This window comes from Halichoeres trimaculatus, unplaced genomic scaffold, assembly GCF_033239565.1.
Source record: "Halichoeres trimaculatus isolate MK-OKI-2021-1 unplaced genomic scaffold, fHalTri1.1 fHalTri1_scaffold_3, whole genome shotgun sequence".
Classification (NCBI taxonomy): Eukaryota; Metazoa; Chordata; class Actinopteri; order Labriformes; family Labridae; genus Halichoeres; species Halichoeres trimaculatus.
Genome location: NW_027437181.1, coordinates 37,200,847 through 37,458,882, shown reverse-complemented (window position 1 = coordinate 37,458,882; position 258,036 = coordinate 37,200,847). Strand labels below are relative to the sequence as shown.

At 42.3% G+C, this 258,036-nt stretch overlaps 9 protein-coding genes across 14 annotated transcripts; 5 read left to right on the top strand and 4 right to left on the bottom strand.

Annotated features, from left to right (window-relative positions):
• Window positions 1–3,573: 3,573 nt before the first annotated feature.
• On the top strand, window positions 3,574–10,220 carry pop4 (POP4 homolog, ribonuclease P/MRP subunit). 2 transcript variants are annotated; one of them, XM_074666715.1, is made up of 7 exons: window positions 3,574–3,727; window positions 7,043–7,098; window positions 8,209–8,438; window positions 8,529–8,606; window positions 8,704–8,765; window positions 9,572–9,673; window positions 9,767–10,220. In XM_074666715.1, the coding sequence occupies exons 1-7, from the start codon at window positions 3,721–3,723 to the stop codon at window positions 9,901–9,903; spliced, it is 672 nt and encodes a 223-aa protein (XP_074522816.1). In that variant the 5' UTR covers window positions 3,574–3,720; the 3' UTR covers window positions 9,904–10,220. The 2 variants fall into 2 exon arrangements, with proteins under 2 accessions (XP_074522816.1, XP_074522815.1); XM_074666714.1 differs by having other exon boundaries at window positions 3,575–3,727; window positions 7,040–7,098.
• A 5,373-nt stretch (window positions 10,221–15,593) lies between these two features.
• Window positions 15,594–18,218, top strand: plekhf1 (pleckstrin homology domain containing, family F (with FYVE domain) member 1). The gene is made up of 3 exons (XM_074666910.1): window positions 15,594–15,634; window positions 16,093–16,484; window positions 16,809–18,218. Exons 2-3 carry the CDS (start codon window positions 16,238–16,240, stop codon window positions 17,405–17,407), a joined length of 846 nt encoding a protein of 281 aa, XP_074523011.1. The 5' UTR covers window positions 15,594–15,634; window positions 16,093–16,237; the 3' UTR covers window positions 17,408–18,218.
• Window positions 18,219–25,742: 7,524 nt separating this feature from the next.
• On the top strand, window positions 25,743–56,205 carry pcsk6 (proprotein convertase subtilisin/kexin type 6). The gene is made up of 21 exons (XM_074666347.1): window positions 25,743–26,059; window positions 34,548–34,652; window positions 34,950–35,060; window positions 35,143–35,286; window positions 36,351–36,427; window positions 36,625–36,713; window positions 39,661–39,833; window positions 39,925–40,137; window positions 42,975–43,075; window positions 43,370–43,473; window positions 44,122–44,239; window positions 46,682–46,870; window positions 46,973–47,109; window positions 47,356–47,529; window positions 48,452–48,554; window positions 49,746–49,942; window positions 50,348–50,435; window positions 50,530–50,633; window positions 50,837–50,966; window positions 51,093–51,205; window positions 56,022–56,205. The coding sequence occupies exons 1-21, from the start codon at window positions 25,898–25,900 to the stop codon at window positions 56,117–56,119; spliced, it is 2,730 nt and encodes a 909-aa protein (XP_074522448.1). The 5' UTR covers window positions 25,743–25,897; the 3' UTR covers window positions 56,120–56,205.
• A 1,668-nt stretch (window positions 56,206–57,873) lies between these two features.
• il16 (interleukin 16) lies at window positions 57,874–92,895 on the bottom strand. Of its 4 annotated transcripts, none has more exons than XM_074666894.1 (27): window positions 92,727–92,895; window positions 86,281–86,524; window positions 85,853–86,096; window positions 83,154–83,293; window positions 82,228–82,345; window positions 81,675–81,818; window positions 81,461–81,566; window positions 80,127–80,269; window positions 77,926–78,036; window positions 76,709–76,823; window positions 74,987–75,060; window positions 73,624–73,870; window positions 73,267–73,384; window positions 72,956–73,088; window positions 71,075–71,162; window positions 70,656–70,879; window positions 70,428–70,565; window positions 69,701–69,844; window positions 67,075–67,128; window positions 64,901–64,997; window positions 63,208–64,250; window positions 62,222–62,358; window positions 59,808–59,973; window positions 59,609–59,707; window positions 59,257–59,488; window positions 58,808–58,936; window positions 57,874–58,578 (listed from the first exon to the last, which is right to left on the bottom strand). In XM_074666894.1, the coding sequence occupies exons 1-27, from the start codon at window positions 92,755–92,757 to the stop codon at window positions 58,409–58,411; spliced, it is 4,689 nt and encodes a 1,562-aa protein (XP_074522995.1). In that variant the 5' UTR covers window positions 92,758–92,895; the 3' UTR covers window positions 57,874–58,408. The 4 variants fall into 4 exon arrangements, with proteins under 4 accessions (XP_074522995.1, XP_074522994.1, XP_074522997.1 ...); XM_074666893.1 differs by having other exon boundaries at window positions 57,878–58,578; window positions 59,609–59,710; XM_074666896.1 differs by lacking the exon at window positions 67,075–67,128 and having other exon boundaries at window positions 57,880–58,578; window positions 59,609–59,710; window positions 64,901–64,994.
• A 16,215-nt stretch (window positions 92,896–109,110) lies between these two features.
• Window positions 109,111–112,326, bottom strand: tlnrd1 (talin rod domain containing 1). The gene has a single exon (XM_074667286.1). The coding sequence runs from the start codon at window positions 110,738–110,740 to the stop codon at window positions 109,676–109,678; it is 1,065 nt and encodes a 354-aa protein (XP_074523387.1). The 5' UTR covers window positions 110,741–112,326; the 3' UTR covers window positions 109,111–109,675.
• Window positions 112,327–115,682: 3,356 nt separating this feature from the next.
• Window positions 115,683–123,200, top strand: LOC141788211 (uncharacterized). The gene is made up of 7 exons (XM_074667085.1): window positions 115,683–115,791; window positions 116,436–116,526; window positions 119,859–120,052; window positions 120,146–120,248; window positions 120,486–121,008; window positions 121,110–121,269; window positions 122,618–123,200. Exons 2-7 carry the CDS (start codon window positions 116,492–116,494, stop codon window positions 122,797–122,799), a joined length of 1,197 nt encoding a protein of 398 aa, XP_074523186.1. The 5' UTR covers window positions 115,683–115,791; window positions 116,436–116,491; the 3' UTR covers window positions 122,800–123,200.
• A 1,141-nt stretch (window positions 123,201–124,341) lies between these two features.
• mesd (mesoderm development LRP chaperone) lies at window positions 124,342–127,369 on the top strand. Its single transcript, XM_074666801.1, has 3 exons — window positions 124,342–124,528; window positions 125,471–125,703; window positions 126,563–127,369. The coding sequence occupies exons 1-3, from the start codon at window positions 124,373–124,375 to the stop codon at window positions 126,825–126,827; spliced, it is 654 nt and encodes a 217-aa protein (XP_074522902.1). The 5' UTR covers window positions 124,342–124,372; the 3' UTR covers window positions 126,828–127,369.
• Window positions 127,370–133,639: 6,270 nt separating this feature from the next.
• Window positions 133,640–241,983, bottom strand: cemip (cell migration inducing hyaluronidase 1). Of its 2 annotated transcripts, none has more exons than XM_074666891.1 (29): window positions 241,823–241,983; window positions 207,740–207,907; window positions 207,400–207,537; window positions 203,330–203,468; window positions 199,056–199,292; window positions 191,878–192,057; window positions 186,644–186,714; window positions 185,711–185,806; window positions 184,626–184,747; window positions 181,428–181,575; window positions 179,688–179,879; window positions 171,102–171,271; window positions 169,383–169,592; window positions 168,398–168,597; window positions 155,779–155,854; window positions 155,220–155,348; window positions 152,920–153,005; window positions 149,611–149,742; window positions 149,378–149,413; window positions 148,942–149,097; window positions 146,479–146,659; window positions 146,102–146,317; window positions 145,536–145,747; window positions 141,944–142,129; window positions 141,434–141,638; window positions 140,210–140,296; window positions 139,900–140,057; window positions 137,856–137,956; window positions 133,640–136,710 (listed from the first exon to the last, which is right to left on the bottom strand). In XM_074666891.1, the coding sequence occupies exons 2-29, from the start codon at window positions 207,792–207,794 to the stop codon at window positions 136,583–136,585; spliced, it is 4,047 nt and encodes a 1,348-aa protein (XP_074522992.1). In that variant the 5' UTR covers window positions 207,795–207,907; window positions 241,823–241,983; the 3' UTR covers window positions 133,640–136,582. The 2 variants fall into 2 exon arrangements, with proteins under 2 accessions (XP_074522992.1, XP_074522993.1); XM_074666892.1 differs by having other exon boundaries at window positions 185,711–185,797.
• Window positions 241,984–247,237: 5,254 nt separating this feature from the next.
• Window positions 247,238–257,612, bottom strand: abhd17c (abhydrolase domain containing 17C, depalmitoylase). The gene is made up of 3 exons (XM_074665640.1): window positions 256,761–257,612; window positions 254,196–254,375; window positions 247,238–248,640 (listed from the first exon to the last, which is right to left on the bottom strand). Exons 1-3 carry the CDS (start codon window positions 257,243–257,245, stop codon window positions 248,421–248,423), a joined length of 885 nt encoding a protein of 294 aa, XP_074521741.1. The 5' UTR covers window positions 257,246–257,612; the 3' UTR covers window positions 247,238–248,420.
• Between the last annotated feature and the right edge of the window lie 424 nt (window positions 257,613–258,036).

The window sequence follows — 258,036 nt, the reverse complement described above, 5'->3', positions numbered from 1 at the left end:
GCAATATCATCAATTAAAAATGACTATGCTAAAAGATGAATCAAACTAACTCAAATCAGTCACTTAAGAATTACCTATCTAAATTAAATGGATTCAAGTAAAGCACAAAAATACATTAACCAAATTTAAACAAAAATATGAAGTAGATATCAATAACAGAAATAACTTAATTAGTAATAGATTCTGATATCAATGATTAAATTTAAAATATAATTGAGTAGTACTTATCTGTTTATATTCACTGCATATTAAATTTACCTTAATAATATCAATTAAATTGTAAATATAACAACTTCTTAAGAATTATGTACATGTTTGTGTTATGATCTACATTTTAGTTTGAGACTGTAATGGGTTGATCAGGAAATATAGCATACAGCATTTCAAGCAGCCGTTGACATATGGGGAATCCTGCTGTTGAACCTTTTTTTTTTTTTTGTAAAAACACAAGGGCAATGTAAACTGTTCTCAAATTTTTTATTTTCAAATAAACAAAATGTCTGTCTCAAATAAGACTCCAGAACAGACATTCAAACCTGGCACCCTTAAATGTTCATTTCTAAAGCTCAAGAGAAGCAGAATACTGCAGAACTGACTATATCAGCTTATACCAATTTTAACAATTGTTATCTTAAAGAACAACATAAGTCCTTTCATATGACATTTTTACTATGAACTGGTTACATCCATTTCACTTTTAGTTTTGGTGATAAGCACTTACAAACTAAACAAGTAATCTTTAAACTTAAACAACTTAAACACTTTTAAGTCTGCTATTTTAAGCTTTGTGAAGATTAAAGAGAATCAAACAGAAGCATCAAGTTTTTAAAATGTGTTAAGAAGTAAAGCAAATGTTTTCTTTTTTTAAAGAAAAATTAACTCATATGTACCATTTAAAGACACTGTGTGACATGAAAACACTGTGCCAAAGGTTTAGAAAATATCCTCAAGCAGTGCTAGTGCCATAACATGAAACAAAAAAAATGCTCTGTTACTCCATTTCAGTAGTTTTTGTGGTATAGAGTCCAGAGTGATCAAAACCATCCTCAGGCTCTGTAGGAGCTGACTAAAATATGGCACAACAGTGTGTGTTATAGATCCAGTTTTATTTCAAGCCAGAAGTCTGCTCTTCAAGGACCAGACTTTCTTTGACAGCTTTGAAATGAAACGTTTTTAGAATACCTCAAAGGTGTTCTTAAGCTGGGATAATCAAGGTTTATTGCATAGGTCAAGCCAAAGAGGAGACAGCAAGCTCTGGCTATGTCTCGAAGTCCTGTGACAACTTGTAAGCCCTCGATGACGACTCCAATCTCCTTTGAGTGTCCCCTTGTTGAAACTCCAGTCTTTGTTGTCACAGTGAGCACCACCACAAGCTGGGTAATTTCCTTCAAGTCCTCAATGTCATGGAACATGAAACGTTAATCAGTGTTGTCATGGTCTTAGAGGGAACCCTGCGTGATCAGACAAGTTCCCCTTGTTGGATAGATTTCTGTATCTCTTCTATGCATAGTAAACTGAAAAACTCATCAGACATCTGCATTCTGAGTAAATTTGAGATCACAAACTTACCCAGGAGATTATTAGGGAACAGTAAAGGCTACAGGCCACAGTGTGCAATTAACATCAGTTTTTCCTCATCAAAAAAAAAAAAAACATTCAGAAAGCCCTTTTCACTGTCATCCAAGAAGAGACTACTACATCTGAACATAGGTGTTTCATGTAGAGACAAAGCTGATCACTCAGAACTGTTCTGTAATGATTTGCACAGAGCCTCACCTTTGTGGAGCTCTTTTCCTCATCTCCATAGATCTGTGCCTATAATTTTTGTACCACTTGTAATGAGGCTTTGTGCAGCACAGTAAAAATATCCATGTTAATGTACAAGTATAAAATTTAAATAAGTGGTGTTAAATCCTTCATTAGAGTTCAGAGAATCCTAAGCACATTTTAAGTATGCACTACAAAACTGAATTTTTGCAAGTGTATGCTGGATGCGATTTATGTACAAATGCAAACACCAAAGGTTACACAGCTGACAGAAGAGGTTAACTGATGCCACAGATCTTATTTTAGTGTCTGATGAATGCATAAGATTAATTACTATTGATGTAAGCTACCAGCTTTTGAACGCTGCAAAGCTTGAAGTAAAGTCAGAGAGAGCATCCTGTGATTTCTTATTAAATTAAGGCTGTTATTTGTGATAAAATAATAATAATAATAATAATAATAATAATAATAATAATAATAATAATAATAATAATAATAATAAAATAAATTAAAAAACGTGCCTGAGTACTCTTTTTTCCTCTAAAAGACTCAAAAATAGACTCTTATTGAATCTAGGTCAGATCCCTCTCAAATAATATTAAACACAAACTGATAAAATTGTACTTTATGTCTTGAAATCCAGCCTAAACTCAGACATCAGGATTTCTCTAAAAATATTTGCCAGGCCCAGTGGTTTGAGCTGAAAGACTTTTGCATGCATTGAGTTTTCAGGGTTTTATTCCTCATGCATGATATGAGATTGCTGGTCAGCTATTTCCATTCATATCATAAAGAAACCATACAGAGAAAAGACCTACAGCAAAGTCCCAACCTACAATAAAAAAAGTGTATTAAACACTATATTGACCATTCTGAATATGGCGTATGTGCTTTTCTTACAAGTAGTGTAAAATCAGTAGCCATTCAAAGAAAAAATAACTAGGAAGTTAAGTGGGCTCAGCCATTCTTGTAGATGGCTGCAATGATCTGCTAAATATGTTTTCAGCTCGGATTGTTTCAGTGATGTCACCTCTAGAAACAAGAAACAATATAAAGATGACACTTTGGGTATAAAAGATTGAACATAAAGAAACAGGTGGATTATAGATATAGTGGACAGGATCAGTCTCAAACAAAGCTTTGACACTGAAAGAAGAGACATACAGTCTTAACCTGCCCATTATTAATAATATATTTATTATAATGATAAACAAAATATTTCTTCACGTTCAGAAATGCTAAAATGTAAGTATAACGATATCCAGGAATTTTTTTAAATGTACTGTTTTACCAAAAGCAGAACGAACAGGGAAGCACAACATCATTATTGGCCACATATATCTGAAAAAAAAACAAACAAAAAAAAAAGATGAGGAGGAATTAGATTATATTTCTTTTTTCTCTTTATTTCTCCCATTATAGAGAGGTTAGCTCCAGGTCTTCACAATAAACAAAGAGAAATTCTTTTAAGAAATCTACAGAAAAGTGGAATTAGGGTGTTGAACCTTAAAAATCTATGTAGCTTGGAAAAAGGAGAGTATAAAGCAGTTTCTGATTAAGAAAAAAAAAACAGAATTAATAATTAGATTTTTTTTTATTTTTATTTATTTATTTATTTATTTTCTTTTGTGGAAAAGGGGATCTCTGGTTTACGCTCCTGTATGATGGGGGGAGGTAATGCAATGTAATGAAGAAGAAGAAGAAGAAGAAGAAGAAGAAGAAGAAGAAGAAGAAGAAGAAGAAGAAGAAGGTCCACACTTTCTCCGGCAGGGGGCAGTGGCGCTTTGACGTTGTTCCTTAACCACCAATAAAGATCAGAAAAGAAGAGGGAGGGGGAAGTGAGGTTGTGTTATGGTTGGAGCACGTTTGATGGATTTCTCTCTGATGAGATAAAAACTGAGAAAACTTGTGACCAAGCGGCTTTTACTCTCCGGGAACAACACAGACGGGTCGATGGAGGGTGAGTGTTCGATTCCTGCAGTTTGAGACCAGTCTGTACACAGAGCAGATCTGAACGGACCAATGTCTTAACTCCACACTCTTAGGCACATAATTACCCCATAGACTGTAGGAATTACCCACAAGGGCCGTTAGTCTCAGACTAAAAACTCTGGTGATTTAATGAGGAATATGGCAAATGGAATACTACTCCAGTAGTCCGAACAGGAATACAATTATTCTCCAATCTGATTAAAAAAAAAAAAAAAGACTGATGTGTGAAGAAAGCCTGAACTATAGGTTTCTTATTCTCCTCAGGACGAAAGAAATATTCATTGGAATAAAAGGAATAATCCCACGGACCGTGTTTTCATCCTGACTGAAAACTTCAAATGAAAAGTAAAAAAAAAAAAAAAATCAATTGTAAACATGACATTTTGTTAAGATCTTTTGAAAAAAAAAAAAAAAAAAAGTCAAAAAAACTTTGTGCTTCTTCAAATGCTTGATTGAGGACGCGGTCACGCTGGCAAAGCGTGCCGTGTTCGAGCACGCTTCAGCCTTAAAGCACGTTTCAAAAGGCCAGTGTGACCGCAACTGTGTTGTGCTTCAGCACGATTCACTTCTCTGCTTTGGGACGCTTCAGAGAGGTGGGCTTCGGCACGGCTTACTTCATGCACGAGCACAAGCACGCGGACAGCGCGTGTGATCAATGACATATGATCGCCGCCCAATATTTCATCAAAATTATTGTCTGCACATATGGCGCATTGACTGTTCATCAACTGTGTTATCAGCTCTTGAGCAAGGAAAGAATGAACACCATGGTAGCAAAAATCAAAGTTCAATCAAAATGCAGTTATTAAAACACCCTTCATGTACAGATCAATCATATACAGAGCTGCTTTGAGCAGCTACAAAGTTCTTGTGAAGGTGAGCATTTAGAATAATTTTAATAATTGTCAAACGCAAATAGTATATTACAAACTCAAAGTTATCCTGCGATTGATTGGCGACCAGTCCAGGGTGTACCCTGCCTCTCACCCAGTGATAGCTGGGTTAGGCTCCAGTTCCCGTGACCCTGAACAGGATAAGCGGTTCAGAAAATGAATGAACGAATGAATGACACTCACAGTCAACAATAGCACACACCCCACCCGAGAGTGAAGCACACGTGTGCAATGAGCAGTTGTTCGTGGTCCTGTGGCTGTCTGCATGGTCACGCGTTCACAAGCGCATGCATGCACAGAGACAAGCACACTCTGTATGGTAGACAGAGAATCAGGAAACCAGGGCGCTCTGATCTTCGTACTTTCTGCACTTTATGCTGAGTTCAGATTCTTTTGTGCTTTATTTTCATGCCTCTTCTTGCGCCTCCCCTGGGGGGCGCCAAAGAGCTCCAGGGGAGGCGCGCCTCACACTTTGAAAACCACTGATTTGGTACATTCCTATGAAACCCCTTAAGATTCATTATTAAATAAATAAAAACAACATTCTGAAATTTAAAAAAAAGGTGAATTGCAGAAGAATATGTAAAATGGCCATTAAATTGTGGAATATGGAATTGTTGATATGAAATATGTTTTATTATTCTTTAATATCAAATTATTATAATTAAATCTATTTTATAACGATTTTTATTTACGATGTCATACTTTTTGAAATAATGCATTTTCATTTATTTTCTAAGCTTTCATTAAAAATAGTTTTTTACAAAGTGAATTTTCAGTTCATAATGTCCTTTTCATCAATGGCCTTTTTATTTCATAATGTTGTTTTTCAGCATAATGTCTTGGTCTGTCAATCCAAGCACAGGCAGCTCCGGTTAAGTGATTGGCTGATCCTTTACACAGACATTGCAGCAGCACTTGCAGTATTGATTCAAACGTGGAGACTTATCACTTATGCTGAGAAGACTGAAAAAGCTGAAAACAGGAGTGCATGACACGTTTGAGACACAATGGCTGCAGCAGAGAAGTCAGTTTTAGAGTTTCTCCTCAAGCAGCTGAGAGCTGGAGCTAGACCGCCCTCAAACCACTCGATCCTAAAGGATCAAGCAAAGGTCTCACCCCCTAGCTTTGACTGACAGACTAAGTCACTCTGATGAAAAACGATATTGTGAATTAAAAAGGCCATTGTGGAAAAGAACATTATGAAATAAAAATTTACTGTGTAATTAAAAAAAAATATATATTTAAGCTTGGGAAATTAGTTAAAAAAAATTAAAAAAAAAATACATTGGAATTAAGATAATCATTATGATATATTTAATTTTAATAATTTGATATTAAATAATAATAAATTCAATGTCATAATAAAATTGCCTTATTTTACAATTTAATGCCAATATTATATTTCACCGTTATTTATCAAAATGGTATCTATTTTGAAATGTTGTTTTTATTTATTTAATTATGAATCTTTTGAGGCTCTGTACATTCCAGGTATACACTTTTCAAACAAATGGAAGATGAAGCAACTAAGCACAAATTTTTCTTCCACTTTTTGTATACCTGGAATGTACCCCTAGTTATAGAATCACTTGTATAATAAAGTTTAAAACCATACCAATGATGCCTGAGAAAAAGACACACAGACACAGACACACACACATAGACACACACACACACACACACACACACACACACACACACACACACACACACACACACACACACACACACAGAGGCTGATGATCTGCCCTGGTACCATTTACATTTTAAAGATATGAAATCAGATAAAGTGCCACTGACCTGTTTTTGTGGAGCCTGTCAGAGCTGGAGTTAGTATGAGGGCCATCACTGAGTCATATTCAGCATCGCTGCTTTGGTTCTGTTTCTCTAAAAGTCACTTATCCCCATGTTACAGGTTTGATATGACTTTCTTTGAGAAGTTTCTTGATTTGATGCGGTTGTTGCGTGTAGTTTTGCTGTTCAGATATAACAGTATAGTGTTGTACACTGCAAGTTGCTGACCTGAGTTTGACCAACAGGTCACAGTTCTTAACCCTCCAGTTAGCAAGCTGCAGCTTCTACCATCATGTCAGGGCAGGGCTGAGCAAGGTAATGTTTTGATGCAGAATCTAACAACTAGATGGTGCTGACATCCCAGTTACCTTGGACTGACCCTCAGATTATCAGAAAGTCTTCAGCTACAGTTTATGATCCAGTGCATCAGACATAAACATGATTCTCTGTTTCTTTCACATCAGAAAAGATACCAAACAGGTTTTGACCATAAACGGAGCTATCACTGATTGTTTACAGTTTTAATTTGATGACATGTTTTTGAATAACTTTGAATAACTTCTTATAACTTCTCTTATTTGTTCTTCCAGCAGAGGCACTGGTTCGAGCACCCATCCCAAGGGACCTGGAGAAGGTTCTTGGTATAGAGGTGAGCAGAGAGTCTTCGTTAGGGTTGGGATGAAATGCTTTTCTCCTGATTTGATCTTTTTATGACCTTTGGGGTGCTGATTCGATTGAAATTGCTATTTTTGGATATTGGTGATTTTTGCTATTTTCACTTTCCCTTTTTAACAGCCCTGCATGATGATGATTATAATGATGCCTGCAGACTATATCAGGGGCTATATTTTTCTAAAAAAACGTGCACCACATATGAGTCAGTTTTGAGATTTATTCAGGTGATCTGACATCAGTTACTAGATAGTGGAAGAAAAACAATTTGCCCTCTGCTGGAAAAAAGTGGTGACTTTTCTCCGACCCAGCTTCTAAGCAAAGACTAACACAGGATTGAAATTTGAAAAAAAAAAAATTAAAAATAAAATTTGCGAAACAAAAATCCCAATACTTCTTTGAACCCATTTTCCCTCCCATTCCTGCTCTTCAGTGTTGGTTCTGTCAGCTGTGATCCACATCGGTGAGTGCAGCTGCTGCTGTGTGCAGGGCGGGTAGCGCTCATTAATGTGAAGTGGATTATTTCTTTGTTGCAGCAATGCCTCTTGGCATTCAGTGTCACACCTGTTGAAAGCTTTCTTCACTCTTTACTGGAGCTTATGTCTGTGAGGATGAGCAGCAGAGCAGTGTCTGTGGGTTGAGCTCATTCAAAATACTAAATCAAAGAGCTGTAATATAATTCATTTCAAATCCTTCTCAATCCATCATTTGTAACATTTGTCTTTGTGTTATTGGGATTTAGTTACTGTGCCTATAGATCTTTGTGGCTTTTGACACCAGAGGGCCACATCACCTGCTGCTCCCTGATTGGTCATCTTTCAAACACATGAAGCAGACCCCCATGCATTGTTTTTATAACTTTATGCTGAATCTGTGAATTTAAATAAAGACAAATGCACTTTTTCAAGTGTACACTGAACGGTACATGAAAACCTCAATCGTCCCTGGAAAATCACTCTACTTCTTCAAGGTCAGCTGTGTGGAGAGAAGATTTTTGCTTAGAGAAGCCTGAAGGATCCCAATGTATGAGCCTGACACAGACACCCAGCAGTTCCTTTCCAGCTCTCTCCTAATGTCTCATTTTCAGTCCCAGTCCAGATTGAAAGCGGAGGCCTTTACTCAGGCCTTTCTCAAGAAGAGCATCCAGCGGCCTAGTAAACACGACTTGAAGAGCATGCTGAGCCACAAAGCTGTGATTTTAGGCTTCAACAAGCCCAAGGAAGAGCAATCCAAGGGGAGCCGCAGGAGAGCCAAAGGCCTAAACGCTCGGCAGAAGAGCGAGATGAGGGTCTTTGACATTAAAGCGGAGCAACAGAGGTTCACACTCTCTCCTCTTATACCAGCTTAAGTATTCTGACCTGAAGGTGTAATGTGACCTCCTTCACTCAGCTGTTCTCATCACTGTAGGTATGAACTCTTCCTGCCTCTACATCAGCTCTGGAGGCGCTACATCACTGACCTGTGTGGTGGATTGACGTCATCAAGGTAGACCAGTTTAGAGCCCTGCACACTATGAAGCCTCACACTCCATCAGTAACTCCTCTCAGCTGTGTTAATGTGGTGCCATGCTGTGTCTCTGCAGCAGCCCGCAGTCAGTGCAACTCAAGCTCCTGAGGGCAGACTTCCATGGCGCCATCATCAGTGGTAAGAAGGAGTCCAGGGCTGTTTTCCAAATTGCCTACTACACGAGCAGTGCCTTCTATTTTAGCCAAAATTTAGTGGCATACTGTTTCTTACAATGCACGGCGCTAATGCTGTTTGCAAATGCGGGTGGCAGGTTTTGGTGAATTACTGCCATCTACTGGAATGGGTCGGCACTTTAACCACAGCACAAGAACACTGATGTTAGAAAATCTGTATTCAAATTCATTGAAGCCTATATAAACCACTTATTACCTTTTTTTTTATCCATACAAGGGTTATATGGAAGTGGTTTTTCCATCAGCTGTAAAAATAAAAACTCAATCCCTTCCAAATTTTTTAAATAAATGTTATAACTTTTGGTGTAATATTAAAAATCAAATATAATGTTTCTTTTATGGTATGATTAACAAAATAGCTAAAATGTCACATACCCAGGGTTTGTTTTGTACATTTTTAATAAAGTTTAGAAAAAATCATCAGCTGTAGCTCTGCCTTCCAAAACTTAAAACCAGAGTAGTATACTACAAAACAGACCCAATAGAATAGTCATACTACATACTCTAAGCAAAAGCAGTAGGTAGTATGTAGTGCCTGCTATATACTACATTCATATATAGTATGTAGTAGGCAGTTTGGAAAACAGTCCAGGTCAAACCATCATCTCAGAGTTCAATCAGGGACACTGCACACACAGCTTCATCTCTGCAGCTTAGCCTCTAGCACATTGTGTTCTGTTCTTAGAGGACAGGTGTGTTAACCCTACTCCTGTGTCAATAATTGTGGTACCTCATGTCTCTCCCTCTCAGTGGTCCGCTCTAAATGTCCGTCATATGTGGGGACTACAGGGATTCTGGTCCAGGAGTTCAGGCATGTTTTTAAAATCATCACCAAAGAAGACAAGCTGAAAGGTAGGACCGGTATCTCCCTGTCAGACATACCTCAGATCATTATGTGCTGCAGATGCATCAACATGTGTATTCTTCTGTCTTTTTTTCCATCAGTCATCCCAAAAAGGAACAGTGTGTTTGAGGTGGAGATCAACGGCTTTGTCTTGCACATCTACGGCAACAAGTTTGAGCAGCGGGCCAGTGAGCGCTCCTCCAAAAAGTACAAAGCAAAGGGAACAATGGACCTGTGAGAGCAGTCGGAGTTCAGCTGTACAGACTGTGGTCCTGCTGGCAGCCGTCAGGAGTACCAGTGCTGGCTTAAAGCAGAGCCAGGAGCCAGACTGTTGTCCACGTGTTATCCCGACTGCCTGATGATGTGTGTGTGTTTTATTTTTTCTAATGGGTTCTAGGTTTAGAACACACACATCACTTTAGTCAGACATCAAACCCTGCAGCAGTATCAGAGTGTGTGTAGGAGTGTTGGAGCAGGGACTGCTGAGAGGAAGCAGACTGACTGAACTGTGAATAAATTCTGTTTCCCACTCGCCTCAGAGCACTCCTTTCACTAAACATGTGGTCGCCATATTTGAGATGCTGACTCATCCTAGCTTTGGTTGAGAGAGTTTGACGCAGGGTTAAGCTTTGGTTTGTCCACCTGGCCTCAGGTAAGCTGTGCTTCTAGACAATGCAAAACTGTGTGTTCTGTTAACTCTCAGTGCATGAGAAACAGTGGTGGAGGCTAGGGAGGGGCTGGTTCCTGTCCCAGTAAAGTTCCCTTAAGGTTGAATAACTCTTCTCCCATCTGACATGCATGTGTTTCACTGGAGGAGCTGTTTCCTCTGAGTTTGGCTCAATCCCAAACTGCCCCTACACACTACTCCTTCATGAGCGAGTGTCACCCCAATTGAAGTCACACTTGTGGCTGTGGAGGGCCTTTTAATTGAAGGTGGAGGGTATAAATATGACGGCCAGGAATGGGAGGCCATCTTCACTTCATCGGAAGGCAGAAGACCTCGCTGCCATGGAAACGAAGAGACACCCCCTGTGTATGGCTGTTGCCGTGTGGCGCAGATTGCGACTCGCCAGGATCACTGCTGCTCGAAGAAGAAGCGTCTGCAGTGTTTGTTGGCTGTGTTGCATCAGCAAGAGGTAAATCTGCTGTGTATTTTTTTTAACTTGATACATTTTGTAGTACATTCAACAAGAAAAGTCTTGTCAGTGTCAGCTGAATCAAAATCAATTATCCAACTGGTGGGAATGAAGCTGGTTTTATCTTTGTCAGGTCCCTTTGCCCAACTAACCAGGGCAAACTTATATTTTGTCATTTTGTTGCCGGCTGTCTTCTTTACTGCTGTACGCCTCGTCTGCCCCTCGTGCTACTTTCATAACACAACATCTGAGTCCCGCTCAAGCAATGCGCATGCGTGTGTGATGTCTGTGTGCTGTGTTTGGCTGGCTCTGTCGCGCTATGCGTAGTCCTATTGTAGCAGCCTTTCAATGGAGGCTCAAAACAAATAACTTGTGGCCAGCTAATGTTATAACATACAAGTGGAAAATGGAAAAAAAATCACAATTCTTATATATGATTTATATATATATATATGGTTGAATATATATGAATATATGGCACTTTATGTGTATCCACAGATGGCACTATGTACATATCCATATATTTTGCCATGTATATATGACACAATATATACATATATGGTATTATATATTAACTATATAAAGCACTTTATAGATATCCATATACTGTGCCATATATATCCATATATGGCACAATATCAATTCAAATATATGGTACTATATATATTGATATATGGCACAATATATATATATCCGTAAATGGTGCATATATTGCTGTATATTGGCCCATATAAGACAAACTATATATGTTAAAGTATAGTGACTTTTTTGGTATTGCTTGCAATATCTTTTTTTATATTTATCAATATATACACATATATGGTAAATACATATATTGCAAATATATGGAAAATATAAATACTAAATCTCATATCTGGGAATATACAACCTAATATATGACATGATATTTTCCAATATGCTGCAATATATTTTTTTTTTTTGCAAGGGCAAACACGCCTCAGATCATAAAGTCACGGAGCCCTCAAAAAAAAAAAAAAGAAAATGACTCCCATGAGATTTGAGGACTGCATCCATATGTCTTGGCAGTGACTCAAATGACTGACTGATGAAGTCATCTGGAATGGCAAAGAAAGCTGTCCTGCAGGATTCCCAGAGTTCATTGAGGCCCTGTTTACACGACAGCGTTTCATCTGAACGATAAAACGCAGTGAAAAAAATCTGCGTTTACACAGAAACGCTTAGTCTGAAAACTCTGTAGTAAGCATGCCAGGCCTGTAGGTGGTGCTATAACTGTCTTGTCCAGAAGCCGCTTTTGGAAGATCTCCATCAAAGTATAGTTGAGCCGATCATATGGTGTATTGGGGAATGCTAAGTGCAAAAGTGCAAGTGCAAAAAGAGCAACAGATGCACATTTTGTTGAAAGACAGTCAGCAGATAGAGCAGATTAAGCAGCACAAGCACAACACGGTAGTTCGCGACGATCGTAACAACGGTACTGTTGTACTGTTGGATGCGCGTGCTAGGCAGAGTGTGACGTCAGTGTTTCCACTGAAAACACCGGCTTACTTTCCTGAATTTCACCTCTGGGATAAATAAAGTATTTTCTATTCTACTGTTTACACGGCAACGGTGTCGGGAGCATTTCAGAAAAAAGTTTTCAAAAGTTTGCGTTTCAGGTCTGCTGAAACGCCGTTTCCGTGTGATCGCGAGGCTGAAACGCAACAAAACTTTTGCGTTTCACCCTAAAACCGTTGTCCTGTAAACGGCCCCTTAGATTTATATTCCACGCCTCCTCCATCTGACATGCTTAGTACGCTTCATGTCTGGTGACTAGTGGTGCATCTCAAAGCTCCAAAGTTCCATCCTTTCTTCCTCTACTTGCGTCGTTCACTTGCGTCTTAGTCCCTCCCACCAGAGATGAAGGAGAGAGACGCGAGGAAATGAAGAGAGGAGAGAGGATGGAGGGGATTAGTTTTTAGAGCATTGGGACATCCTCTCCTTCGGAGCGTCACATGAAGCGACGTGTTTCATTGATGACGGCATCAGCTGATCACCTCTGGATCATCTGTCAGTCAGCTCTAACAGCTGTTTGTGTGTCTGCACATGTGCGCTGTAATAACTCTGATCAAACAGAAACAGTAACAAAGATTTGTCTGTTCCTTTAACCAGTTTAACATATATAAATATAAAGAAAACCTGCTCTCTGTTTATTCTGTGTGCTGTTTAGAAGCTCATGGATCACTTTACCGGTAAAATGTGAAATTGTGAGATTATTTATGAATTATTTATCCTTTATCTAGAGCACATCTGATCATGAAATCTGAAACTCATCAATATAACCCACCTTATTGTGTCTCAGGAAGATATTATTTGTCAGGTTTCAGTTTTCTGTATAAATCCTCTGTATTATTGATTTGATTACAGTTGTGTTTAGTATTTTCTGCTTTAAACTCACAACAAACACTTTACCAGATTTATGATCAGTTTCTGAACGATCCTCTGTGCCTGTTTTCAGCTCATCTTTTCTCGAATTAAAGTTCGTTGTGTTTGTGAAGTTTTATGTAAAGTCTGAGCCGCTGCAGCCTCCAATCAGAGAGTGATATTCCATATGGGGGCGTGTCTGTCAGTGAAAAGACTTCCACAAAGCCAGCTCTCATGTTTCCTCCATCATCGCTCCTGCGATCAGTCTCCTCCATCCTCTCTCCTCTCTCCTCTGAGTGCAATTATGACTTTGGGACAGTCTTCAAAATGATGACTGGGAAAGTACTTCCGGTGCGGCAGAGGAGATAGGACGGAGGAGGCACGGAGTAAGCACATTGAGACGCACCCTAGGCTGGAGAAATGTGACCTTCTTTCTGTTTCTGGATGGTGAGGAGTCAGAGAGTAGTCTTGGTTGTCTTTGTAACTCAGAGACTTTAAAGAAGTTCAGATCATCCAGAGCTGGGAATCTATGCGGGAGTCTTTAGGTTGGTGCTGCAGGCCATTGCAGTCTGGTAAAGTTGTGGTAGACTCCAGTTTTATGTTTCTGCCAAGAAGCAGAGGACACTGATAAGAAATGTCCCAGGTATTGTTTCATAAGAGCTATAACTCAGATCTTGTTCCTGATAGAAACAAAATCCAGTCTGTCAGGTTTGTTTTGTTACATCATGAAGTCTAATTTACATCCTTGAAGCATACAGTGGTAACAAGCCTTCTCTTTAGCTTCATTAATCTTAATAAGGAAAGATAATCTCAATGCATGAAAATGTATGTAAGGTCACAAAAAGGGACAAGGCGATCACCACCTGGTCTGATTCCAGTGCACAACCATCAAATCCTGATTCAGCATCTCTGTGAAAACCCTGAGGGGCTTCTATTCGAACATCTCTCTGGAGACCCTGAGAAGCCAATGAAAAGACACCCCTCTAAAGACCCTCAGGGGGCCCTGATCCCACACCTCTCTTAAGACCCTGAGAGCCCCTCTGATCCAACACCTCACTAAAACCCTAAGGGGGGGCCCTGATCCGATACCTCTCTGAAGACCTTGGAAGAGGCCCCTGATCCAACACCTATCTGAGGGACCCTAAGGGGCCCCTGATTCAACTCCCCTCTGAAGACCGTGAGGGGCTCCTGATCCAACACTTTTCTGGAGACCCTGAGGAGCAGATGTTACAGCACCTCTTTAGAGACCCTGGAAGCCAATGATAAAACACCTCTGTAAAGACCCTGACATGCCCCTAATCCAACACTTCTCTGAAGACCCTGAGAGCACCCTTAATCCAACACCTCTCTGAACACCTTGAAAGGGGCCCCTGATCCAACATCTTTCTGAAGACCCTAAAAGGGGCCCCTGAGCTTACACCTCTCTGAAGATCTTGGGGGTGCCCTGATCCAACACCTCTCTGGAGACCCAAGGGGCCCTTGATCCAACATCTCTCTGAAGACCTTGAGGGGCCCCTGATCCAACACCACCCTGAAGACCCTAAGATGCCCCTGATCCAACACCACCCTGAAGACCCTGAGATGCCCCCGATCCAACATCTCTCTAAAGACCCTGAGATGCCCCTGATCCAACACCTCTCTGAAGACCCTGAGATGCCCCTGATCCAACACCTCTCTGAAGACCCTGAGATGCCAATGATACAACAATTCTCTGGAGCCCCTGAGAGGCCCCTGATCCCCAATCTGATATTTGTTGTTCTGTTTGCTTTGATATTTGTTATTTCGTCGTTTGTTATGTTTTTAGTTCATTGTTTTGTTGTTAGATGTTGTGTTGTCTTGTTTCGTTTGTTTTGTTGTTTGTTCTTATATTTGTTTTGTTGTGTTGTTTGTCGTGTTCTTTGTAATGTTGGTGGATGTGTGTTGTGTTGTTTTGTCTTTTATTTGTAATTCGATGTTTGTTGTGTTACTGTAGCGTTCTTTGTTGTGTTGTGATATTTTTGTGTTTTTTGATGGAGTTGTGTTATATTTTGTGTTGTTTGTTTTGTTGTTTGTTTTGTTTTACATTTTGTCTTGTTGTATTTTGTGAGGATGTAGTTTGTAATTGGCTGAAACACCCATATAGCTAAAGGAATCTTTTCCTAGCTTTTTTTTTTCCTCAGCTTTTTTGTTTTTGTGCAGTTGATTTGTTGAACCTGTGTTTTTTGACGTATGAAATAAAAAAATATGACCTGACTTTCTCAGAGTCTGTCTCATGACAAGATTGGCTGCGTAAGAACATGTTATGTGAAAGTTTTGCATGATAGCACCCATGTATCATTGGTCTGTTCCTTTAAATGCTTTATTTCCTGACTTTCCTGCACACAGAGAAAACTTGCACCTGTTTGTGATAGCCCCAAAGCCAGCTGCTGACAGACAACCTCTGATGAGTCTGCACAGCAGGTGAAAGCCCAGGTGAGGGGAGACAAACCAGTCTGACAGCATGTGGTATTTTGACACCTTTCTGCTGGGTTGGCTCAGGAACCTGTCTTTGGTCTCACATGAACCCTGGCAGGACTAGTTTAGCCCTTTTCAAAACTTCTGGGTCAGGAAAGTGCCATCCTCTAACTTTCAGTGTGGGGTACCAAACGGGTTGACCTTTGGATTTATCTTTGTAGCTCTGAGGTGTAAAAGCTATCTAGCTTTACTGTTATTGCTTTAAAATGTGGTGAAAGTGATCCATGCAGACACCTGTAGCTGGTGGCATGTCCTCTCATGTTTCCTGTAAACAGAGAGATTTCCTGCCCTGTGCACTCAGATAGATTCACAGTTAAACTGAGTCAGTCTAGGGAATTTCTGTTGTAAAAGACTCACTCTCTTTCCTAACCTTTGGCACCGCCTCTTTTCTTCATGCTAATCTTGTAACCTTAAAGCAGAAGCTGTTTTTGGAAAGCCCCACTGCTGCTGCGTCACCACGGGCTCAGCTAATAAATCTTCCAGCTCAGCAGCTCAGACTCGGAAAACGACTCACACCTGCAGAGACACGGAGCTATCAGCAAACCGCACCCTGTTGACACTATGGCCAACCGGCTGATGTTCAGTAAGGAGAACCAGCAACGGATCCATGCTGTTGAGAGCTCATTTGGGCCGTTGGGTCGATCCCTCTCCAGACCAGGTCGGGTTCTGATTGGTGAGGGCCGGCTGATGAAGCAGAGCCGCCGGGGACCTCAACCCAAAGTCTTCTTTCTCTTCAATGACCTGCTGGTTTACGGTAGCATCATCCTGAACGGACACTGGCACAAGAAACAGCAGATCATTCGTCTGGGTGAGCAGCTCTTCTGTTCCTCCACCCTAACACCAGCCAGGGAAAATACACACATCAGGCACCACCCCAACACCAGCTGGGCAGGGCACATAAATCAGGCACCCCTATTACACCAGGCAGACAAGCAGAGCAGAAACACCAGGCACCATCCCGGAGCACACACATCAGGCACCCCAGAACACCAGGCTGAGCCCTTACATCAGGCACCAACCGAACACCAGCTGGGCAGAGCACACACATCCAGACACAGACATACATCTTTCATGTGTTCTACAGCCTGTAGGCAGCTACACACCTTTAACAATCAGTGTTTGATTCTTTTAGAGGACATCCAGCTGGAGGACCTGGAGGATGGTGTCAGAAGAAGGAACCAATGGTTAATCCGCACCCCACGAAAGTCCTTCTACGTGTCTGCCTCCTCGTATGAAGAGAAGCAAGCCTGGATGGACCACATAGAGGAATGCAGGTCTAGACTGCTGGAGGGCAGCAACCGAAAGCCAGGGTCTGCCTTTGCTGTGACTTGGATCCCAGACCAGGCCTCTGCTGTGTGCATGCGCTGCTCAGACAGGTTCTCCTTAACCCAGCGCCGACACCACTGCAGGAAGTGTGGCTTTGTGGTGTGTGGTGCGTGCTCCAAGCAGCGAGCCGTGATCCAACACATTCACCCCACTAAAGGTGTGAGGGTCTGCACCTTGTGTCACTCCAGCCTCCTAAGGACTGAGGAGCAGGATCAAGGAATGTGTCGAGAGAGGGGGGTCAGCACAGGGAAGAGTGGGTCTGATGGAGAGGAGGTAGAGGATTACAGTGAAGAGGAGGAGGCAGAGGAGTGCATAGAGGACCATGACCTCAGAAGGTGGATGGATCCTAGTACGGATTCCTGGTCACCCTACGTCTATCTGAAAGCAGAGCATGTGAGGCTGTGAGAGCTGTGGGGGCTCATCAAGAGAGGGACTCTGGGGTGTTCCCATGCAGACACTCAGACAGAAACTGCATGGAGTCACATCAGCTGACTATGAACACAGACAGTTTATCATGTACAAAGTTAAAGAGGTATAACCAGTTTTTATCCGTTAATATGAAGTCGTCTCTGAAACAATGACCTGAAGTTTCACTCCATTCTTTTTTTGTATGAAGAAATCTGTCTCTGAACCATCACCCTCACACTTTAATGAAGGATTAATGTCTTTGTTGTCATTGTGTGTTTACATTTAAAACAACAGTATTTAAAAGATGTAAAGAAGCAAAGAAAAGAAAGCCATACTGCAAAGACTGGAGAATCTAAATGAAATAGTGCACAATGAAGGATAAAAAATAAAGTCCAAAAAATTATACAAGTGTTTGATGGTTTGGGGGGTGTTTGGGGGGTCTGTATCTGGAAGGCTTTGGTAGATTCCTTCTGTCTATGACTGAGGGGCACTGAGTGTTTTTTTGTTTTTTTAAAATCTTTATTCTGTCCCTCTGGTGCCTTCAAAGTATCTTTAGAGGTTTGAGAATCTGCACACCCTCAGTCTGAACACCCAGCATTGTAGCAGTACTGTGTGATCTGTTTTTGAAATGTTGGCTGTCCATACATTGAATTGAATTTGTCTGTCCTACTGTGTGTACATGTTTCTATTCTCTGGAAACAGGTTTGACAGCCAACCTGACGTTAACGCAACCCTGCATTACCAAGACGTTGCTTTTCTATCTAAGGAGATTTCTATACTTTTGAAAGGTACTGAAAAGCTGTTTGCACTGGGGCATTTTGTAGGTGTATTTTTTAGATTTTTTTAAATATGCTAATTTATACTACTGCTATTTTTTTTTTTAATTTAATTTGTTTTGAATTTAACAGCACACCTACACTCCACTCCTGTTAAGCTGCATTGAAAGCAGTACCTTGAAATCTGAGTTTTAACTGGTTTGATGATTACAGGAGACAGCTCACTGTTGCATACCTTTACTGATTGTGTCACATGGCAAATAAATATGTACTTTATTTATGTAGTATGGAGATGCATTGTCTGAATTTGTTTATATATATATATATATATATATATATATATATATATATATATATATATATATATATATAGTGATGTGATGTTTTTAGTATTCATGTCTACTAAAAAACACTTTTTAATGGTTTGAATATTAGCTCCATATAAGACTTAAAATAGCCCAATTTGAAGCAAGGAACATGAACAGGAACAATTTTCTAGGCCAGCCTACATACATAACAAATTCATATAAAAGGATGACAAACCCCAACTGGAATCTCTTGCTAGCATCAAGGCTAACAGCTGTGTAAAACGTATTAACTAGCTAACAACAATCTAAGGTATAGCTTTCTCCCCACACTTTTTAAGGCTAACAGCTGTTTTGTATGAAGGCCTACGAGAAAAATCCTGAGGATCTGAATGTTAACAGCTTGACACGAAAAACACTAAAAGTGTTCTCACCTCAAGCTCGGCTGTCTGACTCCAGAGAAGAGGTGAACCTCCCAATTCTGTAAATTTCCAAACCACAATTTTAAAGGCAGCGCCCTCTGGTGGCAAGATATTATGAGTGAGACAACCAACCCTGTTCTCCCTACACTTACATTAAGTTGAATTTGAATCAGAGAGTTTATTCCAAAAAGCTAAAAACTGCTGTGCAGACATTACTGTACCTTTAGTACTGTGAGGGTTTTCATGTGCTGAGGGAGCAGATACAGGAAGAAATAACATCTACTTCAGCAAAACACTACTACTACTACTACTACTACTACTACTACTACTACTACTACTACTACTACTACTGCTGCTGATAATTATACATGAGACTAACAGTTTAATCTTTGAAAGCCCAGGCCGGTCAAAGTATTGTGAGAGACTGTTGGCTGCATGGACCACTTATTTCACAGAGTCTAACACATTTCTAATAAAAGAGAAGGAAGTGAGGGGAGCTGAAGTCCGTGATTTTGAAAACGATTGCATAGAGGAGCCCAGAGGTTCCTCTTTACAAAAATTGGCTTTCTAGAGAACTGCTTAAGTCTGAAAAACATCAGTGCTACATCAGTGCATCATGGACTGAGCTTGATGTGAGCAGTGTCATGGTCTGGTTTTTGGTTCATGTTTTTCTAGGTTTTCTTGTGTTTCTGACCTCTTGTGTTTCTTTGTAATTCTGTTCTTGTCCTGTGTTTCTGTGTCACCTGTGTTACTCTTAGATATTCTTGTGGAATGTTCTGTGTCTCTTGTTTTTGTCTTTAGTTTGTGCTTCTTGTGGTTTTCATTCGGTTTTGGTCAGGTGTATGTCTTTTTGTGGTTGTCTTTGGTGTTTCAGTGTCTTTTATGTATCTAGGCTCTGCCTAGAGTTTCCCGTGTGTTTGGTTTGGTTCTCCTTGTGTTTCTCTTATGGTTGATTGCTCCTCATGTGTTTCACCTGTGTCTTGTTCTGCACCTGTGGCTGATTACCCTGCCTATATAGTCTCTGGCCAAATCCCAAACTGCCCCCTTCACACTCCCCCTCCACTACCGAGTGTCACTCTTAATGAAGTCACACGCAGCTACGGAGGGCACTTTCAATGAAGGGGGAGGGTATAAATACGACGGGCAGGAATGGGATGCCCTCTCCACTTCACCGGAAAACGGAAGATATCTTCACCATGGAAACATACAGACTGTATGGCGGTCACGCTGTGGCAGAGATTGCGACTTGCCAGGAGTGCAGCAGCTTTCAGAAGACGCAAGCATCTTCAGCGTTTATTGGCTTTGTTGCATCACCAAGAGGTGAATGCTGCTCCGCTATCTATTTAATTAACTATACATATTTGATGGTGCATATTATTTTGCTATTATCTTGTCAGCTAATTATTTTGCTATCAGTGCTCCCAATGTCATTTAATTAAATTGACTTTATTTAGCTATGACAGACCAAAATGTGAAGAAGATAGAGTTATTGATGAAACTATATTATAATAATAATATATTATAATTTATTGACATAAAACAACAATATGTGTTGTCTCTCCCAGGAACTCTCCCGAGTGCTCAGAAATAGTCCTGTCTACAGCCAAGGGCTGTATCCACCCTCTGGGTTCTGCCTGTTGGCAGATGGTGGATATCCCTGTATTGAAACACCTATTACCATCACCACCCCTTACAAGCTGCCCCTGCATGGACGTGTCCAGGAGCGTTACAACCGCCACCACTCCTGGGCACGTTCTGTGGTGGAGCAAGCTTTTGGGTTGATGAAGGCAAGATGGAGGGCCACATTCTTCAAAGCATTAGAGGTCAGCCCAAACTTTGCCCCTGACTTAGTTGCATGCTGTGCATTTCTGCATAACCTCTGCCTCACCACCAACGACACCATTGAGTTGGAGGAACACCTCATCATTAATTGTGATCACCAGGGTCCTCTGCAACAGCCACCAGGAGGGCTGGAGACAAGTGGCCAAAACATAAGGGACAGGATGGCTGCAGCTGTTTCTGCTCCTGAACTCCTACCGCAGCACCTGCAGGAGCATGATTACATTTGAACCCCCACCCACTTTTTCATGGGTCTGATTTTTTTGTTGTGCTTGTGTTACAACCCTATGTTTTCATTTAGACAAAACAAATTTGTGTTGAAAGAATGAGTCATAAAAATAATTTATTGCATTTATTTTTTTATTTTTAACCCAAAACTGCTCAAAACTGTTCATTCTGAGCTGTCAGCTCTGAATGACGCCTCTCCTCTTTATCTGCCTCCTTCATAAGAAAATCTATTTAAAAGTCAGACTTTCTTTTGTGTGGCTGTGGAGCTGCGGAAGGAGCGGGAGAAGGAGTGGATGAAATTGGGCTGAGGGGGTTGATGGTGACTGGAGAAGGACAGGAGCCATGAGAGGTAGAGGGTGCCTGATCATCTGAATTACTAAAGAGTATGGTTGGGTCTGGCAAGCTGGATGAAATTAACACTGGGGGGGAAATGGAGGGTCGTGAGCCCAGAGCCTCATGAAGGTCTGCATAATAGGGCCAGGTACTTGCGGTTTCCTCCCCTTGGTCAGTACCTGACCCAGTCCGTGGCATTTTCAGTTCCTGGGGATTCATTATGTGAAGTTAAGTCTCACCCAACAACATCAGTCTTGGGCCACAGACACAATGACTCACCTTATATATATTTTTTAAGTTCTCCCACTTTTTTGAGGCCTGTTTAGGAGTAACCTTCCCGTCAAGCCCCATCTCCTTGATCAAAAACCTAAAGCACAATAGAAGAGAAGGGGAAATGTTTGATTACAAAAAAACAGTTAGACTGAAACAAGAAACAAATTAATTTCACTGGGATTGTGCAGGTACATACTCCCATGCCTCTTTTGCAGCATTTCTTTTTTTTGTAAAACAGGTATCATTGACAGCTCGGAGCCTCACAAGCTGTCTCGTTTTTTCAATTGTCCCTGTAAAATCATTAAATTAAAAGCCATAACAATGACACAAGCTACATCATATTTGAAATAATTTTAAGTGATTCCACGTGTCTCAATGCTATTACCATCTGACATTTCAAAACAAACAAATAAATTGATGTGGCCGATTGTGTTCACATGTTGAGGTGCCAGGGCTACACAATCAAATCAAAAGTCAGCGTAATCAAATCAAACGTTAGCATGAAGTACCATATGTTTATTTCATTGCAATTTTTTTTCAGGTTTTTAAGCCATGCTTTCATGGTTTTCTATCAGTATGACAAAGGTGTGGAACATATGGACACATGTGGCACTTACATTTATATGTTGTTTCCTCCTCCATTTTGCCGTTGCACTTTCTGCCAAAGTCAATGGAAGCCTGCATCGATGCAGGCTCGCTATTTAAGGGCTGAATGGTCCACTCCCCCTCCGCACTCCATGGAATGGGACAGCCCTAAATATGGTGGACCCTCCGCGGGGACGCGCAATCTGATGGGGAGTGGGTAGGGGGCGGTTTGGGATTGGGCCTCTGTGTTCCATGTGCATTCGGTTGGTTCATTGTATGCTGTTGTTTGCTGTCCCTGTCTGCTGTCACCTCGTGCCTCATGTTTGAATTTTCTTTAGTGAGTTTTCCAGTGGCTCTGGTTTGTTTCTTTTGTAAGAGTTTTTGGGTTTGGTTAGATTTTTGAGTTTAGTAAAATAAAGTTTTTTTTAACCTGCATTTGGGTCCTACTCCTTTGTTCTTTCCCTCCGGTTGCCTGACAAGCAGGTTCATACAGTTCTGTTTACTTCATCATATTATTTCAGTGTCTCTAATTAGGTGGCTCACTTGTCACACTGGGTGGGCACCCACCCAAAGATCCTTGTCTTGTCATACTATCCAGTATCAGGGATGTCCAACATGGTCTGCAAGTGTATGGTCTGTGTGGTCTATGTTAAAAATTGATACAGAAAAGTATGACTTAGAGATGGTACAGGAACAGATTTACCATCATGAGCCAGCCCCTCCTCTTCCAGCCACAGGATTTCAACTGCTCTGTGGTTCAGGGTCTTCTTTGTCATTTTTACATTTCATGATGCTCCAAGTGGCTCCAATGGCTAAGAAGTCAGGACTGCAGGAGGGTCAGTCTAGCACCTGGACACCGCCAGGTCAGCCTCTTTTTCACTTTTCTTTTTTACTCCTCTGACACACTACCCTCCTCATGAGGTGACAGCAGTGGGAACACAACCAATCCATAAGTTACCTTTATTGCTGTTACCTTTGGGGGCCTGTCATTGGGTGGCAGGTGGGTTCACCTGCACAGGTCACCAGCCTATCACAGGCTCTTACATTCACACATATCAATCCCACAAATGGGACATTAGGAGTGGCCGGCATGTTTTTAATCTGTGAGAGAAAGCTGCTGACCCCACAAGCTGCACACAGGAAGGCTCCTCCCAAGCCAGGGATCCCGACCTAGAATCCTCTCGTGAGGAATAGCACTAACCACTGCAGCACACTGCACCTGGCAGCAGAGTGTCAGTGTTGAACACTCAGTGAGGTTTGACTGCACAGTGGCAGCCAGATGAGGTATCATAAAGACAGCTTACATCTCTCACCCTGTCTCACAACAGGGGGGTGGACTGAAGAATAGATGGGTAAAGACAGAGAGAGTGGGTAACTCAGGCATGCAAACAGAGAACATGCCACATGTATGAATTTATTTGTAATTGCTGAAAAGTCCTGTTTGTGGAAATAGGCGAATGATTGGTCAGTGACACGTCACCTATCTGGGAAGTACAAACAAATCCTCCCTCATGCAGCCCTGCAAGGACACTGCCAAGCCAGGGACCGCCAGAGACTGCGTGGACTCACTTCAAAGAAACAAAAGAAGAGGTGCAGAGGTGGAGTGAAAAACTTTCCACTGCACTAGATCAAAACATCTGTGGCCCTGGAGGATCCTGAGCTTAACACTATGGGCTCTAATTTCGTAGACCAGGCGCAAGCGCAGGCGCACCTGCCCTGCGCTGGCCTTCACCACGCGGACAGGGCATGACCAGCGCACTTTGCAAGTTTCCTGCAGTGCCAAGAGAGGTGCAGTCAAGGTGCAGTCAAGGCGCAGAGGAGCGCATCCACGCCTCCCTCCGCGCAAATGGCAGAGAGGGAGGAGAAAAGCCGTGAGTGGGTTTAACACAGAGTTAAGAGGACTCAGTGATGGAGAGATCAGAATTAGGTGGTCAGAGGTTATGGTCAGCTCCTGAGCAGTGGCAGCTGCTGGTCAGTCAAGGAGGGGACGCTAATTTTTTTTCCAGCCGACATCATAGATTTGTTTATTCATTTAAACGTAGTTTTTACCCTCCGTTCCTTTTCAAGAAAATGATCTGTGACCCTGTCATACCAACCAGGTGTTTTTTTCCAGGGATTTTACCAGTGTTCTCTCACTGGCCAGCAGAAATACACTGCTTAAAGGGCCTTGGCCCATTGTGTTGCGGGCGTAAGACTTGAGCCACTCTAAACAGGAGAAGCTCCTCTCTTCACCTGCAGGCTGTAAGTGTGAGTGACAGGGGGAGAAGCTCTGCAGCTGTAGCTGAAGCTGCCTATTGGTGAGAAGAGAGAGAATCTTTAAATATAACGCTTGTCGCTTTTAAGAAAAGTAAACTTGCTGAGGAACAATAAAGCCTCCAGATCAGTCCAGAACAACTGACAAGATGCTCCAGTGGAGGTTTATACTTCAAGATTGTTGACTGACTCATTTCACTGTCAATCAAAAAGGGATTTGGCCTCAGACAGATCATCCAATCATCATGCAGAAGCCCAGCGTTCAGGCCAGCCCACTGTCTCATAGACCCCCAGAGACACTGAGCTTTGATGGGTGGAACAAAGCCCAGCGTTTATCCAATGACCGTCCAGTTTCCACAGTGGAACAACCCACTCTACACTTCCCACTGAAGTCAGAAGACGCTCAGCATCTGACTGTGATAAAGAGCTGAGATGCTGCGTGGATGAATGAGAAGGAGGTGGAGCCAGTTACCTGTGATAGGTAGCTGATCCTGAACAAAAGATGAAGGAATTCTAGTGCAAATTTTGTCAATAAAATGTTCACAAAGCTGAACATATCACCACTTTTTTTGGGGACATTTTAGGGGAAGCTGAGCTTCCCTCGCAGTCTTAGAGCAATCAATTACCACTGCTCCTGGGAACCCATTTTATTCAAGTTTAACCTCGGTAACACCTGGAGAGACCAAATATCACTGGCATTAAAGTGCAGCCACACTTGACAGAGAAGAGGAACTGGCAAAAAAAAAAGAAAAAAAAAATGTCAAAACAGTGTTAATCAATTCTCTTCACTTTAGCACTGTGGTGGACATGTTTTTGCAATACACTGCCCCCTGCAGTTTGGGAACAGAGTGTTGGAAAATTCAAAAGCTACACACACTCTCTTGTGCTTATTTAGTGTGCTTCATTTCCATGGGTCCGCTGTGCAAAGCATAAGTCAGCCTTAACTGTGGCATCACACAAAACATGGTGTCTCAAAACATGATGTAATTTTTGCTGAAAGGCCTTTGTCATTATTTTACTGCCCCCACTGGTCTGGTGGTGGTAGAGCAGTTATTCCTATTTTTCTTTTCAGACTTACTAGTCTGATTTGTATAATTGTCATGTGAAAATGCATCAACTGTGGACCACAGGAGCCATTTGGTTGGTTACTGTAGATACATTGTTTTATCTGTCTTTAAAGTAACTTTGGAACCATCATGTAAAACTGACACAAATGAGCCCACCCTATCCATTTGGCCGAGCCCCCCTGAGGTCTAACGCGTGACTCCGCCCCTGGATCTCAGTGCGGTACCCTCAGTTTGTCTGGCTTTCACACCCAGGCTCGAAGCTCTGCTCTGCTGGCTGCCTCTCTGAAGCCACATCACAGCTCCTCCGCGGGCTCAGGACTATTTTCACCGGTGGACACGGAGTGGAGACGGACTTTGACTTCCCCTTCTCCCTGGTGGAGCGGCTGTCCACAGCCTGGAGGTCAGGATGGCTGCGCTGTGGTACTTCTTTCTGTTAGTTGTTGAAGCCTGTCAGTTAGAGTCAGCGCGCGGGAGCATTTACACGAATCACTGGGCTGTGAGGATCACAGGTGGGCCACGGCAGGCTGACAACATCGCTGCTAAATACGGATACAAGAACCTGGGACAGGTGAGTTCATCCAAAAACTCCTTCTACACATGAGACGGTCACTGTGATCCTTTGACTGATGAAGAGTGAATGTTTCCATGTTGGAGTTCTGAGTGTTCTGGCCGGGACATGGTCACGGTGACCGGCTCTTCTATCAGAAAATAAAATCTCTAATAAATCTTCATAACCCACTTCCTAAAGCTCCACACAGCCTGTCGGAGTTTCTCTTTAGCTTGTTCAGATTCTTCTGCAGACTTCTGTAACTCATAGGAATAGAAAAACGTGTGACTTTAAAATAAATATTTGACTTTTTATTAGCGTAAAGATCAATTCTGAAAGTTATAAAGTTGTGAAGTCTATCAAGGCTATGTATTTATATATTATTCAGATAAAGACTTTTTAGATATAAGTTAACTTGGAGATCTTTGGGACTCAGATGTAATTTTGAACAAACTGGTCACAGACCGGTGCTCTGAATGACTCTGAACAGTGATTGAGTCATTTCTGTACAGGTATATATCTTGTGTTCTGTTGCTTGTCAGTTCACTGAAACATGTCAATTTCAGCATTAAAAAGAAGTCATGCTGTCACAAAAAAGTTCTCCTGGTTAATTAAAACTACTAGAGAGGGTGTTGTAGACAAAGTGTATTTTTCTGTTTGTTTCATTTTTTTGTTTCTTTATTTGAAAGAACATTTCAGAGCATATGCTGTTTTGTGTTTGAGTAGTAGGTGGTGCTTAGCACCAGAATGTGCATCTGAGTAAGCCTGAGGTAAAGAGCCAGGTGTGTGTAGAAGGAGGGTAAGCTGTTTTTTTTTGACCGTGGCAGTGTGTGGCAGCGTGTGGCTGGTCTTTCTTTGTGTTAAACTAAACATATGTTATATGTTATAATGCCAGTGCAAGATGAGAAATATGTAAATCAAATATGAGTCACTGCACTCAAAGAGACCTTATTGAACATCGGTATTTAGTGTTAAATCAGAGCAAGTTCTTCCCATTTACACCACAAGCTTGGTCTTCATTGGTCTCTACACAGGGTGTTGGAACTTTATTTTTGTTCTGTGCCTCTTGTGCCTTTCTCACACATTTTTCTTCGGAAAATCCTTATTCAGATGTGTCTTATTTAAAAAAAAAAAAAAACAGTTTTAAAAGATTTACTAGATTTACTAGTTGAGTTAGCCTTCATGCTCTGATTCGTTTTGTGCAGCTGACAAGACGGAACTTTATTGCTGAATTGTTTACTCATACATGGACCAAAACTCCCAGTCCATACGTCAACACTGAAAAATTAAACATTTAAATGTCAAATGTAGCTAGAAAGGATAACTTACCTCAAAGTCTTCACCCATGGCATCAGAGTCTTTTATGACTGGCTGCCCAGGTAAGGTTATGGAAATGTTTCTCAACATTTTTGCCACTTGATGGACTGGAGAGAACCACAGAAGCACTCACAACAACCTCATCAAGTTGTTCTAGTGTCATCGCCTGAGTCCTAAGCCTGATCAGATGCAGACACATTATGTAGTGCTTGCCAGCACCGTGGGAAAGAATGTTACAAGTAAATATAAATATTGTCAGTACAAAAGCATAATGAAATATACAGAAAATAATTCATATTTAGTAGAAGAAGGCGTCACTAACTGTTTCTTGCAGAGGACCTTTGCATTCTTCATGATGTGACTCAAACATCTATGTAGAATTGGCAGCTCAGTGACATTCTTCTTAGCTTTTCCAGTAACTAGGCTATATCATAGTACTGGGCCAGAAGTTATGCAAGGCTCTGTTGCATCCAGATACACCACATCAGTCTTTGACCGCTGATGGAAAAGACTTATTGTCTTTTTTTGACCACAACATCAGTCCTTTGGGCCAGTGTTTCCCAATCCTGGTCCTGGAGGACCCCCTGCCCTGCATGTTTTAGATGTTACCCCACTCCAGCACACCTGATTCAAATGAATGGCTCGTTATCAGGCTCCAGCAGAGCTTGATGACGAGCTGATCATTTGAATCAGGTGTGTCAAAATGTAGCCAAATAACTCATTAACTCCCAAGTCATGTGACCTGTTGGCTTAAACTTCACACAGAATTGTAGAACTAAGCCTGCCTTATGAGACAGACCACTTTTTATCGTATTTGGCAACCTTGAATATATTTATGAATTTTTAATTTATCTTTTAATGTAAATATGAGCATTATAGCTCAATAAGTCTCAAGTCATGTGACCTAGTGGCTCAAAATCATCACAGAATGGTAGAAATTAGCCTGCTCTATGACACACACCACTTTTTATTGCATTGGGACACATTTCATTTTTTTAAAATAAATTTTTAATGTATCTTATAACATAAATATAAGCATTATAGCACAATAACTCCCAGGTCATGTGACCTGTTGGCTCAGAATCAGTGTAGTACGGTAGATCTAAACCTCCTCTTTGACACACACCATTTTTTATTTCATTTGGAAACATTGCATACTTTTTTTGAATTTATAATGTATCTTTTAATGTGAATATGAGCATTATAGCTTACTAACTACCAGGTCATGTGACCTGTTGGCTCAAAATCAACACAGAATGGTAGAACTTAGCCTTAGGCCTTAGCCTTAACCTTAGCCATTTTTTATTGCATTTGGACAATTTTTATAGTTCTTAATGAATTTTAATGTATTCTATACTATAAATCTCAACATTATATGCTAATGCAGTTCTCATACTTTTCCGCATAACATCTGATTGTATTTCACAACCAATTGTTATTTTGAAAACGGGAAGCCCACTTTTTTCTGTGGGCTTGCCATAAAGTCTGTAATAAGAACGCACTTAAATTTTTGGAGAGGCTGGCTTGATCATGCGACCGCAGTCGTGAGTCACTGAGAAAACTTCTGTTCTCCGCTATGTCCAGATTTATAAGGTTCAGCGGCATAAGATCCCTCTGTCACTCTGTGTGGGTTACATTTACTTTAATCTGTATCTTAATCAGTTTGGATACTGTAATGATGAGTGCTGCGCTCCGGCTCTCACATGTATTTTGTATCAGCTGATCATTATTCCTCCTCGCGCTCATACAGGAGTCACCTTTCTGCTCCCTTAGGGACAGAAGTTTTAGTCTGTCTATCTTCCCTGTCATTCTTTAAAATCAACAGAGTAGTTTCCCTCCAGATTTTGGTGATCAAACCTGAAAGCCTGTCAGCTTTCATATCACACTGTTACTGTGTGTCTCTGTTCAGGGGCGTGTCTAGACTTTCAGACTGGGTTGGCTCAAAGAGGGCAAGGGTTGGGGGGGCAGGATTTCCATACTTACAAATTGTCACCATTTATCTTATTTAACTTCACTCTCCACTTTAAGAACTAGGACTAACTATAATTGTATAGATATTAAATCCCAGTTTGTGGTTTTAGTCTGAAAATGTGTAATACATAACAGATAGATCAAAGATAGATAAAATACTTTATTAATCTCCGAAGGGAAATTCATGTACTTTGGGCTCATCTTCCACAGATTAAAGAATTATAAACTCTGAAATAATAATAATGTGCATCAGACAGTCTGTTGTTTTAAAGCAGAGCTTTTAAGATAAAATTGATAAGATAAACCTTTGAATTACTACATAAAGGGACATTTCAAGGAGTAATGGAAATAACGTATTTAACGAAAATGCTGTGTGTGCAACAATCCTTGTGACTCAATTAATCTCCATATTAATTTGATAGACACACAGTCACATGCAGACAAGTCAAAGAACAAGAGTCATCTTATTTTCAGCAACACCGCTGAGTGTCTCTGACTGGCTGTTCGCTAGTCACAGACATATTCAGTCACAGCCATCTCACTAACTTGTGTGTCTTTCATATGATGTTTTGAAGTGATGCTGCTTTGACATGTAACAGAAGTTAACTGCAGGTAATTGAATGGAACTGATTGAGAATTTATTGAACATATGTTAAAGTTCCATTTTCTCATAATGTAAAAGTAAAACGTTATAACATTCAAAGAGTTTCAGCTGGTAACCAAAACAGCTTATAACACTTAAATACAAGGGACTTGGTATAATTTATACATCTAGGCTTAAAACTGGAAAAACATAGTGTGTTTTCCATTTTTCTTCAAGCCTTCAATAGGTAGATCTTGCATTCACGCTGGTTGGGTTTAGAGATCTTGGGCCCAAAAAGGTTGGTGACCACTGGTCTAAATGAACATAGGAAGGCTTTGCGGCTTGCAACTTATTACTCGGCTCTAATAGAAGAGAATAAAAACAATCCTAGATTCCTTTTCAGCTCTGTAGCAAGGCTGACAAACAGTCATAGCTCTACTGAGCCATGCATTCCTCTATCGCTTAGCAGTGAGGACTTTATGAGCTTTTGTAAGGATAAGATATTGAATATTGGAGATATAATTAGTAACGTGTTGCACACAACTGCGGGAGAACCTTCGACCGATGGCAAAATCGCGTAAACCCCGTTGAGAGCTAATATAGCCTTCTCTATATCTCTAGTCTCTAGTCTTCTTGCCTGTGGACTTGACAGAACTGGATTCAACAGTCTCTTCAGTCAAACCACGCCTTGTCTTCTGGATCCCATCCCAGCTTTACTGCTGAAGGAATTCTTTCCCCTGGTTGGATCTTCTTTGCTAAGGATGATCAATGCGTCTTTACTGACGGGCTACATGCCCCATCTTTTTAAAGTTGCTGTGATTAAGCCTCTTTTTAAAAAGCCTGCACTTGATTCAGGCTCTCTGGTCAACTACAGACCGATATCTAACCTCTCTTTCATTTCTAAGATCTTGGAGAAAGTTGTTGCAAGTCAGCTCTGTGAGTTTCTTCATAGCAACAGTCTCTTTGAGGTCTTTCAGTCTGGGTTCAGAGCCCACCAAAGCACAGAGACTGCGCTGCTGAAAGTAACCAACGATCTACTTTTGGCTTTGGACAGTGGTCTTCTTTCTGTGCTCGTCTTGCTCGATCTTAGTGCCGCTTTCGACACTATTGATCATCCTATTCTTCTGCCCAGATTAGAGAGTCTTCTTGGTATATCAAGAACCGCTTAGATCGTATCTTTCCGGTTCTGTCAACAACAATCCCCCCACCTTCTCTCTATACTTCTCCCTTCCACTCTCTCCTCTATCTATTTCTCTGTAACCCCACCACAGTGGAGGCAGATGTCTGTCTAACATGAGTCTGGTTCTGTCCGAGGTTTCTGCCCGTTAAAGGGAAGTTTTTCCTCTCCATTATAACTTGCTAAATTCTGCAAAGTGCTGTACTCATGGTAGGTTAAGATGAGATAAGACTCCTATCCCACCAACTGAACCTTCCGTTAAGCATAAATCCATCCACTGATGAGCAGAGCAACATAACGGCAATTAGATGCGCTCTGACAAGCTAGGGTGGGTCCAGACATTTTATACTGGGGTGCCCCGACCAGGGCAATGACTTATGCAGGGAGGCATGAATTTTGTCAGCCCACACTCAAATAAATAGCATTTATTTTTGCTTATTTGTATTAGAATTACAGAATTAACAGCTATAGCTATAGCTTTGACAAAAACTAAGACTAGATAAAAGTGTTTTTTCAAAAAAATCATTAAAAGTAGAATAAAACTGAACAGTGCTGTAGTGCACTGAAACAGCACTATTCAAGATTTTATAGCTGTATTTTAAATTTGAAATGTACAAAAAGCCACAAAGTTAAGTTGTTGAAACAGAAGAATAGCTAAATCTTCAATTCCAGGAGTGAAAAAAGGTTACTTGTGCAAGTTTTTGAAAAAAATTAAAACAAAACTGGTTTTGGGTTCTCTCTGTCATTTGTAAATAATGTTTTTTTAAAAAGGTTGGGGAAAAGAATGTCACAAAATCCTAAATCAAATTTTCTGAGAAATAATTGGGGATTTTATTTTATTTTATTTTATTTTGATTTTATGTTTTGGGCCATATCGCCTAGCCCATGCCCCATGGTACTTATGAAAATTTCCAATTCATTTTATAAACAAAGACTTATTTTTCTCCCACCTTTACTGCTTAGTATTGTGTAACTTGAATTAGCACCACCCTGCTGCGTTTCATACACCTAAAATATGTTGAGCTTTGTAAAGTCACGAGGAAAAGGCTGCAGTCACGTGTTTCCTCTTTACAAGCCAGCACAGGTGCATTGATACAGTAACATAACAACAGAAGGCAAACCTCTGTTGAAGGTCAACTTTCCAAAAACCATGAAGTGAGACTGCAGAGCCAACCAGTAAAGGCTGATTCAACACTCGGTAAGTATTAAATATTTTTATTTTTCAATCAAAATCATCTAAATAATAGCACCAAATGTGTGAAAACAGTTTCAAGCTGAAAAATACATACCAAAAAATCAAACTAAAAACTTAGATAAATTGTCAAGTTGATAGATGTCTTATATAAGTAAGATTTTGAAAAAAAGTCTTTGCACATGTGTCTCATTGACCAGGGTATGTTGCTGACATGATGACTTGGCACTGTACACCAATGCTGTTTCGGCCAACCCACTTACTAAAGATCATTCTGCACAATTCCAGCAGCCTGACAAGGAGGTCTGCGTTGAGAGGAGCAAGATGAGGTGGCTGCGACATCTGATGAGGATGCCTTTCACCTCCCTCACCTCCCTGGTGAGGTGCTCAGGGCACGGCCCACCGGGAGGAGACCCCGAGGCAGACCCAGGACACGCTGGGGAGACTACATCTCTTGGCTGGCCTGGGAACGTCTCGGGATCCCCCGAGAAGAGCTGGAAGAAGAAGCTAAGGAGAGGGAAGTCTGGGCTTCCCTGCTTAGGCTGCGGCCCCCGCGACCCGACCCCAGATAAGCGTCAGAAGATGGATAGATGGATAGATGGATGGATGACAAGGAGGACCTCATAGCCCACTGTGCGACTTGGTTCACTTTAGGGGCAGTCCAGTGCCCACAGAGAAGTCTTGTTCATTCAGAAACTCCGTGCAAAAGTGTAGAACTGCTGGATGGAATGACAGGGTGGATTTTGCTTTTGAGGAACCCCAAGGCCTTACAAAGCTCTGCCAAGTTAGAAACCTGTAGTGACCTAAACAACTAGACAGGGTTTATGTCATGTTGACATGTCTCTCGTGTGTGTCTTGCTCTTCCTATATTCCTTTAAAACACATTTTTAGGGTGTGTGTATAACCCTCATTTTCCACAAACAGCAGCTCTTGTAGGTTTGTCAGATTTTTTTTCACATCCACAGATCCTGCTGTTTTAATAAATACTGCGTACTTCTGTGTGTGTATGCGAGCATACTTAACCTCACCATGTACTGTTTTGAAAGTTGATTCAAGAGTAAAATTATGCATACTTAAGTAAAATGCAAGATTGAAATGACCACACGTGGTGTCTCTGAGCAGTATACTTTTGCAAGTTTTGTGGGCATGGTTGTAGTTTCTGCAGGAGCACTTTTCCAAAGAAATGAAAATTTTTCTCACCAGAAAATAAGGCTTATGTATTTCACTAACTCACGATGAACAAGTTAAGAGGGTTAGACATAAGGCTGGCATGATGTCAGTAAGATAAAGAAGATTTGTAATGTGTAACTTGTTGTAATTACCATGGAGATGGATAACAACGTAGGTAAATAAACAATTCACACAGCCTCGACCTTTGAATATTGCCTCAAGCTTGATGATGCCTACAAGCTGTTCAGGGTGAATTACAGTTCACTGTGATAGAAAGAAGAAATGACTGCATTAAGATAGTAGAAGAGCAAGTGTTGCATCTTCATTGAGAAAGGGTTGGGAGATGTTTCTTGTGGTGGTTTCCCCAGCACTCTGTCCCTATATAGAATATGCTTGTCTTTGTGTGTGTGTAAATGCCTGCACATGTTTGTGTGTCTGTGAATGCGTTGGGAAAGAACTTCACTATGTGCTAAAGATCATAAGCTCTGTTGCACACGGTGAAGTTCCACGAGGAGAAACGTTAACCCAACGATGTATAAACGACATCCCTTCATGTAAATTAGATGAATAACCATAGACTGTAACATACGGCTATTTAGTCTATTAGACTAAAAGAACAAGGTGCAGACCTGACCCCATGGTAGGGGAAACGCTGCCTCTGATTGGGCAGCCCTCTGGAGTGGACTTCTGCAAGCCTGGTGAAGATCTGGCTTTATTTTTACAACAGAGGGTTTTGATCAGTTACAGATGCTCTACACGTGTGCAGGGAGATCTGTTCAGCATAGGGAGAATGTGCGTGGTTACATACTGACTTAAGTTATTTACAGATGGCCCAAATGTGTTTTCACTGAAGAAGGCTTTGTAGGATAGGTTCTTTCTGTTCACTGAAAACAGTCAGACCACATCTAGAATCAAATTAGTGATAAGAGCTGCTCACAGAGGAGAACCACAGGATGTCCAGTTGTTGGTTTCTTGCTCTTTTCTGAGAAGACCAAACTAATGTCTTCATTAACAGATGGTAGTTTGTGTTAAACATAAATCTGAAGTCCCGACCTCACAGCTGCATGTCTCTTCATGTTTGATGGTTGTGTTTGGACAGATAGGAAGTCTGGAGGACCATTACCATTTCCACCACAGCAGAGTGGTGCGCAGAGCAGCCTATCGTCTTAAGGGCCCCCACAGCTTCATCCATTTGGATCCCAAGGTGAGACTCTCTGACCTGTAACCAGAGGTGACACACGCTCAGATGATTAATTCTGCTCTCTCAAGTCTCCTGAGCAGCTGTTCAGCTCAGTGGCTCAGTCCAAAAACAAGCTGGTCTTAGATGCTTTTGCGTCCTTATTTTATTCTATTTTATTTTGTATGTACTCTATTTTCTCACTTTGTTGTCACTATGACTTTAATGTTACAATAACTGAATTTGGGATCAATAAAGTCTCATCTCTTTTCTCTATCTCTCCATCTCTCTGTCTCATCTATCTTATCTATCTCTTCTTCTTAGGTGCACTGGGCCGAGCAGCAGGTAGTCAAACCTCGAGTGAAAAGACAAGTCCAAAATGACCCGAGCGTAATGAAGTTCAACGACCCTAATTGGTCCAACATGTGGTACATGGTCAGTGCTCCCCTCTGACTCATTCATACAGCTGTGTCTGCTTTGACTCCAGATGTGTGTTCTCCTTCGTCTTTCCTGTCAGCATTGCACTGACAAGAGCAGCCACTGTCGCTCAGACATGAACATCCTGGCAGCTTGGCAGAGAGGCTACACCGGCAAAAACGTTGTGGTCACCATTCTGGATGATGGCATCGAGAGGGACCACCCTGATCTATCCCAGAACTATGTATGTACTATTCATCCACTGTGTCTTCAGATTAACATAGAGTTCAAGATCCAAACGTGTGGGGGATTCTAATGCCTATCATGCCTTTGCACCTCAATTTTAGCCACAGTATAAACAAGATGAAACCTAAAGTCACTGTTGAAATAGGCATGTGTGACTGTGTGATGAATCCACAGTTAATGGAAACACTAAATTCAGTATCTCAACAAATTGGAATATGACACAAGACCAATAGGAATAATCTTGCAGAAATTCTGCCTCCTGAAAAGTAACTTTTTATTAATGTAGCCCTGTGTAATTCAAGTTACACCAAAAAACATTTAACACCAAAGGTTTTCTGCTTCGAGAAGATAACAGAAAATGAAGATGTATATATAATGCCCTTGGAAATATGTTGCTCTTTTTGGCCAAGATATTGACCGAACAGTCTTCGCTGACTCAGAAGAAGTTCTCCATTGCTTCTCCTGCACTGGGCTGCAGGATACAAACCACCATAAGCCTTTCTCCTGCCTGGCTAACTCAGTTGGCTGGATAATTTCAGGATTATTGTCAAACAGGCTTGTTCTGTGCTTTGAATCAGGTTTAGCTACATCACAACACAAGTAACATGATGATGATGATAATAATAATAATAATAATGATAATAATAATAATAATAATAATAATAATAATAATAATAATAATAATAATAATAATAATTATTATTATTATTATTATTAATAATAATTTATTTATTTATTTATTTGTTTATTCATTTAATTTTGGCACTTTTAGACCACCTTAGATAACATCTGGGAAAGTTAATTATTTAATACGTCATTTTTTGTGGTTACACAATTTGACAATCTTACGGAACTGACTTTTAATTGGCTAAAAATGGTATAAAAAAATGTCAAATGAAATACTGTGACATCAACAAAAATCCAAAATAACATTTAAACAAACACCTGACAGCACATTTTTTATTTGGACATTTTACCAACCCTTATTTGTCGCTATCTCTTGGACTGCTTTCTGGGTCTAAGGTGAACTTGGTCTAAGATGTACTTTTAACTTTTCTGCAGGACCATCTGGCAAGTTATGATGTGAATGGGAATGACCACGACCCAACACCACGCTACGACTCCAGGAATGAAAACAAGTAAGAAAGACCAGAAATGTGTCCACTTTGTCACGTTAGCCACTCTGCAGCACCTTTTCTCATATTGTTCTCTAAAATAATAAAAAAAATCACTCTCTCCTGCCTCTAAAGGGTTAACAGTAATCCTCAACTGAAGCTGCTATGGAAACAGATCCCAACTGTGTGTCAGGCTAACATTGCTCTGTGTTTACATGCAGGCATGGAACCAGGTGTGCCGGTGAAGTTGCAGCAGTAACTAATAACTCTCAATGCATTGTGGGAGTTGCCTACAACGCTCGCATAGGAGGTGAACTTTCTTTTGAACCAGTCTTCTCTTTTCCTGTCTTTTCCCACATACTAAATCCTATACCTTAGAGCCTCTCAACTTAAACCGATAATATCCCTGAATCACTTTTCAGAGCTCCTCCATGGCTGCCACCTTATCATGGTGGTGGTGGTGGTGGGGTGTTGAGTGCCACGATGATTCTAGGAGCTATGTTGTCAAGGGCAATTGCCCCTGGTAGGGTCTCCCAAGGCAAACTTGTCCTAGGTGAGGGACCTGACAAAGTGCAGCAGCTATTAGTTCACATTGGCTGAAGGGTTACCGGAGCTTCGCTCTGGAGCCAGGCATGGGGTTGTGACCACTGACAAGCGCCTGGTGGCCAGCTTTACCCATGGGGCCCGGTCGGGCCAAGCCTGAATAGGTGACATGGTTCCATCCTCTTGTTGTCCCACCACCTGCAGGAGGAGCCATAGGGGTTGGGTGTGGTATGGATCAGGCGTCAGTCAAAGGGGGAGGAGGAGGCAAGAACTCGGAAACTGGCTGTTGGGACATGGAACGTCACCTCTCTGGTGGGGAAGGAACCCAAGCTGGTGCAGGAGGTAGAAAAATACCGGCTAGATATAGACGAGCTCACCTCAGCGCACAGCTTGGGCTCTGGAACCAATCTTCTCAAGAGGGGTTGGACTCTCTTATTTGCTGGCATTGCTCTGAGTGAGAGGCTGAGAGCAGGCATGGGCTTACTTATTGCCCCCCAGCCCTTTGCTGGTGTGTTGGAGGTCTCCCAGGTGGACAAAAGGGTTGCTTCTCTGCCCCTTCAGGTTGGAGAATGGGTCCTGACTGTGGTTTGTGCAGAGTACCCACCCTTTTTGGAATCCTTGGGCCGGATGCTGCCCAAATGCCCCAACTGGGGAGTCCATTGTCCCACAGACTTCAACCTTCTCGTGGGCAATGATACCATGACGTAGAGGGTCACGATTGGGAGGAAGGTTTGCCCAATCTGAAATAGAGTTGTGTTCAGTCAGACTTCTATGCTAGTCACAGTTTGTCTATAACTAATACCATGTTGAATATAAGGGTTTTGGTAAGTGCACCTGGCACCAGGCTTATGTCTTAATATTGAATTTCCCAAATACTTACATTACCTCTTGTTTAAAATGTGGTGCTATCTTACTGACCAAAATATCTTAAAATTTATTATCTGACTCCATTCTCCTCTCACCTCTTAGTTCATTGATGGGGAAAGATCAGAAGGCTTCCTGGTTCTCAGTTGAAAACAAATTTATCAACAATATGTCAAGAATATGCATTTTCAGAGATCTCTGGTGCAGCTTCATTCCCTGTTCCCTACATGTTGCAGAGACAGTTCATGAGACTGACTCTGATAGAGTTTCTCTAAGCAATGTAGGTTGAGTCATCTTCTTGTTGGCTCTTCAGGTGTTGTCTCCCCCCTTATTGGCTGCTGGCCATCCTCTGTCTCTGTCTACAATCTGCGACTGGCATTCATCAAGTGAGTGATCAGCCCCCCTTCACTTATCTGTAGAGAAACTGTTGTGCCGCGGCCACACCAAACGCAAATTCACGCATTTAAACGTGTGTTCACGTCTTCAAAGCGCCGCGCGAACGCCTGAGTATAGTCCAATGCTGGACTATTTTGACAAGTCTGACACAGTCGGACTGTGATAGCCCATGCAGGAAAATCCAGCTGGACATGAATATTTACAGAGCTTACCTTCAAAACCTGTCTCCTCAGCAACTTTTACCCCTAATCCTTTTTTACCGGTCTCTGTAGAGTACACACATCGTATTGTATAACAGTGGATAATGACACACCGCACGGATTATTTTCTCCTCCATCTTCCAGCGGTGTTGCAGTCGGAGCAGGTGGCGCCCCCCCCCCCCCCCCCACGTCATCAAATCAATGATTAGCTGCCGCGGTACAGCCTCACGCAAATTCGCGTCAAAAGTTTAATAATTTCAACTCCAGCGTAGAGGCATCTGATGCCTAAACCTGCGAATGCTCCAAACGCGCCGACGCCCCAAATGCGCTGCACAAACGTGTCCAACGTGCCGCCCGGGGCGAATCGATGTCCAAACACGTCTTTGCATTGACTTTGTATGTAATTTCAACGTATATACGCTTTCGGTGTGGCCGTCTTGGATAGATACACATCTCTCTCCTCCTCCTTTAATTATTTATCCTCCTCACTTTGACTGAAACACTTACCTCGACTCTAAAAGAGTAATTATTCACTTGAGTACATACATGAGTTATATCTTCTTTCAATATGAGTGGGGGTATCTGAATCAGATAGCTAAAGTCCCCTCCAAGATTACTGGAGTCCGGCTAATGAACTTGAGCTCCCTTTACCAGAGACTTGTGGTCCAGAAAGCCAGAGGAATAATTGATCAGCCTGGCCACATTCTTTCTTCTCACTTTTTTCATGTGCCCTCTAGGGGGCACTTTTATGGCCCCCCAGGGACAACAAACAGGTGCTCACTCTCATTCATCCTTTGAGCTATCAGGCTGCTAGACACTGAGCAGCAAACTAAACTTTTGGTGGTTTATGCTCACTTGGAGTGTCTTACTTCTGAATTCTTGTTATTGTATATATCATATATACTTTATTTATTATGTAAACTACTGTGGCACTCACAGGTGAATGTGATCGTGGGCGTTTACGTGAATGCGACCGTGTGTGCTTTCCATTTGTTTGTTCTGTTTAGATTTTTTTTGTGTAGATGGATTCATTAAGGCAGAACAAACTGCAAATTGCCCTTTGGGGATTAATAAAGTCATCTGAATCTGAATCAACACTGGTGATCAGTCTGCTTCTGGAGTTGCTCATGTGAGTGAAAGTTGACAACTGTCGTCATAAGGTTTTGACCAATCAGAATCAAGTATTTAACACAGACAGAAAGCAGGGTAATGATAAATAAAACATTACAAAGACTGATGTGACCTTGCACACAGGCATTCGGATGCTGGACGGTGATGTGACTGATATGGTGGAGGCCAAGTCCCTGGGGGTCCGGCCTGACTACATTGACATTTACAGCGCCAGCTGGGGCCCAAAAGATGATGGCAAGTCAGTGGATGGTCCAGGGCAGCTTACCAAGCGAGCTTTTGAGCAAGGCATCCGGAAGGTTTGATCAGACAAACATGGAATTACATCACAGACTGTGTTTTTCTGAGTCTTGGGGTGTGCACTGCATCATAACGTGTTGATGGCCACAGGGCCGCAAAGGCCTTGGGTCCATTTTTGTCTGGGCCTCAGGTAATGGAGGTCGGCAGAGTGACCACTGTTCATGTGACGGATACACCAGCAGTATCTACACCATCTCCATCTCCAGCACTACAGAAAATGGAAACAAGCCTTGGTACCTGGAGGCCTGCAGTGCCATCATCGCAACAACCTACAGCAGTGGAGAGTACTATGAGAGGAAGATTGTGAGTTTTTCCTCATCTGCAGCTCTGACAGTTTAACATGCTGAACAGAACATGTGTGAATCATGAGACGGGTTTACCTCAGTGGAATGTGGAAGGGGGGCGATCAACCCCTAACTGTAACAGAGCAGCTGTACCTGGCCTCTATGGAGCACAAACTCAGTTATACTTAGTTTTTATCCACCAAAGAGCTCTCTGAGGCTAACTTCAATAAGTCACCAGGTTCCTTAGCAGCAAATCTTAAAGGGGACATATCATGATTGTTTCTCCTTTTCACTATGCCAGACTAGGATGCCTGTAAAGCATTTCTGCCCTCAGTACAAGTCATTTAGTTCCTTCATTGCCCCACAATAGCGTTCTCAATATCCTCATTTTAGGCCATTCTGAAGATCTCGTTGAAACACTCCGTTTCCAGAATGACCTCCAGTAACCTCGCAACGTCACAGCCCTTTGTGCTCTGATTGGTCAGTTCTATCAGAGGGGCTGAGGGGGTAGAGCCAGGGGGCGTTTTTTGCAGCATGGCAGTATTTACAAAATCGCCATATTGAATGGAGCAGACTGAGCGAGTTTGCTGTTTGCCAAAACTTCACCGTAAGGCATTGATAGCACTAATAAAATGGCAGAGTGTAGGATACGTCCTTTTGTATTGGACCCTGAGTCAGACCCGGACGGTCTGCAGCTCAGGAGGAAGAAAATCCACCTGGACACAGATCATCTCAGGACGCTTCAGTGTGGTGAGTCAAACCGGTACTGTAACATGTAGAGTTTATACGTTTATACTCGGCTCTTGGTGGGTGTATCTCTCAGTGGCGGTTGTGTGACTAACTGACATCACAGAGGAGGAGCTGCTTTATCAGATTACTCCAATAAAAAGAAAGGATCCTCGTGTCGTCACGACAGTCGAAATCTCGCAGCCATCTGGCAACTACCTATTTTTAGAGGCATCAAATCTCGTTCTAGGATATCAGAAAAAATACAATATCTCATTTTTTTTTTATTCAGTTCTGCTCTGCCTGCTCTGGGTCTCTGTGTTCTTCAGAGTAAATATTAGTCTTTAACTCTTGTAAAAGAACCAGGGCAAAGTTCGAGCCAGCTCTCTGGTGCAGTGAGTCAGAAGGAGGCCAGCCAAACAGTTGGCCAGGGGGCACACACAGGTTTATATTTTTTTTTTTTGAAGAAGAGCTAAAACGCTCCTACATGAACTTAAGAGGCAACCAGGGTCTCTTTTTAGCTCATACAGGAAGAAAGAGCTGGAGAATAGCTCTGAGAGATGACATGATTCTTATGGCGGAGGCCTAGTCCCTGGTTCACTCCTCTTTCTGTGCTTGTCAGCTCATGCATTAGGAAAAACCTGCAGTACTGAAGTGACCAGTGATGTAACTCCTTTTCTTCTGGACTGGCTTTGGACTGGTCCTGCTTTCCTGCAGTCCCACTAACAAAAACAAGCATCCTCCCTCACAGTGTGTTGGACCAGCAGACACTTAAACAGATACTGTGTTATTTCATCAATGGGGACAGGTAAACAGGCGGAGGCGTTTGGTCGAAGTCCAGAACCAGCTGTTAGATAAAGGAACACAGGTCCTCCAAACATGCGCTCCTGACGTGGGCTGTAGAAACATGTTGTAGTAACACGATTATTCAGCTATGTCAGGGGGCTGAATGTTGCTACGTCCGTGGGATGGTTTATAATTCTGTCGAAGATTGAAACAGCTGATGTTTCATCATTCCAGTCTTCCGTTTCTTCTGATTAACGTTGTTTATTTGCAGTAAGTTTATATTTACTGTCTTCAGTGACAGAGGCCCCACCGCTGAAAAACCTTCATATTTCGCCTCACATTCAGTTTTGCAGGCATGTCTGCTGGTTAGAGAGCTCCACCAACAGCACATCGAAGGTTCAGTGTTAGTTATTATTTTTCTCATTCTGTCTTTTTTAATACTCAGCACAAAAAGTAAGTCATTGGTATTTGGAAGGTTGTTTTATTGTTATTAAAACTCTTCTTGACAGTACATCTCACACTGTTGTACAGCCTGTTTATTTTCTATGTATCTCTCTTAAATGGAACCACATTTGTGAGGATCATGTACATGGGTGAGCAGAGCAGAGCTGAGGATGTGAGGATGTGCAGCGCAACAGTGCACTGCACTCTGAACTGCTTCTTCATCTTAATGAAAAAAAACAAAAACTGCATTTATCAGCTTTTATCCTTAGTGAAATATTTCAGCCTGTCATAATTTTCGTTGATGAAATTAACACAACATTAAAGCATATCCCACTCACTATTCCAATTTTTTCCACAAAAATACTTCTCTTTAATCTGTTTGCATCTTACAAATCATTTGCATTACTTTCCATGTACATCAAATATTTTAGACTTTCTGGACTCTGCACTACCTACACAGGTTGCTTTCTTGTCTTATTTTTTTTTAGTTTAGTTTAGTTTATTTACGTACATATTTAAATTCCTATAGTTTTAGCTTACACTTACTTTTAAAATTCAAAAGTCTTTCTCTTTTCTCTGACAAAACACACAACCGTAGAAAAACACATTAATCCCAAACCACAAACCCAATTTACTTCAGTAATGTCTCGCGGCACGAATTATTTAAGATCAGGACCTGTTGCCAGAGCTCATGTCCAGGGGCTGCTATATTCAGGTGATCCAGAATCATGAAATCCCTTTAATCTCTGATTTTACAGTTTCTGTTTTCTATTTAAAGTATGCAGATCAGACTTTGAAGAGCCCCTTTCTTTGAGCTGGACTAAACAGTTGCTAAACAGTTTTCTCTGTGTCCCACATGCATTAAGTCTTTCTTAAAAAACTCTCTGTGCTCCCTCACAGGTGACCACTGACCTCCGGCATGGCTGCACTGACACTCACACTGGCACGTCTGTTTCTGCTCCCATTGTGGCTGGAATTATCGCTCTTGCCCTGGAGGCCAAGTCAGTCAAGCTTCTTAAAACCTGTCCTGAGTTTTCTCTCAAACTAAATCATGTAACTACTAACTTCCTTACCTAATCACCTGGTGCACACAAACATGAGAATTTTATAAGCCCTGCAGCTGGTGTCTCTCTGTAGCTTTCGTGTCTTTAGGCATGATCTCATTCATATTCTTTTTTTAGTATTTTCTTTCCCCCTGACAATATTATCCCAGCTACATTTGTTCTTACAGTCAAATTGAAACACAAACATGTTCCAGCGTCTGTCTGAGCTGAGCTGTGTCTCTGTTTCCCCAGCCTTCTGCTGACATGGAGGGATGTGCAGCATCTGCTGGTGAAGACATCCAGACCAGTCCACCTAAAAGCTGATGACTGGAAGACCAATGCTGCTGGACTCAGAGGCACACTGCATTCTTCTGCTAATGCTAACATAGTACATTGTAGAGGTGTCTCAGTCCGATATTGATATCGGATATCGGTCCGATATCAGCAAAAAAACAAATATCGGTATCGTATCGGAATGCATCTAAAATCTCTAATATAAGCACTCCAATATAAGCAGTCCATTCCAGACCCCGCTCCTGCTGTTTTTATTTGATTTATTTAGGTTATTTTCATGCTCCTCTAACTTATTCTTTATTTTATTTAATTACAAGTATATTCTTATGTTTAATGTTAAAATTTCTGTTACCCATTAGTTAACAATAAATGGGTCAGCTTTTCCTCATACCTACTGTTGCTGACATCTGTTCTTTGTTTGAATAATATCACTTAATCAAGCCTTTTCTAACATGACAGACATACTACAAAAAAAGTAATAAAGTATGCATTTTTTATGCTGATATCGTAACGGATTTATATCAGTATCGGCCAATAGTCAATGCTGCAGTATCGGTATCCTATCGAAAGTGAAAATGTAATATCGGGACATCCCTAGTACATTGGCTGCTTCATCTCTGAAATACTTCATGTGTTTGGGGATTTGTGCAGTAAAACTGTAGCTCCAGATGAAACAGAGGAATTTACTCTTGATGTGTCATTTCACACAGTCAGCCACCTGTATGGGTTTGGCCTTGTGGACGCAGAGGCTGTTGTTGTGGAGGCATCCAAGTGGAGGACTGTTCTACCTCAGCATACTTGCAGTCACATGCCAGAGCGACGCACCAGGTGAGCTGAACTTCAAGGTGGTTTGATCTAGCTAGACACAAGGAGAGGGATAGATGAGGAGGCCTCAGGTTAATGTGGAGACAAAGCTCTGCCCACTGCTCCCAGTGAGGCACAGATCACTCCCTCCTGCAGTCCACAAAGATACTCACCAGACTGATTGGTCTCTCCTCACGCCCCTGGCAGCAGACCATTGCTTTGAAATTTAAAGTTTCATCACTTTTGTTTTTTTGTCTGTGTTGGTAACATTTCACCTGTCACATAGTACCTGTATGGAAATTTACCATCCTTCTTCATCTCCTTTGGTGTACTGTCCCTCTCCATGGATGAAAACTACAGTGTGATATTTTCTTGGATTCTTGGATTTACCATGGTCTCCATGATCGACCAACCACAGTCCCCTGAGCTTTGGTGTGCTCTACTCAGTTAAACCTGAATACAACCACTCATAATTTTGATCCATTAAAATAGTCATTATGTTCCATTAATGACAACTCCAATTCCAAAAGGTTGGGATATGGTGTAATTTTAATAAAAACAAAATATAATGATTCAAAAATATGAATTATTATTCACTCTTTAATGCAAGTTCAAGCCCATTATGAATTTGATGGCAGAAACACCTCCCTAAAAAGTTTGGACAGGACTCAGGAGCAACAATAGGCTAAAAATGTAAGGGGTTCCTATAAGAAACAGCTGGAGGTTAGTTTGGAAACTATACGATTTGAAACAAGAGCATCTAAGAGAGGCTGGGTTTCTCTTAAAGTAAAGATGGCCAGGAGTGCACCAGTCTGTGAAAAACTTTGGAACAGTTTCAGAAAAATGTTCCTCAGCAGAAAATTGGGAAAGACAAGGGGTGCAGCAGCTCAGTTGTCAAACCTGTTAAAAAACAGGTTGAGTTGGTTTGTTCTCGCAGGGTCCCCATCTCCTGTTTTGTTGTCTTTTTTCCTACAGCTTGTGATGGTTTTCATGCCCTCCCAGAGCTCTCTCATGTTGTTGTTCTGCAGTTTCTTCTCCACTTTGCTTCTGTACTCCTCCTTTGCTTCTCTGAGTTGGACCTTAAGTTCCCCCTGCACTCACTTCACTTCTGCCTGGTCTTCCATGAATGCCCTCTTCTTCCTGTTGAGGATGTCCTTGACATTGCTGGTAATCCAGGGCTTGTTATTGGGGAAACAGCGCACACTTTTTGTGGGAACTGCAACATCCATACAGAAGTCAATGTAGTCATGTGTGCAGTGTGTGACCCTCTCAATGTCCTCACCACGTGATTCTTGCAGGGCACTCCAGGCCATTGACTCATAACAGTCCCTTAAAGTGATACTCCAGGATGGAACAAGTTGGGTCCTATCACAAGGTTTAGGGCAGAAATTACCCCTACAGCAGTGTTTTTGTGCAGCAGAAGCCCAGAGCGCTCGCACCAAACACCCCCTCCCTGCTCCTCTGACGGTTTCCTCTGCACTCAGACGGGGCCATATTTTACTTGACCAAAAACACAGATAAATGGACTCCCACCGAAAAACTCTGATATCGGTCTGCATTCACGCTTTATTTAGAGAATTTCCAGCGCGTTACTTTCACACAAAAACACCGCTAAATAAGGCTCTAGTTCTCATTGTGTCGTAAAACGGCGCTACCTCCGCTGCAGAGCCACAGCTGGCTATGAGGTGCTCGCCTCTTAGCGTATCAGTCCGCGTGCGCGGCGTGCCAGATATAAACAAACGCATGTAGTCTGCCACATATGACTCTGTAGAGAACACTGCATGGGTTAAGGGGCACTTAACAAATCTTTGTCTGTGAAAACATGTCATGTGATACACCACCATCCCCTCTGGGCCAAAAGCTTGTCTAAAATGGAATGAGGCAAAGTGTAAACCCAGACTTGCATTGTTTTTGGAAACATGTATGGTGTGTCTGTAGGACTAAGGAGAAAAGGGACCATCTTGCCTGTTATCAGTACACTACTTAAAAGTCATCATCTCCCTTGTCATGGGGAGCCTATACATCTGGAGAGGTTCCACCAAGGCTGAAAGGTTTATGCAGTTTTTTGAAGAGCATATGCTTCCATCCAGATGACGTCTTTCTCAGGGAAGGCCTTTCATAATTCAAAAACCTGAACCACATACTGCATCCATTACAACAGCATGGCTGTGTAGTGCAAGGGTGTGGGTGCCTAGCTGGCCGGCCTGCAGTCCAGACCTTTCACTGAGACATGGAAAACATTTGGAGCATCATAAAACAAAAAGTGGTGAAGAAGATCCAGGGTTGTTGAGCAGCTAAAATCTTAACATCAGACAAGAACAGGACAACATTCACCTCAAAGGTCCAAAATAATGCTCCCCTCACTCCCCAAATCACATTTTACAAAGCGGCATCGTGTTTACTGTCAACTCAGGGTGTTCTGTCACACAAGCCATATATTAAACATGATGGTTGTGGTCTTCGCAGGCACATCCCTGCTGGTCAAAGCCTGAACAGCAGCTTCACCACCTCTGGGTGTTCAGAAGAACCTGAGCAACATGTGGATTACCTGGAGCATGTGGTGGTCAAAGTCCTGATTGTTCACCCACGACGAGGAGACCTGGAGATCAACCTCATCTCTCCATCAGGGACCAGGTCACAGCTGCTAGCAAAGAGGTGAGAGCTACACCGTCACTGCAGAAAACTGCCCCAGCTTTAATAATCAAGCATTTTTACCTTACATCTGAGATTTCTCAGATAGCTTTCATCTGTCTACAGATTGTTTGACAGCTCCCCTGAGGGCTTCAGGAACTGGGAGTTCATGTCAGTTCATTTCTGGGGTGAAAGGGCAGAGGGCACGTGGAACTTGGAGATAATTGACTCACCATCAAAGCCACGCAATCCAGAGGTGCTGGGTGAGATCTACCAACACAAGCACATACAGCGGGGGGACAGTTTGATGTTTTGTTTTGTTTGATTTACGACACACCACACCTCCATGTTAAAGTAGAGAGATTTTTCTCTCTTTAATGTCTTCCAGAGAACAACCTCTGAGTGCTTATGTTTGTATGCATTAATGTAATTTATCCCTGAGATCTCATTAACCTATTAACAATAAAGAATTTAAAATGCTTTCTGTTTTTATTCCAAACCTGTCACAGGCAGCCTGAAAGAATGGACGCTGATCCTTTATGGCACATCACAGAAGCCGTACCAGCCAAATAGTGCTCACCCCCCTCCCCTCTCAAAGATGTCAGGGATCCCAGCCCAAGAGGAACACCAGGAGCCATCAGGGCTGAGTGAGGAGGAGGAGAAAGAGGAGGAAGAGTACAGTGGTAAGAAAGTAAAAACAGTCATGTATTATCTTAATTTTACACTTTATATAACTTTAAAAATCATTGGATTTAAAACCAAAATATAAAATTATGATAATGGTAATTTTGATGTTGTTAATGTTGATGCTAATAATGATGATGTTAATGTTGATGCTAATAATGATGATGATAATGATGATGATGTAAAAATGGTAGTGATGATAATCATGCTAATGATGATGGTTACGTTGATCAAAATGATAGTGATGATGCTGATGATAATGGTGATGATGAAAATGATAGTAATGATAACCATGCTAATGGATATTATAATAATGGTTATGATGAAAGTGACAATGATGATCATGGCAATAATAGTGATTATGCTGATGATAATTGGATGATGATGATGCTGATGTTGATAATGATGATAATTGTGATTTTGATGTTTATGATGATGATGATGGCTATTATGATGACATAAGTGACAATGAAGATAATGATGATGCTGATAGTGTTGTTGATGATGATGATGATGATAGTGATGATCATGTTGAGGATGGTAAAAATGATAGTGATGATAACTATGCTAATGATGATCATTATGATGTTCATGATGTATGTAGTGGTGATGATGATTTTGATTATGATGATGAAAATGATGATAATGGTGACTTTGATGATGATGCTGATGATGACAATAATGATGATGATGATGATGAGGATGATGATAGTGATGATAATGATGATAATAGTGATGATGATGATGACGATGACTATGGTAGTGTTGATGATAATGTTGATGATGATCTTAAAGGTGATGATGATGATAGTAGTGATGATGATGATGATGACGATGATTTTGATAGTGATGATGATGATGATGATGATGATGATGATGATGATGATGATGATGATGATGGTGATTTTGATATGTGTCTAGGTCCGTGCCACATTGATTGTGGAGATCAGGGATGTGATGGACCTGGTGCAGATCACTGTCTGAACTGTGACCATTTCAGCTTGGGCAGCTTGAAGAGTGGCAGGTAAGAGCTGACAGGACCAGATGGAACCAGACCACAGGGAAGCTCTAGGTTTTTGAGGACAAAAGTTTCATGTTTCATGTAAGATGGACTTAAGGTGAACCTTCAGGCTCAAATGTTCCTTCTCCTCAAGCTCAGATTTGTTTCACTCCCTGGAATGGTTCAGACCCCCATACCTCACTGCCTGTGTTAGCAGAGACACAGGGCAGCTAAAAGGATGAACATCTCACTGGATCCAGTACTAAAACAGAGCAAAGAGAGAACTTATCAGACCTCTATGTCTAATGTCAGTGAATTCATCGACTGCATATATGACAGTGTGTAAAACCCAATCACCTTGTCCAAACACACATCAGAATAGCAGACCACAGGAGATGTGTCACACATGATGCTACACTGATACTTATTTTGGAGTGGCTTGTAATTTTAACCTCATCTTATCAGACACAGCAAATCTTTTTTCTGATGTTAACAACCCACAACTCAGCAGACAAAAAAATAATCTGTTTTTACTAGGGATGGGTACCGATTTAGGTAGTTTTATAGGTACCGACCGAATTCTGTCAAAAGTACTGGGTACCGGTTCACGTAAAATCAAAAGGTACCATGTTTAGGTATCTAAATGCATACTTGTGACTGTGAGGGAGTGGAAGGGTAGCCAATTTTACATGCTGGACGTGAACACAGCATTGCAAGGTTATTTAATGAAGAATAAATATGTGTAGTTTATTGCATTTATTGCACTTTGTCGATGAGCTGCTGTGACTGAAAAAGTTCACCCGTTGGGGATCAATAAAAAACATTCTATTCTATTCTATTCTATTCTATTCTATTCTATTCTATTCTATTCTATTCTATTCTATTCTTTAAAGAGGAACATGATCTGGTGTCAACACAGTACATTTTATTTTGAAAGTCAACTGGATGCTCTAATGTTTCAATGCATGACTTCCTGTTTGTCTCCATCTACTCTGTGCAAATGATGCAGTAACTACCTCTGATCACATGACCCAGCCTGTTCTCTGACATATTAGTCCTGTTCACTAGCTTCAGAGCAGTTTGGAGCGATGGTGACCCAGTGAGTTATCCTGGATGTGTGTTACAACAGCAGGTGCACTACAGCATCTTACCTGCTGTAAGTTCAACCAATGACAGGTAGATGATAGGTCCATGATCTCTCTTTCTCTCTCTCAGAACCTGTGTGAGCCACTGTCCTCTGGGCCTTTATGGGGACACAGCATCTCATCGCTGCAGACGCTGCTTTAAAGGCTGTGAGAGATGTGTGGGCCCATCTGTGGGCGCGTGTCTCCTCTGTCGAAGAGGACTTTACCTCAACGCACTGAACTCCAGTTGCACTGATACCTGCAGTCCAGGTTATTTCACTGATGAGAGTAAGTAAAAACAGGTGTTGCTTTTTTAAAATCTCATGCTGCAGTCAGGTTGATCCACATCAGACTCCATCCTGTCAGGACTCAGGTATAGGCTCAGGGTGCTTTGAAGAAACTCAGAATACTCGACTTTACAGCCACGGGTCAATACCACCATAAAAATGCTCAAACAAGAATGGCAACAGATCAGAGTGCTGTGGATCAATGTAAGATGTATGACTGTCCTGTGAAATCAGGCTTGAAGAGCCAAAGACAGTGTTTACCACAGTGATTTTATCTGATTTCTTTTTGTTACTGTTTGTTAATATTTGTCTGTTGGCCTAGTCCTTCTGGTTTTATTCTGATTCGGCCTTCCCTCAAACAGAGGGGGGTAAATATTAAATCTCCTGCTCTTGCTGCCTCTACCAGGTCAGAGGAAGTGTCTGAAGTGTCAGGACCCCTGTGTGCGATGCCTGAGGTATGCAGACAGATGCACAGCCTGCAGAGAGGGCTACAGGTACACAGAGACAGCTACACTGGATTGATTTTGTGTTTTGTTTTTTGTTCTTTTGAAGTTGTTCTAATGTAGTGTCATGTTTTTTTCTGTTCAGCCTTGCAGGGATGACATGTGTCCCTGAATGCACCACCGGAACCTTTTTCAACCTGGAGGAAATGACGTGCAGTCCCTGCCACTCCTCCTGTAAGACTTGCACAGGTCAGTGTTCACCTTCTTTTTCCAAACAACCTTCAAAAAAGAGGTGTAGCCAGAGACAAAGATGGAGTCTGTGATGAGCCTGAGCCGTTCAGGCTGTAAAAGTGGAGGTGTGCCCAGCTAAAAACCTCTGTTGATCACGCCATATGTGCCTGCTGGTTTTCATCTTGTTTTACATGAAATCCACATGTGCATCCTTTTCACAGGGCCGGGTAAGGAGGAGTGCATCCAGTGTGCAGAGGGCTACCTGCAGCAGCAGTGGAGGTGTGTGCATACCTGCTCTCCAGGTTTCTACTCAGGAGAGGCAGCAGGAGTGCCTCACAGGATGTGTCACAGGTAAATGGACCTGGATCCACTGCAGCAGGTCCATGTGCAGCTGCTGAACAGAAATAAAGGGACATGAGAGAGGGAAAAGAAGGAACTAAATACTGTGCAATACTTTTCTCTGGTCTTTCCCTCCAGGTGTGAGGAAAACTGTTTGGTCTGCAGTGGACCTGGAACTAATTGCACCAAATGCAAAGAGCGCTTCAGCCTGGTCAGCAGGACCTGTGTGATGAATGCTTCCTGTAATAACGGTGAGTGTAATGATGTCTATGTCTTTCATCTCGGGAAGGGAAAAGGATGATACAAAGACAGCTGCTCTTTATATATGTGCTGGAATAATACATACTATGAGCCATCTTCCTCACTCATCACCTGGCTTAGTCACATACTACCTCATAACACATCAAGTTTGTTTGGACTGGCATGCTAAACCACTGGCATAAACAGCAGATATGTTATTATTAGATCCTGTCCTGTAACCCTGAAAACAGCAGTGGAGCATCTTTAAGTCATCAGATGCTACAAAGAAACTCAGACCATGAGTGCTGGAGATGAAAGCAGCTGTGTTTAGAGAATAAGGACAGAAATGAGCATGGATGATGTGACAGACTACCCCTTCATCCTGTCTGGCACAGGAAATGTGAACAATGAAAAAATGTTTGAGCATGACTCTTCTGTAGATATATAATCAGTGCAGAGGTCAAACCGAGTGCAGTAAAATACCATCTCCATTGACCTCTCCGTGGAGCTGCAGTGCAGGCTTGTTATCGCCCATCTCTGCATAATGTAGTATATTTTATCACCTGAGGAACACCCAAACACAGGGAGAGAAAGAGAGACTGTTCAACATCACTGTGATCAGCACCCTGTTGTGTTTATACTGCAAAACCCTGAGAGGAACTAGATCATCCGGTTACCTCACAAACACTCATCCTCTAGCTTATGATTATGTCTGATTTAAAGAAGAATTCTCCCCTTTGCACACTGTCAGAATGAAAGCTCCTTAGAGAGGAACTTTTTCACCAACAAAGCTACAGTGGTGTTATCATTGGTATAGACAGGAAAACAATCTCTTCTTTTCTAAAAGTTCTCTGTCAAACCTCAGCCCTGAAGTGAACCTTCCTCTTGACACCACTTTATCAGCAGACCTTCAAGATAAAAGTGTCCAGCTGTGAAAATAGCAGAGTTAATACTAAGCTAACTTTAGCTCCAAACAACTACAGCTATCAGCTGTAAAACAATACTCAGGTAGGCTGTGGCATTTAAATGATGCGACTGGTACTAAGGGGCCCAAAGTGAGCCAAGAAAATATACCCCACACATTACACTACCACCACAAGCCTGAACCGTTGATACAAGGCAGGGTGGGTCCATGTTTTCATGTTGTTGACGCCAAATTCTGACCCTACCATCTGAATGTGGAGCAGAAATCCAGACTCAACAGACCAGGCAACATTTTTCTAGTCTTCTATTGTCCAATTTTGGTGAGCCTGTGTGAACTGTAGCCTCAGTTTCCTGTTCTTAGCTGACAGGAGTGGCACTCCCCTTACGAAAGAAAAATATATAGCAGCATATAGGAAAATATCATGTCATATATTAGGTAATATATTCCCATATATGAGATTTAGTATTTATATTTTCCATATATTGCAATATATGGAAAGTGGCAATCATTTGTATATTTTGTAATATATTGCAATATATTTCATGAATATATAATATATTGTTTATGTGCCCTCAATATATTATTCCATGTATATTAAATATATAATATATTGGAAAATGTATTGTGAAAAATAATATATTACAATATATTTCAATACATTTCAAAAAATATATTGGTACATATATTGGTCTGTGGTCTTCTGCTGCTGTAGCCCATCTGCCTCAAGGTTGGACGTGTTGTGTGTTCAGAGATGCTCTTCTGCAGACCTCAGTTGTAACCAGTGGTTATTTGAGTTACTGTTGCCTTTCTATCAGCTCCAACCAGTCTGTCCATTCTCCTCTGACCTCTGGCATCAACAAGGCATTTTGGCCCACAGAACTGACGCTCACTGGATATTTGCTCTGTATGGGACCATTCTCTGTAAACCCTAGAGATGGTTGTGGGTTAAAATCCCAGTAGATCAGCAGTTTCTGAAATACTCAGACCAGTCCGTCTGGCACCAACAACCAGGCCATGTTCAAAGTCACTTAAATCACTTTTCTCCCATCCTGATGCTCGGTTTGAACTGCAGCAGATCGTCTTGACCATTTCTACATACCTAAACGCATTGAGTTGCTGCCATGTTATTGGCTGATTAAGAGGATGAGATAAAAAACACCAAACAGAAAGATTTAAACCACCAAAAGACAAGACTTCATCACAAATCTTACACAACAGTGCACGTGTGGGACTCTAAGCTAGTTTCAGTTCCTGTAAAAATATGGAGAAATGAAACACATCAACAGCAGCCTGAGTGAACATGCTCTTTGGATTATCATCCAGATTTTACAAGCAGACATTCAAAGATGGAAACAGACTCACTCTGACCCCTGGTTCTGTTTAGTGTTGAGCTGTCTGCTTCAAGCCAGACTGCAGGTCATGCTGATGCTACCAATGATACTCCCGTTTGCCAATCTTATTCTTTCATTGCTGTTAAAATCTCTGAAAGGCAGTACACAAAAAACAAAACTTCCCTCATTTCAACAACTTCAGTTAAACTCACTTCTACTGCTGCTGTTCAAGCCCGTTTCTTTTTACTCAATGTAGTTATAGCTTATTTTACTTGACACAACATGTAAAGCAGCCAAGTCATGTCAATGGGCGTACACTTACCCTTGTAATCTCCCATGGTTTCTGTGTTTGCAATGTTAGCTTGATTGACTTCACTGTCTCAGATTCTAAAGCAGTGCTGTTCCAGGTCCCCCTCCTCCCAGAACCCTTACCCACCAAACAGGTTCATTTCTGTCCATTAAACTCTCTTTGTGCCCAGCTTTTGTCAGGCATTCACTGAGACAAGCACTATTTTTAACAGCAGGCATGATGGTCCTTTGGTGGATGAGCTGGTCAGTAGGGATGGGTACCTTTCACATTTAAAACAATACGGTACCAATGCTCGGTACCTGGCAATTGGTACCGGTACTCAACGGTACTAATTTTAGGTACTTTTTGTGTTCATGTGGTAAAAAATATCAATTTGTTCAATAATAAAATCTTTTTTTTTTCAATTTAAAATATTTATTCTTCAATATATAACCCTGTACTGCTGTGTTCATGCCCAGCATGGAAAATCGCCTACTCTTCCACTCCCCCACAGTCACAATGATGCTTTTAGGTACCTAAACATGGTACCTTTTGATTTTGACTGAATCCATACCTGGTACTTTTGGCAAAATTCGGTTGGCTATAAAAGTACCTATAAAGTACCTAATTTGGTACCCATCCCTACTGGTCAGTGCTTTTAATAACAGCTTCTGCATCAACATCCTAGACAATTTGATTCTGGTTCATGTCAAAAATCTGAAACCCCCCTCTTTACTCTGGCTGAATGAGGAAATCAGGATTTTAAAGAGACAGAGCAGAAAAGCAGAGAGGAGGTGGAGAAAGGACAAACTCAGTGCCTCACTGGCTTTGCTCAGACAGCTTATTTCCTCCTATCAGCTCAGAGTCAGAGATGCAAGAAACAACTATTTCTTAGCTCTTATTACTTATCATGTCACTATCCCAGAACCCTCCTTAACCCTCTTTAAATCTAGCAGTGGCCTGCCTCCCAGCCAACCAGTTGATTCTTCCCCAGAGAAATACGACATTTTTTAACCAATTTTATCAATCCAATAGATGTGATTCTCCTGTAGTTCATCCCCTCAGCTAGTGATCCTGAGGTGAATTCCAGACTCCAAGCTTACTCACTTTGAGGAAATTTCCCTGTCCACCCTGGAAAGCACTGTTGCAGAGTTTAAATATTTCAGATTGTTTACCCACTTGGTTTTTAAAAGCTGTGTTTCAGACGGTTGATCCTGTGATTTTTACCATTGTTCACTGCCCTCTATCTTCTGAGATTTTCCCCCCATATTTAAAACACGCCATTGTTTACCCCCCTTTAAAGAAACTTTTTCTGGATCTATCCATTTTAAGCAATTTTAGACCCATGTCTAAGCTGATCTTTTTTATCTGAGATTTAAAAAATTGTGTCCACTTAACTTGATTTTTTGTCATCTGATATGATATGATATGATATGATATCTGATATGACATGATTTGATTTATGATATGATGTGATTCGATATGATATGATATGATATGATATGATATGATATGATATGATATGATATATGATATGATATGATATGATATGATATGATATGATATGATATGATATGTATGAAAATGATATGATATAATACAATATGATATGATGTGATATGATATGATGTGATATGATATGATTTGCTGCTGGTGTGTACTCAGTTTTTACCTTTCTTGACCTTCGCTCAGCTTTTGATACAGTTGACCACAGTGTTTTGGGATCTGATTACACAGCGTTTCACCTGAAAAGGCTAAACACAGTGGAAAAAGCATTTACACGGAAATGCAAAGGGACTGAAAACACTGTAGTAAGCATTCCAGGCCTGTAGGTGGTGCTTTAACTGTCTTGTTTAGACGCTGCTTTTTAGAGATCTCCAATGAAGTAGAGCTCTGGCACTCCCTGCTGGAAGATCTCAGGCAGGCTAAGTCAGTATCACCTTTTAAATCCCTTCTTAAGGCCCACTTTTATTGTGTTGCTTTTTATTGACCTTTTACTCCTATATTGTTTTATTGTTGTTGTATTGTTTTAATAACTTGATTTTAATTGTTTTTTGTTTTATTGTGAAGCACCTTGTAACTTTGTTTTGAAAGGTGCTATACAAATAAATCTGGATTGGATTGGATCGGACTGGATAGGAAGACTTAAAGTTTGATTTCTCTCAAACTGAGAGAAGATTCAAGTCCATCAGCAGCCCTAATAAAAGCAGCTGACTCCTCTGATGGTTTCTGGTTCAACTCTGATGGTTCTCTCTTTCTCCGATTTTCTCTCTCTCCATTAGCTGATGAGGTTTTCTGTGAGATGGTCAAGTCCAACCGTCTGTGTGAGAAGAAGCTTTACCGTCAGTTCTGCTGCCGGACCTGTCTGATGAATGGATAAGACTTCTTTTAAAAGTTGTATGTGTGCAAAAACTATGTACTGTGTTTCACTTGACATGTGTTAAACTGTGCTTTTTATAAAACTATGAAGGACTCCTCTGTGCTGTTGAGATATTTTCTCCTTCTGAAACAGAAGCTGTTTTCTGGTCCACTGATCAACAACCACTCTAGAAGCCTGTAGTTCTATGAGTGAGTTTCATGCAGAGGGTCTCTTTGTGTCTGAACATGAATGAAAGCAGCGACTCATCGACATAGGAACACTCAGTAGACCTCAGCAGTATTTTAACACCAACATCAAACCTCAGGCCATATAATTAATGGACATAGTCTCCCCGATGTCACCTGTCTGTTTCTAAAACAGATTTCTGAAGCAACTGGTCTGGAGCGGCCATACTGGAAGTGATGTGGGCTTCGAGTCTCCACACTGACAGCTATGGGGTGCCTGTCAGTCACATGAGCCGAGCTGTTCCTCTGATTGTGCAAATTTCTTAATATCTTTTAGACTGTTGAGTTGGAAAAACATCCACCCCTGTACAGTGTGTGCTGTTAGTGATATTAGTGATTCAGATGGGAGATATTTTTGTACCAGGCTGTAGATACGTTTATTTCTGCTGTGTAAACGGCTTTTACTGGCTTGACTTCAGGTACTTCCGGAGCCAGCCTCAGGTGGACACCAGAGACACTGCAGGTTGTAGCACTTTAGCATCATCTCATTTTTTTTAGACCAGAGGTTGCTGCTTGCATTAAACGTGTGTTCTGGTTTGATCTGAAGCTGCTGAAGCAGTCAGGAAATGTACATGGTTTAGTAAAAAAAGAAAAAAAAAAACTTTTTTATAACTTCACTACACAATGTTGACCTTTGTGAGCAGGCCAGGAAAAGATGCTAGCTTAAAGTAAAGTGACCTTTGACATGTTAAAGTTTGTACAGCTACCATCTCTTTCTGTACTAGTTCTAAGTCCAGATTCTGTTGAGCCTTAGCCAGCCCCCTGCTGCCACATAGTGGCGCTGCTAACTGAGGGGCGCCACTATGTGCTGCCCCGGCCAGAAGCAGAGAGCCACAATGCCTTCATGTTGCCCAAAGGGTGCCTAACTTTTAACCTGTCCCTGTTTTGTCACAGGGGGAAGATAAAAAAGAGTATCAATAAGTTACGACAATTGATTCTTTTTTGTCCATCAAAATGGATATACATATATATATATGCATTCAAAAAATAAATGCAATAATTCATATTGCGTAATGAATTTTCTTTGCCTTTACAATCTGGACACAAACAAAGACTAAATGCTGATTATGTATAATCATGCTATATTAGGAGTCTCTCCTCTTTATTTTTTTCTCCTCCTCACTGAACCTTGGCCTTTCTTCCTGTGATGTATGTGTTACATCACCTTGTGCTTTTCATATATATATATATATTCTCCAATTATCAAAATAATGGTTAGTTGAAGTCCTAACAAGCTGTACGTGTATGATGAGTGTTTCCCATAGCCAACTGTAGCAACTCACCCTCGTGGTGGGTGGAGTGTAAGCCAGGTGCTGATGACTGCGTGAGTTAGTTAATAGCATGATGCCATGGCAGTGCAACACAGTGTTACCCTCTAATAAATCCAACAAAGATGAAAAAACGTGAAACATTGAACAAAGAGCAGCGATTTGTCCTCTTTGCGACTGGCATGCGGCTCTTTCTTACAAAGAACAATCAAGCTTTGCTTCAGAGAAGTTGTGTGCAGCCAGGAGAAACACAGCAGCTGCTGTCACACAGGAAGTGTCCATTCTTTCCACCTATCAACGAACGGCAGTGTTTGTTGGAAGTTAAGTATTGCACCAGATGAGTACCAAAGGGTGGGACGGTACTGGGCGGTAATTTGGGGGCCTGTCCTAGTTTTAGTCTGAGAAAACACCACAAAATGTGTGTACTGTACCAAATTGAACCGCTTGATGGAAACAGAGCTTAAGAGATTTTTTAACTCTCACAAAATAAAGTGGGAAAAGGGACTGAAAGGGCTGTAACATATCACAAAACTCACTCCATTTGGGCAATTTCTTGCGTTTGCTTGAGCTGACAAGAACCTGCATCAGTTTAAAATGTAATTCACTCCTTTTTATTTGCTTCTGGTGTGAACACATTTTTATTCTTTGGTTTCATATCACGACTCTGGTGGTTCTTATTGGTTAAGCAGGATTTACCACAACAGAGTTGAAATAAGAAGCTTTGTGACCTCAGAGAGAGACATGTTTTTTTTTTCTTCTGATTCTTTGGTGTTGTGACAGGAAGCAGCTCCCAGCAGCTATGATTCTCCCCCGCCCTGCCTTCTCCTGATAACTGCTGAGATGTTTCCTTCAGGAAGAGCCTTGATCATGGACCAGGCTTCAAATCGGGTCATGTCCTGCAGACTGACTCCCTGAACCTGCAGTAGTTCATCTCCATGCTGCAGCCCGCTCTGATCAGCTGCTCCACCTGACACACACACACACACACACACACACACACACACACACACACACACACACACACACACACACACAGACACACACACACACACACACACACACACACACACACACACACACACACACACACACACACAGTGATAAAGTGTTTTAGAACAGAAATAATCTCCCAAACACTGATTTCATGACTTTCTGTGCCACGTTGAGTTTGATTTATAATATCTGAATGATCTTACCTGTAAAGATCCTGTTAATGACCAAAGGTTTGTCTCCATGGATCGAGCCTTTGCCCCCTTCCAGAGTGAAGCCAACACCACCAGCTCCTTTCTCTAGTTCCATCCTGAGCATTACTCCCTGCTCCTCTCCTACAACACAAAGCCAAACCACACAATCTGCTGAGTGGGGTTTGTGTAGACCAGTGGTTCTTGATTATTTTCTGACATGCCCCCCCTCTAAGTGACAGAGAATGTTCACTCCCCCTGCTACCTAACCATCCCACTATTTGAAGCACTACCATCGAGTGTTTCACAATAATAAGTGCCCGATCCTGGGAGGTCCATGGATTTCTCTGTGGTCAGGCGTTTCTTAGCAAAGCACTGGGGACTCTACCCAGGAGCTCATGTTCAGCAGAAACGTGCTCACTGTTTGGGTTCATGTGTCTGTTTCTTGTTTTTGCGTGAATCACCTTCAGGGTTGGGCTCCTCGCTCTTGCTGCCTCCCTCCTGTTTTTCTCCCTCAAACGCTGACTTACAGATGACCACCACAGCCAGCTTCAGATTGCGAGCCTGACGCAGAGCAGCAGTGGCATCGGCATGTGTGGCGTTGCGCAGTGTTTTTCCGTTTATAGACAACACCTCGTCCCCTTTCTGAATGGTTCCCTCCTGAGCTGCCAGGCCGCTCGGAAAAACTCTGTGGACCTTTGCATGAGAGAAGAGATGCACAGTGTCTGAATATGTTTCATACAGCACTTACTGTGTTAAACAAAAGGGACCTCTGATCCTGAGGTCAGTATGATGCCACAGTGAGTGAGATCTTACTGTTGCAGCTTTGCTCTCAGAGTCAGATCCTCCTGCGATGGTGAAGCCAAGGCCAGCCCCTTCCTCTTTGTGCAGAATCACCACGTGGATGTCGACCAGCTGCTGTGGAGAAAGACGTGGAACAAGTGAGTGAGTGGAGAGCCCAATACATTCCTCATTCAGACAACATTAAATGTTCTTAATTTCTGTGAGCGTTTACCTTCAGCGCCTCTTCATCCAGAGTCTTGACCTCTTGGATCATCTCCTGCACTTCTTGGTCTGGAATGGCTGAGATGACAGAATGAGCACAAGAGGAGGAGATTGCTGCTATGTCTTGACTCCCCCCCTCCCCTGGCTCCATGGTAAACTCTCTCAGGGTGGCTAAGCTGTGATGGAAAAGACGAGAGCTCATTAGACCAGAGGTGTAGACGGATGGAGGACTGTGAGGTAGTTAAGGTTGGTAACTCAATCTTTGCTGATTTCACTCGATACTCTGCAGGGTTTCTGTTTCTCCCTCTAATCACACATTGCTATCACTGCCCTGAACAATACCTGCACTTGGACATTCATACTTTCCTAAAACTCCCTCTACCATCAGTGTGTGAATGTGGTGGGATTTGGTGAATGAGACTAGCAGTGGTCAGGAAGAAAAGAAAAGTGCTATATAAGTACTGGTCCGTTTACCATTTATCCACTGTGAAAGTGGCCATGACTCACAAAGTCACCAATCTCAGCAATCTCCACCATCTCAGCAATACAAGCACCAAGTGCTTCCAGGGACAACTTGAAAGCTCCCAATGCCTTGCAACTGGAAAGCCTGTATGCATGATCAAATCCCTGAGACTACTGCCTTGAAGTCCCAGCAGCTGGTACAGTGGAAACAAGACTTGGTCCCATTCTCATGGCACGTTCAGGGCTTCAGACTTCACTGTAGACCTCATGTAAACAGATTTCTCAGCCAAGTACAGCAATGGGTTCACTGAGTTCTGCCTTACAGCTAAGTGTCCAAGAAGACCTACTCCTGGGCAGACTGGATAGAGTGGCTGTGCATGAAGTTTAAAGGTGTATTCACACCTGTGGCTCGTTTGCTTTGTTCCGATTGAGGGGTAAAACTGACACAATTGTAGCGGTCGTCACTTGGTTCGTTTGTGTTTACAAGGCAAAAGTGTCTTGCGGTCCAAAGTTGTAAACAAATGTCATGTGCAATTGATTTTTTCTCTCATTGGTCAGAAATCATACCTGGAAGACGACGAGTTTCCCTATCTTTGTTCATTCATTCATTTATTCATGTTCTCACCCGCCATGGAGCGTCAACAACATGTGTGGCTAGTTAGCATTACAGCGTTTATCTGGCTAATGTACCAGTGTGTGCTTTATGAACAACATGTGCACTTTTTTCCTGGAGTCCTGACTGCGTCTGGAAAATAATATTCAGTTGCATGTCTCGAGATGAAAACGTGCAGGCTCACGTCATTGCAGACAAAAACGGGCTCTGATGGGTGCACAACAACATATTCTACTCTCACAACTACCACAGTTATGAGTCAGTTGTGTCTGTTGCTGAGCCGTTTGTGTTCTCACTGCACGGGAACCGCTACAGGTCGCGTATGGATGCAAGCCGAGACCACCTATTTTTGGCGATCTCGACCTGCTTGTTTTGTCCCGCATCTGAGTGCGATTGCTGTGTTCACATATGCCCAAATGAACCGGACTTTCGGGGGGGCTGCTAACTGTTTCGGAACAACTGTCCCAAACGATCCAGGTGTGAATACACCCTAAGGCTAAACACATATCTAGCAGAGTAACCCCACGATACAAAGGTGAAACATAAAAACTGATCAACGGCCACCAAACTAGATGAAGTACAGGCTTCAGGCAGGCATGACTGTGCATCAGGTAAGTTTGGCCTGAGTTAAACCAGAAATGTGTGGAAGTGTTTGGTGAAACCACCACCCGATCACGATTACAGTAGAAGTTGTCTAGTTAAAGATTAAAAATAATGTCCTGGGAGCACAGATGGCTCAGTGGTCTAGGTTGCACTCCATTAGGTTCAACCTTGTGCGGGGGGGCCCGGGTTCAAATTTGGCCTGTGGCCTCTGTCATGCTTGTCACTCCCCACTCTCACCCTGTTTCCTGCTCTATCCACTGTCCTGCCCTCTCTAATTAAAGACATAAAAGCCCAAAATAACTAAAAAAAAGTTCTGTTAGCCCTAACTCTAACCATATTAGGAAAACATGTTAATTATGGTCAGCAACTGTTCCCTAATCTCAAACCAAACCTATCTCTGACACCAGCACAAAGACATCATCTCATGTATCTGTTTCCACCTGCAGGCAAACCTGTAGCCAGAAAACAACCCAGCGTGGGTGTGTTTACGTCCAGCAGCTCTACCCCAGCCTTCATCATCAGTCTCATGCCTGTATATGGACAGTACAGGGCTGTGCGCTTCTGGTAAGTTGTTTCACACTAGTATTTGCTAGGCTCGTGAATAGTGCCCACTGTAACTCTTTTCAGGAGCTGCAGCATAAAACCACAGCTTGTCTTAGAAATAAAGGGAGCTAAGAAAGAAATGCCCCATGAACTGAAAAACCAACCCAGTGTGTTTGGAGGAATCCCTGATGCAAAGATCTTACCTGACAGAGAATCCTCTCCCTGTGGCCTCCTGCACAGGCTCAGCATCTTTAGGGAAATCCTGATCACTGGAATCCTGCTGCTGTGAGGCACCCTGACAGGTGTGCATGGGCAGAGAACGCATCAGCGCTTGTGAAAACTGGAATAGAAACAACAAACGTTAATGTGTACCTGTGGTTTTAAATGTGTTCTCATCAAAAGAGCTCAACAAAGGCCTAAGAATAAGACATTAACATCAACATTTGTATATTTGTTTTTAGATTATATAAAGTCAGCGTCATCACTATTTCATTCACAAGGAAAGTTTGTTTGCTACAAACTGACATTGCTCAAGTAAAAACAGACAGAGTCTCCAAAGTTAGTCCCTAAATGAAGTCGCCAAAAAATTTTTCATGTCCCAGAGCAGACCGATATCTTTTGGAAATACTTCTTGGAAAAGGGAAAGAAGATGCAAACCAGCAGACTGAAAGATGCTTGGGACCATCTGGAGCTGGACTCTGCAGACTTCAAGCAGGCAAAGGGTTCTCTGGTCAGATGAGACCAAACAAGAGCTCTTTGAGGAGCCAAAGATGCTGCTGATGTTAGGAGAAAGGGCTCCAGGGCACAGTCTGGATTTGGGAACCTTCTCAATGTGTAAGGTTGATTCATGAAGGAAGAAGGACATGTGAAGAATTGGAAAGGAATCCTCCAGCGGTCAGCAGCAGAAGCTAATAAGGCTGCATCTTGAAGACCACTCTGCTAAGACAGTTACTTCTGGTACAAACACCAGAGATGGTTGTTTTTTCTAACCAATGAAACATGTGAAGAAGAAATGTACTGCCTAGTCCTCAGCTGATCGACCATCAGGCTTAGCTTCGGCTGAAGAGCTTCTAACCTGTTCCTCCTTCCTTAGGTACACTTTCTATATGAGCACAGTAAATGAAAGTTTGATAAAATGTGTTCACATGATGAATGAATGAGATAACCACCGCTTCTTACATCAAATTACCTGATCACTGAAGGCCAGGATCTTTCCCAAGCTCTGCCCCCCCTGACCCCTCTGTGGGAGGCAGTCTGTGGATGGAGAGCAGCTCAGTTTGCTGTTGGACAGGTTTCCCTCTGGGATCTGTTCTTCAGCCCCCTCGGTCTCCTCTGAAGGCGTTTCCCCATCAGCCTCTCTGCTTTCTGTGGGTGCTGCAGAGAGTGGGATCCCACACTCAGTGGGACTCACTGTTTGCTGCTGTAGCTCTTTACATCCATGTATCCCTGACACCTCATCGGTGCTGCTGGCTTCAGAAGGTTGAAGATCTGTGGGGACCTGAGAGAGCAACAGCTCAGTGCACTCAGCCAGTGTTTGTCTTAACGCTGCTGTAGATGAGGAGGAGGAGGAGGAGGAGGAGGATGAGACACATTGTGGTGTTTGACTAGACTCAGACTGCTCTGCCTGGACCTCTTTGAGGATCCTATCTTTGCCTTTCTGAGGATCTTCATGTAAGTCAGGGTGACTGCTAGACCCCTTCTCCATCAGAGGAAGAGAGGCAGAGGGGGCCGCAGGTCTTCTCCTGCTGTCCTTCTCCCGATCATTCACACTGGAGAAGGTCTCAAAGGAATGGATCTTCTGTTTGATCGACAGGTTGGCAGCAGGTGGGACTGTTTTGAGTCCCAAGTTTCTGTTGAACCCAAAAGTGGGCCCCTGCGCTGTGGGTTTTGTGTCCCTCCTCTGGTCTTGCTCCTCTTGAATTTTCCTGACACTCTGGCGGAACCCAGCAGGCTTAGGGGCCACAGGGGGGCCCTTCTTTGTCCCTGGGGGAGTCTGGGATGTGTCTGGGCTGTGTGCGGTTGTGCCGTTGAGCTGCTCTGTGTTTTCTTGGTCGCTCATGATGACAGGTGTGCAGTGGCTCCTGACAGGTTGGGTCTCAGCTGGCTCTGTAGGGGAAGTGTCTGACTGGTGAATCCAGGGATCCTGGAGCTGCACTTGGACCTGGCTTTCAATGCGGGCCTGTCTTCTCAGGGCTCCTCGTTTTGGTTGTGTGAAGACAGCTGGTGAATCACCTGTCCACAGGGAAAGAGAAGACAGCAGAGAGGTCTGAGAGGAAGTGCTTTGACCAACAAATGCTGTTTCAAAGCTAACAGTGGTCGAATGATGGTACTCAGTCACCACCTAAACCCCCTGACCTCTGACCTCTAACCCTGGATGAAGGGTCAGTTCACCTTATTGACCTTTACTTCACCCTTTAGTCTGGTTGTCATGTTGGTTTAGAGATCATGTTTTAGGGTTTCTTTTCCTGGGACACTCTAACGTTTTATAGTCAGACTAATATTTTAGCAACCTTTCCACATGGTGGAGAGATTTGACTGTGACACCAAACCATGACGCCTGTGCTGGCCTGTAGCTAACATGACACCTTCAGTGTTTAAACAGAAGTTGAATAGAATCCACAGACTCCCAGAACCCCAGTACACGGACACATTTTATTCAGACCCCCTGGAGAAAAGTGATTCATTCATCGGAGCATGATAAGCTCTCTTTTAGATTGATTCATTGACACATTAAACCCTGTTTGAAACAGGAAATGGAGGATCAGTCACAGGAACAAAGCAGCAGGTTCAGCTTCCTGTACGTTTGTTAAAGTGCAGCTTCATCAGCTGGCTCTGAAGCTGCATCCAGGTTCTTCTACACTGGCTAATGGCTTGTCACCTACCTTTGTGTAATCTGTTGCTGGTGCAGGCTGAGCTGTCCAGATGGGTGAAGTATTCTCTGCAGCCGTCTGATAGTTTCCTCGTCCGCTCTTCTTCCTGCTACACAAACAGGAAGTGATTAGTCACAACAGCTCTTGCAGCAGTAACCACAGAGAGGAGCAGAGAGGTGTAGTGAAAAGTTTGCTTTTGTGCAGACACAAACACACCTCTGCTGCCCTGTCAAACGATGAAGCTCAGTCAGAGGCTGGGATGGTTTCTGCTGACTGCAGAGTTTCATTGACATTGTTCACTGTGTTGAATGAAAACTGTGACAAAATACGCCAAATTTGGCCTTTTAATTTCACATCATCATAAACTCCAGAGGTTAAAGTGTATTGCCTGTCTCTAGTACAGATGTGTTTTGCTTTTTCAGTTTGTGGACAGAGCTGAGCTTCAACAGAGGCCAAAGGACGCCTAGCTGTGCAGCTCAGGTCAAAGGGGATCAAGCCTAACATAAACCTGCAAACAGGAAGAAGACACACACACACACACACACACACACACACACACACACACACACACACACACACACACACACACACACACACACACACACACACACACACACACACACACACACACACACACACACACACACACACACACACACACACACAGCAAATGGGTGGAACATGCATAATAAAAGGTGTGAGCATACATTCCAACAGAACAACATTATGCATTGGCACTTCTTGTGAGTACATTTACAAACACATGAAAGCACAACCAAACGTGTGGTCACCTGAACGTTACACGCCCAGAAACTGAAACATGATCCAAAGAAAAAGTCTGTCTGCCACCAAAGCATACGTGCAGTGTTAAAGTAAAAAGCCGGGGAGTGTTTAGGTCAGGGGTGGGCAAACTTTTTGATTTGTGGGCCACAGTGGGTTCTAACATTTGACAAAGGGGCCAAACCAGGAGCAGATGGATGGAGTGCTTTGGTAACTATCAGGGTATCATTCGTTCATTCCATATCAGTTTTAGAATCCAAAATCGGAAAACGACTTAATATTCAATTTTATGTTTTCAAACAAAAAAATCAGAAAACATATGACGGTCTATTTTTCACTGTTTTGATTTTGTTTTGAAATTAAAATTAGAATACGAGAGAATGGAATTATAATGGGATTTGTAATCCATGTATGGTTTGTTCTTTCGTTATTCTGTTTCAAAAAAAAAAAACCGACTTGTTTTTTTGTTTTTCTGTTTTTTTGTGGCAAAGTGATGGCTAATATTATACTCTTTAAAAACTGCCACAGTTTCTTGGCATATGAGGCAAACAGCAGATGATCGGTGTTCAGTAAAAAAATATTTAGTTGTCCACTCCTTATTGAAAACTCGACATTCTTGTCCACTTTCCTTTTCTTAGGTCTGTCCATCTTTACAGAAGGGCTGATGGGTCAGAGGGTAAAGTGCAAAGGTGGAGTAATAGGCCTACGCTTCACCTCAACAAAGCAAATGTATCTACAGTGCGCCATCTAGTGGGAAAACATCAAGTTCGGCGGGCCAGATTAAAACGTTTAACCGGCCGCACGTGGCCCCCGGGCCGTAGTTTGCCCATGCCTGGTTTAGGTCATGTAGGGAAAGATAATCTTTAATTTGAACTTTTTTCTTCCTTTCTTTAGCTGTGACATTGTGAGGTTTATTCCAAAACTGATCGGATTCTTTGACAGTCAGGACACGAGAGGCTTTACAAAACAGCTGTGATCAGACAGAAAACGTCACCAGAGGCCTGTACTATGAAGCTGGTTCAGTTCTGACCAGGATAAATCACCATGGTAACTTATGCTGAACCTAACCTGCTCCGGAGCAGTTTGAAACCCTTGTGTAACAGCTCCAGTAGATCATTGAGCTGTCACACCTCACGTATCTGCAAAAACATTTTGGTCCCGACTTCAGATACTACCAAATAAATGTCATCAGTGAGAAACTATTGATTTCATAGTATTCTGGGTTTTTTTTTTTTTTTTTTTGTTTGATCAGAAGCAGCTGATCTCCTTTAAAGAAACACAAAAACAAAACATCACTTCAAGAAGACCACCATTAAACTCTGCCCCATGAGCAGGTTCACCAAATTATAAAAAAAACAGGCATTCAGCATGCTCTGACCAGCACATCACCGAAAGACTTCACATACATTCCCCAGTAACCTCAGGAGCTTTCGAAATGCCTTGTACACACTGGTGAAGAGCTGCAGTGGAGAGGAGAGAATAATATGATATAACAGTCTTCTCATGCAGGCCATGGCTCTGTCACATAACCAAAATAAAAGCCCCCCTTCAACCCACTGAGAACACTCCAGATGTGAACTGTGCTTTAAATCTGCAGACAACACAGTTTTAGTTTCAGTTCTGAAAAAGACCGAGCATCAAAGTTATTCATACTTGAAAAAATGTTGAACATATATTTAACAGAGCTACAAGCAGCCATTACATACACTTATCTACAGAACTATATCAAACATCAAATCCCATTGACTCTGTATAGTTTCTGTGGCCCATCTTTGTCTGTGGTTCCACTGAGGCCTAAGGTCAGGATTATGCATGCCAGGCCAGTGATAAATGGAGGAGTAATAAAGTGATTGCATTACATTGCCAGACCAGTAGAGGGCAGTATGAAAGAGACAACAGATGTTCAACAAAAAGTGACACTACAGACAGCCTGTTAGCATGGGGAGAATGTTGTGCCAATGTGTATTTTATGGTTTTGCTGAATTAGCAGTGTGAAATTCAAGAAGCTTGAAACGGGACCTAGAAAAGCAAAGTAGACCTCAATAGCCTAAAGTGACTTAAAGCATGAAGAGCTGTTTTGAAAGCCATGGGTGTTTCAGTTCAAAGAGAGGTAACTGGAAATTTTTAGACAGATGCATTTGTCCCAAAATGCTATGGAATGTCACTATATACTGGTCTGACATGGTCCATATTTAAGAATATGGACCACAATAAAGATACGTTTCCACCAAGTGGTTCAGATTGGTTTGTCTCGGCACGGCGCACATTTTACAATATTTCCACTGCCTGGTCATCATGCTAACTTAATAATAATGTTATAATATATAATATATAATATATAATATATATTATATAATGTTTCTGTCTGACAGCTCAGTAGATTAAACTATACTCAACAAAAATATAAACGCAACACTTTTGTTTTTGCTCCCATTTTTCATGAGATGGACTAAAAGATCTAAAATTCATTCCAGATAAACAATATTACCATTTCTCTCAAATGTTGTTCACAAATCTGTCTAAATGTTTAATAGTGAGCACTTCTGCTTTACTGAGATAATCCATCCCACCTCACAGGTGTGCCACATCAAGATGCTGATCAGACACCATGATTAGTGCAGAGGTGTACTTTATACTGTCCACAATAAAAGGCCACCCTGAAATGTGCAGTTTTGTCTCACAGCTAAATGCCACAGATGTAGCAAGCATTGAGGGAGTGTGCAATTGGTATGCTAACAGCAGGAATATCAACCAGATCTGTTGCTCGTGCATTGAATGTTCATTTCTCCACTATAAGCTGTCTCCAAAGGCGTTTCAGAGAATATGGTAGTACATCCAACCAGCCTCACAACGGCAGACCACATGTAACCACACCACCCCAGGACCTCCACATCCAGCAGGTTCACCTCCAAGATCGTCTGAGACCAGCCACTCAGACAGCTGCTGAAACAATTGGTTTGCATAACCAAAGAATTTCTGCACAAACTGTCAGAAACCGTCTCAGGGAAGCTCAACTGCATGCTCGTCCTCCTCATCGGGGTCTTAACCTGACTCCAGATTGCCGCCGTAACAGACTTAAGTGGGCAAATGCTCACATTTGATGGCGTGGTGTGGGTGAGCGCTTTGCTGATGTCAATGTTGTGGATCGAGTGGCCCATGGTGGTGGTGGTGGGGTTATGGTATTGGCAGGCATCTGTTATGGACGAAGAACACAGGTGCATTTTAATGATGGCCACAGAGATACCATGATGAGATCCTGAGGCCCATTGTTGTGCCATACATCCATGAACATCACCTCATGTTTCAGCGAGATAATGCATGGCCCCATGTTGAAAGGATCTGTACACAATTCTTGGAAGCTGAAAATGTCCCAGTTCTTGCATGGCCAGCATACTCACCGGACATGTCACCCATTGAGCATGTTTGGGATGTGCTTGAGCGGCGTATATGACAGCGTGTACCAGTTCCCGCTAATATCCAGCAGCTTCGCACAGCCATTGAAGAGGAGTGGACCAACATTCCACAGGCCACAACTGACAATCTGATAACCTCTATGTGAAGAAGGTGTGTTGCACTGCATGAGGCAAATGGTGGTCACACCAGATACTGACTGGTTCTGAGTCCCAAGACCCCCAATAAAGCAAAAAAAAAAAAAAAATGCAAATTTCAGAGTGGCCTTTTATTGTGGGCAGTAAAAGGCACACCTGTGCACTAATCATGATGTCTGATCAGCATCTTGATGTGGCTCACCTGTGAGGTGGGATGGATTATCTCAGTAAAGCAGAAGTGCTCACTATTAAACATTTAGACAGATTTGTGAACAACATTTGAGAGAAATGGTAATATTGTTTATCTGGAATGAATTTTAGATCTTTGAGTCCATCTTATGATAAATGGGAGCAAAAACAAAAGTGTTGCGTTTATATTTTTGTTGAGTGTATGTCATCATGCTAACTTCACAGATATTATTTCTGTCCAACAGCTCAGTGGATTAAACTCTGGCACAGAGAACAGCACCAGCAGTATGTGTACCTGACAGCTGGTGTTGGATGAAAGCTTGGGTCCTTCCTTTCCAAATGGGAATCCTCTGCTGTGGTCTCCATCACTCCCCTCCACACTAGTCACATCCTGAGGCCAGCAGCTCTGAGGAGAGGCATTGGGGAACCTGCAAGTGGACTACACACAATATATTTATATATTTATATATTGATCATGACAGCAGAGCAGTCAGCAGAGGGAAACTACTAAGTCCCCCCCCTGGGATAAATAAAGTATTTCTGATTCTGAATCCTGTTACTCCTCTCGTGTGCTTTCTGAATAATGTCAGGGTTTTTGCAGTCCTTGGTAAATCAGGCCTTTGAGGTGCAGTTAGACCTGCTCTTCAAGTGTTAAGAGAGAACTTCATGACTTGGACGTTAACTTGGTACTGATGAGTTTGCATCATAATCTAAAGCAAGAGTCCAGGACAAGACAAATGGCTTCTCCTCGAGGAAACTGGATGACATACTCCAACAGATGGATGCGAGAGACATGTTGGTCCATCAAGCAGCGAGTTGACAAATGATCCCTTTCTTTAACAGGGTCTAACAGCTGTGTCCTCACCCACACTGTCCCTCACTCAGGCTCCCCTGGTGGGCTCCTTCAATCTGTGAAGTGCCTATCTGACTTCTTTAACCAGCTAGCTCAGCACAAAGCTAGAGAGGATCGAGCACAACAAGCCTGCAAGAAGAGAAAGAGGTCAGAGCAGGGTGTGTACTACCTCAGTGGTCCTGAGGGCCACATCCTGATGCTGCTCAGTGCATGTGTCAGCAGGGGGCGAGTTGAATGGGACGTTAAATTCTTCATCAGGATACACGGGCACTGACAGTCTGTTAGCAGACCACATCTTTGATGTAGACTACAAACCAAGAGGGGGAAAGGAGATGATTTAGACTTGGACAGCAGGACATTTGTCAAACTCTGTTCAACCTGCTCAGTGTGTCATTACCCTGGGTGTGTCCAGGCTGTGAACACAACCTGATGGGCTGTGGTGTGTGTGCTGGACGTCGTGGATTTTAAGACGGCAGTTGTTCTGGTGGTTGTTGGTGCTGTCACTGCAGGACCGGGTCATGGTCTTCTGTGCCTGTTGAACCCTGAGCTGACTGAAACTCCTCGCCAGGTAATGCTTGCATCGCTGCTGGATGTGAGAACATGACTCTAGTTGACGCAAACCTGAAACAGGTTAAGGAAACTGTTAACAAAACAATAACCAGAGTTCACAGTGCAGTGGTACTGAATCAAACAGCTGAGAATTAACATGTCACAGAATTAACATGTCGCCATGTAACACATGTTTTGCTCCAACAAAAACCCTGAGAGGGAAAATTTAATGGCAGGAAATAGGAGATGGACAAATGAATATTTCACCATCAATACTCCATTGGCTTCGCTCCTTTCTTAATTTGCTGTTTTCCACAGCCTTGGTTATGGCATCATTTAGCAGCTGCTCTGATACCTGGGACACACAGAAGAGTTCAGGGTAATGAGAAACAGAAATGTTAATGAAAAACACTTCTGAAGGTTAAGAAAAGAAAGATGAACAGAAGTCCAAACACTGTGGCCTTAGAAGGATTGATTTTTTCTTTCTTCTTTTTTTAGAGGGGAAAAGGGATGACCCATTCAATTCTGCCTTTAACAGATGCAGAACATATCTGCTGCTTTCTACAGCGCGCTGATCAGCTGTTTGCTAAGAGTAACGACAAATACTCTGTGCACACCAGGGTTACTAATGAAGTTCCACAGGGCTCAGTACTTGGACCAATTCTTTTCATCTTATATATACTTCCTCTTGGTCCTACCACGAGGAAACCTTCTTTGAGTGGCAGACCAAGTCATTATGCTAAAACATGACATTATGAAATAAAAAGGCCATTCTGGAAAATGAAGTTATGAAATAAAAATTGACTTTGTAAAAATGATTTTTTTTTAATTCTATCAAAGCTTTAAATCTTTTGAATGAATCTTTTGGGGTTCAATAGTAACATATATATATATATATATAAATATATATATATATATATATATATATATATATATATATATATATATATATATATATATATATATATATATATATATATATATATATATAAATATATATATATATATATATATATATATATATATATATATATATATATATATATATATATATATATATATATATATATATATATATAAAAGAGTAACTATTTTGATTTTATTCAAAAAATAAATTCTCAAAAATTAGGGCCAGATTACAACTTCAGCTGCCTGTAGTGGGATAAAAATCCTTAAAGAAGGATAGGATACTTTTTCACAGATCTTTAAAGAAACTATCATGTTGATGAGATAAGTCTTTGAAACTCATGTATTAAATGTTCACCGATAAAGTGTTAACTCGTCTCACTCTTTTCTCTGTTCAGTTAAGATGGTGGAGATTAACAGGTTAAGCTGGGCATACACTGTGGGGTACTTCAAATCAGTGTTAGCCAACCCTGGTCCTGGAGGACCCCCTGCCCCGCATGTTTTTATGTTCCCGACTCCACCACACCTGTTTCAAATAATCAGCTCGTCATGAAGCTCGAGCCTGATAACGAGCCATTTATTTGAATCAGGTGTGCTGGAGAGAGGTAACATCCAAAACATGCAGGGCAGGGGTCCTCCAGGACCAGGATTGAGAAACACTGGCTTAGAGTAACGATAAATACTCTGTGCACACCAGGGTTAGTAATGTAGTTCCACAGGTCAACGTTTTTTTTTTTCATGTTATTTTTTTCAATGTCACTTAAAAGATCATCCATACTCTGTGCGAGAGGTTGAGGCAAGTTGGCTCGTTGCACTGCTTCTACTGTGCAATACCTTCACGAGGAGCGACCAAGATTTCAAACATGTTTGATTTTCTTGTGATCAATGGATTTGTGATCTGGGGCATTTCATGCGGTGTTAATCTTTTGTCATTACCCTACATATACTATACAAAACACAACACACAATTGAGCAGAAATTCATCCTGATCCAAAAAATAGATGCAAGAGTGGTAAATCGACTCAAAAAGAGCTGACAATCGCACAGTGTATGCCCAGCTTTTTTTTGTGAGCCTCCCTTTGCACTCAGAGCTCTGTGGCAGTCGATGAATACAGGCTGGATCAGGGTTTAAAGAGTGAAACTGTGAAAACTGAGAAGTCTGACTGAAAGCCTGAGGAAGTGTACCAGCAGCACAGAATCTCACAGTTGAACCCAAAAGTCAACATTAACCAAAATGCTTACATAGGGATCAGGATGGCGACTGATGATGATGTGGACTTGACCTGGGGTGCACTGGCTCAGGACCGTGTAGACATCATTCAGTGTCATGTTGTAAACCACAGTGCTGTTAATCTCCATGATCTCATCCCCACACCTGCAGAGTGGAGGGAGAGTTCATTCAGAGGATCAGGACCAATCAGAGCTCTGCTTCCTCTTCTCCATCATCACTCCACTCAGGGGCGTATTTTCCTGTCTGTAGTCTATTTGCATGAATTTCTTCTTACTTTTTAGCATTATTACAACTTCTATCAGTCCTTCCAAACTTGTCTCACCTGAGTCTACCATCCATGTGAGCCACAGACCCAGGAGATACATTATGGATGTAGATACCAGGGCACCCGTCAGTAGATGGGACACAGCACAGTCCAATGCCCAGACCAACTCCAACCTCTGGGTAGAAAACGTGCAAACTCTTTCATCAAGATTAGTTCATGAAGAAAAGTAATCTGTGAGAATTTTCAGTTTATGCTGTGGATCACGTGGCTCTGGTGTGAATGCATGACAGAGTAGCATGTTTAAAGTGGCTGTATCTCAGCGAGGTAAGCCAGTCAGAGTGTCCGTGGTCAGACACACTTTAAAAGTTGATTGAATAAAAAAGAAAGTTTTGGAGCGTGTCCTCTGGAGCTGACCTTTCTGTAGGATGATCTCCATCATGACTTGGTCTCTGGGTTTGCTGAGCTGCCTGTCACTCTGTGTGTCACTGCAGCTGTTGTTCAGGTAGTTGTAGTCTCTGATGTCAGCACTGACCCTCACCATACCTGCGGTGGAGGTGAGGGAGCGTGACCTGCAGAGATGAGCTACCTGTGCCTGACTACACAGGGCCCCCACACGCAGACTGGTCCTCACCACCAGAGTCAGCAGGCCCTTTTTTATTTGCTGCACAAACACAATGACAAAGAAAAAGATGGGAAATTAATATTTGATGTGTGTCAGTATGTCCAACTCCTCGGTTTATAATCCACAGGTCTCCAAGAAAACCTTTGGAGCTGGATCTTCTCTGTGGACTAACTTTGTTTTAAAATGAGAAGTGTTTTAAAGTTGGAGCTGGAATGAAATGTCCATTTGCTGTATTTCTGTCCCTGAATGTTCTGCACATTTTAACCCAAAGAGGGTTCTCCCACTTCCCACTTCTGTTTCATCATCACAATCCAGACTCTGCTCATACTAGTGTGTGCTTTCTGTAGGGCAGGGATCTCAAACTCGTGCCATGGAGGGCAAAGAGGCTGCAGGTTTTCTTTCCAACCAAAAACTCCACCAGCTGATTTCACTGATTAGTCCCTGCTCTCTGCTTGAAGGTGAGGTAATCAGTGAAATCAGCTGATGGAGTTTTTGGTTGGAAAGAAAACCTGCGGCCTCTTGGCCCTGCATGGCACGAGTTTGAGATCCTTGCTGTCGGGTGTTGGTTTGAACGTAAATAGCACCATCCGCTGGATATTTCAATTCCTAAATAACACCAACATGCCACAACTCAGAGCCCAGGTGAACCTTAGAGATGTTTTGAGGAGGATCTGTTTTAATTGAACTGCCTTGCCACCTTCTGGCCACAGTCTCACACACACTGTCGTAAATAACTTTGAGCGAGTTTGTTTTGGAATCAAATGGAGATCGGATCAAAACACATTTTCTTTGCTCAAGTCATCTTTTTACTGGATACAATGTGCCTAAGTAAGGGCTTTATCAGTACAGTTACGCAGGGATATGGTTTGAAACGTGAAGCAAGCAAACGCTGTAGCAGCTGGCTACATGTAGCATTGTTGGCAGCCCGGTGCTCCAACAAGTCTGTAGGCATGGTGACAACAAGTAAACACTGTCAGTTTGTTTGTACTTCAGTAGCTGTCTATATTAACCGCAGCTGGGAACCCAGTGCTCTAAGACGTGTCTCCACAACAAACTACTCCTTTTCTTTACTTTGCCTTGATAGACTGATTATATATATATATATATATATATATATATATATATATATATATACTTATAATACTGTTGCCATACTCTGAACTTGTGCAGGGCTTCATCATGAGACAGACCGTGTAGAGACTCTCCATTCAGCTCCAGGATCTCATCACCTGTTCAAACACAAAAACCAAAGTGAACTTCATTTCTTTTAAATTCCTTTCATCTCAGTGAGCCTCATTCACCAACAGTAATGGAAACAGTTTTTAAAACCAATGTTTTAACCATGGCCTTTTAAATGTTTGATCATTTAAATTTACAAATTTAAGGAAATTAAACCCTGTATCTGACAGCATTGCACTGATATTTGAACACTCAGATGTGCTTTGCAGGGTGTTTAGATGTTGTTTTTAGTTAAGTTCATTAATGATGAATTTAGCTTTGTAGCAGTGGCGGCTGCTGGTCAGTCAAGGAGTGGAAGCTCAGTTTTTTTTCGGCCTACATCATTAATTTGTTTTTTTATTTAAACGCAATTTCTATCCTTCGTGCCAGCTTGCTAGCAGCTGGAGCTGCTACGTGAGACTACGACAGGCTGTGTGTGAGTGACACAGCTTTAGAGTAGTGACATACATTTATTTTGTCTCTTTTTTCTTTTCTCTTTCTTTCTTTTCTCTCCCTCTTTTCTTTGAATTAAATGAAATGAGAGAAGCCAGATTTATACTCAGTATCAGATGTTAAGGCTGTTAATGTTAAATTGTAAGATGTGCATCAAACTTCCAGTTGCCGTCAGGTTAACTTTCCATTATGACAAACGGCTTTAATTCAACATCACATGTGACGGGACAGTTAATATAGATACAAATGTATACGCTGACTCAGACGGATACCTTAAATAGTGATTGCTGTGATTGTTTATTGCATTAAAATGTGCCTGACACTCTGGAAACCTGCCTCTGAGGCTTTGTTGACTTGTGCTCACATGTGCACCTGTCACCAAATTACAGCTGCAGAGGGTGCGCATATATATATATATATATATATATATATATATATATATATATATATATATATGTATGTATGTTCAGGTATATCTGTAATGCACTTGTATTGTGATAATGTGTGTGTGAATAAACTAAACTAAACTAAACTAAAGTTGACTTTCATTTCATCCAAACACTGGGAAAATCTCCTGATAAGTGCAGCTCAAAGCACGCCAAACCCACTTTTGTTAGTGTTTTTCCAACGTAAAACCTGTGCCAGCCATTCACAACGAACCCCAGCTTTAACGGTGACATTGAGAAACAAAAACTGTTTCCCAGTGTATACACAATACCAGAAAACCAGAATTTCAGAAAACATTGTTTTTAGTAACATAACATGTGGTTTGGTGTATATGATAGGGCTTAACGTATAAAGATATAGATAAAGATAAAGATAAAGATAGGTTTCCCAGACACCAGGCTAGGTGTGGACATGGTCTTAATTTGAAAATCACCCAGCACTAAAAAAATGACGTTTATTATTTAAAACTATGACCATGCTGCTTTAATATATTACGTTTTTTTATTCAGTCTGAAAAAACATGTGTCTGTACTTTGGTTTGCCTCAGCTACCCTGGTAATCCATGAAGCATCAGTCATTCAGGTCAATTTCACTGAATATTGAAGAGGTCTGATCAGATTAGACCAATCAGATTAGACCAATCGGATTAGACCAATCGGATTAGACCAATCGGATTAGACCAATCGGATTACACTAATTGGTTTAGACCAATCAGGTTAGACCCTCAGTTTGTATATGGTCTTCATATCCTTCACCAACCTTCCTGCAGTCTTCCGTCAGCAGCAGCGGCCCCTTCAGGAAAAATGGTTTTCACATAGATCCCCATTGGTCCGTAGATGCTGTCACTCCCTCCTACAATGCTGAAACCAAGACCCTGGACACAGTTCATAGTCACGCTATTAACACAGAGCCAAAGGTTAATACTGGTTCTGTAGATTATATCAGTGTAAAGCTGGACTGGTTCCCTCTGTTTCAGCATGTCATCAGACCGTATCAGTTCAATATGGATTCATACACATCCTACCAGACCTTCAGAGCACACCAGAGCACGGCACCATCGTCTCTTATTCAGTATTGTTAAAGTCATCATCAGAGCATGTAACAGTCCCCAGAACTTTGGGGTCTTATTGGAGTGTTTGATTTTAGATAACAGGGGTGCTAAACTGCAACATCTCCCTCTCAACACTATATAGCCCCTCCACTGTGTCCATATTGTGTTTTATGCTGCTTTGTGTTATATTTCTCCCACATCAGCTCCACAAACAAGGCACATTGTTTTACCTCCTGTCAGGTTCTCAAATTCCTCTTTTCATTAGGCCTGTTGTTTTGGGAGCTAGTTTAAGTGTCACAGTAACAACACTGACCACTTATACGCGTAGACTGAAGCAATGGGAAGAGAAATTAGGGGCCAAGCAACAACCTCAGAAAGTCTTAAGTCAAGAGAAAGAGCTCTGAAGGTGCTTGACACATTTTTCTGTTATCAAGTTGAAGGAAAATTAATTTTTAACAAAGTAATCAGTGTGAACATTTAATACATTGCCTTACCACTAGTTCAAGCAAATAATAGGTTAAACTGAAGCCTGAAAAGATGAGTTAAAACACATTTGATAGCATTTTCACAAAACCATTTTCTGTCGTTTAAATAAGTAAATTTGAATTTCGAGAAATTATGCGTTAAGGTTATTATTCCTGTGCGTCTGATCAGCTTTTATCTTATTCTTATTTTATTTAATTTAATGACAGCTGGCCTTGGAAAAAATCCAACACTGAAAGTTGGTTTTGAAAACATCATATCATCCAGGCTGTCCCATCTTGGGTCAAAACGCAAACTTCTCCTCAAAAAAAACAAAGGAAAATAGCAACGGTGGAGGTTTTGGGTTGGCCATGCAGATCTGCAGATCTGGAGATCATAGCCAATGGTGTTTTTACAGCATCGTGGGCCACTCAAAGTGGAGAGTGAAGGTGTGAAGTCCTACCTTGCCCTGACCCTTCATCAGCACGATGTTACAGATGATGAAAGCTTGAACGTTGCTGCAGGAGTGGACCAGCTGTGCAGAGCTGAGGGAGCGGGAGGTTTTCTGCAATGGCTGGACACACACACACACACACACACACACACACACACACACACACACACACACACACACACACACACACATGCACTCAGAGTCAGTATCAGTAACTTTCACAGAGCTAGTACATTCTGCAGACCGATGAACTCCATCATACAGTCTGCCAATAAATTAGTTTTTCCTTTATATGTGACTGCAGTCATCTTTTAGGGGTTACAAGGATTTATTATCCACGACCCTTTAGTCCCTGTGTCCTTTTTTTTACTGTAACTAACCCTAGATGTACTCTGTGGTTCCTTTATGAAATGCAAAAATAATTTAGACACCCAGGGCCCAAGCTTCTCAGATTCTTTGGTGTATATATAGAAACCTTAAAAAATGTCACTGTAAAATAATAGTAGGATACTGGCAGCGGAAATGGCAAGTAACGTCTTACTGAACAGTGCATGTACTGTGATTTATTTTCATAGAATAATACTGTATATTGGATTACACTATCTAAAAGTTAAAAAACAGTAAAATACTGGTAACTCTGCCGCAGCAGAGCACACACAGCTGGTCAACACTCATGGTAACTTAACACCATTACAAAAAAATGACTTTTCTGTAAAATAAGTGGAAAAAAATGTCTGCAGGGTTGACAGTATTTTACTGTTTTTTGTTTGTTTTTTTTACAGTGAAATTTCTCACAGGGCTGTATTTACACAAAATGGGATTGTACTGTTGATATGCCCGCATAAAGTGACAGTAATTTGTGACTGTGTATGAGTATAACTAGAGTAAAACTACAGCTTTATACTGTAACTGTAGTGACGTCATGCCCATAGAATAACTGTTAAAGTTTGTGAGGTAATACTGTGTGGGCCTGACTGTGTTGGGGGGGTCGTCTTATAATCGGTGTCTAACCGTTGACACTTGCTGATAGTTGTCTTGGGTCACTACATGCAACAGCAGAGGGCGCCAGCCAGAGACCTCATGGTGGCTGAGGTCATCTGTCAATCACAGCAAAGTCACAGTGACAGGACATGAGACAGTGATGGGGTGGTTGTCCTGAGCAAAGTGGACCAAAAGTTGAGCAAGTTAACTCACAAATGAGGTGGAGTTATGATACTAATTTTGACATAATGATGGTCAGTGCAGCAGAGACGTTAAACAACTGTCAAGCAGACAAAAATATGGAGTTACAGAGTGTCATGTCAGAAGATCATGCGTCCAAAAAGAGTGTCTGAAAAATACAAACTGTAAAAGAAAAAAGCTTATTGTGGTCCTGAGAGACCGTTTTCAAGAGACTGACAGGAGGGTGTGTGAGTTAAATGAGAAATGTGGTGAAGGCATGCCCATTACCAGAGCTGTTATCAGAACTACATTTAAAACACAGATCTTAGTGATTGGATTTGGAGACAGAAATGAAAGTGATCTCTATCTTTTATTTTAATGACTGTCTCAGAATTTCAGTAAAACGTAGTTACAAAGTAAATTTTGGATATTAGTCTTTTTCTGAAGATTGTTCTTGAAAACAGAGGGGTCGTCTTATATTTGGTCATTTACAATGAAATATTACAGTTAAATATTATAAAGTCCTCCTAATATTTTACATTCTTTATTTAAACTACTAATATGTTGATCTCACAAACTATCCAACAATACTGATGGTTGTTCTTTTGCCTGCCATGAACCACATTCTCAAAGCCCATTTTATTTGAAAAGCAAATTTCATGAATCCACTTTCACTTGGATACTGGGAAGTGATTCATATTAAGTTAAGTCAAGTTAACTCTGAACATCGCCACTGGTCCAAATTTATGTGCTCCTTCTTCCAGTAGTAGACCTGTCTGTGTATCCAGTGAGCTACGTTACGGTGCTTTTTAAACTACATGCAGACATCAGTGTTACCCGAAGTAAAGGAGATTATCTCTGAAAAACACACACACAAACATTAACCACTGAGACAAATGAGCGTATGTACGTCTACTCTGTCACTTCATCCTCCCTCACTTTGCTCAGAAACCAGAGACTGGCCAGTTTAAGTCCCTGCAGACCTAAGTCCCACCAGACCTCCCACGCTGTAGGCCTACTCTGCTGATAGTCTTAGGAAGATAAAATACCTGTGTGGAGGTGTGTGAAAAGTCCAACAGCTGTGACAGAGACTTCCTGTTTCCATAGAAACCAGTGTTTACATGAGGGTGAAACGGCTCCGGGGCCTTCATGATGATGCTATCCAGATCCCCGATCCAGTAAGGACGAACACCTGATCACACACGATGACATCACAGAGAAAGGAAAATCAGGGCAAAATTCATAAGCTCTAAATGTGTGTGTGTGCGTGCGTGCGTGTGTGTGTGTGTGTGTGTGTGTGTGTGTGTGTGTGTGTGTGTGTGTGTGTGTGTGTGTGAAACTCCAGGGCAGCATGTGTGCAACTGCCCCTCCTCAAAAAAAAGAGCCATGCACCCCTGATTTTACTGTTCTTAAATAATAAAAAAAAATATTAAAAAAAAAATTACTCCTATGTTATGCTATGTTATTATCATACTTATTCTGTTGCTAGGTGCCGCCCTGTTGTGGCTGCCTGGTACAGCAGCTCTCTCTTCCTTGTTCGTTCTTGTAATTTTTTTCATCTCTAGTTCATCATTTTTGCATTTGGAATGGATTATTACCTTGTATGGTTAGTTTATTGGTCATGGACACCAAACAGGATATGTCCTAGTAATATTTTTACTATTTTTGCTTGTGTGTTTGTCTGGAGATCCTACATGTAACCATGGCTGCATTGTTTACATGTGAAATCAGCTGTCAGCAGTCTGCAGCATGTCACTGCTAACTGGTGCAAGGCCTGATGTTTCCCCAGATATTTCTCACTCATCTAACTTAACATGTTATACCTGATTTGACTTACGACTAAACAAATCAAACAGTGCAATCAAAAATTAAAATGATGCTCAAATTAAAACTCAGAGTTAGATGAGACATACTTTACACACAGCCAATACACAGCAGTGTCAATGGACAGGGGATTCAAACAGAGCACTGAGCTCTGCTTGAAGCTATGTCCCTGTCTAGTAGGGGGCTGCTAAGCAGTCATTGATTTCACCTGTGGTGATGATCCAGCCAGCAAGGGTGTGTAACACTCTCCCCAGATAAAGGGCAGAGAGTCAGGATTTCAACACACACAAACCTTTCAAGAGCTACTTATAAAAATTAGTCATATTAAATTCTGAAATTAATCATAAAAGCTTGTAACTTTTTAAAATGAACTCTGATGTGGTTTCGGGATGATTACCGGGACTTTTACTCAAGGCAACAAGCCATCACAAGACTTAAACAGATTAACACTTCACCTGTGTTCAATTTTTATTTCTTTTATAGTGTTATTTTTAACAAAAAAAAAAGCCTCCACTAAAGGAACATTTCCAGAAATCACTGAAAACTTTTGCATACGTACTGGTCGAAGTGGAACATGTTGTGTCAGACATCATCTCTCCTGGTGAGCTCTTCTCAGTGACCTCAGTTTCCCAGCATCTGTCCTCGTTCACTTCAGGGATTGGTAACTACACACACACACACACACACACACACATCAAAAGTAGAGAGTTATAAACACTGGAAAGGTGAAGTAATTCTGCTCTGCTACAGGCTGCCAAGGATGGATGCTTAACCTTGAGGTGGTTGTTGTTGGCCATCAGCTCCTCTTTTGTGTATCCAGGTATAGAGAGTGGAGCAGATGGACAGAGGAGCATTGGATGCTGTGGGCTTACAGTCAGACTGTTCATGCTGAGGCTGTCTTCACATGTGAGTGTGTCCTGGAGTTCAAAACACAATGAAACAGATTTTTATTGGGTGTTACTGTGGTATGCCTTACAAGATCTCTTCTAGATCATCTAAATTTATATTCCTACTATAGTTCAACCCCCCCCCCCCCCCCCGTTGCGTTATTTGTGTCATGTGCAGATGCAATGGATTGCGTACAAACCAATAGGGTGTTAGAATGGTATTCTGTATCCTGTATTTTGATGTGCACAAGAGACACAATGATGAGAAGATTGAACGAGTAGTTTTGAGAATTTCATTTCTGATCCGAGAAATGAACCAAAGCAACTGAGAAAAACTTTAAGATAGAGACATGTTGAGAATGAGAATATAGTATTTTTAGGTGAAGAGGGAAAAAATATTTAGACTGTTTCAGGGTTAAATATAAATAAAGGTTATTACCTCACAGTTATCTTTAATGTGAAAGCTCTTCAGTCTTTCCCCGACCAGCAAAGCACTGCCGTTTAGAAACTGTCCGTTAAAGGGTGCCAGCTTGTCTGGGCCCATGAGGCTGCAGACTCTGAGGAAAAACCAAACAGGGACAGCAGGAAACCAAGAGACTCATTCAGGTACCAGATAGACAACTGCTGACTGAAAATATTAGAACAAGTTAAAATCATGAGAAAAAAGACAAAATCAAGGATATTCATTCACATTGAGATAATAAGTAAAAATATAAGATAGAAAAGTTTATAGATGTAAAAGGGGACTTACTGAGATAGTAAGATAGAGATTTCAGATTACAAATCAAAATTAGGAGATAAAAAGGTTAGGGTTTTATAATGTGAGCTTTTCACACAACTCTCGCTGCTTATGGGTGTTCTGTCCTGTGACTGAGTCTATGTTTGTTAACCCATCAGATCAAAGGGATTATCCTCCCAAGACCCTGCGTGCTCATATGAGAACATAACATTTCTGCCTCTCAGATTCATCATACTGCTTTTTTAACAACCACAGCCAGGGACTTTGGCCACGTCATCTTGGTGATATCACAACATTTCACTCATTTCAGTGAGAAACAGATGGTGACAAAGTTAGAAGAAGACTTCTACAGCAGCTCCCGAAGTAAAATAAAGAAAGGTAAAGACTAAATCCAACTTTCCTGAGTGAAAGCAGTGTTTATGTATAGAAACAGTAATGACTAATTAATGATTCAACCTCATGACCAATCACTTCTTGTACAGAGACAAAGTTTGATTACACCTGCTCTGAATCATTCTGAATAGCAGGTAAAAATAAAATTAAAACAACAACAAAAAAACACTCCCAAAAAAATTCAGCTGGGGTCTCAGGGGGTCCAGGTTCAGGTGTGTGCTGTGCTTCATCACCTGTGCAGGTTTGTTCCAGTCCTCCCTTGCTCCCAGTGATGGTCTCTATCCTCTGTCTGAACGCTGTTAGTAGCTGTTGGTGGGCCACACCGATCCTCAGCAGGACCTGTGGCTACACACATCCTCCAGATACTGCTCTCCTGTGGTCACACACACACACACACACACACACACACACACACACACACACACACACACACACACACACACACACACACACACACACACACACACACACATACACACACACACACACACACACAGTTGAAACCAAACACTGCACTGAGCTATGCTCCGCACATGTTTACTGATTTCTTTGTCACCTCTTCAGAAACACATTTCAAATGCAGATGAAAATAATGAAGCATTGATCAGCAGGAGAACAAACTGTTCTCTCTGCTGGTGATTTGCAGTGGCCATTCAGGTAAGTTCTTTAAACTCTGAATTCAAACAGAAGAAATAAGCAGAATAAAAACGTCTGTTTTTTTTTGTGGTCAGCTGCCAGAAATGGCACTCCACCATGGACTCAGATTCTACTGACAAGAACATGACATGACAGAGCAACTGGTGTTTTGGACTGAGGAGTGACCTTGCTACCTGGAGACCTTTAGCTGAAGGTGTCAGTGCCTGTCAGCTGATGTTACCAGCATCAGACCAGGGAAGCTCTAACAGGGGAAACCTGAACCAGCAGCACAGGACTAAAAAACACAGCGCAGCCCCATGAAGCTCTGAACCATGGTAGAGGAGCAGAGTTAGCATCTCGATCATGAAGCAGTCGTTTATTGACAGAAAAGGGTTTACTGCAAAATATATATGATAACACTGGACACTCATTCACTTCATTTGTAATTCCTACAGTTACCTAAACACTACATATATAACTAACATACAAACATTAACACAACATACACATCTATGTGCCTACAACTGTTAGCATTGCTTAGCAAAATGGCACGCCTACAGTACATCAGTTGTTAAAGATGCTGAGAAGAGGATTTGTTTTGATTGCACTCCCTCGCCACCTTCTGGCCTGGAGTCTCTGCACATTGTCGTAAATTACTTTCAGTGAGCTGTGTGCTTTTTTTGAAATTAAACAGAGATCAGATGGAAAGCAGTTTTCTTTCTTTAAGACAACTTTTTACTGGATACGACGCGCCGAGGTAAGGTATTTATCAGTACATAGTGCTTTCGGTAGCGCGGTGCTCCAATATATCTGTAGGCTAACCTGACAGCAAGTAAACACTGTCAGTTTGTAAGTAGTATGGTAGCTGTTTATATTTAGCCCAGCTGGCAGCCTCGTGCTCTGTCCTTTTTCTGTCGGACAGTTAGGCTCCTGTGTCCACTATCACTACAAAATTTGTCATAGAAATAGTTTTCACAGATCTCAGATATAATACAGATCTCTGTGTTTTATCTCTTCTCACTACTAAACTTCGTCAGCCAGTGTGGTGTTGTCATAGAGCGCTAGATGAGACGTGAATCAATCAGGTCCTGGTCGACCCGACCTGGAAGCTAAGAAACAGCAATTTAAAATAACCTGTAACCAGCAATATTGGTGCTGATAATCTCATTTTTAAGTATGGATTATTGTCAGACATATATCTAAAGAGGAGCCTTTTTTAAGATCACTTTCAAACTCCTTATAGCCCCTTTAAACATGAATATGGTGAAACAAACCGATAGGGTCTCAGTAATTCACTGTTCATTTGCCACGAACTGCTGACTTTTATTGACATGCTGTAGTTTGTTGACTAAACTGGAGCTAAAGCGCCATCCAAAGGTATGAATATGCCATGCTATGTAAAGGAGGTATAAAAGCTATAATCGTTTATTATGACTAAAAAACAGTGGGTGTCTGTCTACGCAGTCTCTAGTTAACAGGGTCACACTTTCCCCTGAAACACCAGAGCTGATGAAATGGTTGGTTTAGAGCAAAGGTTTTGACCAAATATGGACTCAGAATGGAGGGTTGATAATCAGAGGAGGATTAACAGACACAGATTTCATGTTCACAGTAAAATGACGGTATGTTATCAAACCATAACTCTTGCTTATTATCAATCCCAAAATACTTAATGGTGACGGTGTTGAAGAAAGCATAGAGAGTGTGTGTCTCCCCAAAAATGCTTATTAGAGTGAGGTGACTGACGAGTGGCTGACACTCAAACCAGACTGATCATCAGCAGAATGTGCTGAGAGGCTGAGCTGGAGACACAGAACAAATCCCGTCTTTGTTTGAATGTTTGACATTCAGAGCAGCCGCTCGTCTCACACCAACTCAGGGAATGTGACCATCATTACACCCAGACAGGAAACCTTTGCTCTAGTGTTAGGCTGTCTGGGTGTTACACTTGAGACAGCAGGTTAATACAGTTTGATGATTTGAGAATGAGACAGATGGACTTCAACAGAGAGGCTGCATGAGCCGTTAGCGTACGAGGATAAACACCTTTAATGAACATCTGTTTGTGACTGAAGGCCCAAAGAAAAGGAGGGCTGAGGAGTATGGTTTAGCTCATATCACGACCAGGACTTCTTCTATCAGAGAGTTAACCTGACAAAGGTTAAAGTTCTGCTTCTTTCTTTCCATGTACCACATGCTTTCAAATGTCTGCCTCACAGCTCTCTGAACACCAAATGTTTGGGTTTCTTCAAACATCATGAGTCAGCTCTTTTCAGACATTATCCTGAAGTTTTACCTTAATGCTGAAGGAGCTCCTCATGCTCCTTTTACTCTCCTTTGGTGTGATGTTCTGATGCACCTGACATCCTCCTCCATAGCCCTCCCTCCTATCTCTGTTATCTGCATCTCTGAACGTCATGTGATCCTCATCAGTCACGTTTTCCCTTTTGCTCCAAGTCCTGGACTTATAGGACTCCTCTCCAGCATGAATCTCTTCAGGATTGTCGTCACAGGTCTTAGTGTGGCACAGGATAAGGGACCTGGTTTTAGACATTACAAGACATGATATCAACCTGGTTTGATGGTGAAATGCATCATGCAGCCCTGATTTTTGTGCCACTTTGGTTGTCAAACTTAAAGAACCATGGTATAGCGTTGTGTGTAAAGAAGCTGAAGTACTGTGTCAGCTGACCTTAGTGTGGCGTGTCTGAGTTGGAACCCTACCTGGAAAGCATGGCCAGCTTCTTGGAGCGCTGGGTTGCACAGCTAGCTGGGTTGTTATTGCTGCTCTGTCTTCGCTCCCTGCTTCTCCTCTCCATCCTTCTCGCTGCCGCTGTGTAAGCCTTCCTCCTCTGGTGGGAGTATCTCTGAGGCATGGCCATCAGAGAGTGTGCATGTGTGTGTGCGGGCAGCTCTGTAACCAAGACGCTCCTCCCAGCCGGCCTGAAGCCTAATGGAGAGGGAAGCTCTGGAGGACAATTAGAAAATCCAGTTAGGACAGTCTGACTGCATCAGTGTTTGTAAGTGTTCTGAGAAACTGCTGAGGCTACTGTGGAGGCCAGCTGAGATAAAAGCCTCTCTTTCTCCTCTATTGAATAAAAAACACTTCCTCTGTGAAGTGCATGAAGCATGGACACACAAACAGCAGCTGATGGGTTAGTGCGGGATCCTTCCCAGCTTGATTCATGTTTTAACGTCCACAGTACTTTAAAGGGGAGCTCATTAGAAACACCATGGTGGAGGTTTGCTGCTCTGGTTCTGTTGATCGGCATCAGGTGAATGATGGTCCGTCTGTGCACTTAACGCTTACACTGGGGGGCGACCTTCATGTGCACTTTTAAGCCTACATGTCAGCACTGACGGCCTATCACATTTGCTATGAACAGTGTACAGAGACCATCTTACTGAAACCCATAACGCCTTTGGTCTGACATTATTATCTTCCCATCAGGTCACACCTTAAAGTGATACTCCTGGATGGGACAAGTTGGGTCCAATCACAAGGTTTAGGGCAGAAATGACCCTTACAGCAGTGTTTTTGTGCAGCAGAAGCCCAGGGCGCACGCACCAAACACCCCCTCCCTGCTCCTCTGCTGGTTTCCTCTGCACTCAGACAGGGCCATATTTTACTTGACCAAAAACACAAATAAACAGACTCCCACCAAAAAATCTGATATCGTTCTGCATTCACGCTTTATTTAGAGAATTTTCAGCGCGTTACTTTCACACAAAAACACCGCTCGATAAGGCTCTAGTTCTCATCGTGCTGTAAAACGGCACTACCTCCGCTGCAGAGCCACAGCTGGCTATGAGGCGCTCGCCGCTTAGTGTATCAGTTCGCGCGTGCGGCGTGCCAGATATAAACAAACGCAGGTAGTCTGCCAGGACGAATTGTGCAATAACGGCGTAAAGATGAATGACTATGAGAGCCAGGACGACCCGCCATTCACTTTGAATAAAGTGTGAATGCAGACCGATATCAGATTTTTTTGGTGTGAGTCTGTTTATTTGTGTTATTGGTCAAGTAAAATATGGCCCCGTCTGAGTGCAGAGGAAACCGGCAGAGGAGCAGGGAGGGGGTGTTTGGTGTGAGCGCTCTGGGCTTCTGCTGCACAAAAACACTGCTGTAGGGGTAATTTCTGCCCTAAACCTTGTGATAGGACCCAACTTGTTCCATCCCGGAGTATCACTTCGAAGCCTGTCTGTTTCCTGTGGACTCTCCCACGTTAGGTTTTGTTCATCCATTAACCAGCTCAGTCAGTTTTTACCACTCAGCTGAAGGTGAATACATTTTCACTGCTGGAGCTTCAGTCCTAAGTAAAAGGCTCTGTGACGACTGTATGTGTTACCCCAGAACTTATTCAGAGCCTAGTGAGTAGGACTTGTGATGACTCAGACTTGTAGAAAGATGTCAGAGGAGACACCACAGGTTGTGTGTAGGCCAACGTTGGTGAATGCTGAGCAACATGTTTGCTTTGTTAAGAAAAAAAAAAAAAACACTAAAGGGATAAAGGGGAAAACAGAGTCTAACTTTAACAGGCAAAGAAGGGAGTCGATGGTGATGCCAATGTTACTCTGACTGATGATAATGTTGTCATAAACTAGCTGCTTAACAACAGCAACGTTAGCCTCTGAAGTCACTCCAACAATGGTTGCACCATGTTTGGTTAATGTGGTTTAACTTAAAAAACATTTATCCTGAAACAGATTAGTTCAGTAACATCACATGAATAAACTCTGACTGTTGGTGCATTCTGCATATAAAGAATATTCTGGTAAATGGATGAAGTGTGCACCCCCACCCCCTCCTGACTTTGGGAAAGAGCTATGACCTCAGTCAGACTGCTGCGTGCTGGAATTAAATGGAGATCGTGGGTTGGTATGGACATTGTCACAAACAGCTTAGCCCCTGTGTTAGCCTTTAGCTCGTGTAATAGCCTTTAGCTCGTGGTTTATCACTGTCCTGTTTCTCTTTCTTCTGCTTTTCTGTCCTTTTTCCTGTCTGACAGTTAGGCTCCAGTGTCCACCATCACTACAAAATTAATCACAGAAATCGTTTTCAGCCGAGAAAAACACAGATCTCTCTTCCATTAATAAACTTAGTCAGCCACCATGGTGTTGCCATAGATACCTTAACGTCCCATAAATCAATCTGGTTTTGCTCAACCTGATCAGGACGTAAAGAGGTAGCAATTTAAAATAAGCTGTAACCTGTAATATTTCTGATTGCTGATAATCTCATTTTAAAGTGTGGATTATGATCAGGCATATATAAAGAAGGAATACTTTCTCTAGATGACTTAGACACTCCTCAAAGCCCTTTTAAATGGTACATGACAGACTTTTTTGTCATCAAATCCCAGTCCTGTGTCTGGATTTGGTGAGTTAAAAGGTCCCTAAAAGTGTTTTTCCTGCTGTTTACGACACATCTTAGTGCCATTATGAGTGAGGGTTTGCCTTTAGTGGTAAAAACATCCTGATTTCAGCCTCTGTGGAGAACCTGCAGCCTCTCAGCATCTGATCTCAGTGAAGTCTTCTGAGTGGGCACCCTCTGCACCCTCTGCCAATCATCTGTGGGTGCAGAGGGTGCAGGGAGGGACAAATTAAGACCCAGAGTTTGGAGGAAACTGATCAGTTGGTGTGTCTGGCTCTTGACTCTGCTCTACAGAGGAAAAACCACAGCAGCGTAGGAGGAAGTGGAATGCCTGACGTGTGGGAGTGGTTTTCAGAGCTCTGACACTCACATATGCCGACACGTCACTGCTGGGACACATCCAGGCTCTGAGGAGCTGTGCTTTACACCAACTGTGCCTGCACACTTTCAGGGCTGCTGTGTTTGAAGGAGGACCTTTATGTGGGCCTCGGAAAGACTTGATCTGATTTAGGAGGGGAAGTAACAAGTGGACACGTGACACAGACTACTGTGAGCTGTGACTCTGACTGTCAAAGGCCTCCAGACAAAATGACACAACAGAAAAACCTCTTGTGTTTAGTTTGAGTTCAGATCTTAGAGCTAATGCTTGTTTCTTTACTTTCATTGTTTGTGTTTCTTTTCTTCTAATAGAGATCAGTCCCTGCAGCAACATCCTGTTTGTCTAAACTAGAGCTTCTTTTCAGGCTCCACAAAAGAAAACTTTTTAGCCTTGAATAAAAAACAGAAATAAGACCAGCGCACAGAGATCCTCTCAACAAGTCACCGCTGCCCAGGCAGAAACAGAGCATTAAACACAGAGCAGAGACATGTTTTGCCAAAATCTGTAGAATCATCAGCACTGGGGTTGAACCATTGTACCAAGGGTTTGTCACTGTCTTTGTGCTCATGGGCACTATATGTAAAATAAGATATCATTTGGTGCTTAGATGGTGTGCTGATATCCTTAAGAGGAAACAGACAAACCAAGACCTGGGCCAGTCTAAAGCCCTAATGCACCACACATCCCTGCTGTTATAGGGTCCATGCATGCAGCAACACAGCCCACCCACTCCTCACTTAAATATCTGCGTGTTGTAGTGATAGAGAAGACAGAGGAGTCAAATCTTGTGTTTTCCTCTTTGTTTGATGTCTTTTGAGTCTTCTATAGTCACTACAGAAACTAGGCTCTTTGCTGCTACCTCTGACACAGGCACCAAGTTGGACTGATGCATACATCAGGCATGTCCAAAGTCAGGCGTGGGGGCCAATCATCACCTGAGGTCACTTTTCCCCCGGCCCCCAGCTTTCATCTTACAGTATAAGATAATGTCGTTGAAATGAATCATGCTCTACTGATGTAAACATCTACATTTTCTGTCAAAGTCACAAACCAAAGTCTTTCTGTAAGGTCTCTTTGAACTCCATCTGGATCCACCATAGACTGTATATAGAGTGGACAGTGTGGCTCCGCCATTTATCATTGTACGGTTTTGAAGCCAAAATACCGCCATTTCAGGCGCCACCATTGTAGCAGTTTGGAGCCAGTCTGCACAGTAGAGACGATGAGATATTCTGGGAGAATCTGAGTGGAGCCGGGTGACAAAAACAATAATGATTTTTTTTTCCAGAGTCTAATCACTTCCTGACTCTACCTCCCGACATATTTTACAACCCCCCTAAAAAAATACACGAGAACGGCAGCTGTCAATCAAAGTCAAACGTTACGTAAAGCCTCGTTTTTAACCTTGTAAAGACTTGGATACAAGACAGCCAAATGATATCTTCAAATCACCACAGCAATCGGAAGTGAGAAACATTTCCATGAGGTGTATTCATTTTTTAAAGTTTGACCACAGCCCATCTGGAGTGGCTGGAAAGCCGGATTTTTGAACCTATACTGCAGACAGCCACCAGGGGGAGCAGTTTTTGTGGAGACCTCACTTCGAGCTGAGCAAGTGGACGTCCTTTTTTTTTTTTTTACAGTCTATGGGATCCATAGTCTGCTGGTTTTAAAGCTGCAGCTCTGTTAATCCTTCAGAAACTCAACAACTCTTCAGCTGACATCTTTAAATGAATAGATTCATCAGGATGAGTTCAAAAACACATCATAGGACACAGACCAGATTAAAGTCAGGAAACAGAGCAGAAAAGAGTTCAGGGTGTGGGATCAGAAACATCTGGGTCTAAAACTGTTGTCTGAGGTTAAAATAGTCCAAATCGGAAAACCAATCCTGATAAAATCCAGATCCTGATCCTGTCATTAAACCATCCTGATATATTTCAACACATGTTCCTTGGTCAGAAGCAGAGTTTGCTGATGTTTATGCAGCAGGTAACACCGTGGAAAACTGACCGCTGATCGTCTGGGGCCAAAAACAGCTGAGGGACAGGTGAGCTTTGGTTTCATTAGCCTGTGATGATGGAAGGGGGAGATCTGAGCTCACTGAGGGACTGGTTTTACAGAAACCACTCAGGGAAAGGGTTCACACATGGAGCATCCATACTTTCACAGCTGATAAACATGTCAGTCGCCAGAGATGCTGGTTTTTACTCACTCTCCCATTCTAACTAAATTAATTGTGACTGTTAAGCCTCTGCTCTACCTTCTTAAACCTGAACACGCTGACTCCTGCTCCTGCTGTGTCCTCAGAGATTAATGCTGACAGTGAAGAAAGCCGCCATGAATGAACGTAGCAAAAACAGGAACAGCACATGGAATAATGTTTAACTTTGGTCCCAAAAGCACACACACACACACACACACACACACACACACACACACACACACACATGCAGGGAAAGTTTGAGGGAAAGGAACAGAGTGACTAAAGAAGAGCTGCCAAATGACACAATACTCTGTGTGTGTGTGTGTGTGTGCGCGCGCACGTGTGTGTGTGTGTGTGTGTGTGTGTGTGTGTGTGTGTGTGTGTGTGTGTGTGTGTGTGTGTGTGTGTGTGTGTGTGTGTTTACTCAGTGTCAGTGAGGAGAAAGTTTTGAAAAAGAGGCTGAAGATGAAAGGAGCAGAGGGGTGAGGAAGTATGAATGGGGTTCAGACCATGATCTGAAGGAGCTGGACTTGGTTTTTGTGAGTCCTGCTGGTTCAGCATGAACACAGCAAATCTTAGGCTGTCACGATGAGCCTGGTAGAAGTGAAAGGGAGTAGCCCCTGGATCAGGAGAAATCACAGCCAAAGACCAGAAGTTGAGGAGTGTAGAGACAAAACAGGCTAGCAAAAATCTTTTTTTACTTGTCATCCACTGACAGCAAATTCTGGATATTAAGCGGGCTGTCAGAGCCGGGCTCTTTCATGACAACCTGTCATAAAATCCCAGATTTTTTTTCAGATTGGGTCTTTAATTCTCTCCCTCTTCCTCTCAGGGGAGGCTTAGCTCTCTTTCCTCTGGTCTGTGGGTGTGGAATGACAACAGCCTGCTGTGTAAGGCCATGTGGTTGTCTGGACTGTGAGAAAGCAGAGAGGAGGCTCCTTCCATCCCACCTGCCCGCTCCTGGCCTCACTGCCCTCCTGTTTGTTCTTGTTTGCTCTTCAGGTTTAGTGGTACCTCACATCAGCCTTTAAAGGCCCCCTGTGTGCAAGTGGGTGATGAAATCAAACTCACGTCTCCAGCCTTCAGCCTTCAGGCTAGAGAACCATGTTCCTGATCATCCTGCTCTGAGAGGAACAGGTTTCTAATCTTTTGCTCTGAAAGAAACATCCCTTCCTGATCATCCTGCTCTGAAAATCTTAAGTCCTACTCACCATGGACTTCCATGTTGTATCTTGTTAGCATCTGCAGCGTCAGTTTGAAGCTCAACCAGAGGATCTAACAGGGTCCAGTCCAGACCACAGCAGGACTCATCTCATCACAGCTTCCCTGTGAGTTAGCTCTACTTTCTCCTTCGTCCTCCTCTGCCCCTGGTCTCCCTCTCTGTCCTGTCTGCTGAGCAGAGCACAACAGTATGTCTCAGTGAGGCTCGAGCCCCCAAAACTACTGCCCCTTTCCTGTGGAGGGAGGGAGCGGCAGGGAGAGGCACTAAGCAGGACACACACACCCACTCTACTGCACACACTGGCAGCAGTCTTTACAGAGCTCTGAATGTGTGTTTGTGTTTGTGTGAGTGTGTTTAAGTGCAGACTGTTAGCAATGGAGAATGAATGGATTCTCTGTGAACCACACTGCATGAACTCACACACACACACACACACACACACACACACACACACACACACACACACACACACACACACACACACACACACACACACACACACACACACACACACCTCCCTTTGTGAATGGAGTTGGCTCAGGAGTTAACGAGTTTGGGTTTTGGGGGCAGTTCAGATGGACTAGCCTTCAGAGATGGACTCTGATGGGAGGTGTCTGGTTTTTCTGTGACCTGTGGTTGAGCATATAGGGAGCCTTCAGGCAGGACTATTTTTGAAATGCAGAGGAAACAACATCCTGCACAGCCAGGGTGCTGAAGCAGTGTCCTTGCACTGGTTTGCGATGCCCATTCAGGAGTAACAGAGAGCTGCAAACCATATTTAAAGGGGACATATCATGCTTGTTTCTCCTTTTCACTATGCCAGACTAGGATGCCTGTAAAGCATTTCTGCCCTCAGTACAAGTCATTTAGTTCCTTCATTGCCCCACAATAGCGTTCTCAATATCCTCATTTTAGGCCATTCTGAAGATCTCGTTGAAACGCTCTGTTTCCAGAATGACCTCCAGTAACCTCGCAATGTCACAGCCCTTTGTGCTCTGATTGGTCAGTTCTATCAGAGGGGCAGAGGGGGTAGAGCCAGGGGGCGGTTTTTGCAGCATGGCAGTATTTACAAAATCGCCATATTGGATGGGGCAGACCGAGCGAGTTTGCTGTTTGCCAAAACTTCACCGTAAGGCATTGATAGCACTAATAAAATGGCAGAGTGTAGGATACGTCCTTTTGTATTGGACCCCGAGTCAGACCCAGACGGTTCTGCGGCTCAGGAGGAAGAAAATCCACCTGGACACAGATCATCTCAGGACGCTTCAGTGTGGTGAGTCAAACCGGTACTGGAACATGTATAGTTAATACATTTATACTCGGCTCTTGGTGGGTGTATCCCTCGGTGGTGGTTGTGTGACTAACTGACATCACAGAGGAGGAGCTGCTTTATCAGATCACTCCAATAAAAAGAAAGGATCCTCGTGTCGTCACGAAGGTCAAAATCTCGCGGGCAAATGTCAATGACCTATTTTCAGAGGCATCAAATCTCGTTCTAGGATATCAGAAAAAATACAAAATCTCATTTTTTTTAAATTCAGGGGGTGAAAGGTCTTGTTTTAAACTTTATTATTTTATATTTAAGTATTAAATCATGGATCAGCATGATATGTCCCCTTTAAAGAAACCAGGCATGTTGCACTTTCTCTGCTTCATTGGCTCGCAGTCCATTTGAAATGGACCCATCCCCAGCCTCCAACTTATAACAACAGGATTTAGGAGTTTGTGAAGTGTATCTCACTGGAAAAGATTCTATGAGTGAGTTTTAGAAGACATGACAACCCTTTCAGATCACATCCACCACTCTCTTACCATCACCACTGAGACAGATGGGTAACTGCACGGATGTTTATGTTTTTAAAGCTTTGACTTACAACAATGGATGGCACTAAAGTCTGTTTTTAATGCAGGACTGACAGTTACTGGAATCTAATACTGACTGTTGCTTTTGTCCCTTGTGCACAGAGATATTTGCAGATAACTACATCCCCACTCTTTGGAAGTGGGTTTATTTAATGTCTTTCTCCTTTTTCTAGAAAACTTCACTTCCTGCCCTGATGAGGTCCAACCTTTGTGACTGTGGTCCCAGCTGGTACTGGTTGACGTTAAAATAAAACTATTCAACAAAATAGTGAAAATAGACAGGAGCAAATCTCATTTCACTGTGTTCAGATCTATGAAAGACTTTAAAGAAGAGAAGAAGAGCAGAGGTGGAAAAATGTGGTTCGCTTCTTTAGTTCTCCTTTCCTTTCACATCACAACAGCCACTGACAGAGCAGGTCATCAGGGTGTATCTTCTCTGAACAGCTCCATTCATAGGTTTAACTATTATTCATGAATACAACCTCCCTCTCTGAGGGGATCCTACTCTGAGATCCTCTATGGGGTGTTGTTGTGCCTCCCTCTAGTGGCTGTTAGGGTTGATTGGATCTGATTGACATTTTCCAGCACAAACACAACCTAAAACCTGCCCACCTCAGTAAATACCAGCTCAAATCTCAGCCTCTCCAGAAACTCATGTTAAAACAGTTTAACCATTATAAACGTGATAAAAGAAACACGTCATACGGGCACAGCTGCACAAAATAGTGAAAGAAAAACGGAAAAACAAACAGGCTCCCTGATTGGACACAGTATGAAGTCAGTCACTCACAGTCCATCCAGAACCACACAGTGACCTTACATATGTGCAGTATATCAGCTGCTTTCTCTTAAACTAAGGGTGTTAAACACAAACACATGTCACAGTCAGTTAAAGCCAGGTAAGCAGGCTCAGACATGGAGGAATCAACTCGTCCCAACAACTGCCAGAGGGCTTTGAAAGTGGCTGATGCCACGACTGTCCAATTTGATTTCGGTGACATTTGATTAAGCAATTATTCAATGTCTAAGTTTTTATTTTTTGACACATAATGAAAACTAATGTGTTGATATTGTTCCAGAATATTTTAAATTAAATTTTTATTTTAAATAAAAGATGATAATAGAAAAATATTAAAATGATATAAAAAGCAGTCCAAATTTTGTCAGCCTGGCCAGTGCTATTTCCCTCCACCCAGCATGTTCAAAAGAAGCCCCACTGAGCAGAGACCCGCCTAATCTGGCAACACTGGTGGCAGCCATTGACTGTATAAAACATGGACAAAGCATCGCTGACGTCACCCGTCTGTTCTGAGACAGGATTTTGAAGTCAATCCATGGCTGCAGCCATCGTGGAAATGCAGTCTTCCGGTTTGCAGTGAATAAATTATTGTTATGTTTGAATCACTTTGCGTTTACTATTGACAGCAAGTTTTGGGCTTCAGATACCCTCAAATGCATTAACTCTCAACTCATTCACTCTTTGAAAGAGCTTTAGTAACAGAAAGCTTTGCTGTGACAGACCATTAACAAAAAAGCGTTATATTTCTGTTTGGAGTGAGGTACTTTATATATATATATATATATATATATATATATATATATATATATATATATATAGATATATATATATATATATATATATATATATATATATATATATATATATATATATATATATATATATATACACATATATATATATATATATATATATATATATATATATATATATATATATATATATATATATATATATATATATATATATATATACATATATATATATATATATATATATATATATATATATATATATATATATATATATATATATATATATATATATATATATATATAAATATATATATATATATATATAAAGGATAACTAGTGATTATTGCCCTAAATAGTAATTTAGGTTTAAAGGCAGGCCTTTTTTTTTCTTTTCTTTTTTTACAATATTCTGAACAAAGTCAAGATTCAAAAGGAATAATGCATTGAAAAAATATGTGCACATACAGCACAAGTAAAACAGCGGGTCAGGTGCTGGATAAAGTGTCTCAGATCAAGAATAAGGTACCTGCCTGCTGCACATAGTTTTTAAGCTTCAATAATAATGTCCTTCCACCCACTCACAGGCATTGTCTGGCTGTGATATTGGGAATTTAGTAACAATCAGATATTGGATCCAATTGTAAGCAATTCTATCAACCTGATTTGTTTTTGCGAACACTTTCACAGTTCTGCCACTTGGGCGCAGTATTTTTCCCACTCACCTCTCTTCCACCGTTATGCTTATTGGACACGCTCACCTGTACATCAGGTAACACAGCACACCTGAGCACCCAGTTGCAGCTCATCTGCCATCAGACCTGTTTTTAAACCAGACTGTACTCAGCATCCCCAGCAACAAGCGTGTCAGATGATGTGCATCACTTTAAGTGTCCTCTGGAAACACTGCGGTTGTGTTGTAGTGTATTTGCAGCGCTATTTTTTAACGTGTTGTGCACGTGTTGTTGAATTGATGAAGGTATTTTCTTTATTTGCTTGTGTTTTGTCGTTTTGCATTTGCTTTCTTGCATGCAGCGCTGAGAGCTCTCAGGGTCACCTCCTTCTCTTCTCCTGAAAACATCACGCCTTGCACCAGTTAGCACCAGGATTAGCCTAATGAGTCTTGATGAGCTGAGGGACCATTACAAAAGAACACAGGAAGCTGATTAAGCTTTCCGCCCGATGTGGTGCACACACAGACACAGACTACAGAGCGCCAAGGATCGCGATTAAGTGCATTAAAACACTAAACAATTTATAAGTTAATTATCACAGCGTTTGCTGCTGGCTGGCAAACAGCCTCTCCTTTATGATGCAAAAGGCTGCGACAGATAAGACAGACAGGTGACAGGCTGACATTCGCATCCTCTCATTTATGACACAAATATTAAACTATTTAAGATGCCTCTAGTGAGATATTATCCAGATTTATGAGTTCATTGATGTAGGCCATTATTTATTAGAGTCTTATGTTCCATCCTGGATTTATTGATTTTAAAAAAAAGTAGTTGTGACTTTGACTAAGAGGGTGAACATTGGACTTATAAGGAACGATGACACGGTCACTGTTTAATATCACAACATAAAACAACACAGCAAAAACTATAGCATTCATTTTTATGTCCCCCAGGAATTAATCTCTGAAATTTTTCTGTTTATTGTCCCCCCCAACAATGAAAAGGGATTTTCGCCCCTGTGCATGTCAGCCTTTCTATATCATATCATTCTTCTTGGGGCATGGAATTTAAGTTTTTATAAAATATAAATTAAACTAAGTTAAAAAAAAAAAAGTGTGAACAGATGTTAAAATGTTTTGAATAGCATAATAGAAAGAAATATTTATTCAAGGATTTACCAAATCATTTATACATTCAGTTCATACCGTTTGATGCTGAATACTCAGGTGCATGTACTTCACTGGCGTAGACATGTCTGTAACTTTTTGAAAGATCGAATAATTGAAAAAAAAAAAAAGAAAAGAAAAGAACACACATTTTCCAAGCCCTAAGGAAAATTAAAAATAATGAAAAATAATTCTGGGCACTGGCTTTCATATTTTGCTTATCTGAGGGTTAATCTGTACTCAGAGTATAGATATTGTCACCTTCATTGTAGTAAAATGTCCTGCTTTAAAAATGTATCCCACTTGGAGTTCAATGCAGTCATCTATTTTGCTCTCTGTCTATCTATCTATCTATCTATCTATCTATCTATCTATCTATCTATCTATCTATCTATCTATCTATCTATCTATCTATCTATCTATCTATCTATCTAAGTCTATTTCAGTGCAGTTAAGGGAAACATTATCTTGACTTGCATTTAATAACCTGCTTTGTGACAGTTAAGTGCCTCGTATATAATTACCTTCACAGACTTAGGTATGTAAAACAGCTAAAACAGGTGAACGTAATGTAATACCCATGCACTGTATAAAATAATTAATATTTAAAATGAGGTAATAGTGTCTAATAATCTGTATATACTGTGCAACATTGCGTGCAACATTGCAGAGACAATTAAAGGGGGGCAAAGGCAGTGACAAGCTCCCGCTTGGAAAGAAAAAAGATGCTCTCCCAATAAATTAATGCTGAAGGAAGACTAAGTGGGCTGCTACTGCGTACAGATACAACTAGAAAACGATTCCATGACAAAACTTGTGATTTGCCTGCAGGCACAGAGAATAACTGAAGAACACAGCACACACTATCTGTACATACTGTTTGGTCTGTTTTTAAGAGCCTCTCCTATAGCCTCTCCCTAGTTTTAACAAATGCAGGGCGAAATATTTCACAGTGTAATTTAAACATAACATAGCTCCATAGACTATCACATAACAATATATCCAGATTCTCATAATAAAGGTTAGTGAATTATGCCATTATACTTTTCAGGAATTTAAGATCTACAGATACATCAGTCGGACCATTTTTACTGGTTGATAAATGATTTTTTATTAGACAAATAGACGTTCACACCAGATTAATGATCATGTGGTGGACTTTTAATAATCTCACTCGATACTTTTGCACCTCACATTTTAAAAACTGTGAAAAAATTATTCTACGTTTAAATCTGAACACATACCAGTTTGCTTTTCTATCAGAGGTTCCCATTAGCACTGCCTGCATGTGTGACTTGATCGGCAATTGAAAGCGATCCAAGCCACAGGGTTAGCTGACTAACAAGCTCAAGTAATAAGCCATGGGTTATAACACCAGCTAATAACTTAGTGCAAAAAAAAAAAAAAGCATAGAACACAAATTACTCAGCTGAAAAAATGCAGCACTGACTTCTTGGACTGTCTGTTAGTACATCCCAAGGGACAACAAGACATTTTTGGATTCTTTAATGATCTTAAGTAATGACAAAAGCAGAAAATATGAAAACAGTTCAAGGTCAGCTACACAGTCTACAACCTAGTCTCTGAGGAAAAAGCTAACACGTGCTCACTTGACAGTCAAGTCAACCATGCCCTCAACCATCAGAGGGCACTGTTCTGTGGTGTTTCAAAATGTTTTGTTGGTGATGTACAGAAAGTAGTCTGCTGTTGCTGAACAGAGAGAAATAAATGTAGAAACTGTTTCAAAGAGGAGCATCTTGTTTATTATATTGTATGTATGAGGTGAAAGGTAATGCTCTGAGGAAAAACTACTTCATGAAGTCACTGACTGTGTCACTTTAAAAAAATAATAATAATAAAATCAGTGAGTTGGACAGTGTTTAAGGCGTTGTTTATACAAAAACATTGAATTTCAAATTTAAAAATGAAAACTTTTTCATTCATGTTTAAAACATAAAAAACAATTTGACATCTGATCTTGCTGCAGTGTGCATGTCCCACCAGTAGCTGGCGGTGTGCTTCTCTTCTGTGTAGTTGACTTTCCTGTGACTGTGCATAGACACAACTTGTTGGGAGAGGGCTGATGGAGAGTGGGAGAGGATGAGGATTTCAAAGTGGGCGTCAGAAAAGTGGTGATAGAGAGAGCAAGACACGGGCTGAAAGGGTAGAGGGGTGGTCAGAGCTTTGTAGAGATGGTGCATGCTGATAGAGAGGGTGAAAGAAAATGTGGCAGGTGGACTGATTGAGCAGGTGGAGTCAAAGAGATGAAGACAGGATTTTAACAAAAGCTATTTTATGCACAAACTTTTTCGTAGCAAGTTGTTTGGTGTCCAAACTGAGCGTGTGTGAAGAGCTAAAACTTCTTTCCTCTGTGATTGTGAAACTTCTGGCTGGGAGTACCTGCTCTTTACTTACGGGTAGAGTGCAGGATTTTCCTAAAAAGTAAATTTATATCTTTTACAGGTATAATCCTGCTCAATCATCTTTTCTGGGCCTCTATTTATGTAAGTCAGTGTCTATGTATGTTTTACAGGCACACCAGCTGAAACTAACAGACTGGACTGGAACATCAGGGCATGACTTTTTAATGTTATTCCATCATTTATTTAAGAGCTGATGGCTCTTGTTTCCTTCCTGGCAGAGTGTCAGATGGACAAACTCATTCAGCCACAGGGATAAAAGCACACAGCAGGCAGGCTGTGTTTCAGTTACTGCTCTGTGTGAAGGAAATGGACCACACCTCAGAGGGAAAAGAGGGTGAAAACATCCTCAGTAAACAGCCTGAGAGCAGGAAGCCCTCCACGCAGCTCTGACCTGACCACCATTCACTCCCTTTTCTGGGCTGAGTCTGCATCGCTGTATCCCTCTGATTCTGGTTATGACTAGTCCTCCCCCTGCTTAAACCAGTTTATTTCAGATTCCCTCCTCTAATTCAATGAATGACAGATCACATCCTGATATCTGCTTGGTTTGCTCTGTTCCCATCTTTTTTCTCCAGTATGGATCTGGTCTCACCTGCCCCACTTGGCCTTGGACCGTGCAGACTGTGACTCCTCTTTGGACTCACATTTTGATGCTTTGAAATCACTGAGTGAGGACTGAGGTATGACCCTGTGTAAATAGTTGTGTTTGTATTCGAGGACAATAGCGGACAGGGTGGGTCAGGAACAGGAAATGAAGCTCCTGTCCTGAGTGGGGAGTGAGTTTGTGTTAACAATGTGTATGCTATCCACTTATCATGAGGAAACTCTCTGGATCGCCCCTAAAAAGAAGTCATTGTGACTAAAGGTCAGCGTGTGGGTGTGAAAGCATTCAGCCGTTCATCTCGTCCCCACAGGCGGGGAGTGGGCAGCTGAGGAACAAAGGTCACAACTTGGCCAAGGTAAAAGGTCAGCTTATGTTTCTGTGAGCCAGAAATAAAACAGACCTGGACTTCAGATGGTCTCTGTGTTTCTGGAGAACAGAGCAGATGTCATGGCTGAGGGGAACCTTCATTAAACCACATCTCAATGAAAGGTCATTCATCATGTATGTGCCTTTCATTTTCTGTCTGTTGAAACCTTCAAGTAAGTAAAACATGGATGCAGTCTCTGTATTATCACCCATTGGTTCCTGAAGCAGAGTTTTTAAGCCTATCACAGGGCACTCCTAAGGAACTCTAACAAGTCCAGTTGCATTTACTGGATCAAGCTCAAAATGAGACAGCAAGATATTTTTAAAAGTTAATTGTCTGTTATCATTTATCACGGAGCATCATTACACACCATTATCAGCACCAACTATTCAAAAGTGATAATTCCCCCATGGGTTTCTCTTTTTGTTCTACATGTTTCATGTGTTGTTTCTTGTTTTATTGTGCAGTTCTTGCTCCCTGGTCCTCATGCCTTTGTATTTCTCTCCTGTTTGATGGACACGTTAGTTTCATCTGTGTATTAAGTCTGTGTTTCCTTCTTAGCTGGTTCTGCACATCAGTTCTCTCTGGGAATTTCTTAGTAGCCCCTCTTCCTTTGAGTCTTTTTGGATTCTGTAGTGTTTTTCTTTCCCTTTTTTTTTTGTATTACAAAAAAAAAAAAATTAGGACTCCTGTTTTTGTGTTATGTTTGTTTTCCAGTAAACTATTACAGTCAGCTGTAAGTAGCCTTTATAAAGTAATGCAGTAAACTATCCCTAACACACGTCTGGAATTTAATATGAAACTGTAAAAGACAAACTCTGGCTCCTACCAGCAGAGGAGGAGGGCTCTGCATGCATTCTGTTGTGACTTGTGTGCAGGTGGCAGAAGATGGGTAGAGTCAAGGATGTCTTATCAAGTTAAGCATCATAACCCACAAAAAACTGTCTGAAGTACCCAAAACACAAAGACATTCCATTACAGCCCAGGCTGGGCATTGCAACCCAGAATGACCATTACAACCCAGAATGACCATTACAACCCAGGCTGAGTAATACAAGCCAGACTGACAATTAAACCAAGACAGACCATTAAACCCAGAATGACCATTACAACCCAGAATGAGCAATACAAGCCAGACTGACAATTAAATCCAGAATGACCATTAAACCAAGACTGATCATTAAACCAAGACAGACCATTACAACCCAGACTGGCTATTAAACCCAGAATGACCATTAAACCAAGACTGACCATTACAATCCAGAATGACCATTAAACCCAGACTGACCATTAGAACCCAGACTGACCATTAAACCAAGAATGACCATAAGAACCCAGACTGGGCATTTCAACCCAGACTGACCATTTAACCCAGAATAACCACTACAACCCAGAATAACCATGAAACCCAGAATTACCATTACAACCCAGCGAGACCATTAAACCCAGAATGACCATTAAACCCAGAATGACCATTGAACCCAGAATGACCATTGAACCCAGAATGACCATTACAACCCAGGCTTGGCATTACAACCCAGACTGACCATTTAAGCAAGACTGACCATTAAACCCAGACCGACCACTTAACCCAGTCTGACCATTACAGCCCAGACTGACTGTTACAACTCAGAATGACTGTATAAATCTGGACTGAGTCTCTGAACCTGGATGGACAATATGAACCTGAACTAATCATGTGAACATGGACTTCATTCCCAAGTAGTTGTTTTATGAACACATCATTTTACCACACACTTCTTGGGAGGAATCAGAGACATAAAAGTGAAGAGCCAAGTTAACTTGCCAAACTGACAGCAGCAAGCCTTGTAGGTTTGAGACTTTGTTTGCCTCCTTTATATCATCTGTTCACTGAAAAATATTGTGTCTTTTAAATCCAAATTTGCTGTACTATACTGCTGCACACTTTTCCAAAGGATTACTATGAACCTTCAATGTCCACTGTTTTTGCATACTTTGTCTTAAACCCATAAGCACAATGCAATCCTTTAAACACTTTAAGAGGTGTGGTAACCTTGCCATCATAGGGTCTACTTCAATCTAATCAAATGTTTTGTCAGGGTGTTATCCTGCCTCATGCATACACCTCAAATTTTACACCGGGTCATCTGGATGTGAATCTTAAGTGGTCCACATATAAGACAGCACATGTTAAACATACCTGGGCCAGTTTTGGCTGAATTATGTTACACTTGATGCTGGGCTATCTAGATGTTAGCCACATATAGAAGGGGTCTACATAGGTAACACATGTAACCTGCTATACTTATGCATATACATGAAGCACACAAGAAGTTTTTTTTTTTTTTTACTGTTATAATTCTCATAGCTCAGTGTTTAAACTGAAAACAAGGTCACCTTTATTACGTCCCTGTATGGGAAATTACACATCAGATAAAAACATCATTCAGAACACAATGGTTAAAACTGTTAACTTCATGAATCATTTGAGGCACTGATGGAGACAAGGGTAAAGGAAATTTTACCTCTATTTTTAGAGGGTTTGTTAAGAGCCTGCTTATTTAAAAAATGGCTCAAACCAAAAAATTGTACCTTACTTGCCACCTTCACGATCCTGTCAAGGATTTTTTTCTGTCTGGTCCCTATACCTTACAAGCAATGGAAAAGAATATAATGGATTCAATAAAAACAGAATAAAACAGAAACATCGGGGACTTATCAGTTTGAATTTTGGCAAGTTTTCTTAGACACAAGAGTTGTTGCTGGCCTTTCTTGACAGCATTTGTGGTTGGTGTTACAGTTAAATACATGGATATGTGTGTATGCTAACCACTGTTTTCAAGGTACATATTGTAAAATGACATTGAATTTAACTTTTTTTTTGTGAACATGTTTTTATTGCCAACCATGGCCAAGGGGTTAGCATACAGAACTTGTATCAGCTTAATAAATCCCTTACTCAAATTAAATTTTTGGAATACATTCCACAAATATTGCCATTCAGCTGTATCACAGGCTTTGGCAGCATTGAGTGACAGAGGAGCTAATGCATCTTTAAATTGACCAGATCACATTCAACAAACACCTGACACTGCCCATGGCATGTTAGCCTCTAAGCCCAGCTTATGTATTTTGATGTATAAAAAGTGCTATACTGTAAATAAAAAGTGGTTTGATTTGATATGGCAAAATGTGTTCTAGAAATAAAAATGTTAAGAAATTATACTTTGTATTTTCCTTAATTTAGAGTTAGTTTCTACATGGTCCTATGTATATGTATGTATGTGTGGATAATTGCACTTGTATAAATTCTTTGCTTTTTTCCAACATTCAGAGAGTAAAACACAATTTTTGATTAAGTTGAATAACATAAAATCAAAGAGTTTGTGACATTTGTGTATAAGGGAAGGAAAACAATGCATATACTCAATCTGCACAGAAAAATATTGCAGTCAACATTATTTACTCATACCCTCAATGCCCCCATTTCCTGCTGGAGTCTCACGTTTTTTAACCCCTTCTCTCGCTGAACTCTGTTGTAATATTTCCTGTTTTTTTTCCTCACATTTGTTCATGTTGTTACCAATTTCACACTCTCAATGTAATCCCCTTAATCCCAAGCCCAACAGCAAGATCAAAGTACCATCATTTTTTTTAAATGACTGGCATTTAAAGCCTGTTTATTAATCTAAAACTGAAAAATAATTGGCGTAATCATCAAATTCTGAAGTTTCCAGGGGTTCCTGAATGTACCACAAAAGACATCAAAAATGTGTGAGGACACCAGAGAAGACGGGAGAACTTTGCCAACAGAATCAATATAGGGCTAAGAAGCTGATGTGTCGTATATCTTAGGGAAGGACTACACTTTATTAGGTGCACCAAAAACTTACTGATAATAAAAATGCTTTATACTTATTTGTCTCTCACACTTTTTTTTTTCAAATTCTTCCTTTCCCCCTCCTACTTCAAAACATACGTACATATGGCCAAACATTGATTTTGAAAGTGACAGCGATGAACATTCAACCATCTGCTGATCTGGGAAGTTGCCACCAGCCCCAAAGATACAAGGGCCAGGCGGCCATTTAAAGTCAACAATACAGTGGTTGGGCCTCAAATCCTGTGTCTGGGCATCCAGTGGTGGAGTCCAGAACCTCAGCCGCAAGTGATGAGCCCTGAGCCCAGACCCCCTCTGACCAGTCCTGGAAATTCAACTCAAGTTGCTTCAAACTTGGCTCATAAGTGATTATATTTGCTCACTAATGCACGTGATGTTTTTATTCTGTCTTTTTGCCTTTAAAAACATCTTATAGTGCCTTTTATAATTTTATGTCATTATTTGTAGCCCTTCTGCATAGGGTCCTCACAATCAGGAGATCATAATGGATCAAATTCTTCAGAGGACCACGCCAAAACTTCAAGGAGAACCTGGTGGTAAGCAGGAGGCCCATGAGCAAGACATGCTCCCGATGCAAGTTGTGGCATCTGTTCTGGCTGTGGAATAGCGTCTGAGGGAGGAGCCAAACCTTAAAAAGAAAATGGTTATGTTTTGCTCACTCAAGCAGTATTTCCAGAATGCCAGTGCTTATGCTAGATTTGTCATTAGGCAGTGTTTCTCAACCCTGGTCCTGGAGGACCCCCTGCCCTGCATGTTTTAGATGTTACCCCACTCCAGCACACCTGATTCAAATGAATGGCTCGTTATCAGGCTCGGCCAGAGCTTGATGAATGTTGTGGATTTATTTAGTCCAGTACCTTTTTTCTTAAACTGTGGTACAGCTACTACTGTTCACTTATATCATGTTTGTTTTTTTCTCACCCCAAGATTACTTTTTTCAATGTCATTGGTGGGATTGACACCAAAGGCATGGTGTGGCGACTGATGAAGCAGTGTTTCACAAACTCACTGCCAGAGCAGTTTAACTGCTGAGGAGTTTTATTTACCGACATCCAAACGAACTTCACTGTCCCATAGAGAAGACATTTACCAACTCACATCCCAGACCAGTCAGAGAGAAATCGACACCGACATATGGCGATGTTCTCAGTCATCTTGAGGAATTTTACAATCCGCCTCGCCGGTGGTGCATTTAAAGAAGAGTAAATGGTAAATGGACCAGAACTTATATAGTGCTTTTCTAGCCTTACTGACCACTCAAAGTGCTTCACACTGCTAGTCTCATTCACACATCCACATCACACACTGATGATAGTAACTGTTATGGTGGGTAACATCTGTTCAACTAACACAGGCACACCCATTCAAAGACCACTGACCAACAGTTAAAGCAATTTGGGGTTCAGTGCCTTGCTCAAGGACTCTTTAGCATGTGACTGTATGTGTCTGCTCCCTCTTTCCTATTTTGTGGAAAGGGCTGAAATGGGAAGGAGGTGGAGTCTGGCTACACTGTGGCCATGTCCACATGTAGCCAGGTATTTTCAACACACCTGATTCAAATGATCAGCTCGTTATCAAGCTCTGCTCGAGCCTGATAACGAGCCATTCATTTGAATCAGGTGTGCTGGAGTGGGGTAACATCTAAAACATGCAGGGCAGGGGGGCCCCAGGACTGGGATTGGGAAACACCGATTTAGACAGTTGAGCAAGGTCATTACAGGATCAGTGGATTTTAAAGTCAAAGGCAGGTAGATATAAACATCATCAGCATAAAAATGAAAAGAAAAGGTTGTGTTTTTTAAAATCAACCCTGTGACTGAATATACATAGACTGGAGTCAGGCTTCACATGGAGACGTCAACAGTTGAGCATCTGTCAACAACAAGGGATGGTCAGGGAGAGGACAGGCACACACACACACACACACGATGGACCTCCTGCCCAAACATGAACTTCTTTACAAGTGCTGGTCCATCTACCGTTTACAACTAAATTTTGCTTTAACCAGACCAGGTAAGTGTAGTGTGTGTGTGTGTGTGTGTGTGTGTGTGTGTGTGTGTGTGTGTGTGTGTGTGTGTGTGTGTGTGTGTGTGTGTGTGTGTGTGTGTGTGTAACCTAGAATAAAAGGGCTGGCCTCAGGTCATCAGGTGGCGGTGTCCCTGTCCTCAGAGACAGCTGGTGTCAGTGCTGCAGGGATGGCAGCTCTTTGGGGGGAGGATAGGCAACTGTTACCCTCCTGCAGCAGGAAATGGGCGAAACCTTACCCGCAGTTATGACTCCAGCATTCTGTCGTGTGGAGGAAGCCACTCCTGATAGCACAGGCTTTAGGTTTCCTGTTGTGGGCCAATAGTTTTGGCCTCACTGAGGACTGTCAAGGGAGGGTCAGAGCTCTCCTTAGGTTTGTGTCATGCTGTTAAAACTTGGAAGCTTTAAGTTAACATGTAAGTAACATGTTGGGGTTCGTTGCCTGCAAACCCTGGGTTTGGCAGTGAAGTAAGTTTGTGATAACTGTACTTTTTGTCTTATATATTTACATATTTATTTCACATGTTCACATGATATTAGCAGCTCCATCTCAGACCAGATTCATTTAGTGTTCTAAACTCTACAAGGGCAAAACAACAATTATGTAGTTGATCTATTTTTAAATGTTAAAAAGTAACTTGATTTAGAACCACAGGATTGACCAAATGACCAAATATTTAAATGTAAAATTAACTACAGATGAACTGTTGCTTAATGATACATGTCCACTAAGGTAAATAGGGGAGGATGGGTATGGCTGTAACATAGGAAGAGTTGTAATGCCACCAATTCCACCAATCAGGGATAAGATAGGAGTCATATGATCATTTCAGTGTTGACCCATTTTGAACCTGATCACACATGGCGACTGTCAGGGTTGGAAACAGGTGCTTGCAGATTCTATCAAAATTAAAAAAAAAAAAAAAAAATAAACATTTTTGAGGTAAGAAAGTGTATTTTTTGACTAAGGCTTTATTTTATTTAGTATTTATACTATTCCAGATAAAACCATTTGATTCATATCAGAATAAGTTCTCAGGCTAAATATGATGTGTTTTTTCCCATGCTAATTTCAATCCACTATGCTAATTCAGCTAGCTAAACACTGGCTGACAGGGGTAGGGTGGATTGTAACACATCTTTAAAAAGTGTCACAACACTCCTCTTATGTACAACTTAGAACATTTTTTTTATTTAAATAATGTAACATAACGCCTAGGTTGTGGAAAAAAAACTGACAGAGGTGTGCCTGCAGATGTTTTTTTAAAAAAGCATCTGATAAAGTCACAAAGAACAGTAAGTCAGTCAGATCAGTCACAAAGGCACATGAGATCTGCTATGTTACAACAAATTACTGTAGAAGCTGAGGGTTCAGTGATATCCCAGTGTAGGTTACTGGAGCAGCAGCAAGGAATAAGATTTATTTTAGCTTTAATTCTTTTGTCACTTCAGTACTACAGCTGAGATACAACTCATGTTTTTTTTTTGTTTTTTTTTAGAATTATCATCTATTGTAGTCAATGAGTAACATCTATGTACTGTGATATGTTTAGTGATTCATGACAAATTAAGCTTAAAACATCAGCTTCTTGAGATACATTTTTTGATAGGTTTATGGGAAGATTAAAAATGTAAATTTTTGACATGTCCTTTTCAAATCTGCTTTTAAACTGGTAGGATTAATGATTCTAGACTAGTAAGGTGAATACAAGCATGAAGTCATCAGCATGAACAGATACCTCCAGATATGGTCCATATTTAACTGTTGGACACAACACATTTCCACATCCAAAGTATGTCAGAAACATCATCTTTAATAGTTGAAATAAATACTCATTTACATGCATACTCAAACACTTTAAAATACTATGGGAAGTCTGGTAAATAGTGTAAAACCTATGGCACACACTCACAGCAGCTTTTAAAAATTAGGAATTCACACACACGCACACACGTGCGCACAACAAAGAAGACCACTCTGTCTAATCTCACAAGCACATGTGATGGAATAAGCCAGCCAACCATAGGTTCACACACACACAAGGCTACATCCACCATCATCGAGGCTGCTGTTTTCACCAGAGGGAAAAACTGAGGTAAACTTATCAGGTGTGACGGCTGCTGTCTGTCAGCTGAACCCCAGCTGGGTCCAGAGAGATGCAGTGGTTCACTTCTAACACATTCTGACTCGCATCCAGCGCGACATCAAACCTTGTGGAGGTTGTTTTGAGTCCCCCCTGCATCCTTATACAGAAACACAGACAGCTCCCATTTGATGTTTCTCTGACATAAACCTGATGAGTAGAGAAAACCCAGGTGATTCTCTTTGGTAGGTCAGGACAGGACCAGGGACTGCAGATCATTCTACCTCTTCCTAAACTAATTCACAGAATGAGAGTTGACTGGCGGCAGAGTCCTTGGAGAGGAGCGTTCTCTGAGTGCCTGAGTGAGCAGTGTGCAGCCGTCTGACACCGCACACGCCGAATTACGCAGCCGCTCACGGTAGTCTGCCATTTTGGAGCTGCTCTCAGGATGCTGTGCGACGTCTCGTAGGCCCTGAGTGAGGAGAACACAGGCTGAAACCACACTCATGGCCCCCCCTAACACTGCAGTCTGTACCCCCTTCCCTTCATTGGAGATACTTGCAGCCCTCCCCAGGAAAGAAGGCTCTGTGGCAAACCCAACTAGGGCACTCACAGCCTGAACAAGAGCGGCACCGAAGAGAACGCAGCGGTTTCTGGTCAGTTCACTGGGCTGGGTTTTCACCTCCTTGACGCATGCAAGAAAGGCTGTGCCGCTGGTGCTCATGCTCTTGACGCTCAGTTTAAACTGCTCTTTAGCAAAGCGATCTCTGGACCTCTCGCTTGCCAGAGAAGAAATGTCTGTCAGGTTCTTGAGGTTGATAGAGATGTTCTGAGACAGCTCAAGGAGGAGCTGGGGGCTGAGGTCTGGAAGGGGCGTGACTCGGAGGACACCGCAGCTCTGCTCCACTTCATGCCGACATCGGGTCACTTTGTAGCGGTCTACCAGACCTGGCAGGCAGGGCTGAGAACCAGGGGTCTCCACTGCTGCTAGGTAAGCAGCATGAGCTGAGCACTCGGTTAAAGACACCACCAGGTCAGCCATCTCTAAGAGACGGTCTCCCACCTCTGTGAAGCGGCCCATGTTAAGCTGGCTCTGGATGTCGTGTGTCAGGATGGAGAGCTCTTTAGTCCTGGCTATGACCGTGTCTCGGCACTGGTCAAAGGTGTCTGCCACGGCCACCCCTTCAGACGTCATGACTGGCCTGGTCTCGCTAGACAAGAGGAGGAGATCGGCTACCAGCTGCATCTTGCTTTTACAATTGTCACAGATGGAGGAGAGGCGCTTCCTTTGCTGCAAACTGCCACTGGGTGTGCTGGGTGATCCCTCACTAGCAGATTTATCAGAACCGCCACTTGCCATAATAAGGGACGTGGGGTAGGGTGGGGGGAGTATTCAGTATTCAGTTCAATTGTTACAGTTTTCTGCTGCTGCACATTGCATCATATTGTTTCCAAAATAACCCTTACTGAGTGCTTTCACAAAAATCTAGAAAATCAACTGGCCAAACAGTCTTCCTTAAGTCCCTTCTGAGTATTGGTGATCATCTGTACATTAAATGTTGACACACATAACGCAAACTCTAAATGTAAACAAGTAGAAAAAGCAATACTCAGTTATTGCGTTATGTTTTGTGAATCACAGCCGGATCATTTTATTTTGTTAGAATAACAGGCTTAGCTTTAGGGCACACTGCTAAGCTACATTTTCCCTTCTCAGCACAAGATGATACTTTTTTTTTTTTTTTTACCTTGAATGCCTGTTACATACATAAGTTTCACCCAGTCCCTGTTTTGGGGTTTATCCTAAGAATTCACAGGTGGTGATTTTAGATAACAAACTGCAGTGCCTTGTGGGAAGCAAAGTGCGGACTGAGAGCTGTTGTTAATGGATGTCAGAAGGTAATTTTCTATAAAAACATGATCACATCCCTAATTCATCACATCTGCTAACCCACCTTGCAGTTTCAACACTAGATTTCTTTTGTTTTGGTCTTTAAGGAGCGGAAACATCACCTCAATATTAGCTTGATCTATATTTCAGTCTCTTTAAAAGATATATATTAATCAATATGGTGTCATTTTATGTCCACTCTCGTCAGGGTAAGTTGCCTGAAGCAGAACCGATGTCTTGTCCGACTCGTTTCCAAAGACTGTGACCGGCTAGGTGTGCTCATCATACTAGGCAGAACCGAGGCACCACCCGGGTAGCTCTCCTGGACAGCGGGAAGACTGGTGTTCCCCTTCAGCACCATCGTTTCATGAGTCGTCCAAAGTTAGAGACCAAAAGCCAGACTTTCCAACAGCACGAACTCTCCTGTCCACTTTCAACCTCTTCTTTTTCAAACACAGCCCTGGGTTAGAAGCTAGCGGTTGCAGTTGCTTTGACTCCATATGCATCGTCCTTCGCTCCGTCCTCCACCTCCTCCTCTAGGCGTCTTGACACGGGACCAGAGAATGTGATACCCCGCATATCCTCTGTCCAAACTTGCTTTTTAGATCCATGAGCAGTGAAAAGTCTTCGGACATTTGACTCACATGTCTATCCAGCTTCCGGGAGCATGAAATCCCAAATGTAGCCGAAAACGGGGCCGTTATTCCCGAGGATTCAAAGTCGTGCTGCGCGCTCCCGCTGCAGTATGAGGAAGCGGGGAGGGTGTGGTCGGAGCCGAGCGGCTGCTTGGCTGGATTCAGTAAAGTTACAGGACCGGAGCAGCACAAGTCACCCTGGAACTCCCCGATCTTCCCAAAATCATGAGTTATCCGGTGTAAAGAGCACCCAGGAGCAGGATCAGATCCACAGTGACACAGGGCTCCGCGTACTTTTCCGCCTGCTCTTACTTTCAGGGCTGGTCGTTGATCTGCCATGAGACTCAGCGCCTCTGTGAAGTGGGCTAAACGTGGGGCAGCTGCAGGAAGTTTCACTGTCTACAAAATAAAAGTCGGCTTTTGTGTACAGACCAACATCTCGATTGTTTTCGTTTTATATGAGCACTGCATACTATCCTTGAACAAAGTTTGACGAATGAATCACTGACAGAAGTATTCAGACACCGCATTGTGTGTGCCGTTCCCCCATTGCAACGCGTCAGCAAAGGTGGAGACCAGAGGTTGTTATCTAATTATCTATCAATCTAAGCATATGCTAAGGGCGCCGTGGGCTCCAGGAGGCCCACACAACAGGGGAAAATGTTGGCAGGGTAAACCCAGGACTTGTCGCCTGTCAATCACAAGAGTGACACTAAAACTAATTATTTCTATTAACCCTTAAAATGGAAAACCTTACATTGGTTGAAATATAAAGCAATGCCCTAACTAATTTTACAACAGGTAATAAACCCAAACTAGAATAAGAATTTCTGAAGACACTGTGCTGCTAATGCAGAGGGATAGAGATGCTGAATGACTGAAGTCACATGTGAGAATGGTTAAATGCTTTGTGGAAAAGCTTGAACTCCTTAATGCAAAATGCTGAAGCAGCCTGTTATGAAGTCTTGGATGAATGAATGAATGAATGAATGAATGAATGAATGAATGAATGAATAGTATTAATTACTGCAAAACAATGGACTTTGACTTCTTAATAACATTAAATACTATATTTTAAAAAAGAGACAAAAGTTCAAAGTCTTTTTGTAAAACAGATGTCTGCAGCCGTCGGTCTGTCTTTTCTATTTTCTTCTTTTAGGAGTGAAACTATGGATAGACTTCTTTTAACTTAATTATGCACATGTTTTTATTGTTTACAATAGTATTGAATGGCTAAAAAACAATAAACAAATTCAATGTGCAGTCACTACTGATACATTACAAAATATTACATTATATTTTATTTTGCCCTTCTTAGTTTGATTGTTGACCATATTTATACTATTTTATGACTTGAATTTTTCTTCCTGCACCAACGTTGCCATTGTGCTGTCTTTACACTAACCTTTTTTCCTTTTATCTTTAAATGCTAATCTTCAATTTTCGATATCTACTTGTTTTTTGCTTGTATTATATGACCTTCAATTTGATCCTGGGGATGGATAAACATTATTTATCTATTTATTTATTTATTTATTAGGCTGTAATGAATTCAATTGTCATATCTTGTTTTATCGATGTCATGCGAGGACTAAAGACATTTTGACAGATTAAAAAAGTTGAGGGATTTCTGCTTTTTCCTATGCACCATACTTCCGTTAATAATAAAAGATAAATAGACAAAACAAATGTTGCATTTCAGGGCCACCTTTTAATAAAAAAAAAAAAAAAAATCAAGGAATGTCCGAAAAACACTAAATGAAACGGGCACAGGCCGTTTGCTCGCTATTAACTGTTTTATTTTGAAATCCCCCCGGATGTTGTATTGTAGACTCTATTTCATTGACATTTCCAAACCATGCCTAACGTCTCGCACACTGTTCGGCGACCGGTGTGATCTCTTTGCGGGATTTCAGGTTGCTTATTTATTCATTAATCTATTTCTTATTTATTTGTTTATTTATTTATTTACTTGCAATAAATTTGGTCACACAAAAAAGTTTAGATGATCAACTTGACCTAATAGCTTGTCAAACACGATGTTAAAAGGAAAATTTGGGTTTGTGATTTCTGACAGCCTGGGTCATCCAGAGAGCAACACAAACTGAAAGTCTACATCACAGATCTGATGTCCAAACATATGACGTCTTAGAGCCAGCCTGTCATGCTCCAGCTGATTAGGTCACATATTTTTGCCAAATGTCCATTTTTCGCTTGTTGCTCTCAGTCAGTCTGATATTTACTTTCTCCTCACTTGGTCATTTCTGTCATGGTTGGAAATATGAAACCAATTACAATTGAAAAGAATGACGCAACAGACCTCGTCCAATCCGATGAATCGGAAATGGGTGTTATCCAACCATAGAGGTCGAAAAAAAGCGGTCAACAGATCAGGGAGCCAATCCCATCTGAGATTGGGAGGGACTTCTTGCTGCTGTATGGATTAACTATGGGTGAATCCATACGGTAGTCTCCTCTCTCTTCCGCGGCACCGGAGGTCTTTTCTGAGGTGCCATGTTGAACGGCGCCCCAAAGCGATATTTGTGAGGAGAGAGGAGGGAGGGGAAAGATCGTAGGAGCGATGGTTGAGGAGACACCAGAGAGGCCTACGCGGAAGTCTTTTCACTGACAGACACGCCCCTTTATGGGATCTCACTCTCTGATTGGACGCTGCAGCAGCACAAACTCTTCCAAAACTTCATATCAGCAGAGTTTAATGAGAGAGAAAAGACGAGGTGAAAACGGTCACTGAGGATGGTTTAGAAACGAGTTAAATTAATAAATTAGGGCCTAAAAGGGTTTGATTTGAATTAGAAAGACAAAATACTAACCACAACCATCATCAAATCGATATAACACAGGATCAATACCCTGTTTGTAACTGTTTAGGCCACCCAGCAAACACGTACAGTTGGGGCCCATATGGGCCTTGATTGGGCTAGTTGGGGTTTGGGTGGGCATGGGCTTAGAGTGGGCTTTGTTGTTGGGCCCCACAAGGGCAATAGGCGAGAAGTAGATGGGCAAAACTAAGGTTGGGCTTAGAGTGGGCTTTGTTGTTGGGCCCCACATGGGCAGTAGGTGGGCTAAACTAAGCTTGGGCAAAAAGTGGGCTCCAGCTGGGCATTGTTGTTGGGCAGTAGGTGGGCAGTAGATGGGCTAAACTAAGCATGGGCAAAAAGTGGGCTCCAGCTGGGCATTGTTGTTGGGCAGTAGATGGGCTAAACTAAGCATGGGCAAAAAGTGGGCTCCAGCTGGGCATCGTTGTTGGGCAGTAGGTGGGCAGTAGATGGGCTAAACTAAGCATGGGCAAAAAGTGGGCTCCAGCTGGGCATCGTTGTTGGGCAGTAGGTGGGCAGTAGATGGGCTAAACTAAGCATGGGCAAAAAGTGGGCTCCAGCTGGGCATTGTTGTTGGGCGGTAGGTGGGCAGTAGATGGGCTAAACTAAGCATGGGCAAAAAGTGGGCTCCATATGGACTCCATTCAAAAATGTTCAAAATTGATTGTGTCAGGCATGGATGAATTTTAACAGTAATGACTGACCTGGGCCCACTTTTATATGAAGGTTAGGGCAATATGCTTAAAAGTACGGTTTGTAATGCATTTTTTTTCTTATAATACTTTTAAAAATTGCAAACAAACTCATACATAAACTCTATATTCAAACCTTGAAGAGAGCACCGCACTGCTTTCCCTCAAGAAAACTTTATGGGAAAACTCCACCCCCTTCGAGCAAAAAAAAAAAAAAAAAAAAAAAAGTTCGTCTGCCCAGCAACAGTTTACCGCCTTCACAGTTTGCCGCCTTCAGAGTTCGCCGCCTTCACAGTTTGCTGCCTTTACAGTTTGCTGCAGGTTTGCTACTTGGAAACGGATACGCTCATCTTCAGGTAAGAATCAACTTAATCACGAAGAGAATAAGCTTATATCCACCGTGGTGATAATCTGTAGTTTTTTCTACCACATGATGTTAAAAGTGTTTTGTTTTTTTGAGCGGACAGGACTAGTCAGCTTTTCGCGAATGTAAGCTAACACTAGTGCTAGCTGTAGTTAGCTTTGGTAAAAACCTTGATGTTGAGCACAAGACTCCCATCTTTAAGTAAATATGAAACATATTTTCAGATTTTTTTTTGTGGTTGACTTAATTTTAAACGGAATAGGCTGTGCACCTAGAAAGGTAGTCAAACAGACAAATATTAAACTATATTAAAATTATCCCGCCAATGCGGACCTGTGGCATTTTACGTTGGCACTTGTTGCATTTATAGTTATAATACAAACACTATAAGTCCTTGTGAAAACCAGCAAAATGTTATCGACTAGTAGCGATACGTTTTATAATATTTTTAAGGGGCTTTACTGTCACCATGTGTCATTTCCTGTGCTTTTAAGCTAAATATCCATATTTGTGTTGAATCTAATAAATTAACCGTTCCTGTAATATTGGTGTATATTATATTTTATTAGTTCATTATTTTATTGTATTATTTGCGGCACACACGAACCACTTTCTCTCCTCTTCTCTGTTCAAAAGCCACACCGGCGTCTGCCCCTCCCCTCCTGCGTCCCAGGCTTGCTCCACGCCGCTGCATGCTCTCTCCGCCTCCACAGCAAAAACAAAACAGGTATGGCCACAACACCGCAACGATACATTCAGAGGCTTTTTTTGGAATTATTTTAGCTTAATAGCAGCGAGCCAAAATGCTGATAGAGAAACGTCTTGTGCAGTTAATTGTAAGAGTCACGTTTTCTGCTGTTTAAGGGTCCAGCTTTCTTTGCTTGTTTTTAAAATGAGCCGTTTTGTGTCGCGATGTAAGTTTGCAATGAACAGACGTAAAAGCTGTTGGGTGCTTGCTGCAACTGTACATAGGTGTCATGCAGAAGTGAATGAGAAGCAATGAATGGATGAACTGGATCAGACACATGTTGTGTGAGAAATAGAGCGTCTGATAGTCAGTTAGCTGTGGGTTGTTTGTAAAATGGATTCAGTTATGTTAAGTCCAGTAACAACCAAGAAAGAGTGGGAGTGTTTTATGCTGTTGTTGAGTGCACTTGTGGCTGTTTCAATCAGCTCATACAGGACTTTAGGCATTTCCTCTTTGATAAACTAAAATAAATGAACACAACTTTTGTCCATGAGCCAGTTGGCCGGTAGGTACCATCTGATGTAAAATGGCAGTATTTTAAAAAAAAATTATTTATCTTTTTTTTTGTTGTTAATGATATACCAGCCTCAATGTAGAAAATAAATGATAGGATTGCATTAATGGGAGGTTTTGTGTATTATCACCATGTTTGTACCCAGTTTAACCCTATGGAAAGATATATTATAAATATATAGGGTGAAAAATTAATTTACAGATATTCCCTCAAAACTTCCCAGCTTATTATTGAAATTATGCCAAAACGTTTTTTTTTGTATCACAAGTTTTCTGATCCAGACTGACATATTTCAAGTGTTTATTTTAATATTAATGATTATAACAGACAAAAACTTATTGAACTCATCACGTTTTTTATGATATTCTAATTATATGACCAGCACCTGTAGTGCAGAGACCACTTTAAAAGATTACGAGCAGAATACTAGTTGGTAAATTTAGCCACTTTAAAACCTGCTTCAACAAGCTAAACATTTACAGTAGTAATCTAGAATTTGTCATTCCTGATCCTAGTATAGTCATTGCTGAAACCTTAAATTCTTTTTTGTTTTTTTGTTGTTTTTTCTTTTTTTAGAAATAATGGAGTGTTCAGAAAGAACCAAAAGGAGGAAAATATCAGCAAAAGTAGAGGAACATTTGCGTCTCATTGAAAAGGAGTCTTTGACGGATGACTTGTTGGCACATACTTCTGAAAAGGAATTTCCACTGGATGATTTGTCAGACGATTCTGAATGGAAAGATGCCATGGACACTATCTCTGATGCTAATGACGAGAATTGTCAGGAGAATTCATCACAATATTTAGAAGATGAAAATTCCTCTTGTTTTTTTTCCGACTGTGTTTCTTCATTTGATGGTTTGGATTCTGAAAACTGGGTGGAAGGTGAAATGCCAAGTTGTGACAGTGACTGTGATTTGAGTGGAGATGAATGTTCTGACTTGGACAATAATAGTGATTCATGTGGACTTGCAGAGTGGGCTGCGGAGTTCAACATACCACAAACAGCACTGTCTGCACTTCTTAAAATTTTAAGGAAGAGGGGACTTGATATCCCACTGGATGCCAGAACTCTTATGTCCACTGACAGATCTTGCAATGTGGTCAATGTAGCTGGGGGATCCTACTACCATTTTGGAATCAAAAATGCTCTCATTGCTGAACTTACATCTTTTGGACATTTGGCAAATGTGATTGATACCCTCACACTTCGAATTAACATTGATGGATTGCCGTTATTCCGTAGCTCTAGTATGAGTCTGTGGCCTATTCTGGGTATGATTAAGGAAATTCCAAGGTGTAATGTGTTTGTAATCGGTGTGTACTCAGGTGCATCAAAACCTGCAAATGTGCAAGAATATTTACAAGAATTCATTGTAGATTTAAAAGCAGTATCTCAGAGTGGTATTGTGTACAATGGTTTACATTTCAAGGTAGCTTTACTTGATGCTTTTATTTGTGATGCACCTGCACGTGCCTTTATCAAGTGCACTAAAGGTCATACAGGCTATCATGGATGTGAGAGGTGCACTCAAAAAGGTCAGCACATGAATAGGAAGATGTTTTATCCTGAAATTTCTGCAGAGCTCAGGACAGATGAGCAGTTTGCTAGACAAGGCTATCAAGAGCACCAACTGTCACCCTCACCCTTAACTGATCTGGGTATAGGTTTAGTTACCAGTTTTGTGTTAGATTATATGCACCTTGTGTGCTTGGGGGCAATGCGAAAGTTAATATTTCTTTGGTTGAAGGGGCCGTTGAAATGCAGGCAGTCTATGAAGTTTTTTGTTGCAATGTCAGCATATATGGTTTCTATCAGGCAGTATTTACCTAGCAATTTTGCTAGAAAACCACGGTCTCTGTTTGAATTCAGCACATGGAAAGCTACAGAGCTTCGACAGTTTTTACTTTACACAGGCCCTGTTGTTCTTCTTAATAATATACCCAGTAGAATGTACAGAAACTTTCTACTTCTATCTGCAGCTATGAGAATTCTTCTGAGCCCTGCCTTATGTTGTCCTGACAATTGTGACTATGCGGAGGAGATTTTGAAACTCTTTGTAACAGATTTTGCTTCAATTTATGGAGCTGAATTTGTCAGTTACAACATACATTCTTTGATCCACCTAGCTCAAGATGCACGAAAATTCGGCCCTTTGGATAACGTGTCAGCTTTTCCCTTTGAGACATTTTTGGGTAAATTGAAAAAACTTGTCCGTCGGCCTCAAAACCCTGTCCAACAACTCGTCAGGCGGATCCACGAGAAGCAGGAAATGGCAAGCCAAAAGACCCTGACTGTTTTAAACCCACTCAAACAGCTCCACTTTTCTGGGCCACTTATTAATTCATTTGCAACATGGGAACAATACAAACATTACAATGATGGACAGACACTGATCACCTCCTCTCATGGCGATAATTGTTTTTCTGTAAAGGGAAGGGTTTTTGTTGTGCGAAACATTTTGTCACATTCTGGAACTGTTAAAGTCCTGTGTAATTTCTTTGAAACTACCAAATCTTTTTTCACCTATCCAATGGACTCACCACGCCTTGGTATTCTTTTTGTTTTCAATTTATCTGAGCACTTTCAGCTGTTACCTGTAGAGGAGTTAAAAACAAAAATGGTTTTGCTGCCTTTCAAGACTGGATACGTGGCATTGCCGCTCCTGCACTAGCCCAGTGAGCTATTTTTTTGTTGTTGTTTTGTCTCATATTGTTTGTTTTTGAATATGAATGTTCAGAATTGTATATATCTTATTATAAATGTATATATTTTATGTATTTGTTTTTCTTTAAGCATGTTGCCATTCGCAATTGTTGAGTTCGAAAATCAAGGATTGGCAGTGATAGCAACCAAATGGTTCATTGGGCCTGAGGAGGACGAATGCTACTGGCCACCATCAGGGATTAACTTAACAAAGGCAATCATAGAGCAAAAGGACCCTCAAACTGACTGGGAGATACACAAATTGACTGTAAAGAGAAAGGCTGGTAAGAATTATGATAGTATTTGACATTATTGTTAATTAATTCAAATTTTCTCCCGATTAAACTAATAGCCACTCATTTGCCCGTCTCTTACAGCGACTTATGAAGTTGCCCGCACAAAATTAGTCCAGTATGAAGAACACAGTGATGTTCCAACCGAGTCTGAAGAAAACATGGGAAGAGGAAAGCGCAGAAGGAGGTGAGGTTGTTGAAAATATTATAAAATAAAATGAAAGAATGGATGTCTGAGGCAGAACTTTTAGTGATGTCATCTGTACTCTTAAAGTGAAGGTCTCAGACATTTCACTCCTCATCCGAAGAGCTTTCGTGTCGGATGAAGAGTGAAACATCATTCGAAACCAAAATGTGTGTGTATTTTTTTTTTTTAACCCGCTGTTTTTAAAACGCTTTAATTGATTTTATTGTGTTCGTTAAGGCCAGTGGTTATGTCCAGTGAGGATGAGGATGACGACGACCAATCCAGCATCCCAATCAGACCTACACCTCAGTCCACCCTCAGATCATCCCCTCCACCGCCTCCACCCATCTGCAGACCTGTGCCGACACCGCCACCACCTCCATCCACCCTCAGATCTGTTCATACACCTCCATCACCTTCAGCCGTCCTGAGCTCATCATCTAAACTGCCTCCACCAGCCATCGGGTCTTCACCTCCACCACCTCATTGTTATCGGAGAGGTCCCAGTGCCAGTCACCATGCCACCATGTCACCAGAAAGTCCACGAACACAAATTAGAGACAACATGTTTATACGCATCTTAACACTCCTTGAGGAGATAAAAGAAATGCAGAAGATCCACGGGAGAATCTTACAAACGCTTGTGAGTGGCAAGATTAGCACCACACCTTATATCCCAGAGGGTTTCCCCCTAAAGACAATTAATGATGTGAAAAGAATGGAAGAAAATTTGGGAGACGCTGACTTCATGTCTAAACTGGTACGTGCAGTGAATTTTATCTAAAACTTCCCAGTATTCTTGAGTGGTTTACTCCAGCATAATAGATACATTTGCTTTGTATTGCATTTGTTTTATCTCAGGTGGCAGCTGTGGCTGATATCGGGGGAGCAACTGTAGACGAGGCCACGAGAAGGATGATGAGCTTCCTCCTAGACCATGGCTTATCCAGGCAGTACAACTTTGTGGGCCGAAACGGGAAGAGAGAGTTCAAGGTCTTAAAGCTGTTTGAAGTCATATATGGTAAGTGCATGTGAATAAAGGCGTCACAATATCCTAATGTTATAAATGTGTTGGTTAGACTGTAAAGGCACCCACAGGTTTGTCTCAAAAAAATTGAATATTGTGGAAATGTTAGTTGATTAAGTAATTCAATTTAAAATATTAAAGTCATACAGTGGGGGAAAAAGTATTTGGTCAGTTCCCAATATTTAATTTTGGCTTTATACTTTTTGCCCCATTGAAACAAACAATGTAGAAAAAATGGAAAATATTTTATTATATTGGTTTGTCTGGTGAGTCTTTGCCACACCCCTATAAGTCCAAGCACACCACTTTGTGCATGTTTTTAATATTGCTGAGGACTGGAGAGAAATCTCTTGCATTCCCTCATGAGGGTCAGTAGGACAGAAACGCTGCAATAAATGCCTCAAAGTGATACTCTGGGATGGAACAAGTTGGGTCCTATCACAAGGTTTAGGGCTGAAATGACCCCTACAGTAGTGTTTTTGTGCAGCAGAAGCCCAGGGCGCACGCACCAAACACCTCCTCCCTGCTCCTCTGCCGGTTTCCCCTGCACTCAGACGGGGCCATATTTTACTTGACCAGAAACACAAATAAACAGACTCCCACAGAAAAAATCTGAAATCGGTCTGCATTCACGCTTTACTTTGCTTGCAAAGTGAACGGCAGGTGGTCTTCGCTCTCATAATCACTCATCTTTACTTTGTTATTGCATAATTCATCCTGGCAGACTACCTGCGTTTTTTTATATTTGGCACGCCGTGCGTGCGGACTGATACACTAAGCGGCGAGCGCCTCGTAGCCAGCTGTGGCTCTGCAGCGGAGGTAGCGCTGTTTTACGACAAGATGAGAACTAGAGCCTTATTTAGCAGTGTTTTTGTGTGAAATTAACGCGCTGAAAATTCTCTATATAAAGTGTGAACGCAGACCGATATCAGATTTTTTCGGTTGGAGTCCGTTTATTTGTGTTTTTGGTCAGGTAAATTGTGGCCCTGTCTGAATGCATAGAAAACCGGCAGAAGAGCAGGGAGGGGGTGTTTGGTGTTTGTTTTTTTTTTAAAACAGTTTTTCCTCCTACAAGCTGTGAAACAGGATTTTAATCCCTGTGAAGAATTTGCATGTTAGGAATTCATTATGAAAGTCAGGGATTGTGTGGACCACAAAAAAAATCAAATTTAAAATTTTAGTGACCCTGCACCATTGTCAAATTAGGTATAGGTCCTGTAAATCTTTGATGAATTAGAATTAAGCTAAATTATTTAAGATGTGCCTCTAGTTGCTTTTGCAGTCCTGGCCAAGAGTTGTGTTGTCACATGAATTAAGTGGCTGTTATGCTTGTTTTTTGCAGGAGCCTTAAAGAAAAACGCCATGACCAGTCAAATCACCCGTAAAGATGCAGAGAAGGCTGTTGCCAAGTGGCTCATTGGGGCTAGGGACCGGGGAGGTAATAGACAGGCCCGTCAGACCCAACAAGCAACACCACAACAAGGACTTCAGGCTTCAGACTTATTTGATGTGGAAAATGAGTGATTTTTTTCAGAAACTTCTCTTTCAAAGGAGCTGTAAGTTTGGCAAAGTATGTTACAGTTTTGCTGGAAAAGTACTAATAAAAAAAGGTAACTGTATTTAGTGGTCTCTTTGTTCTTATACCTAGTATTACAATAACTGCATGGCACGAGTGTAAAATATAAATTTGTAATCAAAATAATAATGGGCAACCAAAATCAGCCCCATGTGGGCTGATTTTGGGTCCCTAATGGTACCCATAAGGGACCCAAAATCAGCCCTTATAGGGCCCAGCTAGTGTGGGCCCCAGATGGGTGAAACCTAGGTTTCCCGTGTGGGTTTTAGCTAGGGCCCATGTAAGGCCCACCTTGAGCCCATCTGGGCTTGTCTACATGGGGCCACCATGGAACCCCCGGACAAAATTGACTGGGACCCAGCTGGGCAGCCCAAATGGGGCCCATTCACCAGCCCGTATCCAACCCACACGGGCCCCGCATGGATGTGTTGACAGGGCAGCTTCAATATCCAACAAAATATTTCATATAGTTTAAAAGCACAGTTAGAGAATATATATTCATAATCAGTTATTTCCCTCATCTTTTTTCCTGTTTATCATGTTTTTCCTTACGTCAGAGGGTTTGTCAAAAACACGTGTTACATTTCCTTGAGAGTATAAAGCTTCACATTCATGAGCATGCGGTGACCAAAAGAGAAACAAGATTTCTCTTTTTTCCCGAGATATGACAGATAACCGATACCCAGTGTTCCTGAGATGTCGTACCAGTTTGTATTAACCCTTAGGACGCGCTTCAATATGCATATTGAAGCGCGTCCTAAGGGTTAATACAAACTGGTACGACATCTCAGGAACACTGGGTATCGGTTATCTGTCATATCTCGGGAAAAAAGAGAAATCTTGGTTAGTTGCTCAGAAAGTACTTCAGGTACCAAAGAGAGAGAAGAAAGTGCAGTTTGTAGTTTTAGGATTCACCCAATGTTGTGTTTAAGTTGCAACATCGAGACCTAAGATAGATCCATTGAGTAAAGGATTTTGTGGGAGAAACAAGTCATCAAATTATGAACATTTTTAACAGTTCTGTTACAGCCTTTAAAGAAGAGATGCTGCACCCTGCATAATCTCAGGACAATTTTAGCCCAGCAACTTTCTTCTTCTTCTTTTTTTTTTTTTTTTTTTTTAAACATACACTTCTTGTCAAAAGTGGTCTAAAATTGACACAATACTGATGTGTTAAAATCTTCTGTTCGCCGAGTGTCTGCTTGAGGCTGGCTCTGGAGGTACCTGAAGTCACACGCACTCCAAGCATATTGTTTTGTGACATGTACTGTTAAATAAAGATTGATACAAAAAAGTGTAGTGTGAAGCAGTGCAGCGTAGTGTAGTGTTATAATGAAGAATATGAAACAGGCATTGACAATCTGAATAGCAAAGAAACTTTTATTTCTTCTTATAATTGGTGTAGGTTTAGCACACAACAAGCCATGTTTTGTTGGTTTGATTTAAATCGTTACACTCTTTTACGACCTCTGTCATGTGACGGTAGAGGGTACAGCCAATCAGGGTGCACCATCTGTAAACATGGCGTCTGACTGTAGGTGGAGATGTGTTCTGCTGCTCCTCTTCACTCACCTTCTTTGTGTTTCTGTGACTGAAAGCAGCGAGAAGCCAAAGAAAAAGAAGGACATCCGTGACTACAATGACGCGGATATGGCACGGCTCCTCGAACAGTGGGAGGTATGTTTGTATGGTGTGTTTTAACACCTAGCTCTGAAACTAGCCGTTAGCATGCTGCCACCGTTTCCCTGTCTGAGTTACCTGAGCTGCTGTCCAGTTGTCTTTAGCATCTCTCACATCAAATATGATCCATGTCAGGGTAACTGAAGCGCCCTGAACTGACCTGAGGCGTAGCGGTCATCAGTTCAACACGTTATTATATTAACTTCAAAGAAGGTCCAATCTATTCAGTTAAATGTGGTGTTTCATGCACTAATGAAAATATTAAAGTTGGAAAAACAGGTTTCGATAGTGTGTGTTTCTGTCAGCGTTAGTGCTCGTTTCCTTGAGTGTATCACTGCTCCTTTCAGAGTAGTGCTCTCAGTTAGTACTCGCCAACTTAAGAGAGTGAGTGGAGATTTCCAGCACCTCAGTCCACATATGACTCTAAACTGCCGCTTAGTAAATTAAACAAACAATTGATATTAACTGACTAAATTCAACTTTGTACCCTTTAATGTTATCACTAAAATTACACTGTTATTAACCAGTCTGGTATGAGCACCTTCAGGCTTTTCATGGACAGCTGTTTTCTCAGCATCTGCCTGATGACCATCAGCCCTCTCCTTACAGCTGAAAATGAAAAAGTTGTTCAAAAAGCATCAGCTACAGGCATGGAGAAAACACTACCGAGTTTGATCACTCTGCTTCTCCACATCCCTGCATGGAGATAGTGTTAGTTTCACTGAACTACAGTGACTGTGTTAATTTTTCATTCCTTTTGATGTGTGCACATAACGTAAGGCACTCCCGTTTAAACACATACAGCTCAGTCTACTGTGATCCCATATTAGTAGACTGCATGAAATGAACAGTGGTATGTGATAAATATTATGTGAAGTATTATTCACAATTTCTTCATATCCTTAACTACACGACTAACAGCCTCTCTCTGTTCCACAGAAAGATGATGACATTGAGGAAGGGGACCTCCCAGAGCACAGGAGGTCTCCTCCTCCTGTGGATTTCTCCAAGGTAGACCCCTCCAAGCCAGAAGAGCTGCTCAAGATTTCCAAGAAGGGCAGGACTCTGATGGTTTTTGCGACTGTGTCAGGGGACCCCACTGAAAAAGAGACAGAGGAGATCACAGGCCTTTGGCAGGGAAGCCTCTTCAATGCTAATTTTGATGTTCAGAGGTGAGCTCTGCACTGTGAATTATATTTTCCATGATTGGCCTGTCAAGAACTCTGTGTGTACTTTGAAACAGTAGCTCTAAATGCTAGAATAAGTACATTTATATACCAGCAAGCGCAATTTGACAATGCTCCGTATGTGACACACTCACACGCACACAAACACTGCCACCACGGGGCTTGAGACTGTGACAATTGTTGCATATGCCACCTTTATCTCAGCGTGTGTGAGTAAAAATTTCATCTGGTCGCTTTGGTGCAAGAGCATATGTTATAATACCTCCTCTATCACTGGCATTGTATAAGACACAAGTTGCCCTCTTTCCTCTGGCTCAGTCAGCCTCCTCCACCTGCACTCTCTGCTGCTCTGAAGAGAGCACTGTCTTACATGTGCAGCAATTATGTGCATCACACACCAAAGACAGACAGAACTTAACAGCAACAAGTGTTTGACTGTTTGTAGTGATAGTAAGAGTCAGCCTCCTCACTTTAAGATTCACACAGTTCTGAACTCTGCTTATTGAAGAGGATGCTCTGTTAGAGCATGGAGCTTCTGTTTCATAGAGAGATCAGAGCTGACCACAGGATGAGTCAACTTTTAACCTGTGAAAGAGTTTAACTAATGACATGTCATGTTAACATGTTAAAAGTAAAAACAGCTGATGCTCTGATAAACTCCTCATCCATGAGTGTTACACAGCTACCTGTTTCCGCGTGTCTCTGTGACTGCAGTCAGAGCATCTGAGGGCTGGCAGCTGAAAGGAAAATCAAAGTGACACTTTATCATTGGATGAATCACAGTAATTATTATGAGTTTTAGGCTTTGTGGAAATACTCTAATGCTTGGATCTGTCTCCTGCAGGTTTGTCGTGGGATCCAACAGGGTGATCTTCATGCTGCGGGATGGCAGTATGGCCTGGGAGGTCAAAGATTTCCTGGTGGCTCAGGAGCGCTGTGTGGATGTCACAGTGGAGGGACAGGTGTTCCCAGGGAAGGCTGGGAACAGTGGCAGCAAAACTAAGCCTCAAAACGAGGTGAAGAGCAAGAAGAAAAACAAGAACAGGACAGTTGACAAGAAGCCAGACGTGGAGGGGAACAGAGCCAGCCAGAGGGGAGCAGAGCTGTGATGGAAATCGTACAGAAGGACTTTTTCCAGCCTGTTTCAGTTCAGAGTTCAGTGTTAGGAGTGAACATGTAGTTCCTCACCTCTGAGCTGCCAGTACAGGATCACTTCTTGGTCTCTCCTCCTCCTCCTCACAGCTGCGTTGAGTAGAGAGTTTCTGGCTGAAATCACAGTGTGGTACCAGCTCTCTGAAGAGACTCTGCTGCAGAGCTGTTTTCATTGTTTATCACCAGATGAAGATCAATCACACATACTGTTTAAAAAATCCCAAGAATTTCAACTCTTGTTTAAGTTTTTCTTTGCTAAGATCCAGCCCAGGTACGCTTTTTTGATAAATTGTTGGTGCATTTAAGGAAAAATGCATGATACCAAACCACTGATCACAGTTCTGTATTGGGGCTCCAGTTTTGAGAGTTGTGAATTGGACCTTTAGGTTCTGTTGTGTGGGTTCGGTTCAAATCAGCAGGATGTGATCAGACACAAAATAATGAAATTTCTGTTTGATTTTTCACTGCATTGAAAAATAAACATTTGTAAAAAATGAAATAGCTGCTGTTGAAATGTTGCTGAGTTTGGATCCCTGCTAACTTCACTAGTTCAGGAGCGAACAGTCAACATCTGTCTGTTCTTTGACAAGTCCACAGCAGTTGTTTGCTCAGTCCACAGAGCGATTGCTGTAAGATCCAAACAGCAGGAACAACATCGGTCAGAGTCTCTGACACACAACAGGGCAACACAGAAGTCCAGGGGCCATGTGACCTCCAACCAGGCAGCAAAGCAGGTTTGAGTGATGACTTGGGGCGCACACTTACAGCGTATGGCAAGCCCTTTTAATATTTAATAGCTAGTCTGGATATGTAATACAGATATCCGCAATTCAATTCTTCCTAGTCAAATTGAACATTTCAGATATCCACAATGACATTATTCCTATCTCAAATTCCAGATATCTTAAACTTTTATTTTGACTAGTCAAAATGTAATTACAAATATCTTGAAACAGAGTTTCGACTAGGCAAATTGATGTTTCAGATATCTGTAATGATGACAAAAGTCGTAGATTTCTTGCACAACTCTTTAGTGAATGTAGCTCTTGTTCCCCACAAAGTCCCTGATGATAAATTTGTTCTTTTTCATGGCATTTTCTAAATATCTTGCCGATGACCGCAATCGCCATTTCTTCTGCTAAGAAAACTGTTTAAATGATTTTTTCTCTTCTCTCCTCCAGTTTATTTGGGTCAGTATCCAATGGGAAGCCTCGCATGTCCAGCGTCATGAACACATTTCTGACAGTCAAAATCACATTTAAGATCTTTAACTGTAATTCTGGTTAGTCAAAACTGAATTAGAGAGATCTGCAAGTGACATTTAGGATGCGAGACGAGGCGAAGGGCAGCTTTCGGGGAGTCATTGCAGATATCTGTAACTCAGTTTTGACTTGTGGATACTGAGTTACAGATATCTCTAACTGTCATTGTGACTAGTCAAAACTGAATCATAGATATCTCTGACTATATTTTTGACTTGTCAAAATTATTTTGTTGATATCTATAATGTTAATTCCAGAGAGTCAAATGTAGCTATTAAATGTTAAAAGGACTTGCCATATACAGCGTCTCTGGTGACACACTCCAGCCACATGAACTCCAGCATTGGCTTACATTAGGAGGAACCCAGGGCCAACCGCACCAGCATGTGGTCTCACAAGGGGTCTGAGGATCTCATCTCTGTAACCAAACCGGTCATGCTGGAGGACGTTGCAGGCAGCAGAACGTTCTCCACGGCATCTGCAGACTCTGTCACATCTATCACATGTGCTCAGTGTGAACCTGCTTTCATCTGGGTAGAGCACAGGGCACCAGTGGCCAATTTGCCAATCTTGGTGTTCTCTGGCAAATGCTAAACGTCTTGCACGTAGGGACTGTAAACACAACCCCCACCTGTGGACATCGGGTCTTCATACCACCCTAATGGAGTCTGTTTCTGACCCTTTGAGCAGACACATGCACATTTGTGGTCTGCTGGAGGTCACTTTGCAGGGCTCTGTCAGTGCTCTTCCTGTTCCTCTTTGCACAAAAGGAAGAGGTAGTGGTCCTGCTGCTGGGTCATTGCCCTCCTACAGCCTCCTCTACATCTCCTGATGTTAGGGCTGGGCGATTATGGTAAAAATAAGAATCCCGATTATTTTAAGTGATATTGAAATCACAATTAATATACACAATTATTTATTTATTCAAAAACTTCAGTACTGAGTTAAACACAACTTTAAAGAACCAGCAATTGGCACATACAGTATTATTGATACACACAAGTCCCACACACTTGCTGTGGCTGCACATGGAACACAGAAGAGCTATGAAGCACAGGAACTTGCATACATCTACACTGTGTGGCATATTAATTGTTTTTCTTCGATTATATTGTTTTTATGATTGTCAGATGGCAAAATTGAAATCACGATTAAAATCCAATTAATTGTCCAGCCCTACCTGATGTACTGGTCTGCCTCCTGGTAGCGCCTCCATGTTCTGGACACTACGCTGACAGACACAGCAAACCTTCTTACCACAGCTTGCATTGATGCACCATCCTGGATGAGCTGCACTACCTGAGCCACTTGTGTGGGTTGTAGACTCTGTCTCATGCTAACACTAGAGTGAAAGCACCGCCAGCATTCAAAAGTGACAAAAACATCAGGCAGAAAGCTCAGGAACTGAGAAGTGGTCTGTGGTCACCACCTGCAGAACCACTCCTTTATTGGGGGTGTCTTGCTTATTGCCTATAACTTCCACCTGTTGTTTGTTCCATTTGCACAACATGTGAAACTGATTGTCAATCAGTGTTGCTTCCTGAGTGGACAGTTTGATTTTACAGAAGTGTGATTGACTTGGAGTTACACAGTGTTCTTTAAGTGGGTCAACTGGTACTGGGCCGCACAAAAAATACTCAACTTATATTATTTCAGTTTGATTTATGATCTGATTCTAAGCAATGCTATATTTTAAAAAATGGCTGGATTCTCTCCATCATACCTGCCTATGACTCATTCTTGATGCCAAGCCCCCATAAAATGGACAAAAACAAACATCTTTGGAAAGTTTCTTTGGACAAGGTAAAAAACAAAACAGTGAGGAGACGGAAGAAGAGCCAGTCCGTGAAAATATTGTCTGACATCAGGTTGGCAACCGCTGCTCTATACAACTTGCTTCATGGTGTTGTACAAGATACCTGAGTGATTCTCTGTATATCATTGACAGACACTTCAGAGAATTCCAGCAGACACCTTATTTATTTAAACTCTGCCACCATAACACTGTCTACTGTAAATAAATCAAAAGCACACACTTTTTCACCTCATTTCCCAATACAACTGACGGAAAGATAACCATAATAGAGCTGTGACTGAAAATCCCCGGCAACAACAAATGTGTAGGCAAATGTGCATTACTTTTAAGTGTCCTCTGGAAACACTTTTGTTGTGTTGTGGTCTGTCAAATTGATGAAGATGTTTTCTTAATTTGCTTGTGTTTTGTCTTTTTGCATGTGTTTTCTTAAGTTGCAGCGCTGTGAGCGCTCAGGGCCACCATATGTGTGGCTCAATACTGACACCTGCTGGATTTTAAACATCATTGCAGGCAACAGAGTTGAGAGACTCAGCTGGCATACTGATTCAATGACCCAGAACACAGAAAAATTTGTCATTGAATTTTATATGGTTTATTGTATCATAACCTAAATTGAAAATAAGTTTAATACCTTTAAAATATACAGTTAATAAAAAATGTAAACACACGTTCCCATGTGAAAATCAAAGTGAAAGTGTCGTGAAGGATGATGGCGTTTATACACTTGTTTTTTGCGGTAAGGGGTTAAATAAAGTATCATTAAAAAAAACAAACAAACAAACAAAAAAAAACAATAGGAGACTGAAAATGGTTGTAACATGGGAAGACTTTTAACACCACCAATTCCACCAATGAGGTATTGTAGTTGTAGTTGTAGGGTAGATGTAGTTTGTAAGGCAAAATGCGATGCATTTTTCCCATGCTTATTTCAATCCACTATGCTAATAAAGCTAGCTAAACACTGGCTGACAGGGGTGGGGTGGCTCGAAAAATACAGTGAGTTGGAGGTGCTGAAGCAAAATACGTCACAACCATACCTGTTCTCCCCTATGTTTTTGAAATATCTTGGCATTCAGGTGTTCCGTTTTTTGAAGCAAGTTCTCCATTTTCAGATCAAGCAGAAACTGAGAGGAACAGGATGAAGTAAGGAAATAAAAACAAACACCTTATTTGCTGATATAAGATCAAGATGGCCCTGCACGGCGGAAACCTGACTTTATCTTTCAGGCTCAGTATTACAGTGGCTTGAAGGAAAGAAGTGAGCTTCAAAGATCTGTCATTGTTTTTGCAGACGCATCCCATTGACTGATGCACTCCTCAGAAACAGTTTGGCTTCTCAGTGACAGGTCAAACAGCACCCTCATGTGGCTTTCTCAAAGCGACACACGCACCGACACAGGCCTTCTATAAGCTCCACACGCACTGGGGCATCGGTATTAATGGACCCATCACTGATGTCTTCCTCTAACTGCTACAAAGCCCACGGGTACCTTCAGACCTTCTTTGACCTTCCTGGAGCCGACCACTGGCTGAGTCTTTCCATTATGGCTTTTCTTTCATCCATTCCTGTGATAGTTTCCTTGCTATTTTCCACCTCTTTCTCATTTCTTTTCCCACTTCAAAGTACTTGAGCTCATTTTAGCTGAGTGTTTGATCATTTTCTGCTCTTCTCAGTACATTATTTTCCAAAGTACACTGTTCTCCTGTATAACTGTGTGTCGTCAGCATAGTTATGGTAACTGACTTTGTTGTTTTTTTATAATCTGAGCCAGTGGGAGCATATAGATGTTAAAAAGAAGAGGCCCCAGGATGGATCCTTGGGGGACTCCACATGTTATCTTTGTCCGCTCAGATGTACAGTTACCTATAGACACAAAACAGTCTCTGTCCTTCAGGTAAGATTTAAACCAATTGAGTGCTGTACTGAAACTGTGCCTCTGTCTGTGTTCAGGTGGATGTCATTAAACACCTTAACCAGAGCACTCTCAGTGCTGTGATGAGGCCGTAAACCTGACTGGAAGACATCAAAACAGTCATTCAGTGTCTTGAAATTATGTAATTGCTGAAAACTGCTCTCTCAATAATATTACTTAAAAATGGTAAATTGGATATGGGCCTGTAATTGTTTTCCACTGTCTTGTCTTTTTTTTTTTTTTTTTTTTTTTTTTTAACAGAGGCTTGATCACAAAAGATTGTCTAGCATCCCTCAGTAGTGAATTATAAATTTGAATTAAGCCACAGCCAAGTTCATCAAAACCCAGAGTGCGCTCAGAGAAGAAGAAATACTGAGGCATGACACATGCCTGAATCAATCAAGAAGATCCAACCCGTCATCTTATTAATACTACATAACACCTGTGTGTGTGTGTGTGTGTGTGTGTGTGTGTGTGTGTGTGTGTGTGTGTGTGTGTGTGTGTGTGTGTGTGTGTGTGTGTCAGGGTGGGGTTGTGACACAGGATTTAGATTTTTTAAAACTATGTCTAGGCAGAAATATTCAAAGAGTTTCACTGAGCTCTTCATCCTCCCTTAGTGAGCTGCTCATTTAACATCTTTAAACCCACAGCACCACCTGCTGGCTGCACTGAGTAACTGTTTCTGTCTCCTGAAACGTCCTACAGGAGATCCTTCAGGTTAGTTGTGTCCTGTGATCTGCTCTGGGAAGCTCTGAGGCTAACTTAACACTGCACATGAAGATGCATTATTGAAATCATTTTCAGTCACTAATTTTGTTGATATGATGTAAGGAAATCCAAAAGCACTTGGTGGATTTTTAAAAAAATGGTTCTGGGTTTGTTGTTCCCCTACAGTGAGTTCACTGGGGCTGGGAGATCAATGGAAAATAACAAAAACCCACAATTAGAGCTTTTAAAGGAAGTTAGCATAAGTTCATGCAGAACACAGGAGTCATCCTGACTGAACTGATGTAAAACTGGCGTGTCCATTATTCCCCCTTCTACATTTGATTTCTTTTTCTTTTTTGTTCCACCAAACATTTCCATTCTAGCTGATGTGTGTTTTTTTTTAATTCCATTGCTTCTATAAATAATCCCTAATTGTTCATCTGTTCGTGTTAATTTCAGTCACTTGTTTCAAAATTACAGAGTAAACTGGGTTAAGAGTGGGACAACTGAGAAATAACCAAATTCCAGATAGAAGGTTCAATTTATGGTGATTTTGATTTTTGGCATCGTCGACCAGCTCATGTGTTCACCCTAGATATATTCATTTTGTCCAACCTGCGTCTCACCTAGACCTAAAAACAACCTGTATCATCCAGTCAAAAAGAGCCCTGCTAAAAGTTAGTCTCGGACCAACTTTTTCTCCACAGTAGATCAGAAAGAAAATTTTGTTACAGCCTGTTGAAGGTACAGATCATCTGTGGAACAATCCTCAGAGAGAGCTGTTCCTTTCAGTGCAAAGAACACAACTCTAACATAAAAAAGGACATGAATGAGTCTTTGGCCTTTGTTGGTTTAGTTATGTACCAGAGGTGTAAAACTTGTGGTTAGCCACAGGTGCATGGAAAGTTGGTGAACTGTTGATGTTGTAGGAGGTGAAGTTGAGCGGTGGCAGGCTTTATTGACAGATGGGAGGAATATTTAATTCAACAAAAGGTTAATGCACGATTTTTTAAAAAGTGTTAATGTTATTAGTCATCAATACTCTCTGTTAGAAACATGAAAATGATTATCCTGTTCAGGGTTGTTGGTGGCTGGAGCCTATCCCAGCAGTCTTATGGTGAGAGGCGTGGTACACCATGGACTGGTCTCCAGTCAATCACAGGGCTGACATATGGAGACAGACAACCTTTCACACACACGCTCACACCTATGGACAATTAAAATGCACCACCAAGCAGCCCTATAATTTCTTTATTTCAAAATTTTTTTTTTTTTTAAGCCACAGGGACCGGATGACTGGTCCATGTTCAGTACACACTGAGAGACTCCGCGTGGAAAGTGCTGTTTGCTCTCACATGTTCAGTCCCAGAAGGAAACAGTGACAGCAAGCTGCAGTCAGTGATGTTTGAACAAGCATGATTTATTTCTGCATCCAAGTCCTGAAGGAAACTCAACATCACAGGGCTTTTTTACTTTATGAGCCCAAGCCACATACACAGCACATTGATTTACAGTTCAATCATGCACTTCACCAAGACTTGTTAGCAGGTTTACACTCAGTGTTTGGCACAAATCCTTTAGAATGGAGCTACAATGGACTCTCACATGCAGGATACATACAGGACTGAGTAGTGTTAGGTCTGGGTCGGCTGTGTCTGCACAATAAATAAGTATAAAATATATCTCTGAGTAATCTTTGATTTAAAAACAAACATACAAAACAACGTTCACTGCTACAACTTCCGAAAAAAGACCAGCTATTTCGGTAAACAGAAACCTTAGTCTTTTCAAAGCCAAACACTTTTAAGAGGGGGGGATTGCACATTAAAAATTCCCTGTTTGAACAATTACAGTGGAAACTTTATCTTAATTAAACCTTTGACATTGTTAATAAAGGCTTCTAGTTGAAGAAAATACAGAACACCGACAAAAGACTTCCAAACAATGACGAGAAACAAAATGTGAGGGCAAAGCCACAACATCAACAAGTCCAGATCAAAAGAGGAATGTTTCTGCTTTTCTCTCTTCCTCACAGCGAGGAGAGCAAGAGGACACATGGGGCTAATCGCCAACTCCTCGTCCTCTCTTCCTTTGAGTGGGGAATGTTCAGTTTTTCTCCTGATGACCTGAGCCCAGACTTCAGAAGTACTGTTAGATTTAAAGTTTAGCTGACCCTTACACTCATGGTTAACAGTTTTAGAACAGCCCAGTTTCCCAGTTTTTCATTGAAATGATGCAGTTTGATGTCTCATTATACTCTATAAAACCTGTAAACCTAAATGCACTCTAACATTTGGCCTTGTTGATGTATCCACCTTTTAATCTGACTCTCTTCTTCTTTTCTTCTTTAAGTGCTTCTGGCAGAGCTTAGGCTGATGTTTGGACTCAGGAGGATGAACCCCTGACCACCAGGCTCATTCCAGAGGGTACTGCATGGGGGAGCTGGTTTTGGTTTTGGTTCAGGGTGCCTCTCACTCTGTAGAGGTCCCAGACCCTGTATCCAGACTAACCAACCACCAGACCATCCAGCTTCCTCCTCCATATTCCATCTGATGTCCCACCCCCAGGAACCATCCTTTCCTTAGCCTGCACCAAATACAGTGTACAGAAATCCTGATGATGAAGCAAACAGTTCAAACTTTGGTTGACTAGTCCATCTTCCTGTCATCAGTAGTCGAATGGAGGGGTCTGATGGTCCAGCCTCTGGTTTTTCTTCTGCCTCTGTCTTAGTGTTGGAAGTCTTTCTTTAGGCAGTCTGACCTGTTAAAGCTGCAGCTCAAAGGCCTCTCTTCACAGTAACTGAGACTGGGACACTACCATCTCTCTGAAGCTGTTGACTCTCAGAAACTGGTCTTCTGGTTCTGGTTTGGCTCTGCCAGACCTCTTCCTGTCAGAGTCTCCAGTCCCAGTGTGTGAGTGTCTTTGGATACAGAATGAAACTCTCCTCACTGAGCTCACCTTGACTTTCTTTGACTTCATTTCTCTGGAGCAAAGACCTCTTTCTGGAAATGCTCTGATGTTCTGTCTCTCTCTCTGCATGATTTGTCTTTTCCTGCTTGTTTTTAGAGCATTACGTGACTTTCTGCAGAACAACACTGTTCAGAAATGCTCAGCACGAGGGTCCGGTCCCACGCTGTATTAAGCTCTACTTTTATACTCAGAGATGTTAGAGGGGAAAACCTGGGACTCCTAGAGGAATTGGTAGCTCCAACTTTAAAGGCTTGATCAACCTCCATTGCTGCAGAGCAGCAACTTTGAGTTGTTAAAGGGCCATTCTGTACGATTATGAAATTTACATTATTTCTCAATTTTGTGTAACCTGACCTGTTTTATTTACCTCTGGCAGTTTATCTCTTCCTTTTGTACCACTACAAATTATTCATTGGACTTAAACTTCTTTAATTTCAATAAAAAATGTAAAAACTGGAGCGCTCCATTTCAGACCTACAGGAACATTCACTGAAGCTTTAATTAATTAGTGTCATTATCCCACAGCAGCACCCGCCTCCATCACGCCCCCTGTGCTCTCACACTCAGACGCACAGCACTGTCAGTGTCCTGGTGTGGGAATTAACAGCACGTCTTTATCAAAAGGGAGAAGAAGGACAATGTGTAAACAAACAGTACGAGAGTCATGCACACACATATGCTCTCTGATCCACTCAATGATGAGTTTTTAAAAAGTCCAAGTTCACTTTCCACCTGAAAATATATAAATATATAAACAACCAAGACTTTAAGATTATGTTTACTAAGACATAGGGAAACGGGACAACCATCCCTGCTGATGTCTGAAGACTGTGACTTTGTGTAATGGCAGTGATAGTCACTGGTTTGATCCCACTAATAAATGTAAAGAGTTTAAAAAAGGAAAATCCTGGACCTTTGGTTCTGGACTCTGCAGAGCAGGCAGTGTTTGCGTGTGTGTGTGTGTGTGTGTGTGTGTGTGTGTGTGCGCGCGTCTGTGTTCCCAGTCTGGATCTGGGGGGTAAGTCTTTTGGCAGTGCCACCACTCAAAGCTTCAGCTTGTGAACCACTGGGACAGGCAGGACTTGGTGGATCTTGGCTCGGTCAGCGTCTGCCTCCAGGTGGACCCAGTCAGGGCTGAAGGTGCTCTTGTAGCCCACAAATGCCAGCTTTTCTGCAGGACAGAAAAACATGATGACATGATAATGTCAGTGAAATCAGTTAAAGTCTGTATATGAGGCACGCCTCATGTCATCTGCTCATCCAGGCTGGGTCACTGCACAGGGATCGCTTCTCATGTCAATGGCACTGTGTGCAATGGCATGTGCAGGCTGCTGGCAGTGAGAAGGGTTCCCCTGCTGGACACTGCGCATCCATAAGCACAAGTGCAAGCACAGCCAGTAACAGTCAGTAATCTTGCAGTTTGCAGGCTAGACACAGCATGAGTGACTGTTTCACTCCATCAAGCAGATCAATCACTTCAGCAATATCATCCCGTGCAGGAAAATGATGATGTTCACTGTTGAGATATTAAATGAGATAAAAACTGTGTGACAGCGCATACAGTTGTAAAGCAGGAAGAGTTTCACGCTCTCTCTGTCTCCCCTTCCTGTTACCATGGCGTCAGTGAAGTTGCTTGAGTGAAATGAATACATGACAGCTCACTGTTATTTATACTCAAAGGGTAAATCCTCAGTTTGCCAATAAAAGAAAATGCTGGATTTGATTATTTATCACCAAAGTGTCATCTTGGATAAAGCAAAAGCACCATCTATGGCATTATGAATGAACTGTAGAAGAAATCCATTTAATGCTGAATCCAGACCTCTAAGGTCCCGTTCCAACCTCAGAGAGTTCATGTCACAAGTTCAAGTCCTGGATCCAGACAGTGATCCGGATCACCTCCAAAATTTAATCACTACTTCCTTTTCCCATTTTGAACATTTCCTGAAAATTTCATCAAGATTTGTTTGTTACTTTTGAGTGATGCTGTTCTCAGACAAACAAACTCTCCCCAAAACATAACCTCCTTTGAAGTAAATATGTATATTTAATCAGTATTTAGGCCTTTTTTTAATTTGTTGTCTGATTGGTCTATAGGGTTTTCCTATAGCATGAGGTCACTGGTGTCTAGCACCATTTTTTTAAGACCCATAACAGTTTAGGAACCCCTGGTTTCACATAGCATTGTGCAGAGAGAATACCCCAACAAATATCCTCTCTGTGTGTTAGTGTTTTTGCACACATTTCAATCAATTTTAAATTGTTTGAATAAACCTGAACTCATGACATTACCCGTTAGCTGTCTGACTTTGTTACCTTTTAACTTGTAACCTTTGTTGACGCCAAGTCTCTCCAAAACTTTAGTCCAGGCTCCCTTGGTGGCCAGCCGGCCCTTTGACGTGAGGAGGACGATGGTGCTAAAGAGAGAAAAACATCACATTGATGCTGTGTCACCTTCATTTAGTCACTCAGTGGCTATGTTTACATGCAGTTAATATTGGGGTTAAGGTCGACATTATGGTTTCTGAAATATTTAAAATAACCCGTTGACATGTGTGAGCAAACAGGGTTATTCCTTTTTATGTGGTAACCTGATCAAAACAGCTCCTAACGAAGAATGTCATAGCACTGAGATTGCGCTGCTGAAAGTAACCAACAATACTATTGTCTTCGGACAGTGGTCTTCTTTCTGTGCTCGTCTTGCACAATCTTAGTGCTGCTTTTGACACAATTGATCATCGCATGTTTCTGCAGAGATTAGAGAGTTTTCTTGGTATTTCAGGAGCTGCTTTGGCTCGGCTTCGATCGTATCTTTCAGATCAACATTAGTTTGTTCATGTGAACAGTCTATCTCCTTTGCACATCAGGGTGCAGTATGGAGTTTCTCAAGGTTCAGAGCTCGGACTGATTCTTCTCATCTTGGATATACTTCCTCTTAGCACTATATTGACAAAAACCCTCCATAAACTTTCATTGCTATGCAGATGATACTCAGCTTTACTTGTCAATCGAGCCTGAAGAAACCAATCGCTTATCTAAACTTGAAGCATGCCTCAGAGACGTAAGGTCCTGGATAAACAGAAACTTCTTACTGCTGAACTCAGAGAAGACTGAAGTCATTGTTCTTGGACCTAAACATCTCAGAGAAGCTTTCTTGAACAGCATCACCACCTTGGACGATATCAGCTTGGCTCCCAGCACCACTGTCAGGAATCTGGTGGTTCTTTTCAAACAGGACCTGTCTTTTAACTCTTACATTCAACAGGTCTCAAGGACGGCATTTTTTGATCTTCGTAATATAAAGAGAATTAGACACATCTTGTCTCAGAGCAATGCTGAGAAACTGGTCTATGCTTTCGTTTCTTCTGGGCTGGACTATTGCAACTCTCTTTTATCCGGCTGTCCTAATGAGTCTATTAGGACTCTTCAGCTGGTTCAGAACACTGCGGTTCAGGTACTAGCTTGGCCACGTATCTTAAAGACTTAATTGTTCTGTATTATCCATCTAGGTCTTTGCGTTCTCAATATGCAGGTCTGCTCGTTGTACCCAGGGTTTCTAAAAGTCGTATGGGAGGTCGAGCCTTTAGTTATCAGGCTCCTCTTCTTTGGAATCACCTACCGGTTGAGGTCCAGGGGGGAGACACGGTCTCTACTTTTAAGAGGAGACTTCAAACTTTCCTTTTTAAAAAAGCTTACGGTTAGAGCTGGATCAGGTCTGAACCAGCTCTTAGTTCTGCTGCTATAGGTTTAGACTGCCAGCGACTGACAGAAATGGCCTGCTGCCGTGGACCCATAGTTTCACATACATTTACACATTCATACATTCATACAGTCATAGATATATTTACACATTCATTCATTCATTCACAATGTAGAGCAGGACAGGCTAATTTATTTACCTGCATTCAGCCCACTCATGTTCTGTAACTCAAAGACAGGCATTAAACTTCACTTTTGGAGTTTTCAAAGGTGCTGAACTTTTTGTTTGACCACTTCTAACTTTTGCTAGATGGAAACAGGATGTCTGAACTTTCTGGGGGAGTTGTTGATAAAGGAGGGATGTGGAGGCTGCAGAGTCATCATGGAAACTAAGCCAAATTACTGCGCTTCCTTCAGAGTTGTTGTTGTGGAGCCTGACAGTAGTCTCTGGCCATCCAGACTAAGTTCTGCCAAAACAAAGAGTCTCTAAATGTAAATGAATTTCTTATCCCTGCAGACAGAAGGACAAACTCATTTGTGGCTAATTAAAAGTATTAATAAATTTGTGTCTGTAGATAGTTTCTGCGTTGAAATAATTGCCTGACTCCTTGCATTAAGTTTGGTTTGGGCCAATCAGGACCATGGTACATTAGCTTCTTACCCGTCGCTCAGTCCACTGACATAGTTATCAATCTGTGCAGGAATGCCCTGCAGTATTGAGTTCCTGAAGCTTTTGCTTTCCAACACCTTCCCATCGTGCCCGTCAATAACGGTCAGCTGCACCCCGTCTTCTGCCTGGTACAGCTTCTGCCCGTTTACCTGTCACAACACCATCAGTAAACAGTCTGTTTGTATTCTGCACCAAACGGATGAAGCTGATCTGATCATTTAGTCGTTAACACCTCAAGAAGTGGTGGTCTAAGCTTTTAAAGTGACAGTTTCATTACGCCGTTTCTGTGAGGTGAACATACCTCAGCAAAGGCAAAGTCCTCCTTGATGTGGAAGAGGCGGGTGTTATAGGACTCCAGCTTGATTTCCAGGAAGTGTTCTGGTGTGTGCTGCAGGTCCAATGAAAAAGAGTCACATTAAACATCACGAAGCTGAGCAAATGAGGCACACAGTCCTGTCTGTTTTATGCATTATTGTTTTCTTTCTTTCTTTCTTTCTTTCTTTCTTTCTTTCTTTCTTTCTTTCTTTCTTTCTTTCTTTCTTTCTTTTTTTCTTTCTCTCTCTCTCTTTCTTTCTTCCTTTCTTTCTTTGCATTAGTCACCATTGATTTTATCTGTTACTCTGCACTTCTCAACACCCGGTCAGAAACACGGGTTTTGGTTCAGGTTGAGTTAGAAATCATGTAGCAGAGCTAGAACAGCATGGAGGAAGCTCAACAAGATTACTTGAGGAGAGGAGAGGAGAGGAGAGGAGAGGAGAGGAGAGGAGAGGAGAGGAGAGGAGAGGAGAGGAGAGGAGAGGAGAGGAGAGGAGAGGAGAGGAGAGGAGAGGAGAGGAGAGGAGAGGAGAGGAGAGGAGAGGAGAGGAGAGGAGGAACTAGGGGTAACAAAGAAGAAAGGAGAGGAGTAAATGATTGTGCTTGAGAAGACGAGGAAATGTGGACAAAAGAGATGAGATTAGATGAAATGTGATGAGAGGAGAGGAGGTAACAAGGGTACTAGAGTGCAGAACAGAGAAGGAAACAAGATTCTGTAGAAAAAGAAAAGAGAGGAAAAAGTAAGGATACAAGAGAGGAGAGTTAAAAACAAGGACACTAAAGAGGAGAGGAAGGATGGATGTAGTTCATACTTGTTTTACTGTGGACTTCGATAAATTGTTGCCATTCCCTTAAAGCCGAGGTTTCAAAGGGAGAAGGTCATATTTTTACAGCGAACATCATTCAAAGAAAAGAAATCCAAGCGAACAAAGAGTCAGAGCAGAGGAGGCAAGAAACCTCTAAGTGATATTGGAGGCTCTCAGATTGCTTGGGATATGAATCCAGTATTTCTAGTTAATGTATTTGAAAGTGCTTTTTGAAAAATGCAGTAAAAGTAATGACACAGATATTTCCATGAAGTTTTGATCAAAATTAAAGTGTGATGAATAATGAGTCCTGATCATTTCATAGTGTGAGACTAGGCACTGGCAAGGCTGGCCCTGAATGTCCCTGGTGTGTAATGAGCAGAGGGGCCTCCCTGCCCACCTACCAGCACGGCATTAGACATCTTCCTGGGCATGGGCACATCCACCACAGGCAGCTCAGCGTGTCTTGGGTAGGCCCGGGCCATGCAGTTGCTAGGTGGGCTGTCTTTAGGGATGACAGCTGTGATCTTCACCCTCTCACAGCCCTTGATGGAGCAGAAGGCGTACTTGTCTCGGTCGTTGTGGGCTTTTACCTTCAGGAAGAGCAGGCTGCAGCAGATTGGAAGATTTTTGGACATTAGCCTGATCTCATTCTGAACAACACAGAAATGGGTGTTTTATGATACAGACATATGTTCTATGACCTTTTTAATCCTATCACTAGAAAGTTCATCTCCCCGCACCACTGCACTACAGATCTTCAAATTATAACCCCTGCATCCAAAGATTACAATCAGTTCGAATCATTTCTCATAAACACAAGAAAACACATTTATGGACAAAAGGTGAGGCTTGTTGCCCAGTCCCTGACAAGGCCAAACCTAGTATGTGTGTGTCAGGTGTGTGTGTCTGACCCAGAGTCTTCCTCCCAGTAGTAGTATCCTCTGGCCTGGTGGTAGTGGTTGATCTTCTCCCTCTGTGATGTCTGCATAAAGACCCCGGTCTTGCGGGTCTGTTTGGTCAGGCGGTTGTGGATGTCAGAGATGACGGTGAGGGTAGACCCTTTGGGGTAGCAGAGGCCCACGTTGATCCAGTCGTTTCTGAAAAACAAACATGTTGGTCATCGCAGATAAAGATCACCATACGTACACATATACAAATACATATACATATACATATACATATACATATACATATACATATACATATACATATACATATACATATACATATACATATACATATACAGGTAGTGCAGAATTATTATGAGTATTTTGACCACATCATCCTCTTTATGCATGTTGTCTTACTCCAAGCTGTATAGGCTTGAAAGCCTACTACCAATTAAGCATATCAGGTAATGTGCATCTCTGTAATGAGAAGGGGTGTGGTCTAATGACATCAACACCCTATATCAGGTGTGCATAATTATTAGGCAACTTCCTATCCTTTGGCAAAATGGGTCAGAAGAAGGACTTGACAGGCTCTGGAAAGTCAAAAATAGTGAGATATCTTGCAGAGGGATGCAGCACTCTTAAAATTGCCAAGCTTCTGAAGCGTGATCATCAAACAATCAAGCGTTTCATTCAAAATAGTCAACAGGGTCGCGAGAAGCGTGTGGAAAAACCAAGGCACAAAATGACTGCCCATGAACTGAGAAAAGTCAAGCCTGCAGCTGCCAAGATGCCACTTGCCACCAGTTTTGCCATATTTCAGAGCTGCAACATCACTGGAGTGCCCAAAAGCACAAGGTGTGCAGTACTCCGAGACATGGCCAAGGTAAGCAAGGCTGAACAACGAACACCACTGAATAAGACACACAAGCTGAAACGTCAAGACTGGGCCAAGAAATATCTCAAGACTGATTTTTCTAAGGTTTTATGGACCGATGAAATGAGAGTGAGTCTTGATGGGCCAGATGGATGGGCCCGTGGCTGGATCAGTAAAGGGCATAGAGCTCCAGTCCGACTCAGACGCCAGCAAGGTTGAGGTGGGGTACTGGTATGGGCTGGTATCATCAAAGATGAGCTTGTGGGGTCTTTTCAAGGTTGAGGATGGAGTCAAGCTCAACTCCCTGTCCTACTGCCAGTTTCTGGAAGACACCTTCTTCAAGCAGTGGTATAGGTCCCAAGTTGTGCAGCCAACAGCTTGACGCTCCGGTCTGTAAAAACTTCCCTGATGCAACAAAAAAAAACAATCCACAAGATGACGCTTGATCGTTTACTTGGTAATCCAAATTCAACAACATAGATTCCACAAAATCACAGGCAAAAGGTGTAAAAGACAAACAAGGACAAGAAAGGTAATCAGGAGGTCAAAAAACTGACTCCACTCTGTAATCGTCAAGGTTCCGCCCAGCATGCATGTACCTCCTTGAGAATTTCAAAATAAAATAGCTTTACAGGAAGTAGAAATCAAAAACTATTTCAATCCACTTTTTGCAATAAAAACACACTGAACATACAATTCTTCAAAATAAAGCATCTTCCTATAACATAAAACTCTATTTAGGCTCCTGCAAGTGGTACAGGAAGAAGTCCCCATCCTTCAAGGAAACCATAATTTTCATGCAGGACAATGCTCCAACACACGCATCCAAGTACTCCACTGTGTGGCTGGCAAGAAAGGGTCTAAAACAAGAAAAACTAATGACATGACCTCCTTGTTCACCTGATCTGAACCCCACTGAGAACCTGTGGTCCCTCATCAAATGTGAGATTTACAAGGAGGGAAAACAGTACACCTCTCTGAACAGTGTCTAGGAGGCTGTGGTTGCTGCTGCTGCATGCAATGTTGATCGTGAACAGATCAAAACACTGACAGAATCCATGGATGGCAGGCTTTTGAGTGTCCTTGCAAAGAAAGGTGGCTATATTGGTCGCTGATTTGTTTTTGTTTTGTTTTTGAATGTCAGAAATGTATATTTGTGAATATTGGGCTGTTACATTGGTTTCCCTGGTGAAAATAAATAATTGAAATGGGTATATATTTGTTTTTTGTTAAGTTGCCCAATAATTATGCACAGTAATAGTCACCTGCACACACAGATATCCTTCTAAAATAGCTAAAACTAAAAAAAAGCCCGACTCCAACTTCCAAAAATATTCAGCTTTGATATTAATGATTCTTTTGGGTTCATTAAGAACATGGTTGTTGTTCTATAATAAAATTCATCCTCAAAAATACAACTTGCCTTATAATTCTGCACTCCCTGTACATATTCATATACATATGCATTGACATATACATATACATTATATACACACTATATATAAACTACTGTTAAAAGTTTGGTGTCACTCAGAAACATCCTCATTTTTGAAAGAAAAGCATTTTTTTCAATGAAGATAACATTAAATGAACCAGAAATACAGTGCAGACATTGGTCTTGAGTTAAATGACTGTTCCAGCTGGCAACGACAGATTCTTAGTGGGTTACAGAGGTAGACAGAGGCCCATTTCCAGCAACCACCACTCCTGTGTTCGAGGTACACTGCAGAGCACTGGCTAGAGCACCAGAGGCCTGGGTGGCTGTAAAGGCTGCAGACCAAGGGTTCTTTGACCAACGTTTGACGGCCAAAATGATTGTTTCAGATTAAAATCATTGTTCCCAGCCTTGTCAATGTCTTCATCATATCTTAATAATTTTTTACTCTAAAGAATAAAAGTGTGAGTTTTCATAGAAAAAAAAACAAACATTTATACTGGGTAGTGGGCTGTGACTCAGCTGTAAAGCTGTTGTCTCTCAAGCTGTTGGTCAGTGCTGTGTGGATGGGTAAGAATGTGTCAGATAAAATTGATGACTCCCACCGTAGAGCACTGTCTCCCATCAGTGAGTGGATGTGGGGTGGAGGGTGGAAGAGACTTGCAGTGTGAACAGCTTTGAGTATTCAGAGAGACGAGAAGAGAGCTAAATAAGCACTGCCCCATTTACCATTTAGTAAATTTATAAAAATGAATATAAATCTATAAATATGAATAATGAATATAAATCTATAAATATGAATAATGAATATAAATCAATCGATGAATTAATGTATATGAATTATAAGCACTGACAGTGTATTTACATTATTAGTGTCCAAAGCACAGGGAGCTTTTACGTCTGTGAAGACTCCATGAATGCTGAACGACATCAATCAATCAATCTTTATCAATATAGCACCAAATCTTTCCAAACATGATCTCAGGACACATTCCAAAAACACAAACAGGTCTGGATCTGTTCATGTTGATAATATCTTATTAGCAGAAACTCAGCATAACTGATGTGAACGATTGCTCTGGTCTCCCCTGCAGTGTGCTGGACCTACTCGCACTAAACAGCACCTCAAGGTGCACCACAAGGCACTGTTTTAACCAGACGTATGCTTGAGATTGTTTGTAAACCCTTAAATTCTGTTTTTTTTATCAACATTTTACAGAGTCCCAGCTCTTAGGGGGGTAGGGACGGCTTCTTCAACTCCTAACTCTCACAGTGGTGTTAACCCAGGTATGACTACTGACTTGTTAAAGTTGATGAGCCAGATGGTGACCTCTGCTGGTGCCGCCTGATCCCAGTGGATGGTGTAACCTTTGGACAGTGTTATCACTGGCTGGAACTGCTGGTAGTGTTTCCTCTTTCCAAGAGCGCCCTCTAGTGTAAGAGGCCGGTCAGGGTAGTCATTTCTCACAATATGCATGTCAAGGTACGCAGGGTTACGGATCTGGATATAGATCTGAGGAAACGAGAAAATCAAATTAGAAAGCTGATTAGATTTTCTTTTTAAGTCTGTTAATCCATTTGGAGAAAAATTCTGTCATCTGATCTGAGTTTGATCCTCACACAGCACAGGACACAAACACACACTCTCACCCAGAAACAGAGCATGGAGGCCCTAGTGCCAGCTGAACACAACACGACTGAGACTTCTTCTCAAAAACACCCTTCCTCCTCTATCTTTTGATATGACTTTCAGAAATTTTTCATTGTACCTACAAACCTATCAAAACTTTGCAGTATTTTTTAAATTATGGGTCAGTGGATCTGAAACCTTCTTGTAGAACCCATTTACCCCCCACCACCCACCCACCTGTGCATAGTGTCCGCTGCAGATAGCAGCCCTCCAATCAGGAACATCGATGCAGTCAGGGTGACGGAGCAGCCAGTTGTCCTCCTTGACCAGAAAGGCTCCAGGGTATTCACTGACGGAGCCATCCAGGTCATGGAAGATGGTTGTTTTGTCTCCGTCCATCTCCATCTTATTGAACCAGGGACCTGACTCCCCAAAGAACACCCTGGATGTGATCTGTAGTACAAAGAGAGGAAAGAGAATTCAAAGCTTTAAACATTTAGTGGGTTGGAAAGCCCATTAAAAACATTCATTGTTACTCACTGAGATAAAGGAAATGTTATTTTTCTTATCACTCTCTGAGTCACAAGCTGAAAGTAATAGAGACGCAGACTCACAGGAACCTGCTCAAAGGTGATGTTAGTGACATTATTGTTTGGACAGCTCTGCCACGAGTTGTTAAGCCTGAAGCCAAAGGCGCTGGTGTGTCGTCCATCAAGAGCGGTGTATTTCCTAAACGTGCAGTTTTGCACGTTGATGGGCCCGTCATAGATCTGCATGCCACGGATGGGGAAATCTCTGAGGGGAAACACACATACCAAACACACATGCTTAGCATTCTGAGTCATACTGTTAGCCTGTAACACACCTGTAAATAGTAAAGATCCCTGACACAACCTCTGTTAGAGCCCATGCTTAAATGAGCGTTACGTACGGAGCCTAAAAGACTTGACAGTGTTTAAACAACGGACATTCAGGCTCCATCATCATCACCATCCTCTTTAAAACTCTGGATCTTTAACCATCTGATACATGCCCATGCATGTGGATATATAAATATTAAACACTCTGTACACTTTGTAATCTTATAGTCAACACTTTTAAGTTAATTTTTTGTAATTTTTCATTACTTTTAATGTATAGACCATTTATTTCTATTCATATTCTTTACTTAAGCTTTTGATCTTAATGGCATTCTTTTCTTCTGAAGTTACTATTACTTTTATTCTTTAAGTAGTTTTGAAACTAGTACTTCTACACTTTGACTTAAGTAAAAAGCTTGAGTTGATATTTCAACTTCTACAAAAGTCTTTTTTTTAATCCTAGTATCTATACTTCTACTTGAGTAATGAAAGTGAATACTTTTGACACCTCTGGTGGATACAGGATTAATCATAATTTACTGCTTATATGACACAAAGTTTTAAAAATTACAGAATAATACTACAATTAAGGTGTACTGCATGTTATTTTTGTTTGTTTGTTTGTTTTTTGGTATCTCTGGTGTTCTTTTGGAACAAAAGGACTGACAGGATATGCCGGCAGGGGTCCAGGTGTTGCTGTCTTAGAGTCAGAGAGAACTGCAGTTACAGCAACTGACCACTGAATGAAAGTGAGATGTAGTGGCAGCAGAGAGCACTCCTGAGGCTGATGTGCAGTCCCACCATGAAGACACCGCAGCCAGTCACCACTCTGTGCCAGAGTAACCCTCTGTCAAGCTCACTAAACATTAACATGTTTTTTGGGGTTTGTTGTGATTATGAGGAGACTAAGAACAACTACTAAGAGCCGCCCTGAAAGTGAGACGGCTTCCACTCTCCTCTAGGTGCAGTAGAAGCATCTGCTGCTCTATACGCAGATGAAAGACAGTCTGAAGTATGAAAAGACGAAGCACGGTGAGTGGACTGAAGACTGGACCAGGTTGGTGTAACTGCAGGTCACAGTTATATGACTTTATATGACACATACACACCCTGACCCTCTCCCCGCAGGAGGCTGCAGGACATTCAAAGCCAGCCCACCAGGCTCAGGAGTAGCTTCTTCCTGGAAGCTTTTGGACTATTGAACTTTTTTTAATGCACATAAGATCTCTTCTTTTTATCTTACTTTCATGTGTTGTTCTTGTACTTATGGGACTTAAAAACTAGACCTTGAAGGTAGGGAAGGTCATATTTTTTTAAGCAAAAAAAAAAAAAAAACTGTCAAAAAGTCATCTATACACTGGTAGCAAGTCATACACATAACGCACTGACACTGTGATGAGAAATGTCTGTGGTTTGTATCAGCAGCTGGGCAGCAATAAGTCTGCCCAATCACACATTTTGTTCCGAAATGAAGAAACAACTAACAAGGCTTTAGGTTGCTTCAGTCATCTGATGACGAGCTCCACACAGCTCTGAAATACAGACAGTACAAAAGCATCAAAAGCATCTTAAAGACAGAACTAACGAGGCTTTTTCTCTTTGGTTTATGTGACTATATTGTTATTTGTATGTATTAGTGTGCCAAAATGTCACAAAGTAAGCTAGTACTAGTATTTGATGCTAATAAAGTGTATCAGTGTATTGAAGCAGCTAGTTTGTGACTGATGCTTCACTGAGCATGAGGCAGCTGTCCCTGTGCTGTATCAGCTTGTTCTGTTGACGTGCATTCCTCCGTCCTGACTCCCAGATAACTGACATGTTCAGGGTCATCATTCTGCTGTGTTTAACACTGGATGGACACACAACAGGTCGAGACACAGCAGTTTAACACACACTACCAGCCTACTCACCGTCTTCTTGGCTGAGCATCATGTATCAGATAAGATTAAAGAGCCACATAAACACAGTGCTTGTTTACAGGATCCACATGAAACCCTCACTAGGTGAAACCTTCCAGTTAAAATAAAGACTGGGTGTTTTTTCAGTTTCCCTTCTCTAAATCTGCATAAAAATGTGTTTGCTACCTTGACAAGAATCTAAGAATACAGTATTCAACAAAAATATGAAAACCAAATCAAAGCTGTGCTTGTTAATTTTGTCTATATGCTCATAAACCAGAATAATCCAAATAAAATCCAAAGCCGATTTGTCACTTACATGCCACGTGGCAGCGCCCTGCCGTTGAAGTCAGAACCACCAGGGCCCCAGACTCCGTTTTCAGGGAGGAGCATCCCACGGTTTTGACTTTCTCCAACAAACAAAGAGTTCATCACCTGCTGATGAGAGCCATCATCATCTGGAAAGGTCCCTCCACTGCACACACACAGAGGAGAGTTACAATCCCACAGCACTATAAGTTCACAGACGAAGCATTCATGTTAATACATGAGTCAGTGAGAGCTGCTGCTTCTGGTCAGTTTCACCAAGAGTTTGACGGTGCTGAGGATTGAATACTAAATCAGTATACATCTGAAATAAATATAGATAATAAATATATGGATAAAGTACTGTGCTTTCATATGGCAGCAGCTTTTTGTGTAGAGCCCTGGGCACCGAGCTGTGACAGTAACATGACAGGACGGAGAGCACCAACCTGGCAAGAGTGAGGCCGATGCCATTATCAGCAAACCTGACCAAGAAAGAGAGAGCAAATATTTTCATGAGCAACAGCTGAGCCCTCCAATAACAGGACACACTCACATGCACACACAAAGGGTTTTAATGTGGATAAAAACAAAGGTTTCTCATTGTCATTCTGCCTTCACCAAACATGCAGACACAAAGGTTAAAGACGCGTTGTGATCCGGGCCTGTATGCAGAACTTACTGGCAGTCATCCAGCCAGACATCCCCTCCTCTCAGCCAGGCTCCGTGATCCTGGTTCTTAAAGGCCACAAAATGGTGGATTAGGGCTGGGACTCTGGGTTTGAAGGGGTCAGCATCCTGGTGGGGACCATACCTAAACCAAACAGCAAAAAGACCCAAAGCCCAACTTAAACACGGGGTGGAGAACGACTGTGAAAACGTTTGATTGGCTTATGCTACTGTTATTTATTTTTAGAATAATTGATGTTATCTAGCATTCCAATCTAGTTACATGCTGTGTTCAGGGTTGAAGTATGTTTATCTGGCAGGTTAGGGTCTCTCAGACCCTGAGTAAACTTCTACCCAGTCTCCTCGCTCCATGCTCTGATTCAACAGTCACACACTTTGATAGCACATCTCTCTGAAAACTGACACCAGCTGTGGGTTGAGACAGTGGTGTCAGTCATGTTTTTTGGCCAATTACTCTCGGGTATTTAGTTTAACTCAACCTCTGGTAGGCGTAGCAATGACTGTTATAAAATTGTATTGCTCCCGGATATCAGGGCTCATTCTTTTGGGACCAGCGCTGTAAACCTTACCTGTGACCAGAATGAATGCTAAACTGAGAAATGGATCCTCTTCGTGTGATCTGTGGGAGCTGTTCGACTAAAGAACCAGGTAGATTTTATTACACTACATTTATTTGCATCCTAAAGGGTTTACTGTCAGGCTGTCCATTCAGCTGTGCTTCAACTGCAGGAACCAGAGTCTACATTTAGTTCTGTATTTTTTTAATGTCCAGAGGCTTTGAGGGGTGGGACCTGTAAGTTGAACCTTTCTGATTGGTGGAGCAGCCCTCCATCCACAGTATGATGGCAGCCAGCTGTGACTGACCTGGTTTAATAACTCCTCAAAGGGTAAATATGATAACAAGTCTATGACAAAGAAAAGACATTCCTTTTAGATTCACTGCTGTCATCGTCAAAGATCAACTTTTATTATTATTATTATTATGACCAGACTAAATTTTTTATAACCAAACACATGTAGATGTTGGATAAAATCCAAATAATTAAACCTTAGTATTTGTGGCCCTTATAACAAACAAATATCAGACTTCAGGTAATCAGATGGCCATGTAAAGCATATCTTATTGATGTGTGAGCTACCTAGTTGGATCAATATGTAAAGGATCTGATTTTCTCTGCTTGGTATATGAACACCAAGCAGAAAAACTTGTGCTTGAATCTAAAACTCATGACTCCTTGGAGCTGTGTTCTCCCTCTGAGGACTGGAATATGACAGTCAAGGGTACAGGCTCAGACTGGTGTTCCACTGGGACACTCAGCATGTCTCTTTCCTATCCCATGATCCTTAATGCAAACCTCTCCTCTGTTGTTGAACCAGCTCTTGTCCGGTTCTTTAACTAGTAAAACTGTGCAAGAGCTGAATTTCTCACTTGGCTCTGGAGGCAGTTTATCTGGTATGGCCACTGGCAAAGGTTGCAGTCCTATGCCACTGGAACAGAAAGTGGACTAGAATAACAAGGTTGGCAGTTCAGGATCATCTGCCCCAGTCTGCTGTTGCTCTAAGCCAGAGGTTGCCAACCTGGTGCCCACAGCTACCTGAGCGCCCACAAGAACCACTGCTGGTGCCCGCAAGACATGTTACAAAAAACAGCAGCAGTCATAATGGAGCTCCTTTTATAAATATAGGTTTCCTACCATCATTGTTATGTAAAACATTAATAATAATTGTGGGATAATCAACACTGACATGTAAATAGTCTCTTCACATAGTATTAATACAACCATTATTATTGTTTTTAATAAATGGTCCATGTATTTTAGCTCAGGAACCTTGCATCAGCCAAGTAGCCCTTCATACCACGTATTTCCCTTGAGGTAGCCCTCGGTCTTCAAAAGGTTGATGGCTTCTGCCCTAAGCAGACTGGGTCGGCACTGGATACCCCTACTCAGTGTTTGTCAGTTTAGGTCATTAAGCTGACCCCAACACATACTGTGGTTACAGAATTATTCCTTCACCCTCAGCCCACAGTCTCAGACCCCTTACTAGTCCAAAGGGCCTCTTGTGACCAGCTCTATGCAGAAAGGCCAAGACGGCTTCCTGCTGCCACAGGAAGTAGAGTACTCTGACCCACAGTTTACCTTGTGGTCCTATGACCCAGCCTGGATTCTGATGGAGCAGGCATCAGCAGGCATTTCCATGCCACACACAGACCACAGGTTTTTGGCTCACTACTGAGCAATTTGTGTGCTTTACCTGTTTTGGGGCCACAAAAGGTCAGAAATAGAGCAGGCGAACTGTTACCCAAAGAGCCAACAGCACACTGCTCTCTATGGGCTGCAGTCTGTCACTGCAGCAAGAAACCCTGGTTCACACATGGCCATGTCTTTCTGTATGCCCTCTCTCACTGTTTCCACAGATTGCTGTGATGAGACACAGAGTTGCTGGTTGCCCAAAACTGTCTGGCAAGGTCTTGGTTTGGCAATGTACAGGGTGCTGGAGGCAGCTCTACAGCATCCAGCAGTGACGGGACCTCCTGCCACAGCCACAAAGCCTCATTTGGCATTTGAGCCTGAAATGTCTACAGCAGAGCCTCTGAGAGGCCGAAGCCACTGCTGAGGGAATGTGATGAGTCAGTTACCCAAAACATTAAACACTCTGGAGCACCAGGTCACCACATGCCAACAGGTGGAGGGTATTTGTGGAATAGTGTGAGCCACACAAAAATAAAGCTTTGACCAGCAAAACTTCACAGTACTTAGCCATCTAAAGCCTGATGACAGTAGAGATTGACCTGTGTTCCAGCCTAAAAAAGGGTCTGCTGATTGAGGACTTTCAGCAGGATGCATCTTTCTCTAACAGCTTTAGATCATTAGTAAATACTGATCTTATGGGGAGATTCTGACACGTATGTGTATAAAACAGGGATACAACAACAGACAGCTGAAGGTCTCCAGTTTACAGGGTCACTCTCTAAACTGGAACACAGGTAGCTGATAGAGACACATTCACACTATCAGGCTCAAGGATGACCATTGTTTAGGAGGTAATAAACCAAGTCCATTACAGCTGGGGACAAATCTCCAGGGTTTGGTAAATTTATTACCCCAGAACTAAATCAAGGTCCTAGTTCCTCCAGTTGAAAAGCACTCTGACCTGCTGATGGTTTATATCACATTTGATACTGTTAGTCATTTACAACAGGTAATCTAACCACAGCAGGGGCAGGAAAAAATAGTATTGACTTCAACTGCTCGTACATACTGTGTATTTGGCTCAGAGTGGGAAGATTAAAAAGTCTAACCTGGCACCAATCAAAGACAGGAAGGGTCTCTTGTCCTTGTCGTTGGCCTGAGTGGTCTTAACCCCGTTATCAAGGATCATACCTGCCTGAAAAGAAAGGAGGAAACAACAAAACAGGAAGTGTACATCACTAAACAGACAGAATGAAGAATTAAACCGGGCTTGAAATGAGGTTCTCTGTTGTTTCACGGAAGGTCTACAGTTCACTGGAGGAGAGTCTCTGAGCTGAATCCACCAGTCTGATGAACTTGACAAACCAGACCGATGGTGCTATCATTAAGCTATTGGTTTGTTGACTCAGACCTACTTTGCCTTTTTAACCATGTTGAGCATGTCAGAGTTATCCGCTTGGCTGGGTTGATAAGTGCCATCAGTAGAAAACCTCCCATTTACATCTCTGTAGACATTAAACATATATGTGTATATGTGTATCTAACCTTCAAACGGAAACCCACTGCTGAGAAATAAAGAGTGCAATCTTGAAGGCCTAGCTTATACCTTACTCAGTTCCTACATATGGAATCATGAATACACATGGTACCCAACCACGGCCAGCCCTCTGTAATACACACACTTCAACACTTGTAGCACATGAACCCTACCTGAACCCCAGCCAAACCTCACCTGAACCCCACCTGAAGCCCAGCTGAACCCCACTTGATACCTTTTAATCAATGCAATCGATGCTCTTCTTTGCCCACACTTCTAAACATGTTTGCAAGTGCTGTCAGGCAATTATGTTTTTCAGTGGGGGAGGTGGGGTCTGGCAAAGCTTGTCAATCAAAAGCATGCCTGTAAATCACTGTGGGTGAGAGCAGTGAGCTCTTTGGATGAGAGCTCAGAATGGATATGAGGAGAAGGTGTAAGATGACAGAGGCATAGCCAGACGCTGCAAGTCAGAAAGTACAGGCAACTAAGAAGAGAGTCCACTTTTCTTAGGGAGTTTGGTTGTTTACATTGTCATAGATAACTATATTATTTGGGTCTTAAAAGATCGTCCAAGATGCTCTGAAAATGGCTGGTAGTCAATGAGTTAACCACGTTAATATTTAGCGCATTCATTTGCAGTGTAATTAATGCCCTAAAGTGACAGCCTTAATGTTTACATTACATCACATTTCAAAAACGGGTAAAAAAAAAGGAAGGGTTTTTATTTCAGACAACATGTTTTACCCAAATCAGCAAGAAGACAAACTGTCCCATTTTATCCACAGGGGGCACATAACTCTAAGCAGCCAGTGGACAAAGACTTCAGTAGTGAGGCTTAAGCCAGAACCTGGAAGGAAAAACGTCTTCTATTGTTCCATGGAAGACTGAAGATCATCACGAGTTCAGTTTGCTGGAGGAATAAACACTACTTTGGTGTCCCTGCTTGGAGCGCGCAGACCTGAAACCACCTCCTCTCCTGGAGACACAGGGGGACTCACGCTGCCATTGAGACACTCCAGACTCTCTCCAGAGTGAAGACAGAGGAGAGCAGTGAGGGAACAAAAAGACAGAGGATCACTTTGGATTGAAGAGAAAGAATGAATATAAGAAATGACACAGAGTTATTACCATGAACACTCTGCAGGGCTGCTCTTGTCTCTGTCTCTCTGTCTCTCTCTGTGAGGAGACTGAGGCCTCAGGTCAATCATTGTGCCCCTCTCTGGTCCGTCTCATCCTTTCAGTGGGTCACTCTTCACTTTTCTGCTGTCTGACCTTCATTTGGTCACTTTTTGCACCAATCTTAGTATCTCAGCTCTTCACATCTCACACTGTCTTTCTGAGCCACAGGGACACATTAACAGTTTGTAGGGACTCTATAACTTTTAAGGATTCTTGGGAGCAACAGAAGGCAGGAGTGAGTGGCTGTGGCTCAGTGGTAGAGTCAGTGGTCTCAAACACTAGCAATGTGGGAACTTTGCAGCCAGCTCTTTGAATAACTGAGACCATCCTGCCTCATACGGTGCCACTTAAGTCTCTCTGATGAAGCCTCCATGTTTGAAGTGTCAGAGTTTGTCTTCAGTTTTTGTCTGTGGTCCAGATTCAGAGGACTCTGTCATGTAGAAACTGAAAACTTAGCATTGTGTTTACCTTGATTTTGAATTCAGTGGGTTCTGTTTTAGTGCCAAGAACACCACAACACTTCCTCTTGTAATGAAAACACATTAAAGGATTGATAAGTTTTACCAGGTTGGAAAAGCTCATCATAAAGAACAGGATTCAAGAAAGCGGGTAGTGCACGTTAAACAGTCTTTGTCACATGAGAGGAACACTTCCTCTCTCCCAGCCCTCGTTTGTTGTCATCACTAGACTCACCCTGTAGTTGGAGTGAGCTCTGTTGTTGACGAACTGGCCCAAAGGTGTGTGCTCAGTGTGTCCTGGAGAGTAGAGGCCCTCCGAAGGGCCGGTAGGCACATGGTGGAAGAGGAACCAGAATCCTGTTTCCTGAAGGATCACACAGAAACGTGAAGAGTCTGTCAAGAATAACGACTGTTCAGGTTAAACTGAAAAACTCAGCTGGGTTAAATACTCACTCCTGATAGGTAAAAACACCATAACAGCAACAAACTGCTATCTTTATTCACAAAGACTTGATTTAATTACCAAAATGCAAAGTGAAGAGCGGTTTGTTTTGCTATGCTAAGATTCTTTTCACTGTTTTATCCCCACGAGGCAAAAACTGATGAGACTTGACTCCATGTGATGCATTCTTTCAAATTCCCATGAGTATGGTCATATTTGGCAATCCATCATAGTGAAACTGTGGCTCTGCCTCGGTCTGTTGTCTGCTCAAATTGGGAAATTAATAAGAACATACATCTATGAAGCCAACCTGTCATGAGACAGACCTTGTTGTGGGAGCAGAGAAACTCACCTCTGAGCCTGCAGCAGCACAGTCGATGAGGTTGTTATTGGGGTTGGCAATCCAGAAAGTTGAAGTTGCGCTGCAGGTAGAGGTGTGGAGAGAAAAGAGGGTAGAATTTTGTTAGGGGATTGATTTTGGGTCGTTCTTTGTGAAGAAAGGGAACCAGTGATGAATAAGTGTATGAACTTTTCCTTTTACAGAGAGCAACAGACAATGCACGGTTTGAAACAAAAGCTCTGCTGGAAAACTATGAAGAGACAATAAAACAAGGAGCCATCAGTTCTCTTTACTTCTCAGTGAAGATCTACAAACAGGGCGGATAATGTCACAGTCTCCTGTCAGCAGATGGACCACAGTTAAAAACAGCCTTTAAGTCATTGGCTATTGTTTGCTACATCTATCATTAGCAGCACATAGAAGACTCCAGTCTGACCCGTCAGGTTCTTTGACCTCACTGAGGACAGTAAACCAGCCAACCAACGACGGCCCAACACAGACCATCTGCCATCAGAAAATTTGCCAGTAATTCACTTTAAAACAAAGAACATCCACTGGAAGCTGCCGCAGCTTCCATCTAGTCCCCAGGATATTACTGAAAAATATCCCCAAGGGGACAAGCTATTTATTCATGTATTTTTTTTTATCAAATGAAACAAGTGGCCTCTGAAAAGTACCTCGTAGCACAGCCTGCCTTTCATCCTAAACAACCCCAGACTGGTTTGATGTAGAGGCACTCTTGTTGTCACAAATGATCTGCTCATGGCTGCTGATGCAGGCCTCATCAGTATCCTGATCTTGCTGGATCTTTCTGCAGCCTTTGACACTGTCTCCCACTCCATCCTCCTCAACCGCCTCTCCACCCACCTCAGACTTGCCGGTTCTGTACTCTCCTGGTTCCACTCATACCTGTCCAACAGGCAACAGATGGTCTCCAGTAATGGATCCACCTCCCACCCACCCCCAGTTAACCATGGTGTCCCACAAGGTTCTGTACTCGGTCCCATCCTTTTTACCATTTATATGATCCCGCTGTGTGGTGCGTATAGTATAGCATCTCATTCAATCATTCATTCATTCATTCAAGCCAAGAGGTCGAAATTACAATACAAAGTTAGAAACTTAAACTCAAAACATACCTCCCCTTAATTAAAGGGGCTTGAATTTGGGTCATCTTCCTTTTCTTCTTAAGTCTAGTAACTCATGTGTGTAAAAATGAATTGGTAGTTGTATAAATTGTCTGAGTGCTATCCCTATTGAAGTTTTCTAAAATTTAATGCTGTGAGGAACTCAGCCGAGATTAGGCGAACGCTCTTAATAAAAAACAAACAGATAAACAGACAACCAAGACCTCATGTTAGTAGTAATAATAATAATGATGATGATGAGAGGAAGTTTCACCCACAAAGCATTGGGGCAAGGTGTCTGGCCTGGTTTGTTGTAGTTGTGTTGTTTGTTCGGTTTAATTGTTCAGTTAAAAGTGGTTTTGTTGTGTTTCTCTGGTTTTTGTACAGAGCTCCAGGCTTTTCTTTCTGTAAGGTAAGATGTTCTCTGCTATAGTCCTGCACTGACAGGTGGAGATGTTGTGTGTGTGGAGGTGTCTGATCTAGTTAGGCGCAGCTGTCCTTTACCAGTGGATTGGGCTCATGCTCCAGCTCATGAGCTTTCATGTGTGTGTTTGGCTCGTCCTGTCAGTGCCTCTCACACTTCCATCAGCATCTCCACTGCCACCTCAGGTAACTCAGGTGGAAAAGATCCCTGTCGAATTCCATTAGTTTCTATAAGAGACACACACACTCCCTGGCCACTGTATTTGCTCATCCATGATGAGAATCTCCCGTTACTCCACCGCCGTGCGCTGCCAATCTGACAATTTGGTAGACCGTCTGCGCAGAGATGGGTGTGACTGCGTGTGCACCAGGGGGAGGTGTTGGCAGATTCATGTTGGCACAGTGACAATTTTGTGCCAAAAACAGTGCAGAAAGTGCGCTGAAAGCTCGCCAGCTCCAACCTGGTCTATCCTCGGCGCAAAGCGGAGTGCACCCTCCGCAGCTGTAATTTGGTGACAGGCGCACATGTGCGCACATGTCAACAAAGCCTCAGAGGCAGGTTTCCAGAGTGTCAGGCACATTTTAATGCAATAAACAATCACACAGTAATCACTATTTAATATAACTGTCTGAACCAGCATATACATTTATATCTATATTAACTGTCCGTCACATCTGATGTCAGATTAAAGCTGTTTGTCATAATGGAAAGTTAACCTGACGGCAGCTGGAAGTTTGATGCACATCTTACAATTAAATAATAAACAGCCTTAACATCTGATACTGAGTATATATCTGGCTTCTCCCATTTCATTTAATTCAAAGAAAAGAGGGAGAGAAAAGATGAAGAAAAATGAGACAAAATAAATGTATGTCACTCAGGATTAATCGTGATTTCCCATATTTCTCTGTTTTAATCTTTATTTTTAACATGATCTAAAAAGATGGAGTACATTATTGTAAGGAGGATGAGGCAGAGACACCGGGAGAGTGTACAGTATATCACCAAAGGCTCTGCTTGGCGATGACAAACCAGGAGTGCAGGTGGATCAAAAGTATTCTGAATGGATAAGCCAGCTGTGTAACTGCCTCTTCATTTTGTTCTCCTATTAATGACAAAGGAACAGATTAAATCTGTCCTGGGAGCTGGCCCACATGGTGACGCGCTTTGTGTTCCCCGATGAGCCCCGCTGTCCATTGACCTGCTGCAGGGACAGTGGCTCTGACCGTCACTGCTACTAGGTCTTTCCAGCACACTGTTTCTGTGGTGTCGGGGATCAGTCAGACCAATCAGATGCTGCGCCTCGGCCGCAGCTCATTTAAAGTAGAGGAGAGGCGCCCATTTGATTTGTGAAGACAGTGCTCGGCTGTGTTAAATCTACTCACGGCTTTTCTTCTCCCTCTCTGCCATTTGCGTGGAGGGAGCTGTGGACGCGCACCTCTGCACCTTGAGTGCGTCTCTCTTGGCACTGCAGGAAACTTGCAAAGTACGCTGGTCACGCCCTGTCCGCACGACAAAGGCCGGCACAGGGCAGGTGTGCTTGCACTTTCGCCTGGTCTACAAAATTAGAGCCCATGGTGTCTGTCCGTTAGAGTCCAGAGAACTCATGGTTATGTCGAAGGAAGCAGTTTGAGAGGATCTGAGCTTAGTGACATGGAGCATTATCCTGCCGGAAGTAGCCATCAAAAGATGGGTGCCCTGCGCTCATAAAGAGATGGACATGGTCAGCAACAACACTCAGGTATGCTGTGTACTCAGGCAGACTCAAGTGGTACTAAGGGGTCCAAAGTGAGCAAAGAAAGTCTCCCCCACACCATCACACCAGCAGCAGCAGCAGCACCACCACCACCTGAAGCGTTGATCAAAGGCAGGATGGATCCATGCTTTCATGTTGTTTCCTCCAAATCCTGAACTGAGCATCTGAACGTGAAGCAGAAATCCAGACTCATCAGACCAGGAGACAGTTTCAGTCTTCTGTGTTCCAGTTCTGGTGAGTCCATGTGGTTTGTAGCCCAGTGTGGTCTTCTGCTGCTGTAGCACATCTGCTTCAAGGTTGGACGTGTTGTGCATTCAGAGATGCTCTTCTGCAGACCTCGGTTCTTTGAGTTCCTGTTGTCTTTCTATAATCTCCAACCAGTCTGTCCATTCTCTTTTGACCTCTGGCATCAACAAGACATTTAGTCCCAGAGACCTGCTGCTCCGCCCAGGTCCCCAGAGAAGGTTGTGGGTTAAAATCCCAGTAGATCAGCAGTTTGTGTGTAACAACCATGGCACGTTCAGAGTCTTTTAAATCCCCTTTCTTCTCCATCCTGATGCTCAGTTTGAACTTCAGCAGCTCATCGTCACCAGGTCTACATGACTAATTGCTACGGAGCTGCTGTGATGTGATTGGCTGATGGAATATTGGTGTTAACAATCAGCTGAACAGATGAAACAAATTAATTGAGTGGAGAGTGTAGAAGCATAAGGGTGGTAGTTTGTGCAACCGGTCTTTTTTTTACATTTCATATGTTTGTGTGTGTGTTTGTTATTTTTTGGTGACTGTTCGACTCTGTCTTTTTGCTTTTCACTACTGTTTATTTATTCTTCATTTGTTTGTTTATCTATTTTTGTATTTATTTGTTTATCTTTTTGTAAAGTACAATCTTTGTTTTTGTCAGTATAATCTTTTGACTTTTAGCTGAACAAAAATCAAGTTTGTTCAGTACCCATTTATTGCTGTGTGAGCCTCATTAATAACATCCTCCAAAGTGCACATGGTTAATGTACAGACAGACATCTGTGGCTGCTGTATTCATCTTTTCCACCAGTGCCAACGCTTCAGTGAGTCCACTCCCCTCCTCATCCACAGCCAGAAGCTTGGGCAGAAAGATTGGGCGCTGCTCCACTCCTCAGTTCTTCCTCTGGCACACATTAGATTTCTGCAGCGGGCTGAGTGACCAGGCTCCCCTTTTAAAACAAGAACAGGCTGTGCTTTATGTTTAAATTTACTGTGTAACATTAACAGTTGATCTGTACCTTCAGTACCCTGATTGTTAAATATACACCTCTTACTTCTTTCAGGGTCCATTATTTCATTTCCTCTGCTCTGTGTCAACATGACAGACTCCTGCTGTCCAGAATGCTCTTTCATCACACAGGCCTTAAACTCTGTGCAGCGGGTTGTAACCTGCTCTCTAATTTCCATTTCATGCTCGGCAACAAAAACATTCCTGAATATTTGTTTGAACAAAGACTTTTCTTGTAACAAAACCAACATCAACATTCTAGGTCCATTAGAGATAGCTACAGGACTTATAGGTCAGAGGATTTTTACAAGTCAGCCACACACACACACACACACACACACGCACCCACACACACACACGTCAATTTTTCCTAAGGTTGACTCTGGAAAGTTTTCTCATGGTAGCTTGTGGAACTGGAAACAAGATGGCGGCGGCGTTGCTGGGTGAATGTTAGTGAGCAGCATCAGGACAAATGAACCTCAGAATACTTAGAATGCCCTCTGGCATCTGAGAAAAAGTGATTTTTTTTTTTTTTTTAACTTCCCAAATTATCAAAAGAGGTTGATAAAAAGCTTCAATTAAAGACTAACTTTACAAGTCACAGTGCAAACCTGATAAACAGCATCTGGTTAGCATCAGCATCTCAGACAACAAGACAGACAATCAGCATTGGTCAGGACAAAACTATAACCTCCTTTTTACCATCTTTACCAAGAGTGTGTCTCTGTTAGTTTGGAGCTTCAGTATTTACGCTGAATCATTCAACACAACCTTTGACAACCTTTATTATCTCTGCTATTACAGATAAGATAATGAAGCTAAGCTCCAGAAGCTAACGCTAGCTTAACTAGAGCTCTTTGGACAACAGCTAACAATGATGTATGATCACCAAAAAACAAAAACTAGAACAAAACAGGCCGATGAACTCCCAACAAACAAAGAGACATGATGAACAACGCAGCTAGGAGCTGACGTTGAGCTAACTTAAGCTAATTTAGAGAAAATCCCAAAGCGTCCATCTGACTGCAGTGGTGGCTCTGTTTTAAAGATAACTTAAACTGTAACACAAATGTGGAAAAAGTGAAGTGTGAGAACTTTTTGGAATCACTGTAAAGCTTGAATCTGTGCAGGAGTTTGAAATATGCATAAACATTACTAAATTATGACCCGGGGGAAAAATGTCCTTACCTAAAGAATAATGGAGATGCTTTCAGTCTGCTTCTTCTGGAAACAACACACAACTTTCCAGTGGGATTAAAATGTACTGGATCTACTTCTGAAACCCGCAGTGGGAATCGCATCAGCCAAATTACTCACAGGTTATGCAAGTGGTATCAAATTTAGAAACAAAAACAAAACATGATTCATTGGTTTAAAGCTCTTGTTATCTGGTTAGAGAATTTGACATGATTTTTCTTCTTTAAAAAAGAAAAAAAAAGAAGAAAAACTTAAAGTTTTGTTACGAGCATAGAAAAAGAAAGTGGTGTTTTTGTTTTCTCTTGCTTGATATATGATAGTACAAACATTAGACAGATTGTTTTGCTTTGTGAAACATCCAAAGGTAAATAGTGAGGGCTAACTCTTGACATACTGAGGATGCAATATTTAGCTATTTATGGTTCTTTGTTTTTATATGCATTCATTTTCATTTACATGTATGCGTTGTAAGTTTGAATCTCTCTCATTTTAGCACACTTGTAGTGGAGAACTAAACTTAATATCCTCCTCTTAGAAATGAACAATCAGCATGTGAATGGCTCTCTCTCTCTGGCTGTTTGAGATTTTTAACAACCTGTCTGCTTGGAGACTGTTTTCAGCTGCAGCCTGATGTTTAATAAGCAACCAGATTATCAGAAATTGTTCCAGCTAATCTGTGCTGTCTAAACTAAAAAAAACACTCCTCCTCTCATAGAAGGGCTAAAAGAGGAGAAGACAAGCTGCTCGGGCTAGAGGAAAACGAGCTCTGCTGATGTTAAGGTCTGAGCCAGGGACATGATTAAAAGATGTGAGAAATTACACATGATCAGATTAAAGCCCCCATGACCATCAGTGGGCGCAAGTCTCTCCAAAGCTGCATGTTGTTTAGCCCTTACTCCAGGCATGTCCAGGGTCAGGCCTGGAGCTGGGGCAGGTCTGTTTTATATTAATGTTGTCCCTGAAATGAATCCTAGTCCAATGATGTGTACATTCACATTTACTGTCAAGGTCACAAACCAAAGTCTATCCAGTAGGGTCTCACTGAACTCCATGTAGGCGGTTGGTGCTTGTAGAAAGCTAAAGCTCTGTACATTCAGTAAAAACTCAACAACTCTCACACTCAAACACCTCAGAGGTTTGTTTGTTTCAGTTTGCCTAATATACCATGTGTTAGGTCTGATACTCAGTTTGTGCCTGTTTGATCATATGTCATCTCTAAAACATCATTTTGATATTTCTGCTGCCTCTTAGATTCATGGATGTGTGTTTTAGCACCATCTCCTTTTGAACAGCTGGATCTCATCTTCTTTAAATCCTCTGGGATACCTCACAGCACTCTTTAGGTCAGGGATGTCCAACTCGTGCCATGGAGGGCCAAGAGGCTGCAGGTTTTCTTTCCAACCAAGAACTCCACCAGCTGATTCCACTGATTAGCCCCTGCTCTCTGCTTGAAGGTGAGGTAATCAGTGGAATCAGCTGGTGGAGTTCCTGGTTGGAAAGAAAACCTGCAGCCTCTTGGCCCTACATGGCACGAGTTGGACATCCCTGCTTTAGGTGGTTTTCTTTTTTTAAATACAGCTTCCACTTTGCATAATATTAGACTATCATTGTTGGGTTGAAGAGGTGGAATGTAATAACTTCATGCTCCTTTAAATCCTTTCCAGATGTAATAATTAAATAAATAAAGATCAGAGTTAAAAAAAATCAGATTATTGCCTTTGGACACTTGTGGTTTCAGGACCACAGTTATCCCCTGTCTCTCTGTTAAAGGAAAGGCCTGAGACAGACGGGTTTCAGGGCATGTGTTCAGTGTCGATGCAGATTCACTGTAGAAGAATGGGTTTCTTCCTGGTTTCAGTAAAGTGTCTAAATGACAACAGCGCAAGTAGAGGAGACCTGGTATGGTTGTAACATGGGGAGAGGGATTCAGGGATTAGATAGGAGTCACATGATCATTTCAATGTTTACCCACTTCCACCCTGATCACACATGGTGATTGTCAGGGCTGGAAACAGGTGCATGCAGATTCTATAGAGAAAAAAATGATTTTGAGGTACGACATGGTTGACGACGTGGTCGTGCTTGTGTTTGACACTGAATTTGTGTTAACTTTTAACAAGTTACTTCCTGTCTGTAAAACTGAACAAACAAATAAACATACATCACTCATCAATGCAGAAAACCTAGCGCTAACTAAATGCTAACAGGAAATTCATGTTGGCGCAGTGACAATTTTGTGCCAAAAAAGTGCGCTGAAAGCACGCCAGCTCCAAACTGGTCTAACTGTCTCTTAATTTTGTACTTTGCTGGCGCTCCATGTCCTCCGATGCGCCCCGCTGTCCATTCTCCTGCTGCAGGGACAGCAGCTCTGAACGTCTCCGCTACCGAGTCTTTCCAGCACACTCTCTGTGGTGTCAGGGATCAGTCAGACCAATCAGACGCTGCGCCTCGGCTGCAGGACATTTAAAGGCAAGGAGAGGCGCTCATTTGATTGGTGAAAACAGCCCTCGGCTGTGTTAAACCCACTCACGGCTTTTCTCCTCCCTCTCTGCCATTTGTGTGGAGGGAGGCGTGGACGCACAGCTCTGCGCTCCTCTGCGCCTGGACTGCCCCTCTCTTGGCACTGCAGGAAACTTGCAAAGTGCGCTGGTCACGCCCTGTTCGCGCTGCGAAGGCCGGCGCAGAGCAGGTGCGCTTGCACTTGCCCCTGGTTTACGAAATTAGAGCCCTAAATGTCAAAATACAAGGAGGTTTTGTTTCTAAACAGGAAGACCAAAGAAAAGTTACTGCTGCTCAAGGCTGACTTCACAACTATGGCAAGCTCAAGGCTCAAAACAACATAAAAAATGGAAAGTCTGACTAGCTGGTAACTTCAGAAAGTTGGCAGCAAGACTCACTCATGTTATGAAAAAAGGTCATTCAGAGCCCTGATCACTTTACATAATACGCTCGAGATGTGAAAAAGCAGAAACAAAGCGGAAAACAGGCAACTGACGAGCATGCAGACCACACTGCCCTCATGTGTTCTACTTGAACATTGCAATGCAGCTTTGACGCAGAAGTTGTGGTGCTCATGACAGCATCAGCCCCTACCGTGTAGAGGAAGTATAAACCAGGCTTTATCTGGCTGACAGACCTTAACACCTGCGTTATCTGTTTACACACAATCATTCCGTGTTGTTGACAAGCAGCCTGTTTACAGGGCTGATTCATTTACAGGTGAAAGAGTTCTGATGTGGTCCAGTCCCCAAAAGGCTGGATCCAGCCTTCTCTGCCGTGTTCATCCTCCCCATGCAGCCCACACTTCACCTGTCTGCTGCTCAGGCTGTAAATTTACTGTTCTCATCGGAGTGTTGAAATTCAGCTCACAACTCATCAGTGACAGAGGGAGAGACGGGATGAGCTACAAGGCACAATATCAAATCTGTGTGGAAATGAATCCTCGTAAATCTTACAGTGGGGAACAACTTTTGAAATGACATTGGTGTGGTGGGATTTGGAAATCATTTTAGGAAACATTAATCCTGTTCAATCTGACAAATCGTTTAATTGGCCCATACCACAGTGACTACAAATGGAAAGCAGAATACCTCAGTCAGATCTATGTTTGAGTCCTTCCCCATCACAGTCTGAGTTAATCTGTGAAGCTAGTCCATGAAGCAGTGATGTTGTTTTATTGATGGATTTTTTAGTGTCAGCCTAGGGCCGTCAGCATTCCTTACGCCCGGGTGTGTGGCTGTGGGATATTCTCATTGGAGCTGTTAAAGAGATGGTTTCTCACTTGGAAACATCAGGGACCAATGAAAACGCTTTCTCTCATAATCTCTGAATCTTTGGTATAACTGCAGTTACCACAAAATCAAACTTTGTCAACCTGCCATTGTCAATTTCCATCAGTCTGTCAGCATGTCCGCTCTGGTTGAACTGTTTATTATCAGTGTCTCAGTTAGACCCATCACTAAGGAACTCTTCTGGGGTTTTCAAACTACTTTTTTTAATGTTTGACTGCAGAAATTTCAAAACACACTTTCCCGTATGATGCACAGAAACAAATACTGATGGCGTGTACGTCCTCATCATTCCAAAAAGAAGCTCAGTTAGTCCTAAACTGTGAGGCACACCCCTGAGGAAGGGCTTAGAGTTATGACAGGGAGGTGGTAAGACTGCATACAAAAAGTTCTGAATCACTGACTGGGCCCACTAAGAAAAGCCAGGGCCGGGTGTATCAGTTCGAACTGTTTTACAACACGTCACTGAGTTTCCTCGATCATTTCCAACACACATTTTGTTTTCAGGAAACATCGGACAGATTCACTCCTAAAGCATCACAGCACCCACAGACTGCAGGGTGGCAGAGCAGAGTAATCTGTAGATTTGTGCCCCTCCTCTTCAGAGCAGGGCCATGCTGATCAAAGAGCACCAGCAAATCCCCCCCACACACAACTCTACACCAGCGGTGCCTGTCTCCATCCTCCAGAGAGACTTTAGTGGGCTTTTCAAGAGGCAGAACCTGCACAGCAGCCAGGCTCTGTCTCTCCATCCACCCTGAGGCACTGCTCTGATCAGCTGAAGACACTCCCAACACCTCTCTGGACACCTGTGCCGGCCTGCTTCAAAATCTCCGCCAACATCCCCAAGAAACCAGGGATCACAGGACTTATGACTACAGGCCGGTTATCCTGATCTCTGTGGTGATGAGGTAATTCGAGCGTCCTGTGTTGTCATACCTCAATCCATCACAGACCCAGGTCTGTAGACGATGCTGTCAACACAGCCCTGCGCTCCATCTTCCAGCACCTGGACTCCTCAGGTCTTGTTTGTGACAATCATCCCGGCTCTCCTGAAGGACAGGCTCTCCCAGCTCAGCGTCCCTGACTACACCTGTAGGTGGATTACAGACTTCCTGTCCTACAGGAGGCAGCATGTGAAGCTGAGAAATGAAGTCTTTGAGTCCTACTGCATCAGGCTGTGTCTTCTCCTCTGCTCTTCTGCAATGTCCCAAGTGATGGTAAGAGGGTGCGCCATTGTGAGCAGTGCTGTTTTTTGGAACATGCCTCACGGGCACCTTAAGTGGTTCTTGTGGGCACCAAGGTGCCCATGGGCACCACGTTGGTGACCCCTGTTTTAGAGTGAAAGCAGCACCTAAATACTGCACAGCAAATACCCAGGTGTAAACTTCCAGTGTTAGGCCATTTCAGAGAAAAGCGTTGAACTTTTGACTGAAATGAGACTGACTTTGAACAATTTTGAAACAGTATTTTGTTTGGAGCATATTGGTGCATGCTGTGGCACACAGGAAGCCAGTCTGAACTGCGGAGCACAGACATTGTGTGTGATGCAGCACGCAGACAGCAAGTCTGTCATGTGTGCAGCACAGACAGCCGGTCTGTGAAGCATACAGCACAAACAGCCGGTCCGTGATACGTAGAGTACAGACAGCCAGTCCACGTCATGCAGCGCACAGACGGCCAGCCCATAGCATGCAACACACAGACAGCCAGTCCGTGGGATGCAACACAGAGACAGCAGGCCTGCCCTGGGGAGCACAGACAGCCGGCTTGAGATTCATAGAGCACAGACAGCCAACCTGTGCCGTGGAGCACAGACAAGTAATCCGATGCATTGAGCACATGCAGTCTGTGCTCTCATGTAGGGTCTCATATCCACTGCGTTCCCTCCTCACTCATGGTTACAAAACAGCAAAAAAAAAAAAAATTGTCTTGTATTTTGAACAAATATTTTTGACTTCAATACTAGAAATATTTGTGTTAAGACCCTTACTTGAATTTTAATTGTTGATTTCAAAGATTCAGTTAAATTAAATTTATTTTTCCTCAAATATATTTTTTTTCGGTGACTAAAGTAACTGAATTGTAGGTAATTATTACGTTATTTTTTTTTAAAAACTTTAATTTTTTTAATAGAAATCTGTTTTTGAGCAGGTTTTGCTCTGGGACATAATATTCACATTTATGTTCTTGCCACTGTACATCTATGGCATTGTAATAGTGTCTGTACACTCCCATCCTGGAAACGCCAGTTCTACCACAACAAACTGCTCCGGACTCGTGCATATTAAATTTGCATCTCCTGTCCTGTGTCTGGTTGAGCGAACCAAGTCAGATACATAGAAATGCGCTCACTGTTGGTAATGCTGTAATAACATTTGAAGAAGTAATTGATTTGATTACCGGTTACTGGAAAAAATAACAGCATTGGTTATCAGCCGTTAAAAGGTTCTCGACACTGCTGGTGACCTAGTCAGCTGCTCATCCAAGGCTTGTGTTTTTCCAACAATGTGTTACTGCAAAGAGAGCATCCCAGTGAGGTTTCATGTATTTGGAGCTTCACACTCTGAAGACAGTGGAGATGGTGGTGGACCTGAGGGAAAACACAGCCCTACCTGCCCCCATCACATGGAGGTCTTTGTCCTCCTGATAGACCAGGACACATTCCTTGTTCTGTGAAATCAACTTCAGTCTGATTCTGACTGTTTCTCCACTGTTTTCTTCATAAACACTTAATCTCTGATAAACCCTTCACAATTAAAGTCCTCTCATGATATGTTATTAAAAATCAACTTGACACATCTCAACCAGTCAAATCCTCCATTTCAAGAGGATCCAAGTAGGCAGCAAGATCTCCAGCTCTGTCACGGCTTACGCCTTGCACACACGTGCACTTGTGCTTTCAGCCCAATCATGAGCACTCTTCGTCAACCTGCAGGCTCAGGTTTTACCCAGAGACTCCTGCAGGGTTTAAGGCTCCCTGAATGCCAGAGCCCTTAGGCTTTGGTCTCCATGTACAAACAGAGCTGAGCTCCACCTGGACTTAGTTCTCATTTTACTTTATAAGGACACTTCTCGTACCTGCAGTCCTGGCGTGGGTTGGGCACATATCCCGGGTATGCTCCCTCAGTGATGTCACGGCACATTTTGCTGTCTCTGTCTGACGGCAGCAAAGTCCCAGCTCTCACCATCAGACCCAGGCAGTGGTTAAAGGTGTTCCTCTCTTCAGCACCATCCTCTGTGAAGAAGCAGTGGCCAAGAGTGTCATAGCCCACCACGTCCTTCACCTGGAAGGCACCAGAGGGAGTCACCTTTAGTGGTCATACAGCTGACAGCTCACCTGGAGATATATTCTCCTTCAATTCAAGACACAAATAGTGCGTCCCAAATCGCATACTTCCATACTCAAATACTCAAAATTTTGAGTATACTGCGTCGAAATGAAAAACAGTATGCATAGTACGCGAAAATTGAGTATGCAAAAGTACCAGGATGATGTACTCAAATCGGCCCGGATTTTGAGTATGCAGCTATGGCAGCAATGTATATATGTAAGTTATTGATATTGTTTTTTACACGTGTTGTTTCCACCAAGCACCATCAGCTGTTGACGGTGTGTATGTGGTGTAACTTGTTTTTGTTTGTTTTGTTCCGCGAATGATAGGCTATGCCAGTGTTTCTCAAATCTGGTCCTGGGGACCCCCTGCCCTGCATGTTTTAGATGTTACCCCACTCCAGCACACCTGATTCAAATGAATGGCTCGTTATCAGGCTCCAGCAGAGCTTGATGACGAGCTGATCACAATTAAATGTAGAAGAAGAGGTCGACATCATGTCATCATTCCGGGTAAGTATGGTGCTGGACAGTATGAGATTTGGGACAGCACTACACCCTCAAAATGTGCACACTAAGCCAGTGAGTATGTAGTATGCTTAGTACACTCAATTTGAAAATTTTGATTACACAGTATGGAAGTATGCGATTTGGGACACACTAAAAGTGAATCTTCAAAGCATCAAACTAAAATGGAAAAGAATGATTGAGTAAGATGAACTTAAGATCTGCACTGACCAGCAGTCCGTTGGTGCCGTGGATGGTCACGCAGCGAGAGAAGGAGTGGTGGATGGATAGGTCACTGACAGAGGTAGGAGGGTCATAACCGCCTTTTTCATCTACGTCCCCGTTCATGTGGAAATGGACCGGGTAGTGTCCCATCGTCTGCTGGCCCATGTGCTGTAGTTCCACCCCAGAAATATGAACAGACTTGAAGCCTCGCTCCACCTGATGATGAAAGCAGTTCATTTCAGACAGGATGCCTTTCACATTTGAAACCATACCTGCTTCTCAGGGGGTACCAATTTCCTGTACTTTTGTGAGTGTTTATGTGGTAACTAATATTAATGTGTTTAAAATAAACTGTCAAAGTTATTCAGCTTTATATATTTATTTCTCTGTATATAATGCTGTGTTCATGTCAAGTATGGAGAATCCCCTACCCTTCCACTCTCTTATATTCAAAAGGATGCATTTAGGTACCTAAACATGGTACTATTTGATTTTCAGTGAACTGGCATTACAGACAGAATCTGGTAGGTACCTATGGAAGTACCTAATTGGTTACCCATCCCTGAGGAAATCTCTAAGGAAGAGTTTCAAACCCTGTGAAGATGAGTTTTGAAGAAGAGGTGTTCAGGATGAGGCATCGAACACTGATTCACTCCTGAGTTAAATGCATCAGTCAGAGGAGCTCAGCTTCATTCTCCCTGCTGCACATGATGAGCAGCCCTGTTCATGAGCTTTAATGACATACTGCAGCCTTTGGGAAGAAGCGTCCAGCCCCTACTGTTCCTAAAATAATTTCACTCTTGCAAGTCTCTGCATGTGTCGGGCTGATACTGGAGGAAAATCCAAGCTTTGACACAAGCTGTGAAGCAGAGTGTGCTCTGATGCGTTCACTTAGATTTCCTTACCCAGCATGTGCTGCTGGTGCAGGCTGCACGCATACCAATGTGTAAGAAGTATGTGACATGAGGCTGTGATGGAAATAATAATAGCATATGATAACATGCCCCGGGGTGAAGACAAGAATGTAGGCGTAGGATAACCGCAGCCTCTCTCTGTCTCCTGTGCTCCTCTGTCCTCACCTGTCTCGCAGCTCCTCTCTGGTGTTTATCGTCTGTTGACACGCCTGCAGGCTAACACATGGTTTTTAATGGGAGGTGTACCTCTTGTGTTTCTAGTTCTAATCACCTGGGATTCACCCAATCTGATCTGAGCTGAGCTGAGCTGCCAAACATTGTTGGTGCCAAGAATGACTCTGGTCTTTTCTCATCCAGAGGCAAGGCAACCCTTTAGATCTGTTAGGCACTTCAACAGGACATGGTTCTAGAGGAACCTACCTGAAAGGATACCAAATCAAATCTCAATCTCTCATTCTCATGTCACCCCTCACTGAAATACTGAAACACACCTCATTAAGTTTAAAATAACTAAGAGCAGACCTAAAGATCTGTCAGTTTCCTCACAAGAACCATGAGTTCCAGAGGCTTAGACTGGAGACAAGCCCCAGGCTTTGTCGATAATCCCAAAGGCCTCATTGCAAATACCAGTAAACAACAGGCTATCTGCCCTATAGACAGGACTGAAATGATAGAAATAAACTTTGAGTTTTTCTGACAGAAGCTCAAAGGAGGCTCTCTTGGTGCGACCTTCTTTTATTTCTGTCACAAACTGAAAACTGTGTGTGAATAAGCTGAGTGCCAAAATACGAAGGTTACATTAAAAGTGTACCTTCAGGTGTCCTCCAAAAGTGTCAAAGCTAAAGAATTTGCAGGCTTCGTTGCCGTAGCAACCAAACTCCATCTCTCCACGAAGCAGGATGTTACGACTCAGCATGCCAACCTCCGCCCTCATGTCCACGCCATCCACCTCCTCACCCATGTGAATGAATTTGGGTTTACCTGCACTCAAAACACACACACACACACACACACACACACACACACACACACACACACACACACACACACACACACACACACACACACACACACACACACACACACACACACACACACACATCTTTAAGAGTCGGCGCAAAAAAATGAAGACAGAGAGATGAATGCTTACTAATGTGTGTGTGTGTGTGTGTGTGTGTGTGTGTGTGTGTGTGTGTGTGTGTGTGTGTGTGTGTGCGTGCGTTTGTGTGTGTGTGAACTGGAATCCCCCATACCTATTTATTGGATTGCACAGTCCCTGGTTAAACATTTTTCAGTGGCCAATAAGCGGGGTAGTTTGTACAAATCAGGCTGAAGACAAGAGACCCATTTCCACAGTTCAGTTCAGTTTGACTCAGTACGGCACACATTTTATGGCATTTCCACTGAACAATCCCAGGACAGATCCCCAAATTATTGCTCAGTACCGCCTCAATTTTTGGTACCCTTCTGTAGGAGTCCTAGACTAAACCAATCTGATCCCAGAAGGTGGAGCTACAACACCGCAGACCGTTGATTGGTCAGAATCCTCACTTACCGATCAACAGCGGCTGCTGTTTTTCTCCTGGAGGCACATTGCCTTCTTTGAAACAAAGCTTGATTGTTCATAACAATCACAAAGAAGACAAATTGCTGGATGTCTTCCATCGTCGCTCTTTGTTTACTGTGTGGCATTTTTCTTCTTCGCTGGATTTGTTACGGGGAAACAACTTTGTTGCGTTGCTATGATGTTGCACTATTATTTAACTGGTGTGGCTGTCAGCATCCAGCTTACACGCCGCCTGCGGGGGGCACAGTTGGCTGTGGAAATACAAACAGGACCAGGCTTTACCGATCCAACCCATACTAATCTAAACTAGACTGCTTGGTAGAAACTGGGCTATGGAGGAAGAAAAAAAATCATTGCACTAAACCACCAGACCAGTTTAGGGCAGTAAGACCTTGATGAAGGTTTTCCACAAAATGCCACCATAGAAGACAGACCAGCATCTTTATGTGCAGCACTTCAGTTAGCCTGTTAGCATGGAGGAGATTCAGCCTGTGCTGGTTTTAATGAGATGGATCTGTTACACTGGAAAGGAAACAAACTATGGGGACAAAGCCATGGCTCAAAAAGTCCCAAACAGCTTCACCTGGAGAAACACCAGACCACCCTGCTGCCTAAAGCGTGAGGGGCATAGAGATAGACCCGCATTTTGGCTTCCAAAGTCAGTCATCATTAAAATCCTGATCTGATGGGGAGACTATAACTTGTGTATATGCATATATCAGACTAATCTAGGATACATTCCTGAGGACTTCTTCTGTGTTTGAACAGTTACTGTAAACTGGATATCCACTGACATGTTCAGCTGAAGGTCTCCAGTTTACAGGGTCACTCTTTAAATTTTGTACCCCTTGCTTCCAGTGGGAAAGCACAGTTCCTGAGGTCAAAAACCCTGATGTGAAATGTATGATGCTTTGAGTGATGTTTGTTCCAAAGGAGACGACCAAGGAGCCTGATATTGGAGGAAGCTCTGTATATCTGTCCCATTCTTTATTCTGAGACCTTCATGATTCCAGGAAAGCTCAAGATCACCAAAGAGATCACCACCATGAGAGTAAATTTGTCTCAGCTCAAATGATAAAGGTAGCATACAACTTGTTTAACACAGGTGCAGAGGTGTGAGAAGTTGTAAAAAAGTGGAAAATAAATAACTGGCGGTAAATCAGAGCCTCAAACATCTGACCAGAACTGAAAGTTTTGTGATGACACTTCAGGAGAAACCTGGCGCTACACCCAGCACTTTGTAGCTGTGGATCTAATAATACTGCTACTGACTCTTTCCAGGAGGCCTCCTGGAAAGGGAACAATATAAAACCCAACACCCAGGGGGCAGCATGATGGAGAGAAGAGATCCAGCTGTAACCCACTGCAGGAAAAGTTACATCAACAGATGATCTACAATCAAACCCAGCATAAATCCATTCACACCAAGCTCTCAGGCCCAGAGAGAGCACACCAGTGACGCTCTAACCTGTTAACTAACAAGTCAGCATCTGTGGAAGACCCAACGGACTATTCAACACAGAACAAACCAGACTGAGACTGATCAAACAAAGACAGAGAGAGGAACAGTCCAGACAGGTTAGCAGCCAGGTTTCACACAAACCACTGTCTTTACAGAGCTGTCGTTGACTGGTGATGAAACACGTTTGGTTTATTTTGTGTTAATGGTTTAAAGTGTAGTGAGACATCACGCTTGAAGAATGATGAGACTGAAACAAAAGTGCTACATGTAAAGAGAGGAGCAAATGCTTGTTGTCTGTCGCATAGAGCCAGGGGCGTAGCTACAATTAGGCAAACACAGGCAGTTGCCTGGGGCCCCAAGATTCCCAGGGGCCCCCAAAGCATCTCTTAAAAACTGATTTATGAAGTTTTCTTCAATTGAAAGCATTTGTTTTTTCTAAGTCTTACTTCACATGCTTCAAAATACATCAAAAGGCTTCATCTTTAATGATGGTTTTGGGTACTCCCACTCCCTTCTTATTCAATGGGCTATTCCATGTTACAACACATCTGAAAATTTGATCCAGGAAGAAAGAGGTAAAAAACACTTTCTTCCCATTTTTTTCTTATTTTTAACCAAGTGGGAAATAAAAACAATGTTGCTCTGAGATCTGAGATAAACATATAAGACTTTGAGGATTTTAAGGACTTTATCTAGCCCAGGAAACATGATCATTTTCTCAAAATCAAACTTTTTGAGTTGGTGATAAACATTATTGTACAAAATCTCTTTTTGGATACATAACTCACTGGACAGGGGGTCAAATAAAAATACATTAACTTTAAAATAATAGTACCTAAAAGTATGGTAACTATAAATATCACCTCTTTCAGTAGATTTTTTTCCAGTTTTATGTTGTGCTTGATATTTACATATTTTTTCTTTACTAAATTATTTTTTTCAATATTTACCTATTGTAATGTTTTCACTTCATACTTTCTTGTTTGTTACTGTTACTCTGTAAATTCCCCACTGTGGGACAAATAAGCTGTCAATTGATCATAAAAGATTTCAAATCCAGGACAAAGTTGATTAAATTATGTATTCACTTTTTTCAAAATCAAACTTAAGTACAGAACTTGAGGAAATGCATTTAGTTGCGCTAAGTTACCATGTACAAGATTAGCACTGTCTCATGCCTTGATTCTGGGAAAGAGACAGTGGACCCAGGGAAGGCCAGTCTAGCTCTGAGGAAGATGAGTTACAAGGACATGGAGGGCCCCATTGACTGGGTTTGCCTTGGGCCCCCAAAAGACTAAATAGGCCCCTGCATAGAGCTGCACGAAACATTTACAAATTGACAGATAGTTCTGAAAATGGACAAAGGAGCAAAGTCTCATTTAGAGCACGGGTTGGTTTACCACAGTTACACCTGTCACAGGTCTGACATGTTAAACTCTCTCTCCCGCTACCTGTTATTAATGGAATCAAACTGATGAGCAGCCCCGGGTCATCCATCTCCACACTCTCAGTTATCAGAACAACCCCCTCCCCCCTTTCCTGCAGAGTCCGTGTGGAAGTCGACTTGATTATCCCTTCAAACACAAAAATGCAGCTACACAATAGCGTGCTCAGACGAATTAATGAGATGGATCACAGTCAAGAGAGTGACAGACGCTCTGAGCAGCAGCCTGGGGTTTGGGAAAAATAGGATTTCACTGTGGTTGGCTTTACTCCAAGCAATGTGAAGAAGACAAAAGAGGCAGAAGAGAGAGGGCTATGTTATTCTGCAGCAGATGAGAAACACTATGCAGGGATTTGAATACATTCTGGCTCTAAGTCTTAATCAAAAGCAGAGGACCTTTATTATTTCCAAATATGTGCCCGGGATGTCAAAAACTGCTGACTTCTAGCTGCTTAGGCTCGGAGTTTAGCATTTTCATCCCCCACATGCGTTAAAGAGCAAAACAATGGAAATGACTTAGAAAACAATTGCATGGAGTGCTGCATGGGTTTTTGGAAAGGTTGAAAACTTGCTTGACAAAAATGTGTATCTCTCTGGTTCTCATCAGTAAAGGGATCCAACTTCAAGCTTTAAGGAAAGCTGAGGCACTCAAAGGTATTAATTAAAAAGCCGTTTTCCATCAGGGCTACAGGATCATAAAAAACATGCCAACATGTTTCAGCCATACAGGCCTTCACCAGGGCTGTTACAATGTGGCTGCCAATCTGCTTCCTTTATAGGTTTTTGAACAGGTCACATGGTTTTAAATTGTCACATGATCAAACTCAAGGTTATTCCATTCAATGCAGTAAAGCAACCAGTTAATCAAACTCAACGATAGTAAAGATCTTTTCAAACTTTACATTTAATACACACAGGAAGCCTTTTTTTCTTAAAGAATATTTAAAATAATGGTGCTAGAGAAGCTACAAAAAGGAGAGAAGTCTAGTTTTCCATTCAGACCAGGAAATTGTGTTGCTTTTAATGTATATGTCCAGAAAGACTATCTTTCCTTTTTAATCTGTCTCCTCTTCTCATAGAACTTTGTATATGTTTAATACCTGATATCTTCAGAGAGTTGCAGCTACCGTGATTAGCCTCTTTATGATGTAATGCCATAGGATATTATGGATTGCCCATTCTAACTGCATGTTTATGTTTTGCCTGTTGTGCCCTCAGTTTGCGCTTAGTTCTCCCAATGTAAAAACATCCACAAGGACATTCAAGTCAGTAAATTACAAAACAAGTATTGCAGTTTATAAAAGACTTGATCTCAAACTTCTGACCTGTTGTAACATCTGTGAAAAAAACTTATCCATGACATATTTTCACAATAATTGCAATTTCCACATTTATAATTACCTGTTTTGAAGTCTTACTAAGTCTAATTTTTTGTTTTGTTTTGGGGGAGATAGCTTCTCACTAATTTATCACTTAAAGTAGGAGCTCTTCTGAAGCTTATAGTTGTCAGGAAGGGCTTCTCCAAAAGACGTGTTACTTTTCAATATATACCAATTTCTCTTTGTTATTTGTTTAATTTGGTTTGCTTAGCAGCCATACTGTGTCACAAAACAGATTTGATTAAATGAATATTGTTGCCTTTGTTTTTTAACCAGGAGCTGCTCTCTGGGGAGGTCTTGACTTTGTTGTAAGCAGTATCTAAAGTCTTCTCTGAGCAGCCTCGTTTTTCAAATCTGTGTCTCAGGTCTAGTGCATTTTTTTTTTAATTATCTGATGAATCACACATTTTTTTAACTCTCTGATACTGGTCAAAAGGGATGCTATCAATGCAGTCAGTTGGTTTTCTGAACATAGTTGTATGCAGGTCACCAGCTCCAACTTTGGAGATCTTCAGATCTAAAAAATTGATATTTTCAGATGAAAATTCTCGGCTAACTTTAAATTCTTATTTGTTTTATTAAGATATGAATGAAAATTCTGAAGTTCTAACTCTGATCCTAACCAAAGTAAGAATATCGTCTATGTATCTACCCCACCAGATAATTTTATCTGGGTAGACATTTTGACTAGAAAACAAAAACTTCTCCTCCCAGTGTCCCATGAATAGGTTAGAATTGTTTGGTGCAAAGCTTGCTCTCATAGCTGTACCTTTTCTCTGTCTATAAAATTGATTCTGGAAGAGAAAAACATTGTTAGGCCATTGTGTTGGTTGCAAGACAAATGCAGCAGATCCTGGTTGACTCTTCTCCAGGTAGTATGATAGAGCTTCCAACCCTTCTTAATGATCAATATTAGTGTAAAGGAACTCAAAAACCATAGTGACCAGAAGAGCTGACCCAATGTTTTTAGTTTCTGTGATTTTATTGAGTACATGTGTACCATCTTGAATAAAAGAGGGCAGCTCTAACACAAATGGCTTTCTGTAAAAGCCCACAAATTTAGATACTGGTTCACCGACAGACTTATTATCGGTCTTCCAGGGGGGTTTTCCAAGTTCTTATGGACTTTTGGAAGCATGTAGAAAGAGGGATTTATAGGGTTTTCACATAACAAAAAGTCATGTTTGTATTGAGAAATCCACCCTTGATCCTTTGCATCCAAGAGAATTTCTTTAAGTTCAGTCTTTATTTGCTCAGTTGGAGTAGACTTTAAAGGCTCATAGTACTTACTGTTGTTCAGTTGAGGTACTGGTCTCTGCCCCACAAAGGAGGAGCAGTGGTGGTGTGGGGCAGACAAAAAAAAAACTATGACAGAGGGCGTTGTGTTGTCATAGAAACTTAACAACTTAGACGTGCTGTAAACAACCCGGTGCTGATCAACCAGATTGGGAAGATGAGAAGTAGCATTTTTTAATTACCTGTAATATTGGTGCTGATAATCTCATTTTAAAGTGTGGATTATTAGCAGACATATATCTAGAAGGGAGACTTTTTCAAGATCACTTGGAAAATCCTCACAGGGACTTAAAATAACATGAATAACATGTTCCTAAGTATTCACAGACCATCTGTACTATGTACAGAATATAAGAGGAAGAGACTTTGTGATGTGGGACTTCACTGGGCTTCACTGAGATTGACATTAAAGCAACAGAGAGTGCAAAATGAAGCTGTTTTGTCTGACAGCTTAAAAGTGGCCCAAAAGAGAGTCTGAAAACCCAAAAGAAAATAACTGAACCAAAGCTTAGATGAGAGTTCCAGCTTTTGATTCACATATCCTTCTTCAAAACTTGGTCTGTGATTTCTAACCCTCAGAAGCTTCAGTTTAACTAATAGTTGGTTGTTAAAAAAAAAAAAAAGTTAAACATTAAGGTCTGTCAAACTGAGTCAGCTCTTACAGAAGCTGCAGTCAGACTCTGAGCCTGACACAGACTGAGGAGCGAGAGGAGCTCTTTCCAGGTCTCCCAGGTCCAAGTCAAAAGGGGAACAGACCAACCTGCACTGTGTTTAAATACACTTTCAAAATCCAGGACTGCAGACTGGTTAACCTACACACCACTTCCAATTCACTTCATTTGTTGTCATTGGGTCACATGAGAGTAATTACACAAGGGCAGGCTAGAGTGATACATGGTGGTTTCGTGTTGAGCTGCTTCAGATATTAAATATGTAATATTTGGACTTAGGCATGTTTCAGACACCTGTGCTCATCTTTTGCTGCATTTTGGGCTGGACTTTAACATGTTACGCTCTCAGCATATTTTTTCAGCACACTGCAGTACCTCAGAGTCACTCTGGGGAAATTTCTTCAGTATTATTATTTTGGATTGTTGATTTGATCAAGGGCTGCATGGTGGCACAACTGTTAGCGCTGCAGCCTCACAACCAGAAGGTCACCGATTCGATTCTGAGCTTGATCAGTGGGCCTTTCAGTGTGGAGTTTGCATGTTCTCCATGCGGCAACCTCCGGTCTGAGAATATGAGACAATGCGGAAGTGCTAATATTCTCAAGTAGTTTGTAATTCTCAAGTGTTTGCTTGAGGCTGGCTCCGGAAGTACCGGAAGTCGCATACACCCCAAGCCAAAAAAAGCCATTTTCAAAGCAGAAATTAACCTATTTACAGCCTGGTTCAAAAAACGTCTCCTGTCCAAGTCCCTAATTTTACAACCTGCACTCACTGTACTGGGGGTGAATTTTTTTCTAACTCTGCCGTTCAGAGGATATTAAGATCGTAAGCTCCCCCAGCGAGAGGCACAGCTGTGGGTCACATGACCGACAGGCGCCCTATGGCTGTACGTGAAGCCCTTGCCACTACCAATATGGCTACTATAGCCGATATGCTTCATTTTCTGTTTCAGAAACAGATGTGTGGTGTCAGACTACGTTCTTGTTTTATACAGTCTATGATGTTCTCCCTGTGCATGCCTGGGTTCTCTCCGGGTACTCCAGCTTCCTCCCACAGTCCAAAAACATGTTAACTAGGTTAAATAAGCGCTCTAAATTGTCCCTTGATGCGAGTTTGTGTGTGAATGGTTGTCTGTGTTTATGTGTCAGCCCTGTGATTGGCTGGCGACCAGTCCAGGATGTACCCTGCCTCTCGCCCAATGACAGCTGGGATGGGCTACAGCCACCTGGGACCCTGAACAGGATGAGCAGTAAAGAAAATGGATGGATGGATGAATTGATCAAAGACGGACATTTGTACTCATCCACTTCCTTGCTGTTCTGAGTGTTCAAGACTTGAAGAGTTTCCCTTCAGGGTTTATAAAGAGTTTGGTCAAAGTGTCCAATTTATCAGGAGTTAACTATGTGTCATTATTTACAATCAAATGTATAATCAGAGCACTTCCTAAATATATGTGCTCTATGTCTGTGTAGTAGGAGACTAAGTTGATGTGAAAGGACATAAATATTTTCCAAGCTGCATCAAAACCTGAATCTTTGCTCTGCATGAAAGGACCTCATGTTTTCACATCTCTCTTACCTTGAACCCTGACCTGGTTGGGTGAGCAAGTTGAACAAGGTAATAGGGTAAACTCTTCGGCTTCGTGCATGGAGTAGTCCGTGCTCGCCACCACCACCCGATCCAATGGCCCCCAGCCCACTGGTTGGTCAACAAGCTCCAGGATTGTGCTGTTGGTAGACGTATTGATGGAGATGGACGCCTGTGGGCGAACTGAAGTAGGCAGAGCACACAGAAACAGTTTCACACGTGTTAACTTCCTCAATAGACAAAACATTTAAAGGAGAGTTTGGTTTTAGACCCCTTACTGCCTAAATTAATTCACAAGTGTATAAATTATACATGCTGTGATCTGGTGCTGTATGGAATATAAAATCAACTCGACTTCCAGTGGGGGCAGTTGCCTCCATATGGGGGGCTGGCCGGCCCCTTGTACAATGGAAGGGGAAACACTGGGTTCACTGAATCCAGGCTTTGGTTTTTATCATGGTTTTGTGGTCACGGTTTTTGGTTGTACATGGTGTACATTGTTGTTGTTTTCAACCATAGACTGTAAAAAAAATGTGATGCATTAGCTGCTCTTTGAGGAGAGTATCAAAACGTTCATGTTTTGATACTCTCCTCAAAGAGCAGATTGATGGGAGCAGACTCCTTATCTGGTCCTCATGTTGGGTCTTTGTTTATAAAATAACAAGACTTAAATAAATGGTCTGAACCCAATCAGTGTGTAAAGTGTCTTCAGATATCTGTTGTATACTGGCGCTGTATATAGCTAAAACTGTTCATCTTTTTAAAAAAAGGAAACACTCTCTGAAGTCTGGTTTATCTTAAACAACAGAAATCTCCATAATTGGTTTTCTCAGCAAAAAGAATCCTGTGTGTGAAAATAAAAGTTGTTTTAGGAAGGTGCATTTTAACATTTGGCTGAACTGGCTGCAGGTTCTGCTTGTTTTAGATCCAACACATTCCTCTTTTCAAAAAGTTTCAAAAACACCAGGAACACCCTCTCCTCTTCATCTGTGCTGTGTGTAACCTTTGACCAAGAGGAACGACTGTTCATCCACATTACTCTGTGTGTTTAGAGTATTTAATACATCCCAAAGAGTCACACATCAAACCTCATCAGTGGCGACATCAACCTCCACAGATGGCTTTAGAAAATCAGTGTTTGGAGGTCATTCTCACAACTTCTTCAAATATAAGAGTTGTGGTCAGAAAAGGATTAAATGCCATGGCTCCGTGCCACGGCCCAGGAAGCCCAGTGACTGAGGCCCTCAGATCATATCTACAGAACTGACCTCATGTAGATCCTCTAACCCGCCTGCCTCTACAAGAAACACAAACAACAAGTGTTGTACTCTGAGTAACCCTGAGCATGAGACTGAAACTGCCAAACACTCAGCACATGCCACGCAGACACAAATAGACACGGACAGACAAGCCCAGACAGAGGATCTTGATGGCTAAGCATTGTTCGAGAGATGCCTGATACTTTGGTTGTGTGGTTGTGTTTCCCTTCACCATGATGCTGGCTCCATGCATTCCTATCATTACTGCCTCCTCACGCACAACACACCCTCTGGAGCTCAGCCAGTGTTTGTGTCTGCATGTTTGCAAACTCTGAGCCATCCAGTCATTTCACCTCAGTTACTCCAGCTCTCTTTACTCCCCACTCTGCTGTTTGTGAAATGACAGAAATGATACGTTCACACCATGCTCATGGATACACACACAGACTCTGACAGTAAGTGGAGGATTTACCCAGTTTTCCACAGAGAAAGCGAACCCTGTAGTTTTGACAGAGGCCATGAGCCTGGTCTTTGTTGAGGCAGACAAAGCCGTAGTCCTTATCATTCTTGTGGATCACGTCTCCGGTCTGGCTGGCTGGTGTGCCATCATGGGTTTCAGCCTGGACACAGAATAGAAGAAAGGTTAAAAATAATGTAGGGTACTTCAAAGAAGTCCAAACACCAAAACCCCATCTGATCCCTGTGACAAACTATGATACTGACACCGACAGATATTCCTCAGGTACAGGACAGATATGTCTTCATACGCTTTCTTCAGAGAGAGACAAAAGTGTGGAGTCACTTGTCATGGGTCCAACCTCAAAGCACACAGTGTTTTTTTATTAATCATTATCAAGTTACAGGTATTAAATTAACAATAATAATGAAACAAAAAGCTAAAAAAAAAAAAAACAGCGGAACATTAAAAAAAAGAATTACAAAAGCAAAGGTACAATTACTGATTATATTGATCCATCAATGATGGACTGAACCCTCAATCTGAAACCTGTGACCCTGAGCGCAGTTCACTCTGAGGACAGCAAATGACTGGTACAAATAGTTCAGGGTTATCAGAGGGGTATGAAGAGGTTCAGAGAGCTCCAGCTCTGTGCTGCAGCTAGAACTGGATTTATGGTACCCATCAGGCATTTGGCATGGATCATACCTCTAGCAATCCAGAGTTATCGGTGATGACAAACCAGAACAGATACCAACACGCCAACAACACAGCTGGTTTTACAGAGATGTAGCCTCCCATAACTCCCTGTTCCTTTTCTTTTTCCCTCAACTCCTCTTTCTAGTCGGTTAGGATTCAGCACTCTGTGAACAGACCACTTCATTAGCAGGGACCCTTAGGGTCTAACCCTCCCTATGGAAGGGGTCAGTAAGTGTCTTTAATGAATACCAGTCAGAAGGCTGAACCAGACCAAGACCATTAAAAGACTCAGGAAAACTTGGCAGGTGTTTATACTTCATCAGCTGATCAGAAGTGAGACACCTTTAGTTTAATATTCAATGTTTTTAACTTCATGAGATACTTACTTTTTATCTAAAACTGTAAGCCATGACCATCACAAATGAAAAACTGAATATTTCACTCTGTGTGAACTAAATTGTGCAATAATTGAGTTTCACTTTTTGACTTAGACTACTGAACAATGCTGCTGATGATGATAGAGATGAAGTCTACATGATGATAACCGAAGCACTGAGTAAGATTCAATACGTTTTAACTCTTCTGTAAAACAACACAAATTCATTACAGGTTTTCCTGACATCACTTACAGAAATTTTGAATATAAACATTTTTCAACTTATGAAGCTAAATATCACCGGGTCAACATACTGCTAATATATGGACTCTTCAGAGAGGCTGAGATTCCCAGAAGAAAATGTTCATCACTCTGTGAGACTCTATGAGAGTCAGTCACCTTCCTGCGTCAGTCACCTCCCTCAGTCTGTTCTCTTCCTCAGTCAGTCATCTTCAGGGGCAGGCTGGCCATCGGGAAATTCGGGACTTTTCTTGAGCGAGTGCTGCCGCTCTGCCAATGTGTTCCGTTGGCCGGGCCGAGTCAAAGTCCCCGGCTGTTTTTCAGTCCCAGTCCACCACTGGTCATCTTCCTCAGTCAGTCACCTTTCCTCAGTAACCTTTCCTCAGACACCTTTCCTCAGTCACCTTTCCTCAGTCACCTTCCTCAGTTAGTCACCTTCCTCAGTTAGTCACCTTCCTCAGTCAGTTGCCTTCTTCAGTCACCTTCCTCAGTCAGTCACCTTTCCTCAGTCACCTTCCTCAGTCACCTTCCTCAGTCAGTTGCCTTCCTCAGTCACCTTCCTCAGTCAGTCACCTTTCCTCAGTCACCTTTCCTCAGTCAGTTGCCTTCCTCAGTCACCTTCCTCAGTCAGTCACTTTTCCTCAGTCACCTTTCCTCAGTCAGTTGCCTTCCTCAGTCACCTTCCTCAGTCAGTCACCTTTCCTCAGTCACCTTTCCTCAGTCACCTTCCTCAGTTAGTCACCTTCCTCAGTCAGTTGCCTTCCTCAGTCACCTTCCTCAGTCAGTTGCCTTCCTCAGTCACCTTCCTCAGTCAGTCACCTTCCTCAGTCACCTTCCTCAGTTAGTCACCTTCCTCAGTCAGTTGCCTTCCTCAGTCACCTTCCTCAGTCAGTCACCTTTCCTCAGTCACCTTCCTCAGTCAGTTGCCTTCCTCAGTCACCTTCCTCAGTCAGTCACCTTTCCTCAGTCACCTTCCTCAATCAGTTGCCTTCCTCAGTCACCTTCCTCAGTCAGTCACCTTTCCTTAGTCACCTTTCCTCAGTCACCTTCCTCAGTCAGTCACCTTTCCTTAGTCACCTTTCCTCAGTCACCTTCCTCAGTCAGTCACCTTTCCTCAGTCACCTTCCTCAATCAGTTGCCTTCCTCAGTCACCTTCCTCAGTCAGTCACCTTTCCTTAGTCACCTTTCCTCAGTCACCTTCCTCAGTCAGTCACCTTTCCTTAGTCACCTTTCCTCAGTCACCTTCCTCAGTCAGTCACCTTTCCTCAGTCACCTTCCTCAGTCAGTCCTCTTCTCTCAGTCACCTTTCCTCAATCAGTTGCCTTCTTCAGTTTGTTACCTTCCTTTGTCAATTAACTCCTCAGTCAGTCCTCTTCTCTCAGTCAGTCACCTTCAGGAGCAGGCGGGCCATCGGGAAATTCTGGACTTTTCTTTTCCTGAACGGCTGGTCTATCCCAGACCCTAACTGACTGGCGCTCGGAGCATTTTTTTTTTTTTTTAAATTAATGAAGTCAGGGGCAGACTGGTCTACTTGGGGGGGAGGTTGCTACTGGTCTGCCAATGTGTCCCATTGTTGTGGACCTGGCCGAGTAAAAGTCCCGGGCTGTTTTTCAGTCCCAGTCCACCACTGGTCATCTTCCTCAGTCAGTCACCTTCCTCAGTCATCTTCCTCTGTCAGTCACCTTCCTCAGTCACCTTCCTCAGTCAGTCACCGTCCCCTGTCAGTCATCTCCTCTGTCCAACAAATACTTTACTGTGTAGAATATTGTAGTCTTAACATCTGCATGGCTCAGCAGCAGAAGAGTGTGGAGGTTAAACTGGCCTGTCTGCTTTCCTAAATAAGAGGTTTTCAGGCTTTGAAGGCACAGCCAGTGAACTGTGAGGAAGAAAAGATTTACCTGGATGTCGAGTGGAGCACTGCACAGTCGGTCTGGATAGGCTTTGTGCAGGTCTGACAGTTTCTCCCAGTCACCCGAGCCCCTCTCATCATCCCTGTCAAACCATTCTGTCCACTCTGCCTCTGAGATTTACACACACACACACACACACACACACACACACACACACACACACACACACACACACACACACACACACACACACACACACACAGAGTTCAGTCATTGGACAGCCAAAGAGAGATGGACTAATCTTTGTCATTGCGTTGTCTTGTAGCCCTGTGATGCTGTCAGAGCAGGTTTGTCCCACAGTGAGAGGAGAGCTCTCTCCTTCTACTGGAGCTGTCACAGCAGGGATCTGAAGTTCAGCTCTCAGATTGTGAGATCAGCGCTCTAACATAGTCAGGCGGCATGAGAAAAGTATGTTTAACGTACGTCTGTTCATATATTTATCTGCATGCTGCAGCGTTGCACTGTGAATGAAATGATGTGGTTTGATGGGTTTTGGACTTGAACAGGAGTGTTGATAACAGCAGCTCCAGACAGTGAGGTATGAGGCAGACATGCTGATGAAGAGTTCATCAGCTCACGGTATCACAGCAGGGTCCATGAACTCTGGTTCAGGAAGAGTTCCCAGCTGTATGGCATGCTCCTGCTTGTGTCTGCACATGCTCTGTTTTCACTCAGAGAGACTACCTTGGATAGCTGCCCAGGAATGTTTTTAGGTGTGCAAATATAATTACTGATACTCAAAACAGTTTTTTTACTCTTTTTATTCTGACAACCCCAGGGCTATAAACTGCTCTGCAATAGGCCAAGGTTCACAGGTTCACAGGTTTGATCCACTGTTACACAGGAGGGAACAAAGAGGAGACTAAATTCACGGGACTTCTACTTTTGGATTGATCGGAATCTGTGTTATGTTCTGCAGAGAAAAAAGCTCATGTGTTTTTATCATTTTTGGAACACGTGAGAAAAAAAATGTTGTTTACATTTCATCAGACGTGTGTGTGTGTGTGTGTGTGTGTGTGTGTGTGTGTGTGTGTGTGTGTGTGTGTGTGTGTGTGTGTGTGTGTAAGACTTGCCTTGGACCCACTGGCTGCTGGCAGTAATGGTAAACTCCTCCCCACTGCTTGAGCGAACAACACAAGAGCTTTTTGCCTCTGAAGAGGCTTTGGTCCCTAAACACACACACACACACACACACACACACACACACACACACACACACACACACACACACACACACACACACACACACACACAGATTGATTACATGTATCAAATTGACATCAGTTTTTAGGCTGTGAAATCATTCAGATGTATAGAAGCTCATAACAAAGGAAACTGTGAGAAAAAAAGTTGAATAATGAGATAAAAGCCAAAACCGAGAGATTAAAAATTGTTTTGAAATCACAAGTTCCTGGGTCTCATAATTTAAACTTTTTATTACATAATTCTGACTCTTATTTCATGATTTGATTTATTATCTAATACTTTCCTCAAACTTTGAATTTTTAATCTCAAAATTCTCTATTATCTTAAACCTCTATATTTTTTTATCGTAGTAGTTCTGACTTTTTATCTTATGATGTCAATCCTTTAGTCTCATATTTTTTGTGAGAATTATAATTCTTCAGCTCATTACATGTTGTAAGCTTATGATATTTACTTTTGTCTCATTGATTCTCACTTTCTCTTTATTTCAACTTTTAATGTCATATGTCTGACTTTTATCTAATATTCAACTTTTCATCTCATAGCTCTGAACTATGTCATTATCTCAGTTTTTAATCTCATACATTATTATTATTATTTTATTTATTTTCAAAAAATTCTACTTTCCATTGTTTGGTTTCAATTTTTATAATTTTAACATCTAAAATTATAAAGTTCAACTTTTTATCTTACAATTTAAACTTCTCTTGACAGAATTCTGGCTTTTTATTTCATAACTTTAACTTTAATCTGATAATAACCATTTGTTGTTTCTTTTTGTTTCATAGCCTGAGTCTTACCCTGATAGACAGTGAGATCCTCTACAGCACTAGACGTGTCACCCTTTTTCACAATGAAAGTCCAGGGATGTCTGTGTGAGAAAGAACAAAGGAGGTAAACAGATGTTTGATTCGTTTGCAGACAGAAGAAGGGGCTAAGAAAAGGACGATAAAAAGAAAAAAATATATATAAAACGCATAAAGTTAAGAGTCTAAAGTCCTTTAAAGTCTTTGTCTTTTCTTCCTTTGGGAGAGACACCATCTTGCCTTTAATTCAATTTCTATTAAGCACCCTAAATGTTTGGTCTCAGTTTAAAGACATTCTGCTCTGGCTGTCAATGGACCCTGCATTGACTCTGTTATCAGACCGTGGAGTTATTGAGAGGAAAAATATTGTTTGCCTCTGTGAAAACATCCAATCATCAAAAAAAGCTTATTCACTTAAAAATACTTTGTAATAAAAAAATACATAAATAAATAAATACAAAGGCATTCAAATTCATTCATAAACAAAACTAGACAGATCTGATTTTTTTAAATGCTCTCTTTATTAGTTTTTTTTTGATAAATATATATATAATATATATATATATATATATATATATATATATATATATATATATATATATATATATACATATATACACACACACACACACGTATATAATATACATTTATGCATTTACATTCAACTGGTAAATAATTGTTGGAAATATTTACAAAAATTCATAAATATGCACGTGTACACTAACTATGCACTAACAGACAGACCAACAGACCGTAGCATTAAGCTTGTTGATAAGTCAATACAAAGGGGGGGGGGGGGGGGGGGGGGGGTATTTCCTGGTTGCTATTATAGAGATCTGCCCAACTTGTAAAAAAACAAGTACAGAAAAGAGCTACATATTTTAAATCTTTTAAATAGTCTTTGTTTCTTTGGGTAATACTGTTTGTAAGACAACAAGCCAGCCTGGTTTGACTGGGAGGAGACTTGTAGGTTACTAACAGTCTTTCCATCATTTCATCCCTGTCACAGCACTCACTGCTGAGCAAATGGACAGTAAACGAGTGTGTTTACTCCGTCTGCTCTCTTGTCATCTGACTGCATCAGTTTAACGTCACATTCACAGCACATTCACCAATGGCAGAGACCTCTATGTAGCCTGACTCCTCTGTCAAATATCCCTGGATTTGAAATCCACAGCCTGTCTGTGCTGATGACACCACGTTTAGAGAGTTTCAGGAGGATAGGCGACGAGAGTCATTAGGTAGGAATCCTTCCACCACCTCATCATCACTCTTATTAATTCAGTCTGTCCTCGGCAGCACCCACAACCACGGAACAAACTCAGACTTGCGAAAAGGGAATTTTGAGTCGCACAGTGACCTCGTGGCTTTATGCAAGCCACTCAATGTTTCCTGTGGTTTCCCTTCAAGGCTTAGGTTTCATAACATGGACTTGCTATGAGGTTTACCACAGGGCCTGTACTGCCAACATTCACCAGCATCTTCTCTCAGCCCACATCAAGGCCTCTGAAATTATAGGAAAACAAAGTCTTTTATATGAGCTTGTGTTTGGTTATGCCACAGCTCTCTTTGCAGAAATGAGGCTGACAGAGTAACATGCTTTAAGTAATCAGAGAGACTAGAAAAGAGCTATATAAGTACTGGTCCATTTACCATTTACCATTGTGAGCTCCACCCCTCACTGTTTCCACCTGTTGCCTTATTTATGGATGTCTGTGTCTCCCTGGTCATTGTGTCCTCTCTGTCGTTCATGCCCCAATCCAGGTGCTGGTTATATGTTTTTTTCTGTCACTGTGATTAAGTCCAATACTTTGCTCAATGCTTTTTTCCAGCTTTGCTGTAATGCCTCACTGTTACTTCGTTTCCAGTGTTCAGGCTGTCTTTGTGCTGAAACTCTGTCTAACACTCTTGAAAATTAAGATTTGTATTTTTGTTGGGGCGGCTGTGGTAGAAGGTGGAGGGTTCGATCCAAGCTCCTGCAATCATTTACCAAAGTTGCCTTGAGCAAGACACTGAACCCTGAATTGCTACAACTGTTATTCAGTAGTGTGTGAATGGGTATGAATATGTTGGATAAAACTGATGGTTCTCACCACAGAGCTCTAGCCCCCGTTTCCACCAAGCAGCTCAGTTTGGTTCGTCTGGGCACAGCACGCATTTCACGGTGTTACCACTGACTAATCCCGGGTTGGATTCCCAGATAACCAAGATGAACTGTCCCATGTATTGGGACCTTTCTTTTGGGGTGCCAGACTAAACTGACCCAATCCACAGTCTTCTCTGAAACAAAGCTTGATTGTTCTTTGTAACAAAGAGCCACATGCCAATCACAAAGAAGACAAACTGCTGAATGTCTCCTATATAGTTGCTTTGCATATATACTGTGTGGCATTTTTCTTCTTTTTTGGATTTATTAGCAGGGTACACTGTGTATGGTGTTCTGCTATTTTTTAACTGATGAAGCTACAAGCATCAAGCTTACACGCTACCTATCGCGAGGGAGCACAGTTGGCTGTGAAAACGCAAACAGGACCAGGCTATACCAAGCCAATCTGTACCAAAACGTACTGTTTGGTGGAAACAGGGCTTCTGTCTACCATCTATGTGTGGATTTTGTAGTGGAGAGGTGGAAGAGACCCGCAGTGTGAACCACTTTGAGTGTTCAGAGAGACTAGAAAAGAGATATGTAAGTAGTGCTCCATCTACCGTTTACTAATGAAAGGTAGAGTCAGCAGGGGCTGCATGGTGGTGCAACGGTGAGTGCTGCAGCCTCACAGCAAGAAGGTCACTGGTTTGATTTCCCAGCTTGGCCGGTGGGCCTTTCTGTGTGGAGTTTGCACGTTCTCCCTGTGCACGCGTGGGTTCTCTCCAGGTACTCCAGCTTCCTCCCACAGTCCAAAAACATGCTCATCAGGTTAATTAACCGCTCTAAATTGCCTATAGGTGTAAGTGTGTGCGTGAATGGTTGTCTGTCTCTGTGTCAGCCCTGTGATTGACTGGCAACCAGTCCAGGGTGTACCCCACCTCTCACCCAATGACAGCTGGGATAGGCTCCAGCCACCCGCGACCCTGAACAGGATTGAAGTTAAGATAATGAATGAATGAAGTTGAGGTCAGCAGGAGTTTGGTTACTTGTTAGTTAGCACAACATTCAAACCGGGCTCCTCCTCCTTGGCTCAGTGCCAGCAGCAGCACACACCCACAGCCTCCTACCATGACTACATGAACACACTAGCCCAGCAACTACCTGCAGCATTGCGTTTCTATGTGGGCGAGACTCAAGAGCAGTGCACAAAACTTGGCATATTAGCATAAGCTAATCACAAGTATTTGTCTCATACCTGGTTAGCCGAAAGCTAATTTGCTTCACTTGCTCACTGGATGCACTGTGATTGGCTGAGGTAACCGTACCTTGTCTCCACCTAGAAACATCCCGTTCAAAGGGCAACAAACTGTTTAGAAAACGAAGCCTATGTGTTAAAAGTAGCTGGTCATCCAGGATCTGTTTGAGGCTGGCTGCAGAAAGAGTAGAAACGACGTACACACCAAGCCATAAAAACAGACTTTTGTAGCATTAAACAGCTATGCAGCCTGGTTCAAAAAAAAAGCTTGGGTCTGAAACGTTTATTTTGCCTCAGGGGGTGATTTTTTTTATAACTCAGTGGTTTAGAAGATATTAGAATCGTTTGATTGTCCAATCAGAGACACAGCTCAGCTTGCGTGACTGACAGGCACCCAGTAGCTGTTCAAAAGGAAGCTTAAAGCCCATGTCCAATATGGCTGCTTCAGAAGATTGGCTTCATTTCGATGTTTCAGTAATAGGGGGTAACGTTGCAGAGACTATAGCCACTGTCTGTGGTCCAGGCACAACCAAGACATCAACATGCAGGCAGAGGAGGGGCTTGAGGCAGACACAGACACTGACACACATGTATAGAGGCCCAGAGGAGACAATTTAGCAGGATTATTCATATAAAAGATGACATTTTATTTTTTAGGACAATCCTGAAGACCTTGCCTACATCTTAAAAGACTGGTTTAAAGCTGCAACTCTGTACATCCTGGAGAAACTCAACAACTCAGCTGACGTCTTTAAATGAATGGATTCATCAGGATGAGTTCAAAAACACATCAGAGGACACAAACCAGATTACAGTCAGGAAACAAAGCAGAAAAAGAGTTCAGGGTGCAGGATCAGAAACACTTGGGTCTAAAACTCTTGTTTGAGGTCAAAATAGTCTGAATCTGAAAAACAATCCTGATCAAATCCAGATCCTGGTCCTGTCATTAAACCACACTGACAAATTTCCTCCATATTGCCCCCTAATGGAGAACACGCTCCTTGGTCAGAAGCAGAGTTTGCTGATGTTTACGCAGCAGGTAACACTGCAGAAAACTGACCATTGATCATCTGGGCTCAGAGACACCTGAGGGGCAGGTGAGCTTTGATTTCATCAGTCTGTAAATGGAGTTGTTGGACTGCAAACCTGTTTTTAGAGACACCATTCTTGTTGTAATTAAACACTGGGAGTACTATAAATCATTCAGGACCAAACGATAGTGCATACCGCAGAGAATAAGCATTTGTTTTAATAAAGTCATTTATTGTGTTTAGAATATGCAGAGACTAACCTGAGGTGGTTACATTCCTATTGGCTAACAGCAATCAATAAAAACAATCATCCAGACAAAGAGCCTGGGCTGGATGCCAGTAAGTTGTACAGAGGAGGCGTGGGAGCTGGTGCTATTGATCATCTGGGAGTGTAGCAGAGCTTTTATATTTATTAAGTGATCCATACATGAATCCATTATCTCATGGTGTTTATTATCCTCAGATTAAAGCAGACTGCCTCCTCCATTGATGAGGAGAGCTAACATGAGTGGCTGTGGCTCAGTGGTAGAGTCGCCAACCCTCAAATGACAGGTTGGGGGTTCAATTCCAGCTCCTGCAGTCACAGGCCCAAGTGTCCTTGAGCAAGACACTGAACCCTGAATCACTCCTACTGTTGGTCAGTGGTGTATGTATGGGTGTGAATGTGTCAGTTAAAAACTTTTTTGGTTCCCAATAGAAACCTCTACCATCAGTGTGTGAGTGTGGTGTGGATGGGTGAATGAGACCAGCAGTGTAAAGTGCTTTGAGTGGACTAGACTGGAAAAGCACTATATCAGTACTGGTCTGTTTACAAATCAACGTGAAGTCATTTTGTTTTATGCTCTGATGGGCTCACCTGAATCCCAGACTCCTGATGTGCTGGCTGCCCAGCCTGAAGAGGCTCTTCTTGGCTGAGTCCTCCAGGTTGTTGGAGCCCTCATCGTTGACCACCAGGGCCAGTATGAGTCCCACATCCAGACCATTTATGTACTTTGCAAGACGGCGACTTTCATCTTTGCTTCGGTATGTGTCAAACCTGTGAGAGGCACAGAGGGAGCAATGAAAAGCATTTTCTGATGAGCCGGACACTGGGTTTGAATGTCAGGGTTATAAGTGAAATACAAATTAGAAAACAGTATTTATGATGTCAAGAACGTTTCCGAGGTGAGGCCGTAACTCTTTCTAAGCAACATAGAAAGAAACTACTGCAATGTGACTATCAGGCTAGACTAAAGTGCTCTCCTTTCTAGTCCCTCCAATCAACTAGTTGTAATTAATCTGAGATACAGAGCTAGATCCCGACAAAGACCAGAGGGAGAGCAAACATCACACTGATTTTAAGTCTTGAGACTGACTGCCTGTAAGTTCCCAACATGGTATTAAGATCCTTTTTTTGTGCTTTAAAGAAATCCATGGCCTGGCACCTGACGACACCTAAGAAATGTTTTCATTTTGAAACAGGCATCTCATTTCTTTTTAATTCTTATTTATTATTCTTATTCATTATTTTAACATTTTAGCTTTTAGTTATTGATTTTTTATCCTTACCTTTTCATTTATTTATTTATTTATCTACAATTACCTGTCTAATTCAATACTTAAGCTTCAAATTTTATTGGTGTGCATTCGTCTCTGCTACAGTGGCCAGTAGGTATCAGAGACCACTTACGTACCTGCCAGCATTTGACTTTGACAAAGCGTGAGATGCATGTGTCTTAAAGCTATGGTGTACGATTTGGAAGCTTTGTACATCTTAATAACACCGTTTATACGGCTGTTATAGTCCTATGGTCCAATCTACACAGTATAAAGACCAAAAAGAACAAAAAAAAAATCCATTCAGTATATCCGCTGCAAAACTGCATACTAGTTGACCAATCCGAACCGGGCATGGCATGCGTGGTTCGGATTGGTGCTTGAGTCTGTCCAATCCCCTGTCTCCCTTGCTTCGCACTGTCATGCCCATGGTCCCACCTCATCCTTCCCCACTACCCCTCTCACGTCAGCTAGCTGCTCAGCTACCAAAGTGTCATGGAGCCAGAGAAGACCGAAACCAGGAAGCTGTTACTGTTACCCTCCACAGGGAAGGGAAGAAAACGAAAAAGTTTCAAGGAAAAGGCTGAAGCAAGGAAGAATTATGAGCGATACAGGTGCCAACAGAGACCGAATATTGGAGAAATGTACGACTGGTGGAAAAAGCTGCAGAAGGATTTGGGACTGAAGACTGACGCTGAGACAGCTGAGTTTCTGTTGAACAGGTAATGACTTTGTTTACCACAGTGGGAGATGTCAGCTGAATAACTCTGGTTAGTCTGTGCCTGTACTGGCTAATGACTGAACGCTGCTGGTCAGAAGGGGTCGGCCCTGTCTATAGATTTTAGCATAAGTTAGCCACACATCTTTAGCATTGTAAACTGAGCTGGTGAAGACACGCCGAGAAAGGTAAAGCCTCGCCCACAGTCGGCTCTGCTCTGATCAGCTGGCAGTGGAGCACGTCTACACTCATTAACTATGGCTACAGACGCATACAAGATTTGGATTTCATGTGTAATCATGAAAATACTGCCAGAATTTCAGTTTGGTTAACTGATGGACTGTTTGACTGTTTTATTACCTGTTTACTTGACTGTTTGATTGACTGTTTAATTTGTTTGATCCAGAACCAGAGAAGGTGACCTGCAACGCTTCTAAAGAGCTTCAACAACAAGACGGACAGCAACAATGCGTCAGCATCATTTTCTTTGCTTATTTCAGCCAGTGCCATAAAACCTGAGGTTTGGATGCTTTTAGGGTTTTTTTTTATTCTTGGTTATTTCAGGGTTTTTTCAAGTGGGTTGTATAAGTTGTCTGTCACTTCTAACTGTGCTAACCACAATGGATGCTGGTCAGCTTTCCTACTATTAAGAATCCACTGGGGTATTTAGCATGAAGGCTAGGCTGAGGTTTTCTGCAAATGGAGCTGAGCCTGCTCATTCCCTGTTTTGTTTTGTTTTTGTTTGTTTTGTTTTTGTTTTGTTTTTTGCATGATTTGTGAATGCAACAAAGTTGTGTTAAACCCTCCTAAAGCAAAACAAAAGGAGAAAATGGTGTGTATCACTGGAGTAAAGAATTATTTGTAGCCTTTTTTGTTCCTGTCTCCTAAATTTGTTTGGGATTTTTAGTTCAAGCTTTGGTACTGGCGGGGCCTCTGGACTTAGGAAATCCTTTTCCTACCTCCCATGGGCCTCAGATAAAACGCTAACTACAGTTACTCTGTCTGCCACCCTCACCACCTGTTACCTTACTGGATGATTACTCCCAGGCTGCTGGAAGCTGTAAGTGCCTTGCCCCCATTTTGTTGGGTGACTTTCTGCCCTGAGATTTCAAACACACAACTGATGATCTGTCTCATACCAAGCTCAAGTTTTGCTCACATTTAGAAATAAAGGACTTCAGTTATGCAACAGTATACTATGTGTTTTGACATTTGTCCAAATCTTGGTTTTGCATCGTGTGGGCTCCAAATGCCTGGCCCTGGCAGGCAGAAACAGTGATATCTGTAGATATTGATATTTATTTCTTTCACATGCAACATGCAAAGGTTGAGGGGTAAGAGTAAGGACATATTGCTGCACCAGAATCGGACAGTTTTCACACATAATGGTTTGTGGGTCTGGGTTTGACTGGGGGGAAATAGCATCATTAATGCACTTAAGTGTGGCTTTGTTCATACTCCACTCAGTCTAACAGACAAAATCATCAGGACAGGGCTGCTGGTGACATCACCTGATTGTTTGTGGCTGTGTTGTCCCACTGATGGGGGGGAAAAGGGATCATTTATTATTCAAACAGAGATCTGTTCCTTTTGTTTGCTGTTTCAAGAAGCCTGCCCAGAATCCAGGATGAGCAGAATGTGAGGTAGAAGGCTGTTTTTGCCATGAGCTGAGTGAATCAGTACCAGAGAAGATGGTGAGCCCTGATGGGAGATGGAGACCATGACCTGTTGCCATGTCTACAAAGACACCAAAAAAGTATAAGTAGAATGTGAAAGCATTAAAGCTCATGTAGATAGGGTAAAAATGCATCTACCTCCACATCAGCGACCCGTGATGCATGATGCTCAACAACACCTCCAGCTGCCTTTGGTGAACAAGTGGCTCACACCTCAGATGAGCATAAGACCCCTGATTTTCAAGAGACCAGTGATATCTAAATTTTCCTGTCAGATATCCAATCCTTTGCTACTCCATATTAGCTATGTTTTGAATTGTTGGTTGTATTTTGAATACACATGTAATAACAACCTAGCTAACACTGCTATAGCTACAGCTACAACTAATATAAGCTACAGTGATGTCAGAGCAGGGTCACAGATTCACAGTAAACAGACTTCACTACAATGAACTGCATTTCATGAATGATTAGACGGCTAAGCTGCATACGGGAGCTGCATTAGCTACACAAGCTATGATAAGCTAACAATACAGTATTTAGAAGCAACATAATATGGCTCCTGAATACTGTAACGTTAGCTCAACATTAGCTTTTCATGGCTTAGCTGTCCCATCACTCATGGTAGTAAAGTCTGCTTGCTGTGAATGTTTCGCCCTGATCTGACATCAGTTCAAAGGGACTCTTTGGAGTTTACAAAGTTAATGTAATGATTTTTTTACTCCATACATGCTCCACCAGTGCCCAGATGTGTAAACAGAGCCCTGACTTTTTAACTTTGACTCCCTCCATCCGCCTCTACCTACCCTTCATTAACAAAGCTTTTCGGGGCGAATCCTTCTCCCTCCCTGCTCAGTACCTGAGGGGAAGGGGAAGGGGGAGGCATGACGTCATGTGCGTCCCCGCTCATAGCCAGTGCTCAGAACGGTTTCACTTAGCCTCCGCCTGACATAAACACATCGCATGCGAGTCTGTAACTTTCCACAGTTGAAGATGGATTCTGCAGAGAGCACAGCCCCAACTCCTGCTCAGACTCCAGGCAAACGAAAGAAAACAAAAAGTTTTATCTAGCGCGACAAAAAGGTCCAAAGTGGAATATGATAGGCGAAGGCACAGAACTAAAGTTAACATTGGAGCAGCGTTTGAGCAATGGAGAACACTAAGAGCAGCTCTGGGGATGAAAATGGGGTCCCACCATTAGCTCTGCTTTTGCTCAAAAGGTAAGAGCTATCTACAAATTTACCTAAAAATACTATGAAATGCTAGTAAACGTAGCGTGCTACCCGCTATCAGGGTAGCATTGCCGCTACACTTCACAACAGGTTGTTTACCATGTCAGTTGTTGTCAGGTTAGAAAATAGAATGAAATGCTACTAAATGTAGCATGCTAACTGCTATCAAGGCAGCATCGCCACTACACTTTCACAACAGGTTGTTTGCCGCACGTTAGTTGCTGTTAGGTTAGCGATCGAGTGGGTGTTTTGCTTTTAAGAGTAATTTGAGAAAAAATTTGTTGCAGATCTGGATTAGCTATGTATTTTGATAATCCTGTCGTGTACTAGGCTTTGGCTTTCAAAGTGTTGAAAAGCTAACACTTATAGGGACAACAAGGTTTATACTTTTTCATTCATGTATCTCTAAACTACTCTGTCACTCAAAACCTTCGTTTGCTTTTGAAAACCTTGGGAAATAATATAGACTCAAATACACTTTGTCCACACACATAGGTAACTTACAAATATATTTTTTTCTTACCTCAGTTGATGTCATGCCTGCAAACGCTACAGCTATATCTTTGTGTTTGTACTTGCACGTGCGCCATGCACGAGCTGAACACAGAGGCTGCAGTTACGCCTTATGCCTGAGGTGGCAGTCGGGAGTAAAAAAGTGGCAAACTCCATATAGTCCCTTCAATCTCACTATGTAAAAATGTGTTTGCTTTGGATGAGAAGAAACAGCCGCTGGTGAAGGTGAAGACGTAGAGGGAATTGAGTGCCGTCTCATTTCTTAGAGGCATGTTTTCAACCCATGGCCCTTAAAACAGAGGGCCAGAGGAAGGGGTGGAGGAAGGGAAATGGGACTGGCCCTTACAGGTCCTTTGATTCCACTGTCAAGTCAAAATACAAGTTTGATGAGAGGATTAAAATAACTTAGAAAAGTAATCTTTAAAACTAGCTAAATTTAAGTAGAAATAAACTAGAGAGTAAGTTATTCATGTGTTTTTTATTTTGGTAAGTTTTGATAAATAAAAATAGTCATGTGCAGTTATGAAGATAAATAAAGAAATGAGAACTTAAAATATTAATGATCACCTCATGCTGCTAACTAAAGGAGATAGCAAATATTTTAAAATGATAAACCCATAAATAATCATCATCTTTCACTGCTTAAAAGTGCAGATTTCCTTGCGTTAGAGTTTGACCTACTTTCGCATTACTCACCTGGAGCAGCAGGTGAGGGGCACACGTCTGCCGAATAGCCTGCTCCCTGAGAAATTCAAAACTAAAAAATCGGAGCTGTGTAGACATTGTAAAGAGCAGACACCAAAGAGGCAGCCGGTCCTGGGGACCCCCTGCCCTGCATGTTTTTTATGTTCCCAACTCCAGCACACCTGATTCAAATGATCAGCTCGTCATCAAGCTCTGCTCGAGCCTGATAACGAGCCATTCATTTGAATCAGGTGTGCTGGAGTGGGGTAACATCTAAAACATGCAGGGCAGGGGGTCCCCAGGACCGGACTTGAGAAACACTGGTTTAAAAGATTGTAGTTTATTAGTTGTTGTCTTGATGATGCTGGCACTGGTGCGCCAGGGCCTGTGCTCTGCACGTGCACCCTAAAAATGCTTAAACCTCATGCTTATTTTTGATGATTTATACGATTTCTTAAAATTTTTATATATTTGGTCTGCTTACTTTAAAGTTTTTTAACCTTGAAAAGAATAAAAAAGACAAATCTAAGAAGAATCTGTCTTGTCATGCTTCAAGAGGAAAATCCAGTCTACAGTTCCCTCTTCCTTTTCAACTTGACGGACACTATGCTGACTGACAATGAGAAGAGAGCTGACCAGGTGGGAAGCAAGAAACGTCTTTCTTCTTGAAGAAATGTGGAGAACTCAAATAAATACCAAACCTCATAGCTTTGCATCCTGGGAAAGTTTGTCTTGGACAAAGAAAAGTGGAGTTAAAAAGAGCTTCACTAATTTATTTGCTTCAGAACAAATGCATGCCTTGGAAAAAAATTGCGTCTTTATGACAGTGGATGCTGGTGCTCATGGGAAATGGAGTCTTTTTAATGATTTCTGCCTCAGGCGTCACTGTAGCCACATGTAGGGCCTTTTTCAAACCGCCCCCTACACACTCCCCCTCCACGACGAAGTGCACTCCGTCACGGAGTCACACTCGCAGCTGAATGAAGTTCACTTCATCAGGGTGTAGGGTATAAATACAGCTTTGGGACAGAAACTTCACTCGATCTCAGGCGGAAACAGATAAACTAAGAAAAAAAGAAAATATAAGGTAGAAAATACAAAAGACCCTTACTCCCACGCTTCTTTGGCTGCATTTGTTTTTTTATTGAAGAATTTTTAATGTTTCACTCTCACTTGAATAAATTCTTTTGTTTTTGTGAAAGTCCCTGTAAATATTAGACACTCAAATACACACGAACTGTCTGAACAAAGCAAGGCAGGCCTTAATCAATGACATGAACATCTAAAGTTGTGAACATCTGCACTCATTAAATATTTCTGTTAGTTTTACAGTATTTGTGCAGGCACATGTGCGTGGAACTTACATTTGTATGTTGCTTCCTCCATTGGCTGACACCGGACACAATTTAGCGCTGCACGTGTTCAGCGAGTCGGCATCGGTGCAGACTCGCTTGTGGAGGGTTTTAGAGCCCACTACCCCTCCCCGCGGATCAGCTTGGGATGGCCCTTAATGTGGCGGACCCTCCGCGAGAACGCGCAAACGGAGGGTTAGTGGGTAGGGAGAGTGTGTAGGGGGCGGTTTGAAAAAGGCCCGTACAGTCCCTACAGAGCCGCTCAGAGGTCACAGTCTCCTCTAAATCACTTTGGATGATTGGTTCAGATTTGAAGGTCTTACCTGTCCACGTGCAGCACCTCTCCGGTCTTTGGGCTGATGACATGGACAATGATGCCCCGGTTCCCCCAGCTCCTCTGGAACAGGTAGCTGTTCTGGTTCCTCTCTCCTGGGTGTATGGTCTTGTTGAGGAACGTCCAGGATTGCTTCTTTTTGCCATGGATCTCAAGTGTCCCTCCTGTCCCGACACCCAGGTACTTCCTCCCAAAGTAGCTGTGTTCTTCGTCACTTTCATCCGATCTACAATGAAAAGTAGTCACCAGGGTTTTTTCTCTTCCATGCTCAGTGCTTCTTTTACACTTAGCTACATCACATATCGCTGGCTTGCACACTACGTTTCATATTCTGCTCAATTCTCTGTTAGTGGTCTTAATTTATAACCTTCAGTTCAGCATCTTATTGACACTGATCTGAGACCTGACTCTCCAGAGATATGCTAAACACATTCTTGAGTCCTTTTTTTTGTTTGTTTTTTTGTTTTAAAACATAACTCTGTTTGGGTTTGTGGGTCTTTCTAGCACTAGTTTTTGCATGCAAAACAATTACAGATCAAACCTGGAAATTGACACAAACAGCAGACACACAGCAAATACGCAGCAGACATGCAGCAGGACTTTAAAAGCTTTCTATCCACAGAAATGTTTCGAGCAGAATCTAAAGCAAAGAAACTCTTTATGCCACTCCTGTGTGCTGAACCGTGGCAGTAGTCACAGGTATCACACCTTTTATGTCTGCTTTATTTTTCATGAATGTAAATGGGTGCATCCCAAACAACAGTGTCCTCTGCCCTTTCTGAACTGGACGTATGTATGACGAAAAGCAGTTTTTGGGGTAACCTTTTTTTCAAACAGTCACATTCCCACACCAAATGTCACTCACTGATTTGGGGCTGCAGAAAAATCTCTTGAAACTTCACGACAATGGAGTGTAATTATGTTGAAAAATGGACCTTAAAACACTCACACAAATGTGCTTTGAAACAGATCATTAAAAAGGAATTAAGGTTTTCATCACATATATCAAAAAATAACTGTCATAAAATCCATTTGAGACTCTCAGTTCTGTGTTCAGAATCCTGATGATCACATTTGTTCTCCTGTCAGTGTTCCTGTTCATTCTCTTTTTCCTCATGAAGAAAATCAAAGTGTGTTTGTTGGAAAATAGACATTTTGTTGTATTTTTGTAAACAAAGTTTCATATATGGCTAATTATTACTGGGTGTAGGGTTGTGACGCCTTTAATCTAAGAAACAACATCCAGTTTTCCTGGGACATCATGAATTAGGTTATGATGTTAACCATGGGATACAGACTAGATTTAAGTCCAAATAGTTGATAAATCATCTAATTGTGACACATTTGCCTGTATAGTGTGCCTTTAAGTTTAATAGCATCCGTCTGTGGGGGACTGAGTTGGAATAAAATGAGACGGGGGACATGCTATCAGAATATTATACACTGCCTGGAAATGAGATGCATCCTTGTTATTTTGTCTAACTATTATACAGGTCACCAGGACTTTTTTTTTTTTGTCATTTGTTATTTTGGCCTTCACAGATTAAGAAATCAGGCCCTGAGAGCTCATCCTCTCTTCTTACAGGAACCATTTGATTTTTTTTGCTGGTTCAAATGCTTGAAGAGTCACGGTAATGAGAACAGCTTGTGTAAGTTACTGCCTCAGTTCCTCAGTGGAGGACAGTGGAGGGGGTCTCAGAGAGTTGTCTGACATTGGAGGTTTACAGCGGGACTGTCTTGGGCTGGGGTGGGGGTGCTGCAGGTATGGCTGTAAAGCTTGTATTTTCTTCTTTAAGGAGCTGTTTAGATTTACCTTGTTGCCCTTGTTTAGACGTTATGGTAATCTAAAGAGCCCCCAAAGAATTTGAAGAGTTAACTAACACCAATGTCAACCTCTAGTCTGATGTGATCAATGAAAAAGGTGTTTTTGTTTGTTTGTTTGTTTGTTTGTTTGTTTGTTTGTTAACATAATGAAAGCTGATGGAGCTTCATAATACTCATTCTAATGAGCAAATTGTGCACAGACATTAAGGAAACTTGTGTTGGAAAATTATTTCATCCTGTCAATAATCCAATGCTGTTGTAAAGCCTGGTTATTTCAGGTTTAAATGGAGCCACATGAGTTAGAGCATTTGTGTGAAGAGCTGCAGAGCTGAGTCCACAGACTGAGCCCATGAAAAATTAGACAAACATTCTCTGCCAATGGCAAACAGATTTGTCTGCCTTGGACTGTGGTTTGATGGACCTGGTAATTGAAGACTGAAGAAACAATGCATACTGTCAAATTCAAAATTTAGTCATTTTACAAACAAAAGCCTCAGCAGCAAGTGGAAGGAGCAGACACTGCTGTACCAGCCAGGCTCCTCCTGCTCATGATGCTCCCCAGTCTGTTCACCAGTCTGCTCACTAGACTGTTCACCACTCTGCTCACTAGACTGTTCACCAGTCTGTTCACCACTCTGCTCACTACACTGTTCACCAGTCTGTTCACCAGTCTGTTCACCAGTCTGTTCACCACTCTGCTCACTACACTGTTCACCAGTCTGTTCACCACTCTGCTCACTACACTGTTCACCAGTCTGTTCACCACTCTGCTCACTACACTGTTCACCAGTCTGTTCACCAGTCTGTTCACCAGTATGTTCACCAGTATGTTCACCAGTCTGTTCACCAGTCTGTTCACCACCCTGCTAACCAGCCGGCTCACCAGCCTGTTCAACAGCATACTCACTCTCCTACTCACCAGCCTGTTCCCAAGCCTGCTAACCAGTCTGCTCACTAGACAGTTCACCAGCCTGTTTAGCTGTCTGCTAACTAACCGTCTCACCAGGTTGTTCATTACTCTGTTCACCAACTTGCCTACAAATCTGCTGAACAGCCTGCTCACGAGCATGCTCACCTGCCTGTTCACCACCCTGCTCACCTGCCTGCTCACCTGCCTATTCACCTGCATGTTCACCAGCCTGCTCACCAGCCTGCTAACTAGCATGCTAACTAGCCTGTTGACCAGCTTCTTCAGCAGTCTGCTCACCTGTATGCTCACTAGACTGCTGACCACCCTGCTCACCAGCCTTTTCACCAGTCTGCTAACCACCCTGCTTCTTACTAGCCTGCTTACCGGTATCCTAACTAGCCTGTTCACCAGCTTTTTCATCAGTGTGCCCACTAGCCTGTTCACTAGCCTGTTCACTAGCCTGTTCACTAGTCTGTTCACCTGTCTGTTCACCTGTCTGTTCATCAGTCTGTTCATCAGTCTGTTCACTAGACTGTTCACCAGCTCTGGACTGTGGGGGGTGAGCGTTGTCATCTTAGAGTATACAGTTCAGTCTCAGACTGCGGAGGTCTGGGATTGTCACCGTTTGCAGACTCTCAAATGGAGTAATTCTCTGCATAGAGACCGACTCCACTGATCACAAATGTTGTTTTTCCAGTGAAGAAGAAGCCAAACCACACCATCACACCATCGCACTGCCTCCAACCAGAGATGTTACTCTGTGGTTGCAGCTATCAGCAGATCGTACTGCATAACTGCTCCACACGTTGATCCTCGATCCTATTGCTGTGAGTAGATTCTGGACTAATCCCTTAACTCAAACAAGAGTTGGTATCAGAGCCTGATAGAGCTGTTTGGCATTGGCAGAGAGCGCCTGGCAAATTTCCCTGGGTGCAGCACACACACTGAGCTCTGCAGCTCATCACACAAATATCCAAACTGACAACACTAAACCTTCCTCTTCATCACTGAACCCTCACACTAAACCCTCCTCTTCATCACTGAAACTTCACTCTAAACCTTCATCACTTTACCTTTACACTAAACCTTCACACTAAACCTTCACCTTCATCACTCTACCTTCCCACTACACGTTTATATTCATTTATTTATTTTCAAACTAAACCTTCCTCTTCATGCCCCCTTTTTTTTTGGGGGGGGGGGGGGGGGCCTTTTATGCTTTCAATTGAAGAGAGAACAGTAAATAGAGTAGAGAAGGTGGTGAAAGTGGTGAGTTAAATGACAGGCTTTTGCTGGACTTGAACTGGGGCCACCTACTACCATCTCAAGGGCGAACCTTCTCGAATTTTATGGGGCACCCCCTTGACCACAAGGCCATCTGCGCCCCCATCTTCATCATTTTGACCTCACACTAAACCTTCCTCTTCATCACTTCACCTTCACACTACTCATCATCCTCGTCACTTTACACTAAGTCTTTCTTTTCGTCACCTAACCTTCATACAGAGCTCTTGTCTCGATCACTTTACCTTCCAAACAGGGAGATTGTGAAGTTGCCTTTGTATGGACAGTCTGGACTCCCAATGTGCAGCTCGCCTTTGTCCCCGATCAGAATGTGTTTGGTCCGAAGCAGAATGGGCCTGTTGGTATCAGCAATCACCAGCTTTCCTGCAGAGCACAGACAGAGTGTATGAATGTGTGTGTGTGTGTGTGTGTGTGTGTGTGTGTGTGTGTGTGTGTGTGTGTGTGTGTGTGTGTGTGTGTGTGTGTGTGTGTGGGTGAGAGAGAGAGAGAGAGAGAGAGACCCTCGGCAGGTCTTCCATGCTCTGCTGCTTTCAGACACCTCTAGTCTCCATACCATTTATGGCTCAGGGCAGTCTGTCAGCACACACACACACACACACACACACACACACACACACACACACACACACACACACACACACACCTACACACACACACACACCTACACACACACACACACACACACACACACCAGGATCAAAACTTGCTGCCCGACCTCCACCCCACAGAAGGCATTGACCATGTTTGGCACATGCTGGGTCCTGATACTGGAGGGGTATAAGATGATGAAAGAATTGGACCAGCAGAAAGGTCTGACGCTGAACTTTTGCTCTGATATTCAGACTGTTAAGATAAATATCTGTTACAGCCTATAACAAACCATAAGTGGCTGACCAAAACCCTTCAGGCTTTCATCATTCACAGACAAAGATGCAGCAACCAAGTGAACATTTTCAAAGTTGCAGAGAAACCAGTGTTTTGGAGTTCAGAGCAATCATGCTGACTGTTGACCTTAGCTAATCATGTCAGTGATTGTTGGCTAACAGTCTCTAGTTAACAAGGTCACACTTTACTCTGAAACACCAGAGCCATCTGTGTCTGTGAGTTGTTTAAGCAATTTCTGTGTCCTACCTCAGTTAACCAGGTTTGACTGTAAATAAGTCAATTTCAAAAAACTTTACTTATCCATGAGGGGAAGTTAAAGGCACATAGAGCAGTAAACAACTGAAGACAAGATTGGAAAGCCAACAGCACAAACAGACAGTACTGCACATTAAATTTAAATCCACTTCTTAAAATGTTTAAACAGCAAGTTTAAGGTAGGGTCTGCAGGGTTTTCAGTAGCATAAGTGAAAGAACTGGTGTTAGAATAATACTTAAGTAAAAGTACAAGATATTCCTCTTGAAATCTACCAAGAGTATTTATTACTTTTAAAACGAGGGATATTTTATTGCTTTGTTAATAGCATACATTTACATTGATTTGAGGAGATGTTGCTGTCAGAGTGGTGTCATGGTACTGCTTCATGTGTGATGGATGTTTCCTCTGTAGAGATAAGTAAACTATCACACATCATGTTCAAACATTACCTCACCACATCACTGCCAGTAGCACTGAAGGAAAACCTATTTCTAAAAACACATCCAACCAGGGAAACAATTAACAGTCAAACAGCATGGTACCAATGAGTTGTCAGTTTGTTTTAACTTTGCAGATATATTTCTGTATTAAGTCACGAGTGTAAAAACATTTTGGATCACTGCAAAAAAATAATTTCTGTACACATTCTGTAATCTGTTTCTGAAAAAAAAAAACAGTATTGTCATCGGTGCAGTCACGAGCGGACACCCCTGGGGAGTTGTGTATGGTTCCTGAAAGTGAGTATTTGGTTGTTAACTTTCTTGCAAAGCTTGACAAACCATCGTACTCGAGTCATTAAACTTTCTGTCACCATGAGCGTCTGCTTGGGATCAACATGAATCTCTCCTGCTGTGGACTGTGCCAACTCAAGAAATAAGCAACACCACTGGTTAGATTAAGGTGGGTTTTGGTCAGTGTGGCATCAGTCAAGGATCCAGACAGGTTGTTTGTGTACAAGCGTTGGCTCAGGCAGCTCAAATGTAAGCTACTCTGGAGGCAATCTTTTAAAATCAGAACTCAGAGGGGGAAGAAATGAAGAGAAATATCCACTCTGCATGCTATCCACTGGTGTCCGGTGAAAAGAACCAGACCAGGTGCTGCAAACCTTAAAACATCAGATTCTCAAGGCTTCCTGTAACAGCCTTTCTCTTGTTGGTTCATTGCTGAAGTTCCTCTGCACTCTCCTCTTCATATATAGCTCATCTGTAATAACCGGAGACGTTTGACTTTAAAACATGTACTGCTGATGAAATGTGAAAAGAGTGAACACAGTGAGGTGGAGAGAAACAGGAAGCTGGCAGCTCTGAGCGCTGCATGCCTGTGTGGGAAAGAGAAGTAGAGGGAGGCAAGGTGAGCAGGTTGAAGAAAGCAGGCGTGGTTCCAAAGTCATTGAGACGATGAAATTATCAACAGGATATTTTGATGAAAAGTGTTTTTGGTCATGGCCTGAGCTGTTCTGCAGACGCCAACCCCAGCCCGCCCTTTTCTCTTGCTGTGTCCTCAGCAACCTGACATTCACATTCACAAGTACCTCACGGAACCCCACTTAAACAATGTGACTGCCTCCAAACAGGCTGCAGTGTTGTTTTGGCACTTCCCTGATGGTCCACAGAGCTGCAAAGGAGCGTCAGGCTCTGTGATAAGTCAAAGATGTTTTTGTACAATGTCAACACAAACCTCTGTGATCACCCACTCTTCACTCCCTACCTCTCCACTTTGACAAAAACCACTCTCTCTCACTGCAACAAGTCCGCTCTGCACGTTTTACAGATCTGTCACAGCACAGCCTGAGCAATGATCTACTGTCAACAGACGGATTTAGAGTCTGGCATCAGTTTCTGTGGTCCGTTTGCACTTTCAGCTCTCAGAGAACAACTGCTGAGCACTTTATTCATTTATAACCACACTCACAGACTGGGGTTGGGTTGGACCCCTTTTTACCCTTAGAAATGCCTTAATTCTTGGTGTCAGAGATTCAACAAGCTGCTGAAACCTCCCTTAGCATCACAGCATCACACAGCTGCTGCAGATCTGTGACTGAACACCCATGATGAGAATCTCCCGTTCCTCCACATCCCAAAGGAGCACTACTGGACTGAGCTCTGCGCTGTTTGAGTCCATTCTCTGTAAACACCAGAGAGGGTTGTGGGTGAAAATCCCAGTAGATCCGCTTTTTGTGATATACTCAGACCAACCACCATGGCACATTCAGAGTCTCTTAAATCCCCTTTCTTCTCCATCCTGATGTTCAGTTTGAACTTCAGCAGCTCATCTTCACCAGGTCTACATGACTAACTGCTGCAGAGCTGCTGTGATGTGATTGGCTGATGGGATAATAGTGGATAATAGATCTGGTGGATTCACCTTTTTTTGCATCCTGAGTTATTCTTCAGGTCTCATTGTTTGGGATCCTTGTCTTGTGTGTTTTCCTATTTCCTGTTTTATTCTGTAGTTCTTGTTCCCTCTGTGTCTGGTTTAGTTTTACTTCCTGCCCCTGTGTTTCCCTCTCCTTTGTTTGCACCCCTCATGAGTTTCACCTGTGCCTCTTGGTCACACCTGTGTCCTGTTGTTGTTACCTTGTGTGTGTGTATGTGTGTGTGTGTGTGTGTGTGTGTGTGTGTGTGTGTGTGTGTGTGTGTGTGTGTGTGTGTGTGTGTGTGTGTGTGTGTGTGTGGGTGCTTCTATTCCTCAGTCTCTAAATTGTGTCTTCCTGCCTCATCCAATGACTCAGTGTGATCTATGACCCTCTGAGAAGCTGACCTGTCAGATACGTCACCATAGCCAGTGCAACATTCGACAACTCCCAGTCAAGACTCCCTTGTTTGTGTTCCAGATGTCACCACCATCATCTCTGGATGATTACACCCCTCACATTTCATCTGTCACAGAAAGTTCTCTGTAGTCTGGTAGGAGGAGTAGAGACTACTTAACACAGAGGCTGGCTTCTGGGACATGAGCCAACAGAAAAAAACTGTTTCCCTCATCATTCTCTGAGAGATCAAGGATCTTCTTTAAAAAAAGGATGGAAAAACTTTTAACGGGTCTTGCCCTAACAGCAGAGGAAAACAACACTTAAAGTGTGTTTTTTTGTTTTTGGTAGATCATTTAGTTCTGATGCGTGCCAGACATTCTGAAAAAAAAACGATGATGTACCTCCATCATGGATCACTATGGAGTGTAAGGTAGCAGAAGCCGTGAGAAGGACCTTCCTGCCATAGCCAATGGTAACACGGTGGTCTTCACTGTGTCCCGGCATCCATGGCTGCAGTCCTGGCTCCTTGTCTGGACACCCTGCAGGGGTAAGAAGATGTCTGTGTTCCTTCAGATGTCTCAGACAGGGGTTAGCTTCTAACCCTTTGACTGGATGAAAAAGAAAACCCTTTCCTTACCTCCTAATGATGGGGTCCTGTCTCATATTATGACTCTACAACTGAATGTTTAGTCTTGGTTAGTGGCTGAGTGTCAGTAATCTGAAAGTCAAAAAAAAACTCACCTGCTCGGATAAGAGGCAGCAACAGAGCTGCTACAAACACCAAGCATGTTGTCATCTCTCTTTACTGCCACTGACCAACTTCAGGTGATGCTTCAGGCCCCCTCAGAGGTGCAGACAAGGCTTCTGATTGGCTGAGCCAGGTTCACAGCAGGAGGCAATCAAAGACACCTAAGACACATGAAGAGAGAAGAAATCAGGAGGAAGAGTTAAGGAAACTAGATTATTTTACTTTTCCATCTATCTATCCATCCATCCATCCATCCATCCATCCATCCATCCATCCATCCATCCATCCATCCCTCCATCAAACCACCTATCCACCCAACCAGCCATCCAACCAACCATCCCTTCATCTATCCATCTATCAAACCATCCATTCATCCTTCTATCCAAACCACCAATACCAGTTAATCCATCTATCCATTAGTTAATCCATCCATCAGTTATCCACCCATCTGTCCAAGGTCAGATCCCAGTCTAGCATGAAGACTTGAACCTCTCTCCTTTCTGTCTCCAGGAGAGGTCCATGGTTTGAGGGCAGACTGAAGTTATTCCTATCAGGGACCCAAACATCAAACCCCATCTGATACAATACTGAGCCCACTCTGTGCCCACTCTGGAAGTCAGAGCTCATCATCTTCTCTTTCAGGTCTACCTGATCACCTTCTTCACAGGAAACAATGGACTAAGAACAACCGTAAAAAGTGTCCATACATGCACATAGAGACTGCCTCCAGAATTTCTCTATACAGCTGGCCAGATGGGGCCACTGAAAATCTTAAGGTGGCAATCCCAAAACCAAAAGCCATAACAGAATTTCAGGAATTCCATGACGCTATAAGGACTAATCTAAAACTATGGGAATCGTGAATCACCTGCTGATATACTCTGTTTTTTATTTAACAGTAAATGTTTGTGATTATCTGATAGGCATAAAATATGACCGGTAAACTTAGTTCCAGCAATGCACATATGAGTGGTGAAGAGGACAGTACTGACATATTTTATCACTTTAACAGGGAGCTGGAATATTTGTTACAAACCACTTCCTGTGGCATTTTTCCATAACGGCAATTTGAGCAGTATACCATATTAAAATAATGGCCTAAATCATTTTTGGACAAAAAAAATAGTTTTTGGCTTAAATCATCCCTTGATAATGCTGGCCATGTGAATGGCCAGCTTTCTTGACCAATATTGCCGCCCTTGGACGACATCAGCTTGGCTTGCAGCACCACTGTCAGGGAGTTCTTTTGGATCAGGACTTGTCTTTTCTCTCTCACATCCAACAGGTCTCAAGGATGCCATTTTTTTTTATCTTTGTAATATCAAGAGAATAAGACACATTTTGTCTCAGAGCAATGCTGAGAGACTAGTCCATGCTTTCGTTTCTTCTGGGCTGGACTATTGTAACTCTCTTTTATTCGGCTGTCCTAATCAGTCTATTAGGACTCTTCAGCTGGTTCAGAACGCTGCCGCTCAGGTACTGACTTGGACTGGGAGGAGAGAGCACATCTCTCCTGTTTAGCATTTCTACACTGGTTACCTATAAAATCTAGGACAGAGTTTAAAATTCTTTTTCTGACTTACAAAGCGCTTAATGGCATCGGGCCATATATCTTAAAGACTTAATCTGTAATTCCGTATTATCAGTCTAGGTCTTTGCGTTCTCAACATGCAGGTCTGCTCGTTGTACCTAGGGTCTCTAAAAGTAGTATGGCAGGTCGAGCCTGTAGTTATCAGGCTCCTCTTCTTCGGAATAACTTACCGGTTGAGGTCCAGGGAGCAGACACGGTCTCAACCTTTAGGAGTAGACTTAAAACTTCCCTTTTTGATAAAGCTTACAGTTAGAGCTGGATCAGATCTGAACCAGCTCTTAGTCATGCTGCTATAGGTTTAGACTGCCGGGGGAAACTGACACACAGGGCTCCTGTTTCCCTCTCTATCTGTCAGTCTAACTTCTAGTCTTAAGCCGCGTTTCCACCAAGCAGTCCGGGTCGGTTCGTCTCGGTACGGTGCGCTTTTAGCGGCGTTTCCACTGACTCATCCCGGGACGGATCTCTATAAACCGAGACGAGCCGTCCCACTTTTTTGGGACCCTTTCGTATGGGTGCCAGACTGAACCGATCCGCTCTCGGGAGGTGGAGCAACACACTGCAGACGGTTGATTGGTCAAAAGAATGGTCACTTACCCCGACAGCAGCTGCATTTCTCCTGGCGGCTCACAGACTGCTCTGAAACAAAGCTTGATTGCACTTTGTAACAGAGAGTTACATGAAAATCACAGAGAGGAGGAAATGCTGCATGTCTTCCATCCGTGCTCTTTGTTTACTGGGTCGCGTTTTCTTCTTTGTTGGATTTAATAGCGGGGTAAGCTGCTACGTCGTCGCGCTATTGTTTACCGGCTGCAGCTTACTGCATCCGGCTTACACGCCTCCCACCACGAGAGGGCACAGTTTGCTGTGGAAACGCAAACGGGATCAGCCTTAACTGTCCCAAACCGTCCCAAACCGTACTGAACCGACTTGGACTGCTTGGTGGAAACGCAGCTTTACTGTCCTGTTATAGTTACTGACCATACACCTCTCTGGGAGGACCTGAGTTTGTCTTGTAGGTTCCTGGGGATTGGTATATGTGGACGGCCTGCTGCTGTGCTCCTGCCAGACTCCAGCTGCTACGGCTTTGGATTATTGCCGAGAGTGGTCTGCTGGTTTTACCTTAACTGTCGCCACAACGCCAAACTTGGGACTATGTCTGTGTGTGTGTGTGTGTGTGTGCATGTGTGTATCTCTCTTCCTTTCTGTGTGTGTGTGTGTATGTGTGTGTGTGTGTGTGTCCCCCATACTTCTCTCTCCCATTCTCTCTAACCCCAACACAGTTGAGACAGATGCCTGTCTAACATGAGTCTGGTTCTGTCCGAGGTTTCTTCCTTTTTAAGGGAAGTTTTTCCTTGCCATTGTAATCCACAGGATTACAATGGTGGGTCAAGATGAAATAAGACTTCTTATCTTGTCTTGGTGTTAAGTTTCTGCTAATAAATTTTATCAACATTTACGGGTCTAGACCTAAAAATTTTTGTAAAGTGTCTTCAGATGACATTTGTTATGATTTGGCACAAAACAAACAAAATATGATTGACTGATATCGGGTGACGATATAGAACAAGGAATATATACCTCATGGATGGTTTTATGTCCAGTTTTTGACAACTTTGGATCTTAGACAACCAACAATAGTTGATAAACTTATCATGTTAGTGATAAATGTTAGTCTGTTGGACCCTCACCACTGATTGTTACTAAAACACTATTTCCTGTCATATTATTTAATGTGCCATGCTGTGTGATATGTTCAACTATTTGACATTAAAGGGAAGAGAAATAACGTCAACACAGATCACCATGGGGTGAGTTGCACCCTTCAGCCACTGATATTAAATAGCGACCAAATTAGGATTATCTATTATCTGTTACCCAGCTCTGTTTGATCTGCTCCTCTATAAACTTTTAGAGCCCAGTCTCTGTGAGCTGCTCCACAACTGGTAGTTATGTTCATGAATAATGACAATAACACAATGATGGGATGAGTTGTTTAGTTGTCATGGTGATGACGGATAAACAGTTGAAAAAAACAACAACACACACCTGTCCATCGCTCTTGTGTATTGCCTCCAGCCCTGCGTGTCCAGACCTGTCTGATCCCACATGAAGCTGTTTGTGCCTCTTACTTTGTTTTCCCTTGTCTTGATCTTTGCTCATGTTGTGCACACTCACAGGTGTGTCCAGAAAGCATGAATGGCACGGATCCAAAAGACAGGGCTGTCTTTTTACTCTGATGTCCACACATAGTTGTTTCCCAATCACATAGATACAAAAATACAAACATGGACTGATGGATCTGAGAAACTGTGTGAGAGAACAGTGAGCAATCAAAGCAAAGAGTTTACGTAGGCTTCACCTTTCTTTTGTTATTCCTATAATCCCATTATGACTGGATTACTGGTGTGCATTTACACAGAGCCGTTCCCTGATGCTCCCTGCATCGCAGAGAGATGCTCACTGGCCTGCAGAGCGTTACATAAGAGGAAGCATGACAAGAATCAACACAGGTTTTCACGCTGAAGCAAGGCGTGAGGAAGTAAAGCTGTGGATCTCTGGCCTGTGGATAAACAGTGGATTACCTTCAGCCTCAAAAGGTCATTTTTTTATTTTTAAACATCCCCTCCTCCTTCTCACATCATCTCAGCTTCCTGTTCTGGAACTTTTCATGAGCTGAAAGCTCCGTCTGTATTCTTCTTACACTGACATCCTGTGCAATAAATGTTTGACGATAGCTTTTTCTCCAAGTCAGGGAGAATAAGGCTGTGTGGGTTCATCACAGACTGAGTCACTTTCATGTTTTTAAGGAACAAAATTTCATACAGAGGAATAACTGATCACATGTATGTCAGCAAAGACAGGAGAAACAAAAGCCTTCATCACTTTTAGTTCAGCACTTTGTATTTCTGCTTCTGTGAACAACTTCTTTGTTATTGTACCCTTCTCCTCTGATCCCTCAGTTTAGTCAGGGTCCAGTTCTAGAAAGAGTCCTGGTGGCTCTAAACTTCTTCATATACAGATGATGGGGGCCACTGGGCTCATTGGGACCTTCAAAGCAGCAGAAATGTTTCTGGACCCTTCTCCAGATATGTGCCTGGAGACATCCTGTCTCTGTGGTCAACAGACAGATCCTTTGACTTTATACTTGGTTTGCTGTTTTGGTAAAGAACATTGCTGTTTTGGTAAAGAACGTTGCTATTGGCTGTCCTAGAAGTTGCTAAAAGTCACATAATAATGTCCTCGCCTAATTTGCGCACAATCTGCATGTAATTGAAGGCTGTAGCAGAGAGAAATAACATTCAAACCACTGAAAGCATGTGGAAAAAAAACACATAACTATAAATGAACTTTCTTCTGATCTTTTTTGTTGCTATGTCACACCATCAACCCTCCTCTATCCAGGCTTGGGACCAGCAAAAGTGACCAAAAAGAGACCAGCATATGCGTGATGCATGTGCATGCAGTCATCTGCTTTAGCTGCAGCTGTGAGCAGGGAAGACTTACAGATCCACCTGTGAGTGTTTGGATAGGAGAGGGGCCCACCGCAGCATCCGCTGCCTGCTGAAGCAGCAGGTGCTGCAGATCAGTCCATGCTTTTACATCAGTCCCCAAACTCCAGAAAGTCGCTGAATTTGAGGCTCTTCACTTTTTTGAAAAAAGTCCTTAGAGGGGTCTGAAAAAGTTGCTAATTAAGTCACAAAGTCACTAATTTGGACAACACTGATAATGTCTTAGTTTTCATTTTTAAAACATTCGCAAAAGGGGTAACGCTTTATATTAAGGTCCTGTAATAAGCATTAATAAGACCTTTTTTAGTACATATAAGATGCTTATTAACATTATTATTTGTTTATAAAACTATATAACTGCTTAATAAGTGTTTACTTAATCTATAAGCTATATGGAACCTAACCCTGACCCTTTGTTTTTTGTCTTCTGCTTTTGGCTCTCATGAGCCCTACCCAAGCCCTTCCCCTAGACCTAACCATTTGGGGCCTCGTGGCTAAACCTAACCTGTGGGGCCTCACTCCTAACCCTTGTAATGACCTTATTAAACACTTATTAAGCAGTTATAAAGTCTTATAAACAAATAATGTGAATAAGCATCTAAAAAGTACTAAAAAGGTCTTATTGATTCTTATTACAGGACTCTAATATAAAGCAATACCGCAAAAGGTTTTAGAAAAGAAAAAAAAAAGTTGAAGACATATTTATTAGTTTCTTTGTTTCTAAACAGTCTTTAGTTAAAGTGAACCGACAGAAAACACCACTCTGACTCACTGAGAATGTGTGCGTGAACTGAGGGTGGAGCACGATTTAGACAATATGTTCACGACCTCCACGGTAACAGAAACTTATGATTAATCCTTTATAGAAACAAGGAGTGAGTCCACCAATAGACGTAATAACACACCTCTGGACTGCTGGGTGGAGCTCTGTTAGCATTTCACATGAGCACCAGGTACTTTGAGGTCTAACAAAACAACTTCCATCTGTAGGGGAGGAAAATCTGCTGACTACACGCGCACGCGCGCACACACACACACACACACACACACACACACACACACACACACACACACACACACACACACACACACACACACACACACACACACACACACACATACACCTTTGAAGGAGTAGGTTTGTCTGAATAAATGTTTTGGTTCCTGTCTCAAGTGGAAGCCAATGGGTTTACAGCCTCATGAATAACACCACCCTGCTGTAGATTATGATAAGCTCACACTGAGTTCCCGGTACAGTGGAAGTCAGAAATCCACTTTGTCCATGTTTGTGTCTGTCTCACTTTCAAGTTTTTCTGAGCTGCCATGCACAGATCAAATTTAAGAAAATGTTTCTTCTTCTTTTAGATTCAAAACTGCCCCAGATGTTCTTCACGTGATCATACAGAGTTATATTTCAGTAGTATAAGAACCAAAAAAAACTTTAAAAAAAACTGTGGGCTCAGTATGTTAGCAGGTCCCGGTGTTGCCGGCGTGTTGTGTGGTAGGGTGGAGTTACAAAAATAGATTTCCACAGAGCCATAAAAATGGTTTGGGGTGAGTCTGTGAAGCATCTCCCACGCGGCTGAAAACCACTTTTATAATTCATCTATCATCCTCAGGCCTGCAGGGACATGTGCATGCTTTTCTTTAAGACTGCAATTACTCACTACTAAACCTAGCTCCAAACAGGCAGGAGGTTGTGTGTGAGTCTGTGTGTTGGTGTGTTCACTCTGTGTGTGAAAGGTATGGAAGCATCTGAGAAACCTCTGATGTGCTGTTCATTTGTATTTCTGCTATAATTAACAAGAAAGAGTGTGTCTCACCCATGATAGTCCAACAAATGCTTAGGTTCAATTAGAGTCTGGATTGAAAGAGTCCTCTTCATCATGGTCTTTACATTCTGACATCAAGAGACCAAGTCAGAGAGACCAGGAGAGTCAAAGAGAGACCGGGAGAGTCAAAGAGAGACCGGGAGAGTCCAGAAAATGGTGAATGCTGCTCAACTCCAGGCATGTCTAAGTGAGGTGAGAGGCACAGAGGGTCACGTCAGACCATTTAACAACTTTAATCAGCCACTGTTTAACCACTTCAGTAAGCCTTTAGAGGCAGAGGTGTTAGAGTCTGGGCAGGTGAATTTCATCTTCATGGACCTCAAAGCTCCAGGTCATCAGGATTTCATCACCAGGGATTGGCTGCTAGAGGCTGGGGGACCTCAAACGGAGTGGCCTGCACTTTCTCCAGACCTGAGCCCATAGAAAACCTCTGGGATCAGCTGAGTCATGGTGTAGGAGGTCATAACCCCAGAACCTCATTGACCTGAGAGCAGACTGTATAGAGGAGAGGAGGACCAGGTGTCAGGATCAGTTCTCTAAAGCAAATCTGAGAAAGATTTGAAAAAGTCTTTTTTACTGAAGGCAGTTTCTTTGAGAAATGAGTGTGATCAGTTTGTCAGTATACTCTGCTGCTGGTAACAGTTGTTCAGTCCTGGACTGTCAGAGTATAGATATGTTAAAAAAAAACACAAGTCTGACAGCAGGTACGTCTCCCTGAGGAGCGCTGGCAGAGCGCTCTCACTGGATCAAACATGCCTGTCATCACACAGCTCTGGCTCTGAGGCTGGAGCTTGGCAGCAGTGGGATGCTTGTTACATAACACAAATACCAGCAGGAGGGAGGACGAGCTGATGCTTGCAGGGTCTTTTTACTCTCCCCAGCTGTTGCAGTGCATTCTGGGGCTTGGTGTATCATTGGTGTGTGAGCTTTATAGTCTACCAGCCAGTCAGAACTTAAGATGTACAGAGTTGTCCTCCAGGCTACTTGTGTTGAGTTGTGTGCATGAAAACAAAATTATGGTGTTAGAAGCACAGATCCTAATTAAAGCCGAGAAACATGCGAGCTTACAATTTTACATTTTATTTGGTAAATCTCAACAACAGAGTCCAAAATAGGTGTCAGACTCTCAAAAAGAAAACCTTTAGTTATGCTCCTATCTCAAGAGTTCAGTTAGCACGTTTTAGCATCATGTATAAAAAGAAGGGAACCATGGGAAGAGCTCAAAAACTGTGAAAGACTGTGTGAGTTCAACAGTTTAAGAATAATGTTCCTCAAAGCAAAATGACCAAGTACTGATGGACTTTATCCCTGAACAAAAGGGACCAGGACCAAAAGCAAGACCACATTGACATGATTTTCAAAGTAATGATGACTCTGTAGTGGAAATCCCTGCATCGTCTGCAGCCAATCTCATCACCAAGGCCCCAGACCCCATTGACCGCACTGACCCACCCCCAGAGACACTTGTCGTTTATAATATGCACAACTGCTTGTTTGCACTGTCATGTACAACTTCCTCTTAAACAGTTTTTCTGTACATATGTTCTTCTCTTTCCTACACTTCCTCAGCCAGCGTGGTGTTGTCATAGAAACTTGGATGTGCCGTCCTGTCTGACCCGATCAGGAAGCTGAGAAGTAGCATTTAGGAATAACCTATACTGGTGCTGATAATCTTGTGTTAAAGTCTGGATTATGATCAGGCAAATATCTAAAGGAGAGACTTTTTAAAGATCACTTAAAATCTCCTCATAGGGACTATCAAGTTTAAAGTAATCTAAAACACATCAACATAAAAATATTTCAAGAAATGTGAAAAAATGTAAAAGAGTTATATTAATGGACAGTGGTACTGACAGATGAACACAGATGTAAACAGAATTATGTGTCATGAATACAGAGCTGATATATAACATATAACTACAAAGGTAAGGGCTAAATGTATAAAGTAGTGACTGTGAAGTGGAAACCACTGCATAACTATATATATGCCTTACTTTTTGGGGACAGTATTCATGTAAAAGTAGGGTAGGTGACACTGACACTGTGATGAGAAATGTCCGTGGTCTGTATCAGCAGCTGGGCAGCAATAAGTTCACCCAACCATACATTTAGTTCCAAAATGAATAATTGGACGAGAACCCGGAAGAGGTGTGACGCTGCGCCCTGCGCGTGACCGTAAGCCTTCTGTGGGAGGGTTGAACGCTTTTCATAGAGCCACTTCTCCCCTCAAGTTCTGCTACGCAGCGCAAGAGGAGGAAGACAGTTGTTGAGAAGGCCACAATAAAAGGCGTTTGGATGCAGAGAGTGCGGAAGTAGAGGAAACATTGGAGCTGCATTCTCATGATGGTGAGGGCTGAAGGACTTGAAGGGATTCAAGAGCAATGCCAACGTTGTCGAGTTTCTGCTGAACAGGTAATCGTGTGATCTGACGTTATTGTCTTGTTTTATTCATACATCATACAAATACAATACAAACGGCTAATGATATTGGCTATCTGATAGCCTGTAACTGTGTTTACATAGACCTTCTGTACCATCTGTTAGCAGATAGCTTAGCTCATCAGTTGTTGTTCATCAACAAGAATGGGATTCTTTACAAAGCCTTTACATTGTCCTCTGCATGTTTTTATAGCTATGAGAAAGATGCATCCACCTTCACACCGCTGAGGCAGCCACCCCCAGCTGTTTCAAGAAGGTCTTGCTCTGCTCCGCCTGTGGCCACTGCTCTCCCTCTCACATCATCTACTTCTGCCATACCCTCGACCTCGACCGCGGCCTTGTCTTTCAAAATCTGACCTACCCTACCTCTAAGCATAGTCTTTGAATGATTTGCAAAACCAGTAAAATTCAGTTTTTATCATCATTTTAAACAGCACCTCTCATGGACCTGAAGTTTGACCTTTAAGGCTGTCATTAGTAGCAGATAGAGAAGTAGAGCAGCCTCACCCTGTTAACACAAAGTCAGACCACCGGAAGAAATCCCCAAATTATAGCATGGGGGAATTCAACCACCAGCCTGTAGTCTGCTGATATGCTGACGCCACACCTTTCTTTCTTTCTTTCTTTCTTTCTTTCTTTCTTTCTTTCTTTCTTTCTTTCTTATAAACTGAAACTTTTTCATCTTTATCAGACCCAAAAGATAAATCCTTGATGAGATTTTGATATAACCAGGATTGTGTGAGATTATCATGGAATGGCATGGTGATTCCCTTATAATCCGAGTACCTGTGTGTGTGTGTTTGATAGTTGGTTGTCAGTATTTGTGACCCCAGGCTGAGGTCTGAGCTTTGGATCAGACAATGAAAACCTTCAAACCTCCCTGCATTACATTTGTCAGTTCTTCAGTTGCTGGTTTATGTAGGGTGTAGTCCAGTTTTTAAGAGGCAAAAAAGTAAAAAGTAAAAAGAGTCATTTATGACTGAGCTTTATAATATAGAAAAATTCAAAAAAAAAGTCCAGCTGAGGCTTTGTGTTTCACAGGATATTCATGTAGACAGATAAAACACAGAGAGCTGCTGGAGGTGTGTCCACAAAGTTTTCAGCTTTTATATTATTTCATTTTTGCACATTGATCCCATCCATTGTCTAGAGGTATGTCTACCTTTTTGAAGGTCCATATTCTGCTCCTTTTCTGCAGTTTAATATGGATCATTGATGTCTTCATGAAATGGTAGTAACATGTTTTGGTCCAAAAAGCCAATAAATCAAGCACAGCAGCATTGTTTCCAGGCTCTCATAGCCCCTCTGTTCAGAATGCTCTGATTTAGTGGGCGTGACCTTCATATGTAAATGAGCCACCGCTGATACCACCCCTCTCTTCCACGTCACTGAGAGCAGCGCCATAAGCTCTGAGTGCACAATGTTTAAAAACAGCGAAACTCGTTTACCGTTACATTACAGGCTAAAACAACAGGCAAACCGCAGCTAAAGTTAGCATCCTGAAGCTAACACAGAGACAGGGGGGACGCTGAGGAAAAGCTATTACATCTGCTCCACAGAACACAGCATTTAAAATTCTCACATTTCCAGGGTCTGAGGTTTGTTGGTGGATGGTTGGTAATGCGCCTGGATTCAGGACCAGTCTATTCTCCAGCCCTCAGCCAAAAACAGCCACACTCCTCTCTTCTCTCTCCAGCAGAGGGGAGAGGAGTGGGCGGGGAGGGAGTTCAGGGGTATTTGCTCCGGTGGACCAATCAGGTCAGACTTGCTCCTGATTGGTCAAAAAAGGGAATCGCTGACATCAGCAAACCCTGGAAATTCCATACAGCTCGTTTTAGGTCAGGATTTTATATTCACAAGCACTACTAAGTACAGGTTTTGTCATTAAATATCACATTTTTTTGGGCTGGGAGTAAAGCCAAAGACCCACAAATTTAACTAAAAGACTTAATAAAGTGATTTTTGCATAATATTGGACCTTTAAGATATATGGGTACTGTTCCAACTAACACCAGAATATAAAACAATACAAAACTGCATTTTACATACATAAACCCTGGAAACAGAGGAAGTTATGAGTTTAACCCCTTCAGCACAAATCCCTCCTCCCTGTTCATCTTCATGTCTGAAGTGACCTGGTTTTCTTCTCCAGAGGGACTCCTCAAAGGAAATAGGGTAAGGGACAGCTCTCTGAAGTACTTGTTTATAAAATATATTTGAAATATTTGTAAACTAGCTTTTTTACACCTTCATACCACTGTCCATCCAAGACAGAGTGTTCCCTCAAACTCACACTGTTGAATTAAATGCCTTGACTCCTCCCTCCCCTCAACGTATCTGCATCATTTTGAATGAACCTTTGCCAAATTTCAGAGCAGCTGTTGTGGTCCACCAGAATCCTTTTCTCGGGACTTTGTTGAGATGCTGGTTTATGTGTGACGTAATGTAACGCAACAAGACAGCTCCTAGAAAACTCAACTTAACCCGCAGGACCCTCTCTGAAGTTCCATCCTGGAAGATTTATATCACTGTCAGGAACCGTTAAAAGGGACTCATGCTCATTCCCCATCAAATCCAATGAATTTAGAACCAGTTATTAATACCAAACCGTGGTGGAGCGGTAGTATAAACTTGCTTGGTGTGTGTCTGTTCAGAGTATTTATCCAGAGAGTTTTTGGCATTTGGTTCTTTAAATGATTTCCTTCTGTGACACTCTGAAGTCAACTTCCGAACACATATGTGAGGAAAAGTTGAAACCAACGCGCTGCAGGCAGAGAAGCATGTTATGTCTGCAAACAGTGCTGAAGCATTGGCTTCTTGGAATAGATTCAACACAGCTGCACAAAAAGTGTGTGTGTTTGTGTGTGTGTGTGTGCGTGTGTGTGCGTGTGTGCGTGTGTGTGTGTGTGTGTGTGTGTGTGTGGCGGTGTGGCGGTGTATGAAGGAGGGAGCATGGAAGGGACGAGAGGAATTAACTGTGAGCCTAAATCAACATCTTTTCTTTTTTTTTTATTTTACAAACTGACCACATTAGTTCCTGCCAAAGCCTGCATGCAGTCACAACACTTCTCCCATTACGTTCTAACATTCTGAAGAAATGTGACTGATAGGTCAACAAACCATCTTCACCAGAAGGACGTCTCCAGACAGGACAGGGACCCACTCATATCTCAGAGATCCGCACTGATGCCCAAAGAAAACCACCTCCTTTCACTCTGTGTGTTTTCTGAATGTGTCCTGCCAAACTGAGCATCATTAGCAAGTAAGATGAGTGGAAACACACACACACACACACACACACACACACACACACACACACAGCCAGGACTGCAGACACACGCTACAGTAGATCATCAAGTCTAATGTGAGGAGGTGAAGAGTGAAGTGTTGGTTCAGGGAGCTGGGTACAGGTTTTCCTCTCTTCTACAAATCCAGCCTAATGTTTCATTCAGCTTCATTCAAGTTAAACTTCTAATGCTGCTGGGATGCCACTTCCTCCTCTCCCTCATCATCATCATCATCATCATCATCATCATCATCATCATCATCATCATCATTATCATCATCATCATTTTTATTATAGTCATCATCATCATCAACATCATCTTTAACATCAGAATCATCATCGTCGTCATCATCATAACCATCAGAAAATTCATGCATTATCATCATCTTCATAATGACTGTCATCATCATCATCATCATCATTATCATATTCGTCACCATCATAATCCTTATCACTTTCTTAATCATCATGCTTGTCATCATCATCAACATGACAATCATCATCATCATTATTATTAGTATTAGTAGTAGTAGTAGTAGTAGTAGTAGTAGTAGTAGTGGTAGTAGTATCACCAGCATCAGCATCATCATCTTCACCATGATTGTCATTATCATTATTATCTCCATTTTTATTATTTCCATCTTCATCACTATCATGATTATTATCATTATCATCACCATCATTTGTCATTATCATCATCACCATCACTATCATCATCATCATCATTATCATCTCCATCATCACCTGCAACATCTAACTCTATGATCACCATCACTATCCTTGGTATTATCACCATCATTAGATCATCATCATCAGGATTGTCATTGCCACCATTATCATCATCATCATTACCATCGTGATTATCATCACTTACACCATTATCATCATTATTATCATCCTCATTATCATCATCACTAACATCATAATTATCATCATGGTCATTACCATTATCGTCATCATTATCACCATCACTATCATCATTACCATCAATATTATCATGTCCATCATCATCATTATCATCATCATTATCGTCATCATTATCATCATCATTATCATCTTAATCAATAAACTGATGCTACCAGGATCAGAGCTGGGGTATGAGCCTTTACAACACCTTAAAAGCTACAGAAGTCAAAGAAAACAATTCAGCAGATGAGCTGTGTTTTATCATTTACAGTCACACAGGAAGAATGACAGTACACCCAACGACCTGACTGTTCTTAGAGAGCTGCTCTCAGATTGAGTCTAAAATGATCCCAGATGAGATCCAGTTTAAGCTCTGCAGGTCCAGAGAGCTAAATGTTGGTCGTGTTGTTCCCATCCGGCACTTATGAATGGGCTCCTCAGTCTCCATGAGACATGTCACATGTTTCAGAGTGTGAGTGGTTCCATACGGTTGCTGAACACCTGAGAGGGGCTTAAAGAGTTCCGCGTCTTGGGATAAGTTTAATATTCTTGACTTTAAAAATTGATTTAACTGAGGGAGAGCAGTCTGTGGCATGTTGTACAGCACAGATCTGGGATAAGTCCCTCTCTTTGTATTATTCCCCATCTGTCTAAAAGTTTAAAATCAAGAGCTAACCTCAAAAAATGTATGAAAAGTTCAATCTCAAAGGACTCCCAAACAGTCGGAGGGAGCATCCAGTCTGTGGTGAAGTCTGTGACTGACACAGCTGCCAGATTTGGTGTGGGCGGTTGGTGGCTCTAACAACCTGTAAAACACATCACTGTGTTCATCAGAGTCTCCAGATTCTCACGATGTTATTGTTTTTCTGATAGCCCTGACGGTTTCCCTGCAGCTTTAGCAGATTGACCCTACGTTTCGCTTGTTTATCAGATCAAAGTTATTTAACAGGTGCAGCCCTCCACAGCCTAACCAGCAGGTTGGCATGGAAACCTTTCATCTCACACAGCTGTTTATACTAACAAATCAAAATAATCAGGAACAAAGACATGTCTGTGCTCTGTCTGTCACTCACAAACATAAGGACTTTTACTTTACTCATTTACTGATACTCCCATCACTACTTCAGTTACTTATAATACCATACACCCCTCTTTGGCTTTCTCTACATGCTCCACTATTCACACAACTTTTTCCCAACCTTGTAATTCTCAAACTACTTCTTCTCCTTTGTCTTCTTCTTGTCTCCTGCTACTTTAACTTCTGTACTGTTTTTTACTATTTCTGCTACTTCTCCTTTTCCCCATTTCACATTTTCAGCTCTGTTTTACTGCGTATATCATTTTTTTTTTCATTTTCCTTCTTCAGCTTTGGCATTTCAATGCATTTGCTGCAAGGAAATGCAATTTCTCTGGTTGAAAATGACATTTAGAGCCTCTGACCAACATGAAACTGCCATGTCAGCCACCTTGTAATTCTCCCTCTAGTGATACACCATTGACCGGACCACCAATAGCAGCGTGGGGCACCACTTGTGGTAATGGATTGGTTAAAGTTTAAAAAATTAAAAAAATAATTTAAAATGTATTCTGTCCTGTCAGTCCCTTTGTTGTTTTTCTTTAATCATGAATGCTACTGATTATCAATAATGTATTAAACTTTTTTCATGTTGTACTGTACAACAGTACAACGGTTGTACTAATGAAATGTCTGTATTCTTGATGTATTGATAAGAAATAACCAATCTGAGAAAATATATAAAGTAAAACACTGTGGCAGCTTAAAATAATTTATTAAAATCTCACTCTGTTGAATTTTTAGTAGGATTCACTTATTTAATCCTAATCACATTTTATCAGTTATTAATAAGATCCCTGTATCTTGAGATTTTCAAGTATGAAGAACTGTCTGACATTTGTTTGTCCTGACGTTGCGGTATTATTGCTTTCTAGCTGCATGCTGTCGCACGTCCGACAGGCCACCATGTACCACAAAAAGCACTCGGCAACAGATTTTACAGCGTCCTTTAAAATCGTTTCACTCACACTGTCAAGCCATTCATTTGAACATTCCCCCTCGCGTCTGTGCTTTTGCATCCTTTGCTTTTCAATGGGGCACGGTGTGGAGTGCCAGATGCAGCTACAGCCACAGACATGTTTACTAATGATTTCCTGTGACTTTCTCTCACCCAATTAATGATGAGCACTCATTCCACACTTAAAATCATCCAATCAACTACCGTTTCTAGTGGGGGGATGCAAACTCATGTTGAATTCAGGCAGAGTGGTGCTGCGTTCAAGAAAAACTGGAAATACTGGACAAATGCGTCCCGTATTAATGTAAAAGGGGACCCAACGCTTAAGTGTGAAATACGGGGAGATTCCATATTCTACAGGACGGGTGGCAACTCTAGCTGCATACCGTCCACCGCAAGCAAATGGTGAGAGCAGGCAGCAGGGATGAAAGACAAACATTAGTGAGTCCTCTGTGCTGTGATTTCTCAGAGATCCAGTTAGTGGGATGAAAGAGACTTTCCTAGAGAAAATGAGAGCCACTGGCTTAACGAGGCACAGACGTAGGCAGCTCATCAAGGACTCTGTTTGTTATGACTTAGAGGGTTTGGATCCCTCTTCTTGCTCAGGTAAACTACAACACCATTACTGTTATGCTGCGGCCTCACCGGACGCGAATTGGCTAATTTAAACGCGCGTCATACCTGTCGCATGAAAGCCCCAGCCTTGGAGATCACAATCAAGGTCTGTAGCCTCCCCCTGATAATCCACCTCCACTGTCCCTGCCTGGCTGTTCCCTGCAACCTCATCCTAGACCCCCGACCCATGTTCCTGGAGGTCTCCCTGGGGATAATGAAGGGGTCGAGGAAAGAGAGGACCGCAGAGAACTTCCATCTTTTCCCTGGCTCTGTCCCTGCCCCGCTCCTTCCTCCTCTGTATCAGGAAGGTGTCCCTTAGGATCTTCCATTTTTTACGACAAAACTCCACTGAGAAAAACGCAGTCGGACTTAGTGATGACCCATGCAGGCAAATCCAGCTGGAAACTAAAATTTATAGAACTTACCTTCAAAACCTGTCTCGGTACGTGACACAGGTGTGTCAGCACTGACCATGGAAAAAAGACCAAACCTCACTGAAGACAAAGGTTTCCATAACTGTTTCTTAAATGAACATTCAGTGAATTAAAAAAGGTAGTGCTGATATTTAGAGTAACAGAGTAGTGAAACAGATAAGCTTTAATCTGTGGAGTTTAAAGTGAGCACTTTATTTGAATGAGTCAGCTTCTCATTCCTGAGGCTCTTCCTCTACCATCTGTGAGATGAAGACTCATGACAGCTCCTTTGAGTTTCATAACACACCGAAGAAACCTACGGTCAGCAAAGCCAAACTAAACATGAGCGAAGTTACTTTAAGAAAGATGGACTTAGTATTCTGTTTCAGAGCATAACCAGGTGGGACAGAGAGACCAAACAGAAACAGGTGTTGTTGACGTAACAGAGGAGAGGAAAGGATATTCAGGGTATGAGGCTCTTTCCTTTTTGAAAGCTGGATCAGCCATTCTTCGAATAAAAAATACCTCTTTTCATGGTTCTAGCCTTTAGCAGCTCAGCTTTCTAAGCTTTAAATGTCATCAGCCCTAAAAGACACATCCTGGTAAGACTGTCACTGAGCTGGAGCTCATCAACAGCAACAACAGCAACGCTGGATATGGATTAACATCACAACCTCCCACCCCACCCCACCCCACCCAGCTGAAGTTAAGCAGAGACAGCAACTACCATCCAGTTTACCAGTCACCAGGTCCCAACAAACTACACTTAAACACAGCCAAAGAATAAGATTGTCTCCAGCCTGAGCCATCAAACAGAGGATCAGCTGAAGTCACTTGAATTATGTGCGCTCTGCCTGTCATAACAGGGTATTTGTGCCTCATGCAGACTTAACTTCAAAGGAGGCCTTAGACTGTGCTGGTTTGCTGGATGTTGTTCTAGCTCTTAGTGAGACGCTGACTTACAAAGCTGCTAATAGCTTCATGAGTTTAAAGGCTTCCCAAGCAAAACACTCTCCTCACTGTGGATGTGGACTCATCCTCTTTGCATAAATGGAAGGAAGGAAAAAAGATCTTCTTACCAAGTAAACTGGAATACAGGAGAGTGAGCGTGAACCTTTCAGCGTTAGATAACATGAACTGTGCTGGGGCAAAGAGGATGGAGCTCTGAGTCTGACCCTACTCTACTCTGCCCTGTCCCTTTGGCTCTGAAAGCCCTGTTAGTCTGAACACACATTTGGGACTGCCACTTAGTGTGCTCTAACAGGTAGAGATAGGTGGAAAAGGTGTGTGTTACACGTGTTTGCTGTGCATGTTGCTTGGTGTTTGTGACACAGTAAGAAACTAGAGCTAAGTGGCTTTTCTTGTGTTTTCATCCTGCAGTGAGCTGGAAGTGTGTTCCCACTCTCATCCAAATGTCTGTAAACCTTCCCTGCCCAGGCCCCAATACACACAGAGAGCACAGCGCAGGGAGCACCACTGGCTCATTCTGTCTGAGAGGGCACCCTGGCTCACAGCATGAAGGTTTGAAGCAGATCACCCAAAGTACACCAGAGATGCCCCTGCAGGTCGGAGCCTCCCTAGATCAGATAAACAAGCCTTCAGTTTTTGCCCAGTGCCTTAAGAGAGGTGCGTTTACTTCTCCAAAGTTGATGAAGTGGAACAGGAAAATGTAAACAAAAGCCATATATCAACATCAAGGAACATTCAAAATAAAACAAATCAGACAGCAATTAACTTCACTACAAAAACAAATGGCCGAATCAGCTGAGGTTTTACAGCCTAGTATGTACCCACAGAGGCTTCTCTGGGATATATAAGATCATCCATTCATCCATCCATTTATACATCCATCCATTCATTCATCCATTTATCCATCGCTCCATTCATCCATCCATCAATCCATCCATCCATCCATCCATCCATCCATCCATCCATCCATCCATCCATCCATTCATCCATCCATCCATCCATCCATCCATCCATCCATCCATCCATCCATCCATCCATTCATCCATCCATCCATCCATCCATCCATCCATCCATCCATCCATCATCCATACCTTCATCCAACCATCTATCCATCCAATCAACTATCCATCATCAGTCCATTTATCCATCTATCAGTTCATCCATCCATTTAAGTATCACTCCATTCATCCATGAATCTATGAATCCATCCATCCATCTTCCCATCCATGCATACATCTATCAATTCACGTGTCCATCTATTTGTACATCTATCCATCCATAATCCATACCTTCATCCAACCATCTATTCATCTAATCATCCATCCATCCATTAATTCAATTATTCCCCCATCCATCCTTCCATCCATCCATCCATCCATCCATTAATCCATCCATTAATCCATCCATCCATTCATCCATCCATCCATCCATCCATCCATCCATCCATCCATCCATCCATCCATCCATCTATCCTCATGAAGACAACCTGAAAATCGAAATCCTGACAAGCAGAACCACATCCATGCAACACAGAATTGAGACAGAGCTTAAGATGTACCAAGAGATACCACCATTGCTGATGTCTGATGACCCTGCCACCTGGTGGTGGAACAACAGAGCCACGTACCCCTCTCTACCAGAGGTGGCCTTTTCATATTTGTGTGTACAGGCATCCTCAACTCCTAGTGAGAGGGTTTCCTCCACAGCTGGAGACACCATTTGCACAGAGAGATCACGCATACTACCACAAAAAAGCTGATTTTTCTTAACAAAAACTGTTGAGTTGGACACTTTAACACAAACTTTTGTGGGTTTTTTATGATTTTGTTTTTGGTTGCTAACACCTGAAATGCACTAAATAGACCTGAGGATACATTTTACCCGCAGTGCCACCACAGATGCCTTTTATTTTTTATTTCTCATGGATGTTTCAATGTTTTACTTTTATTTAAGGCAGCTGTTAACCTCTTTGCTGCTCAGACATAACTTGACTTGTGTGCAGAATGTACACTGCACCATGAGAAGCACTTTAGTTTTTATGTCACAGTTTATTTCTCAGGAATATCTACTGATTGTAAGCAGCTATTATTTACTGAATGTTTCTTGATGTTTATTTGTTGTTTTACAGTGAATGCAATGCAGTTTAGTGTTCTAGCACTTGTGCTGCTCAGAATTCTATTTTTGTTTGCAATTTTCCTAAAAGGTAAAGGAACAAAGCTACTTTGGTTAAATAAAATACTGACATATTTGTCATTCCATCCATCCATCCATCCATCCATCCATCCATCCATCCATCCATCCATCCATCCATCCATCCATCCATCCAATCAACTATCCAACCATCCATCCATACAGTCCCTGTGTTTCACAGTAAAGCTGAGTGGTTGAAGTTGGTTGTAATCTTTCATGACACATGACAGCATTGACTTTAAACCAACATTCCTTCAGTAATGTCAGCTCTTAAAGATGTTTTTCGACTCACTCCTTTATAACAAAAAAAATGTCTTCAAATGTTGAAAAATATGCTGTTACACAAAGCAAAACAGAACACACTGCTGAGCTTCATCGTTAAACCAACATCCAGATGTTAGCTAATGAGTGTTTTCCTACACACCTGGTCATTTTCCTCCTGCAGCTTTACTCTTCAACCTTTAAGTACATAGTGTCCTCACACACACACACACACACACACACACACACACGCACCCACGCACGCACGCACGCACGCACGCACGCACGCACACACACACACACACACAGACACACAGACACACACACACACACACACACACACACACACAGCTCAGCACTTATAGTTCGAGCATGAATACCTTCCACTGCATTGTTGTCATTTTACAAGTCTAATCCTCAATTCACTGACCTGTCCTCACTTGTACCTAAGAAGACAAATACACACACACACACACACACACATACAAAGAGCACTGCCATGTGTTTCAGTGCGTTCATAATAACATTATTAAGAGCTTAATCTCCAGTCTGTACATGCTGGGAAGTGCTTAAGGACAGCCGGTAAAACCTGGGCTGGGGGAGCTGAGTAGTTCCTCTGCTCTCTGTCTGTGTTTGTTTTTGTGAGCGTGCAGAGACAAAAAAAAAACACACCGTGTTACCTGTGTAAATTCAGTCTGACCTGCTGGTCTGAATGAACTCAGACAGTCTCAGATTAAATAATCAGATTAAGCAGCTACTGTGTTTCTTTAGGTGGTGTTATCTTTGAATATCATCAGAGCAGTTTGATTTTTCTCCCTCTAAGACAGAGTGATCAGGGGGGCGAGGTGCTGGTCTGCTCTCAGTTCTTCTAGGGGAAGCAAGCAGGGCTACCTTGGGTTCTGCAAGAATAACTAAAAGCCAGCTACTCTGACATGTCTAACATGAACTGTTAGAGTAACATCTGGATGTTCCATGTGTTGACTCTTTCTGAGGGGTTTCTGTAAAACCAGTCCCTCAGTCAGCTCAGACCTCCTCGGTCCACCATCACACACTGATGAAACCAAAGCTCACCTGTCCCTCAGGTGTCTCCTGATCCCAGATGATCAGTGGTCAGTTTTCTGCAGTGTTACATGCATAAACATCAGCAAACTCTGCTTCTGACCAAGGAACATGTTCTCCATTAGAGGGAAATATAAAGGAAATTTGTCAGGATGGTTTTATGACAGGATCAGGATCTGGATTTGATCAGGATTGGTTTTCAGATTCAGACTATTTTGACCTCAAACAACATTTTAGACCCAGATATTTCTGATCCTGCACCCGAGACTCTTTTTCTGCTCTGTGTCCTGACTTTAACCTGGTCTGTGTCCTTTGATGTGTTTTTGAACTCATCCTGATGAATCTATTCATTTAACGACATCAGCTGGGCTGGAGACTAACACTCAAACACGGAGCCAGAAGAAAACTTAACCATATCTTACAAAATCAAAAGAATCACACATTCCTGCTAAGGTCTCTTGCTCACACATGATTTCTATTTCCCTCGTTTCCACTTCTCCAACAGCAGCTACCTGTAATCAGCAACTCATCCCATCCTACCGGTCAAACCTGAAATGTAAAACTAATCAAAGTGATAAAATAGACAACTTCGTCTTCTTCTCATTCTGCCAAACACCCTTTAAATCTTTGGTCTATGATCTGAAACCCAGTTTGGCTGATGAGACACATTTGAAAAACGCAGCCCCACTCTCCCCTCCCCTCCGTGTTCCAAGATCCCGCCCCCCAGCTCGTATCGCCCTTCTTCGCCTCCTAACAACACGCCCCCTCCAACAGAGCAAGAAGCCGGCCAGCAGAAAATGTAACAAACAAGACAGTCATCCTCCTTGTAACACACAGTGGTAGCTTTTTCAATTGGACCGGTGCGATCAAAACCATGAGTTAGCCGGCAAAGCAGGTCTGGCGTTGCCACTGCCAGCTGGTCAGAGCAGAGCCGACTGTGGGCGAGGCTTTACCTTTCTCGGCATGTCTTCACCAGCTCAGTTTACAATGCTAAAGATGTGTGGCTAACTTATGCTAAAATCTATTGACAGAGCCGACCCGTTCCGACCAGCAGCGTTCAGTCATTAGCCAGTATAGGCACAGACTAAACAGAGTTATTCAGCTGACATCTCCCACTGTGGTAAACAAAGTCATTACCTGTTCAACAGAAACTCAGCTGTCTCAGCGTCAGTCTTCAGTCCCAAATCCCTCTGCAGCTTTTTCCACCGGTCGTACATTTCTCCAATATTCAGTCTCTGTTGGCACCTGTATCGCTCATAATTCTTCCTTGCTTCAGCCTTTTCCTTGAAACTTTTTTCATTTTCTTCTCTTCCCTGTGGAGGGTAACAGTAACAGCTTCCTGGTTTGGGTCTTCTCTGGCTCCATGATGCTTCAGTAGCTGAGCAGCTAGCTGACGTGAGAGGGGTAGTGGAGAAGGACGAGGTGGGACCATGGGCAGTATGGTGCGAAGCGAGGGAGACATGGGATTGGATGGACTCCCATGCCATGCACGGTTCGGATTAGTCAACTAGTATGCAGCTTTGCAGCGGATATACTGAATGGATTTTTTTCATTATTTTTGGTCTGTATATTGTGTAGATTGGAACATAACAGCCCTATAAACGGTGTTATTAAAATGTACAAAGCTTCCAAATCATACACCATAGCTTTAAGACAGACAGTAGTCCCCTTCATGCATTTATCTCAGCACACTGTCATCTCTCTGCATTATTAAGTGGCAGCAGCTGGACACAAACTGCTGCCAAACATGTGTAAGCTCCTCTCTGCCACTTCAGCAGTTTTTCCCGGAGTCATTACACATTTAAAGTTTTCGCGTGTGGAGAAAGAATCATTACTGACACTGCTCAACCCTTTCCTCAGTGAAGGGATGGTGGCTGTCGATGCAAAGCGCGCCACGCCCCCTCACACATTAACCCAACCACTGCATCCTGACAGCTACCGGGCAGAGCCAGGCTTGGTCTCAGAGCTGGCAGCTCACAGTGGTATGGCTTTGGTGCTGTAACCCTTGCCTACTGGGCTATGAATAAACACTCATTATATGCCATTATTTGTTAAAGTGGAACTCTGTTTAAAGAAGCCAGTAAGTAAGGGCCTCACATCTTTGACCAGAATCCAACTAAACCATCCAGTATTCCCAGTTTGTATTTCACTTGCCTGCAGCAGCGTATCACTATCCTGAAGCGTTACACATCTGGAAGAAAGTCTCACTCCAGCATTCCTGGGAAATATCTTTGTCTGAAATATTTCCTGGATGAAGGAGACTAAGAATAGTTTAGGAGAGCTAACTGAAGGCAGGTTGTGTTTGGAACATGGTGACGGGAACTTCACAGACAGATCACAGAGAGAGAGACCGCTGTGTCTCCTCCTCAGTCATTCAGGCTGACCCTCTGTTGTCTCATTTCGCTTCTCTTCATCAATTCACTCATCTTTCTTTTCTTTTTCTCAATCAGCAGATCTATGCTGTTTACACGTCTCACTCCTTAAGAAGCCCAGACAGAAGTGTGGTTTTTCCTTTCATGCATCCATCATTCAGGTCCTGGCAGACGAACGGGGATACTGAAGCACATGCCTGTGGCCCTGCGAGGAGATTTGGCAAAAACCGGCAACAATAGTCAAAGCAGCTCCAAAATGAAGTCCAGGTACGGATAGAATACTCTTTCCAGACCTTTCTCCCCACTCCACCAGACGATTTTCAGTATCTAATACCTGCTGAAACCAAGCCCTAAACTGGCGCTTTAGTTTGTGAAGGTGAACTTGTCTGAAGAGGTCATAAAGTGGAGCTGCACATTTTTTTATTATGTGTTTCAACAAAAATGAATAAAAAAATGATGGCTAAAGACATGTCTTTAGTTTATTAATTTCATTTAACTCAGTCCAGCTAGTTTTGATTTTAAAGCGACTGTGAGGAGGATCTGGTTTAAATGGACTGCAGCGCCACCTTTTGGCCTGGAGTCTCACACACACTGTGGTAAAGATGGGACTCTTAACAAGGCGTGTGTTTGTTCTGGGAATGAATTAAGATTAGAGCTTCTTTTTAATTCTACTTTTCTTTGTTCAAGAAAACTTTTTACCAAATACAACCCCACAAGGTAAGGTATTTATCAACAGTTAGGTAGAACTACACTTTGAAATGTGACAACAAGCTTTGTCAGTTTGTACCGTAGTTTAGTAGCCTGCAGAGAGGAACCCTCTGGGCCTTCAAGGTATTCAGTGAAGGCCTAATAAAAAATATTGAAAGAATTTTTGTACTCCTAAATAATTATTTTATTTTGTTTAATTTTGTTTTTATTTATTTATTTTACTTACTAAAATCATAGCAATGAGTTTTATACTATTTTTATAAACTTGTCCTGGCAAACAGGGGGTTAATATAATAAATGGAAAATGGACCAATCACAATTTTCCTTTAGATGGTATCTGGGCAAATCAGCGACACATTCTGGCAGATGTCAGATTAAAGCCGTTTGTCATAATGGAAAGTTAACCTGACAGCAGCTGGAAGTTTGATGCACATCTTACAAGTCAACAAAAACCACCCTTAACATCTGATACTGAGTATATATCTGGCTTCTCTCATTTCATTAAAGTCAAAGAAAAAAAAGAGAAAAAAGACAGAAAATAAATGTATGTTACTCTGGATGTACCTGTTATTTCCCATATTTCTCTGTTTTAGTCTTTATTTTTAACCTGATCTAAAAAGATGGAGTACATTATTGTAAGGAGGATGAGGAGGAGACACCGGGAGAGTATACAGTATATCACTAAAGGTACGCACGATTTAAGCATAAATTTGTGCGTATGCACTGTTTGTGAATGAGGCCCATTGTGAGCATAGTGATTGATTTTAAGTTAATTTTTTTCAATTTTATATCTTAATTTTTTAATTGTTCGAAGTTGTGTTAGGTGTTGCAGTGTTCAGGCACATGATAAATTTGTAATCCCGCAAAACTATCAATATACTGAACTTCCATGTCACATGATTCTGGCTATTGTTTTTATTTCTTTGTTTGATTGTTTATTGCCACGCGGGGTCCCATGGTCCTACTGAAGGCCCAGTGGCTGGGGCCAGGGTTCGCCACTGGTAGCCCGCTATATTTAGGGCTACTCACAGCCCTGTGCTCTGAGAGGTGTCTGTGATGTGTAACGTTAGTAAATCCTGTTTATGTCCTACCAGTGCTCTTCTACCAACTCCAACCTCACCAATCAGAGCTAACGTAACCTCACTCTTCATTTTATTGATAGACTCTCAAGTTTGAACAGACCACTGCAGAATAACTGCTGACTGTGTCTTAGCCTTTAGCATTTTTTGGCCTTAAGCTTCTCTGTTGGCCTTTAGCTCCTCTTTTAGCAGTCAGCGTTTTTTTTTAGCCGTCCTCTTTTAGCCTTTGGCAATTAATTTAGCCTTAAGCTCCTCTTTTAGCCTTTAGCTTGTGCTCTATGCCTCTCCTGTTTAGCTTTCTTCTGCTCTTCTGACCTTTTCTGTCTGACAGTTAGGCTCCAGTGTCCACCATCACTACAAAATTAATCACAGAAATCATTTTCAGCAGAGAAAAACACAGATCTCTCTTCTCTCTAAATTTCACCAGCTGGTGTGGTATTGTCATAGGGACTTAGAGGTGCTGTAAATCAATCTGGTCCTGCTCGACCCGGTCAGGAAGCTAAAAGTAGCATGTAGGAATTTTGAAGTGTGGGTTAGGATCAGGCATATATCTCGAAGGGAGACTTCTTCAAGAGCACTTAGAAACTCCTCACAAGGATTTTAGAGTCATCTAATCTATTTACCTGCTCTCCTGTGTGAAGCCCTTTGAACTGTGTGTATGCAATCATGCTTAAATCAAAGGCTGCCCTGAACACATCTGTCACCAGACGTGTGAGACTAAGAGCAGAAGTATCAGACTCTAACGTGACTGTCTCGTGTTTTTCCCCCTTTCAAATTATTGTTTCCAGTAAAGGACTCAGTCCAGCGTGCTGCGAGGCTCGGCAGGAACACGCGACAAATGTCTGTTGTCAAACTAATCACATCATGTTTAAATCACTTCTCATGTTCTGTTAGACTGAGCTGTTCAGCTCCAGAAAGGCAGGATGAGAAACTGTGTCCGAGCAGCAGGACAAACCATGGGGAACAGAGATGGCCTAAACCTGAGCCTTATCTTCCCCTCAGAGCTTTTTGGACTTCTCTCTCTCTCTAGATAATTATCCACTCAAATGGAGTCGGATGAACTCAGAGCCCTTAGGTTTACTGACACATTAGAGTCAAGCAGCTAACTGCTCATCCATGGCCAACATAAATGAGGAGATTGGCTAAAATGACCATCATTGATCAATGAGCTGATACTTGAGATCTGGATCAGGACATCCCCAACGTTAACGGTTCATCCTCAGATACAGCACACTCATCCTATTTTACTGAAACACATTATTTGGTGACGTGATACTAACGACCTAATTCTAACTGAACAAACGCAGGGGAACCCTCAGGCTGACCAAATGTGCCCATGATCAAACATGTATGATATGGAGGAGGGCTCTGTGGCAGACCCCATCCATCCCAACAGAGGCAGAGAGGAATCAGAGCATGTCACATTAAAGGCAGTCAGAGAAAAAATGTCTGGAAGGAAGCCACTGCAGCAGTCAGCAGTGTGAGTGCTGAAAACTGAAGTCCTGCTAAGCTTTGATATTTAATACACATCTCTTTCTTGAGACCTGGAGTAAATCATCAGTGACTGAAGATGTGATTTATTCCTTAAATTCAGGTAGATACAAAAAGTTGTCAAAACTTGAGATCCACACACAAAAATGTGTGCTGAATCTGAAGAGGAGCTGCAGCCAAACAGGAAGAGGCTGGCCAGGCCCCAGCCTGAAGCTGTCACAGCTTCTTTAAAGGCGTGTCAGTAAAATGATGAGTGGGAAAGATGCACAACCAGCACAGTCTCAGAGCCCAGAGGTCCAAAGTCCTTTTTCATTTTATTTTTCATTTAATTTGGGAATCAAAGACCCAGAGTCTGGAGGAGGAGTGCAGAGGCTCAGAATCCAAGCTGCTGGAAGTCCACAGTAGAGTCTCCACTAATGGTATGAGGAGGCATGTCATCTGCTTCTGTTGGTCCACTGGGTTTTCTGAAGTCCAAAGTCAAAGCAGACATTTACCAGAACAACTTAAAGCACTTTTTTTTATTTTTTATAGAGCATCAGTCTCCCAGTAAATGAATAAATCTAAATTTCATTGTATTAAGAGTGTTCAGTGCCTCCCCTGCCAAGTAACTGTTGTGTTTTTCGTTTCATAAATATAGGAAACGATAGTCAAAAATATCATTAAAATGCAGAGTTCTATTTTAACAGCATAAAAAATTGTGGCCGGCTATACAGGGGCCCAGCAATATTTCTTTTCATGGGGCCTAAAATCCCTAGCAGCACCCCTGCCTGGGATAACCAAGGACTCTTTTAGATTTGTGTGTATGAGGCAAGAAATGTATGTTTTCCAAACTACACAGGTTTGTATACACTGGATTATTGAGACACCTGAGTCAGTGAAATACAGTTTATCTGGGATCCTGCCTACTGAGATAAGGTACTTAACCCAAAAGCAGTGTGAAACCCTACAGACATCCAATTAACGTTTGCAGCTCAGCTCCTGGATGCCTGACAAACGTCCAGAGGTAAAAACATGCACACAGACCACAGTCCCCCCTGACATAACGACAAGCAGGCAGGCTTGGAGCCTTAATACATGTGTAGCCTGACATTTATAAGTATGTTTTAGTTTAGGCATAAGCTTTATATCCTGGCTGTGTGTGGATTAATATGAATCCACTCCTTCTGGCCACCTTGATACTTTTAATCCTCTTTACACCAGCAAAGGTGGCAGAGAAGCAGCACTTTGACTTTTTCTAGTCCTCTAATCCAGCACCAGACTGATTTGGAGTTAATTAAGAAGTCTTGTTTTAAGACTCAGCTTCAAAAAATCTACCCTATTTGTTTTTTGTGAGTTGTTTTTTTTTTTTTCTTATTACAGGTAATAAACTTAAACATTTACGAAGGGCAGTTGAGCTAAAACTGTCGCTCACATAAGCGGAGAAGCTGGTTTTGAAAAAGTCTAAACCTCCAGACTTTCATTAACCCTCTGGCTCATAGTGTTGACTGCAGTGTTCAGCTAATTAAAGTCATTTTCTCCTCTATGCAGTGGTCTTTATGATGAAACTGCAAAGCAGCCTCTGGAGCACTCTCTGCTGCCCGACTTCATTGAACTTCATTCAGTGGTCAGTTGTTGTAACTGCAAGTAAATTTTCTCTGATTCCACGGTGTCCACAAGATGGACACATGTCCAACCCTGCTGGCATACCCTGTCAATCCTAAAGTGCCCAAGAGGCAAAACATCTCCGGTGGGATGGACTAGCTAGCCGTGCTAGCCCAGTGGCAGAGGGGCTGCCGGAGGGCAGAGTGGCATCGTGCTGTTCACTGACGTGGCTGATGAAGCTGACGCCGGCGCCACATTGGAGGAGCTTCGCCTGCTGTGGGCAGACAGGATCCAGGAGACAGAGACTGAACAGACTGCTGGGGAGGCTCAGTCCTGGACCCTGTGGAGGTGGGTTGGCTGGGCTGGAGAGTGGTGGACGGGATGTGGTCATCTATTTTCTTATGGACCTTTTTGCACTTTCTATACACTTTCTTACTTTTGTTTTCTTAAATGCTGCTGTGACTCCTGAATTTTCCCTCAGGGATAAATAAAGTATTTTCTATTCTTTCTATTCCTATTTCTATAAAAGAGCTCAGACAGTTTGGTTTGGACAGCAGTTTCATACTCTTTGGTGACGCCATTTTCCAAACAAACAGAAAGTCCTCTTCAGGAAGTGGACTGGAGATCTAAACACAGCAGGGTTATGGGTTGTTCTTTATATTAGCTGTTGCACAAATCAACAGACTGCAGTGTTTCTAGCTCCACCTTCTGGGGTTGGATTAAGTATGTTCAGCACCCCAACAGAAGGGTACCAAAAAGTGGGACAGTACAGGTTGGTAATTTGTGACTTGTCCCAGTTTTAATCAAAGGGAATGCCACAAAATGCATGCTGTTCTGAGATGAACTGAACCAAACTGCCAGGTAAAAACAGGGCTTAAGACGGGGGGTCTAACCAGGTACTCGCAAGGTGGGCCTAATAAGTGCCCAGTGAGTTCATGATGACCGAAGTTATTTCTGGCTGTTTTCAGTGTCAATGTTGATGATGTCACAGGTCCACTGTGAGTTATCCTGGACTCAGATGCTCCTGAAACCCATGAGCTAAAACAAACATCTAGAAAACTTGAAAGAATGTTGCTCTCCACCAAAACAGCTGAAAGTTGTTTACTCTCCAGTCTCAGTAAGTATAGGACAGCCCTGCAGCATGCTGGAGCCGCTTAATCCTCCTCCTCCTCCACCTCCTCCCCAACAGAAGAGAAGAGAGTAAAAACAAACACCTTTTCTGCACTTTAGCAGGGCCCACAGACGGCCGTGGCAGGATCAAGTCAGGAGACTCCCTCCACAACATGCCAGTTCAGGCTGACATGACTGAGAGCTGTAACAAAGACAGAGTAAACAACTTTCCTCTTCAAGGGGAATGGCTTTTAGATCAGGAGTAGCCAAACCCAGACCAGGAGCAGCAGATGGACCACATCAGATCAAGATGTGCGCAAAGCTTCAGTGAAAAAAAGGAATGTTATCCTCTTAAAGATGAAACTATGCACACCATGCCACTCACACACTCACTCACTCACACACACACACCAGTCCTCACAGAGGCTGTGGATGAAAGGTGAAGCCAGAGCACAGCAACACGTGTAATTCTTTATCCGGCTTCACACGTCAGGAGACAGCTCCATTACTCTCCTTCCACCCCAAACATGTCCTTTGCATCATCACTGCTGTAAGCCTGAAAAGATGCCATCCCTCTCCTCACTGCTCTTATTCACTCTGGCAGCCAGCATTATGTCATTACAGAAGATGAAAAGGAAACAGGAAGTAGCAGACACCCACATAGCATCATCCATCATTTATGCAAGTTTGTAAAAGAGCACCTGGATGTTCCACTGTACTATTGGCAAAATATTCAGAGGGCAGATGAAACCAGACTCGAGTTGTTTGGAAGGAACACTCAGTCTTCAGTGCTCCTCCAGCGTGTGGATGATAAATAAAGCAACCCCCAGAGGATCAGACTGATTCTTTCTCCTGTAGAGCCCTGTGCATTCCAAAACTCATGCATACTGATCATCATATCATCCACATAACTCAATATGAGCTGGATCTCCCTATGGCTGTGTCTCAATTCAGCGGCTGCAGCCTACGGAGACTGCAGAATGATCTCTAACTACAATAGGTGTTGTAGTATCCATGCAACTAAGCGGGAAAAGTGTCCAGTGATTGGACAGCGCTGTCACAACTGTAAGAAACTGAATCATTTCAAGAAATGCTGCAAGTCTAAACCCTGCAGCCAGTCTACCTTTAATAAAAGAACTACACCACACTCAGTACATGAAGTGGCAGTAGAAGAGCCGGTCACATGCAGCGAAGAGACATTTGATGTGGATGGCATTGACATCGATAAGAACATTAATAGTTCAAATCCTCAAAGAGACAAGAAAGATGAAGGATTTGTAACAGTTGGCATTCACATCAAGCCCACAGAAATGAAAGTGGATACAGGTGCAAAATGCAAAGTGATGTCACAGAAGACATTTGATAAAGAGGCAAATGGAGAACAACCTGTTAAACAGGGGAAAGCCACAAACCGTGTTGCTTATGGAGGCAGTAAAATAAAAACCAAGGGCATTGTCACTCTGTCCTGCAGCTCAAAGGAGCAGCACCATGCCTTACCCTTCTTCATTGTGGACAGAGATTTGCAGCCACTACTAGGATTTCTTGCTTGTGTTGACATGGGAATTGTAACACTGAGCCCAGATGTGCACCAGCTCACCATGGACACTAACACAGACTTTGCAAAAGAGATCCACACACACACACAGCACAGTGATTTGTTCAGTGAAGAGCTTGGAGATCCATCCATCCCATACTCCGTGACACTGGATCCCAAGATCCAGCCTGTAGTTCACCCAGCTCACCGCATTCCAGTTGCGATGCAAGAGAAAGTCAAAGCTGAACTTGACAGAACACAAAACATAGGTGTCGTAACACCAGTCACAGAGCCTATTGTTTGGGTCTTATCCATGGTAGCAGCACACAAAAAGTCAAACAAGAAATAAGATTGTGCATTATCCCAAAACACCTGCTACTATAACACCTCAAGCCCACCCCTTCACACCCCTGTCACAAGGTCAAGTCATCAGAATGCAAACCCCAAAAGGTTATGACCAGCTTGGGATCGTGAAGGACATCAGAAAAGAACTCGTTCCTAAATCTTCGAGTCCAGTGGAGCCAAATACAGGTGAAATCACTGTCATATTCTTCCTGTTGCAGAGCCGCCACCACCACAACTCGACCATGACGACTCAGAGCCCCACAACACAGACCCTTCTGAGACACACTGTGTTCCCCCGACTCCACAATCCCTGAGGCCAACAACTTCAACTACACCATGTTCATCCCCTGCAAGGCCACTGCACACACAGAGCCCCTGCAACAGCACAGCAAACTCACAATACGTGGCATTCAAAAAAAAAAAAGAGAGAGCGAGACAAGGAAAAAGAAAGTGTGATTTATCTAATACACTTGGTAGAGATGATATAATTTTGTTTGAAAAATAACAAGTTGTTCGTTACACATGTTGTTGATGATACAATGATTTGTTTTAGATCTGAAGACTGTTAAGTTTTTGAAAACAGAAAAGTTCTTTACAGAAATGTTCTAAAATGATAAAGTGCTATTTTGATTCTAGATAAGCCTAAAAGCTCAAAAGAAAAGACATAGATTATTTACTAAATGATTGTCTTGTCCTGTTAGAGCCACCGTAGTTGGTTGGTGTTGTATTTTGTTTGTGCAATCAGAGCTGGATGCCTGCCATGAGGTTTGTGTTCCCTCAGTTACGGCTAAATAATCAATGCTCAAGAGAATTTATCATCTCCTCACTTAACCTCTTTCTCAACGAGTTATCAAAGGCCATAAACAGCTATATACACCACTGCTCCAACGTATCTGTAGGCCAAAGTGACAAGAAGTAAACACTGTCAGTTTGGACCGTAGTTTAGTAGCTGGCTATATTTAGCAAAGCTAAACGTTAATGTTAACGTGAGAAAATCCTTGTTATGTCCTGCCAGTCATCTACCAATCAGAGCTAACGTAACCTCACTCTTCATTTTATTGATAGACTCTCAAGTTTGAACAGACCACTGCAGAATAACTGCTGACTGTGGGATAGAATGAACATAATCACAAACAGATTAGTCTTTAGCTCGTGCTCTATCACTCTCTCTTGTTTATCTTTTTTTCTGCTCTTCTGTCCTTTTTCTGTCTGACAGTTAGGCTCCTGTGTCAACCATCACTACAAAATTAATCACAGAAATAATTTTCAGCAGAGAAAAACACAGGCCCCTCTTCTCTCTAAAATGTGTCTGTCGGTGTGGTGTTCTCATAGATATTCCATAAATCAATCTGGTTCTGTTCAACCCGTTCAGGAGGCTAATTTAAAATAAGCTGTAACCAGTAATATTGGCGCAGATAATCTCATATCTAGAAGGGAGAGTTTTTAGAGATCATTTAAATACTCCTCACAGCCCCTTTAAGACCATCCATCCACCAACTGAAGCTCAACAAGAGGTGGTGATGCAACAGAATACATTCATCAGAAGAAAATACGCCTTCTGGAGCGGCCCAATCAGAGTCCTGACCTCCACCTGAACTGAGATGCTGTGGAGTGACCTCAAGAGAGGGATTTACACCAAACATCCTAAAAATACTGCTGAACTGAAAAAGTTTAGTCAAATCGAATTGTCCAAAACTCCTCCTGACCCCTGTGCAGGTCTGATCTGAGCTAAAGGAAAGGTCTGGTTGGGGTTAGAGCTCCAAAAGGAGGGTCGACCAGTTCTCAAATACAAGGGTTCACATACTTTTTCCACCCTGGAGTTTTTTTATTGAAAGAAAAAAAACATTAATTCCAGTTCAGTAAAATGTCAAAAAGAAATGAAAATGATGGAAGGGGAGAAAAACATGACCCCTGTATCTCTTAATGTCTTGATACATCCCTGATGTGTGAGGACCACACCACACATGCAGACGGATAATGGTCCACTAACCTAGTGGTAGAAGACTAAAATGCAGGTGCTGTTTCCATCTGGAGCCAAACATCTGCATCAAACTACAGCTGAACAGTGTGCATCCTCCTGAGAGCTGTGGACATGAGCAACCTGCACACTGATGCTTGAGCAGAATGCACATCTGATGAAATCCGACCGGCTCCAGAAAAACACAGCTTCATGTCTTTGTTCAAACCCACAACCTCAAACGCCTGAGTTATTTATAGGCCCTTCAGTCCATACACGTGGCTGTCTGTGCGCTGTGAAGCGGAGCTCCAGCACCATCTGCTGGTCAGCTCACACACAGCAGCTCACACTCAGCAGCTCTGCTCTCCACGGGGTTCGGGAGAAAATGCGCTTCTTGGCAATCACAGCCAAAGAAATGCTCCATCACTCACTCTCTCATTCCTGCGTGCACTTTCCACGGCAAGTACACAGTGTGCCGGACTCAGAGCTGTGGGGCGCACCGCACATGAGGACACTGTCCTTTCCACAGGAGTCGTGACAGGTCACCCTGCGTGCGTGTTTCCCTCCAGCTCACACTGGATCCACCAACAGCGGCACTCTGTCCGCTCTGCTCACATGAAGCCACATCCTGCAGGTCCAGCAGCCCAGCAGACCAGCGGGCTCAGAAAACACCGTCCTAGCCAGCACACCTGTGGCTCCAAGTGGACACATCACAGCCTGTGTTTCCCGCTCCGTGGGCACAACAGTACCAACAAACACTCAGCATACCCACGCCCCAGAGACCACGGAGACCTACCGAGCTGTTGCACGGAATCCACGTCCAGTTCTGGAGCTGGTGGTGCGCCTGGTTCGGAGGTTTGCATTGATGGAGGAGGTGCTGCCTATCTATCAGCCGGTAGATGCGCACACAGCCGATCCATGACTGCGCGCTCCGTGCAGCGCCGCCTCCATCCACTCCAGCTGGAGGGAAAAACACGCCTCCCAGTGTGTGTGTGTGTGTGTGTGTGTGTGTGTGTGTGTGTGTGTGTGTGTGTGTGTGTGTGTGTGTGTGTGTGTGTGTGTGTCAGAGGCGCAGAGAGGCTTCATGACTGACTTGAAGAGCAGAAAAAACAAAAACATAATCAATCAGCTGAGCTCCCAAAATAACGTCAGCATGGAGGCATGAGTCTGCCAGGACTGAAGAGTCCATGAGCAAATATAGTCCATCAGAGCAAAGTGATGGTGTGTTCCTTTCTGTCCGTAACAATCTGTTTCCAAGCTGCCCACGACCTCCAACCTTCCAACCACCATGTCCACGTTTTGTGCCATCATCCCATTAGTGAGTCTGGAGGCTTTTGAGCCTCACTTTGACAGGACAGAAAAAGAATACAATGCAATGACTAAACCGTGAGAAGCGTCTAGTTAATGTGGCGTTTCGAGCATCCACCCATTCATCCACTCACAGGCCTCCACCACAGAGCGGGGCTCTTGGTTTGGGAGCTAAGGTGTGGTTTAACCGTAGGCTTTAAAGATGACAATTTTAGGATTTAAATGTGGGCCACAGTCAGCGATGCTGCACACATCAGCTGCTCCAAACTGCCCTCATAAGTCTGGTTTCACATTGTCAAGACAGTCACCTGTACCACGCAGCACCCACTGACCATACAACTCAGTGAGGGTCAGTGTTTTTAAGATGAGGAGTTTTCTTCCAGATTGGCATTAAGCCTTTTGCTCGCTCTGCTTTCAGACACTGATCTCAACCTGCTCTGGTGAAGAATGAGTCTGAAACTGTCACATGAAACTAGAAAACTCTGAGGGAAAACATGAGTTTCTGAGAACAGAAATGCTCCTGTGCCCTTTTCCAGTCAAACATCCTGTTCTGCTGCCAATAAATACCAACATGTTTGCAATTGGTCATGAGCTGCAAATAAAGTACCCCAGATATCCTCGGTATGTTGCAGCAGCTCTGCAGCAGTCATCTGATCCTCCTCCCTCTGTGAACTTTGCTGTCGTATAATAATGTCGCCAGAATTCTTTGGCTCCAGACGGACAAAACTCATAATCACTGTGGCTGCTGCTGAGAGCTGTCAGTTAAAGCTAAACCAACAGAGCATTTTTTGGGGATTTGCTGGAATGACTGTCAGAGGACGGTCACAAAGTCTGCCATACATGTTCTGGTTTAAAGAAGTGGAAAAACTCTAGCCCACTCTAATTACAGGACTTCAGATCCTACCAGTGCCAGCCCTCACTGAGGGTACCAGCTAACCCCACATCAACACATCTGCAGCACAACCAAATGCCCAGGGCTGCTGGTCCCAACCTGACACCTGCATTTCACCTGCATAACCCAGCTTCCTGCTGTTTTTATTCTGGACAAGTTGGAGAAAGGAACTGAAAAATGTCATTATCTGGATTTGACTTTATCTCATTCTGTCAGAAAAAAGTGTGTCTGTGACCAGTGTATAGCTAATTTAAATATCAGCCATTTACCATTGCATCCTATGCAGTTTAGGTTTAGAACACATCACTCAACTGAGACAGCAATTTGCTATTTTAGTGAACAAATCAAATCTAGTCTTGACAGTGGAGGTGTTGTTGCTGTTTTCCTTGATTTCAAAAAAGCTTTTGATGCTGTAAATCATATTGTCTTGTCAAAATAGTCAAAGTTTAATTTCTCTGGCAAAGCACTGACATGGATGGAGTCATACTTGTGCTCAAGAAAATAGTGTACACGAATTAAAAAGAATAAAGTACAAGAATAAAGGACAAGTACAAAAATAAATAAAAAAATGTTCATGGTTCTTCATCTGTGAAGGAGAGTCCAGCATTTTAAGCTCTGCTTTGAGAAGGCGTATCTGAAGTTTTTCTCTGGTTTGCTGCAGTTTGGTCAGCTTGATTTGTTCCTCTGCCAGGATTATCTGAGCTTCTGCTCTTTCAGTTTCTCTATGTTTTTACTTTACCATACTTAAAGGCTTCATGTTAGCCTAACTAACTTTATTGACTTTATCACTGCAATGGTTAAACAAGTCAAGTGCAAAATACAAATAAAAGTATTGACACTAAATTCTTCAAATGTTGTATTATTTGACCAATTTTAAAGTTTTACTACATTTTCTTCCTGAAATCCACCTTGAAATCCTCCCCCCTGTTAGGGATCGGTATAATCCTGTTTTTTTTTTTTTTTTTTTTGGGGGGGGGGGGGGGCAAAGCAATCCAAATCCTATTGAAAAGTTCTGAACAACACAAACTGGAGGTTTGGTTTGGATTAGAGATAGGATTGGATTATGTCATCCAATCCAATTTTGAAATCCTTCTTTCCTTTTTGAACAACCCACTTCCAGAATTGAATACCTGATTGGAATACCTTTGAACTACTGGCTCCTGCAGTTTTTGTTTGGACATTTTCAAACTATTTGGACCAAACCAGATCACTTTTTATTCTGGAGAAATTGGTGCAGACTTGTGTGTTAAGCCTAATTATAACATAGAGACGAAAAAACTTGGATGTAATTTTATGCTCTAAAAAGTCAGAATGAGGGGTCAGCTGTTCAAAGGTTAGTATGTCGGATTTTGGTAATCGGACTGGATTAAATTCTGGAAATGGTTTTCCTCAAAATAAAAAAAAAAACACTTACAATGGCACCATGTTGGCTCTTCTACCTGTTGTTCTTTACAAAGCCCACATTATGATGTGCTGTCCCATTTAGACCACTGGTAATCTGGATTTGGTAATCTCAAAAACTGTGTATCCGGATCAGGGTGATCCAATCCAATGTTGCTCTGAAAAACCAGTCTAAAACTGAGGCAGATTACCTGATCCTGGATAGCAAGAAATGGGATTTCCAAATATGGATCATTTTGATCAGGATCAAATTCTTTAAAAAACTGACCCCTAGAGATGATGCTGCCGGTTCATAAATAAGGGATAAAGAGGGATAAAGTGAAACAGATTCTGAAGTGAAGATACAAATTAAACAGTAAAACTTTCTCTTCACAGAAATCTGAGAGTGTGTGTGGTGTGCCAAGTGCAGACAATAAGCTCACAGACAACAAGCTCACAGACACGTTTCCATGCAGCCTTTATTCCGTCATGAAAGCATTAAAACATACATTGTGCCGCTCGCTCACAGGATACTTTAACAATCAGTTCGACGGCATGTTTAAGGCTTCATTCATTTTGCACATTAACAAAGACTCTACAAGCTTCTGTTACCTTTATTAGTTTATCATGATTCCAGTGTTTATAATCAGTGAGACCAGACCGCCCTCTGTACAGGCTTTAATGTATACACAGAATGTTGAATCATAGCATTAAAAAGGGTTATCATATAAACCAGCTCCAGACAGTGTAAATCTATCAACAAGAGGACTTGAAAACTTTACAAACTTCAGTATCAAAACAACAACTAAAGAAAGTCCTTCATTTCCTTTAAAAAAGACGAGCCAGAGGAAATTAAGTGGGGACGTCTGTTACCCAAAAGACACGAGCTCGACATGAGCTATAATCAGAGAACATCAACAACCCATCAACAATTCACTTCACAGCAACACACTGATCAAACAACATGTCCAGCTGCTGAGCAAACGTCCCCAAACACTAGTTCTACTTCAGTCGTTACTTCTAGCAGCTACTTAGCAACAGTCTCCGGTCAGTGTGTGGCATCAAACCGTGACTTCAGGCTTTCAGGGGGCAAAGATACAGTTCATGAATGTCCTCAGAAGTTAAAACGTCAGCATTCAGCACTTCTCCAGGACTCTGTCTCTACTCTGTGGCTCTTTCAGAGACCTGTGAGCACAGCACTTGGTTTGATCTCCTTCCTCTCCGGGGCTGATGGAGGCATGACAGCAGTCAGGGTAAATTTGGTTTAATTAACTGGCTGTGGTTTCAGTTGGGCTCTCACAGTGATTGACTGATTGGTTCCTCCAGAGAATAGCAGCAGTGATGAGTCCTCCTGAGGAACATAAGGGCCCTGCTGTAGTCCACAGGACTGGGTGAAATGTCTGTAAACATAAGGCTTTATCTCCAGATATGATGAAGAAATGAAGTCAAACGGACCAAACAGCAGCAGGACACATGGCTCCTGGACGCATGAGTGAGGTGAACCCAGCCCTGATACCTGCTGCTCTCTCTTCTGGGCTCCTGTGGTTTCAGTCTGTATGGCACAGTTTACACATCAGGTCAGGATGATCTGTTTGAATCATTCAGATCAGATCTTAAACTAACAGATAGTGAATTTAGTTATACGCACAGGGACTGAAGTGGGTAGATACTATTCTCTCACGCTGTGGTCAGACTTCACTGTTTCACACAGAGCCAGACTGAGCAGACGGGTCCTCAGGATCTGTCTGCCCCAAAATTCATTTCATGTAAAGTGGAACAGTGAAAAAATACTAAGACTAGGTCTGGGTACTATCTTCAAATAATCTTCAAATAGTTACGAGAATATTGAATAAGCTCTTTTGCTTGAAATGCTCAGCCCTAGTACACACAGCTCAGATGTCCACCTCTGTTCCTGTGTGACTAAAAGGATAAGTTCTGCTTATACAGCTTTTACATTGTTTATAGAATGAAGTAGAACAAAATACTCACCCAGAAGGCTTTCCTGATCCAAGCAGTGCTTCAGGAGATATTTAGATCCAAAATGGTGCAGCGGACGTCCGTATAATGGGATCCATCGGGGCATAGACAGCGCCGCTCCTAAAACTGCATTAATCATCCAAAAACTCGTGTTTTTCACCAATATTCCATCATGGTCCGCTCTGGGTTAGTCCTCTGCTGCAGTCTGTGTCAGACAGTGCTGTGTGGCTGTACTGACCTCTGAACTGACAAAGACTTTGTTTGTGTTTGCTCCTCAAAGAAAGGAGTCACCTCTCCAGAGAGTACTGCACATGCAAGGAGGGGCAAATGTAGTACTCTCTGGAGAGCTGACTCCTTTCTTTGAGGGGCAAACGTAAACAAAGTCTTTGTCAGTTCAGGGGTCATTACAGCCACACAGCGCTGTCTGGAGTGACACAGACTGCAGCAGAAGACTAACCCGGAGCGGACCATGATGGAATATTGGTGAAAAACATGAGTTTTTGGACGATTAATGTAGTTTTAGGAGCGGCGCTGTCTATGCCCCGATGGATCCCATTATACGGACGCCCGCTGCACGATTTTGGATCTAAATATCTCCTGAAGCACTGCTTGGATCAGGAAAGCCTTCTGGGTGAGTATTTTGTTCTACTCCATTCTATGAACAATGTAAAAGCTGTATAAACCAAACTTATCCTTTAAACAGTAAAGGAGAACTTCATCACCTGCAAACCGTTCAGACCACCTGACCTTAGATTCAGCTGGCCAGCAGTAGCAGCAGCATCGATGCACTTTTTACCAGTGTTTGGTGAGTGACAGCAGCAACTTTTGAAAGCACAAGTCTGTAAAAAGAGGGGGTTGGAGACTTCCCACGTGGTTCCAGCAAAGACTGAGAAAAGCTTACATTACGATTCATCACTCACTAAGACTTCCTGTTGGTCTATCTAAACTGGTCTTAATGTCAGGCGGTCGTTACCATCTTATTACATCCTACTACGGTTACTACTACTACTACGGTTTGATGGTGGCATTTTCTGAAGGGTAATTGAAGGTGGGCCAACAATCTCCCTGAATTTCTATTATCAGCAGTTTGAGTTTTTAGTTTGTTCTATGGTTGGAGCCTCGCATGAGAGAGGAACAGGCATCAGGGCAACAAAAATCACACTGCCCAGGTGTGCAGAGCGGCACCTGGGTTCACATCTCTGTCACAAACACATTTAGATTTCTTTACCTGAATTAAAACAATTAAACATGGAATGATAAAACAAATAAACAGTCACATTTCCAAATAAATACCTGAAGATATCTGCACGTTAAGAGTGCAGCTGTTAGATCAACCCTGCAAGTTCACTTACAATTACAGAAAAGTTAAAAAAAAAAAAAAAAGGAGTTTGCATCTTGAACAGCAAAATGGATTCATCCTTCATGGTTAAAATAAGGAGGGAAAAAAAGTGAGTTTAAAAATGAAAGGAGGGTCTGTTGGAACAACAGGAAGAAGAAGTGACAGGCTGAAGTCTTTAGTGACACACACCAAAGAGGAAAGGCTGGAGAGGGGGATAGATGGAGGTGGAGAGTGGAGGGCTAACAGTCTCCAGGCCGAGGTTGTGGATCCACCATAAGAGAAGCAGCCAGGCTTCAGAGACACTACAGGTTACACCTTTACCTTCTTCACATCACATCTGTCAACTTGCATCACACCCTCATATGGCTCAGGGGAGAGGGAAGGACCAGGAGGACCTGTTAACTCAAGTCATGCCCAGATGCTAAGAGAGGAACTCAAAGATGATGAAGAGATGGCTTCATAGGACTGATGGATCCTGGCCTCAGGGCTGGCCTCCCCTCAGGACGTGGGAAGCTCAAAGGAGATAAACTGCTTCAGTCTCTCCAGGTACTGGGCGTACAGTTCGATGTCGTTGTGGCCCGCCCCCTCCACCCAGAGGGGCTCCACGGCACGGGGGCAGCGCTCGTACATCGCCAGGCCATGGGAGAAGTCTATCACCTCGTCTTCTGTCCCATGGATCACCAGCACTGGGGACGCAACCTTGGACACTTTGTCTATACTGTGGAGGTGAAAGAGACAGCAGAGAATCATCAATAACAATGCTTCATTTGTAGAAACAAGTTTCCAAAGTAAGCCGTGTAAGGCAGAAAACTAGAGATCACTCTTTAAAAATGAACCCCCGCAAAATTCAAGTCCTAGAGGGCAGTCTCATGATCATATTCAGAAACTGAGTATTACTGCATTGAATGCATCACTATATGAAATTTTCCCCGGATGTCTGTAACATCAAAAGTAATCCCCAGAAGGTTTTCCTGATCCAAGCAGTGCTTCGGGAGATATTTAGATACAAAATCGTGCAGCGGACGTCCGTATAATGGAATCCATCGGGGCATAGACAGCGCCGCTCCTAAAACTGCATTAATCGTCGAAAAAAACTCGTGTTTTTCACCAATATTCCATCATGGTCCGCTCCAGGTTAGTCCTCTGCTGCAGTCTGTGTCACTCCAGACGGCGCTGTGTGGCTGTACTGACCTCTGAACTGACAAAAACTTTGTTTACGCTTGCCCCTCAAAGAAAGGAGGAAGTGGAGTCAGCTCTTCAGAGAGTACTGCGCATGCGTGGAGGGGCAAACGTAAACAAAGTCTTCGTCAGTTCAGAGGTCAGTACAGCCACACAGCGCTGTCTGGAGTGACACAGACTGCAGCAGAGGACTAACCAGGAGCGGACCATGATGGAATATTGGTGAAAAACATGAGTTTTTGGATGATTAATGCAGTTTTAGGAGTGGCGCTGTCTATGCCCCGATGGATCCCATTATACGGACGTCTGCTGCACGATTTTGTATCTAAATATCTCCCGAAGCACTGCTTGGATCAGGAAAGCCTTCTGGGTGAGTATTTTGTTCTACTTCATTCTATAAACAATGTAAAAGCTGTATTAACCAAACTTATCCTTTAAGTGACACAGGGAATAAATACTGAACACATGAAGAAAGGGAGGACAAGAGAAACTGAAATCTGTCAACATTCAGGAAGCAATCCTGCCCTCATCGGTGCAAACCAATATCAGCTGCTTTGCCCCAAAGTAAGGGTCAACAAAAAAGGTTTCCGATGACCACCAACCAACTCCTGGCCAGTGTGACAGACATGAAAGAGCCCTCTTAGAACTAGGGATGCACCAATCCAACTTTTCTGGCCCTGATACCGATACTTGGGCTCTGGGTATCCACCAATACCGATCTGATACCAGTGTTAAATAATAACCTGCATGCTTTACTGTGGGAGAAGGCTGGTAATGTTTTGAGTAAAGGCAAAAAATGAGTAGGTGTTGATTGTAGGGATGTTCTGATACCGAATATCGAATGGGGCCGATTTTGGCATTTTTTTTAAGTATCAGTGATTGGGAATTCTAGCCGTGCCTCTCAACCGATCATTCAAGTTAGCTGTCATAAAGCCAAAATTGCTGCTGAACGCCAATGTGTGAGTAGAACCGAGCGCTATAATTGCGCCCAACCTCATAAAGTTGATCTGAAAATGATAGAATAAGATATGGTAGCGTGACGTGGAACAGCAGCCACACTGAGATTTATTACACAATACATGCACAACTAGATACATTACTGCAATAATATCTGCTTTACAGCACCCTGCAGTAACTCTATGGGGACAAACGGCTCAAAGGGTGAAAACAAACACGGTCAAGTCTGTTAGCTTAGCTCTAACAACTCCATGGCTTCTGTGTCAGCAGTGTGAAAATACATCAAACTAGCAGTAAGACAGTCCAACAGCCACATCTATGCTCTGCAATCTTTTCAAGAAGCGTTCAGTTCGACCAAAACATCCCAGAACGTCACCCAACATAGTTCACTTACAGAGGAAAGGCTGCACTGCTGTTTGTGAGCTTTCACAGAATAGATAAATATCCAGAGAGAGAGGACGACAGTGCCCAGAAAACTCTGAGAAGAAGGTGGGACACAGGCTTATGCCATCTCAGTTATCCACAGTATGTCCCTCCACTCAGACACTTGGTTTAACAGCTTGCTTCAGTGAAGCTGTACAGCACAGTCCATAGTAACATGTGAGGATGTGATGATGGTGTGATCAGTTTGACAACAGAAGTTTGTCTGGTGTCTCTGCTGAGCCTCGCAACACACGAGATTGCTCCCTTGCCATGTATAGTTCAGGTCAGCTGATATCATAATCTGGTTTGTAGCAAAATAATTATTTCCATGAAAGGGGAAAAACATGTGATAGTCCTGATGGTGTCTGATATATACGTTTGAAGTCTCTAACCGTCTTTGGAGAGTTGCGTTCAGGGCAGCCTCTGATTTTAGCATGCTGTACTACATGCATACAAGTCGTCCACTGTTCAGGGTTTGCTGAAAGCTGTAAGAAGGGTGGCAACACCACAAACATGTTCCACCACCTAAAGCTGAAACACACAGCAGAATACAACCAGACTATGAAGACACATGAGGAGGACACGAAAGCTACGTTGTCATCGGTAGATTTTTTTGCCTCAAGCCGAACATCCGAACCCGATATCAGCTTTACCCCTAACTCGCACATAAGGCGTGAGCGCCATGCAGCGCAGATCCACGGATTTTGGGCACATGCCAATTCATACTGGACGCATCTCTGGAGCGCAGCACAGCCCAGGGCAGCGCCCATAGCAGCTGGATACCTGAGATTACACGATCACAGGAGAACCATGCAGGAATCCCACCCATGACAACGTACTTTCATGGTAATTAATTCGTATGTTACACTCATATGGCCCTCCCAAAACTTCAGCACCTCCAGTCCATGCCTTCTCCTTTCTGTTGGTCTTATAGAAAGAATGTGCTGTGTCTAATAGAATTATGAAGTTTTTTACCTGTAAGATTAACTTTTCCTCCTCCAAAACTTCAAATTTCCTCTGGATCTGACTTACTTACTGTGTTTGCGTTTCAAGCTTGTGTAGTAGTAGTAAATGATTGGTAAAGTGGCTTCCATACTGTGTGTGCAACAAAAACGCTGTTATTCAGAAGCAGCAAGCACTGATAATAAGTTGTTTGTTTTCTCTCACTTGGCTTCACAGAAGGAAAAACATCTGATGGAAGAGCTCCTATCCAACTGAGAATCTACAGAGGGGACAAGACTTATGGAAACCCCCAAATCCTTCAAGATTTGCTGTGGGGAAATGGGCAAAACTCACACCTGAGCTGTGCATGAGACAGGTTTCTGAACACAGGAGACGTCTCAGAGCTGTCACTACCAACAAAAGCTTTTCTCTAAGTGTTGAATATGTTTCAGCAGGTGTTTCCGGTACTTTTACACACAGCTCATGAAAATTTCACGTCATAAGACCCATCGAATAAAAATTCATATTTATGAGTGAAAATGTTGATGCGTTCAATACTAATTTCCCCACAAGTTCCAGAGGAGCCTGGCCCTGTGAATTTGAAATGTCTTCAGTTCCAGATTACAAACCTGATCATGTCCTCGTGTGAAAAAAACAACGTAAACATTATTATTTTAAATCCACGCTTGCCACTCACAAGATGAGTGTCTTTGCCTTAAACAATCTTAAAAACTGTGTGAGAGCACACATGAGGACAGTACAAGCTCCAGAACACAAACACACCCAATAACTGCTTGCGACTGCTGGACCACACAATTAAAGTTTGTGGTGATGATATTGCTGTGGCCATTCCACAGACATAAGGTCTGTCAGAAACGTGTGCGATGTAACGTGACTTCAGAAGATAAACAAACATGAAGGATGGTCAGCTGTTCTGGGGTGTTTTCTGTTTCTCAGCAAAATAAAAAACAAAATGACAGAAAGACTCTGACTGAGCTGGCCTTATTTTTCTATGTTCCACGTGTTTACATATTTACACTCCCTGACATGTTTTTTTAAAAGTGATTTTTTGGGCTTTTATGCCTTTAATCAGATGTTATGTTGATGAGCTGTAAAAGTACACAACATTCAATTCATCTGCTCCTCACAACGGTTGGAACGTCTGAGGCAGCCCAACCATGTGTTTTTGGTATACCTGAAAACCTCAGATTAATCTAGAATATTCATCACTGCCCTGATGGGTCTGCTCCTTCTCCCTGCTCCACACAGAGGCATTATTCCGGGTTGCAGACAGAAATGGTGCCTCTCTCTTTTAAGTGTGGACATTAATTATCCTTGTGATGGGTGTTGTGCCTGACTTACTGTAGCACAAAGAGATTAGTCTCCAAACAGCTACACCATGTGGCCACTAGAGGACACAAAGGATTTGGTTTGGACTACACTTTCCTGGGCTACACTTCCCAGCATGCTGAGATTTGGTTTTACCCTAAAGCCCCGTTCCCACCATGTGATTCAGTTTGGTTCGTCTCGGTACAGCACACATTTAATGGCATTTTCACTGATTAATCCCAGGACAGATCCCCAAATAATCCAGACAAACCATCCCACTTTTTGGGGCTTCCGTTGGGGTGCCAGGCCACCAATCCAATCCAAGAAGGTGGAGCTACAACACTACAGTCTGTTGATTGGTGAAAAAAATGGTCACTCCCTGTGCGACAGCGGCTGCTGTATTCCTCCTGGTGACCCAAAGCCTTCTCTCAAAAAAAAGCTTGATTGTCTTTGTAACAAAGAGCCACATGCCAGTGCAGGTGGAGGCGTTTTCCTTCTTCATTTGGTTTATTAACAGGGTACCCTGTGTCGCGCTGCAGTGGACATGCTATTACGTAGCTGACACAGCTATTATCACCCGGATTACACACTGCCTATCATGAGGGGGCGTGGTTGGCTGTGTAAACACAAACAGGATCAGGTTTAAATGATAAGTTCGCTTTATACAGCTTTTACATTGTTTATAGAATGAAGAAGAACAAAATACTCACCCAGAAGGCTTTCCTGATCGAAGCAGTGCTTCGGGAGATATTTAGATCCAAAATCGTGCAGCGGACGTCCGTATAATGGGATCCATTGGGGCATAGACAGCGTCGCTCCTAAAACTGCATTAATCATCCAAAAACTCATGTTTTTCACCAATATTCCATCATGGTCCACTCTGGGTTAGTGCTCTGCTGCAGTCTGTGTCACTCCAGACAGCGCTGTGTGGCTGTACTGACCTCTGAACTGACAAAGACTTTGTTTACATTTCCCCCTCAAAGAAAGGAGTAAGCCTTCCAGAGAGTACTGCGCATGAGCAGAGGGGCAAACGAAAACAAAGTCTTCGTCAGTTCAGAGGTCATTACAGCCACACAGCGCTGTCTGGAGTGACACAGACTGCAGCAGAGGACTAACCCAGAGCGGACCATGATGGAATATTGGTGAAAAACATGAGTTTTTGGACGATTCATGCAGTTTTAGGAGTGGCGCTGTCTATCCCCCAATGGATCCCATTATACGGACGTCCACTGCATGATTTTGGATCTAAATATCTCCCAAAGCACTGCTTCGATCAGGAAAGCCTTCTGGGTGAGTATTTTGTTCTACTTCATTCTATAAACAATGTAAAAGCTGTATTAACTGAACTTATCCTTTAACCGATCCAACTTGTACCAAACTGATCTAAACTGGATTGCTAGGTGGGAACAAGGCTTTAGAGTTTGTCTGTTAAGTGATGCATACCTTGGGAAAGCATCGAAGCAATACGTCTTCCTTGTGCTCGGGAAGGCCACCCGGAGCCCTGACATTAGTGGTGAGTGGAGAATGACAGCAGCACATTCGTAGCGAGAAGCCAGGTCGATGGTGGGAACCGTGCCGATGCTTTGACCATACAGGATGATGTTCTCAGGTGTTACACCATACCTGTGAAACCACACAGACAAGCCAGAGTCATTTATCATAAAAAAAAAAAAACACAACACTGTGGAATAACTCCAAATCAACTAATGATGAGGTGACTGAAGCATTTTAAACACTTCAACATCAGGAGGTGAATGCTTACACGGCTGTCAGAGAGTTTCTGTGAGTGTGAGTGAATTTCATCTGTCAGACATTACACTCAAAGCGGCGTAACTCTCAGAGTGAGTGTTTGTGTTGAGAGAGAGTTTAAAAAGCAATTATTTTCCAATTAAAAATTTGTTTCAAAAAAGTGTAAAAAACATGTGACTTTGGGTGATAAATTGAAAATTTCTTGAAAGATTTTGAGTCTTTACAGTGTTCACACAAAAATGATGATCCCTGCTGTTTGGAAGCACATTAGGCTTCAGCGCTATTTGATATTTTATCCTTTATTGACCTGTCAGGTAAAGTTAAGAATTGCTCAGTTAGCTCTATTATGTTTTGTTCCATCTTGCTTCACTCTTCACTCTGTCTTTTACAGGTTTAATAAGCTGACATGTAAATGATGTAATCACCCAATTTGCATAACAAGTCATTTGCATGTAACAGTCGTGGACGCTGAAGGAGAGAGGAATAACATCATGGGAGGGACAGAAAACGTGTAACACACTGTTAATGTGTTTAGAACTACAAATGAACTTTTTGTTTGGTTGATTTTTTTTTTTCTGGTGTAAAAATATTGATCCTCCTCCACTATTACGCAGTCTTCTGCGCTGTCACTCTGGCCACAGAAGCTGTGCCATACTCTACCTGCCTGTGTATTAGGGCTGCACGATTATCGCAATCGCAATCGCAATCGCAATGTCAGCACACGCAATTACGTAATCGCAAAAGAGGATATCGCAATCGCAATCGCAATGTCAGCACATGCAATTCAGTTTTTTCTCCATGATAACCAAGCAAGCCTGTAGACTCATCATGACACAACTTTTTTTATTAAATCGCAAGCACAACCGCAATCGCAATATTGTCCACCTAATCGCAAATCGCACCTTTTCCCCAAATCGTGCAGCTCTACTGTGTATTGAGACGCAGAACACACTGCTACAACTTTAGAGACTTTCAGGCTCACTTTAAGTTGTTTTGGTCTGACACAGCCCTCCAACATCCCTGCAATTGTTTAAAACAACTGTCGAGAGGAGCGGTCACAGCGCTCATACGTCATTGATCATTCGTCATTTCTGTGTTTGTGCACGTGCATGAAGTGTACTGCGCAGAAGCAAGGGGAGAGGAGAAGTGAGTCTTGCAGTCAAAATGGCCAAACAAACTGGACTTTGAAGACTTTGAGCGGGTTCAGATAGCCAGTGTGACCATGCCCTGAGAGACTGCTGAGACGTCAGTCTGTGACGGTCTGTGAGTGATTTTGGAAAGGGGAAGGGCTTAGCACACGCCCCACTTTGAGCTGCAGATCAATGCGCTTTCAGGTCAGTTTCCAAACTCCAGAAAAGAAGCTCGATTTGTCGCTGGTCAGTTTTTTGGGAAAAAAAAGGCACTAGAAGGGTCTGTCAAGTCACATGTAGTGTCAGTCCGCAACATCAAAAGTAAAGCATACTTTGATCTTTTAAGATTAAACAATTTCTCGAGGCAGAGAAAATTCCTCGCTCATTTTTTGTAATCAAGTTACTTGAATTATTTGAGGAACTCTTTCAGCCCTAAACCCATGCAGAAGCCTGTGGGTGCACCCTGACATGCACCTCCTCCAAAATATAACCATGCATCAAAATGACACCAACTGCAAGCTCTGTGATTGGTCCACTAAGTCAGATTGTGCTTTTTAAATTTGACAGCATTTCAGAGTGGCTGTGCTTCAGCCAAACGTTTCATCTCCTCTGTCCTCTCCTCACTGGTTGCTGTTTGAGCAACATGTTTCACCTTAAATAGAAAACAACACACACTCAGATCTGCTATGAAACAGAAGATGTGAATGGACTGGAGGCTCTATCAGAAAATCACTGAGATGACACTGCCCTCTTGTGTGACGCCTGTAAAACTTGACAAACAGGTGTTTTTTGCTTTTTATGCTCATGTCTGGGGGGTTCTGTTTGGGTTCTGTGGGAGTAGGGTCGCAAAACTGAAACTTAGAGGACTTGGTGGAAGGGCACACCAGATGTGGAGTCTGCGCCTTAACTTGACTCAACAAAGGGAACTTAAACAGGTGTGGGTGAATGTATTAAATTGAGAAAAAGAACTATCTCCTGCATGATCCTCTGTGTGTTTACACACCTGTGTATAACCTAAAATCTTTATTTATTTATTTATTTATTTACAGATGACGTGGGATCTGGATCGTGGCTGGGGGAGGGGGCTATGATAGTCATGGCTGCATCAGTACCAACAGATCCCACTCACTTGTTCCTGAGCACCTGCCAGGCCGCCTCGATGTCTGCGTACAGGTTCTTCTCGGAGGGCTTTCCGGTGCTGACACCGTAGCCCGAGTAGTCGTAGGAGAACACGTTACAGTTGATCCTGGACCCAAGGCCAATGTAGAAACTGCACATCTGTCCTAAGTCAACGGCGTTCCCGTGGGAGAACAGCAGCGTGTACCGACTGTTAGGGGCACAACGCACAAACATGCATCCCACCCGGTTCCCCCGGCTGCTCCTGGTGCTGATAACCTCCACCGCATCCAGTTCCCTCTGGGAGTACTGCCAGTCCGCCCGCTCTGTTAGGTGTAAGCTGGTCACTCCGTTGGCATCTGTGTGTAGAGAGTATGTGGGCTCCGGGGGGGGGAAGGCTAGCTTGGCCGCGATGCGGCTGGGACAGGGTGGACAACAGAAGAGCCAGCACAGCTCGCCGAGAGAAAACCCATTCATCCTGGCTCCTTCTTCTGGCATTGAAGCACAGGCCTGGCAGGTTATTTATCGCTACTGAATAGAGAAACAAGTCTTTTGGATTTGGGTTCCGTTCATTTCCGAGCTCAGACTTTGAATGATGGTCTAACAGGAGGTGGATCCGGCTCCGGTCTCTGTGTGGTTAGCTGACAACGAGCTCTGAGGTCATGAAGTCCAGAATAACCGAAAAACAAACACCGACATTCACAAAGTTAACAGCACGGACAGAGGAGACGCGAGCCGGAGGAGAAACCTTCGGTTTACCACACTCTACCTCTCAACGGCAGCTGCTGAAACGCAGACCGAGAGCCGCCATTACGACTGCATCGTCTTCCGGTACGTGCTCTGTTTCTTCTTCGTTGGTTATTTCATGTTGTCACAACACGTCAGCACACCCTACAGGTTTTCAGCAAACCCACGGTCTGAAGCAAACCCTCCTTAGCCCGTTTTAAAAATGAAATAAAAAATTATAAAGTATCCTTAAAGATACTATCGGAAGACAGCCAGTCATAATATAATCTATAGGAAACCATGTCAGAGTCTCTTAATCTTTAAATTATAATCCTGTGTATTGTAAATGTGCGTAAAACTTCTTAGTTTAATCATTAACCCCCATTATTTTATTTTATTTTATTATTTTAATTGACTTTTATTTTATTCTATTTTATTCTGTTTTCATTTTATTCTGTAAGCTTGTTGTGTTTCAGATGTAAGCTAAGTTTATGTGAATGGAAATGTGAGTTTGTTCTTTTTCTTACAATGTTAATTGAAATATGGAATAAAGGATGAAAAAA

Coding starts and splice junctions, on each gene's coding strand:
- pop4 (XM_074666714.1), top strand. Junction 8,607..8,703: donor GGTGGATTGACGTCATCAAG/GTAGACCAGTTT, acceptor GTGTCTCTGCAG/CAGCCCGCAGTCAGTGCAAC. Junction 8,766..9,571: donor CCATGGCGCCATCATCAGTG/GTAAGAAGGAGT, acceptor TCTCCCTCTCAG/TGGTCCGCTCTAAATGTCCG.
- plekhf1 (XM_074666910.1), top strand. CDS start 16,238: ATGGCCAACCGGCTGATGTTCAGTAAGGAGAACCAGCAACGGATCCAT. Junction 16,485..16,808: donor ACAGCAGATCATTCGTCTGG/GTGAGCAGCTCT, acceptor TGATTCTTTTAG/AGGACATCCAGCTGGAGGAC.
- pcsk6 (XM_074666347.1), top strand. CDS start 25,898: ATGGCTGCGCTGTGGTACTTCTTTCTGTTAGTTGTTGAAGCCTGTCAG. Junction 47,530..48,451: donor AGAGGAGGAAGAGTACAGTG/GTAAGAAAGTAA, acceptor ATATGTGTCTAG/GTCCGTGCCACATTGATTGT. Junction 48,555..49,745: donor GGCAGCTTGAAGAGTGGCAG/GTAAGAGCTGAC, acceptor TCTCTCTCTCAG/AACCTGTGTGAGCCACTGTC.
- il16 (XM_074666893.1), bottom strand. CDS start 92,757: ATGCTAACAAGATACAACATGGAAGTCCATG. Junction 80,270..81,460: donor AACATGTTCCACTTCGACCA/GTACGTATGCAA, acceptor GTGTGTGATCAG/GTGTTCGTCCTTACTGGATC. Junction 73,089..73,266: donor CACATGGATGGTAGACTCAG/GTGAGACAAGTT, acceptor TCCACTCTGCAG/GTGTGGGGATGAGATCATGG.
- tlnrd1 (XM_074667286.1), bottom strand. CDS start 110,740: ATGGCAAGTGGCGGTTCTGATAAATCTGCTAGTGAGGGATCACCCAGC.
- LOC141788211 (XM_074667085.1), top strand. CDS start 116,492: ATGCTCTCTCCGCCTCCACAGCAAAAACAAAACAG. Junction 116,527..119,858: donor CCACAGCAAAAACAAAACAG/GTATGGCCACAA, acceptor TTTTTCTTTAAG/CATGTTGCCATTCGCAATTG. Junction 121,009..121,109: donor CTGACTTCATGTCTAAACTG/GTACGTGCAGTG, acceptor GTTTTATCTCAG/GTGGCAGCTGTGGCTGATAT.
- mesd (XM_074666801.1), top strand. CDS start 124,373: ATGGCGTCTGACTGTAGGTGGAGATGTGTTCTGCTGCTCCTCTTCACT. Junction 124,529..125,470: donor GGCTCCTCGAACAGTGGGAG/GTATGTTTGTAT, acceptor TCTGTTCCACAG/AAAGATGATGACATTGAGGA. Junction 125,704..126,562: donor GCTAATTTTGATGTTCAGAG/GTGAGCTCTGCA, acceptor TGTCTCCTGCAG/GTTTGTCGTGGGATCCAACA.
- cemip (XM_074666891.1), bottom strand. CDS start 207,794: ATGACAACATGCTTGGTGTTTGTAGCAGCTCTGTTGCTGCCTCTTATC. Junction 181,576..184,625: donor GTGCTCCACTCGACATCCAG/GTAAATCTTTTC, acceptor TTCTGTGTCCAG/GCTGAAACCCATGATGGCAC. Junction 145,748..146,101: donor GCAGCGGACACTATGCACAG/GTGGGTGGGTGG, acceptor TCGTTTCCTCAG/ATCTATATCCAGATCCGTAA.
- abhd17c (XM_074665640.1), bottom strand. CDS start 257,245: ATGCCAGAAGAAGGAGCCAGGATGAATGGGTTTTCTCTCGGCGAGCTG. Junction 254,376..256,760: donor TGGCAGGTGCTCAGGAACAA/GTGAGTGGGATC, acceptor GTGGTTTCACAG/GTATGGTGTAACACCTGAGA. Junction 248,641..254,195: donor TGCTTCGATGCTTTCCCAAG/GTATGCATCACT, acceptor TCACCTCCACAG/TATAGACAAAGTGTCCAAGG.